A 288,358-nucleotide genomic window follows, 5' to 3' on the forward strand; every position below is an offset into this window, starting at 1 on the left:
CCGCCCAACCCCCTCCAGCCAGATCCTCTCCTGGGGGTCTTTGGTCTGCGAGTCCCACGGGCCGCACCCCCAGGAAGTCCCAGGAACCCTCCTCAAAGTGGCCTTTAATCCCCAGGGCTGACTGCGACTCCCCGCCCACCTCAGTAACTTTTATTAGCCGCCTACTGTGTGCAGGAGGCCAAAGACAGCCCCCGGGATCAATAAAAGGAAATCATTAAAGAGTGAGCGCTGGAAAGAGGAGGGTTGGGGGTGGCCACCCTCCTTCAGGCTCTGCCCACTCGCAGACAGACTCTCCGACCTCCGCACCTTTGCCCCAGGCCTTACAGGAGGCCTGGAGTACTCCCACCCCAGACTCCCATGGGGATGTCTGCCTTGACTGGTCTACCTGTGCTGAGCTGTACCTGTCTTAACTCCCCTCTTCTGGTTTGCTTATAAAACTGATGAAAATTAGGGATTTTTGTTTTATAACTGCACCTGAAATTAAACTACCAGGCTCATTTATGGGCAAGTCACTGGTCTTCCAGTAGGTGCACACAGTAAGGCAGAGCTCCATCAGCTGGACTCCATCTCTTGGGGAATCTCCTGCCCTTGGACACCCAAAGTCCTTAAGAATCCTCAGCCACCCCATAGTGACCGAAGACCTCCTGCTGCTAAGAGTGGCCACAGGAACTAGGGGGAGGCCCCAAAACCCTAAGGGTAATAGAACTCTGGAGATTCTACTCCCAAAAAGAACCAGTCCTCACAAATCAGCTCCTGTTTGGGCAGGGGAATGCTCCAGTGCCTTCCCTCTGTTAATTATTCACTTTTTATCTCATATGTTGCTCGTCTGTACGTATTTGTTGGCTTGTCTCCCCCATTAGATTGTGACCTCCTGAGGGCAGGGATTGTCTTTTGCCTTGGCACGCTACCTGGCACATAGCAGGGGCTTAATAAATGTTTATTGCCTGAGCTTAACTAGTTTTTGTTGAATACATGGAGATATAGGAGCTAAGTGCTCATGCAATTACGCAGATTGCCAGTCCATCGGCAGGGCCACACCCCTCAGGTATCAGCTCCACCAGACGACCTCCAGTTTCTTTGCAAGGCTTAGACTGGGAGCCAAAGGTACCAGGGGCATGCACCAATCACAGCTCATCCACCTCTCCAAAAGCTTGCCTGGGTCCATTATAGACAGAGCCCAGTTCACAGAACTTGATGTAAATAAAGAAGGAGTCATAGTTAGGAGAGGCTGAGTGGCAAGGTGGGGTGGTGCCCTCAGGCAATTCTCTAAAACCATTAAGTCTGATTTGCCTTGGTAAGGGGCAAGTCCCCTTCAAAGTTCCCTCTACCCTGCAAGTCTAAGGTCTGGTTGGGGATGGGACCTTCTTCTCTAGCAGAATCCCTCACTTAGTAGAAAGGCTCCCTAGGGGCAAAGCTTGGATTTGTAAACTCTAGAACCATACATCTTCCTTTGACCTCATATTGCTGTGGAGGGGTTCTCTGTGCTTCACATTTTGGGGGCAGCCCAAAAATAAGCAAACTCAGGGCCTCCTGACAGACCCAGTGGGCAGCTGCCAGGGCCTTAAGAAATCTCAGTCGTCCCCACCTCTGTGCTCTGAGAATGACCTAGTGTTGGATTTTTCCTCCTCCCAATCTGGCAGAGAAAGGGAATTCAGTGCTCAGGCTGACACTTTTATTTATTACATGGTCTTATCATATACTAATCTTTGGAATACAAGTCATATTTCTCCCTCAGGTTCTGCCTGGCCCACCAGAAGGAACCTATGCAGTACAGACAGAAATATTCAAAACACCACCCATTCAATATCCTTTCCTCCCTCACTGGCAGCGCCAGATGCCACTGCCCTTCCCTCCAGGCATCTGCCACCCATCTGCCCTAATGGTGGAGGGTGGCTTGGGAAGGAGAAGCATTTGCCGCCATGCTCTCCCTTCTGTTCCCCTTGCCCCTCTCTTGCCTCCTTTTATTCCCTACTTCAGATGATCAAAGCTCTGATTGACTTAGAGTCTAAGGATCTGACTACCATTTACTACCTCTAGAGCTCAGTTTCCTTCTCTGTAAAAGTCAGTTTGGACTCGTGATTCCTATGATCCTTTCCAGCTATGTGTTCTATGGGAGAATAATCATTCAATCCACAAGCACTTATTAAGGACCCACTTTGTGCCAAGCTTTGCTCCAGGTGCTAAGGATATAAGGACAGGATTGAAACAGTGCCTAGGCTCAGGGAGCTTACCTTGTACTCCGGAAAACGAGCCCATACTCAGTAAGTACACAGGGATAGAGTTGGGGCTGGAGGAACACCAAATGAGGAGATGTGTAAGGGCTCCCTCCCTTGGATGGGCTGAGCTCAGGAGGCTGAGGGGAGAGGACACAGGACCCCAGGCAAGCATAGAATCAGCCAGAGCCAAAGAAATAGGAAATGGACAGGACTGAGGCAGAAGAGCCTCCAGGGTGGCTGTCCTAGTGTCTGGGGGTCCCCCATGGACCCTATAAATCGAGGACCCTATAATATTGTTGGGAATATGCTACTTCCCACCAAGGACTTGAGAGCACTGATGCACCAGTGGCGCTTTTCATCACTGCTCCCTCCCTCCCATGGGCATCAAGAGTTAAAGCTTAAAGGGCTTTGAGACTCTCTGACGTCAAGGTCTAAGAATCAGACTTTTCTTGGACCATGACTCATCCTGGAGTTGAGATGACTTCTCAGTCCCTGGCACTGGGGGCTTTGGTTTCACATCTGTCTTAGTTATTTTGTTCCCATACCAAGCCAATGGAAGCACCGGGGAGACTGGAGGGTCCCTTGTTATCTAGTCAGATTAGCCAAAATATTAGAAATCTTCCCTTGCTCATAAATCACATAGGTGGAGAGCAACTAGTGATTTACCCATGTCCTATAAGGTCAGAAACAGAGCTGGGAGCTCACCTTAGGCCTCTTTACTCTCTAGTCCTTGTATATAAATAATGTAATCTATTTAACACTTTCCTCCCTTCCTTCCTTCCCGACAGGCACTGGCAAACACTGTAACATCGACTGCTCCATGGCTTGGGATTTGTTTACATGACATCTTCTGAAGATATTTCCAGTCACTAACTCACTCAGTACTATTCCATGAAAAGGGTAATAAAATGGGAAAAAGAACGAAGAGACAGACAACAGCCCGTAAGAAGTAGTAACTGCCCCATTGGGCACCCAACCGGGCAAACTCCTTCCTTCCTTTCCACCCTCCCTCCCTGTTTCCTTCCTTCCTTTCCTCCCTCCCTCCCTCCTTCATTCTTTCCTTCCCTCTTTCCTTCCTTCCTCTAACTTCTCTCTCTCTGTCCACATAGGAATCACACGCTTTCCTGCTGATACTCTGCCAAAAGGCATATAAATTTTAATCCCTGAAACTTCTCAAGATATGTGGGGGGTTATGGGCTAGATTTCTTTTTCAAGGATCATACCTTGAACTGAAATCACTCTAACTCTCAGTGATTGGCCAACAAGAGGTCCAAGCCCAGGCCTACCTTGGTCATTGTTTGGGTACTGAAGGCTCAGAATGAATACAAATAATGGGTTTACCTGGCTCCCTCTGCAACATGGATTAAATAATCTAGCCATAAAAGGGAAGCTCTAACTCGACATGTCAGAGGGAAGACTTGAACCCAGGCTGGGCTCCCTGTCCACCACACTCCCCTGCCTCTCAAGTCTTCATTACTGTTTTCCTTTTGACTGTGTCCTTCACCAGAGATTCGGGCCTGACTAGGGAGATGGAACAGAAATCTTCCAGACTGATTTTTCTGGCTAGGTAAAAGAGGCCATTTTGTTTGCCTCATTTCTTCCCTAGCCTTAACCACTGCATGGGTGTTGCCACAGACAAACAGACCAGGGAAAGATCTTAGGTTTAAAAAGCCAAGATCTCCCACTGCATGGGGCTGACTCCAGTGGTCCTCATCCACATCTTCTCCTCTGACCCTGGTGGCTGAGGAGGAAAGAGCAATGCTAGAGACTTTGCACATCCCTGTCTCATTTCAATCCACTTTACTTGCAAGTCCTGCCATCATCTTCCCGATGCCATGGCAACAGTCTGAAGTAGAGTCTGAAACATAAATGTAACTTTTACCAGGGCTTTTTGAAGAAATCTGAGTTAAGTTCTGATGCCACTGAAAAGGGAGAAAAGAGGGTGCCAAAGGGCAGTTTGGACTCAGGTCCTTGACCTTGCTGATGCCTGTCCTCTCCTTAATTGGGCTATTGGGGAGAGAAATCACTCTCTTTATCCATCAGAAAATCCTTAGGAAACGATAGCTGCAAATTCAAGACCTTGGTATTCCAAGCTTCCAATTCTGCCCACAGCCCTTCCTTAATGGTGTTTCTCTAGTGCCCACCATCTTCCATAATATTAAAGGCATTCTCTACCTACTAGGTGCCTGACATTGTGCTGAGCAAGAGGGATACAAAAACCTTCTTAGAGGAGGGAGGTACAAAATATATTCATATATGGAGGGGCTACGGACCAGACGTTAAACTGCAGAGACATGGAGAACTCCTAAGGAAGAAAGTCATCCTCCCATGCAGGTCAGCACTTGCTTTGCTCCCCAGTTTTAGACAGTTGCCTGGAGGCCTGAGATGCTTTGTCTTTCCTAGGTACTCAGCCATTAGGAGTAAGAGGATGGAATTGAACACAGAACATGGCTCTATAGCTGGCTTTACTATCCTTCCTTTAGAGCATGGATTAAATACTCTAGTCATAAAAAGGAATCTCTAACTCTAAATGTCAGGGGCAAGACTTGAACCCAGGCTGGGCTCCCTGTCCACCACAGTCCATTGCCTCTCAAATCTTTATTACTGTTTTCATGTTGAGTGTGCCATTGATCAGAGATTCTGGCCTGACTAGGGAGATGGAACAGAAATCTTGCAAACTGATTTTTTTTTGACTAGGTACAGGAGGCCATTTTGTTTCCCTGATTTCTTCCCTAGCCTTAACCACTGCATGGGTGTTGCCTCAGACAAACAGACCAGAAAAAGGTCTTAGCTTTAAAAGGCCAAGATCTTCCACTGCATGGGACTGACTCCAGTGGTCTTCACCTATATCTTGTCCTTGGACCCAGGTGGCTCAAGAGGAAAGAGTAATGCTAGTGACTTTGCACATCCCTGTCTTGTTTCAATCCACTTTACTTGCAAGTCCTGCCATTGTCTTCCTGATGCCATGGCAACAGTCTGAAGTGGAGAGTGAAGCACAAATGTAACCATTACCATGGCTTTTTGAAGAAATCTGAGTTAAATTCTGATGCCAATGAAAAGGGAGAAAAGAGGGTGCCAAAAGGCAGATGGGCTTCAGGTCACTGACCTTGCTGATGCCTGTCCTCTCCTTAATTGGGCTGTTGGGGAGAGAAAAATCAGTCTCTTAAACTATTAAAAAACCCTGAAGCAACAATACAATCAAATTAAAAACCTTTCTGTGCCAAGCTTCCAATACTACCCATAGCCCTTGATTTAGTCCTGTTCCTCCAGTGCCCACCTTCCTCCATAATGTTAAAAGCATTGTCTACCTACTATGTGCCAGACACTGTGCTGAGCAAGGGGGATACAAAAACCTTGTTGGAGGAGGAAGGTAGAAAATATGTTCATATAAAGAGGGTTAGGGACCAGATGTTAAATTGCATAGACATGGAGAACCCCCAGGGAAGAAAAGTTGTCCTCCCAATGCAGGTCAGCACTTTCTCTGCTCCCCAGTGTTAGACAATTGCCCTGCGGTTTGAGAGTTTATGTCTTTCCCAGGCACCCAGCCATTAGGTGTAAGAGGATGGAATTGAACCCAGAATGTGGCTCTATGGCTGGCTTTACTACTCTCCATCTGGAGCATAGATTAGGTAATCTAGTCATAAAAAAAAATCCCTAACTCTCCGTGTCAGAGACAAGGCTTGAACACAGGCTGGGCTCCCTATCCACCACAGTCCCTTGGCTCTCAGGTCTTCATTACTGTTCTCATTGTGGCAGTGCCCTTGAAGGAGACTGAACAGAAATCTTCCAGACTGATTTTTTTTTTGATAAGGTAAAGGAGGCCATTTTGTTTCCCTCATTTCTTCCCTAGCCTTAACCACTGCATGGGTGTTGCCTCAGACAAACAGATCAGGGGAAGGTTTTAGCTTTAAAAGGCCAAGTTCTCCCACTGCATGGGACTGACTCCAGTGGTCCTCACCCACATCTTGTCCTGGGACCCAGGTGGCTCAAGAGGAAAGAGTGATGATAGTGACTTTGCACATCCCTGTCTCCTTTCAATACACTTTACTTGCAAGTCCTGCCATCTCTTGCCCGATGCCATGGCAACAGTCTCAAGTGGAGACTGAAACACAAATGTAACCATTACCATGACTTTTTGAAAAACTCTGAGTTAACTCTGATGCCCCGAAAAAGGTAGAAAAGAGGGTGCCAAAGACCAGTTTGCCCTCAGGTCATTGACCTTGCTCATGCATGATATCTCTTTAATTGGGCTCGTGGGGAGAAAAAAATCAGTCTCTTTAGCAATCAAAAATCCATTTAGTGTAAGAAGAAGCAATGCATTCAAATTTGAAACCTTTGTGTTCCAAGCTTCCAACTCTACCCATAGCCCTTGACTTAGTCCTATTTCTCCAGTGCCCACCATCCTCCATAATGTTAAAGGCATTGTTTACCTATGAGGTGCCAGACACTATGCTGAAGAAGAGGGATACAAAAACCTTGTTGGAGGAGGAAGGTAGAAAATATGTTGATATGCAGAGGGCTAGGGAACAGACCTTAAATTGCAGAGACATGGAGAACTCCCAGGGGGGAAAAGTGATCCTCCCAATGCAGGTCAGCACTTTCTCTGTTCCCCAGTGTTCGACACTTCCCTGGAGCCCTGAGAAGTTATGTCTTTCCCAAGCACCCTGCCATTGGGTGTAAGAGGATGGAATTGAACCCAGAACTTGGCTCTATGGCTGACTTTACTATCCTTCCTCTGGAGCATGGATTAAATACTCTAGTCATAAAAATGAATCTCTAACTCTAAATGTCAGAGGGAAGACTTGAACCCAGGCTGAGCTCCCTGTCCACCACACTCCCCTGCCTCTCAAGTCTTCATTACTGTTTTCACGTTGAGTGTGCCCTTGATCAGAGATTCTGGCCTGACTAGGGAGATAGAACAGAAATCTTGCAGACTGATTTTTTCTGGCTGGGCAAAAGAGGCCATTTTGTTTCCCTCATTTCTTTCCTAGCCTTAACCACTGCATGGGTGTTGTCTCTGACAAAGAGACCAGGGAAAGGTCTTAGCTTTAAAAGGCCAAGGTCTCCTACTGCATGAGGCTGACTCCAGTGTTTCTAATCCATATCTTGCCCTGGAATCCAGGTGGCTAAAGAGGAAAGAGTGATACTAGAGACTTTGCACATCCCTGTCTCATTTCAATCCACTTTACTTACAAGTCCTGCCATCTCCTGCCCAATGCCATGGCAACAGTCTGAAGTGGAGAGTAAAGCACAAATGTAACCATTACCATGGCTTTTTGAAGAAATCTGAGTTAAGTTCTGATGCCAATGAAAAGGGAGAAAAGAGGATGCCAAAGGGCAGATGGGCTTCAGGTCATTGACCTTGCTGATGCCTGTCCTCTCCTTAATTGGGCTGTTAGGGAGAGAAAAATCAGTCTCTTTAACCATTAAAAAACCCTGAAGCAACAATACATTCACATTAAAAATCTTTGTGTTCCAAGCTTCCAATACTACCCATAGCCCTTGATTTAGTCCTGTTTCTCCAGTGCCCACCACCCTCCATAATGTTAAAGGCATTGTCTACCTACTATGTGCTAGACACTGGGCTGAGCAAGGGGGATAGAAAAACCTTGTTGGAGGAGTGAAGTAGAAAATATGCTCATATATAGAGGGCTAGGGGCCAGACCTTAAATTGCAGAGACATGGAGAACTCCCAGGGAAGAAAAGGTGTCCTCCCAATGCAGGTCAGCACTTTCTCTGCTTCCCAGTGTTAGACAGTTGCCTGGAGGCCTGAGATGCTTTGTCTTTCCTAGGCACCCAGCCATTAGGAATAACAGGATGGAATTGAACCCTGAACATGGCTATATGGCTGGCTTTACTACTCTCCATGGGCGCAAAGATTAGGTAATCTAGTCATAAAAATGAATCTCTAACTCTCCATGTAAGAGACAAGGCTTGAACCCAGGCTGGGCTCCCTGTCCACCACAATCCCTTGCCTCTCAAATCTTTATTACTGTTTTCATGTTGAGTGTGCCCTTGATCAGAGATTCTGGCCTGACTAGGGAGATGGAACAGAAATCTTGCAAACTGATTTTTTTTTGAGTAGGTACAGGAGGCCATTTTGTTTGCCTCATTTCTTCACTAGCCTTAACCACTGCATGGGTGTTGCCTCAGAAAAACAGATGAGGGAAAGGTCTTAGCTTTAAAAGGCCAAGATCTCCCACTGCAAGGGGCTGATTCCAGTGGTCCTCATCCATATCTTGCCCTTGGACCCAGGTGGCTCAAGAGGAAAGAGTAATGCTAGTGACTTTGCACATCCCTGTCTTGTTTCAATCCACTTTGCTTGCAAGTCCTGCCATCGTCTTCCTGATGCCATGGCAACAGTCTGAAGTGGAGTCTGAAACACAAATGTAACCAATACCAGGGCTTTTTGAAGAAATGTGAGTTAAACTCTGATGCCCTGAAAAAAGGTACAAAAAAAGGGTGCCAAAGACCAGTTTGGTCTCAGGTCATTCACCTTACTCATGCCTGATATCTCCTTAACTGGGCTCTTGGAGAGAGAAGAATCAGCCTCTTTATCCATCCAAAAACCATTTAGTGTAAGAAGAAACAATGTATTCAAATTTAAAATTTAATTTCTGTTCCAACCTTCCAACTCTACCCATAGCCCTTGAGTTAGTCCTATTTCTCCAGTGCCCACTATCCTCCATAATGTTAAAGGCATTGTCTACCTACTATGTGCTAGACACTGTGCTGAGCAAAGGAGATACAAAAACATTGTTGGAGGAGGGAGGTAGAAAATATGCTCATATATAGAGGGCTAGGGGACAGACAATAAATTGCAGAGACATGGAGAGCTACCAGGGAAGAAAAATTGTCCTCCCAATGCAGGTCAGCAAGTTCTCTGCTCCCCACTTTTAGACAGTTGCCTGGAGGCCTGAGATGCTTTGTCTTTCCTAGGCACCCAGCCATTAGGTGTAAGAGGATGGAATTGAACTCAGAACTTGGCTCTGTTTCTGGCTTTACTATCCTTCCTCTGGAGCATGGATTAAATACTCTAGTCATAAAAATGAATCTCTAACTCTAAATGTCAGGGGCAAGACTTGAACCCAGGCTGGGCTCCCTGTCCACCACACTCCCCTGCCTCTCAAGTCTTCATTACTGTTTTCATGTGGAGTGTGCCCTTGACCAGAGATTCTGGCCTGACTAGGAAGATGGAACAGAAATCTTGCAGACTGATTTTTTTTGCCTAGGTAAAAGAGGCCATTTTGTTTCCCTGATTTCTTCCCTAGCCTTAAGCACTGCATGGGTGTTGCCTCTGACAAAGAGACCAGGGAAAGGTCTTAGCTTTAAAAGGTCAAGGTCTCCCACTGCGTGGGGCTGACTTCAGTGGTCCTCATCCATATCTTGTCCTGGGACCCAGGCGGCTCAGGAGGAAAGAGTGATGGTAGAGACTTTGCACATCCCTGTCTCGTTGCAGTCCAATTTACTTGCAAGTCCTGCCATCTCCTGCCTGATGCCATGGCAACAGTCTGAAGTAGAGAGTGAAGCACAAATGTAACCATTACCATGGCTTTTTGAAGAAATCTGAGTTAAGTTCTGATGCCAAAGAAAAGGGAGAAAAGAGGGTGCCAAAGGGCAGATGGGCTTCAGGTCATTGACCTTGCTGATGCCTCTCCTTAATTGGGCTGTTAAGGAGAGAAAAATCAGTCTTTTTAACAATTAAAAAACCCTGAAGCAACAATATATTCAAATTAAAAACCTTTGTGTTCCAAGCTTCCAATACTACCCATAGCCCTTGACTTAGTCCTGTTTCTCCAGTGCCCACCATCCTCCATAATGTTAAAGGCATTGTCTACCTGTGAGGTGCCAGACACTGTGCTGAAGAAGGGGGATACAAAAACCTTGTTGGAGGAGGAAGGTAGAAAATATGTTCATATAAAGAGGGTTAGGGACCAGACCTTAAATTACATAGACATGGAGAACTCCCAGGGAAGAAGAGGTGTCCTCCCAATGCAGGTCAGCACTTTCTCTGCTCCCCAGGTTTACACAGTTGCCTGGAGGCCTGAGATGCTTTGTCTTTCCTAGGCACCCAGCCATTAGGTGTAAGAGGATGGAATTGAACTCAGAACTGGCCTCTATGGCTGGCTTTACTACCCTTCCTCTGGAGCATGGATTAAATACTCTAGTCATAAAAATGAATCTCTAACTCTAAATGTCAGGGATAAGGCTTGAACCCTGGCTGGGCTCCCTGTCCACCACACTCTCCTGCCTCTCAAGTCTTCATCACTGTTTTCATGTTGAGTGCGCTCTTGACCAGAGATTCTGGCCTGACTAGGAAGATGGAACAGAAATCTTGCAGACTGATTTTTTCTGGCTAGGTAAAAGAGGCCATTTTCTTTGCCTCATTTCTTCCCTACCCTTAACCACTGCATGGGTGTTGCCTCTGACAAAGAGACCAGGGAAAAGTCTTAGCTTTCAAAGGCCAAGATCTTCCACTACATGGGGCTGACTCCAGTGGTCCTCATCCATATCTTGCCCTTGGACCCAGGTGGCTAAAGAGGAAAGAGTGATGCTAGAGACTTTGCACATCCCTGTCTTGTTTCAATCCACTTTACTTGCAAGTCCTGCCATCGTCTTCCTGATGCCATGGCAACAGTCTGAAGTGGAGTCTGAAACACAAATGTAACCAATACCAGGGCTTTTTGAAGAAATGTGAGTTAAACTCTGATGCCCTGAAAAAAGGTACAAAACAAGGGTGCCAAAGAGCAGTTTGGTCTCAGGTCATTGACCTTGCTCATGCCTGATATCTCCTTAACTGGGCTCTTGGAGAGAGAAGAATCAGCCTCTTTATCCATCAAAAATCTATTTGGTCTGAGAAGAAATGATGCATTCAAATTAAAAACCTTTGTGTTCCAACCTTCCAACTCTACCCACAGCCCTTGACTTAGTCCTGTTTCTCCAGTGCCCACCATCTTCCATAATGTGAAAGGCATTCTCTACCTACTATGTACCAAACACTGTGCTGAGCAAGGGGGATACAAAAACCTTGTTGAAGAAGAGAGGTAGAAAATACGATCATATTTGGAGGGCTAGGGACCAGACCTTAAATTGCATGGACATGGAGAACTCATAGGGGAGAAAAGTTATCCTCCCATGCAGGTCAGCACTTTCTCTGCTCCCCAGTGATAGACAGTTGCCTGGAGCCCTGACGGGTTATGTCTTTCCCAGGCACCCAGCCATTAAGAGTAAGAGATTGGAATTGAACCCAGAACTTGGGCCAGTTGCTGGCATTACTACCCTTCCTCTGGAGTATGGATTAAATACTCCGGTCATAAAAATGAATCTCTAACTCTACGTGTCAGAGGCAAGACTTGAACCCAGGCTGGGCTCCCTGTCTACCACACGCCCCTGCCTCTCAAGTCTTCATTACCGTTTTCATGTTGAGTATGACCTTGACCAGGGATTCTGGCCTGACTAGGGAGATGGAACAGAAATCTTACAGACTGATTTTTTTCTGGCTAGGTAAAAGAGGCCATTTTGTTTGTCTCATTTCTTCCCTAGCCTTAACCACTGCATGGGTGTTGCCTCTGACAAAGAGACCAGGGAAAAGTCTTAGCTTTAAAAGGCCAAGATCTCCCACTGCATGGGGCTGACTCCAGTGGTCCTCATCCATATCTTGCCCTTGGACCCAGGTGGCTCAAGAGGAAAGAGTGATGCTAGTGACTTTGCACATCCCTGTCTTATTTCAATCCACTTTACTTGCAAGTCCTGCCATTGTCTTCCTGATGCCATGGCAACAGTCTGAAGTGGAGTCTGAAACACAAATGTAACCAATACCAGGGCTTTTTGAAGAAATGTGAGTTAAACTCTGATGCCCTGAAAAAAGGTACAAAAAAAGGGTGCCAAAGACCACTTTGGTCTCAGGTCATTGACCTTGCTCATGCCTGATATCTCCTTTACTGGGCTCTTGGGGAGAGAAGAATCAGTCTCTTTATCCATCCAAAAACCATTTAGTGTAAGAAGCAACAATGTATTCAAACTTAAAATTTAATTTCTGTTCTAACCTTCCACCTTTACCCGTAGCCCTTGACTTAGTCCTATTTCTCCAGTGCCCACCATCCTCCATAATATTAAAGGCATTGTCTACCTATGAGGTGCCAGACACTGTGCTGAGCAAGGGGGATACAAAAACATTGTTGGAGGAGGAAGGTAGAAAATATGTTCATATATGGAGGGCTATGGACCAGACCTTAAATTGCAGAGACTTGGAGAACTGAGAAAAGTCATTCTCCCAATGCAAGTCAGCAAGTTCTCTGCTCCCCAGTATTAGACACTTGCCTGGAGCCCTGAGAGGTTATATCTTTCCCAGGTACCCAGCCATTAGGTGTAAGAGGATGGAATTGAACTCAGAACTGGGCTCTGTTTCTGGCTTTACTATCCTTCCTCTGGAGCATGGATTAAATACTCTAGTCATAAAAATGAATCTCTAACTCTAAATGTCAGAGGGAAGACTTGAACCCAAGCTGGGCTCCCTGTCCACCACACTCCCCTGCCTCTCAAGTCTTCATTACTGTTTTTATGTGGAGTGTGCCCTTGATCAGAGATTCTGGCCTGACTAGGGAGATGGAACAGAAATCTTGCAGACTGATTTTTTTTGCCTAGCTAAAAGAGGCCATTTTGTTTGTCTCATTTCTTCCCTAGCCTTAACCACTGCATGGGTGTTGCCTCTGACAAAGAGACCAGGGAAAAGTCTTATCTTTAAAAGGCCAAGATTTCCCACTGCATGGGACTGATTCCAGTGGTCCTCATCCATATTTTGCCCTTGGACCCAGGTGGCTCAAGAGGAAAGAGTGATGCTAGTGACTTTGCACATCCCTGTCTCGTTTCAATCCACTTTACTTGCAAGTCCTGCCATCGTCTTCCTGATGCCATGGCAACAGTCTGAAGTGGAGTCTGAAACACAAATGTAACCAATACCAGGGCTTTTTGAAGAAATGTGCGTTGAACTCTGATGCTCTGAAAAAAGGTACAAAAAAAGGGTGCCAAAGACCACCTTGGCCCCAGGTCATTGACCTTGCTCATGCCTGATATCTCTTTAACTGGGCTCTTGGGGAGAGAAGAATCAGCCTCTTTATCCATCCAAAAACCATTTAGTGTAAGAAGCAACAATGTATTCAAATTTAAAATTTAATTTTTGTTCCAACCTTCCACCTCTACCCATAGTCCTTGACTTAGTCCTATTTCTCCAGTGCCCACCATCCTCCATAATGTTAAAGGCATTGTCTACCTATAAGGTGCCAGACACTGTGCTGAAGAAGGGGGATACAAAAACATTGTTGGAGGAGGGAGGTAGAAAATATGTTAATATGTGGAGGGCTGGGGACCAGACCTTAAATTGCAGAGACTTGGAGAACTGAGAAAAGTCATTCTCCCAATTCAAGTCAGCAAGTTCTCTGCTCCCCAGTGTTAGACACTTGCCTGGAGCCCTGAGAGTTTATATCTTTCCCAAGTATCCAGCCATTAGGTGTAAGAGGATGGAATTGCACTCAGAACTGGGCTCTGTTTCTGGCTTTACTATCCTTCCTCTGGAGCATGGATTAAATACTCTAGTCATAAAAATGAATCTCTAACTCTAAATGTCAGAGGGAAGACTTGAACCCAGGCTGGGCTCCCTGTCCACCACACTCCCTTGCCTCTCAAGTCTTCATTACTGTTTTCATTGTAAGGGTGCCCTTGATCAGAGATGGAGATGGAGATGGAACAGAAATCTTGCAGACTGATTTTTTTTGCCTAGGTAAAAGAGGCCATTTTATTTCCCTGATTTCTTCCCTAGCCTTAAGCACTGCATGGGTGTTGCCTCTGACAAAGAGACCAGGGCAAAGTCTTAGCTTTAAAAGGCCAAGATCTCCCACTGCATGGGACTGATTCCAGTGGTCCTCATCCATATTTTGCCCTTGGACCCAGGTGGCTCAAGAGGAAAGAGTGATGCTAATGACTTTGCACATCCCTGTCTCGTTTCAATCCACTTTACTTGCAAGTCCTGCCATCATCTTCCTGATGCCATGGCAACACTCTGAAGTGGAGTCTGAAACACAAATGTAACCAATACCAGGGCTTTTTGAAGAAATGTGCGTTAAACTCTGATGCTCTGAAAAAAGGTACAAAAAAAGGGTGCCAAAGACCACTTTGGTCTCAGGTCATTGACCTTGCTCATGCCTGATATCTCCTTAACTGGGCTCTTAGGGAGAGAAGAATCAGCCTCTTTATCCATCCAAAAACCATTTAGTGTAAGAAGCAACAATGTATTCAAATTTAAAATTTAATTTTTGTTCCAACCTTCCACCTCTACCCATAGCCCTTGACTTAGTCCTATTTCTCCAGTGCCCACCATCCTCCATAATGTTAAAGGCATTGTCTACCTATAAGGTGCCAGACACTGTGCTGAAGAAGGGGGATACAAAAACATTGTTGGAGGAGGGAGGTAGAAAATATGTTAATATGTGGAGGGCTGGGGACCAGACCTTAAATTGCAGAGACTTGGAGAACTGAGAAAAGTCATTCTCCCAATTCAAGTCAGCAAGTTCTCTGCTCCCCACTATTAGACAGTTGCCTGGAGCCCTGAGAGTTTATATCTTTCCCAAGTACCCAGCCATTAGGTGTAAGAGGATGGAATTGAACTCAGAACTGGGCTCTGTTTCTGGCTTTACTATCCTTCCTCTGGAGCATGGATTAAATACTCTAGTCATAAAAATGAATCTCTAACTCTAAATGTCAGAGGGAAGACTTGAACCCAGGCTGGGCTCCCTGTCCACCACACTCCCTTGCCTCTCAAGTCTTCATTACTGTTTTCATTGTAAGGGTGCCCTTGATCAGAGATGGAGATGGAGATGGAACAGAAATCTTGCAGACTGATTTTTTTTGCCTAGGTAAAAGAGGCCATTTTGTTTCCCTGATTTCTTCCCTAGCCTTAAGCACTGCATGGGTGTTGCCTCTGACAAAGAGACCAGGGAAAGGTCTTAGCTTTAAAAGGTCAAGGTCTCCCACTGCATGGGGCTGACTTCAGTGGTCCTCATGACATCTTGTCCTGGGATCCAGGTGGCTCAAGAGGAAAGAGTGATGTTAGAGACTTTGCACATCCCTGTCTTGTGTCAATCCACTTTACTTGCAAGTCCTGCCATTGTCTTCCTGATGCCATGGCAACAGTCTGAAGTAGAGAGTGAAGCACAAATGTAACCATTACCATGGCTTTTTGAAGAAATCTGAGTTAAGTTCTGATGCCAATGAAAAGGGAGAAAAGAGGGTGCCAAAGGGCAGATGGGCTTCAGGTCATTGACCTTGCTGATGCCTGTCCTCTCCTTAATTGGGCTGTTAGGGAGAGAAAAATCGGTCTCCCTCAACCCTGAAGCAACAGTACATTCAAATTAAAAAGCTTTATGTTCCAAGCTTCCAATACTACCCATAGCCCTTGACTTAGTCCTGTTTCTCCAGTGCCCACCATCCTCCATAATATTAAAGGCATTGTCTACCTATGAGGTGCTAGACAGTGTGCTGAGCAAGCAGCATACAAAAACCTTGTTGGAGGAGGGAGGGAGAAAATATGTTCAGATATAGAGGGCTAGGGGGCAGACCTTAAATTGCAGAGACATGGAGAACTCCCAGGGAAGAAAAGGTGTCCTCCCAATGCAGGTCAGCACTTTCTCTGCTCCCCAGTTTTACACAGTTGCCTGGAGGCCTGAGATGCTTTGTCTTTCCTAGGCACCCAGCCATTAGGTGTAAGAGGATGGAATTGAACTCAGAACTGGGCTCTGTTTCTGGCTTTACTATCCTTCCTCTGGAGCATGGATTAAATACTCTAGTCATAAAAATGAATCTCTAACTCTAAATGTCAAAGACAAGGCTTGAACCCAGGCTGGGTTCCCTGTCCACCACACTCCCCTGCCTCTCAAATCTTCATTCCTGTTTTCATTACTGTTGAGTGTGCCCTTGACCAGAGATTCTGGCCTGACTAGGGAGATGGAACAGGAATCTTACCGACTGATTTTTTTTGACTAGGTACAGGAGGCCATTTTGTTTCCATTTCTTCCCTAGCCTTAAGCACTGCATGGGTGTTGCCTCAGAAAAACAGACCAGGGAAATGTCTTAGCTTTAAAAGGCCAAGGTCTCCCACTGCCGACTCCAGTGTTCCTCATCCATATCTTGCCCTTGGACCCAGGTGGCTAAAGAGGAAAGAGTGATGCTAGAGACTTTGCACATCCCTGTCTCCTTTCAATTCACTTTACTTGCAAGTCCTGCCATAGTCTTCCCGATGCCATGGCAACAGTCTGAAGTGGAGTCTGAAACACAAATGTAACCAACACCAGGGCTTTTTGAAGAAATATGAGTTAAACTCTGATGCCCTGAAAAAAGGTACAAAAAAAGGGTGCCAAAGAGCAGTTTGGCCTCAGGTCATTGACCTTGCTCATGCCTGATATCTCCTTAACTGGGCTCTTGGGGAGAGAAGAATCAGCCTCTTTATCCATCAGAAAACCATGTAGGTTTATCAAGCAACAATGCATTCAAATTTGAAACCTTTGTGTTCCAACCTTCCACCTCTACCCATAGCCCTTGACTTAGTCTTCTTTCTCCAGTGCCCACCATCCTTGACAATGTTAAAGACATTCTCTACCTACTAGGTGCCTCACATTGGGCTGAGCAAGGCGGATACAAAACCTTGTTGGAGGAAGGAGGAAGAAAATATGTAAATATATGGAGGGCTAGGGAGCAGATGTTAAATTGCAGAGACATGGTGAACTCATAGGGGAGAAAAGTCTCCCTCCCAATGCAGGTCGGTACTTTCTCTGCTCCCCAGTTTTAGACAGTTGCCTGGAGGCCTGGGATGTTATGTCTTTCCTAGGAACCCAGCCATTAGGTGTAATGACTGTAATTGAACCCAGAATGTGGCTCTATGGCTCGCTTTACTACTCTCCTGTCTGGAGCATGGATAAAGCAACCTAGTCATAAAAATGAATCTCTAACTCTACATGTCAGAGGGAAGACTTGAACCCAGGCTGGGCTCCTTGTCCACAAGACTCCCCTGCCTCTCAAGTCTTCATTACTGTTTTCATTGTAAGGGTGCCCTTGATCAAAGATTCTGGCCTGACTAGGGAGATGGAACACAAATCTTGTAGACTGATTTTTTTTTAACTAGGTACAGGAGGCCATTTTTTTCCCTACATTTCTTCCCTAGCCTTAACCACTGCATGGGTGTTGCCACAGACAAACAGACCAGGGAAAGAGCTTAGGTTTAAAAAGCCAAGATCTCCCACTGCATTGGACTCACTCCAGTGGTCCTCATCCATATCTTGTCCTTGGACCCAGGTGGCTGAGGAGGAAAGTGTGATGCTACAGACTTTGCACATCCATGTCTTGTTTCAGTCCAATTTACTTGCAAGTCCTGCCATCTCCTGCCTGATGCCATGGCAACAGTCTGAAGTGGAGAGTGAAGCACAAATGTAACCAATACCAGGGCTGTTTGCAGATATCTGAGTTAAGTTCTGATGCCACTGAAAAGGGAGAAAAGAAGGTACCAAAGAGGAGTTTGGTCTCAGGTCATTGACCTTGCTCATGCCTGATCTCTCCTTAACTGGGCTCTTGGAGAGAGAAGAATCAGTCTCTTTATCCATCAAAAATCGATTTGATCTAAGAAGAAATAATGCATTCAAATTTGAAACCTTTGTGTTCCAACCTTCCAACTGTACACAGAGCCCTTGACTTAGTCCTGTTTCTCCAGTGCCCACCATCTTCCATAATGTGAAAGGCATTCTCTACCTACTATGTACCAAACACTGTGCTGAGCAAGGGGGATACAAAAACCTTGTTGAAGGAGGGAGGTAGAAAATATGATAATATGTGGAGGGCTGGGGACCAGACGTTAAATTGCATGGACATGGAGAACTCACAGGGGAGAAAAGGTGTCCTCCCAATGCAGGTCAGCACTTTCTCTGCTCCCCAGTGTTAGACACTTGCCTGGAGCCCTGAGGCGTTATGTCTTTCCCAGGCACCTAACCTTTAGGAGTAAGAGGTTGGATCTGAACCCAGAACTTGGGTCAGTTGCTGGCATTACTATCCTTCCTCTGGAGTATGGATTAAATACTCTAGTCATAAAAATGAATCTCTAATTCCACGGGTCAGAGGCAAGACTTGAACCCAGGCTGGGCTCCCTATTCACCACACTCCCCTGCCTCTCAAGTCTTCATTACTGTTTTCATGTTGAGTGTGCCCTTGATCAGAGATTCTGGCCTGACTAGGGAGATGGAACAGAAATCTTGCAGACTGATTTTTTCTGGCTAGGTAAAAGAGGCCATTTTCTTTGCCTCATTTCTTCCCTAGCCTTAACCACTACATGGGTGTTGCCACAGACAAACAGACCAGGGAAAGATCTTAGGTTTAAAAAGCCAAGATCTCCCACTGCATGGGGCTGACTCCAGTGGTCCTCATCCACATCTTCTCCTCTGACCCTGGTGGCTGAGGAGGAAAGAGCAATGCTAGAGACTTTGCACATCCCTGTCTCGTTGCAGTCCAATTTACTTGCAAGTCCTGCCATCTCCTGCCTGATGCCATGGCAACAGTCTGAAGTGGAGAGTGAAGCACAAATGTAACCATTACCACAGCTTTTTGAAGAAATCTGAGTTAAGTTCTGATGCCACTGAAAAGGGAGAAAAGAGGGTGCCAAAGGGCAGTTTGGACTCAGGTCCTTGACCTTGCTGATGCCTGTCCTCTCCTTAATTGGGCTGTTGGGGAGAGAAATCACTCCTTTATCCATCAGAAAATCCTTAGGAAACGATAGCTGCAAATCAAAAACCTTGTTATTCCAAGCTTCCAATTCTGCCCACAGCCCTTCCTTAATGGTGTTTCTCTAGTGCCCACCATCTTCCATAATATTAAAGGCATTCTCTACCTACTAGGTACCTGACATTGTGCTGAGCAAGAGGGATACAAAAACCTTGTTAGAGGAGGGAGATACAAAATATGTTCATATATGGAGGGCTATGGACCAGACGTTAAACTGCAGAGACATGGAGAACTCCCAGGGAAGAAAGTCATCCTCCCATGCAGGTCAGCACTTGCTCTGCTCCCCAGTTTTAGACAGTTGCCTGGAGGCCTGAGATGCTTTGTCTTTCCCAGGCACCCAGCCATTAGGAATAACAGGATGGAATTGAACCCTGAACATGGCTATATGGCTGGCTTTACTACTCTCCATGGGCGCAAAGATTAGGTAATCTAGTCATAAAAATGAATCTCTAACTCTCCATGTAAGAGACAAGGCTTGAACCCAGGCTGGGCTCCCTGTCCACCACAGTCCATTGCCTCTCAAATCTTTATTACTGTTTTCATGTTAAGTGTGCCCTTGATCAGAGATTCTGGCCTGACTAGGGAGATGGAATAGAAATCTTGCAGACTGATTTTTTTTTTTGACTAGGTACAGGAGGCCATTTTGTTTACCTGATTTCTTCCCTAGCCTTAACCACTGCATGGGTGTTGCCTCAGACAAACAGACCAGGGAAAGGTCTTAGCTTTAAAAGTCCAAGATCTCCCACTGCATGGGACTGACTCCAGTGGTCCTCACCTATATCTTGTCCTTGGACCCAGGTGGCTCAAGAGGAAAGAGTAATGCTAGTGACTTTGCACATCCCTGTCTTGTTTCAATCCACTTTACTTGCAAGTCCTGCCATTGTCTTCCTGATGCCATGGCAACAGTCTGAAGTGGAGAGTGAAGCACAAATGTAACCATTACCATGGCTTTTTGAAGAAATCTGAGTTAAATTCTGATGCCAATGAAAAGGGAGAAAAGAGGGTGCCAAAGGGCAGATGGGCTTCAGGTCACTGACCTTGCTGATGCCTGTCCTCTTCTTAATTGTGCTGTTGGGGAGAGAAAAATCAGTCTCTTTAACCATTAAAAAACCCTAGAGCAACAATACGTTCAAATTAAAACCCTTTGTGTTCCAGCTTCCAATTCCACTCACAGCCCTGACTTACTCCTGCTTCTCCAGTAGCCACCATCCTTTATGATATTAAAGGTATTATGTACCAGCTACGTGCCAGACACTGTGCTGAGCAAGGGGGATTAAAAACGGTTGTGAAAGAGAGAGGGAGAAAACATGTTCATATCTGGAGCGCTAGGGACCAGACCTTAAATTACATAGACATGGAGAATTCCCAGGGGAGAAAAGTCATCTTCCCAATGCAGATCAGCCCTCTGTCTGCTCCCCAGTTTTAGATAGTTGGCTGGAGCTCTGAGAGCTTCTATCTTTCCCAGGCACCCAGCCATTAGGTGTAAGAGGATGGAATTGAACCCAGAACTTGGGTTTATGGCTGGCTTTACTACCCTCCATCTGGAGCATGGATTAAATAATCTAGTCATAAAAGTGAATCCCTAATTCTCCATGTCAGAGATAAGGCTTGAACCCGGGCTGGGCTCCCTGTTCACCACACTCCCCTGCCTCTCAAGTCTTCATTCCTGTTTCATTTTGGTGGTGCCTCGGATCAGAGGTTCTGGCCTGACTAGGGAGATGGAACAGAAATCTTGCAGACTGATTTTTTCTGGCTAGGTAAAAGAGGTCATTTTGTTTGCCTCATTTCTTCCCTAGCCTTAACCACTGCATGGGTGTTGCCAGAGACAAACAGACCAGGGAAAGCTCTTAGCTTTAAAAGGCCAAGATCTCCCACTGCAAGGGGCTGACTTCAGTGGTCCATATCCATATCTTGTCCTGGAATCCAGGTGGCTCAAGAGGAAAGAGTGATGCTAGAGACTTTGCACATCCCTGTCTCGTTTCAATCCACTTTACTTGCAAGTCCTGCCATCATCTTCCTGATGCCATGACAACAGTCTGAAGTGGAGTCTGAAACACAAATGTAACCAATACCAGGGCTTTTTGAAGAAATGTTAGTTAAACTCTGTTCCCCTGAAAAAAGGTACAAAAAAAGGGTGCCAAAGAGCAGTTTGGCCTCAGGTCATTGACCTTGCTCATGCCTGATCTCTCCTTTACTGGGCTCTTGGAGAGAGAAGAATCAGTCTCTTTATCCATCCAAAAACCATTTAGTGTAAGAAGAAGCAATGCATTCAAATTTGAAACCTTTGTGTTCCAACCTTCCAACTGCACACAGAGCCCTTGACTTGGTCCTGTTTCTCCAGTGCCCACCATCCTCCATAATGTTAAAGGCATTGTCTACCTATGAGGTGCTAGACACTGTGCTGTACAACAGGGATACAAAAACCTTGTTGGAGGAGGGAGGTAGAAAATATGTTCCTATCTGGAGGGCTAGGGATCAGTCCTTGAATTGCACAGACATGGAGATCTCCCAAAGGCGAAAAGTTGTCCTCCCAATGTAGGTCAGCACTTTCTTTGCTCCCCAGTTTTAGACAGTTGCCTGGAGGCCTGAGATGCTTTGTCTTTCCCAGGCACCCATCCATTAGGTGTAAGAGTATGGAATTGAACCCAGAACTTGACTCTGTTTCTGGCTTTCCTATCCTTCCTCTGGAGTATGGATTTAATACTCTAGTCATAAAAATGAATCTCTAACTCTACATGTCAGAGGCAAGACTTGAACCCAGGCTGGGCTCCCTATCCACCACACTTCCCTGCCTCTCAAGTCTTCATTACTGTTTTCATTTTGGTGGTGCCCTTGACCAGAGATTCTGGCCTGACTAGGGAGATGGAACAGAAATCTTCCAGACTGATTTTTTTTCGACTAGGTACAGGAGGCCATTTTGTTTGCCTCATTTCTTTCCTAGCCTTAACCACTGCATGGGTGTTGCCTCAGACAAACACACCTGGGAAAGATCTTATCTTTAAAAGACGAAGATCTACCACTGCATGGGGCTGATTCCAGTAGTCCATATCCATATCTTGTCCTGGGACCCAGGTGGCTCAAGAGGAAAGAGTGATGCTAGTGACTTTGCACATCCCTGTCTTGTTTCAATCCACTTTACTTGCAAGTTCTGCCACCGTCTTCCTGATGCCATGGCAACAGTCTGAAGTAGGGTCTGAAACACAAATGTAACCTTTACCAGGGCTTTTTGAAGAAATGTGAATCAAGCTCTAATGCCACTGAAAAGGGGAAAAAAAAGGTACCAAAGGGCAGTTTGGCCTCAGGTCATTGACCTTGCTGGTGCCTGATCTCTCCTTAATTGGGCTCTTGGGGACAGAAAAATCACTCTCTTTGTCCATCAAAAAAACTCTTTACTGTACAGAAGCAACAATGCATTGAAATCCAACCTTCCAACTCTACCCATAGCCCTTGACTTAGTCCTGTTCCTCCAGTGCCCACCATCCTCCATAATGTTAAAGGCATTGTCTCCCTACTAGGTGCCAGACCCTGTGCTGAGCAAGGGGGATACAAAAACTTTGTTGGAGAAAGGAGGTAAAAAATATGTTCATATCTGCAGGGCTAGGGAGCAGACCTTTAATTGCCTAGTCAGAGAGAACTTCCAGGGGAGAAAAGTCATCCTCCCAATGCAGGTCAGCACTTTCTCTGCTCCCCAGTTTTAGACAGTTGGCTGGAGCTGTGAGAGCATATCTTTCCCAGGCACCCAGCCATTAGGTGTAAGAGGATGAAATTGAACCCAGAACTTGGCTCTATGGCTGGCTTTACTACTCTCCATCTGGAGCATGGATTAAATAATCTAGTCATAAAAATGAATCCCTAACTCTCCATGTCAGAGACAAGGCTTGAACCCAGGCTGGACTCCTTGTCCACCACACTCCTTTGCCTCTCAAGTCTTCATTACTGTTTTCATGTTGAGCGTGTCCTTGATCAGAGATTCTGGCCTGACTAGGAAGATGGAACAGAAATCTTGCAGACTGATTTTTTTTTTGGACTAGATAAAAGTGGCCATTTTGTTTGCCTCATTTCTTACCTAGCTTTAGCCACTGCATGGGTGTTGCCCCAGACAAACACTCCTGGGAATGATCTTAGCTTTAAAAGACCAACATCTCCCACTGCATGGGGCTGACTCCAGTATTCTTCATCCATATCTTGTCCTGGGACCCAGGTGGCTCAAGAGGAAAGAGTGATGCTAGTGACTTTGCACATCCCTGTCTTGTTTCAATCTACTTTACTTGCAAGTCCTGCCATCGTCTTCCCGATGCCATGGCAACAGTCTGAAGAGGAGACTGAAACTCAAATGTAACCTTTACCAGGGCTTTTTGAAGATATCTGAGTTAAGCTCTGATGCCACTGAAAAGGGAGAAAAGAAGATGCCAAAGGGCAGTTTGGCCTCAGGTCATTGACCTTACTCATGCCCGATATCTCCTTAATTGGGCTCTTGGGGAGAGAAAAATCACTCTCTTTATTCATCAAAACACCATTTTATGTACAGAAGCAACAATGCATTCATTGAAATCTTTGTATTCCAACCTTCCACCTCTACCCGTAACCCTTGACTTAGTCCTGTTTCTCCAGTACCCACCATCCTCCATAATGTTAAAGGCGTTGTCTACCTACTATGTGCTAGATACTATGCTGAGCAAAGGGGATACAAAATCCCTGTTGGAGGAGGGAGGGAGAAAATATATTCATATCTGGAGGGCTAGGGACCAGACCTTAAATTACATAGACATGGAGAATTCCCAGGGGAGAAAAGTCATCTTCCCAATGCAGATCAGCCCTCTGTCTGCTCCCCAGTTTTAGATAGTTGGCTGGAGCTCTGAGAGCTTCTATCTTTCCCAGGCACCCAGCCATTAGGTGTAAGAGGATGGAATTGAACCCAGGACGTGGCTCTACGGCTAGCTTTACTGCCCTCCATCTGGGGCATGGATTAAGTAATCTAGTCATAAAAATGAATCCCTAACTCTCCATGTTAGAGACAAAGCTTGAACCCGGGCTGGGCTCCCTGTTCACCACACTCCCCTGCCTCTTAAGTCTTCATTGCTGTTCTCACTTTGAAGGTGCACTTGATCAGAGATTCTGGTCTGGCTGGGAAAATTGAACGGAAATCATTATTCTAGGCTGGTGCAGTTTCTTTGGGGTTTTGGAATTTTCCATAGAAGAAACAGCTAGTCTGTATTGTTCAATGCAGCAGGCTGGGCTTTGCGGTATTTTTCACTGCTTCAAGAGAAGAAAGGGGGTCTTAATCTGAGACCCACGGGGCATGAATAAGCAAGCCCTAATTACCCTGGACCCTCAGTCCTAGGAGATAAAGCTGGTCAAATGAGATAACAATGGTAAAGCGCTTAGCACAGTTCCAGGCACCTAGGAAGCGCTATTTAAATATCAGCTGTTCATTATTATTATTAAATATTATTGTTATTAATTCAGTGAGGTTCGGCAGACCTGCTCAGCCTAGACAGGTTATGTAAGTGTTTGGACCAGAAGTTGTTCTCCAGGCAGACTGACTGTATTTATCTCTGTTTCCAAATGGGCAAGTTTCTATTGTGGAGTGTCTCAACAACACCCCAGTATCCTGCCTGGCAGGTTGGATTTCTCTGTGACATCACTGACAAACAACTAAGGAGAGGCATTGGTGTGCAAGGCAGGCAGACTTTGTCCCCAGGAACATGATGGCTTTTCTTCTCCCAGTTCCCATAGACTGTAGAGTTGGTTGAAAATGGCCATTTTACAAACTTAAGCACTGCTATCACTTCCCAATTGCCATGTAGTCCCAAACCCCAGGACTGTAACATGGGATCATGATGAGTGAGTGCCTCCTTGTTATCCTCCTCCCAGTTTTGCATTTTAAATGATCTCAAAATGTTAATTTCACCAATCTTAGAATAATCTGCCTTCAAGTCTGGCTTGGAACTCTTGCCCAACATCTTTCTGTTCTCTTTGTTACTTCTCATTGTTTCATGAAGCCATACTGCTCATGATCTTCCACTATTCTCCTCCACAAGATTTTTAAAACAAGGTTCTAGTCAACACAAGTAGTCATGGGGCTGCTTTATAAAATTTGAGATGATCACCAGCACGGAGAGCGTTGGTTACAGAATGGATGCTAACTGAAGTTTTCTTACCTTTCTGCTATTTAAGCCAGGCAGCTTGGAGGCACAGTGACTAGAGCTCTGAAACTGGAGCTGGGCAGACCTGAGTTGGAATCCTGACTCAGAGACTTACTGGCTATTCAGTGCTTGACAGATCACTTAATCTATCCATCTCAATCTTCTAATTGTGAAATGGGGACAATAATAGCATTTACTTCCCATGGCTGTTGTGAGAATCAAATGATGCAACCTTAGTAAAGTGCTTTGGGAACCTGAGACATCAATATAAATGCTAACTATTACTCAGTGCTTTTGCCATTGAATTGGTCTGATTGAAAATGCAGCCTCAATGTGAAAGGAAATGCTTCATTTCAGAGATTTTAGAGAAGAAGAGAGCTCAGAAGCCATGTCCTTTCCCCTTAGTTTTACAGATGAAGACTGAAACCAGGGAGTCCAGGCAGCATTGAACTCAGATTCTCTTACTTCAAGTCCAATGCTTTTTTTCCTCTTCACCTAAATAAACTGATTTACTAAATTCAGCTGTTGGCTCCAACTGTATACAGTATTGTATTATTCATGGAATTTTTCTTCTATTCGCTGTGTAGACACAATGTAACTGTGAGGTGGTGCAGTGGATGGAGTGTCAGGTCTGGATTCAGGAAAATTCAGCTTCATGAATTCAGCTCTGGCCTCAGATATTTACTAGCTGGGGGACCCTGGACAGCTCAGTTTCCTCATCTGTAAAATGAGCTGGAGAAGGAAACGGCAAACCATTCCAGTGTCTCTGCCAAGAAAACCCCAAATGGGGTCATGGAGAGTCAGACACGACCAGAAAACACCTTTGACAGACTGTCTACATAGAAGGTTCTCCAAGCTTTAGGCGTCCTCTTGGCGTAATTCCCACAAGTGGACGCCAGATGGCAGTGGCAGAGAAGTCACCGTGTGTATAGTTGTTTACCACAGAAAGCTCAGTCCAAGACTGCAAAACATGGCGGACACAGACATGGCTCCTGCTTGAAAATTTATGTGCGTCATATTTTCAGAACAAACGCATTTGCCCCACACGTCTCTGTTTTGTATTTATCGCACACAGAAGGGCTCTGAACTCCTAGAGAAGAGGCTATTGGCCTTGGGGTCTGTAAATTTGGGGTTTTTAAAAATAAAATTAGGTAATTTTAGTTTTTGTTTTGCTGTTGATCTAATTTTGATTTATTTGTGTTTGGGGCTTCCTATCTTACCCAAGCCGAAAGGAGAGCTGCCACTCTTGGCCAGAGACCACTGTGAGCTGGTTCCCCTGATGGCCTCCTATTCATGGGGGTTCACACTGTTAGTGCCTGACTTAGTGAGAACACCTCACTGGCTTAGTGCAAGGCTGCTCAGAACATTAGCCTTAACCTCCCCAGTGGCAAAGATCACAAGGGTACACAATATGCCATTACCCCTAGCTTCCATGGTTCTTCACAAGTCCACATTAGCATTACTGCACCATTTGGAACATCCTGGCCAAATTTCTTCCTATTCATCATGGATCCTCATCTCCCTTCTCAGGGAAACACAGATTTCAAATACACATCCCCATAATAAAAATGGCTATTATTATTACCTGGGAAAACCTAGCCTTGTGCTACCCTATAACATCTTAAATTCATAAACCACATTCTTTTCTAATCCAGTGTGAAATTCTACCCCATTTATTTCACAAAAACATATTAGGGAAGATAGTGCTTTGCCGCATGTTCATGGCACTGGGGATCTCAGCCTGCTTGCTTCACTTTAAATTCAGAGACCTGATCATCCATGTCAGAGAACAAAGCAGGCTGCCAGCAAGAGGTAGTCATGTCTGGAAGCCTGAAATGCCAGCCCGAGCTCAAGCAATCCACCAGCTTCAGCCTCCATCTTAGCAAGAATTACAGGTGCACCACTGTGCTCAGATGATAACTGTATTTTGACATAATTTGTTTCCCTTCTAATCCTGTATGCTTTATTTTATCTATTTAAAAACATTCTGACCACAAAGGGGGTCCCAGCGCCTCCAAGCTTTCTTATAAATCCTTCAAAGACTGCTTACTAGAAGCTTTCTTCCCAAGCTATTTATTATCTTGACAATACCAGTGCACCTATTTTGTCTATATAGACTCCTATTAACAATGTGCCTCCTTTTCCAGGCATGGACATCTTTGAAAATAGTTGTTTGTTTGTTTATTTTTTGGGGAGGGGGGCACAATTCTCAGCCCAGAGTTATCACGTTTACATCGATCTACCACCTCCTTCTTTTTGCTCAGCTCATTACATTAATTACATTTTCTATTTCCTGAGATCCTATTTTTCCATCATTCGTAGTTCCATAGCAAATAAGAAAAGTAATATAATGAGCCAATACTTGAGTTAAAGGTTACTGTCTGGTGGTGTTTGTCTAATTCGATAAATATTGATTGTCTCAGTAGATACCCGACTAAAGAATTTTCTTCTGGTTTGTACTAGATGAAATTTCTTTTTTTGTTTAACCCTCCACCAGTTTGTTAGCCAAAAAGAAATGTACTAATACAAAATCACAGCTGTAAGTTAGAGAAAGGAGATACTTGAGAGAAGCAATCTTGCTGTAAACTATTAAATGAAAGCTTTAAGCTGTGCTGAGTATGAAGTCTGTGGTTAAGGCTGATTAGGCTTCAGATTATAAAATATTCTCATGTCAGTTTCTCACCACAGCCCCCCCCCCGCCTCCCCCCCATCCCAACATTGTGGGAAGGGACCTTGGCGTCACCAGATTGCTAAAGAGGTCTGGATGAGGAACCCCTGTCCTAGAGGGACGAGGGGCACAGGGAGGCACTGCCTTTAGGATTCAAGCAAGTTAAGCCACCAAAGACAAGAAGGAGTCTCGGTGTAGGCTCACCCTCATGCAACCTGTTTCCTAGTGCCAGCCGCAAGGTACCTTCTTAGTAAGGCCAGATAATACATGTCAAAACTGTAGGTTGGTGTCTTTTCTGAGTCAGGAATTTGAAACCAGAGTTGTCCCTGGGACTGGGTTTTATTGGCTCCTCCTAAACTCCCTCCTTAAATAACGTACGTGAAATTACTGTTAAAAGCTCTAAAAATGTGAACAATTGCAGTATCCTCAAGAGTGGATAGAATGAGTTTGGACTTGGTGGGTTCAAATCCCACTCCTGACCTTATTAACTATGTGACTCTGGATAAGTCACCATGTAGGCACCTCCATTCAGCCTGATGACCAGAAGCACAGAGCTGGAAATCAGGAAGTCCTTCCTCAGACACTTATTCGCTATAGGATCTGGGGCAAATCACTTAACCTCTGGGAGGTGCAGCCACTTCTTCCAGCTGGAAAGGTGTACCCCATTTAGATTTCAGCAAAGCTGAAGGTTGTTAGGGGCAAAGATTGAGACAAATAAATGTAAGGGAGAGGCCCTTGGAGATGGACATGAAGCTTTCTACACCTTCTTAACGTTTCTGAGGCTCTTTGTAATTTAGTTGGGCACAAAAGACCAGTGGAGAGACAATGGACAGGATACAGACTTTCAGAGTCTGGGTTTCCTTCCTACCATTTGCATAAGACCCAAAGGGGATAGGGGAATTGTAGTGTAAATTAGAGAGGTCCTTCCCGGAGAGTCTCAGCTCTGAGAGGTTTTGCCTCTCTCACCTGGAAGTGGAGGTTATGCAAGAGAATTGGAAAGGCTCCTGCTATTGTTAGGCTAGGACTGTCTGCCTTTTCTGAAAGAGCACAACAGCATGCCAGGCTGAGGGAAGAGCATTTAACAGGCACCTACTGTGTGCCAGACCCTGTGCTACTAAGTACTGGTGACGTGGATATAATGAGCAAAAAAAAAAAAAGTTAGCCTTGCCTTCATGGAGCTTATATTCTAATGAGGCAATACACCGTACTAAAATGGCAGAAAGCATCATGGTACAGGCCAAAGAGTCAAGGGCCAGCTGGGCCAGGAGGGGAAAGAAGTATGGCAGGCCTGGAACTCACCAACAGGAGAAGGGGACTACAGGAGCGGAGAACTGACCCAGGGCCTCTAGATACTCCCTCACTCACTCCCAGTCCTCTAGCCCAAAGGCATGTATTCCACAACCACTGCTTCTCCAGACCCAGGCTGCTGCAAATCCCTACCTGCCTTTTATATTTCCCAGGGCTCTGGCTACTTCCCAATACCCCTCAATACCTCAGTCAGGTGCCCAGATTTCTGTTCCCCTGCAATGGGAATCAGAAGAGGGGAGGATCTTCCTGACAAGATGACAGCACTTATGTCTTCTCCCCAGCTCCATAGAATCCCAGTGTTATAAAGGAACCCATGTTGAATGCTTGTCTGACCCTTCTTGGGGAAACTGGGCAACGTATTTGCTTCTCCATATGCCCCAGAGAGAGAGAGAGCTGTTTTTACATTTTCTAAGATTCCCTCCTTGCCTAGGTGAATGGACACCCATTTCTCTGCTGTCCTTTGTTGGTTTGGATTAAACACACAACAAGGCTCTGATGGCTTGGTTTCAGTGAGGAAAGTCTCCCTGCCTTCTCTACAGAGGCCTTCCTCACAGTGCCAGGTATACAGTAAGTGTTTAATAGATGCTTGTTGACTCACTCAGTTTTCTTAGAGGAATGAGTAGGGTTGAAAGGCCACACTTGTGATCTTTCTTTTTTTATCTCCTGCTGAAGCCTATTTACCTGAGGTGGAAATCTAAGATTCAAAAAGTCCCTTGAGAGACTTCCTTCCTATATGTCACATAGCTTCCAAAATACAGATTTCCTTCCATTAGATAAATATTTACCTTTTGAAGTTCTCTGACAGATGCTTAAAGGATATACCTTGCACAGTCCAAAGCTTATTCTAAGACTTGTTAAATGGTTGTGTAAAAGAATTATCCAGAAAGAGGACCATCATTTAAGTGAGGCGGAGCTGTGTAGTCATCAACCTCTCTCCCTGAGTTATTGAAATACAGTGACAGATAAAGTCAAGACTACTGGTGATGGCCCAGGAAGTAGTGGGTGACCCTGGAATCTTTGATGTCTAACCAAGCTCCACAGCATCTGCTCAATGGCCTTCAGGGCTGTACCATTCTCATCTGCCCATTCACTGCTTGGGGTAGACACCCTTCTAACTCACCTATGAGCTTGAGGCCTGTATTACCTTCAGCCTGCTTTAGCCTGTCTACCAAGACAGTTTTACCAGAGGGTATGGCTTACAGCTTCTTGGTATGACTTGGGTGACAGGTGAATGAGCAGCCCTGAAGAGGGCTTGGCTGTCCTCAAACCAGAGGCACTGGCCTTCTCTGAACACTCATACACTCTGCTCTAAGATACCTCAAAAGCGGCTGCCCCTCTGGTAATTCTGGAATAATGTAGCTAAGTTTATGTGAAATCATGGGGAAAATATCTAGCTTACCCCTTTGAGCCTCATCTGACAGGTAAACAGTACCCAGATTTCCCAATCAGGCCAGGGAGATACTTTCTGTGCCATCAGTTCTGGTAACCTCCTCTGCCACATAAAAACAGGGGCCCAGGTGGGGATACCCTTGGAAAGTGAAGCCACTAGCTGACCCTTGGTAATTTCTTTATCCTCTGCACCCCCAGGTTCTTAATTTCCTTTCTGTGCCCAGGACCACTAAAATGGGCAGCCCAAATGATCCAGGGCCCAGTAAGAAAGCCTAGACTGTGGTATGCCCAGGAAACCTGGGCCCCATGTGTACCAGCTCAGAACTCAGAATTGGCCTGTCTAGGGGCCAGTCCCCCCCTTACCCAATCACACAGTCTTTGAGTCTCAGAGCTGGAAAGGACCTCAGAGGCTGTCAGCACCAACTCATACCTAAACAAGAATCCTGTCTACACCTTCCAGTAAGTAGTTATCTAACTTTCAGTAGGGAGGTGGAACCCACTAACTCCCAAAGTGACCTGCTGTACTTTTGACAAGCTCTAATTAGTCTAATTAGGAAGATTTACCTTACAACTAGAAGAACTTCCCCTCTCTAACTTCCAGCCAAAGCTTCTAGTTTTCTACTTGGGGTCCAGGCACAAAAAGGTTCACCCCCTGTTCTGCATGAGAGAACTTCCAATACTGAGGAAAGCTAACCTCTTTCCTTTAGTCGTCTGCAAGCTAAACTTCTCTATTTCCTTCAACCAATTCTCACCTGACCTGGACTCAAGGCCCCGAATGTGCCATCACTCTCCTGGGGACACTTGTCAATTAATCCAAAAATGTTTATTAAGCACCTGCTATGTGCCAAGCACTATGCTAGATGCTGGAGGTACAGATCTAAAAAATAAAACGGTCTCCTCTCACACGGCTTGTGTTATCATGGGGAGACAAAAGTGCAACCATCCTTTCCACATGGTGACTTTCCCCACCATCACAGTTTTAATATCTTTCCGATTGGCATGAGTAATTAAATGGGAATTTGGGGGGAGTTTTGTAGAAGCTGCAGATGACGCATGAAGGCCCACTGACAACACAGAAAAACCCAGAAATGCAAGAGATATATGTATAATATGTATAATATACACATGTCTACAATATCAGTATGTTTTATCTTTTAATACCATAAGTCTACCCACATTTTACAATAAGGTGCGATAAACACCCCATAAAAGAAAAAGAACAAATTCTCTCATATGAAGGGAGGGACAAAATTTTTTTTCAAGATCACTGGGGTGCCATGCCCCTAAGCCCTTCAATGAGGAAGTGATCATTGTAACAGGGAACTGGCCAGTGACCCCAGCCCTTATAAGAATGGGAAGAGTGCTTGGCTTATGGGTTGACCTTCAGTAAGGGGTTCTAACAATGTGCCAAAGGTCAGGGGACCCCTTTGATTGTACAGCTGGAGTTAGGGAACATTAACCATCTAGAGCTCACTGCTTCTCTTTTAGGGGACTACTGCCTACCTAAAGGTGTTCTGGTGAGAGAAGAGACAATCCTATAAGGGAGAGGCCTTGGGCCTCCCCACCTGAGTCCAGCATGAATGTGAGCTTCATTTCTTTGTCCCAGCATTAATTCTTTCATTTTAGGTGGAGGAGATTCAAGACCATGACCCAGTGAGTTTCAGAAGGTAAGGAGACCAAGCTACGGAGAGATTCGGAGTTTGTAGCCAGCCTGAGGCCCCTCAGAGTGAGAAGGGACCTTGAGAAGCTGAAACAAAGGCTGGTCTAGCAGGCATGTAACTTTTGGTGTCAACTGGGTAGGACCAGTACTCTGGAGAACCTGCAGTGTCTGAACCCAGATCTCCCAGAGACCAAGGCAGTATGAGTGGAAGTGCTTGGACCCTTCTTTGTGCTGCATCTTAGACATAAAAATGCCTTTCTGAAAGCTAATTGATATTAGTTGCTTCCATGGAACTAGGGCCCTAGACACTGGAGATTAACAGCAGGGGAATCATACCAGAATAGACATTGGAACCAATAGCATTAGGCAGAGACACCCTCAACGCTTCAGGGGCATCCCTAGGGCCTTGCTCTGAGAAAGTGAAGTCATGTCCTTGCTACATGTATGTACATATATGTAAACATATACAGAATAAACACACATATATAAAAAGGAGTTAAATAAAAGATGTATTTAATATTTTTCAATGAGCTGCTCAGAAGGGAATGCTGTATTTCCAGGTATGGTTTGAATAAGACAAAGAATGAGAGCCTCTTCTGTTCTGAACTTAATACCTTTCTGAAGAAAGACAAATAACAGATTATTTTTTGTTAGCTGTATGGTCCTGCTCATGGGTGACTCACATAATTTGAAGTCCAATAAAACCTATTCTACTAGCTCCTTTGTTTTCCTTCCCAAGGAGGACCAGTGGGTCACTTCATTTATCTGAAACTTCCTTCTGTCTCCTGGTTTCATTACAACAAGTCTGTCATGGTCAATATGATGCACTCTCTGCAATGGTATGTCTGTTCATAGGTCTTTGGACAAGGATCTCATGAGAAGGGCCAATGGTTCAGATAATTAGAGGATCAGACTTAGAATCCAAAGAGATCTTGAAGGCTTCATTTTGCAAAGTTGTAAACTGAGACCCAGAAAGATTAAGTACTTGCCCAGGGTCATTTGGGTAAATGCATCTGAGTAGGGGGATCTGAACTCAATTTTTCCTGACTCTGAGTCCATTGACCCCCCTCCCATATCAGACTGCCCCCTCCAAATCACAGCATGTCAGAGAGGAAAGAACGTCAGAAGCTATTTATAATCAAATTGATGCTTGTGCGTTAATACAGATTGACGCCATCAATGCGCTGATTCTCAGCATCCTCTGCCCCTCTGTTCTGTCTCCTGCTAGCATCACCATGGAAACAGGTGCGCACATCGGTCCAAGGGCCATTTCATGTTTTCCTTTATTTCGCAGGTTGCCATGGCAAAGGAGTTCATCAGCAGCTATGTTCACCAACGCCGTTCATCACTGACGAAGGGCCTCTCCAAACTCAGCTAAGAGAGCAGATGTCCTCTGTTCTAGGACAATCTTTAGAGCCTTTGTCTCATGTCCAGAGCTCTTCAGGCCTGACCGGAACCAGCCTTTGTATACATGTTCCCATCCCCACATGCCATGGTTCAGTCACGCTGGCTTGCTTGCTACTTCTTATTCCCCTCCACGTTCCCCATACCTGGAGCGCACTCCCACTGTCCCTCTACCTCTTGCATTCTCTGGTCTCCTTCAAAACTCAGCTCAGGCACCACTTTCTTCATGAAGCCTTCCCTGATTCCCATCCCATCCCCAGCTGTGAGAGCTCTTTCCTCCAAAACTGCCCTTTTTATTCTTTTTTGGTACATACTTACTTATATAAACATTGTCTCCTCTGAACAAATGGAAACTCCTTGGGAGAAGAGACTAGTTTTTGGTTTGGGTTTTGTCTTCCTATCTCCAGGGCTTACCAAGTCCCCACAGGGTAGGCCATCAATTAATGCCCATTGTTGGGGATGCTTGCTGGAGCTCAAGATTCCCTGGCCCAGCCTGCAGGAATCCAGGGCCCCCTCCATGCCTCAGAGAGTAGAGCCCTCCCCAATATCCTGCTCCCAGCCAAACTGAGAGGGGATAGGGAATTGCCTCCAAGTAGTAATGGTGTGACAGCGTGGCTGTCCAGTGGCCTGACCCCTCCTCAGACGGGAAGAGAAGGCCCAGGGTAGCTCAGCTCTGCCTCTGTGTGTGTGTGTGTGTGTGTGTGTGTGTGTGTGTGTGTGTGTGTGTGTGTGAAGGGGGAGGTGTTAGAGAAGGTGGCTGTTAATTATTACCACACTCAGGACCTATGCTTTAAGCAGACCCTACGCTCTCCTGGCCTTCAGGAACACCAGAATAATAGAAATTGCCCACCAAGGCTCATAAAGAGGCAGGTAAGTCCCATGAGTAAACAAGCCATCCCTGAAATATCCAAGTGGGGTCTCAGTATGGTCTCAGTATGTTTTCCCCACTCACTGAGGAGGCACAGCCCTGGTAGTGGGACCGTTGGGCCACCCGCACAGTGAGTGGCCCACAAGGATGAACCCTCTTCATAGTGGAGCAGAGCCAGTCTGGGCTTGGCTTGGCTTTTACTACTTACTCCCTGCATGTCTGTGGGGCAAGTCTTTTCATCCCTCCCTGACTCAGTTTACTCATCTGCAAACAACTGGCACTGCCTGACAGGACTGTTGTGAGTAAAACACCTCCTGGGTCATCTCTAAGGTTCTCCTTGTATGTGATCAGTTGTGATGATGTTTATCCCAGAGAGCCACAGTTTAGGTGCTCCTGCTCAAACTGGCAAGACTTCCAGCTGCTTGTCAGCTCTACAAGGAAGTCTACAATACTGTCCACTCACCCAGTCCATTTCATTCTGGCTAATAACTCATTTACCGAGGTCAGGTGCTATGCTAGTGACTCCATCCCTGCCCTCAAGGAATTGACATTTGAGAACAGGTTGGATGGGCACAGCCCAGCTCCCAGGACTCCTTTGTGCTAAGGCTTAACTGACTGAAGGTCCAGCACTTACGCCTTCCCCAGCTGCAGCCCAGAATTAAGCTTCCTGGGGCTCTATCCTGTTTTCCTCATTACTTCTCAGGCAATTCAAAGAAGATCCTGATTTCAGAGAACTAGACTGCCCCACTGCCTTGCTTCCTGGGTGAAGGATGTGAAGAGACATGTCAGCTTTTTGTCCAAGCTATAATAAAAAAAAACCAAACAAAAAAGAAAACTCTATATAATCTTGAGCCCTGGGTGATTGAGGGGTCCTGGGATCAGGGTACTCAGCCTGCAAACAAAGTTGTTGTGAGCAAAGGTATTAAAAACTGTTGTTGCAGTACTAAAAGTAACAGCCTGAGGGTGTGTGTGTGTGTGGGGGGGGTGTGTGGGTGTGGGTGTGTGTGTGTGTGTGTGTGTGGGTGGGTGGGTGTGTGTGTGGGTGTGTGTGTGTGTGTGGGTGTGTGTGTGGGTGTGTGGGTGTGTGGGTGTGTGTGTGTGTGTGGGTGTGTGTGTGTGTGTGTGTGTGTGTGTGTGTGTGGGTGGGTGGGTGTGTGGGTGTGGGTGTGGGTGTGTGTGGGTGTGGGTGGGTGTGTGGGTGTGTGGGTGTGGGTGTGGGTGTGTGGGTGTGTGGGTGTGGGTGTGGGTGTGTGTACATATATATGTATATATATGTATGTATTTTTTGAGAGAGAAAGAGAAGAGAGAAAAGGGGAGAGAAAAAAGAAAGAGATAGGAATAGAGAGAGAAAGAGAGGAGGAGAGAGGAGGGAGAGAAAGAGAGAAAAAGAGGAAGGAAGAGGGAGAGAGAGAGAGAAAAAGAAAGAGAAAAGAGAAAAGGGGAAAAAGAAAGAGAAAGATAGGACTAGAGAGAGAAAGAGAAGAGGAGGAAGAAGAGAGAGAGAGTAAAAGAGGAAGAAAGAGGGAGAGAGAGAGACAGAGAAAAAAAGAAGACAGAGAGAGAGAGAAACCCTCTTCGGTTCCCCTTCATTATGCTGTTATAGAAAAGTATTGGATGGGGAGACAGAACCCTGGATTTAAATCCTAGCTTGCTCTTTGCTACCTTTATGAACTTGGGTAAATCACTTCACTTCTCTCTGAGCCTTGGGTTCTCATCCAAAGTGAGAGGGTTGGATTGGGTGGGCCTTGAGGCCCCATCCCCCTCTAGCCTGAGGAGCCTAAGGTCCTAACTAAAAAATTCCATCAATTTCTAAGTAGTCCCTTCTCCAAATCCCTCTTAATAGTTCGGTATAGGATAGACTCTCATTTCATTCCAAACCTATAATTTGTACCCCTCTTTTGATTCATGTATCATCTTCTGGAGAAGGACCCTGTCTTCATTCCAGCTCATTCCCATTTTTTAATAAGCAAATTCTTTGCAGTTGCAGGAGCCAAACCTCATCATTATTCAATAATTCATTTTGTCCTCTCTTCAAGAAGCTTACTAATCAGACATAAGATGTTCTACTTTATATATAATTACACCAGCTTCGTTGGCCATGGCAATCCACAGAATAGAAAAATACAAGTTGACCCTGGGAGCTGCATGGGTCACTTCTGCAATCAATATTTTCAACCTTTTTTTCTCCAAGTTTTTCCCCCAGAGATGCCACTAAGCTGAAAAAGTAATCTCCTAGTTTTGAATCTTGGAGACAGACTCTGTTAGATCTCTCTGAATTTCCACCATCATGGGCCCCTTGATTGAGAACTGAGGGAGATTCAAGGTCTTTGATTCTCCTTCTGTCCCTTAGGAATCATTGATGGACAGAGAGTGACAGAGAAGGAGGCCTCTCACCCTTCCTTGCTTCTCTTTACTCACGTGGCTTTTGCCCTAGCTCAGACCCTCCTCCCTTCTGGCCTAGACTCTTAAAGTAGCCTCCTTCTGGTCTCCCTGTTCCCAGCCTCTGCCTTCCCCCCCTTACAGCTATCAAATCAATCTTCTTAAAACCATGTGACCCTAGCCCATACTCAAAATCATTCGATGGCTTTCTGTGGCATCCAGGATATGATACAGAATCTAAGACCATTCATGACTCTCCTTTCCATGCTCCATTCTAGTCAAACTTGCCCGTTAGCTGTTGGTTGTAAATGCATCTCCATCTTCCACCTGCCTCCCTTGGCACAGGTATTCAAGTGGCATGCCCCTCCTCCTCCTTGCTGCCACCTCTTGGGGATCCCCAGCTTCCTCCAAGTCACAACTCAGATGCTGCCTCTTACAGGAAGCCTTTCCTAATCCTCCTCAGTTATCAGTTCTCCTCCTCTTGAAATCTTTGTTTATCACATTGCATAGGCATAATTACTTAATATGCACATTTACTTATTTATAACACTTTTTACCCCAATAGGATCTCCTGGAGGACAGGGACTATTTCACTCCCATCAAGTGCAAGACCTAGCACAGAGTTGGTGCTTAATAAATGCATATTTAATTGAAATGGATAAAGAACTGATGGTGTCTGAATAGAGTTTGAAGCATACTTTTTTACTTTATTTTTCTTGAGGTTTTTTTGGGGTTTATGTTTTCTTTCACAACATGACTATTATGGAAATGTTTTGCATGACCACACATGTCTATTCTACAACCTATATCAAATGGCTTGCCTTCTCAATGAGGGGCGTGGGGAGGAAGGAAGGGAGAGAATTTGGAACTAAAAGCTTTAAAAATGAATGTTAAGATTGTTTTTACATGTAACTGGGGAAAAATAAGATGCTAACTAAAATAAAAATAATTGCAATGGATAAAAACCTTTGGCAAATACAAGGACCTGGGTAGTTCACAAATTGTATATTTAACTGTAAATAATGGAGTCAAAGGATTTGTATTTACCTCCCTCTACTTTGACAACATCACTATGGGATGTTGGATGATTCCTTAACCTCCCTCAGCCTTAATTTTTCCCTCTTTAAAGAACAAAGGGATTAGTCTTCCACGGTAGAAAGTGAGGCAAGAACTACTGTGAGCCTCCAGGTTTGGGGAGGTAGGGATAGCAGGGCAGGAAATTAACAGAAGTAGCACTAACGTAGTACCAGCTGCCAGTTGCCTTATCTCTCCACTTGACTACCATGTGGCCATGAACACAGGGTGCTTCTGTTTCTTCTCTCTCTACTGTGTTTATTTTTTCCTGGTCTCAGGCAAATGGATATCAAAGATGGAACAGACCAGGTTACAACCCTGTGAACTTGGAAGGGTGAAAAGAAGCATCAGAAGTCCAACACCTGGAGTCTGTAGCAGATCCTGCTAGTAGCTGCAAAGCCAAATGAAATTGGGAATCAACTCTAAGGAGTCACTGCCCAATGCAGCCTAGCAGTGAGGCAGCCCAGCAGCCAAGATACTGTGTCTGGACATCAAGGGAGCAATTCTCCCATTGGCTGTGTTACACCCAGAATGGAACTTAGGGTTGTGTGTGGATGTTTGTAGGACAACTCTGAGTTGGAACCCACCCTCCCCAGGGACTGAGACTGGTTGGGAAGTTGTGCTTTGTTTCTTGCTATACCTTCTCAGTAAATATCTCTTTAAAAAAAACCTGAAAGTGTTGGACTAGAGAGTCTTTATGGTCCCTTTCAGCCTTAGATCTCTGATTCTCTGATCCTAAAGTTTGACTCTATGGGATTTAAGTTTGGATTTAGGAACTCAGGTGAACAGGGAGAAACATACACATTGAGATCTGAGGTTAATGTGTCATCTGAACAGTATTCTCAGATGAAATAACCTACATGTGTTAAACAGAAAAATGAAGCTAAAACCACCTTGGGGGAGTCCAGTGGGAACCCTTCTCAGGAGTTTTTAAAGCAGACTATGGCCTGTTTGGAACAATTTAAGCCTTCTTCTGCCTGAAGGCAGAGGCACAAACAAGGTGACCTGCTGACTGTCCTTTCAGAGCTGAGTCTTATTTGCATATTGACACAAGGAATGGCCTATCTGGCCCCACTGTGCTTATTTCTGATTTCATTTTAAAATAAGAAATGTGCAATGTGAGACAGAGACAGAGGGCTGCTGTCTTCTGAATTTGTTTTAGCATTAACCACACGGCCCTGCCAAATCTCATTAAAAAGTATTTATGAGTAAATACGCAGCCACATTAAAGACATGGATGAAGCCTGTTCCCTTTTTCATGGAAAGTGAATCTGGTGATAGAATAAAGAGAGTGATCTGGGCATGACAACAGGAATGCTATTTTTAAAATAACCATTAACATGACAGAGAAGAATTCTGTGCTGCACATAGAGTTACGTAAACCCGACTCACGGGAAATTGCCCTAATCCTTATAGGAAATGATGAGGCATTATTAGTGCCATTTTCAGACTGTGATCGTCAGGTTAGAAAGAGGATGATGGGAAAAGGAAAGTAACTGACGACAATGCAGCTGATAAAAATAGCCAACACACGCAAGCATTCACACAAGCAGTAGGGAGTGGGAGGAGAGGCCTGGCCCCCCAAGTCCTTAACCTGGGCTCTAATCTTATTTCTGGTATGGACCACCTGACTTCAGATAAGTTACTTATCCTTCCTAGGTCCTTAGTTCTTCTTCTGAAAAGTGAGGGGATTAGATAGAAGATAGATAGAAAGACAGATAGATAGATAGATGATAGATGAATGGATAGATAGGTAGATAGGTAGGTATGTAGTTAGAGAGATAGGTAGATAGATGATAGATAGGTAGATAGATAGATAGATAGATAGATAGATAGATAGATAGATAGATAGATAGAGAGAGAGAGATGGCTAGATGAATGGGTGGATGGATGGATGGATGGATAGATAGATGGATAGATAGTAGATGGATGGATGGATGGATGGATGCATGGACAGAGCCTTTATTAAGTAACAACTATGTGCCAAGCCTTGAGAACACAAATACAAGCATAAAAAAGACAGTCTCTGCCCTAAGAAGTTCCAGTTCTAATGGGGGAAAAGAATACCTAGAAACACACTGCAAAAGAAGGCAGGGAGTAAGGGAGGTGGGAAGTCCAGGGATTCAGGAGCAGAGCTAAGAGAGGAAAGAACATGAACAGTCTAAATACTTCCTGGATTGGGGGTCCCAGGCAGGAGCTCACCAGAGGAGGGAACAGCAAGGTTGGAGACATCTTCAGGGGGAGAAGGCTTCTGGGGAAGGTGAAAAGATCTGGAGAGTCAGGAGTGAAACCCATGAAAGGAGGGAATTGTATTAGATTTACCTCCAGCGTCCATTACAGCTCTAAATCTATGTCCAAAAACCTCAATAGCAGTCTACTTTTTTGCTTCTCTTTTCCATGGTCTACTCAATTTTTTCAATCATTATTATCAAAAAGTAGTCAGAAGTTTCCAATGAGACATAGATTCATACGTCGAGAGAAATCATTCAGTTGACCATTCTTATTTTTACAAATGAGGAAACTAAGACACAGAAAGGTGAAGTGTCCAATGTCACAAGGCAGTGTCCTCAGGATGAGCCAACTCCCATCTTTATGAGTAGCTGATGGAATCTCTCCATGGACTTTTGGAACACACCCCTTTTGTCACCAGTTACAGTCTCCCACCCATATGCTGAAGGAACAATCTGTTGAGTGGCTGCTGAACTGGACTGTTCCAAAGGTGCCACCTGGCCAAAGAGAGCCTCTTACTCTTTTCTGTAGGCTGTCTAGGTGAGAAGGCAAGGATTTCTGTAAGTCTCAGTGCAGTGGAGGAATCAGACCTTTATTTCCCCCAGGGGAAATTCTGACCTTTGGAAACTCACAACAGCAAGCCCCAGGAGTCTGGGAGCTAGACCATGTCAATCTTTTTAGGAGGCCAACCTGGGGTGCCACCTAGGCCCTGAAAAATGACCTGCTTGGTCCAGCCTGGTAGTAGCAGAGATGTGGACACATTCACTGATTATGCCACATTGATAAGTGAACCTGGTATGCAAATGTTTTACATGTGAGCCTGATCTTCCCAGGGAGACATGATGTACTGATCGATTGGAGGGGAAAGAAATGCTTTGTAACTCTATTCCTGCTATATCTTCACAGTTAATATCCCTTTATAAAAACTAATTAGTGTGGACGGATTAAATGAGACTGAAATGCTGATGGTCAATATTGTAGAGAGCACAGGGAGCCCCAGCTGGCAGCACTGGAGAGGAATCATGGAGAAGGATCAACTTTTGACTGAATCCAAACTTCACTTGCTCTGTGAAGTTTGGATTCAGTCAAAGGATCACCCTTGAGGACCTAGAGGACCACATGTGGCCTCGAGGCCTCTGGTTTCCCTAAGTGGGAGATTTAGCACTGCTCTGAGGAACCTGACTTCTCCATGTGAGTGATCCCTGGAGTTTATATGAGATATGGTAGTATCAGGGCTTGCATGGAAGCCAAGCTCTCAGACTCCAAATCCAGTCTTCTTTCCATTGTGCTGTACAGCCTCCTCCTGATGCAGCAGAGTCCAAATGAAGCAGTTTTGTTGAACAGTGACAGAGCTGGTAGATGGAAGGAGCCTTCGAGGATATGTGGTCCAATCCCTTCATCATACAGATGAGGAAATGACTTACCTAAGGTCACACATGGGACTCACAAGGGCTGAGTGGAGATGCCTCTGACTTGAAATCCAGCATTCGGTTCCATACAATGTCTCCATGATATGCTGGAGTTCAAATGAAGCATGACAGCATGAAAGCCATAAAGTTCTGCCTTGGCAACCACAAGCTTAACCTTGTCTTATTTAAATTTTTGAATGACACATTTCTAACTTTCTTTGTACTATTTAAAAATAATTTATTATGCACTTAACACAATAGAAAAACCAGTTAAATGAATTCAGAGCTCTGTATGCTTCAGAATGAAATAGCCCCTCTTTTAAGTCTATATAGAGAAATTTAACCTTTTTAAAAAAATTTTATTTAGTATTTTATTTTTCCCCAGTTACATGTCAAAACAATTTTTAACATTCATTTTTAAAACTTTGAGTTCACGATTCTCTCCCTTTCTATCTTCCCATCCCAACCCCCTTATTGAGAACACAAGCAATTCGATGTAAGTTATACATGTGTAGTCAGATAAAACATTTCCATAATAGTCGTTATGAAAGAAAACATAGGCCAAAAAAAGAAAAACTCCAAACACCACATCTCCAAAAAAATAAAGAAGGTAAAAAATGTATGTTTCAATCTGCATTCAGACACACCAGTTCTCTCTCTGGGGATGGATGGCATTTTCCATCATAAGTGCATCAGAGTTGTCTTGGATCATTGCATTGCTGAGAACATCTGAGTCATTCCCAGCTGATCATCTTACAATATTGCTGTAACTTTGTATATAGTACATTCACTTTGCATCAGTTCATGTAAGTCTTTTCAGGTTCTTCTGTGAGCGTCCTGCTCGTTATTTCTTACAGCACAATGGAAACTTTATTTTTGTGACTAACAAGTTTGCCGTTGACAGAGTTGCAACTTGAACCGGTCAAACAGGGCTTTTCCTCGGAGTGTTGACATACAACAGTTTCCCCTCAATGACTGGACAAACCCTTGCCCCACCTCCTAGTTTTTCAAAGATGTGGATTAATCACACCCAGAAAACTTTCTGGAGATAGGCTGCTGCAACCTGGGTATAATCATGCTCCAATAGAACTGTCCCTGGTACTACTAAGTATACCATTTCCTCAAATGAAATTGTGCTGCAGGATTAATTTCAACTAGTTACGATTTCAGCCACAAATCGGTCAAGTTTTCATGAACAAAACCAAATGGAGAATAACTGAAACTACTGAGCCCACGTCACTATTTCCAAGAGTAATTGTGGGAAAGGGCATGATGCTGACTACTAAACAGTGTGCTATGTTTCAGTTCTTTGCTCCAGTTACAAACTCCTATCCAAAGTGATGGTGATGGAAAATATTATTTTTATTATAACAAAATAAGATTATATTTGTAAAATGTTTAGCATAGTGCCTGGAAAATAGTAGGCACTTAATAAATGCTTATTTCCCTTCCCTATCTTTAATCAAACTCATAGTAACAGCTGCCTTTTATCTAGCATTTTAAAATCTGCCAAATGCTTTTAGATACACGATCAATCTCATTTGACCCTCATAACAGCACAGGGAGATCAGTGTTATTATTTTTTCCATTTTACAAATGAGGCAACTGAGGCAGAGATAAGTTAAGTGACTTGCACAGTCCTACTGCTAGGAAGTATCTGAGGTAAGATTTGTATCCAGGGATTTCTGACTCCAGCTTTATCACTCAATCTCCTATGCCTTCTTATTACCTTGAGGCAATAACTAATGTTGAAGAAATATCTCAGGAGGCTGTGTTTTCTTGCTTTGCCAAGGCATTCTTTATTGCTGCTATAAGGGAAAAACCAGATCATGCTAATGAAGGTCATGGCCAAATTCTTCCTTGCGCTAAGAAAGGGGTGTTCAATTCATAGTTTTATGAATGTTTTGAAGAGACAAGATAATTGAGGGCAGTAGCAAGTTAATGAAAAAATTGGGGAGGGGGAGGATTTATTCCCCAAAGAGGAAAAGGACCGCATGTAAAAAATACTCATAGCAATTTTTTTATAGTGGCAAAGAACTAGAAACCAAGGGAATGCCCTGCAATCAGGGAACAGTTGAAGAAGTTATGGTATATGAATATGACGATGGTATTCCTGTAAAAAAACCAAGGGGATGGTTTTAGAGAAACCTGAGAAGACTTGTATGAACTAGTGCAAAATAAAGATAGCAAAACCACAAGAACAATTTACATAGTAAAGACAATCAACCTAGAAAAACTAAAGAACCTCTGATCAATGTGATGAAACATCCATTGATGAAACATGCTTCCTCCTGCAGGAATTTATTTTCATTGACCATATGCATTTGTTGCAAGATTTTTATTTGTCTTTTCCTCTGAGGGAGGAGGCAGATATAAAATAAATGGTGATCAATTAAAAAAATTAATAGGGGGGTCATTATAAAAAAACCCAGGAATAAGTAACACATTGACAGCAAAATTGATTAGTATACACTGGGCAGGTGCTTTCTAATGTTCTACCTAGGGGCAACAAGGTTTACTGTAGGAAAGACAATTTTCCAGAGTTGAGAAGGGTAGCAATGTCTAGCCTACCCATAGCCCTTTGCAATAATACCAAAGTATAGAAACACAACAGAAAAGGAGAGGGCAAGAATTCTGTTTCCACACTGGTATAAAAATTGTTCCTACTAGTAGGTTTTATGAAGTTCTCGTATAATGAATTTCTGCTATTCATGTAAAGGAGTACTTAAGGCACTAGGATCTATCTGTGGTATTTTCTCATATTTCTAATTGGCAGGGGAAAATCTGCTTCAAAAAGCAACAGCAACTCATTCAGCCTTCATTACTTCCTGCATTGCCCACCACACATATACATGTACAGGCATCCCTCTCTCTTTCCCCTTGCATCTTCTTTGCTAAGGAAGGTTCTGGAATGACCTCTTAGGTGAAAGCATTTGCCATTCACTCTCTGTTGCAAATCAAAGTGTTTTATATTTTTGTAATTTGAGCCATACCTCCCAGTTATGTTGCTTTCTTATACTCTTATGGACCCTATACAAATCAAGTTCAGTTATGGCTCACAAAAACCAGCTGCTCCCTCCTTCTGTTTCCTGAAGATCCAGAATGTTAACTCATGAAACTGAGATCCAAAGGAAGACACATTATTTATTTACGGAATTTAGAATGATGGATCCATCATCAGAACTGATGAACATGTTTACAAGATGAAAATAGGACTCTTAAGGACTATTTTTGTATTCTATCCTGACACTAAGGAATGTACAACAAACATTTATTAAACACCTACTGTGTGCATGGTACTATGTTAGGTACAACATTAAAAAAATTGCTCCCCTCAAGGAGGTTAGATTCTTTTGGGTAGAAGCAATATATAAGTAGCTAAACACATATAGGATTATTTGAGGAGAGAGAAAGCACCTCTATCTGGAGAGAAGGGAGAGGGATCCAGAAGGGCTTCCTCAAAGAGGTGGAACATGAGCTGACCCTTGGATAAACCCCCTCATGTAGGTCAAGGTGGTGAAGAGCGATTGCATTTCAGGCATGGAAGCCTCTGCAGAGACACAGATGGGAGAGAGAAATTCAAAGAGCCCAGTCTGTCTAGAAAATCCGGTGCAAGAAGAGGAGTAGCAGGAAATAAGTATGGAGAGGCAGACTGGAGCCTGGTTGGGAAGACTTCTGCATACCAAATAGAGGAATCTGTAGTTTGACCAAAAAGCAATGGGGAGGCTCTGGAGCTTCTTAAGCAGGAGATGATGCGCTCAGACCCATGCTCTAGGACCACCACTGTGGCAATTGGGGAGATGATGAGCTGGAGAGGGAAGAATTTGAGGCATGGAGTGTAATTAGGAGGCCATTACTATAGTCCAGCCACAGGTGGTGAACTTGGGTGGAGAGAGAAAGAGATGGATATGGGATATGTTGTGGAAGTAAGACTTGGTGAATGCTTGATTGTGGAGGTGAGAAAGAGGAAGACTTGAAAATGACAACAAGTTTGTGAACCTGAGTGATGAGAAGGCTGATGATCAGTGATCTGGACCCAAATAGAGGGATTGACTTTGGTGAGGAGAAAAGATCATCAATTCACAGGCAACTGGAACAAACAGGAGAGAATGGGGGATGCTGCTGAGAGTTCTCAAGCTTGGGCTGGTGGAGAAGGGGAAGCTTACAATGCTTTCCCAGTAAACTAGGAGGCAAGGTCCTCTACTAAGAGGCTGGTGAAGTATTTTAAACTGACGAAGGTCATTATTTTAAATCCCCAGCATTGGGACAGCTAGCTGGTACGATGGCTAGAGTGCTGTACCTGTACTCGAGTTCAAATCCCACCTCAGATACTTACTAGTAGCCTGACTCTGGACAAGTCACTTAACCTCTTTAAGCCTCAGTTTCCTCATCTGTAGAAAGGGAATAATAATAACACCTACCTCACAGAATCATTATGAGGACCAAATGATATAACACACATAAAATACATTGCAAACCTTAAAATGCTATAAAGTGAGTTATTCTTACTGTTAGGAGAATGGGATATTCAATGGAGTTCACTCTTATACTCCTTTTTGCTCCCTCAGGGTCAGAGGTTCAGATTATTTTGTCAACCAATCAACAAGCATTTATTAAGCTCATACTATATGTTAGGCACCGTGCTGGGACATTCAACTGGGGATCCGGTTATAGAAATTAAGCAGCTCTTGCCCTCAAGGACTTACATTCTACTGGGGAGAAAACACGTACATGAATAAGTCTATATGGGATATAGGCAAAATAATTGTCCCAAATAATATTCTTGGGTATCTCTCTCCTTGGTCCCCTGGTATTGGTGGAATACTCACATTTCTAAAGTGACTGAGCCAAACCCCCAGCTCACCTAACACTCTTTTTGGATTAGAGGACTCTGAGGTCCCTTCCATTGCTTCTATTCTCCTTCTGTTTCAGGTTGGATAAATATATTTGGCTATTGGCCATTCTGAAAAGCAACATGGCTGCCTCTTGTTGCCAAGAGCTGGCAAGGGAGATGCACACCACAAGGAAGGGAGACAAACCCTTCAATAAATTCTTTGGTTTGTGTTGACTTCGTGCCAATTCAAGAGTCATATTCTAGGCAGGGCCAAAGCAACAGAAGTTATATTGGGCACCCAGAACAACACCAACCTTAGGAAAGTCATCCTGGGTCCCAGAATAATAGATACACCCAGAAATCACATCATCTTGCCAAAGGTTACAGATACTGCCAGCAATTTCTTTGCCTGAAATGCAAAAATATGCTAAGGGATAAATACCAAATGTCATTTTCATCTGGGGGACTTCACAGACAACATGGCAGAGGAGAAAAAGTGCAGGACTTGGAATTTGGAGATCTATGCCTGAATCCAGCCTCAGACTCCTTCTAATTTTGCAAGCTTAAGTCAGTCACTGAACATTTCTGGGTCTTAGTTTCCTCAACTGTGAAATGGGCTGGTAACACTTACCATTCTTACCTCGGAGGATTATTGTCAAGAAAGTCTTTTGCCAGCATTAAAGAACTGTACACACATATATTCATATACATACGTACATACATATATATATAGTGTGCATATATATCAATATAAGCACATATAAACACCCTCATAGTGCCCCACAATCTAAGTGAAGTGTGAAGCTATTAAACCTTTTTATTAATAACTTGTTTATTAAGACCATTGAAATTTAAACTACACTCAGGTTTTTGGGACACCCCATAAAATTGCCCCTGAACTTGTTTTACTTAATAAAATATTTTCAATGTCTTATTGTAGTACTCTTAGCTTTCCTTACTGCCAGTGTTCACTGACTTGTCTTCCCCCAATTGAACCCTCACTTGTAATAAATACAAAGACTGAAGTAAGACAAACTGTCTATATCTCCAAATGGGTACCTCATTCTGTACCTACCATCTGCACCTACCATCCATCTTCTCTCTGCAGAGGGGCAAGGAGTAGGCTTTACCATCAAGTCCTTTAAAGGCTTGTATAATCAGAGTTCTGAGATGTCTCCATGTTATTTCTTTATGTGATCATTGTCATTGTGCAAATAAATTGTTCTCATAAGTCAATTTCAGTCACTCTGCATCAGTTCATACATATCTTCCTAAGGTTGTCTGAATTGTTCATTGTCATCATTTCTTATATCACAACACCATTCCATCATATTAATATACCGCAGTTTGTTCAGTCATTTCCCAGCCATTGGACACCCACTTTCCTACCGTTTCTTTGCTACAACAAAAAAGTGCTGCTACAGACATTTTTTGAATATGTATGAGATTTTTCTCTCTTATCTTTAACCTTTTTGTAATTTATATCTAGTAGAGGTATCACTGAGTTGAAATATCTACAATTCAATGACTTTTTTTGGAACTCCAAATTGTTTTGCAGAACAGCTGAACTGATGTACTACGAGGGCATTAGTATGCCTGCTTCCCCTCAGCCCCTCCAATATTTACCATTTTCATCTTTTGTCCTTTTTGCCTCTCACTCGTGAGATCAAATTCATTAACATATGTAAAGCATTTCACAAACTTTCAAGTACTGTATAGATAATGGTAGCTACTATTCTTATTAATGGGAGGAGAAACATCCTAGTTGTTTTAATTTGCATTTTTCTCATTATTAATGATCTAGAACATTATTGAAGATGGTTATTTTCAATTTCCTCATTCAAAAACTGTCCATTCTCAGCATGATGTGATAGACAGGGAGCACAAATTCTTCAGAGGGAGCTAAGAGAAGAGATGTGAGAGAAATGGAAAGAAACACTGATGAGGGAAGGAACTGAGAGAGACTAGAGAAACGTGGAGTGCCAGGAGTGGTGTTCCCTGGGACTATTCATACTGATCGGATAAGGCTAGACTTTCAGAGTGCCTTTCAGAGGTTGAACAGCCCTGTTGGTACCTTGAAGGTCCTGGGCTTGTCCAAAGGAAGCGACCATACTCTTTTTGCTCCCTAGTGTGCAGTTCTTTGCTGGTAAGGCAGCATGGCGAGTAGAGATAAGGGATTCCCAACATGGGAGGACTGGAGTCTAGCTTGGGCAGGGAGGTATTTCTGGGGAAAAGACGATGGAGTGCTCACTGTTTGCTTTTTCATATTATTCACTCTGCATTCTAAGTTCATGTCTTTTGGCTTTATTCTGATGTCACACGCTTAATTCTGGCTAGGTCAGAAAGAGATCAGGGCTTTAAGCAGGCTGTTGTAAGTAGATCACAGATCCAAACAGGTTTCAGGAACCTCTGAAGAGTATTAGGATGCTATGTGGAAACGTAAGCTATTGTGCTCGATTATGAATGGCTGCGTTGAGGAAAGAATGAATGGGAATGGTCAGGTTGGCAAGAAGGTGATGTTTCATTTCTGGATAAAGTGTGTTCCTTTCAAGGTTCCACACCAAGCCACATGCCCTTCAGCAACCATGGGTAGAATCTTGTTTGTTTGCTCACCCCTTGTTGCTATAGCTATTTCCCAGGCATGTTATGCCACAGCCACCCTGCCCGCAGGGTACTTACAGCAAATGAATGGAGAGCTTGAGCCGATGACAAAAAGGAAAGATTTGGAAGACAAGAAGCAACCTGCAATGCCGAGATGGGAGACATGATGGGACGGTGATGGGCTAGAATACTGACACTTCCTGCTGGGTGACTTTTATAGTCATGCTTGTGTTTCATAGTAATGATTACTAATTAGTGTCAACTAGGATATATGATAGTGTAATGACTCAGGGCAAAAACACTCAATTGACTTGACTTTGAGACTGGAAGAGAATGAAAGACTCACAGAATCAGAGAATCTTCAGGTAGAAGGGAGTTCAGAGACAGATACTTATTACTCTTTGAATGAAGACTTCCAGGAAGGGGCAACCCACTTTCTCCCAAGGCAGCCTACTCCACTCTTGGAAAACTTTTGTTTTCAGGCAGTTTTTCTTTATATCAAACCTAAGACTCTGTCTTTGTCACTTTCACTCTATATTCCAGAAGTTCTACCACTCAGGGCCAAGCAGAGCAAGTCTAATTCCCTTGGCCTTTCAACATTTTTGAAGACTGTGATCATGACCCCACAAATCTCTTTTCTAGGTAAATATCCCCAGTTCTTTAACCAATTCCCACTTAGCCTGGTCTCCAGTACGTTAATCATTTTGGCCATCCAACTCTGCTCACCCTTCAGTTCATCAACATCCTTCCTAAGATCATCAGCCAAAATAATTTGTAAGGAAGAAACACTATCAGCCAAAAAGAAACACTCATCAGAATGAGAAGATACCTCCTCATCATGGTGGTGTCTTTTGATTCATGCATAAATTGGATTTAAGTGTGGCAGAGTTGCATGAAGTCCTTGCCCTCACTTTCTCCTCCAGAGTTGTCACAGTCCAGCAGCAGGTTTGTCTGTCTGTTTTTGTTCTCATTTTCAAAGAAGACCATGACATCAGAGAAATGTGCAAGGTCACCAGCCTCACTTTCCCCTCCTGAGTCATCTGGATCCAGTGGCAGGACAGAATCAAGATGACTGGTGATGGCTCAAGAAGTAGAGGATGACCTTGACATCTTCCATGTCTAACCAAGCTCTAAGTGCTCCATAGTGCCTGCTTTAGCTGCTCATGGCTATGGAACAAATTGTTCTCATTCATCTATTCCACCAGGAGAGGTCTTCACATGTTTGGGGTTGACACCCATTTAAATCACCAGTGGGTTGGAGACCCCCTCAGTGACCGCTCAACTTGGTTTAGCCCGTCTGCTGAAACAGTTTACCAGGTTGTGGCCTCTGCACATGCTACAGGTTCTTAGAGTTGAGTGGAACAGGTGGACACCAAAGGTGGAAAGCAGCCCTGAAAAGGGCTTGGCAGCCATCACACCAGAGGTCCTAGTATTCCCTGAACATGCCCTACAGCCCCGCTCCTTGTCATTGATACAATTTAACACAGTAATAGAAATGATGATATTGTTGTTCAGTCACGCCCAACTCTTCTTGATGGAGTGGTTCCCCATTTCCTTCTCATTTTAACAGATGAGGAACTGGGGCAAACAGGGTTAGGAGACTTGCCCAGGGTCACACAGACAAGAAGCGTCTGAGGCTGGATTTGAACTCATGAACATGAGTTCAAACTCAGGGTTCTATCCACTATATCACCTGGCTGTTATATACTAATATATAGATATGGGTATGCTGGAAGATGCAATAACCTTTTTATAATTTACCAGAAATGATATAAATAAAAAATTTATAAATTTTAATATTAACTTAAAGTAGAACATACAAAGACCTACATAAGGGGAAATATTAATGACAGAAATGAAGTGAGATGTGTAAATGGAGAGGAAGCTTTGTGTTTAGGTTAAAAACATATATGTAAATACAGTAGAGAATACAATATACGCTATATGTACACTCACTACCATATCAATTAAAATCCCACTGAAACATTTTGTAGAACCGGATAAAAATAGTTCAAAATTTGGGGGAACACCAATGGAAAAGAATGCCAGTGTTCCGTCCAATCCAATCTAATCTAGTTCTACAAACGCTTATGAAGTATTTATCATGTAAAAGGTCTCCCAGGCCCTGCTCTCTGGAAGCTTGTATTCTTCTAGGGGATTAAATAAATACAAAGTATGTATAAAATGGCTTCACGAGGGAGAGAGACTAATGCCCAGGGCTTGACGACAGGCCTCATGAAAGAGGCAGTTGCTGTTTGGAAGGAACCTAGAGATTCTGGGAAGGAATGAGGGGGGTGGGATACCTGTACAAAGTCAGGGAGGCAGGAGGTAAAATGTGTGTAGGAAACAAATAGCAGGCCAACATGGCCAGAATAGAGACCATTAAAAGGGAAGTCATAGGAAAAATAATGGACAGGTATCCCAGAGGGCTTTACACATTCTCCCACAGTCTGTCTTAGGGAAGCCTGACCCCTAAAGAAAGGGTGCCTGGCTTTCCTCACACTATCTGGTGAAGTATGCCTCCACCTGGGGAAACCTCTACAAACCTCTACTCCACAGCTTGGCATATCTTCCCAAAAGGGATGAAGAGGGTCCATTTAGAAGGTGCCCTATGAACACTGATGTAGGGCTCTAAGACTCATAAGGCGCTATATATACATTATCTTATTGGATGCTCACCTACAACTATTAATCAACTCAAAAGAATGGATATGGCACAGTTATTTATTTCCTCCACAAGAGTAATATTTTTAAAAGACTAATAAGCTCTCTGGGAGTCTGATGCTTAAAACATGAAAATCTGTGTAACTGACAGATATTACCTTCTCAGTGGATGGGAGTGGGGAGGGAGAAAATTTGAAACTCACATGCAAAAAGAGAAGAATGTTAAAAGGAAATAAATAATCAATTTATGTTAAAAAGAAATTAAATCATGGAAGTCCCATTTTGTGGGGCTGCTGAAGAGATATTTCACTTTCATTTCTTTCATTTCTGGCCAGTTAGGCATATATGGCTCATCTTCCTCTCCACAGAGAACTACCATGGTAGCAGGAAGCACCTTGTGCTGGGCAAGTGGCACCTGATTCTGGAATTCCCACACTCTCATGATTATGAAGTTACCACCAAGACTGGAAACCTCAATCTCAGGGAGATTATTTTGGTCACCTGTGCTCAGAGGCAGAAACACAAATCAGAAGAAGCAGCCAGGAACTTGAGATCAAGTCTCAGGCTCACCTAGGTAAGTAGCCCATAGCCTTCCTGCCACATAGTTGTCATTGGCCTGGGGCGGGGGTGGGGGGAAAGAGGAGAAAGGGAGAAAGATTCTTCTCTCCCTCACTGTAAGTCAGTGTCAACAGATTATTGATTATCTCCAATTTATGGTGTCTCTATCTTGTCTATACAGAATAAGCATGCTGGTGGGAGCTCATGAGCCAGAGTGCTAAAGGTTGTCACCACCGGTGTTACCCCTAGAAGTTGAGATAGCAGGCACCTCTCCAGGGCCCGGCTGGCCAGTGCTGGTTGGGAAAGTGGGCCCATTACACAGCAATCACAGAATGGAGTACACTTTCTTCTAGAGATTCTCTAGCAGACTCCTGCAAAATGAGTCAGGACAGCAAGAGAATGTGACAGGATTCAATTCAATTTAGCAAATCTGTATTAAGCAGTCTCTACATATAGTACACATAGGAGAATTCTAACCACATCCCAATTTTGAGTACAATTGCTCTTATAATTTGTTGACTGTCTTTGGAGAGAAAAAAAGAAAGAACACAGAATTTGGAGTCTGAGGTTCTAGGGATGAGGGGACTTTCATCTCTCTTTGGGCTGCAGCCTCTGAAATTGTCTCTGAACTGGAAGTGTTGGAATAGAACACATCTCAAGTTCCTTCTGCCTTTGAATCTGTGATCTTAGAAAGAAAAAATCCCAATATTCAGTTGGTTCCCTGGAAAACACTCTTCCAGAAATTATATATTGAAAGCTGGAAAGGACCTAAAGAACAACCTAATCTCACTGGTTCATTTTACTGACAAAGAAATGGAGGTCTAGAAGGACCTCCAAGTAACTTGTCTAAGATCACTTAGATAGTAACTGATAGATTTGAGAGTCCTTTAACTCCACACTCAGGGCTTAATTAATCCACAAGCACGTACTAAACATGGACTGTGGGCATGGCAAGAGGCAGGTTGGCAGACTAGAGAGCTGGCCTCAGAACCAGGAAGATCTGGGTTCATGTTTTACTTCTCCCACACACTGGCTTTGTGTCTTTGGTCAAACCACTCAACCTCTCAATGATCCAGGCAATTCTTCAGGAGTATAAATTGCAGGAAAGTTAGTAATTGGCACTGGGAGAGGAAGATGCTTACCAGGAACTCCCAACACTGGTGAAGTTACACATTTTTCCAAAAAAAAGAAATGGGCATAGCAATGTGGAATCTGATTTCCTCCCTTGAGGAATTTACACTCTCCTTGGGAAGACAAAGCCAAGGTTAAGCAAAAACCACAAACAGCAAAAGATAATCAATGACATAATTTTAGTGTTTTTTCAGACTAATTGGCCTTCTGAAAACACATGTGGGTCTAGAGCTGAAAGAGATCTCAGAAGCCAATTCAAGCCCCTCATTGTACAGATGAGGAAACAGAGGCATAGAGAAATTAAGTGTCCTGTTCAAGGTCAGAGGTAGGATTTGATCCCAGTGACCCCTGAGCCAGTACTATTTCCTCTATCATAATTATTATGGCTATTATTGTGATTATCATTACTATTTTGTAACCCAGAGCCCATCAGTTTTCATAACAGCTAGGACAAGTCTCGACTCACTGGTGTCCCCTTTAGTTTGCAAATTTCAACCACTCTCTATATCCTGTAGCATCAGAGACCCCAAATGTTTTCCTTTGATTGGACTTTTCTTATCCCAGAAGGGCTTGAGCAGTGGTTACCTCTCCTATCTTGTAATCATGAAGTTCATGTTTTGAATCCTACCATTATCTTTGCTAAATTTCATCTTATTTGATCTGGCCCAATCTTCTAGACTGCTGAGATCCTTTTAGGTCCTGACTCCATCATCCAATGGATAAGCTCTACTTCTAAGCTTTGTATCACCTGGGAATTTGACAAGCATTACATCTACTCCTTTATCCAAATCACTGTTAAAAATGTCAAGTACGGAGGGGCGGAGCCAAGATGGTGGAGTAGAAAGACGCATATACACATAGCTCCGAACCCACAACACATAGAACGGCTACAAGGAAGTAACTCACGGCGAATTCTGCACCCAGAGGCCACGGAACATTGGAGCGAGGGAGATTTCTGTTCCGGAGAGACCTGCAAACCTTTCACAGGGGGTCCTTCGCGCTGCGGACTGGGCGCCGGGACTGGGAGCTGAGTGCAGCCCTGCCGCGGCCACGGCACCGAGAGGAAAAGATCCGAGCGGGCTTCAGGGACGGGATCTCCAGCGGCCACGCGGGTCCCTCCACCCACAGAGGGACCTGCAAACCTCTCGCAAAAGGTCCTTCACGCTGCAGACGCGGAGCCCAGCCCAGACCTGCTGCGGCCGCGGCTGCGGCACCGAGAGAAACAGATCCGATCAGGCTTCAGGGATGGGATCACCAGCGGCCGCACAAGTACCTCCACCCACAGGTGATGGGGGTCGGTGAGAGAGTCTCTTTGGCGGGTGGAGAGGGGAGTGGGGTGCCCCCATGATTCGGGCCCCCCCGGGAGGTAGAAGCTGAGAGGCAGCTGCAGACAGGGGCTCCCCAAGCAGGTGGGAGCCTGGATCCATTGTGGAAGGTCTGTGCATAAACCCCCTGAGGGAACTGAGCCTGAGAGGCAGCCCTGCCCCAACCTGACCACCTGAACTTAATCTCACACTGAATAGCAGCCCTGCCCCCGCCAAAAGCCCTAAGGCTGGAAGCAGCATTTGAATCTCAGACCCCAAACGCTGGCTGGGAGGATCAGGAGGCGAGGTGCGTGTGAAGAGAATATTCAGAGGTCAAGTCACTGGCTGGGAAAATGCCCAGAAAAGGGAAAAGAAATAAAACAATAGAAGGTTACTTTCTTGGAGAACAGACATTTCCTCCCTTCCTTTCTGATGAGGAAGAACAATGCTTACCATCAGGCAAAGACACAGAAATCAAGGCTTCTGTGTCCCAGCCCACCCAATGGGCTCAGGCCATAGAAGAACTCAAAAAGAATTTTGAAAATCAAGTTAGAGAGGTTGAGGAAAAACTGGGAAGAGAAATGAGAGAGATGAAAGAAAAGCATGAAAAGCAGATCAGCTCCCTGCTAAAGGAGACCCAAAAAAATGTTGAAGAAATTAACACCTTGAAAACTAGCCTAACTCAATTGGCAAAAGAGGTTCAAAAAGCCAATGAGGAGAAGAATGCTTTCAAAAGCAGAATTAGCCAAATGGAAAAGGAAATTCAAAAGCTCACTGAAGAAAATAGTTCTTTCAAAATTAAAATGGCACAGATGGAGGCTAATGACTTTTTGAGAAAGCAAGATATCACAGAACAAAGAGAGAAGAATGGAAAAATGGAAGATAATGTGAAATATCTCATTGGAAAAACAACAGACCTGGAAAATAGATCCAGCAGAGACAATTTAAAAATTATGGGACTACCTGAAAGCCATGATCAAAAGAAGAGCCTAGACATCATCTTTCACAAAATTATCAAGGAAAACTGCCCTGAGATTCTAGAACCAGAGGGCAAAATAAATATTCAAGAAATCCACAGAATACCGCCTGAAAGAGATCCAAAAAGAGAAACTCCTAGGAACATTGTGGCCAAATTCCAGAGTTCCCAGGTCAAGGAGAAAATATTGCAAGCAGCTAGAAAGAAACAATTCAAGTATTGTGGAAATACAATCAGGATAACACAAGATCTAGCAGCCTCTACATTAAGGAATAGAAGGGCATGGAATAGGATATTCCAGAAGTCAAAGGAACTAGGACTAAAACCAAGAATCACCTACCCAGCAAAACTGAGTATAATACTTCAGGGGAAAAATTGGTCTTTCAATGAAATAGAGGATTTTCAAATTTTCTTGATGAAAAGACCAGAGCTGAAAACAAAATTTGACTTTCAAACACAAGAATGAAGAGAACCATGAAAAGGTGAACAGCAAAGAGAAGTCATAAGGGACTTACTAAAGCTGAACTGTTTACATTCCTACATGGAAAGACAATATTTGTAACTCTTGAAACTTTTCAGTATCTGGGTACTGGGTGGGATTACACACACACACATGCACACACGCACACATACATAGAGACAGAGTGCACAGAGTGAATTGAAGAGGATGGGATCATATCTTAAAAAAAAAAATGAAATCAAGCAGTGAGAGAGAAATATATTGGGAGGAGAAAGGGAGAAATTGAATGGGGCAAATTATCTCTCATAAAAGAGGCAAGCAAAAGACTCATTAGTGGAGGGATAAAGAGGGGAGGTGAGAGAAAAACATGAAGTCTACTCTCATCACATTCCACTAAAGGAAAGAATAAAATGCACACTTATTTTGGTAGGAAAACCTATCTCACAATACAGGAAAGTGGGGGATAAGGGGACAAGCAGGGTGGGGGGGATGATAGAAGGGAAGGCATGGGGAGGAGAGTGCAATTCGAGGTCGACACTCATGGGGAGGGATAGGATTAAAAGAGAATAGAAGTAATGGGGGACAGGATAGGATGGAGGGAAATATAGTTAGTCCTATACAACACAACTATTATGGAAGTCATTTGCAAAACTACACAGATTTGGCCTATATTGAATTGCTTGCTTTCCAAAGGGAAGGGGTGGAGAGGGAGGGAGGTAAAGAAGGTGGAACACAAAGTGTTAGGATCAACTGTTGAGTAATGTTCTTGCCACTAGGAAATAAGAAATACAGGTAAAGGGGTATAGAAAGCTATCTGGCCCTACAGGACAAAAGAGAAGATGGAGACAAGGGCAGAGAGGGATGATAGAAGAGAGAGCAGATTGGTCATAGGGGCAATTAGAATGCTTGGTGTTTGGTGGGGGGAGGGGATAAAAGGGGAAAAATTTGTAACCCAAAATTTTGTGAAAATGAATGTTAAAAGTTAAATAAATAAATTTAACAAAAAAAAAAAAATGTCAAGTACTCACTACAGGACCGAGGACAGATCCTTCCATGTTGCTACTAATCCATCATGACTACATTTGGGTTCCAGTGATTCTGCATACTCCAATTCCACTTAATTTTAGTTCTGTTTAGCTCATGTCTCTGCCTCTTTTCTATAATAATAGAGAGAGACTTTGCCAAATTCTTTGAAGAAATCTAGATAAACTACCTCTGTAGCATTCTGTAAGGAACCTTCTCAAAAAGGGAAATGGGCTTCCTTTAACATGGCCTCTTCCTGATGAACTCATCCTGTATGTCAGTGATGGTGGCTTCCTTTTCTAAACATTAACAGACCATCCCTTTAATATATTCTAGAGTTTTACCAGGAACCTTACTGGTCTTACTGCTCTGATCTTTAACAACAACCAAAACAAAGGAAGGACCACATCAGATCATCTGTAATCCTGTGGCACCTCTCCCATTCTCCATGATCTTCAAAAGCTCACCAACCCACACCTACCAGTTCTTTCAATATTCTAGGTTTGTCTGACCTTGTTGCCTTAAACTTGTGGAGGGCAGCTAGGACATCTTTTAGTGTCCCTTTGCATTTCTGAGGTAGTAGTTTCCTGGCTCTGCTACTTATCAGCTTTGTGGTGTTGTTTTAAGTTCGATGGTCTGCAAATGGATTAATAGGGACAAGTTTAGATGGTTTTCTAAGATCCTTAGATCCTATGATCCTATAGTATTGGCTTCCAACTCTGTTAGCCATTTAAGGTTGGTTTGTTGTTTTGTTTTTCCAGTCCAAGAATCATCCTTGGAAGGCAAGTAATTTAAAAATACAGAAAAATACATTTTTGTGAGCACTCTTCTTTGTCAACTCCTTTTAAATTTTTCAGTCACCCAGTGGTGGTATTTCTGGTGAAATGTCTTGGAAAGGAGGGGTAGCAAAGGGTCTAAATGATCCATAAAGTGAGTAATTGCCCTGAATAACTGATAGTAGACTATATTCCCATTTGGAGCCTTTTTAGATGAGTAGAAATTTAGAATTTTTCATCTAGACTTGAAGCCCACACATTGTGTTTCCTTTTCTCTAAATACCGAAACCTCACAAATACCACAGAGGTCAGAGAAGTTAAAAAATACACAGTTTGCAAGCACTAAGGTAATGGACAGTTTTATCTGGATACCATGGCATGAGCTCATACAAGTACAAAAAGGCAAGAAGTTTAAATATAAATCACTTTCTATTGTGTTTACCCAGATCATTATATTAATAAACTCATCATTCTAGGCTAGACTCATAACAAAATTGATATTAGCTTTGAAAATTGAGGTCTGGACTACCATTCCCTTTCCATTTCTCACCCAAGCAGGTCACCCAAAGGGTATTTTTAAGGTACCCTGTAGGTCCACCCTTCTAAAACCATTGCTCATGAGCCCTCAGGGATTTGCTTACCTTGAGGAGTCAGCCAATATACACAATTAGCTCAAAGCAAAGGCATTTACTAAGATGGCTTATTAAGAACAATACTAGTAAGACATTCCCCCATAAAATTCTCTGCATTGAGTCTTACCTTACTCATCTCTAAATAGAGAACACTGCATGAGATTAGCCAGCTCTCAGGTCCTTCCAGTCTGGACATGCCACCGTTTCTATGAAAACGTGGAAAGATGATCATTTTTTATGCAGGCCAAAACCCCCCAAACATGTAGGCATTTATGTCAGTATAAATTCAAAGCAGAGAAATGAATTTTTTTCAGTCATAAAGCAATAGAGCTGCTCTCCTGAAGGAAAGCTGACATATTTTACATGTTCATTTGTAGGGTAAGTAAATGTTGTGGATAATGAATTACCTAGGAATGAGTTACCTAGGAATTACCTAGGAATTCTACCAGGAATTAACCAATCAATGAATAAGCACTTAATAAGAAGCTACCACATGTCAAGCACTATGCCAGGTACTGGAGATACAAACATGAACCATTTCTTGACCTTAAGGGGCTTATATTTTATTGGGATGGACAGTCAAAACATGAATAAGATCACATATTTACAGCTGGAAGGGAGCTTAGAAACCATCCAGTCCCAATTCCTAATTTTTACAGTGAGGAACTAGAAGCTCAGAGAGGTTAAATAATTTCCCCAGGATCACATAACAAATAAATGTCAGAGGTGGGATTTGAACCCAGGTCTCTTGATTTCAAGTTCAAAGTTCTGTCCACTATACCATCATTATCACTAGCATTTACATAGTGCCTTAAGAAGTTCTACACATTATTTCATCTGAACTTCATAATCCCTATGAGGTAAGTGCGATTATTACCCCCATTTTAGAGATGAGGAAACTGAGTCTGGGAGAGGTTAAGTGACTTACCTAGGGTTGTACTGCTACTAAATATCCAAGATTGGATTTGGACATTATGCTACCTCTGATTATTCAATAAATGCATACAAACCGAGGATGTGCTTCAAGTAAAAATTCTTTATGGATGCTCAAAACTCAAAGAATATGGCTACAAAAATTGTTAGGATTTGAACAAAGGCAAACATATCCTCCTTTTCATCTTCGAAATACTGGAGGTTTGTCAGAGATCTATTGTAGTCTCTAGTTCAATTATACTGTCATATTTGTTAAGAGAAGTCTGAATTAATTTTGTGGAGAAAGGGAGCTTTTTGCTTCCTTCGCAGCATCAAAGAGCAAATGCATAAGGTTTGATACAAACAGAACAAAGCTATATTCAATCTTCACACCTCACTCCCCCAAATGTACCAACATAATTGCAGGCATTTTTTCCCTTCATCCATTAATGTGTCCCCAGAGCAGCCAGCCCACACAGACCTGGAGCATTCACACGTCAGAAAGACTCCACAAAGGGCTGAGAGCACTTAGGCAGAAAAACAAACCACTTTTCCCACTCACTCTCCACCTATTTTTCCAAAAAATGAAAGAAAAGAAAAGAGGAAGAAAATTGAGCTATTACTTTTAAAATAACATCGAAAAGTACAGAGAAAGGGGACAGCATGCTGCCAAGCCATTACAAGAGCCCATCATGACTCGGAGAGCACCTAATTGAATTCTGCTTTGTAATGGTAATTCTTGACGTCAACATTTTATAAAGCATTTCAACTGAAAAAACTTAAATAGTTTTCTAAGTCTTAACTTATTTATTCTTTAAACAGATTTTGGGGAGGGAAGAGTGCAGTAAGTATAAGGCAAATATTATCTCCCCTTTATAGATAGAGAAGTGATAAATGATTTATCAGAAACATAGCATATTGCTTCACTTAAAAGTGTTTTTATTATGGAAGCATAAAAGAGAAATTTGCTAACTGCCTTAATTAATTTATTTTCTCCCTTCTATCACTTTATTTATCAAAGAGACCAAAATGAACTATATTAGCTGACTTGACAGCCAAAATGAGTGATTAGGAAGTGAATTAAAAGTCAAAAATCTGTTCCTAACATTAACCAGATAATCTCAATGCTAGTCATTCTGCTAAATAGCAAAATGCTTCTCAAAGAGAGTCTTTCACTGAAAGTCCCATTGTGGCCTGTAGTTGTGGTACTCCATTAATTCAGTAACTTCTCTCTCTCTCCCTTGAAGGTTGGCTTTTTCTTTGGCTTAATCTTATAAAAAGAAGTAATTAATCCCAAAATGAAGATCACAACCTACTGCCACAGAAATTAAGGTAGTATTCATCAGTTTTTCATTAGAACTTCATGAGATTGCAGTTGTCACTAGAGGATCACAACCATTTTTAGTCCTGAGAAAAGAATCTTCACTTATCAGACCATGACACAGAGTTATATGGGGAACAGACAACAGCAGTGAAACGTTAAAAGAACTGCTGATGTGTGTGATCATTAGAAGACCTGCTTCATTCTGGGGGAAATAATCTCCCCCTATTGAAAAGAAAGAACTTAAAATCACATCTGAAACTGGGATCAAGAAGCTATGTAGAGATGATATCACCAGTGAATTCCAGTGCTGAGAAGAATCGAACATTTTTTTAGTGGAGAGAGAGATGAGGCGTACGGAGAGAGGACCAATCACAAAAAAGAGCAGCTGCTGTAGAGTCTGTAGATGTATTTCCTTTCTGAAACCATTTTGATTTCTTTTTTCACATTCTTCAATTGGCTCCTTTCGAAAAATTGATAAATTATGCTTTTTTAGCTGAACATATGAATACAAAAATGAAAAATGGTCTCATTTTTCCTGACTGACATCTACTTCATGTATGACCTTGGGCAAAGGTCATTTAACTTCCTAGGCTTCCGTTTCCCCATCTGTAAAAAGAAGTCACTGAAGTGTCTTTCAGTTCTATATCTATGATCTTATGATTCCCTGGCAATAGAATAAGCCAAACAACACACAAAAAAGTTCATCTTGATGTTTTTGTAATGTACCACTTGTTCCCAGTACAAAGGAATAGTCTCTGAAAGCTCCGACTTAATCATAAAGAAAGGGAATTTTATAAGGTGGGAACTAGTCTCTTGAGTGAATCACAGAGACAGAAAGACAGAGAGACACACACAGACAGAGAGGGAGAAAGGGAGAAAGAGAAAGAGAGAGTGACAGAGAGAGAGAGGGAGAGAGAGAGAGAGAGAGAGAGAGAGAGAGAGAGAGCAAACAGGAGGGTGTTTTGCTAGTACTGTCTCTGGCTGTGGGCCCAGAGCTAACAAAGACAAGAGAATCACATATACTTTGAAACTACCTGGGAGGTGAGAAAGAGTGTTTTCATTATACTGGGACAAGTCATCTGGGCAGTCAGTTAGTTGCAGGGTGAGGGGGCGATGCTATAAACTGGAAGGAACGTTGTGTGTTTCAACAAATTAAGTGTCAACATCATCCACTGTATTTAACCTGGGTTTTTTACTGGTTAATGTCGTTTGCACAGTTGTAGTAAGCATGCCCATTGTTCTTTAGGCTCTGTTTTTATGTCTATCAATCAATTAACTGGCAAGCATTTGTAAGTGCCTACTTGACTGGCATCGTCTTTAGACGGTCCCTGACTTGAAGAAACTCACTGTCTATCTAGGGAGACAACATGTACATACATAATTATACACAAGACATGGGGATAAGGATAGGCATAGAAATAGGAACAGGAAAGGGCATAAAAACAGGCAAAAGGCCTGGACCTCTGACTCTGTTGATACAGGGAATTCCTGCGTGAGGAAACTCCCTCTGCCAATGCAAATTGGCCCCGGTGTGGAGGGCATTGGCAGCTGGGGATATCAGGAACAGTTTCATGTAGATGGTGGTGCTTGATTTGATCACTGAAAGACAGTTAGGAAGGAGTATACGTGTTGTTTTTAATTCTTCCTATTCCCCTTATGTGCCAGTTTGGTGTTGCTGTGTCTGGACAACTACCAGCTCTTTACATGTCTTTCCAGAGTCTTTCCTTCAGCAACCTGAAGTGGAATTGGCTTCTCCTGTCTTCTCTTTTGAAGCTAGAAGCAACTGGAGAATAGAAAGAGAACCCTACTTGGAAAGCCCCCAAAGAGGGCTGAGAGCTGAAGCTCTCACTTCTCACCATTCATCTCTGCCAATAAGGAGAGAATCCCACACTGATGACTTTGGGACAGGGGTTCCACTAGCTATTTTTAGCATTATTTCTTATAATTCAATAATATTTCATTACATTCATGTACCACAATTAATTTTGCCATTCCTCAACCACTGAACGAAAAGTTTGCTTCTGACTTCTGGCTATTACAAATAGTATTGCTATGACTAATTTCGTAAAGATATTTCTTTTCTTATTATCAAAAACCACTTTGAGATATAGGCCAAATAGCTGGATTGCTGGTTCAGAAGTATGAACAATTTTGCAACTTTTGTTTATAGTTCCATGTTGCTCTGTATTAGGCAGTTAAAGTGAATAGGTTTGTTATACACTGTTGACCTAATCAGGATATTCCACCAGCATGGTATCATTGTTTTGACAAGTAGGAAAACAATTTGAGAGGACCAGATGGGGTGCTAGGATTGTCCAAGAAATCTTAGCTCCATGTTGTAATATCCCAGGGTGGTGTTTGGACTTGGGTGTAAATTGAATTTTAGTGAGGTAGAACTGCACAAGGTCACCAGCCTCATTCTCTCTCCCTTAGTCATTGAACTCCAGTGGCTAGACAAAAGTCAAGATGATTGGCAATGGATGACTTTGGCATCTTGGATGTCTGCCCGAGTTCTAAGTGCTCCATAGAGCCTGTTTTAGCCATCTTCAAAGTTATTGGAACAAATTGTTCTCATACCTCCATTCCACCAGGGGAAGTCTTCACTGCTTCAGGAAGACATCCCCCTAACTCACTGACATGTCTGAGGCCCATTGATTACTCTCAATCTGGGTTAGCATGTCTGCTGAGACAGTTTACCAGTGTGGCTATTGTGCACACTACAGCTTCTTGGAGCCACAGGTGAGAAGGAATGATATAAAATAAAACCTGAAGACTAGGCACTATCTAGACTACCAGGAGACCTTAAATGCTAGGCTGAGAAGTTCATTAGAGGCAATACAGAGCTACTCAAGACTCCTGTGAAAGTAAATAAAAGTAAAAATAAGTAAAACTTATTAGAAATGTCATCTCAGTGTGGGTCAACATGAGAAATCAGACACAACTCAGCTATAAGAGTTAAAAAATGGGAAATGAGTTTTCACTTCCCATCTATTGGCAACTATGATTAAACCCATTTAACTAGTCATTATCAAACAGCATCTGAAAAGTGTTACAAATAAAAAAAATGTTCTGGAAATCAAGGATTCTTAACTTGGTGCTCACAAACATTTTGCTTTAATTTGCTCAGAACTCCATTTTGATAAAAATGTGTCCCAAAAGTCTTAGTGCACTTTTAATGCTTGAACTTTAAAACTGCACTAATACTTTTGGAACACCCTTATATCATTGGTTTTCCTTAGTATTCCTACGAATTTCATTCATTTAAAAACATTATTCTGAGAAGCGGTCCACAGGTTTCAACAAACTGGCAAAATGGTAATGAACCCCTGTTCTAGACATAAGCAGCTCATCTTTATTTTGGGGTTCAGCTTTTGGCTCTGGCCTGGGCATGATTCGCATGGACCAGAGGAGATGGATCGGCCAGGATCTGTACCAGTGGGGATCATGGTCCTCTGAGGTATCAGACTGCCTGATTTGGTGTATTTTAAATATACCAGATCATTTTTCAGAAGCTCCTCTATGTAGAGATCTCTCTTCTTTGGTTACCATTACTGAAGTCTCTGTAATGCAGGGACCAGGGCCAGCATAGTTCTATTTCTGATCAAATTGTTCAACCTTGCCTGGTTGACTCAGAGTTACTCAGCTCCACAGGATCAGGGTGAAGCCCTTAAAGCCAGGGTCACTGGCTCTGTGTTCACTCCTCCATTCCCCTCTGGGTTCTGTTCTTGGCGTTGCAGATTTCTTTCTCCATGAAGACCCTTCTTGGACGATGACTCTGCCCCTGAGCTCCCTTCTTCTCAATGATCGGGTTCATCTCAGAATGTCTATTTCAAGGAAAGTGCCTAGGCCAGACATGCCTCCTTCTTCAGTTCTCTCTGACTCCGCCGTGTCATCTTTCCTCATTTGAATATAAGCTCCTTGAAGGTAGGATCTTTCTTTTTTTCTTTTCTTTTTAGATTTTTGAACACTAGTCTTCTATCCCAGATGCTTAATGTGAATGTTGAGCCACTCCCCATGTTTTCATCTTATTCTGGCTGCGTTGCTTTTATTTGTGCAAAGTTTTTTAATCTTCATATCATCAAAATCATGTATTTTGTGATTTCATTTATGTCATGTTTGGTTAAGAATTTTCCCCCTAACCACAGCTGGGAAAGATAATTTTTCAAGCCCCTCCACTGAATCAATTGCCTTTTTTTAACCATAAAAAGAAAAGTACTGGCTTGCTAAAGCTTGACGCTGCCACAGCTCTAGTGACACTTAGAAATCTGCGGCTCCTAACCCACAACCCACTTAACCAAGGTGCAAAGTCAAGCCATTTTTCATTCATTCATCTCATTGACTCGGCAAGCACTTACGAAGGGACACTGTGCTAGGATGCTTCACGAGATACAAAGTTTACTTAAGACCTGGTCCTTGTTTTCCCTGGGCTAACAGCCCTGGAGTGGGCCGACACACCATCCAACAGCTGGAGCATCCAGGGCCATGTGTGACGGGAGGGAGGCCAGGAAGTCCGGTCTCTCCATTTCATTTAACAGACACTGACGAAGCACCAGGTGTATGCCCCGCTCCTGCCCCGTCAGGGCGCGTGCATTCAGGAGGGCCCTCCTGCGTCCGGCTGGGCCGGGCTGCAGGGTGATATTGACACTGAGTCTGATACTGTTACCTTTGGAGGCTCAGGCGGGCTGGGGGCGGGGGCGCTGGAGGCCTAGCACGTGCAAGAGAGGAGGCCGGTGTGGAGATGGAGGCACGGGTGGGCGAGGCCACTGCGGGGGGCTGGGTTTGCTTCATCTCGGGAGGAATTAGAGGGGTGACGTGAGCCTGGCCTCAGTTCAGGGAGAACCGAGGAAGGCCAAGGCCGGTGCCTGCCCTCAGGGAACTTACAGTCGAAGGGAGGGGACAGCAAGCAAACAGCGGGGAGCCGGTGCCCTAGGGGAAGGAGGGAGAGGAGGCAATCACCGCGGGGGGTACTCTGGCTACAGCCGGGAGGGGTTCTGGCTGTAGGAAGGGCGGGGCTTCCCCTCCCCCCCCCCCCCCCCCCCGACCATGGCGAAGGTCAGGACTCTCCTGGGTCAGCCTGAGCCCTAGGGGGCCCCCTTCCCAGTCGCAGCGCCCCTCCCTTCCTCTTGTGCCGCCCCGCCCCGCCCCTCCTTCGGCCGAGCTCTCCCTCCTCCCCTCCTCCTTCCTGCACTCCCCCCTCCCCTCCGGCCCGGGAGGGGGCGGGGCCGCGAGTGCATCCGGGTAACTGACCCGCTGACCTCTGGGCGAGAGCGCGCCGGGCCGGCCCCGCCCCTGCCCCTGGACGGCCCCGCCCCTCCCGGCCGGGCCCCGCCCCCGCTCCCGGCTTCCCGCTGCCGCCGCCGCAGCTGCCCGGAGGAGGAGGAGGGAGTGAAGGCCGAGCTCGCCTGACCCGGACCCCTGGCCCTTGACCCGGACCCCCGGCCTCTGACCCGGACCCCCGGCCCCTGACCGCGCCTGCGCCCGAGCCCGAACCCGAGCCGAGCCGCCCGCCGGGGGCCGGGCCGGGCCGGGGCAGGGCCGGGGGCAGGGGCCGGGCCGGGGCACAGCCCCTCTTGCCCCACGCCTGCCGCCGCCGCCGCCTCCGCAGGTAAGGGCCGCAGCCCCTCGCCCAGCCCCGGCCCCTGGTCCAGCCTCCAAGCTTCAGCCCTCGCCGTGCCCCTCGCCAGTCCTCTCGGAATCGGGAACTTTGGGGTCCAAGGCCCAAACCGGGCCCCTGCTCCCCAGAGAAGTGGGGAGAAGCCCGAGTGGGTTCGTGGACGGGCGGGGCCACAGGCAGCTGGAACTGCCTCCGGGCAGGTGTGGGTGACCCTGACCCCCCCATTTTGGGCCCGGCCCAGCCCCCGGGGCGGGGCGGGGGCGGGGCGGGGGGGCCTAGGGTCGGGATCCTGGGCTGGTTCGGGGTCCCCGCCGAGCCCAGCCTCCGCCCCCTGATCTGCCTATTTCTGCGTCCCGGCGCGGGGTCGCGGCCCCCGTGTCGCCCTTTGGGGAGGGGGAGGCCTGCGGGCCCGCCCTGGGTAAGCGGGGACTCCCAGGAGCGCCCCCCATCCAGTGGACTGGCCCGAGGCGCAGCCTGAGCTCGTGGGAGACGCGGTCCCGTTCAAAAAGTTTGGAGAGGACTCTTTGTCCGACTTTGCGGGTGCTTTGGAATCCAGGCGTGGCACGGGTCCGAGGCCCCCCGCCGGGCCGGTGCGGGCAGGGCTGCGGGGGCGCCCCCCACCGGGCGGGTGCGGGGAGGGCCTGGGGCTGATTCAGCCCGTGACTCATTCCCGCGGGCCTTGGGCAGGCAGGTTTTGTGTCCTGTCCCGCATCCAGCCTCCGTGGGGGTGCGGGGGTGGGGTGGGGGGCCCTCCGGGTGCGGAAGAGGAAAGACAGCAGCCAGCTGTCGGTGGGGATGGTTTGCGGCAGCGTTTTCCAGATTGTTTTGGAACTTAAGAACAGAAAGTTAATCTTGAAGAGGGTTGGTCTTTACCAGCTCTTGCTGTGTGTCTTTAGGGTGAAAGACCATGTCTCTCAACCAGCCCGGCCTAGGTCCTCTTCCCCAAAGTTGGGGTTCCGTGTCCTGCTTCCTTGACTTTGCACACATAGTCCCCAGCTCTGCAAGGCGCCCCTTTACGCCTCTGGACGATCTCTGCTCTTCCCCCTCAGCTTTTTAGTCCAGCAGTCCCCTCATGGAGGGCACTGTGCACTTTTTGAGGTTTCATGGGTGTGGGGAGCTTCTGCTGAGAAAACCCCCCCTACCAGCTCGGATCATAACTGCTTCTCAACGCAGTCTTGGAGAGCTCCTGGGAGCCTTTGGCCGGGCCGATTGTCCAGGATGTGGCCAAGACTGCCCTTGTGGCCTGCTCTTTGCAATGCCAGGGTCTCCTGGCCACCACATACAAGTGCACAGAGTAGGTGATTAGTAAACACTCCTTAGATTGAACTGGGTCAAGTGCATCTTCCTCCCCAGATTTAATTTGGAACATAAAGACTTGCTGTTGAAAAATGAGGACAAATACCAGGATGAAAAAGGACCCAGATTCCTAGGAGGGTGAGAGGATGGAAAGCCTGACCCACGCTGTGAAATTGTCCTTTGAGAAGGTCTGCTAGCACCACTTTTGCTGGACTCTCCTGATGCCAGGCATCAGAGGGTGTTCCTTTTCCTGGCCAGTGACAGTCCCTGTATTTCACTGCACATTCTTTGGTGTAGGAGAATTAGAAAGTTACAAACCAAGAGCAAGTCTCTCCCTTCTTGATGAGCTCACTGGTTCTTTTGGGTATATTTTGGTGTTTTGTCTCCTTTGGATCGTCACTGTCAGGGACTGTTCAAGTATTCCAGCAGGATGCCTTCACTAATATGGCTTTTGAATCCTTTCCTGACAGTGATGGTAGTCTCGGTTCCTCAGGAGCAGAGGGGCTCCCCTGACAGAGGTCTCGCGGTGTAGCCCCCACAGCATAAAGACCACTCTGTTTGGGGGATGGATCAGAACTTAACCACAGTCAGCAAGAGAGCCAAGGAGGAGGATTGTGCTCCTTTAAAACAAACTCCAGACGATTTGTTCTTCCCTGGGAGGTGGCTTGATAAGAGAACTGACTCCTCAGGGTTGGTCTTGGACAAAGCAGCAGTAGTTTTTAGAAAAAGAAAGTGCTTTGCTGCTCCCTGATTCCATTCTGTGGAGTGCCCTGGAAGGAGGCAGCACATTGGCCACCATTTCCCAACTCTTGGAGAGGAGGTTCCCCACCTCCACACTGATAACATTTAGTGGGCCTGTGATTTCTGTGGGAAATTCCTCTGTCCCCTGCATGCTGGCTCCTACCTGGCAATTGGGGCTGCTGCAGAGGTGCCCCTGGGAGATGGGACTTTGTCACTGTGTATCAGAGACAGTCCTGGAACCCAGGTCTTTCTGGCTTCGAGGCTCTCATTTCAGAGAAGCCTGTCTGGTTTGGATTCAGGGAACACGAGGAGGAAGTGTGGGAGACCTGTCAGCAGTATTCTGACTTGTCATTGTCAGTTGTGTCCGACTTGGTGACCCCATTTGGAGTTGTCTTGGCAGAGATGCTGGATTAGTTTGCCATTTCCTTCTCCAGCTCATTTGACAGAAGAGGAAACTGAGGCAAATGAGGGTCACACAGCTAGTAAGTATCTGAGGCCAGGTTTCAGTTCAGAAAGATGAGTCTTTCTGACTCCAGGGCTGGTGCTCTATCCAGTGGGCCACCCAGCTCCCCTAAGTAACACTTTGACTGTTTGGGGGCCAAAGGAGCTCTTCCGTGATTGTTCTTCCTAGACTTTTTATGGGTTTTTTTAGGTTCATCTGGAAACTTTAGCTGTCAGACTTGAGAATTAATTCTTACTTGAAGGGAAAGGAGTTGAGCAAGAGTGGCTTACCTCTGTTTTCACTCTCCTAACCTATAGCCAGAGCCTAAGGATCAATGCAGACCCACAGCCCAGGCCATGGTGCTGCTTCAGAAGCTCCTCAGCTCTCTCTGACCCTGCAGCAGGGACCTGAGAACTTACTTTTTGTGCATTTTTATCCCATTCTCATTGGCTTTCTTTTTAGGCCTCTGTGGTTTGCTTTGTGCACTGTAAAACATTGTTCTGAGTCCATACCGCAACAAAGAGTGACAGGCACCTGCCTCACGCCTTGGCATTGAAACTGTTCCCAGCTTGGCCTCATCTTGCCCTTCCAGCCTTCTTATTCACTGCTTCCCTCTACACTGGAGACCTTGGCCCAGCCAAACCATTCCTTAAACACATGGCCCCATCTCCCACTTCTGTGCCTTTGCCCTGACCTCACCGGCAGACGCCCTCACCTCACCGGCAGACGCCCTTATTTCCTTGAGGCCCTCCTGTCTGGTGTCATGCATGCTCTCTGGATAGTGGAATGCTGCGCTGTCCCTGGCTGGGATGCCTCTTTTACATGGGCAGTGAGAGTCTAAAAGAAACCCAAGGAAGTTTCAGGGAAATTGTCCACTCCACGAGAACCAAGCTGCTATGCTCTGCCTCTGCCCCCATTGTTTGGATTTGTGGGAATCTGCCCGTGTGCAGGGGCCTTGCTTAGTGTTCAAGCGCTCTTGGGCAGATGACCTGGGAGGCAGGAGGGAAAGTGTGGGGGTGCTGGGGAGGGACGCTGCGGCCCAGTGACCCATGGGATTGGGTTAGGACATTACTTAAGGCTGGCTCAGACCAAATGTGGCCTCAGTCGGGTCACCTGGATTTGGCAATGGGACTTGTGGAGATAGGTTAGAAATAGATATTCATTCTTCACTTTTCTCCTCTTCAATGTAAAACAGTGACTGGTTGGCACTGCGATTTCGTCAGGTGCGCCTTCGAGAATACAGACTTCTTTTCAGAGGATCTCAAGTTGGAGGGAGCCTGAGAGTGCCTCTCCTTCACCTTCTCCTGCCCACACTTGACTGATGAGCAGGTGGGCCCAGGCTGGCAGAGCCAGGCTCCAGAGCCAGTCCTTGGCCCTCTGGCCCCTGCTGATGGCGGTGGGTGTGCAGATAGTTTTTCTAAGTAGATGCTCACTTTTTACAAAGTTTAATTTTAATCGCAGGACATCTCATGTATGTTTTCATGGACAATATTTTTATTGCTGTCATTTGTTTTTCTCTCTTTTCGATTTCCTCTCATATCGCTCCCATTCCCTTTTCAGAGAGCCATCCCACGTAAAAAAGTAAAACAAAGGAGAAAAGAAGACGATAAAAAGCACTCGCTGAAGCTGCCCGCAGGGAGCCTCCCCGGGCTCCTGCCCAGGCGTTGGCCTCGCGTTTGCTCGATTCTGCTCACTGTGATCTTCCTCCACTCACGTCATCCTTTCTCTGCCTCTTGGTCTTTGTCCTCGCCAGCGTTTCATTCAGCAGTCACGTTCCCTACATCCATGTTGCCAGTTCTCCCGTGGGGCATCTACTTTGTTGCAACTTTTCGCTCCCACTGAAAGCACGATGCTCTCAGTGTTTATGTTCCTAGGGAACTTTCTTCTTATCTGGGATCTCTGCCTACCAGTGGAGTCCCTGGGTCACAGGGTGTGGACGTCTTAGGCACTTTACTCTCAGAATTCCAGTTACACTTTTATTTTGAAACATCTTAGGACTTTATGACCAAGTAAAGGCACCAGTGAGGTGCAGATCATTGGACAGACTTGGATTGTTTTTCCTCCTTAAGTCAGCTAGAATCCTTCCTTCCCTTCTGAGATCCTTAGCTCTTCTTGCCCCCTGACTTTGTCTGTGGTTTGTGTCTGCTTAAGGGGTTTGTAGCACCTGGAGAGCGGATACTGTGTTGTGTGTGTCCGTCCTTCCATACCGAAGAAGACCATGCCGTCAGAGACATGATGACATGACTTGCACTTGACTTTGTTGTGAGGAAGGGCTGTGCAGGGCACCAGCCTCACTTCTCCTCCAGAGCCATCTGAATCCAGTGACTAGATGACTGGAGTGGAAACAGCAGTGACTAGAAGGACTGGAGTTCGAATTCTGCTTGAGGGGGAAGCTACTCACTGAACCTCATGGTCTGTAAAATGAAGTTGTCAGACACTATGGGCTCCTGCTGAGGCCACTTTTAGTTCTAAGCCTTTGGCTTTCTTTTTTGTATATTTGTATCTCAGTGTCTGGCACACAGTAGGGGCTTAATAAATGCTTGCAGAGTAGTTGAAGGCATGCAGCTGTGTAATTAATAGAGCATGTGCCATGATGTAGCATAAATGTGTACGTAGCCAATCATCCTTCCCACCCTTTCCTCTTTCCCTCATCAGCTCTCATCCAGCTGTCTGTCTGGGGTACAGAGCGGGGCCTGGCCCTGTCCCTCTGGATCTGCCCACACTTGGCAGTTGACTAGAACTCTTGAAACTCAATGTTGAAGAGAGGGCACTAGGGAGCCCCAGCAGGAATTTCAGGATCTTTAAAAAGACAGAAAAGAAACGATGAAGTCAAGTTTGGTGGTGACGTGCACTCAGAAGTTGGGCCTTGCCTTTTATCAGAGAATTCCCAAGGGCTCTTTGGAGGCATTTGTGGAAGAGCTGCTGACAGGCCCTACCACACAGAGAGTAATCTGGCAGATCCCTATAGTTGGGCAGGAAGGCCTGTGGTTGGGGGCAGGAGCCCTCCTGAGCCTGCCTTGCGGGGGTGGAGAAAAGGGGCTGTTTGTGGATTAGGGCCCTATGCTGTTTCTCTTCTACTATTTCAGTGTTTGTAGGGAGATGGGCAGTATGCACAGGTCAGGAGGAGAGGCCCTCTGCCTGCCTTCGATGGGAGCTTTTTTTCTTGAAATGGCAAGAGTTGGAGGAGTTTTTAAAAAAGCGAAAGCAGCTGCTTTCCCTGGAGGAGAGCTGGGTCCTTGGGAAGGCCAGTTCTGTGTATCCCAGGGGCCTGAGCACCCTGCTTCATGACGGATGCCAGCTGCTTTTCACAGGAAGATTGGACTACTGAGGGCTGAGTAATTTCCATGCCCTGGCTCCAAAAGGTGCTATCGTGATGCCAAGTCCTTTAGTTCTGTCCTGTTAGACAGGGAAATTGATGGAAGGCTTTCCCAAATGAATGAGAACAAATGAAAGCTGAGCCAGTACTTGGGCTGAGTCCTTTCAGGAATGCTGGGAATTCCCACCCCCTCTGTGCTCAAACCTTTAGGTCCCAGGACCCCTTGAAAATTGTTAAGGATCTCAAAATGTTTGTGTTCCTGTGGGTCATCTCTATTGATATTTACCATATTAGAAATTAGCATGATGATGAACATAGTTTTGACTTTTCAGAACCTTTGAAGGGTCTCAGATCGTAGGCCACCCTTTGGGAGCTGCTCCCCTAGACCCTCCCCCCAGCTTCACTGCATGGTAGAATTCTGAGGCCCAGGATGGCTCCTCAGGAGCCGAGGAGGCCAGGCTTTAGGTGGAGTGTAAATTGGGGCCTCTGGTGGGCTGTTATCCCAGAGGGGCAGGTCAAGCATTGGGGTACTGTGTTGAGAGCAATCCCAAAGGTAGCCATAGATTTTATGGAACTTATTTTGTACATTTGGCTAACAGTAAGCACCCACTGAATACCCAAATAACCCATCTAAGGGACAGTGAAGTAAATGGGAAGGAAAAGTTCAGACAAAATACTCTGAAGCTGAGAGCTTCCTATCAGGAGGCAAGGGGGAGGTTCCCCCAAGGAAGGCAGGCACATAGAAGGGAGTGTGTGAATGCTGAGAAGCGCCTAGTGCCCATGGAAGCAGCTTTAAAAAAAGTATAAATTAGATGTCCTAGGGGCAGCTAGGTGGTGTAGTGGATAGAGCACCAGTGCAAAAGTTAGGAGAACCTGAGTTCAAATCTCACCTCAGACACTTGACACTCACTAGCTGTGTGACCTTGGGCAAGTCATTTAACCCCAATTGCCTCATCCTGGGTCATCTCCAGTCATCCTGATGAATATCTGGTCACTGGATTCAGATGGCTCTGGAGGAGAAGAGAGCCTGGTGACCTGCACAGCCCTTCCTCACTCAAAACAAAGTCAAGTGCAAGTCATGTCATCATTTCTCTGATGGCATGGTCTTCTTCAGCAACGAAGGATGAATATATGAATTAAATGTCCTAAAAGTTCATCCAGGACAATGGAATTGAGGCCGTTGTGGTCTATACTGGATTGGCCCCACTGAAGTGGGAGCGGTTGTCTAGGCCCTGCTGGGTGTCTGTGAATGGGAAGAATGACAATCCTTGCCCTGGAGTGACTGCCTCTGACCTCCACTCCCATTCCAGCTCCACTATTTACTGCCTCTTTGACTCTGGGCAAGTCCCGTAAAGCAATGGGAGGGAGTGCCTACTATGTGCCAGGCGCTGTCCTGAGCATGTCACAGACATTGTCTCACTTATTGTTCACAACAGCTCTGGGAGGCAGGTGCTTTCCTTAACCCCATTTTACAGGTCAGGGAACTGAGGCACCCAGCTAATAAGTTTCTGAGGCTGAATTTGAACTTGGGTCTTCCTGCCTCCAGATCCTGCACTCTCTATACAGTGGGTCCCCTTAATTGCCTCCAGTTTGGTTCCTGACTCTCTTTGGACCAGTGGACTTTCAGATCCCTTTGCTTCTTAAATCTGTGATCCTAAGAGACCTAAGAATGTCAAACCTGGATTCTTTCATGTCATTTATAGTGGCCAGGCAGATCGTTCCAGTGAATGATGGGGCAGTTCATCTTTGGTCACCTCACTCCTAACCCCTTCAGAAAGCCAATTAATGTCCTGGTATGAGCCCTGGGTATGGAGCTGGGGAGCCCCCCACCTCCCCTGGGGGCCCTAGGACTTTTCTTTTTAGGGAAACATGAAGTGGCCTAGATCGCAAGGTCTGTCTTCTTCCTCCTTTGGTCATGTCAGGGGAGTCCTCTAGCCCTCTTCTTGTGACCACTACTAGGTAAATGTAAATGTAGGTTCCCGAGGATTGTAGATTTAGAGTGGGAAGCAACCTTAGCGATCATCTAGCCCAATCTCTATTTTACAGATGAGGAAACTAAGATCCGGAGAGGTTCCATGTCTTGCCCAGGGTCCCATGTCACTGAGTTGTTAGTAGCAGAAGGATGATTAAAACACTTTCCTTTGTACCACAGTGTCCTCGCATGAATATTTGACCTTGGTGCTGCCTCATGGGAGGTCTTCAGACCAAGACTGGTGATCAGTAGTAGACTCCTAATAAATGCTTATGAGATTGCCCATGTCAAAGGGATTCCTGCCTCCTCCCTGGTCTCTACTTCTTGCTTCCCCAATTCTTTGGAGTCCCTGCTAAAATCCCCCCTGCTGCCAGAAGCCCTTCCCAATCCCCTGTGATGCTGTCCTAGCATATTCTGTATTGGGCTTGTTTGTTCATAACTTTGGCATGTTGTGTCCTGAACACTGAGGGCTAGTGGTGAGTAGGTGAGAGCCTAGAATTGAAGTCAGAGACCTGAGTTTGATTTCGCCTTCAAACGCTCTGGCTTTGTGACCCTGGGCAAAGTTACTTAACTGCCCTCCGCCTCAGTTTCCTTATTTATAAAATAGGGTTAAGATTTCTTGTCCAGCACATTGCAAATCTTTTTTTAAATTAAATTTAATTTTTTTTTAATGTTCTACAATCACTACCATAAAACTTAAATTTTAACCCCCCCCACACCTACCCTCCTCCTCCCCCTCTCTTCTCAAGATGGCATACAATTCTATATAGGATCTACATATACTTTCCTACTGAATACGTTTTCACTATAGTCATGCTATGTAGATGAACTAAAATAAATGGAAGAAATCATATAACAAATCAAAACATCACACACACACACACACACAAACATGATCTGCTACATTCTGTGAATGAATTCCATAGTTCTTTCTCTGATTATGGAAGGCATTTTGCCTTAGAAAACCATTGGGAATTTTTTTTTTTTAAGTTCTTGAGTTAGTATGAAGTTCCAAGTCTACCAGAAAAAACTGTGGCACACTGTGGTCGTTGCTGTGCATAAAGTTCTCCTGGTTCTGCTCCTTTCACTCAGCATCAGGTCATATAAGTCTTTCCAGGCCTCTCTGAAGTCTTCTTGTTCTTCATTTCTTAGGGCGCAATAGTACTCCATTACATTCATACACCATAATTTATTCAGCCATTCCCCAGTTGATGGGCATCCCCTTGATTTCCAGTTCTTGGCCACTACAAAGGGAGCTGCTGTAAATATTTTTGTAATTGTGGGACCCTTTTCCATTTTTATGATCTCTTGAGGATACAGTCCTAGTAGTGATATTGCTGGGTCAAAGGGTATGCACATTTTTGTAGCCCTTTGGGCATAGTTCCAAACCGCTCTCCAGAATGGTTGGATGAGCTCACAGCTCCACCAGCAATGAATTAGTGTTCCAATTCTCCCACATCCTCTCCAACATTTATCATTTTCTTGTTCTGTCATGTTTGCCAATCTTACAGGTGTGATGTGGTACCTTAGAGCTGTTTTGATTTGCATCTCTCTATTCAAAAGTGATTTATAACATTTTTTCATATAACTATAGATATCTTTAATTTCTTCCTCTGAAAATTGCCTGTTCATATCCTTTGACCATTTATCAGTTGGAGAATGACTTGTATAGTTATACATTTGAGTCAGTTCTCTATATATTGTAGAAATGAGGCCTTTATCCCCAAGATCAGCTGTAAAAATTCTTTCCCAATTTACTACATCCCTCTGAATTTTGGTTGCATTGGGTTTGGTTGTACAAAAACTTTTCAGTTTAATGTAATCAAAATTATCCATCTTGCATTTCATAATGCTTTCTATCTCTTCTTTAGTCAAAAATTCTTCCCTTCTCCATAAATCTGATAAATATACTATTCCTTGCTCCTCCAGTTTGTCCATGGTATCAATCTTTATACCTAGATTGTGTACCCATTTGGACTTTATTCTTGTGTACGGTGTCAGGCATGGGTTTATGCCTAGTTTCCGCTTACACTGTTATCCAGTTTTCCCAGCAATTTTTCACATTGCAAATCTTAAAGCACTTTGTAAATGCTAGCTTTTATTATGAGTACAATGTCAGTAGACCCATTGCTTAGGGCAATAACCCAGGCATTGTTTAACCTGCCTGTTGGTGGATTGACTGACCCACAGAATTGGGGTCCCCAGGTTTCATTTAGTTGCTGGCTTAGCTCCTTCAGAGCAAGAACCAGGTGTGTCCAGAGCTGGCGCCTCTGCCCAAGGTGTGGAAAGTGTTTTTCCTGGACTCCGTCCCTCCGCGTATGGAGAGAGAACGCACATCTATGGGATACCTTGGTTTAAAGTTCTCTCTGAAAGGGAGGGAGAAATGGAGGGAGGGAGGAGAACAGTTAGCCAGCCCCTGCCCCACCTTCCTAGGGAGCAAGGTTCAGGGCTCCTGCCATGGATCGGCCAAGGCAGGCCTTTTGCCAGGTTCAGTGTATAAACAACCTTCATCCCAGAGACTCGCCTCCTGCAGATCCTTCACCTCTCCCTTGGGAGACTCAGTTCCTCTGGGTGCTGGCTTTGGGCTGCTCCCTCTGGACTCTCCTTTGTCCTTTCCTCTTGAGGGTGAGAAGCCTTGGAGGGGCTTCTCCTTCTGCGATTATCTCTTCAGCTCTCCCCCAGAAAGAGAGCAGGAAAGGAACAGGGTGGCTGAGAGAGGCTGGCAGTGTAATAGCAAGGACTCTGCATACACAGGAGGGCCTGCTGTACAGGTTCTTAGATCTGCTTTTCTAAAAGGAAGGCAACTTTTGAGGGGCAACAATCTACTTTAATCAAGCACACATATCATTCACTTAGGTCAGAGGAAAAAGCCAGCACCCTGAACTTCAGAGAAAATACAGTCAGAAAAATAAAGATCAACAGATGGGGTTCCCAACTGTCTTACCGTAAGCAATATATACATCACAGTCATCAGACAGATCCAGCTGCCTGACCATTATATACATAGTTACTAGAGACAGAAACACCAACATCTGGGTTTTCAAAGCTGGGGGGCTTTTTAAAATGGCTGTCCAGAGTCTCCTCTGGTACACTAACCTTCTTCCAGAAAGTCAGCCTCAAAGTGAAACCTCACCTCAGAGTATTTATACACTTTTCCGAGCAGGAGGGCAGGACCCTCTGACCCAGTGCCTCAATAGAGATTAACAAAAGGTATTGAGGCCTATTAATGGGTGGGGAAGATCTTTAACTCTTCCTCCTGCCCACTATTAACCTTAAATTGCCATTACAGGAGTGACCCCCTAGGCCCTGGGACATCTTGCCACCTTACTGCCCCTTCATCTTCACTTATGTCACATCTGGGCTAAATTCCTTCCCTCACTGTGTGCGTCAAGGTCTAAAGCGCTATGGCTTTTTCAGGCTTAAGAAGCACTTTACATGTTATCTTATATTTGTGTATTCTAGATATGCCTATGTGTGTACATACATGAGTATGTGTGCAAATCACTTATTCTGTGCCAGGCACTGTGTGCTAAATACTAGGGATGCTGTGCAAAGCTACCGTGAGGTGGGGCCCAGGCCAAGTCAGAGAGTGAGGCCAACTCCTGACATACCCTTACCAGGCCTGGGTGGTACTGTTGATCTGACTATTGAGTCTTGAAGCCAGAAGGGAAAGGGGCTGGAGGGAAGACAGCAACATGTCTAAAGTGTGGCTGCCTGCTGTGGGGGAAGCCTGGATCTTTTGGAGAGTCAGTGCTCGAGGTGCCCACCCCTAGGGGCTCAAGTGGGACCTTTGCGGCCTTTTGGTCTCCATTTCCTCTGAGTCCCAGACTCCTTTGGCCACCTTCTACTCACATTTCTCTGGGCAGTCACATTTTAACAGTAGGAGTCTTGGGATATTTTGTTCTGTAAGCTATAAATCTCTTTTCAGTGAATTAGGACATTGCAAACTTTTGAATGATTTTGAGCAGTCTAGGCCATGGTGGAAGATGAAAAGAGGGTCTGGTCATGTCTCACCCCCACTTTGCCTTAGGGCATAATCTTTTCTGAGCTGACTTGGATGCAGGTTTGGATTCAAATTTCAACTCCCCCACTAATGGGTAATGAGACCCTGGGCAAGCCTCTTAACAGATTTGAGCCTCAGTTTCCTTCTCTGTAAAATAGAGATAGTAGTATTCATGCTATCCACCACCAGATGTGTGTGTGTGTGTGTGTGTGTGTGTGTGTGTGTGTGTAAAGCTATAGGGAACTGAAACTATATAGTGTTTATAGATATCTACAAAAATATAGATTTTCATGTCTATTTTTATAGATAGATATGGTTTTATCTCAGTTTGTCTCTGTCTCTTGTTCTCTCTGGTGTTTGAGTTAACCAAAAACTTTATACATGCATACACACACACACACACACACACACACACACACACACTAAGTCCTACTGTCTTTTCCCATATTTCCCATACATACATAGGCACTAAAAGAGAAGAGGAGTGAGTAAGACCAGGGGAATGTGGGAAAGAAGCTGGGAGGGGCCTCCTAGAGCAATTTGTACCTAGTGGAAAGTGGAGGGAGGGAACTGAAATTGGAATTGCAGTGAACTGGTTTCTGGACTGGTTGACAAGTTGGGCAGGAGGCAAGGCAGCTTCCACAAGTCAAGTCTCTGGGTTTTTGCTCTGCCTCAGACTGGGACTGGCCAGTTTCTGTGTTTCATGTAAACCAGGGCTTCCCATGCTGAGATAGATGGATTGTGAAGAGCTCCAAGGAACTTGTCTAGGAAGGATGGTGTGTGTATGTACGTGTGTATATGTGTGTGGGGGGTAGGGGAGATAGTTATTTAGTACATAAATCAGTTTATCTTTTTGAGATGTTGAAAAAGTTAATCTCTATTTCGTATTGAATGGGAGCAGGGATGGGAAAGTGTCCTGAATGCTGATGGGCACAGGACTGGAGTATGTTTTGGGAAGCCAGGATTAAGACTTAGTTTCTACTTTTACACAGCAGACTTTTGGTAGTGTGGTGAAATCTTAGGGTTGCCTTCTCTAAGTAATGCTTTTAAATGCATAATAAATACATAGGATTACAAAGAAATCCAAATATGAAGAGATGTGCTTACCAAAATATTTTAAAAAGCATATTAAGGGACCCCAGGTTAAGAGTCCCTGCTTTATAAAACCTTAGTTAAAACCACATTCTCTGAGTGAATGATCTAGGTTGAAGTTGTTTGGGGAAGGTGGAGGAAGTGCTATAGAAATCCTGCTTCTCAGGGCACTGCTTAAACACTGCTTGATGCTATTTATCTGTGCACTGGGGGAGACGAACTTTATTCACTTTCCAACCCTGGAGTTGACAAAGTCACATAGAATCTGTCAATCCACAACCATTTATTAAGCACCTACTATGTGCCATACAGGAAACTGAGTGGCGTAGTGGATAGAGCGCTGGGCCTGGAGTCAGAAAGACTTGAGCTCAAATCTGGCCTCAGACACTTACTAGTTGTGTGACCCTGAGCAAGTCACTTAAGCTCTGTTTGCCTTAATCCGCTGGAGAAAGAAATGGCAAACCACTCCCATGTCTTTACCAAGAACCCCATGGCCACTGTGGTCTGCAGGTCGTGAAGAGTTGGTCATGACCGAACTACTGAACAACAACGTGCCAGACATTGTAGTAGTGTGTTTGCCTCTCAGAGAAGGCCTGCTACGACAGCTGGGTGACTGCTTGTTGGCTGTCGTTAAGAAGCATTTGTGCTGGGCTCTGTGCTAATCATTGAGGACAGAGAAAGGCAAAAGACTGCTTTCAAGCAGCTCTCAGTCTCATGGGGTGCAGTGAGGGTGATGATAACATGCAGGCGACCACGTATGAACAAGATATAGGCATCCACATACAGAGCCACCGCAGATGGGACAAATCAGTGTGAAGGAGAGACTCAGGAAAGCAAGAAGTCAGGAGTGGGTGATGAGGAGGCTGAGGGCACAGTGGAATGTCTTGTCTGCAGGACAGCCTGGGGGTGGTCATTGGATCCTAGGGTAAGGGCTGGGCAGTTGGATGGAAGAAGGAGGAAGGAAGCAGCCAGACTGTGAAGAACTTGAAAAGCCAAACAGGACTTTATCTTTGCCCCTGGGGGTCATAGGGAACCACAGGGGTTTATGGAATTGGTGGGAGCGTGCACAATCAGACTTGTCACCTAGGAAGATCCCATTGGCAGCTGAATGGAGGATGAACTGGAGGCAGAGACACCCGCTAGAAGGTTTTTGCAAGAGCCCAGCTGTGACTCCTGCCGCTGAGGACCCTTCCCACTCTGAGCCATGACTGGGAGAAAAATATAGATACAGGAACCAGTAGGAGGAATATCCAGATTAAGTTTTTCCTAGTTAAGGCATTAGGCTGCTGAGTGAAGTTGCATGAGAAAGAATGTCCTCTACTTTCAGATTTCGTTGTAAAAGTAGTAGGCTGGATTTCAGAAGTTATTCTAGTCTGGAAGGGGGAGAGTGTGTCAGGTTGAGCCTGGAGGTGGGAATGAAGTCATTTAGAAAATCCTTGATAAAGCTGTAATGGGAACTAGAAGGGACAATGTGGTAAAACTGACATTGTTTAGTGAGTCATTCAACAAACATTTCTCAGCAGGTGGCCCAAGCACAGAGGTGGGGAACCTACAACCTCAAGGCCACATGTGACCCTCTAGTGCAGAAAAAGCTGCACTTCAGGATGTAGAAGACCACATGCAGCCTCAAGGCCCCAGGTTCCCCACCTCTGCCTCAAAGACTGGAGCTGGGCTTGTGCCTTGCCTCTGATCCCAGCTACAGGACCCTGGGCAACTCACTCCACTTCTCAGTTTCAGTTTCCTCATCAACAGAATGGGGATGGCACTGTATCACAGAGTTCTGAGATACTATCTGTCTAGTGATTTGAAATCCTTACAATTCTATAGAAACACCAGCTGTTAGGATCAGAGACTGCATTTAGGGCTAAAGTCATACAGCCCAGTTACTTTCTTTGACAGTTGATGAAGGTAAGGCCCCAAAAGATTGTGACTTGTTCACCGGTACACTTGGAATTCAAAGCCCAGAACTTCTGACTGCAGATGCCCTGCTCTTTGCACTGCCGCGACATTGTCGTTAGCTAACACGTGTTCTCTGTCGTCTTGGTGCTTACCTTCAGGTCAGAAGGGGTGTGAGGTATGGAGAGTCATAATACAGACAGTGAGTGTCTGTTAGGAGCTGTGCCTTTGAGGTTCTCAAAACAGATTACAGCATGCAGTCTGGTCAGTGTGGCATAGTGCCAAGGGTCGGGCCTGGCAGCAGCACTGCACCTGGATGCCTATCTTCAGATGTTCTTTAAAAATTTGTAAAACAGAGATTTACCTGCGTTTGGCTCCTTCCCCCTTCCCAGCTATCCGTTCCTTATCACAGTATTTTTCAAAAAAAAGAAAGGAAGAAAATCATTAAAACCTAGTGACATATTAAACAAGTTAAATATTCTATCCGGTTTTCCAGGCCTGTGGACCCCACCTCTGGGGAGGGCATGAAGGACGGGTCTCCTTATACCTCTTCCTTGGGGCCGAGCTTGTTCCGTGGGTTTGGAGACATTCAGTTTTGTTTATGTTGTGTTGGTTTGGCTCTTTCCATTTCCAGTCTTGGGGGTGCTATGCAAATTGTTTTCTTGGCCCAGCATGCTTCACTTGTTTTGCATCAGTTCATAGAAGTCTTTGCAGGAGTCTCTGAATTCCTCCTGCTCATCACCTGGTACAGCCTCCAACATTCTGCCCTAGCTGGGTGACAGTGACCAGTCTGAGAAATTCAGGTGCTTTGTCTGTCCGCCCTTCCTTCGTCATTTTCAAAGCCTTAATCCTCACCCATTCAATCAGTTGTCAGTCCTTGTGGATTGTTTCCCAGTGTCTCTTGTATCTGGGCCCTTCTCCTTCTAGACACACACCCCACAGAACAGCCACGTTGACTTTCTTGCTGATTTTTTGCCTTGGCACAGGCTGTCTGTTGTTCCTGGAATGCATTTCCTCCTTAGCACTGTTGTCCCGCCCTGCACCTCCCAAAGAAAGACTACCTGATATTTACCTCTGTTTTCCATCCTTAGGTGAGTGCATTTTGACTGTCTCCGTTTTCCTATAGTCTGAAATCTCATCGTCTCTTGGGCTGACTCAGCTTTTAATCCTCTACCTTCTCAGCTCCCTTACCCCTCTGATGGGAAGGATGGAGCCTGGAGCCAAGGGTTCAGCAAACAAGGGAGCTGAAGAAAGGCCAGAGAGCATCCATCAGGTGTCGACGGTGGTCTGTGCCAGGCGCTGGGCAGACAGGGGAGGCCTGACCAAGATGAAACAGGTCCTGCCTTCCTGTGGCAGAATGAACACTCTAGAGGAGAACGATTGAGTTCAGTTCAATTCAGCATAAGTTGGTTGTTGTGTTTGTTCTTGAAGAGAACTGTGACATTAGGGAGATAAAGACATGACTTTCAGTTGACTTGGATTTCAGTGAGGGAGGGCTGGGCAAGGTCGCCAGCTTCACTTTCTCCTCCAGAGCCATCTGGATCCAGTGACAAGATATTTATCAGGATGACCGGAGATGGCCCAGAATGCAATGGGAGACCCTGGCTCTTTTAGGCGGAGACCTTTGCAGGTTCTCACTTAGACAGTTATGAAGTGCCAGTTATGTGCCTGGCATTGTGCTCAGTGCTGAGAAGACAAATAAGAAAGATTACCTCCAGGATTCAACAGTCCAAAGGAGAGGATGATCCACAAAAGGCCAGTGGAAGTGTTGTAGTGGGGGGGGTGTCCACTTACGTTAGAAGGTAGACAAGAGGATCTGGGACTGAACTCTGGGGAACATCCATGTGTGTGTGACCTGGATGAAAATCCAGCAAAGGAGACTGATAGGTAGGAAGAAAAACCTGGAGAGAAGAGAGGGAGGGGAGGGGAACCCACAGAAGGAGGATGGAGGCTAGGGGAAGAGTTCTTTACCAAACAAGGTCGAGAATTTCACAGAACAAAAAATAAACGATTTGGTTACAACAAATTAGAAAGAGATGCATGTACAAAGTCATTGCAGCCAAAATTAGGAAAGAAATAATTACCTTGGAAAAAATCTGTAGCAAATTTTTAAAAATAAAAATTCTATATCTAAGATAGGAAACAGATGTAAATATAATGGAATGAGAATCATTCCCCTATAGTTAAAAGGTTAGCAGATATGAACAGGCAATTTATATCTTCTCAAGAAAAGCAAGCTTGCAGAGCAGCCAGTGGGGCGGTGGATTGAGCTCTGAGTTTGGACTTGGGAAGACCCAAGTGGCTGTACCCGCCCCGGATGTCATGTAACCTCTCTTTGCCTCAGTCTCCCCATCTATAAAATGAGCACAATAATAGCACCCTTTTCCCGCTTCCATTCTGCCCTGGGTTACTGTTAGGATCAAATGAAATCAAGCTCTTAGTACAGTGCCTGATACATTTATTATGTGCCGCATGAATGTTAGGTCTTAGCTATCAGCCATCACAATACTCCAAATCATTAATAATAAAGACACACCTCACACCATCAGATGAAAAAGGTAAATGACAATTACTTTTTGACCTATCGGTACTACTACTTGGCATCTGTAACCAAAGTGAATAGGTAAATAGGGGGAGAATCCATGTGTACAAAAGCATTAATAGCACTTTTTGTTGTAGTGAAGAAATGGAAATGAACAGGGTGCCCATCAATGACAGCAAGTTATGGAAGTGGATTAATGGAATATTCTTGCGCCTTAAGAAAAGACGGAAAGCAGTCTGCAGGATAAAGTGAGCAGAACCAGGAGAGCCACTTATCCAGTGACTTTAACACTGTTAAGTCAACCAAACAGCCCCCTCCCCCCATAGAAGCAGCTTTGGGAGACTGAGGAAAGCCCGCCTCTGGAAGCACTGTGGCTGTACAACAAGGCACACCTGTGCATGCCAGTTTAGGGTTGGCTTGGCTTTACAGAGAAGGATTTTACATTTTGGTGGGGGGTGGTTGGAAGAGGGAGATTAGTGATGGCAACTTCCTGCCCCCCAGAAGAGAAAATAATATCAGCGAAGTGTTCAAAATGGAGGGGAGAAAGACAAGTAGGTTTTATCTTCCTTTTCTGTTTTTATTTTAATATGAAAATATTCACATGGTGTTTGTGAGAAATCAGAATAACCGAAAATAATTAAAATGATGAGGGACCGGCGGGTTTTACTGAAACCTTTTTTAATGTAGCGATAGAATCGTGTTACTTTCTTTTGTTGGGTCTGTCTTGTATTGATTTCCTGGCATTGAGGCATCTTTGCCTAGTTCTGAAGGGTAGTTTTTAATAATATAAATTATATTTATACAATCATATGTAAAATATCTTTTAACAATATATCTTATATTTTTGTTTCATGGGTCAAATCAAAAGCAAAATATAAAATACAAATAGACTGCACTTTTAATTTAAAAAAAAACAACAAAAAAACTTGTGATGTGTATGGGCCAAGAATGAGGCTGGATAAGAGCATTGGTTGTGATCTGTGAACTGTGGGAGGCTTTGTCTATATTAAGATGACTGACTTGTGGATGTATCAGAAGTATATTTTTACTTCAGAATACATACAATAATCTCATGATTTCTTATGAGCGCCCCTCATTTGGGGTAAGTTTGTGTCACTGTGGTATCTCTGCTCCTCTGCCTCCCCATGAGCACCCCTCATTTCTCATTTTGATCATTCAGGTTTTCTCTCCTTTCCTTGATTAGGGAGAACCATTTATGTTGTTGGCCTTTTCCAAAATCAGCTCTTGGTCGACTTCATTTCAGTTGTATCCTTGTTTTCAGTTACAGCCTTTGTCCCTCTCTTGGCTTTGTCTTTGTTTTCTGTTGGATGAAGCTGCTTCCTCCAGAATCACCAGTGATGCCTTAGTCACCAAGCCCGTTGGCCTCTCCTCATCCTTCATCCTCTCTCACTCCTCTGCAGCCATGGGCCCTGTTAATGCTCCTTTTCTCCTCACACCCTCTCTAGGTCTTTGGGACACGTCTGTCTTCTGGTCACTTCTCTCCAGTCTTCTTTACTCCTCTTCATCCGGGTCAGCCACTAGTGCGGGTACCTTCTCTTCTCTTTCTCTCCTGTTGTAGTTGGTGATCTCATCAGCTCCCATGGACTCAACAGTCACCTCTGTGAAGATCTCCAGCCCTAACGTCTCTTTCAGCCTTCAGTCTCACATCTCCAGCTGCCTATTGAGTATCTCCCATTGGAAGTCCAAAATGGATTTCATTATCTTTCTCACAAAATTTCCTTGTTACCACCCAAGATGCCACCATCCTCCCAGTCCTCTTTCTCAGCAGAGACACACATTTCACTGAATGCCCATGGTAGCCAAACAGAGAAGCTTAGTGAGGAGAACCTCTCTTTATGCCCGGAAAAGAACAAAAGCAGCCCAGTCGAGTCACACAGATGGCCCACGTTGTGCTCGGCACTGTGCTGAGCACTGGGCCAGAAGAAAGGCCCTGCTCCCAAAGAGTTCCTGGGGTCATGAAGGAGACAGACAAACAAGACGCCTGCAGGATCAGTTGGAAGTGATCCCAAAGGGAGATTGAAAGGAAGCCAGGAGGCAGAGCTGTCCAGGGATGCGGGAGAGCCTGAGAGAAGGCCTAGAGTCTGGAGATGGAGGGTTATGGTTGAGGAACAGCCAGGAGACTAGGGTCACCGCAGGGAAAGGGAGGAAAATGAAACATGACAGGAAAAGTGAGAAAGGACCAGCTTATGAAAGGCTTTAAAAGACAGGCAGAGGATTTTCTGTCTCTTGCTGGAACTAATAGGGAGCTATTGGAATTTGCTGATGAGGGGAGGGATATACATAGTCAGAGCTTTGGCAAGCTGAGTGGAGCATGGACTCGAGTGAGATGGGCAGTGAGGCCGAGATGCCAACTGTAAGGCTACTGTGGTAGCCCAGGTATGAGGCGAGGAGGGCCTGCCCCAGAGAATGGCCCTGTCAGAGCAGAGAAGGGGGCATAGGTGAGATCTGTTACAAAGCTAGGAAAAATAGTCCATAGCAACTGATTGGATAGGGGAAGCAAGCGAGTGAGGGGTCGAGGATTGATACCAAGGTCAGAAGGGATTGTGGTCACCTTTGATGTCATCCCCTGTTTGCTTTTTGGACTTTTCCTCTTTCAGACTTTTTGATAAGTTCTTCCATAGTTTCTACATGGAAACTTTTTATTCATAGTATCACTAACTATTGAATTCATAAAAAAGCACTTAGTAAGTACTACCCCTCCCCCCCCTCCCCCCCCCATGGACCAGGCCTTGTGTTAAACATTAGGGATTCAGATACAAGAACAAGATAGTTTGGGGTCCTCAAAAAGAAGAAAATTCTAGTTAGGGGAGGCAGGCAGTGGAGTCCAAAAAAGGGAGTTATGGTCTAGTCAGTGAATCATAGGGATTGTGAGGAGAGTCATGGGGGAGTGAGTTGGTTTTGCCTTTTCAGAAGCGATGGTAGTATTAAAAAAAAATTGCCAGAGCAAGAGATGGCCCCTAATAAGAAATGCTTATTTCCTTTCCACTTAGTGTGCATTTATCAAGGGCTTATTTGGTGCTAGGCACATTGCAAAATGCCAAGGGTACAAAGAAAGGCAAGGTGAAGCTCTCATTTTGACTAAATGGGAATTCTGAGTTAATGAACTTATACAATCAATCATATACAATGTAGCAGTTTTGTTTGGGGTATTTTGTTAAAATTTATTTAATAACAAGAATATGGTAAAAATTGTATTACCAGGCAATAAACTGATGGTAATTCAGCATCTAGAAAAGACAAAATTAAAGATCTGAGTAAATCCTGGCCTTGCTTTCTACCCTGAACCATCCTTTATAACAAAGGACAAAAGGCCTGTGGCAGTGGATGCCACATTCTAGCTCAGTAATCAGCTGCCCCCAGGTCTCAGTTTGGTCTGTACAGAGTTGTTTATTGTATTGTAGTCTCTTCACCTTGCATCAGTTCATAGAGAGAGCTTCTTGTGCTTCCTGAAATCCTGTAGGGAGCTCAGTCGTGTCATCTTCATGGGCCACCATTTGTTTGACTGCCCTCAGTGGCCGGAGCATAGTGATATGTAGAACGCTTGCGGTGCGGGGAGTGATGCTCATTAGTAGGGTGAGGGACGGGCTAAAGGGCAAGAGCAGTTCATAATTTTCTTCCATAATTCCAAGTTATTTTCCAAACTCTCAGCTCCATCAACAGTGTATTACCTTGCCTGTCTTCCCACAGCCACTCCCTCACTGATCCATTTTTTCGTTGGACTTTTCCATTGATCTAAAAATAATCTTCAGAATTAGATTGGTCTTATCTTTGGAGTTTGGGATTGGATGTTCAGCCCTTTTCTTTGCCAAATCTGCTCATTTTCTGCATTTTCATTTACTTCATTCCTTTCCTCAGTAATTTCTGCACTTGGCTCTCATCAGTGCATGGTTTCTTTTTCATTATTGATTTATTCATAATTTAGTCAGTCAACAAGCATTTGTTAAGTGCTGGCTTTGGACCAGGCACTGTGCTAACGGAGTCTTTTCACTTTGAAGGTGATAGTGACAAGTCCTCACAAGGGGGTTTTGTTTTTTAACTGTACTTAATTTTCAGAATTGTCCCCAAGTTCACAGTGAGTCAGTAAGCATTTATTAAGTGCCTACTATAAGCAAAGCACTGGAGATACAAAGAATGAAAGAATCCCCACTCACAGATAGCTTGTGTGTGTGTGTACATACATGTGTGTACATACATGTGTGTGCCAATATAGCAAATTCAAAGTAGCAAATTAGAAGGTAGTTTGGGAGAAAGGGTTTAACAGTTGTGGGAATTCAGAAAGACTTACTGTAGAAGGTAGTGTTTGAATCTTGAAATAAGAAAGGGCTTCTATGAGGTGGAGGTGAGGAGGGAATGGAAAGTACAAAGGTGTGGAGAAGGGAACACTGTGTCTGAGGAACAGAGAGAAGGGCCACAGTATTAGTGGAGAGGTACAAAGGTGTGGAGATGGGAACACTGTGTCTGAGGAACAGAGAGAAGGGCCACAGTATTAGTGGAGAGGAGTATTTTTCTCTGTGGTGAGGAATGTGGGTTGGGACCAGCTTGTAAAGGGCTTTAAGAAAGAGAAGTTTATATTTTATCCTAGAGGCAGTCAGGAACCCCTAGAGTCTTTTGAACAGAAAAGTAACATATTTGTGCTTAAGGAAAAATTATTTTGGCAGCCAGGTATAGTATAGGATGAACTGAAGTAGGGAAAGACTTGAGGCAGGGAAACAGGTGAGAAGACATCTGTCATAATCTTTCACCTAAGGGAGTTCTTGAACTCAGGTAGCTGGATTAGCAGAGAGAAGAGGTGAGGTTTGGAGGCAGTTGGACCAATGAGTTGTGGTAATTGGTTGGCTTGCAGGAGTCTGGGAGGGGAGAATGAGGAATTAAGGATGATAGCAGAAGTATGAACCTGTCTGGCTGTTAGGATGCTAAGGTGGAGATAATCAGCTCAGTTTGGAATCTATTAACTTTGAGGTGTCTGTTTTCTCACCTGCCTGTTCTTTATGTTCCTTGTACACCTACTGTAATTTCAGTACTGTTGTTTCTTTTAAGATAATTTAGAATAAAGTACTGACTAAAGATGATATTCTCTTGTGGTAGACACGCTGGGAGGCCAGTTATAAAAATCTATCTTTTTAAAAAAAGACATTCTAAAGTCACACACAGAGAAACTTGGTTTTGATTTTTAGTTCTCTTATTTTCTAGGAGCATTACGATTCTTGAACAAAGGAGATTGTTACTTTTTGTACTACTTTCTTGTAGGCCATGAAATGCCAAAATGTAATGGAGGATATTGCAGTATTCTAGGTTGTTCCTGTTAGAACATTTGTTGGGTATTATGTGGAGTCTAACACTTCCATGTGCGTAAGATACTGGGAGACGTCTGCCTCCTGCCCACAAGAGCTAGAAGAAACCCTAGAAATTACCTGATTCAGCCCCATCATATTACAGCAGAGGAAACTGAGGCCTTCTCAGGTGAAGTGCCTTCTGCCGATTCTGAAGGCAGTGGTGAGCACAACACCCAGATGGGATTCATTTAACGGTAAGGGAGCAGTAATCACCAGCCAGCCCCAAGCAGGCCCTGAGAAGAAGCTGGGCTATATTTAGAATTAGACATGCTGATATTAGGGGCCCTGTCTGGCCTCACTGACAGTGAGGGAAGCATGGTTCATTGAAGTGCCCCCTTTACTAAGGCAAAATACTTGCTTTTGAGAGATCTTAATAAGCAATGGGAAACTCAAAGCACAGGACAGGATCACTTTGTGTCCTCAAAACTGATCTATTTTGAAAATCACAAATGTTCCTTTAAGTAGGTTGTTAGAATAGATGAATGACAGAACTCCCCTAGGGCTGATTAAAGACCTTAGTACAAACATAGACAGTTATGTTCTTGTCATTTGGTGAGAGGTTTTAGTTCTTCATTAAATAATTGACTGATAAACTAAGACACCTTGGGAGAAATGACCATATCTGATGATTGCATTGGAAAGAACATCATGAAATGGTTTTGTTGTTCAGGTGTTTGAGTTGTACCTGACTCTTCATGTCTCCATTTGGGGTTTTCTTGGTAAAGATACTGGAGTAGTTTGCCATTTCCTTCTTCAGATCATTTTACAGATGAGGAAACTGAGGCAAATGGGGTTAAAGGGACTTACCCAGGGTCACACAACTAGTAAGTGTCTGAAGTCACATTTGAACTCGGGTCTTCCTGACTCCAGACCTGGCACTCTTATCTACTGTGCCACATGGCTGCTTTTCCTGAAATGGACATTTGACAGAAAAGCCCTTTGGATCCAGAACTGGCAACCTGTCTGTGTGGAATGATTTCAGTCTGCAGCAGGGCCTCAGTTTCACCTGGGCAGGATCCTACTAGGCTTTGCTGACAGAGGCCACCAGCGCTCAGATACTGCCTTCCCTTTTGGGGGGCTGTGTGGTGGTTTGCACAGTTTTCTTTGCATCTACGCTCTTCACCTTTTACCCTCATGGACCAAGTACAGCCCTACTGACTGCCCTTCTCATGTTCCTATGGACTGTATTCCAGGTAAACCCGTATGTGGTATGAATTTGCTGATTATAAGATGAGCTTTTCTCAAGGACCCTTTCTCAAATGTGGTGTCCAGGGCAGAGAGTTGGGTACCTTTCCAGCCCTTTCCCAATACAGCCCAAGACGGACATGGTCATCTTGTTACTGGTTAATAGATATTTGCTTCCAGTCCACTTAGACCCCCAGATCTTCTTTAGATGAACTTCTGTCTACCTATGCCTGTCTTATCCTGTATTGGTAAAAGCGATTTTTTGAATTTACATTCCTCTTTATTAAATGTAATCTTCTTAGATCCAGTTGCTGGTGAACAGAAGCTCTTACAAACTCTTTTTAGGAATTGTCTTCATTTGTAGCTGGAGCTCATCAGTTTCTGCTTTCCAAGCGCATGTGTTGCTTATTCACTGAAGCACATCCTTGACTCACTTTGTACAAATGTCTCTTTCCATGGCAGAGTAGTGAGCTGTCCTCATTCTGGTAAATAAACAGAAAGGTGGCATCACATGAGATGGGGATGTCCTTAGTTATACTTTTGTGGGAGACAGAGGTGCAGGGGAAAGAGTTTCATCTTATTTACCCTTAATCAAGAAAATTCCATTGCCCTCAAGTCATCTGCAGTTTCAGTGTAGCCAGATTCCATTAGTACAGACTTTTTAAAAAAACCCTTAGTGACTCACTGTAATGCTATCTTGGCAGTTTGTCCTTTTTAAATTTAGAAAAAAGATTCAGATCAATGAATCCAACCCTGCTCTGCTCCCTCTTTCCCTCAAGCCTAGACTCAGAGATGAACTAAAACTTGGTGAAGTCAGGAGAAAGTGCTACTTGGTGCTTTCCTTCCAGGGAAGGAAAGGGGAGCAGAGGTCAGTGACACCCGCTGAGGGGACGCCTGAGCCTAGCATGGCCACTGCCCCATGGCTTGGAGACACAGGGGCCTTTGGGTCTCACCCTTCCTGTGCCCTGTTGGTCCCCTACCCTATGATTGTGAAGGTCTTTGATCCCCATGGCTCCACCCTCCCAGAGGGCTGCTGAGGTGGCCTCTGGGCCTGCCCGTTTAGTGTTATTTATTAGCTGGAGGCACTAGGTGATTCATGATGCCAGGGGTGGGCCAGAAACCCCTCCTGCTCCTCCAGACGGGGCCATCCAGGCATTGCCCAGAGGCCTTCCCCCCAACTCCTGCAGGGCCTGTGGGCACACGGGGCCTAACCAGTGGCTGGTGAGTGAGTGATGGCTGTTTAGCTCTGGAGACTTCCAGGTCTGGGCCTGATGCTGTCTGGCTCCCATCAGCCCCCTTGGCACGCCATAAGAGGGGCATGGTTTCTGTGGCCCTTCCTAATCCCACACACCTTTTTTTGGCTTATATCATTTCTCCATAGGTCATTTGTTTTAGCCATGTTTTCTAAAGGTGTCTTTCCCTTGTTCTGCTGTGTGAGTGGAGGAGCTGATGGCATTCTGCAGCTGATCAGGCAGTTGGTGGGCGTTGTTTAGTGCCTGCCTGTTATGTGAAGACAGGAACATAGACATTTGCAAACAGGTGCACAGTAGGGTAAGCAGAAAGAAGGTGGCATTTGTTGGGGAGCTCAGGAAAGACCTCTTGTGAGTTTAGATGGTGAAGTCTGAATTGGGCTTAGAAGAAGGGGATGGAGGGCATTCCAGGCATGAGGACCAGCCTGTGCAAAGGCTCAGAGATGTGAGGAGTGGCAGGTGTGATGAACAGTACGGTGGCCAGTGACTGGACCAAAGAGTATTTGAAAGGAAGTTATGTATAGTAGTGAGACTACCAAGGTAGTTTGGAAGCCAGATGGAGGTGTTCTTTTCTCATCTGACTCTCTGTGACCCCATTTAGGGTTTTTTTTGGCAGAGATACTGGAGTGGCTTGCTATTTTCTTCTCCAGTTCATTTTACAGATGAGGAAACTGAGGCAAACAGGGTGAAATGAATTGCCCAGGGTCACACAGCCAAGTATCTGAGGCCAGATTTGAGGTCTTCCTGACTCCAGGCCTGGCTCTGATTCCTCTACCCACCGCACCACCCTCCCCTCTTTCCCTCCCCCAGCCTCATCGCTCCCCACCCCAGTTGCCCAGGGAGCCAGGTGATAAGAGGATTTGAAATGTGAAGAATTATCTAATACAGGTTATATAAAATAGATTTGATTTTCAGTGGAATTTGGAGTCACTGGAGTTTATTGATCAGAGACAGAGCTATGCTTCTGGAATATGTGTGACTTTGCCTGCCTGTTTATTGCTCCTAGGTGAGAGCTGACAAGGGCCCTTGTAAGGATGGTGAGGGTGGTGGCTCTGGGATGGGAGAAGGTAGAGATGATCTGCAAATGTGAGCCTTCCCTGGCCCTGCAGGCTCCTCTGCTTGGCTTTCCAGGTCTGTGCTGACTGCTCCAGCCTCTGCCCTCTCTCCACTTTCCCCTTCTAGTGGGCAGGGACTGAAGGCCATCACATCCAGTCCTTAGAGAGGGGGAAATTGAGGCCCAGAGAAGGGAGGGCTCCCCAGAGAGTGGCAGAGAGAGGATGGGGCTCAGCCCTAGGATTTTACCCAGGCTCAGTGGAAAGGGCAGGGAGTTCATTCCATTATATCCGGCTGCCTCCTTGAGGCGCCAGGGGAAAGTGATTTGTGGGGCTAGAACTTGGGTTCCCATCAGGATTCCTAGGGAACTTTCACCCACGGTGGAGAGTTGGGAGGCGTGGATCACCTAATTTTCTCTGCATATTCATTTCTTCACTTGCAGCCTGAAAGGGTTGGACTAGTAGATGTCCAAGGGGACCTCCAGCCTGGACATTCTGTTATGTTGATGCTGTACTTCCCTAATGAGCTAGGGATAGGGGACTGTGTTTGCCTTTCACTCTTTGTACTTTGTGTATCACTGTTTGCTATATTGCTCAAAATAGTGAATAAGGATGACCTGGTTATAAAAACTGTAGTTTAGAAGTCAGGTGAGCCCTTCTGTCTGGAGACATCTATTTGTGCAGACTTGGAATTGGTAGTGATGTTAGAAACCTTGGGTCTGGCCACCTTGGTGGGGAAGGGGTGGAGTTGGTGGGTTTGGTGACTTTGGAACCCAAGTGTTGGGGGCAACTTTGGGGCTGGTCCTGCTTTTGGAACCATGAGTTTGGTGACATGGGGGACTGTGGTGCTAAAGGCATGGGAGACTTTCTAGGCAGCTGCTTCTTATTCTTTTTTTTTTTTAATAGCATTTTATTTTTTTCCAATTACATGTAAGGACAATTTTTAACATTCATCTCAAAAAAATTTTGAGTTCCAAGTTTTCTCCCTGTTTCCCTTTCCTCTCCCGAAAATGGTAAGCAGTTTGATGTAGGTTATATATATATGCAAACATGTAAAATATTTTTATATAAGTCATGTTGTGAAAGAAGAAACAGACCAAAAGGGAAAACACACACACACACACAAAGAAAGTGAGAGTAGTGTGCTTTGATCTGCATTCAGACTCCATCAGTTCTTTCTCTGAATGTAGATAGCATTTTCCGTCATGAATCACTGGAACTGTCTTAGATCATTGTATTCTCAGAAGAGCTGAAGTCAATCATATTTGGTCATCACACTGTGTTGCTGTTACTGTTACAATGTTGCTATTACTGTTACAATGTTGCTGTTACTGTATACAATGTTCTCCTGGTTCTGCTCACTTCACTTAGTATCAATTCATGGAAGTCTTTTCAGGTTTTTCTGAAATCTGCCTGCTTATCATTTCTTATGAACAGTAGTATTCCATTACAGTCATATACCACAGCTTGTTCAGCTGTTCCCAAGTGGTGGGCATTCCCTCACTTTCTACCTCTTCGCCATAGAGAAAAGAGCTGCTATAAATATTTTTGTACATATAGGTGTTTTTCCTCTTCCTTTGATCTCTGTATGATAGGAATCTGGTAGTGGTATTTGCTGGGTCAAAGATCTGCATGTTTTATGGATTTTTGACCATGGTTCCAAATTGCTTTCCAGAATGTTAGACTATTACGACTCCACCAGCAGTGTATTCAGGTACCTATTATCCCACTTCCCCTCCAGCATTTGTCCTTTTTCTTTTCTGTCATCTTAGCCAGTCTGATGGGTGTGAGATGGCTCCTCAGAGTTGTTTAATTTGCACTTCTCTATTAATGATTGAGAGCATTTTTTAATATGAGTATTTATAGAAGACATCCTCTGGAAACTGCCTAATCATGTCCTTCTACCGTTTATCAGTTGGGAAATGGCTCCTATTTTTGTGAAAAGAAATGGATGTTAGAAATCATTTTTCGCAGTTGTAAATCTTGCAATGAGATTTCCAATGACTCTTTTGTTCTAGAAATAATAATATAAATTTTTATAGGTGGCTTATAGATGTACATACTAAGAAGGGGGAAGTTTGTACTTCATATACATTTTGCTTTCCTGATTTTTTTTTGCCTTAAATATTTGATATGTCAAAGGTTTCACTGTTACTCTTAATTGTACCACCTTAATAAGCTGAACTCTGAAATTTCCCCCTTTCTTGTCAAGTGTATATGGTAGAGGGTCAGTTGGTCAGCAGACATTTATTCAGTGACTGTTACGTGCCTTATGCCAGGCACTCTACTAAGCTGAGCATACAGAGAAAGATGAAAGACAGTCCCTCCCCTCAAGGAGCTCCTGATCGAACTGGAGGAAGACAAGACATAAAAGGAAAGAATGTGGGGAGGGGAAGGAAGGGAGGAAGGAAAAAAGGAAGAAAAGAAGGAAGGGAGGAAGAAAGGAAGGAAGGGAGGAAGGGAGGGAGGGAGGACAGTGCGCTTTGCAGGGGCTGAGGAAGCCATGATGAACCATCAGCCCGGAGCCCCTCTGAGGGGGTGGCCCAGGGAGCGGGGAGGACAGTGCGCTTTGCAGGGGCTGAGGAAGCCATGATGAACCATCAGCCCGGAGCCCCTCTGAGGGGGTGGCCCAGGGAGCGCTGCAGAGGGTCGGGGATCTCAGAGCTGATTTGATCCTGCAGGTGAGCAGCCAGGTAGCAGAGACTGAGACTCTTATTCGGGCCAGGGGCTGGACCAGATGCCCTCTGACCTTCCTTCTCCCTCCCTCTCTGTCTTCCTCCTCCTCCAACTCCTCTCTTTTCTTACTGTGGGCCACAGTTGTTCTCCCAGGCTGTCCCCGAGCATCACTGACCAGGTCGGATGGCTTTCCACTCTTTTCCACCCTCAAACCCCTTCAACCTTGTTCATGTTGCCCAAGTGCTCACCATGTGACCAGGGCATCATCTAATCTCAGATCAGCCATGCTTCCCTGATTCCGACCATTAACACCAAATCCATGCCAGCCCTGGGACATGGCCTCTTCCTGAATGTTGTGGATCCATGGGTGGTCCCAGAGCTTCTCATTGTTCAGAAGATGATCTCTATTCAGACCCTCGTAATCTTGCCTGGATTATAATGACAACTTCCAGGTTGGTCTGGCTTCCATCTCTCCCCTTTCCAATCCATTTTCTTGGCTTTTTTTTTAATTCTTTAAAAAATTTTTGAATTTAAACAGCAAGTAAAACAAACACTTCTGTCTATGTAATAGAACATAAAAAGAAGATTGCGTATGAGACTGCAGGTCTCTGCTGTGTCCAGCCTGCCTGCCTTTCTAAATATAGACTCAGATCACTATGTGACTTTGAAAGCTGCCTGCTCTGTCCCTGCCTTTTCTCCTGGATCCTCCTCTCCCCCCCCCCCCCCCCCCCCTGTTTTTTTTATGATGGCCTCTTTGTTCCTTGGTGGTCTCCTTTGCTGGATCTACCTTCAGGTCACTTTTCACTAACTCTTTCTTGATGATCTTATCAGCTCTTATGGGTTCAATTACCATCTCTATGCAGATGGTTTTCACATGTACTTATCTAGCCCTAACCTCTCTCCTGACCTCTGGTCTCCCATCACCAATTTCCATTTAGACATTTTGAACTGGACAGCTAGTGGCACAGTGGATGGAGCGCTGGGCCTGGAGTCAGGAATTCAAATCCAGTCTCAGACTCTTAACAAGTCTTATGACCCGAGCAAGTCACTTCACCCTGTTTGCCTCTGTTTTCTCATCTGTAAAATGAGCTGGAGAAAGAAATGGCAAACTACTCCAGTATGTCTGCCAAGAAGATCCCAAATGGGGTCGTGAAGACCAGCCCCAAATGAACAACAGTATTGAACTGAATTTCACACAGACATCTCAAACTCAGTGTCAAAAAATGAGCTCTTTATCCTTCTCCTTCAAGCCTTCCCTCTGCCCAGTTTTCCTCTTATTAAAGGCACAGTTCTCTTACCAATCACCCAGGCTTGTGACCTAGGTCTCATTCTTGACTCCTTATATTCATCATACCCTCCTGTTTTCTTGAGAAATTCGATCGTTTCTGCCATCACCACCTTCTCTAATCCACTCCTTTGGTACAGGCTCTCTCAGCACCACTCATTTAGACTGTTGCCTTTTGTTTCAAGGCTTTCCCCATCCCCGTCTGTCATCCCCTCAGCTACCCACGTGATCTTCCTAAAGTCCAGGTCTGACCACATCCCCTTCCTGTTAGCTCTTTGGGTCGCCTCCTATCTGCCCAGTCTTCTTCCCGGGACTCTTTTCCATGCACTCCACAATGCACACTCCCTCTCTCATCTCTTCACTTCTGCCTCCTGGCTTCCCTCAAGGTTCAGCTAACATCCCACCCCCTGCCTCTCCCATTTTCTTCCCCTTTGGCCACCTCCAGCTCCCAGTGCTTTCCCTCAGAGATTCCCTCCCACATACACTGGAGATATCTTGTACGTACATAGTTGTTTGCATGTTATTTCCTCCATTAAAATGAGAGCTTTTGAGGGTTAGCGTTCGAGTTTTAGAATTAGGGTTGGGGACTGATTTTTACTTTCTTGGTATCCTTTGTGCCTGACACATTGTAAAGTCAGCAATGCTTGTTGATTGACTGACCGTTTTCAGTGCTACTCTTTGTCTTGCCATTTTGAGTGTGAGGAATGTCCTAGTCCCTCTTCCTAGTCCTTCTCAGGGGCCACCTCTTTCATGAAGTCTTCTGGGATGAACTCATTCTCAAATTGTTAATTATTTTTTCCCTCCTCTGGTTGTTGTTCAGTTATGTCCAACTCTTCATGACCCCGTTTGGGGTTTTCTTGGCAAAGACACTAGAGTGTTTTGCCACTTCTTTCTCCAGCTTATTTTAGGTGAGGAAACTGAGGCAAACAGGATTAAGTGACTTACCTAGTGTCACAGAGCTAGGAAGTGTTTGAGACTGGATTGGAACTCAGAAAATGAGACTCCAGGCCCAGTACTGTAGCCATTGTGCCATCTGGCTGCCCTCTTCAAGTTACCTTGTATTTAAATATATTTACCTCTATACATGCTGTGCCCGGCCTCATCCCCCACCCCTCCAGTAGAGTACAAGGCACTTCATTGACTTTATATTTCCAGTACAGTTTCTGTCACAGACTAGACAATTAAGTAGCCTTCTAATTTGAATAAAAATGACTTCTGGAAAAAGTTAATTTTATTTCAAATATAGACAACAAAATGGATTGGGTCAGCTTAAATGCTGAAGAAAAAAGCTTACTGGTAATTTCTATCTTCTCTTTCAGGGTTAAAAGCTTACTGATAGCACTCAATGAAAAGAATCACCAAATATTCAAGAAAACAAAATGGGGACCCCTGGTTCTGGGAGGAAGAGAACGCCAGTAAAAGATCGATTCTCTGCCGAAGATGAAGCTTTGAGCAACATTGCTCGAGAGGTTTGTGAATTTAAAATCCTTACCAATGTACTGTTACACAAATTGGGTTGTTGTGTTAGGAAAACTGGAATGTGTTTCCTGGAAAAAGACTCTGAGAGCAGATGAATGGCTCCAAATGCACTCCTTCTGCAGCAAACTTGTATTGATTGCCTTCTCTGTACAAGGCCTCCTGTGCTAGAAGCTTGTCACAAACAGTGCATTTCCAGGAAAACTGCATTGGAATAAAATGGCCGTCTGGCTTTTGTACCTGCCACTTTTATCCGAAGGCTAACTTTCTGCTCTCTTCATGAGTGGTTTTGTATTTAAAGTGCTTGTTCTAATTGGCTGCAGTTTGTATTTACACATCATTAATTCAAATTCATTTACCGCAGGCTGATCCCAGCTTTATAGAGGTTCTAGGTGGGTTCCAGAAATGCTCATTCCTTTGCAGATGCCCAGTCTAGGGGGCACAAGTGTTGTCTCCCTTGAGCACAGATAACTGGCTCCTCACCACTCAGAGGCTCTGAGCTGGAGTTCTTTATCTGAAAGTCTGGCTCAGGAATACTTTCACTGTAAACTTTACTGAATGGTTGAGGGAAGCCTTTCAAAGCCAGCTGAGCAGACAGCTCCTGTCGTCCTGGCCTTGGGCTTCCTAGTTGGTAGGACAGGGCTTTAGCCTTCAGTTGGGAATGCATTGTCTTTCTTCTCATATTTAAGGTGCTACATCGAGACTTCTGATGTTTAGTGATTGTCAGTCCTTCCATTAGGTTTTGTTGCTTAATGTCACAAGGGAGGTCATGATTTCTAGCAGCAAGGAACTGGGATTTCTCTTACTTGGACGTTCCTGATGACACTAGTTTCATGTGTCCCATCCTATGTGATGCTTGTCCTGATCCCCCTCCTTAAGTTTTCCATGGTCAGATCTTTCTGACTTACTTAGGGGCCAGGGGTCTTCCCCAAATTCTCTTGAAATTATGAGGACATCAGTGTCACAGTTAACCTGTCCTTTGATTAAATTAACCCTTTTTCTCAACACATGACCAGACTTTATTTTTCCTTCCATACTACATTTCTTTGATGACATCCTTTCTTCTAGTTCAACACTTTATTCATTCTGTGTCAGCAGCTTGCTCTTGTCTCCTCCCTGATAACTGTTTTTAATTTTGTAGTGATTATAGAGATTGTCTTTTGCAGCCATGAACATAGTTATAGAACGTTGATATTAAAAAGATGGGCTTGCCTTTGTTTCATAGAGAGGTTTGAGGTCATTATAAGAGCTTTTCATTTTCCTAAAGGCAATCAGACAACTCTCTTCCTCCTGGGCCCAAACCCAGAGTATGTCCAAGACACTCTGAAGCATCTGGCATTGGTAACTACTGCTCCTCTCAAGATTTCTGTTGCCAGGGGTTTCATGATATTGCTCTCTCTTGGATTTTCTGCCTGTCTGACTTGTTCTTCTCAAGCACTTTGGCTGGACATCGTTGTTCATGTTCTACCCTTATGCCTGAGTGTATACAGGCTTTTTTTGTCTTAGGTTTTCTGCTGTTTACCCGCTGCACTGTTTTTCTTAGTGATCAACTACTGTGGGTTTGGTTATCATCTCTCTGCAGATGATTCTTGGAGCTATACGATCCAGGTACCATCTTTCTCCTGAAATCCACAGCTCCTTCACCAGCTGCCTTTTGGTTATCTCCAACTGGTTGTCCTGTTGTCATTTTAAATTCAGCATATCCAAAACAGAACTTAGTATTCTTTCCCCCAAATCCTCCCTTCTTCCTAACTTCCCATTTTCTCTGCCATTCATCCAGTCACGATGGTTTACAAGCTTGGAATCACTCGTCCCTCTCCCTCAGCCCTCATCTCCTATCTGTTGCCAACTGCAGCCTATTCCATTTTGGTAAGCTTTAGCAGTTATCATCATCTTTTCACGCATAGGCAACTACTTCACCAGTAAGTAGCCTCCTAATTCAGCTCAGGACTCAAGCATCTTCTGGATACAGCTTGCTCAAAGTGCGAGTCTATCTGTGTTATTCTCTTGTTTATGAAGTCCTATTAGTTTACTTTTTTCCTGTAGGATACAATTACCATCCCCCCCCCAAAAAATGCCTCCTCAGTCTGACTCCAGCCTGCCTCTACAACTTGAGTATTTTTACATTGCTTTCTTTCTTGTACATCTGTGTTGTAGCCAATTGGGTTTGCTTGCGGTTCCCCACAACTTTCGTCACATCTTCGGTCTCTGTGTCTTTGCACGGGAGGTACATCTCCCCCCTTACCTCTTTTTCTTAGAAGCTTTAATTTGGTTCATGTCTCAGCTGAAATACCACTTTCTATAGGAAGCCTGTCCTGATCTCCCCACTTGTACTGTGGAGACTATTTATGGTTAAATTCCACTTAAAAGCACTTTGAAAAAATTTTACGTGTGTTTGCAGTTATCGGACATTTCTGGTCACATTTGTTTCCTAACCAAGAATTTGGATAGGAGCTCTCCAGAAATTCTGATGCAGACTTGAAGAATGAAGTCGTTGCTTCCAGGGACCCTTCTTAGGGTTAACATGGAGCTTCTTAGTGTTCAGACACCAGGGTTTGTGGTCGTCTCTCATCTGAAGTAGTTGTTTAGGCTTGTAGCTTCTCTCAAAAACATCCCTGAACAGCCAAGCAGAAGATATAGTTATGTTTATGTGACCAAGTGATTACTCTTCGGTACATGAAGAGAGCTGCACAGACCTTGTCCTTGGCAGGCACTGATTGATTACCAGGCCTTCTGTTTGTCACCTGCAAATCAGACCCCTGCCCCATTTGACTTAGGGGATGGACATTATTGAACTCAGCTGTAAAAGAGCTTCAGCCAGTGTATCCCAACAGCTGATCTTTCTGTTGTTATTTTTATCTCCAGAGCTCCAGTGAGGCATAGGCTGCCTTGTACGAAGGCTCACTTGTAACAAGAGAGGCACAGATCGGGTTGCCTTACTCACAAGTCAACATCTTAAGTACTAAACAACTCAGAAGTTTAAAGGAAAACTATTTGTAAAAGACCTGCTCGTTCACACAAGTAGATCAGATGCTAAAAGGATCCAGTTAGCCAATAAGCCTTTATCAAGGGCCTACCGTGTGTCAGAGACTCTGCTAAGGAAACAGTTCTTTCCCTCAAAGAGCTTACCTTGGGGGCAAGGGGCATGAGCGAGGAGTGAATCATACATATGTGGAAAGAACACAAAGTTCTTTGGGAGGGAGAGCACATGACATTAGTGCGATTGGGAAATCCTTTGTGTGGACATGATACTTGAGCTGCTCCTTGAAGAGAGGCAGTCTGAGTCAGGTGAAGTGTGAGTGCATTCTAGTCATTGGGCCCAGCCAATGCAAAGGCGTGGATAGGGGAGATGGTGTATTGTGTGTGAAGAACAGATAGGAGTCCAGTTTAGGTGGACTATTGAGTATGAAAGGCGGTCATAGTAAGGCTGGAAAGATTGTTTGGAGCCAGCTTCAGAAGGCCTTTAAAAGTTGAACAGAGAAGTTCACATTTCATTCTAGGGAGCAATTGGAGTTTATTGAATGGGAATTAACCTGTTTGGATCTGTACTTTATAAGCTGAGTCTCAGACTGGGCAGTGAGGGACAGTAAGGAGCCTGGTTAGAAGGTTTTTCACAGCAGCTCCACTCATCTCCACCAATGGTGGTTTCTGAGGTTGGGAGTATGCTGCCTTTGACCATTGTTGTCAAGCTTCCCTGGAGCCTTCTTGCTGCTTCTGACATGCATCTCCCCCATAGCAGGCCTCTTTGGGGTGAATGATTCCTTGGCAATTTGCTTGACCTGGGACCACACCTTGTTTCATTCTGTTTCTTTGCATCTAATGTTTCTGACCATTCTCCCCATAGTCCAGTGGGTCAGCTCCACCTTTCCAAACTGACATCTCTCTTCTGTCCCCCTCTGCCCTGGTGACTCCAAGGTCTCAGTGGCTGAAGGGTGGCAGGTGGGGGTGGGAGCCACTCAAAGCCTCCACACTGCTCATGGTGTGGTTCTTGTCTGGATCTTTCAGAGAGGGCTCACTGAAGACTTTCTCTGCTTCTTTTCCTGCCTTGGGGATGCCAGTGTAGCCTTCAGAGGCTGCATCCCACTTTGTGGTCTCTTGCTCTCACTACCTGAGCACCTTCCTTTCTCTTGGTGTCCAGGTTCTCTGATGCTCATTCATTTTGGTCCCAAGTTGCAGATTTGTTGGGTGTCTTAGACATCTTTCAGGTTTCTGTTGATTTTGTTGTAGTCTCGAGTCTCTTGAGCTTCTCCTTGGCTTGCAAGCTGTATGTTAGTCCTGGAAGAATATTGGTTTAAAAGTGATCAGCATGGCAAAATCCTCTTTAGGATGCGTCACGGAAACCTTTGTGCAGTCTCCTGAATGCAGTGCAGCCTGACCACTATCTCCTAAGCCCTCCTCACCACTGGTTAGTTTATTCATCTGTGGTGCTTGTCATTCATGTACATATACATGCATTTATATCATACACAAGTGCCATCTTTTCTGCCTTAATTGTATATTATTTCCTATCCTGTGCTCTGTGATCCAGCCAAACTGGCCTTCTCCTCCTTCCTTCTACATAACACGTCATATCCTGTATCTGGAACATGATTTTTCCTTTCCTGTGTGTTCTTTCAGTTACATAGCTCGAGATGACCCCTCCACAGCTGCCTGTGACTGCTGTAACTACCTGGCTTGGACTGATTTGCATTGATTCTGCTTATAAAGGGTTGTTATACATGTAATTGTTTCCCAGTAAGAATACAAATCGTTTCACTCATTGTTTTTTTTAATCCCCAGGGACTATTGTAATCTCTGGCACATACTATGTGTTTAATAAATACTTGTATGTTGATGTATATGTATGTGTATGTATGTGTTCATCCTGGTCTTCGTGATTCCTGGGATCTGTCTTGGACATTGCAGTCTCGTAATTCACTTTCCTTTGGTCACTTTCTTCAGCAGCCTTTAGTGTAGTATGAGTTCCTTATTGTGACACTTTGCACCAGAGTCTCACTACAGTCTACTTTTCTAGTCTTTTATTCTGTGGTAGGAACGTAGGAAAAAAAGTTCAGTGCTTGGAAGTCCCTTTAGGGCCATCAGACCAAACCACCCACTTGTCCGATGTGAAAATTGGAACCTAAAGAGGAGAAGCAAGGTGCCAGCTGTTAGATTGCTTGGAGGTTGGCCTTGAGTCCAGCTTCTCTTCTGCCAGGCTTTGTGTAGTGGTCATTCCAGCCAACCTGAACTTCCCTCTAGGTGACTCTTGTCTGCTCTTCCTGTTAGCCTTGCCATGACTTACTGTCTACCTCAGACCAACTTCTCAGCCTCATCTTTGGGTTTTGGAATCCCTAGATATTTGCCAACCACCTTTTATTTCTTTGTTCTGGAATTTTTCCAGGAGTTAAAGTCAAGCTTCTTAGCCTCTGATTGACTGACTCTTCTGTCCCCTTTATAGTAACAGCACCTGCCTCAGCAGATTGCACTTCTAAGATCTGGAAAGCATATATACTAATACCTTGTAGAGTGTCACTGCTAACCAGTGCAGTCACACACGGTCACCTCCCTGGCTTTGGATGTTTGGGGAGGTGGGGTGTGGGGACCTTCAGTTATCCTTCCAGCTGTTTACAGATAAGCTGATGCCATTTGCTAACTTGAGGCAGTTTATAGCTTTTTTCACCCTCCAAAACTGGGAGGCAGTTATTTTGTATTGTTTAAGCTTGTGTAAGAAATGGTTTTGTACTTGCTTTTTTGTTCATTTCCCATGTTTTGGAGTTGGTGGTTTGTTTTAAACAGGTTGGGTCACTGCTACTGTAAACACTGGTAGTGTCCTCTCTTTGTCCTGTTTTCTGATGTATTGAATTTGACCTTTGCTCTTAACTGTTTTCATGAGCAGTGACCAGCTATTATGTAATGACAGCTGTGTCCAGGACTGGTGGTTTTTCTTTTGTTAAGAAATAATCAGTGGTGGTGGAGCCAAGATGGTGGAGTGAAAGCAGAGACAAACCTGAGTTCTACCACAAATTCCTTCAGATGTCTCTAAAAAGTGAATCTGAACAAATTTTAGAGTGGCAGAATCCACTAGCAGACAGAGTGGGGCAGATTTCCAGCCCAGGGCAGCCCAGAAGGTTGATGGGAAGGATCTGTTACACAGGGGTGGGAGAACACAGAGCACACAGGCTGTACCAGCGTAGACTCGGCCAAAGCAGAGCAGAGCAGTTATCCCCGGGGCTGACTGAAGCAAAAGCAGCAGTGCAGATTCTCAAATATATCAGCACAGAACAGGAGTCCAGTGGAACTCAGTGAGAGAGAAGCACAGGGCCCACAGTAACAGCAGCAGCCACTCCTGAGACTATTAACCCCTAGATTAAGTGTTTTAAAGTCACCATCCTGGACTTCCAAGAGCCAACATGGCAGAGTAAACTGTAAGTGCTCTTGAGAATATTTCCCCAGGAAAAATCCTGGACTAGTGGAATCAACAGAAGGGGCACAGCACTCTTTCAGCTTGGGAGGCTAGGGAGATCGGCAAGAAGAGTCCCTCTTGCTGTAGCTGAAGGGGACCAGTGCAGGACCTGAGGTGTCCCAAAAAGCCTTACCTCAGCCGACCAGAAAGAGATCCTGAGCCCCAAGGGGGTGGAGCACATAAGTGCCAACACAAGGACCCCAGGCATGCCTTAGCACAGCCAGAGTAATTGGATAAACGCTAGTACAAATGGGGGTTCACCAGCTGCTGAGCCTGCCTGTACTCTAGTGCAGACCTAGGGGAGAAGGAAACCTCCTGTGGCCAGACCACACCTCCCCCCACACGTCACGGTATGAGCTTCTGTGTAACCCCTGGGAGAAACTCAGAAAGACTTCACTGGCCTCAGCCTTGGCACACACCAGCCAGTTAAGCACCAGGTAAGCTGCAGCATTATATGTCTTTTAGTTGAAAGAACCAGGGGCTACAACACACAAAGCCAGTAACCAGGCCTTGAGTTCTCAGCACAAGAAATGTGGAACAGAGTCCTCTGTGCCCTGGAAGCAGAGATCCACTTTAAAAGCCAGGAAAAAGGCAATCACCATAAGCAAGAAACAAATCAGAAAAGCAAAGACCATAGAACCTTACTATGGGGACAGAGAAGACCAAACTACAAATTCAGAAGAGGATAGCACTGACAATATACCCATATCTGAAACCTCAGGAGGGAATATGAACTGGTCTCAAACCCCAAAAGCATTCTTGGAAGAGCTCAAGAAGGATTTTACAAGCCAAATTAGAGCGGTAGAAGAAAAAGTGGCCAATGATTTTAAAAATACAGTTGACAAAATGAAAAAAGAATTCACTGAAGAGAATAGCTCCTTAAAAAGGAAAATTGGCCAAATGGATAGGGAAGCAAAACATATAACTGGGAAAATGGACAATTGAAAATGGATGTACAAAAGCTAGCTGAAGAAAACAATTTATTAAAAATTTGAATTGATCAGATAGAAACTAACGACTATGAGACATCAAGAATCAGTCAAACAAAATCTAAAGAATGAAAAAATATCTCATTGGAAAAACAACTGACCTGGAAAATAGATTCAGGAGAAAAAAATCTAAAAATTATTGATCTACTGGAGAGTCATGATGAAAAAAGAGCCTGGACAATATCTTCCAAGAAATATCAACGTAAAGTGCCCTGAGGTCCTAGATCCAGAGGGCAAAATAGTCATTGAAAGAATCCACCAATCACCTCCTGAAAGAGATCTCAAATTGAAAATGCCAAGGAATATTGTTGCCAAATTCGAGAACTCTCAAGTTAGGGAGAAAATGCTGCAAGCAGCCAGAAAGAAACAATTCACATATCTAGAAACTACAGTCAGGATCACATAGGACCTTGCAGCTTCTACATTAAAAGATTAGAGGCATTGGAATATGATATTCTGTAAGGCAAAGGAACTTGGACTACAACCAAGGATCAGTTAAACAGCAAAATTGAGCATAATATTTCAGGCAAGAGCATGGACATTCAAAGAAATGACATATCCAGACCTTTCTGATGAAAAGGCCAGAGCTCAATAGAAAATTTGATCTTCAAATACAAGACTCAAGAGAATCATAAAAAGGTAAACGAAAACAAAACTTGTTATTCAGTATGGGCAAACTGTTTACATCCCTATATGGGAGGATGATACTTGTTGATACATAGATAGAGGGAGTGATGTATGTGATAAAACACTTAATTAAAGGGTGCTAAGGGATTGTAACAGGAGAAGAGAAAAGGAGAAGGCAGAAAAAGGTAAATTACATCCCAGGAAGAGGCACAAAAACATATTATGATGTAGGGAAAGAGGGGAGGGAGATGGGCACTGTTTGAGCTTTATTCTCATCACAGGTTGTTGTGCTTGTCCTTCATTCTCCAAGAGAACCATAACATCAAGATGATGACATGACTTGCAATTGACTTTGACTCGAGGGGAGTGCTGTCCAAGGTCACCAGCTTCACTTTCTTCTCCTGAGCCATCTGGGTCCAGTGGCCTGATATTCATCAGGACGACTGGAGATGGCCCAGGATGCAATGTGAGACCCTGGCCCTATCAGCCTAAGGTCTTATCACATTCTGATTTTGAGTGAGATACACCCATTCAATGAATAGACATCTTTAAGTTACTCAAGGGATCGCCTCTTTAATAAAAAAAATAAAAATAAAAAAAAAAGATCAAACTGGAAGGGGAAGACCCTCAGGGTTTCTGGGTAAAAGAGAAACAATTATTATGGGGATAAGCTAGCTGCATTTCCATTAAGATTGGTGGTAAAATAAGTATATCCATTGTCACCACTGTTACTCAGTATGGTACTAGAAGTGTTAGCTTTAGCAGTAAGAGAAGAATAAGAAATTGAAGGAATTAGAATAGGTAAAGAAGAAACTAAGTTACTATTCTTTGCAGATGATGTGGTTATATACTTAGAGAATCCTAGAGAATCAAGTAAAAAACTACTTGAAATAAGAAACAACTTTGGCAAAGTTGCAGGATATAAAAGAAATTCACATAAATCATCTGCATTTCTATATATTATTAACAAAGTCCAACAGCAAGAGATAGAAAGAGAGATCCCATTTAACGTTACAGTAGACACTGTAAAATATTTGGGAGTCTACCTGCCAAAGCAAACCTCAGGAGACTGTATAAACACAATTACAAAACACTTTTCGGACAGATAAAGTCAGATCTCAGTAATTGGAAAAGCATCAGTTGCTTGTGGGTAGGCTGGGCTAATATAATAAAAATGACAATTCTACCTAAATTAATTTGCTTATTCAATTCCATACCAATAAAACTACCAGAAAATTATTTTATAGAGCTAGAAAAAAATACCATCAAAATTCATATGGAAGAACAAAAGGCCCAGAATATCAAGGAAACTGATGAAAAAAAATGCTAGGGAAGGAGGCCTAGCCCTGCCAGATCTCAAATTGTATTATAAAGTAGCAATCATCAAAGTCACTTGGTACTGGCCAAGAAATGGAGGGGTAGATGAGTGGAATAGGTTAGGTACACAAGACACAGTAGTCAATGATTATAGCAGTCTACTGTTTGATAAACCCAAGGACCCAACATCTCACTGACAGAAACTGCTGGGAAAGCTGGATAACAGTATGGTGGAAACTGTGCATGAACCAATGTCTGACACTGTACATAAGAATAAAGTCCAAATGGGTACATGATCTAGGTATAAAGGCTGATACTATAAACAGATTAGGAGAGTGAGGAATAATTTATTTGTCAAATTTATGAAGAATGGAGAAATTTATAACCAAACAAAAGATAGAGAACATTCTGAAATGCAAAATAGATAATTTTGATTATATTAGATTGAGTTTGTGCACAAACCCAATGGAACAAAAATTAAGAGGGAAGCAGAAAACTGGGAAAGAATTTTTATAACTAGTGTCTGTGATAAAGTCCTCATTTCTAAAACTTGCAGAGAACTGAGTCAAATTTACAAGAACACAAGTCTTTCCCCAGTTGATAAATGATCAAAGGACATGAACAGGCAGTTTTCAGAGGAAGAAATCAAAGCTATCTATAGTCATATGAAAAAATGCTCCAAATCACTGTTGATTAGAGAGACACAAATCAAAACAACTCTGAGGTACCACATCACACCTATGAGATTGGCTAAGATGACAAAACAGAAAGATGATAAATGTTGGAGAAGGCATGGGAGAGCTGGAACACTAATTCATTGTTGGTGGAGCTGTGAGCTGATGCAGCCATTCTGGAGAATAATTTGGAACTATGCCCAAAGGGGTGTAAAAATGTGCATACCCTTTGACCCAGTAATACTGCTTCTAGGACTGTATCCCCAAGAGATCATAAAAATGGGAAAAGAAACCGCATGTACAAAAATATTTATAGCAGCTCTTTTTGTGGTGGCCTAGAACTGGAAATTGAGGGAATGCTCATCAATTGGGGAATGGCTGAACAAGTTGTAGTATATGAATGTAATGGAATACTATTGTGTTATAAGAAATGGTTGTGGGAAGTAAGAAGGTTCTGTTGTCCACATTCCTGGGTCATAGGGGGTTGTGACCTAGCATGGACAGGTTAGAGGTCAGAAACTAATACTCAGGCCCATGGAACTGTGTGAGGAAGGGCCTATCAGAGAAGATAACATGGAGTCACATGTCCAGGGGACAGTGTCTTGGGAGATCTGTAGTTCAGAAAACAGTATAAGAAGCCCCATCTTCCTCCATGTGTTGTAATCTTCCTCTACTCTTCCTGTAACCTTACGGGGGGAGGCTACTTGTTCATGGACGTAAAGATTAATAAAAGCCTTCCTGATTTCACAACAAGGTGAGCATGTTTCTCACTGTTGGGGGCTTGTTAAACGGGCTCACTTCTAACATGGTGAACAGGTCGACTTCAAAAAAACCTGGAAAGACGTGAACTGATGCTGAGTGAAGTGAGCAGAACCATGGGAACATTGTACACAGTAACAGCCACAGTGTGTGAGGACTGTTTCGAATAGACTTAGCCCTTCACAGCAATGCAAGGACCTAAAACATTCCCAAAGGACTCATAATGCAAAATGCTGTCCACATCCAGGGAAAGAACTGTGGAATCAGAGTGCAGAATGAAGCACACCATTTTCTCTTGTGTTGTGTTTTGTTTTGCTTTTCCTCATGGTTTCTCCCCTTCCTTTTAATTCTTCTATGCAACATGACTAATGTGAAAATGTGTTTAATAAGAATGTAGGTGTAGAATTCATATAAAATTGCATGTTGTCTTGGGGAGGAAGGAGGAGAAAATTTTAAACATATGAAAGTGATTGCAGAAAACTGAAAACAAATAAATTAACTAATTAAAGAAAAAGAAATAATCAGTTACCTTTTTTAGGATTGTTTTTGGTGTCTGCCCTCTGTCTTTTTTTTTTTTTAATTAATTTATTTAACTTTTCAGCATTCATTTCCACAAAATTTTGGGTTCCAAATTTTCTCCTCATTTCTCCCTTTCCCCCCACCCCACAACGCTGAACATTCTAATTGACCCTATCACCAATCTGCCTTCTCTTCTAACGTCCCTCCCTTCCCTTATCCCCATCTTCTCTTTTGTCCTGTAGGGCAAGATAACTTTCTATACCCCATTACCTGTATTTCTATTACCTAGTTGCAAGAACAATATTCAACAGTTGTTCCTAAAACTTTGAGTTCCAACTTCTCCCCATCCCTCCCTCCCCACCCCTTTCCTTTGGGAGGGCAGGCAATTAAATATAGGCCATATCTGTGTGGTTTTGCAAATGACTTCCATAATAGTCATGTTGTATAAGACTAACTATATTTCCCTCCATCCTATCCTACCCCCATTGTTTGTATTCTCTCTTTTGATCCTGTCCCTCCCCAAGAGTGTTGACTTCAAATTGCTCCCTCCTCCCACTGCCCTGCCTTCCATCATCCCCCCTACCCTGCTTATCCCCTTCTCCACCACTTTTCTTGTATTGTAAGATAGGTTTTCATACCAAAATGAGTGTGCATTTTATTCCTTCCTTTAGTTAAATGTGATGAGAGTAAGCTTCATGTTTTTCTCTCACCTCCCCTCTTTTTCCCTCCACTGAAAAGTCTTTTACTTACCTCTTTTCTGAGAGATAATCTGCCCCATTCCATTTCTCCCTTTCTCCTCCCAATATATTTCTCTCTCACCCCTTAATTTCATTTTTTAAGATATGATCCCATCCTATTCAATTCACCCTGTGCTCTCTGTGTGTGTGTGTGTGTGTGTGTGTGTGTGTGTGTGTGTTAGTAATCCCACCAACTACCCAGATACTGAAGAAAGTTTCAAGAGTTACAAATATTGTCTTTCCATGTAGGAATGTAAACAGTTCAACTTTAGTAAGTCCCTTATGACTTCTCTTTGCTGTTTACCTTTTCATGCTTCTCTTCATTCTTGTGTTTGAAGGTCAAATTTTCTTTTCAGCTCTAGTCTTTTCATCAAGAATGCTTGAAAGTCCTCTATTTCATTGAAAGACCATTTTTTCCCCTGAAGAATACTCAGTTTTGCTGAGTAGGTGATTCTTGGTTTTAGTCCTAGTTCCTTTGACCTCTGGAATATCCTATTCCATGCCCTTTGATTCCTTAATGTAGAGGCTGCTAGATCTTGCGTTATCCTGATTGTATTTCCACAATACTTGAATTGTTTCTTTCTAGCTGTTTGCAATATTTTCTCCTTGACCAGGGAACTCTGGAATTTGGCCACAATGTTCCTAGGAGTTTCTCTTTTTGGATCTCTTTCAGGAGGTGATGGTGGATTCTTTCAATACTTATTTGCCCTCTGGTTCTAGAATCTCAGGGCAGTTTTCCTTGATAATTTCATGAAAGATGATGTCTAGGCTCTTTTTCTTGATCATGGCTTTCAGGTAGTCCCATAATTTTTAAATTGTCTCTCCTAGATCTGTTTTCCAGGTCAGTTGTTTTTCCATTGAGATATTTCACATTATCTTCCATTTTGTCATTCTTTTGGTTTTGTTTTGTGATTTCTTGGTTTCTCATAAAGTCATTAACCTCTGTCTGTTCTGTTCTAGTTTTTAAAGAACTGTTTTCTTCAGTGAGCTTTTGAACCTCCTCCATTTGGCCCCTCCTGCTTTTTATTTATTTATTTATTTATTTTTATTTTTATTTTTTAATTTATTTATTTAACTTTTAACATTCTTATTCACAAAATTTTGGGTTCCAAATTTTTTCTCCATTTCTCCCCTCCCCCACCCCAAAACGCCGAGCATTCTAATTGCCCCTATCACTGCTCTGCCCTCTCTTCTAACCTCCCTCCCTTCCCTTGTCCCCATCTTCTCTTTTGTCCTGTAGGGCCAGATAACTTTCTGTACCCCATTACCTGTATTTCTTATTTCCTAGTAGCAAGAACAGTATTTAACAGTTGTTCCTAAAACTTTGACTTCCAACTTGTCTTCATCCCTCCCTCCTCACCCATTCCCTTTGGGAAGCAAGCAATTCAATATAGGCCATATCTGTGTAGTTTTGCAAATGACTTCCAAATAGTCGTGTTGTGTAAGACTTACTATAATTCCCTCCATCCTGTCCTGCCCCCCATTGCTTCTGTTCTCTCTTTGGATCCTGTCCCTCCCCAAGAGTGTTGACTTCAAATTGCTCCCTCCTCCCACTGCCCTCCCTTCCATCATCCCCCCCACCCTGCTTATCCCCTTCTCCCCCACTTTCCTATATTGTAAGATAGGTTTTCATACCAAAATGAGTGTGCATTTTATTCCTTCCCTTAGTTGAATGTGATGAGAGTAAGCTTCATGTTTTTTCTCTCACTTCCCCTTTTTCCCTCCACTAATGAGTCTTTTGCTTGCCTCTTTTATGAGAGATAATTTGCCCCATTCCATTTCTCCCTTTCTCCTCCCAATATATTTCTCTCTCACTCCTTAATTTCATTTTTTTAAGATATGATCCTATCCTATTCAATTCACTCTGTGGTGTGTGTGTGTGTGTGTGTGTGTGTGTGTGTGTGTGTGTGTGTGTGTGTGTGTAATCCCACCAACTACCCAGATACTGAAAAGTTTCAAGAGTTACAAATATTGTCTTTCCATGTAGGAATGTAAACAGTTCAACTTTAGCAAGTCTCTTATGACTTCTCTTTGCTGTTTACCTTTTCATGCTTCTCTTCATTCTTGTGTTTGAAAGTCAAATTTTCTTTTCCACTCTGGTCTTTTCATCAAGAATGCTTGAAAGTCCTGTATTTCTTTGGAAGACCAATTTTTCTCCTGAAGTATTATACTCAGTTTTGCTGGGTAGGTGATTCTTGGTTTTAGTCCTAGTTGCTTTGACTTCTGGAATATCCTATTCCACACCCTTCAGTCTCTTAATGTAGAAGCTGCTAGATCTTGTGTTATCCTGATTGTATTTCCACAATACTTGAATTGTTTCTTTTTAGCTGCTTGCAATATTTTCTCCTTGACCAGGGAACTCTGGAATTTGGCCACAATGTTCCTAGGAGTTTCTCTTTTTGGATCTCTTTCAGGAGGTGATTGGTGGATTCTTTTAATACTTATTTGCCCTCTGGTTCTAGAATCTCAGGGCAGTTTTCCTTGATAATTTCATGAAAGATGATGTCTAGGCTCTTTTTCTTGATCATGGCTTTCAGGTAGTCCATAATTTTTAAATTGTGTCTCCTGGGTCTATTTTCCAGGTCAGTTGTTTTTCCAATGAGATATTTCACATTATCTTCCTTTTTTTCATTCTTTTGGTTTTATTTTGTAATTTCTTGGTTTCTCATAAAGTCATTATCCTCCATCTGTTCCATTCTAATTTTGAAAGAACTATTTTCTTCAGTGAGCTTTTGGACCTCCTATTCCATTTGGCTAATTCTGCTTTTGAAAGCATTCTTCTCCTCATTGGCTTTTTGAACCTCTTTTGCCAATTGAGTTAGGCTAGTTTTCAAGGTGTTATTTTCTTCAGCATTTTTTTGGGTCTCCTTTAGCAGGGTGCTGACCTGCTTTTCATGCTTTACTTGAATGTCTCTCATTTCTCCTCTCAGTTTTTCCTCCACCTCTCTAACTTTATTTTCAAAATCCTTTTTGAGCTCTTCCATAGCCTGAGCCCATTGAATATTTATTTTGGATGTTTGGGATACAGAAGCCTTGAATTCTATGTCTTTCCCTGATGGTAAGCATTGTTCTTCCTCATCTGAAAGGATGGGAGGAGATAATCTGTTCCCCAAGAAAGTAACCTTCTATGGTCTTATTTTTTTTCCCTTTTTGGGTATTTTCTAACAAGTTACTTGACTTTTGGGTCTCTTGTCAAGAGTAGGGTATACTCTGGGGACCTGTAAGATATCAGTTCCTCCAAGGTGGCACAATCAAGCGTGTACTGGTCTGGGCACAGGGAAGGATTTTTGTGCCCAAAATCTTAGCTGAGTTTCCTCTCCACAGGCACCTGACCTCCAGTTATGCCAAGCTAGCACTGGGGGGGGGGTTGGGATTCAGTCAAGCTGTGGGGGCAGGGCCACCATTCAGGGCAAGACAAAGACCAGCTCCCTCAGTGCCCCCAGGGGTTTTTACGATCCAGCAGTGCTCTCGGGCTGGTGTAGGCGCTGCTGTGACATCTGCTGCCACCTGCCCAATGTGGCCTCTGCAGGCTGCTACCTGAGGCTGGAGCTATGGGAAGGCCTTTCTCCCTTCCTGGCCAGCTGAAAAAAACCCCGTCACTGACCTTTGGTGCCTGTGGGTTGAGGGATCTGAGCACCTGCTGCTGCTGCTGCGACTGTAGATTCCACCCCTGAGGACTGTTGGGGAGCCTTGCCACACGGCCAAGGTTGGGCTGGGCTCCTCACTAGGCTTCGCCTCTGGTGCAACCCACCTTTCCCGTGGGCCTTTCAGGTCACCTTGGGCTGGAAATCTCCTCCACTCTGTTGTTCTCCACTTCTGCTGCTCAAAATTTGTTGAGAGTCCCTTTCTACAGGTGTTTTATGGGCTGTGTGGGGAGAGCCTGCATTTTTTTGTCTTTCTACTCTGCCATCTTGACTCTGCCCCTGCCCTCTGTCTTCTTGAAGACAAGTTTTCATGATGCACCCATCCAAAGCTCTTGAATAGTCTTTTTACATCTTGGTGTCTGTAACTTCTTAATCAGAAACATCTTAGATGCTAGTTTTCAACATTCCGTTGACAGCCCTCATTTTTCTCCCCTTCATGATGCCAAACTTTGTCAAGATATTTTATGGAAGTGGTTCACTGGATCTTTTAAAGTTCTTTGTAAGATACACTCCCCTTGACCCCTTTACTCTGGAGTAAACAGGCATTGTCCCTCAGAAGTTGTGACCATACGGGAGGGGGCAGTTAGTTGGCTTTCTCTGAGCATTCCCCAGTGAGCAATAAGCCCTATTCTTTGTATCTCTTGGAGATCCGTGTGTGTATGTGTGTGTGTGTGTGTGTGTGTTACCATGGTATTCTGATTTTGCTCATTGATTGATAGGGTATTTATTTTGAGCACTGTGCTCAAAGATAAGTTTATCAATGACATATTCCGAGAAGTTCAAGACTAGTAGGGGGAATAGCCTGCCTTCATGCTGTTATCCTACAGCTTTCCTCTCTTTCCCTTTACTCCTTGAAAAGAAATCTACATTTGGTGCCTCTGTTTCCTCTCCTCTCATCATCTTTTCAGCTCTCTGCAATGGCTTCCGGCCTCATTACTCCACTGAGCCCTCTGTCTCCAAAGCTCCCAGGGGCCTCTGACTGACACTTTCACTGTCCTCATTCTTCTTGACTTGTGTGCAGCATCTGACACTTGCCCACCCTCTCTTCCTCCAGTACCCTCTGTTCTCTGTATTTGGTGAGATGGCCCTCTCTTAGTTCCACTGTCTCTGGCTACTTTGCTGGTTCATAGTCCATATCACAGCCCCAAATTGGGAATGCTGCCTGTGACTATGTCTTGTCTTCTCTTTATAGACTCTTTCTTAGTGAGCTTCTCAGTTCACCTGTATCTAATTATGTTCCCTGTGCTGATGACTCCCAGAGTTATGTGCCCAGTCCTCTTTCTCTTGAGCTCCAGGCCTGTATCTTCAACTGTCTTATTGGATATCCTCAGCTGGACACCCCTACACTTCTTAAACCCAACATGCCCCGAGAGGAACTCATTATTTTCCCTCTAAATCTGCGTCTTTTCCAAACTTCCTCATTACTGCCCAGAACTTTCCCATCTTTCTAGTCAGGTTCACATTCTTGTTGTCATCTTTGGCTCCTGATTCTCATCTTACAATCAATGACCAATATAGTCATTTCTTCCTCTACAGTATCTCTAATGTCTGTTCCCCTCTCTCCTACTGCACACTCACTGTGCTAGTTCAGACCTTCAAGACTTATTGCCTATGTTGTTAGAGTAGCCTCCTAAGTAGCTACCCTAACCAGTGTCTTCTCTCCCCACTCCATTCCCTTCTCCTTAAGTACACATTCTATGAGTTGTCTCCCCTTGAGTGAATGCAGGTAACTCTCTATTGCCTGAAGATTAAACTAGAAACTGCTTGCCACTTAGAGTGCCTCATCACTTGGCCAGCCTTTTCAATCACAGTGACCCAACAAAACTAGCCTTCTTACTTTTCCTATATATGGCTTTCCAGCTGCTGTTCTCCTGAGCTGGGAAAATCCTTTGTCCTCACTTAGGGCCCTCCTCTTCCTAGATCTCTTCAAGGCTCATATACTTCCTGTGTGAACGTTTCTTGATCCCATTGCTTCAGCCCAGCTGCTAATGCCTTCCTTCTAAGCATCTCTTGTGTCTATTTGGAATATCCTGCTGCATGTATTTTGTTTCTCCTGGCCATATTGTAAACTTCTTATGTGAAGGGATTAGTTCTTCTTTTTCTTTGTATCTCCAGCTTCTAGAATGGTGCCTGGCTCTTCTTAGGTGCTTATAAATGCTTGCTGATTAGATAGGGATCGTTCAGGCGGGAGGCAGCTTAGTGCATGGAGCGCTTAGAGAACAAATGATCTCAGTTCAAATCTTGTATTGGAATTTATTTATTTTTATTTAGTATTTTAGTTTTTCTCAGTTACATATAATAATAATTTTTAACACTTTGAGTTTTTAAAACTTTGAGTTCCAAATTCTGTCCCTCCCTCCCATCCCTTCCTACCTCCCATTGAGAAGGCAAGCAATTGGATATAGATTATATATGTGTAGTCATACCAAAACATATCCAATAATAGTCATGTTGTGAAAGAAAACGTAGACAAGGAAAATAAATGTTAAGAAAAAGTCTGCTTCAGTCTGTGTTCAGACTCCATCGGTTCTCTCTCTGGGGATGGAGAGCATTTGTCATCAATCCTTCAGTTGTCATGGATCATCGCATTGCTGGGCATAGCTAAGTCATTACCAGCTGACCATCTTACAATAGTGCTGTTACTTTGTACACATGCATTTCACTTTGCATCAGCTCATGGAAGTCTCTCCAGGTTTTTCTGAGAGCAGCCTGCTCATCATTTCTTATAGTACAATAGTATTCCATCATAATGACATACTATAACTTGTTCAGCCATTCTCCATTTAATGGGCATCCCCTCAGTTTCTAATTCTTTACCCCTAGAAAAGAGCTACTATAAATATTTTTGTAAATATAAGTCCCTTTCCTTTTTGTTTTTTTTTTATCTCTTTGAGGATACAGACCTAGTAGTCAAAGGGTATGCATGGTTTTATAGCCCTTTGGGCATAATTCCAAATTGCTTCACAGAATGGTTAAATCAATTCACAATTCCACCAACAGTGTGTTAAAGTCTTATTTTTTTCTACATTCCCTCCAACATTTCTTGTTTACTTTTGGTGTCCTATTAGCCAGTCTAATTGGTATGAGGTAGTAGTTCAGAGTATTTGATCCTTAATCCCTGTCTGACTTTAGGGAAGTTACTCAAAGCCCAGTACCTTGGGCAGTTCCTTAGAATTCATCTACTAAGTCATGGTCTTAAAATTCCCCAAATGAAATCATGGTTCTTTAATTAATATATTCACTTATTAAACTCCAACTTTATTGCATGTAAAAATGATTGAATAAATATTTCTATTTCCCTTTTTGGGTAGGCTTTACAATTGTGCATTTTTCTAGTTCTTGTCTCCCTGTAAATTGTCAGGTTGGATCTCAGGAAGGAATATCTTTAAACAAATTTACCTTGTTTAAAGTAGAGATTCCAAAAAAAAAAAAGAGATTCCAGAATTGAGTGTTGAAAGAGATCCTAGAAATAAAATAAATCATCTGACCTGGGCTTCATTTTATTAAAAAAAAAAAATAGAGGTTGGCCAGTTCTAATGGATGAATGAAAAATCATTCATTAAACTCTTACTGTGTGCAAAGCACTGTACTAAGGCTTGGGAAATATCCGCAGAAAAGCAAAGTTCCTGTTCCCAAAGAGAAGAGACAAACATATAGAGGTTTCAGCTTCAAGGTGGGTCCTTAGTGTGCAGGGACAGAGTTAGGGCGTCTTTTTTTGTTACTTTCACTGCTAAAGCCATATCCATTCCTGATACCTTATCTTCTACAGTGTTTAGGATTTTGGCAGTAAGAGTACTTTTATATTCTGGGTCTTTGATAGCTGTGCCTCCTTTTTAAAAAAAATTTTCAGGTGACTAAGTGTGATTTTAAAAAATTCAGTGTTACCAATATTATTCATTATTATTTTAGATCATTTAAAATAACTAGACAGTATAAAATACTTGAGAGTATACCTATCAAAACAGGCACAGGAACTACATGAACATAAACATAAATCACTTTTTATACCAATAAAATCAGATTTAAATAATTGGAGTAATATTTATAGTTCATGAGTAGGTAAAGCCAATATAATCAAAAGTAACAGTTTTACCTAACCGACCTATCTATTCAAGGCCATCCCAATTAAATTATTAAAAAAATACTTTACGGAGTTAAGAAAAAATTCATTGTATATATGTATATGTTTAGAGAGATCCGCGTGTTTGTTTATATAGCCTAGTTTAGTTGTAGCCTTCTGTGGTATTGGGGGGAGGGGGGAGAATAAAGTAAAAAGTACACAGCAGGAAACAGAAGAAAACATAGAAAGAATCAAAGAAAAGCTGAGAAGCTCTGAAAGTAGCATGTAGTATTTATTACATAGGTTTTCCTTGAAATGGAAAGTTATTTTTTTATATTAAATCCTCTCTTATATTCTGCTGTGTACATGGAAATGTTCTTTTTTTCTTTTCTCATTTTATATTTAATTTTAAAATGAATAAAAATTTATACATAAAAATCTAGTGAGATTTTTAATTAAGAAAAGGATACATGCATTTTTTTAACTAATTAAGGTTGAGAGAAAATAGAGTAATGCTCCTTTTTTATTTTGTTTTGTGCGTATGTGTTTTCAGTTTGGAAACCATGACAACACAATAAATATTGTGGCTTTGATGTCATGTCTTCTTTGTTTTTGAGCTGTGCGCTGCGTTTGCGGGTCCAAGGTGACTCAGCTTTGACTGTTCTGATGAGTCATTTTCCCTGATGTGCGCAGTTACTACCTAGAATAAGCCAGTTCAGATTTCTAATTTATTGGAACTAATATATCACCTAGGTAACCAGAGCATCATTTGTGGTCTCTTATTGAGGTTTCCTAGAATTGACATTAGAAACAATTTTTTCCCCCAAATTTTATTAGCTTATTTTCTTCCAGTCCTCTGCTTTGTGTGCTCTCCCCTTCCCCCTCTTCCACAATCTGCACAGCTTGATGTTCCTGGATTGTGACCTGTCTTCTACCCTCCTGAATCTGTGGATCTGACAAGATGATTACACCCTTTAGGTGCTGGCCACAAAGGATGTAGAAAAACACAGCATGCAGGCCTGGCCATCATGGAGACTATTGTCATGTAGAGAAGAGAAATGTACCCACACACCTTTATAAATAAGGTTGGATGTAAAAAGTATAATAGAGATAGATACAAGGCACTGTGGATGGTCAGAGGAAGGAAATACTTGTTCCCACTGTGAGGATCATGAAAAACATATTAAAAGATTTACTGTTTGAGTTGGGTCTTGAAGGGTGAGCAGTGATTCCAGGTGCAGGGACTTGTGAGCAAAGCATGGAAATTAGAGGACCAGACAAATTCAGGAAGGCCAAATTGTCTGGTTTGGCTGAAGCCAAGAGTTCATGGAAGGAAACCAGGGGAAGAGCAGGCTGAGAAGGTACATTAAGTTGAAAATGTTTGAGGCTGTTTTCCTCATTCATCCTCTTTCCTGTGACTTGGGAAAATCATTTTGTCATTCTTTTTTCAGCCTCAGTCCCCCCATTTGTAAAATGAGAGTATTAACTTGATTGTCCCTATGGTTCCTTCCAACTCTAAAAACCCTACAGTTAAATGAAATGCCATAACAAATTAAATGTTAGCAAAAGACTCAGGTAGGTGGCACAGTGGGTAGCATGCTGGACCTGGAGGCAGGAAGACTCATCTGCGTAAGTTCAAATCTGATCTCAGACATTCAGTAGCCATGGGACCCTGGGTAAATCACTTCACCCTGTTTTCTTCATCTGCAAAATAAGAAGGAAAAGGCCAATCCTTCCAGTATCTGGGGTCACGAAGAGTCGGGCATGGCTGAAGTGACTGAACGACAACCACAAAAGACTGAAATCTGTGATATCATTAAAAGGGTTAATATAGATAGGGACTGAAATGAATCCATGCCTACCCAGCCTGTACAGCTCTTGTTCAAGTCTTCTCTAAGTTTCCCCAGGGACTCTCCTTGGTTTTTTGCAGAGTGAGGTTGCCAGGGCAACCATGGAACTAACTGCCTCTTGTTTCTTTCCCTTTCCATGTGGTTAGCCCATCATTTTTTTTTTTTAATCAAATATTAATCTGATGCCATAGAATGTCGGCTCACAGTATAGAAGTACAAGTGACTTTAGAGATCACAAACTCCCAGAGGGTAGGGATTATTTCATTTTTTTATGTTTGTATTCCTATCACCTGGCACAGTGCTAGGAATGGTGCAGATGCTTCAATGCTTTCTGATGCTGGTCTTTGAAGCTCCACATTGATCATCACATTGCATGTGCTCCCACCCACCAAGTGGGTGCCATTGCCCTAGGTGGATCAGATTTCAGTTTTCTAGAGACCGTCGTGTCCTATATTTCCTAGCCATTCAATGTTAGAATGTTGGTATTAAAAAGATGAGTCTTTGTTTTGGGAGGAGTCTGGAATCTTTAAGTAACTTTGCAATTCCTGAAGGTAGTCCTGGGCCAGTCTCATCCTTTTGTCTTGTCTGTCCCAGCTGTACAAACTGCTGGGCAGCATCGGGCCACCTGTTGGCATGTTGTGATCTGGGCAGAAGACGTGCTTTGTTCATTTGGTCTTTCCTGGGTGGACCAGGCCAGACCTGTGAGTGTTCAAGGATGTCTTCCAGGAGGCTCTGCTGGTTTCTTGTACTCAGTGCAGCCAGCACAAGGTTACCTGTAAACTGGAGCTTGTGTAGAACTTAATCAGTTAGTCAGCCAGCAGGTATCAGGAGCTCTGATAAGTACTGGGGACACAGATGGGAAAAGACCCTCCGGGAACCCCTCTCCATTGATTCTGCTCCATCATGGTGGGCCATCCCTTTGGTCTTACTCTCCACCTGATGTTCATGGTTCTTTCTATATCTGTTGAGGAATCCTGAATGTTTGACAGACAGTTGGACTACGCTTTGTTGGAAGGTGGCCTCCCCCTCAGCTGCTGACAGAGCTTGTGAGCTCTTGTACCAGCTGCTCCCATTTGAATGTGTGATGGTAGAGCAATGGGTGTTGCCAAAGGCTGCCCCTTCCTCTCAAGATCTGCATTGTGGGGAGGAAGGCATTCAGTGCTGGCACTGATGATTCTCACAGATGTTGTCTAGCTGGGAAGCTGGCATGTCCATCACGTGTTTCTGGTGTTCTCTTGGTTACCTCTTTTCTATGCTGGCCAGCGAGCCACTTGATGTCTCCTACTCCCTCATTTAGCTTTTGAGACTGCCCTCGTGGTGGAGTGACCTCACCCAGGTGCTTTTCTCTTTTGTCTTGTTCTGCCCCAGTAAAGCTGCTTTCTCCATCTTTGGTCATTTTTCTGCCAAGATTTTGCACGACCCATCTGAGACTGGTGTTGGTGTCTCAGGGTGGTGTTGCCTTTGTCCTTGAGGATGCATCTTGTTCTAAAGCTCTGTGATGATCACTGTCATCCTTCTTCTGCTTGTTGTCCTCTCTTTATCTTTATAGCTCGAGTGACTTGTAAACTCAGAGAGAGGAAGAGAAGGGTCTGAGCTGAGCAGATGAGGAAGCAAGCCCAGAGAGGCAGAGGGGCTCTTGTGAAGTGCCAACTGAGACTTGAACTCAGATCCTTTGCTTTCCAGTGCCTTTGATTGGCCTGACACTGTCATCAAAGAGCGTTAATATTTATATTGACTATGGGGGGCTAGGTATTGTTTGTTGACTACATTAAGTCAACATTTATAGATAAGGTGCGATGTGTGAATGGGTGGGATAGAAAGTTGAGAGATGGCATCCTGATTCTTAATGGGGGTAAGTGGCATGGGGTGGGGAACAATGCAGACTGGACAAGTACATTGTGATTGAGGCAGAGTAGAATGTAGAGGCAAAGAAGATGTTCAAACCACAAAGCATACTGGAAACATTTGAGGAAGATGAGTGCTCAATTCCATCTGGGCCATGGAGCCAGAGGGGAATCTGTTTCAGGGAGATGATAGATGAGTTGGGCCTTGAAATGAGATAAATATTTCCAGACCTGAGGAATCCTCTGTTTGATCAAGTGGGTGCTTGCAAGGCAAGGTTCCCCTAACAGCTAGGAGTCCAGTTTGGCAGAAAAGTGGAAGGTGTGAAGGGAAAGAGTGTGAGATCAGGCTGGAGTGTAGTGGCCTGGGGCCTTTGGTGCAGGTCTAAGGAGACTGATATTTATTGGGGTAGCTTAAAGGAATGTGCTCAAAAGGGGTTTTGAACCCTTTTTAATGACCCCTTGAGCAGTTTGGTGAAACCTATAGACTTCTTCTCAGAATCATATTTTTAAATAAATAAAATAAATAAGATTACACAAGAAATCTGTTATATGGAAATGCAATTATAAAAATATTTGAAGAAAAGTTCATGTACTACAAATTACTATGTTAAACCCCCTGCACTGTATACAGGGATAGCCTTTGAGAAGGACCAGACCCAGGATGGACTGAACAGTGTGTGGGACATTCAGACCCTTACTTCATTCAAGGGTTAGACTTGGTTCATACTGTGTATTGTAATGTAATAGAGACCTAGACACTGAATGGGTGTTACCTCACTCTAAGTGAGTACCTGAAAAGGCCTTAGCCTAAAAGGGCCAGGGCCTCCCATTGCATCCTTGGCCATCTCCAGTCTTCTTGATGAATATCTGGCCACTGGACTCAGATGGCTCAGGAGGAGAAAGTGAGGTTGATGACCTTGCACAGCCCTCCCTTACTCAAATGCAGGTCAACTGCAAGTCATGTCATCACCTCCCTGATGTCACAGTCCTCTTCGAGAACAAAGGACATACACAACACAATGACAACTCTGTAAAATTGGGCAGAAGAATTCCCAGTTGTACTGTGGTATGCATGTAAGAAACCCTCTTAAATCACGGAGCTTTAATCTGATGACAGTGAGCCTCATTGTCTTATTTTGTCCTAAAATTTATTTATTTGTTTATTCTTAGTTTACAGCATTCAGTTCCACAAGTTTTTGAGTTCCAAATTTTCTCCCCCTCTCTTCCCTCCAATTTGCCCCCTCCCCCAGGATGGCATGTAATCCTGTAAAGGCTCTACCTATACATTCACATTAAACATTTTCACATTAGTCATGTTGCTAAGAAGAATTATAATCAAGGAAATGAACCATGAGAAAGAAAAAACCAAACAAAAAAGAGAGAGCAGTCTGCTTCATCTGCATTCAGACTCCATAGTTCTTTCTCTAAATATGGATGGCGTTTCCCATCATGGGTCTTCTAGAGCTGTCTTAGAACCTTGCATTACTGAGAAGAGCTAAGTCTGTCAAAGTTAGTCATTGCACACTGTGGCTGTAACTATATACAATGTTGTCCTGATTCTGCTCCCCTCACTCAACATCAGTTCATATAAGTCTTTCCGGGTTTTTGTGAAGTCTTCCTGCCCAGACTTATAGCACAATAGTATTTATTCCATTACATTCATATACTGCACCTTGTTCCCCAATTGATGGGCATCCCCTCAATTTTCAATTCTTGGCCACTACAAAGAGTGCTGCTATAAATATTTTTGTATTTGTATGATCTCTTTGGGATATAGCCCTAGAAGTAGTGTTGCTGGGTATGCACAGTTTGATTGCCCTTTGGGCATAGTTCCAAAGTACTCTCCAGAATGGTTGAATTGGTTCACAACTCCACCAACAATGCATTAGTGTTCCAATTTTCCCGCATCTTCTCCAGCATTTATAATTTTCCTGTTTTGTCATGTTAACCAGTCGGTCATTGTCTTATTTTGAAGCAATCTTCTTTAACGTATTCTTTTTTTTCCAGAAAGTTTTAAATTGTATCAGTCAGTCATTTTGTTTTGCTTCAAACATTCAGGAATTGTTTGAAGTTCTATTACCTGTTTGCAGTTGGACAGGCTGATTAGTTTAGATTCATAGATCAAGTATTTGGTCATCAGATTGTGAATGAGACCATCTTGGGAGGAGTGGCTGGTACTTGTAAAGGTTAGATTTGACAGAGTGAAGTTGTCCAAAACCAATAAAATGAGATTCAGCAGGGATTTTGGGGTGCAGGTCGGGGGGTGGGGGTGGGGAAGAGACAACAAACAAACAGCTATATACATTGTTACCTGCCTCCAGCCTCTCCCCACTCTGGTCCATCTTCATCAGCCACCAGGTCTGACCATGTTACCCTCCCCCTACACACACTCAGTAAAGTCCAGTGATTCCCTGTCACTGCCAGGATCAACTTGAAGATCCTCCATCTTTGATAGTCAAAGCCCTTTATACTTTGTCCCCTTCACCCCTGCGTGGTCTGCTGTCCAGTGACACTGGCTTCTTTGCTGTTCTTGTACAAAACCTTCCATCTCCTGACTCTTACAGCGTCTTCCTTGGCTGCTTCTCTGCCTAGATACTTTCCCTTTTCCTCTCCACCTCCTAGTTTCCCTGGCTCCCTTCAGTCCCCCTTCAGTCCCAGCTAAAATCTCATCTTCTAGGAGAAGCCTTTCCTCATGCCCCTTAATTCTAGTGCTTTCCACTTCTGATTATCTCCAGTTGTCCTGCATCATGCTTTTTTATCCATAGCTGTTTGCTTGTTGTCTGTGCGCTCCTTGGGGTCAGGGGCTGTTTTTTGCCCTTTTTGGGGTAACCCTAGCACAGTACCTGGCATGTGGTTGGTGCTTGAGTGACTGACTCATTTTTGAGCTTCAATTTTCTCATCTGTAAGATGGAAGGGACAGGAGCGGATGATCTTTTAGAGATTATTATCCTACAGATTAGAACACATCTCTGGCCCTAAAGTGTGCTAATGCTGAGGAAACTTGACAGAGACTTAGAAATTGAGTGGGAAGGGGATGACACCGCCCGTGGCTGTGACTGTACCTTCAGAGGCCTTGCACGTTCACCCCTCCAGTCAGCACACACCATTCTCTGAGCTTCCCCCCTCACATTGGCCTCATGTCAGCCCCCCTAGAGGACAGTTGAGCTCTTGAGAACATGTGAGTACCAGCAGCCCTTCCTGGGAACTGAGACCATTGAGAACACTGGGCAGGTCCCCAGAGGGGGTGGATGTGACCTGCTTTCCTCCTTGTCTTTTCTGGTGCATGGTCATGGTTCCTCCACATTGATTGTGGAAGAGACTGTGCCAGCAAGCTGACTCAGTGAGCTGCCTCCCCCACAGTGACACCTGCTGATACATGGGCAGCTGTGGGCATGACTGTGAAATTACCAAACAGTCACGAAACTCAGAGTGGGCTCTCCAAGCTCTGGCTGCTCAACTGGAAGATCCTGGGTTTTTTCCTTTCACTGAAGATGTTACTCTCAGGAATAGTTCATTCACTTCCACTGAAAAGGGATTAATAGTTAATTTGTCTTATTACTTCCTAACAAACACTTAAAACCCTCCTAGAAAATTCATTCCCTGAAAAGAGTTAGGTGAGCAGAAAGACTGGAAATGGCCTTTGCTCATGGTGGGACAGCACCGCTGTTGCCTGCTCTCCATTACCGGGTCCTATTATTATGGCTAACGTACGTGATTCTTCTGGTTCTTTCCGTCTGCATTGCCTTCTTTGAGTCTTACTGTGTCCTTCCAGATTCTTCCTAGCCACCTTTCCTTCTTGCTCAGTAATCAGTAACAGCAGCAGCAGGGCTCATAGATCTGGCTCTTTAAAGCTTGCAAAGTGCTGTGCATGTAGAATCTCATATAACCCACAACAGCTGTGGGAGTTGGTACTGTTTTTATCACTTCCTCTTTACAGGTGAAGAAATGGGACTGAGGGAGGGGAAGAGACTTGCCCAGGGTCACACAGCTGGTTTGACTTTTCATGTACCTTTAGAAAGAAATCTGTTGGTGGTCTTAGTGACACAATCAGCTGGTGGCTCAGTGAATGTCGTTCTGACTCTGGAGTCAGGAAGATATGAGTTCAGATCTGGTCTCATACACTTACCAACAAGTCACTTAACTTGTGCCTGCCTCACTTTCCTCATCTGTAAAATAGGGATGCTAACAGCAGGTGTATGGGCCCAGTGCAGCCTTCTGCTGGGAATGAGGTGGACAGTGCTAGAGGGAGTGCTGGTGAGTATGTTGGGCATTAGGGATTAGCCTTCTCTGCTGGTAGGTCATTGCATTTTTACCTTGTGGTAAAATGTTTACCTTGGTGGCCTGTGTCATGGAGACTGGTAAAATCTAGGACTTGCTTTATCCATGGCATACAGCTCCTGTTTTGGAGAGATGTGAGAGGTCATGAAAATTGGATAGAATGCCTGGTCATCTCTCTTCTGGCTGTATGACCTGCAAGACCCAGCTTCCCACCTTTGGGAGCCTCTAGGCTTCAGGGCGTTGAGGGGGATGGGCAGCACATGAATTAGGAGATGATGACCAGAATTGGACAGGACAGGACGGCAGGGATGGCTTGTGATCGTTGTTGTTGGAGCTTCCCCAGACTGAGGAGATCACACATCTCTTTGAGTCTTTGTAGAAGTCTGTAGATGGGTTTATTGGACTTTAAAAGCACATCTTGTGAGAAAGAAACACGACAGTATCAGAAAGGGACAGGGTGGGTAACCAAGGCTAGCAGAGAGGCACAGTCAATTTAACATGACCCATCTGACTGGTTTTATTGTACTTTTCCATTTGGAACCTATTAAAATCAACCAGAGAAGGTTGGTTGCTTGAGATTGTTGGAGCTAATGATTAGACCTAGATCTAGTCTATTTTCTGCATGTCAGGCTAAAGGATGATACCCAGAGCTTGTTAGTACCCTCAACTGAAGGTGTACAAGAGGAGAGAACAACTAGCTTTTCATGGTCCCTGTTAACTAGTTATTTTTGTGGGAATTAGATAGAAATCTCTAAGGGGCCAGAAAACTCATCACTGTAATGGAGACACACAGTATGAATCAGTTGGTTTGAGGAAGGCAGAGGAGCAGACATTGTTTGGGTGGCATGGAGCCATCTCTGCTGCTCCCTGCTCTACTCACCCTGCCTTCCCCACCCTGAGTACTGACTCGACACTTCTCCCCATTTCAGTAACTTTCTAATAGCTCTTTTTCCGAATCTGCTTCCAGGCCGAGGCCAGGCTAGCGGCCAAGCGGGCAGCCCGAGCCGAAGCAAGAGACATCCGGATGAGGGAGCTGGAACGGCAGCAGAAAGAGGTAAAAGGAGTTGAGGGGTTGGGGGGGTGGGGGGGAGGGCAAGGGAGTATCTCCAAGAAAAGGAGAGCTGTCCCATGTGCTGTGACCAAAATCAAACATACCACCTCCAAATAGAGGCTGACAGGTAGAGAGGTGGGCAGAGACATGTCCTGGGACAGAAGGGATGGTTTGGAAAGTCATTTATGTCATGAAATAAGTCAGAATATTCATCTTGAGGCATAGGGAGATGGGGATGGTCACTGGAATTCACCAGGCATTTTCCTTCTCTTCTGTTTGGCTCAGGCTCTGCAAATTCCCATATTCAGAAAATGTTTGATACCATGTACCCAAATGTTCTATGACAGGGAATAGTCCTGACTAGAGCAGGAAGAGACTCCTTTTGATGTTGGCAGCTGGTCTCTTGATTGTATCCTTGAAGAAATGGGATTTACAGCTCCTGTATCATCCCAGCCCTGTGCTTTGTGCCATGGAGATCACAGTACACTGGAGACAGATGGTGTATTGCTTAGCAGCTCCCCTCAGGTTTTTAGCTGTCCTTTCAGACCAGCAGGTCTATGACTTCTTCTCTGCCTGGCCTGCCCTTCTGAATTTTGCCTGGGTAGTCATCTTAGGTTCAGTAACCTGTCTTGTTCCTGCTAAGATGATGCTCACTCACTCCCACATTTTTGTGAAATAACATTTTTGCCTTCTTAGCACTCCCATCGTTCCTATGATCGGAAATGGGGCCAGATTCAGAAGTGGATGGTAGGCCTAGAAAGACCACTGTCATGCATGGGATATGCATTTACTGACAAAGTTGCGTGAAGTGGCCATGTACTAATCGTTTGCAGTGTTGCACCACTGTGAGAATATTTGGGGTGTGTGGTGGGAGCCAGAGGGTCCCTCCAGGGGAACCAAGTTGGTTGGGGGGGGGAACCATTTTATTTTGTCCAGCAACTTCACATTTATTTTGTCAACAGCCCTTTGTAAGAAGGGCTTGGGCCACTGTTTCTACCAGAGTTCCTTTTGTATATGTGTCATGTTTTTTTTAGGTCTTGGTCTCTTAATGTATTTTTGGGCTTGAATTACTAGGTTGGCAGCATGTGTTTGAAGGATGACCCAAACCATTCTTTCTTCTAAAAATGTCTTGGTGGATTTTGCTAATCTTGTCATTTTAGCTTTCTTAGCTTCATCTTTATTCAAGGGCCCTGCCCACACCCCCAAATGGGATACCACAAGAGGAAGCCATGTACCAGAGGGAGCCTTCCCGATGGCAGCTGAGAAATGCCACTTTTTTCCTATCGAAATATGTCATTGGCAGACTTCCTGATCAGCTCCTGCTCTTAGCACACAAACTTCTCTTGGAATCATTTAGTCTTTTCAGGCAATTAAAAAGTACAGTCAGGAGAATGATTAGGACTAGAATATAATTTAGCAGAATTATTTATAAGCTAAAACCTCCACTAAAATGAAAAGCATAGGAGTTATTTTTTAGAGAAAGTTCCACCAGGTTTCTGGTCTGAGTACAGACGTTGAAAATCTACTCTGTTCAGATACTGCTGGAGGTGGAGCAGGGAAGGAGGCTACTCGGAATGCTGAGAAGACTGGACTTGGCCTGGCCTGTGCTCTGACATTTTCTTATTTTCATTAATTGTAGAAAAGAGAGAGAACTGATTTAGTGCCACATATCCACACACATGACTGTGAATGACTGTTTTGGAATATCACTTTGGGCTAACTGAAAACTTTCACGTAATTAGTGGGCAAATATTTGCTTCATTACCATAGCACTCCAGTTTCTGTGTATGGAAAAAAAGTTTGGTTTTTAAAAAATTTTATATCTAGCATTAAACAGTTCCTTGGAATTTTAATATTGTTCCAGATCTTTTCTATTTTGATAAAGTGTTAGAGGTAAATTTATGCAGAGCAGAATGAGAGCCAGAGTGATGGTTTTCCTTACAGAGCCAGTCGAGTCAGGAAGGCTGGAACATAACACATTGTAGGCTTTCTGGCCAAGGTCAGTTCTTCTTGCTATCACAGTGCCCCAGGCAGCTCTGTAACAGTCTAAGTTACAGGTGTGGTGCTGATCTCCCCCACCCAAATAAACAAAAAAATGAGGAGTGGGGTTAAGCATAGGTTTGCATCTGCAGTCACAACTTCAGACTGAATAAAAGAGAAAGTCTTCTGTGTTCCTGGCCCTCCAGGATCTTACCTTCTACTTGGGAAGAAAGATGGCATTTCACAGAGTTTGCCATTGGGCCCCCTTGATGTACCAAGCATGAGATGGGGATGAGGAGGGAGTTTCTTGCTGGGACCTCCAGAGCTGGAGCTCTGTCTCTGAGACCCAGCCAAATGAAGGACCTTACACTCAGACACAAAAGTGGGATCAAGCCTCTCAGCTATTTTAATCTTAAAAATATACTTGCGGAAAAATCAAGTGTTTGCCCATTCAGGGAAATTGGTTTTACTTCTTATGGCTACGGTGGCCATTTCAGAGGCTGCATTCACCCTCTGCTGAACAGATTTGCCCTCATGGCTGCGTTTTAAGGTAATAATTTCGTATTGAAGTCCCTGGTGCCATGTAGCAGATATATTCAGAGAGAAGCAGATTGTGAGCGTTGTTTTACCAGAAATGTTGACCTTCCCTCCAGAACCTTTCATTCATGGATGAATCTCTGTCCAAGATCTCTGATCCCCGAGTGCTGTGGTCCAAACCTGTTTGTTCTGGGCAATGTTGAAAGGGTTGCCATTGGCTCTGGTCGAGCCTACTCAGCTTTGCTGCATGTGTCTGTGGGCATGGACATACAACTGTCCTCCTGCTCTTTTTCAGTGACTAACTTTTCATCTATTCTCTCCTTTCTCAGGAAGATGCAGAAAGGGCTAGGTATTCTCACCGGTCCAGTCGCCATCGTCCCCACCTGGTTTGTAATTACATCGTCTATATTCTCCCTCAGCCTTCAGACTTCCTTTTGCAATCTATTCACAGACAAACCACTATTTCATTTTCTTTTTATTATCAGGGAGTTGAGGATGTACTGTCCACTCGAAATATTGGCGGTCACAGGGTTAGTATTTATGCCCATATTGTGGTAAGAGCAAAAGGCTTTTGTGTTAGCTTTCAGAAGAATCTGTAGTGTCATCAAGAAACAGTCAGAACATCATTCAAATAGTGATTTAAAAAAGCAGAAATGAAGTAAAATAATTTTAAATCAAATATTTCCATCTCCTGTAAGCATTTCTGGCTGTACTATGGTCTTAATTCTTTCAGAGAATCATGTATGCTCTGGAAAAATTCATAAAGTAATTGCAGATTTGTGTTACTTATCATACCTGTTGCCCTGATTGGAACTGAATGTTTGTGGGTTTTCCCCCCTTTTTTAATGAATCGATTGTTTTAAAAATTGGGAAGATCTTTGGGATTTAGGGGAAGCTATCCCTTTGTTACATGGGAAAACAGAACCTTAAATACACCGTATTTTTTGTTTAGATAAAGCTGTTTCACAGTTATTAGATTACACATCTGACTGGCATTGTGGAAGTTGATTTGGTGAGATTCTGATTAGTATTCTAGGGGATTCATTTAAACAGATCTTCCTGTTGACCATAGGGAAAGTTGAAATCATTGATCAAAGCTGAGGGGACGAGACCACGTGGGCAGGCCAGGCTTGTGTGACTTTTCTCTGTTGTCCTATTTCCTTGATTCTTTTAAAATGATGTTTTAGGTCAGACATCGTTGTGTTTCTTTTGTAAAACCTGATTGAGGTTTAGATCTTGTGCCCTGAAGATGGGCTGTTGTCACCGATTTCTTTCCAAGCTGTTGTTCCATTAAATTTCAGTATATTTATGTGTTTGTGAGTCAGGAGGTGTAGTGTAGCAAATGCTCGGGGTGTGTGTGTGTGTGTGTGTGTGTGTGTGTGTGTGTGTGTGTGTGTGTGTGTGTGTGTGTGTGTGTGTGTGTGTGTCTGCATCCCTGCATGTGTACATGTGTGTGTGTGTGTGTGTGTGTGTGTGTGTGTGTGTCTCTGCATCCTTGCATGTGTACATTGACCAAAAGGGACATTCTGCTTCAGCTGTACAGCAGGGCTGATTTGATCAGGGTCTCAGGCTTATATAAAGGAGGTTTGGGTGAACAGCCAGTAAACCTGTGGCTCTCCATCAGCGTAGGGTGTTTCCTTCTGTTCTTCAGCCAGCACAGTTTGTTGGTCCCTTGTGTTGTCGTGTGGCCCTGGCAATATTTGGCTTTGTTGGTAAAAGCAATATTTGATTTGCTTTGTTATACTTCTAAATGTTCTATAAAAATCATTGAAAGTCTGTAGGCAGACAGACAATGCCTGGTATGACGGTGAAGTCATAAGGCATCTTTATTGCCTTGGCATACCAGCTGGGGGCGTGCTGAAGGCATCCGAGGAGGGAGCACACCATTCTAGACTCTTAGGTTGGTACTCAGGGGACTAGGGCCTCTCTGGCAGAGAACAGGGTACATCAACTCCCAGCTGGTCCTTAAACATTTTTAAACAGCACCAAGCTTCTTTTGGTGACTCCTGGAACAAGGAGCCTAACTGGGGATTGAATGTTTCTCTGTGAGCACCCTGTGCTTTAGATGCCCCAATCTGGAAACTCTGGTCCACATGTTGTGTTTAGTGCTTCATTCTTGAAGAGGACAATGACATCAAGATGACAGCATGACTTGCACTTGACTTCAATTTGAGGAAGGGAGGGCTGTGCAAGGTCCCCAGCCTCATTTTCTCCTCCAGAGCCATCTGAGTCCAGTGGCCTGATGTTCATCAGGAGAGTTTGGAGATGACCCAGGATGCCATGGAGGACCCTGGCCATTTTAGGCTAAGGTCTTATCACATTCTCACTTTGAATGAGATACACCCATTCAATGAATAGGCCTCTTTAAGTCGTTACTCTTGTAGCCTGGTCTGGAAGGAGGAGGTCCCTCTGGTGGAAACTCCCTGGGGTGTGGCCCATGGGCCACTTCTCTTGTGGTAAATGTGGTAGAAAACTAATGGACAGTAAGGGGAAAGCCACAGTGTTCTTGCCAGGTAGTTGCTGTGTTCTGGAGACTCCCCGCACCAGCAGTGTTCAGCAGCTTCTGAAGAAGGGTTGGGTCGTTCCCAGGACAGGTCTGGGAGGCACATCGCTGTTCACTTGGTTTTCAAGGGGACCTGTCTCTGTTCAGTTAAAATCTTTTTAAACTAGCCCTTCTTTTAAGGTGACTCTATTTTCATAAAATCTGCAGAAAGTTTGGCTGGCTAAAAAAATGGAAGGGGGAACAGGGAGAGGACCCTGCCAGCTTTCAGGCATGCAGAACCCACTGTTGTCAGCCAGTCTAAGAAAGGAGCTTTCTGAGGGCATTCGTCATTGGTTCATGACTATTTGAAGCATATTTAGACCGGTGGCCAAGTTCAGGAGACAGTTCTGTAAGTGCTCAGAGTCTCCTTCAGACTAATGACATAAAGGGCCCTGGATGGAAAATGAATCACACCAGCAGTTAGATTTCATTGAGAACAGTTAGACCCTTCACTGTTCATATACTTAGGGTCCATGATCTCAGTAGAGGCCATAGCCAAAAGCATGTGCTCTCTCTCCATATTTTCTGAGAGTCTCTCGACAAATGTTTATTTCTGGACCAGACACTATGAACTCCAAGGATGCAGTGATGGACAAAGACACTTTCTGTCCCTGCCCTTCAGGGGCTTCCAGTCTAATAACTGTTAATGACATTCATCAAAGATCTCTGCAGAGCAGACAGACAGTAATCTCAGAGGGGAGGTGCTGGCAGCTTGGGGGGGCATCCCGAAATGCTTTCTGTGGAAGGTGAAGGAAGCCAGATAAGCTTCAGGAGGTGAGGAAGGATGAACATTCCAGTGTAGAGACAGGCGATGGAGTGTTACGTCCAGGGAGCAGCTGAGTGTGCTGAGGGGGGTAGAGTGAAGAACCCTAAAAAATAGGTTTTGAAGAGCTTTTAATGCCAAACTCAGGACACTCTGTTTGATTGGGAAGGTGGCCGAGCTGAAGGAGCTCACTGAGCAAAGGGAGATGGGTAGATGGATGCTTAAGGAAAATCATTTCAGCAGCTGAGAGGGGGATGGCCTGGAGGCAGGGAGGCCAAAGAAGAGGCTATTGCCGTAGTCCAGGCAGGTGGGGATGAGGGCCTGCCCCCAAGGGTCTGCTCTTTGAGGGCAGAGGAGGGGCATGGGCAAGAGGGCTGTGTGGGCCTAGTAGTGAGGAGGCAGGGAGTTCAGTAAGCTTGGGGACCTGGGGCCTGGGAGGATGGTGGTACCCATGACAGTTATAAGAAGTTTGGAAGAAGGGACAGTTTAGGAGGAAAGATGATGACCTCTAGAGTTTTAGAGATGTGGAACTTAAGATGTCCAGTAAGCATTTGTAGATGGAAGCTGGAGGTCAGCAGAGAGAGCTTAGGAATGGACACATAGAAATGCAGTGGAACCCATGGGCTTCCGTGGGCCTTGAGAAGATGACCAGAGAGGAAGGAGAGTAACCAAAGAGCACTATGGGAAGGGTTGTCTCTGCTCCTCGCCCTGCCCACCTTTTACCTCCTTATGTTGGGGGTGTTGGAGCCCCTCCAATAGACGACAAGCTTGGGGTGGGGCAAGGAAGGGAATGACCCTGGTCCATATGTGTCAGCCAAGTGTAGTGCCCTGTGTACACAGGGAGCATTACCTCCTCCAATGAATGAGTCTGACTTTGTCCATTCTCATGTTGGGTGGCTCATTGCTGTCTCTGATTTCATTTAGAAACTAAACTCTGGCTCTGTCTTAGATCCACAGCCCTCAGGAAGAAGATTCCAGTCATGATGTGGGCTGTAAATTGTCTCAGGCTGAGGCTTGAGGCAGAGACTTTTTTATAGAAAGCTATGCTTTTCACGTTGGGTTTCTGGCATGACTTCCCTGAACCAAGTCTTCCTTTTGGTCCCTTTCATAGCATGACCAGGACACTTTCCCTGATCTTTTCTCCTTACACTTGCTTTCCAAACCTCCAGTCTACTGAAGAGTCATTATTTTAAGGGAACCGTTGTCATCATAGACAGTTTTCCATATGTACTTTTCATGTTTAATTTTAGAAAAACAAGATCCTAGTCACATGCAATAGTGTGTTTCCTGTACCCGCTCTCTTGCGTTGCCTATTTTTTTCGGTGTGGTCATTCGGGATCACTTCAGTCCCTCATTTGGTCAGTGCTCTGAATCCCTGAAAGCATCGTGATTTCTCCATATCCCCAGTGTCCCCATACCCCCCTCCCCACTCCCTCTTTTTTTTTTTTGCATGAGGAAACTGAAAGACAGAGTTGGGAAGGGTAGGCAGTGCTAAGGTCTTATACCTGTCATTCGCAGACCTGTGATTAGAACCTTGGTCTCTGAATTCAAGTCAGGGCTGCTTTGTCTTGCAATGTGTTTTGGCTTTTACAAATGGATCAATTTATAGCAGTAATGAAAGTGTTGGTTTTTTCCTTCCCATTTCCTTCAAATTGTGGCCAAATCCATCATCATTGGAAACTCAGTATGATACCCTGAAGACTCACTCCACGAAGTATTCATCTTCAGTATGTGGTCCATTTGCATGGTTCTGTGTTAAATCATTAATATAACTTTTCTAATTACTTGGCTTTACTAATCATAGACAGTATTTTGGTTTTAGGCATTCTTCATTTTAACTGAATGCTTGGCTAGCCAAATTAAATAATACTATTATAAAATTTTGAAACAGTTAACCATTCTGTGGGGGAAAAGTTGCCTTTGGAAATTGCAAGAATATATCAAAGATAAAAAAGGAGCCCCTTGCTCTTAAGAGTTGAGAGATGTCCTTTTCTTGAAATAACAAGCTCCTGACGATGAATTTTTGTAACTATATTAGCCTGATGAAGCTTAAAAGCATGTGGGGCAGAAGTGGTCCAGGTTCATGGATATGGCCTGTGGTTTCCCTAATTGTGGTGTGTCTGTCACTGCCCAACTCTCTGGCAGTCCCCAAAGGACTCCTTCTCTTGGTTGGGTGTTCTGCTTTGACCCAAGAACTGAGGCAAGTGATGGACTGAGTCTGTTTAGAGCTTATCTTAATTTCCAGTCTCTGCAAGCCAGTCACCTCAATCACTTAGGATTTTCTAAAGGGAAAGAGGACCTAGAATGAGTTTTTTAAAAAAATCATCCATCAGCCCTCCAGTATTGAGAGTTTACTTTGGAATGCAGCTACCTGTGTATACATCCCAGAGGCCTGTCAAGTCGTTGTTGGATGAGGGTGAGCCTAACCTGGGTATTACCAGGACACAGCCAGGTGCAGAGACCAGTTCTCCTTGATGTACCTAGAACTCCTTATGTCCAAAGCATTTCTTTTCTGTCATCCTACTGGACATTGTCCTTCAACCCTTTGTGGGGGCAACTATTCCCCCCCAAAATATCTGACACTGAAGCATTCCACCATAAATAGAGAGAGTGTATGTGCTCACACATGTTCATATGCATGCAGGCACACACACAGAGGTTTTTTTTAGAAAAGGCAATGAATTATATACTTGGTTGATTCCTGTTCCTTTGCTTGGGTGGCCACATGGTGAGACAGCTGACCTGGGGTAGAGGGGCCCTTGTGACTGTGGGCAGGCAGAGAGCTCTGGGTATCTTCACCTTTCCTTCAGATGCCCATGCTGACTGAAACTCTCAGCCCCTTACAAGGGGAGATCTTTGCTCAAACTTTGGTAGTTTCAAAATAGAACAACATGGGTGCCAATCCTGGGAAGCAAGAGATGATTTTCAAAGTGGATAATCCCCACCCTCCTGTCTCAAACTCATTCTTCCTTTTGAATGCCCGTTAGCATTTTAAGTAGGGATTTTAGTTGACTTTGACTTTGGTGATTGATCTACAAAATCCTGATATTTAATGAACCTGTTTGCTTCCAGAGCCATGCTTATGGTGATTTTTCTGGCACGAAGAGGAGGTCTTCTAGCTCCTACAAAAATCCCTTGGTTAGTAGTGTGGTGTGGTCCTTGTATGCACTGTGTGTGTGTGTGCATTGTGCTCCCAGAATGTGATTGTTTCACTTCAGCTGCTGTAGCAAGTCAGAATCCTTAAAGTCCTTCACAGCCCTTGGTAATGCACTGGAGTTCCCATCAAGAGACTTTATTTAGTGTCCTGCTTACTACCAGGACTTCCCAAAGTTCTTCACAGCACAGTGGCCTTTCCATCCTGTGGATTCCAAGATTATCATTGTGGAAGTGCCAGTTTCCTTCTTTTAGAACATATGTATTTGAAGTCATTTTTGTGTTATTGGCCATACCTGGTGATGAAGAGATTGTGATCCAGCAGTGCTTTTGTAACTTGAAGAGCATATGTGGCAGTCAGGTGACTGGACCAGTCAGCAAAGAGACCTCAGACCCCTGGTGTAGTCTGGCCACAGCACTATTAACAATGCCTAACAGCTGCTTTCTGTGGGAGAATGTGTCCAGGTCAGCAGTGATCAAGGCCAAGAACATCTCTGACCCAGGAGCCTGGGGATGCCATCACTCAGCCCCTGGCCACTGGGCCACTGGTCTGCGCTGGCATGGAGAGCGTGGGTTCTGTTGGTGATGTGTCACAGATGCCCAGAAGGCAGTCTCCAGTGCACAGGGCCAGGTGCTTGCTGAGGGATGTTGAGGCAGAGTGGGGGGGCAGAGGAAGGGAGATGCAAGGAGGGAAGGTGTGTGTGTGACGGCGGGAGAAGCTGTGCCTATCAGAGAGGTCAGCTCCAACTGGGCATCCATTCTGAAATGACCCTTAAGGCCTCCTCACTGCTGCATGCTGCTGTCTGTGTCCAGAACTTGAGAAAAGCAGTTCTAGACCTCGTTGAGGTTCCTTAAACAGAAATGAGCTGCACAATGATCTGCCCTTTGATATATTTTTAAAAAGCTTGTCATTACTGAAGGTTGGGGAAGGGGTTACCTGAATGTCAGTTCTTCCCCTGCTTATTTTTTGCATGACTCCCTGGGCCTCTATTTCCTCCTCTGTAATGTAGGACCACAGGACTGGAGTTGATAGGTATCAGAAGAGAAGTAGTTTCCAATCATTTCAGTGGTTTTGCCAGATGGATTTTAGAAAAAAAAGCCATTATTGTGTAAAATTTTCACAGACACCCGTCAATACGGCATGAAAGTTAATTACTTGTTTTCATTCCATTTAGCATGAAAGTTAATGACTTGTTTTCATTCCATTTGGCTGAAGATATTTTTTTAAAGAAGTAAATAATTGGAAAGAACTCAGTTTGGAAACAGTTTAATGCCTGCTTTTTTGGGGAGAAACATGCACTAATGATGTTCCTCCGCCTTTTCTGTTTAAATATGTTCTAGTACTTTTGGGTGTGGGTTTTGGGGAAGATGTCCTTGGTAACAGTAAAATAAACTCCTTTGTGCTTCACGAAACCCTCCCCTGTCCCTTCTCTATTACTGTCAAAGGCAAGGCGGCCCTCTGCCCAGTCCCTTAGGCTCCCAACCTAGGAGTCTTCTCAACCCTTCACTCTCAGACCCCCCCATACATCCAAGCTGTTGCCAAGGCCTATTGATTTCACATCTGCAACATCTCTAGATCTCACCCCTTCTCTCTGGCACTGTCACCCCTCGTCCAGGACCCCATAACCTCATGCCTGGACTGTTGCAGCAGCTGCTTGGGGGGGCTGCCTGCCTCAAGTCTTGGTCCACTCCAGTCCACCTTCCATTCAGCCACTAAAGTGGTTTCCCTGAATCGCAGGTCCGACCACGTCAAGCCCTGTCACCTCCAGGAGCAAATGTTTGGCATTCAAAGCCCTTCATAGGGTTCCCCCTCCTGCCTTTGTAGGCTTCTTCCATGTTCTTCCTCAGCCCATACTCTTCCATCCACTGACACCGGCCTCCTGGCTGTTCCACTCTCCTGTCTGCAGACCTTTTCTTGGGCTGTCACCCTCCTCCTTGGCTTCTTTAAAGCCCCCACTACAACTTCCTCTTTCAATTCCCCATGGAGTGCCTTGCCTCTGGATGAAATTGGCATGTCGTCTGCCCTTTAGACCAAGCACCCTGAGGGCAGGGGCTGTCTTGGGCATCATCATGCTTGGCCCATAGTAGGCTGGTAACAGATATGTATTGGGTAGTGTTCATTTCCTTTCATTCCCGTTGTTAGAATGGAATCAGCATTGAGTCGTGCTCTTCTGTATTGCTTCTTGCAGAAAGGCCTCTACTACGACCAGAGGAACTATAGCAGTCTCAGACACAGCAAGTCCCCCTCCACTTCCTACACTCGGGTCTGTTGGTATTTCACTTCTGCTTCTTTAAGAATCGTTTATCCTTTTAGATTTTAGAACTAATCTGTGTGAGGTGCTAATGTGGAGACATCATGTTCTGCTGACTTCCAGTTCACGTCTTCTGAGTGAATGTTGACTGTGGCTGGTGGCTGTGCACGTGGCAAGGGGCCCACACCTGTAGAGGGAATCCTGCTGTAATGAACCTGACGGGTGACTTGGCCCGCCCTTCTGCCCTATCCCACCCTGCTCTAGTCTTTACTGGTTTTCTGTTATTTCAGTCTCCTGACACCAGTATTCGATGATAAAGTACGAAGATATTTCTAATACTCAACAAATACGTTTCTTCTCAAGCTTTCAATAACAACCTGCTGCTGATGACTTTGTTTTGTGCTTTTGGTTAATTATGTCCAAGACTGATCCTGAAGTGGAAAGTAACAAGTTGTGAGTTGAAGTCTTACCTTGCTCCATAACAGACTTTTGTGTTTTTTGTTTTAAAACAGTCTTCTTCCTTGTGCAGTGATCCTTTGGCAACATCTAGATCTCACAGGGTTAGTACCATATCAGAGCTGAGTTGTTTCTGAACTCCCCCTTGCTTTTTTCAGATTTGAAAAATCCATTTTTTTGTAGGTTTCTTGTGCAGTTGACACTGGTCTGATGAGAAGCGCCAGTTTGGTTCGTATGTGCCCCCCAAATTGTGCATGATGGCAGAGCTGTTAATGGTGTGACTTGGCAGCATAACTGAAATAAAGCAAGGCCTCCTAGGTCAGCTGTCATATTCAGAATATGATAAACCATAAAATAACTGTGTTTTCTGTCATCTCAGAAAATGGTGCCCTGGTCTGTCTGTCCAATGCCTAGAGTTTGCACAGTCTTGCTCTCTGGTCCCCTGATGGGGGCTAGCACACTTAGGAGGCAGCTGGCTGGGCTGGCACTAATGCTTGTGGCTCTAGACCCGAGAGGAGAGGGCATGGACCCACGTGGTCACGTCTGCACCTCCCTAGGCTGTCTACAAGCAGCCTTGGCTTTAGGGGGCATGGCCTCGTGGCTGACATGGAGGCCTTGGAATCTGGTGCTTGGAGTTGGCTGAGGCTTTCTTCCTCTTTCTGTATCTGCATCCCCCCCACCATGACTTGTCTTATCAAATAGATTGATCCTTGCCAACATATAGACCACAGATAAAAACAAGTTTCTACTACTTGATGGTCATTTCTCATTTTTTTTTTCACTAAAACTGATACTGATTTGGTTCTTCATTGCTTTTGACGGGTCACAAAAATCCGTTTCGTCTTCTAAGGAGCCAGGCTTGTCCTGGCGCTGACCATTGTGGCACTGTGAGCCTCACTTCCCACGTCTGGGAAATCTGGACAAGAATACTTGCCCTCCCTCACAAGGTTTTTAGGAGAAACCAGTTTTGTTGATCCTAGTGGAGCAGCCTAGTGGTGTGAGATGCCAGTGCCATCGACAAAGGGCTCCACAGATGTTTCCTTCTTTAAGACTGGCCCAAACCACTTCTCCTTGCTTGCTCCTGTACGGGAGGGTGGACACTGGAGTTCTGCTGCTTCCTGGGGTGCAGATTCACCAGCCAGCATGTGGGCAGTGAGGCCCCAGATGGGAAGCTAGAGACAGCACCTGACCTTTCAGAGTCACCGTGGAAATGCAACACCAAGGGACTTGTTCACGTCACATGGCCGGTTTTGTCAGCAGCGGGACCTGAAGCCGGGTCATGCAGTGACGAGGACTTGGGTTCCTGTTACTAGACTTATCTCCCAATACCTCTCAAACCATTATCAGTGTTCTAAGAGCATGCTAAGGGCAGGACCCTCATTTGTCAGGACTCCCTTGTGCAAGAAGGAAAACAAAGCAGATTGATATTTAGGGGCTAGGTGGAAGAGTGACCAGGTCCTTTGCGGAAGGGCAGAGGTGGAACATCCAAGTGTTCCTTAGCACTTTCAAACTGTTTGGCATCACTGAGTGAACAGCTGCCATGCGTTTGTCTGGCAAGAAGCCATAGCCTTCTGTGTCCCCTCAAACACTGAAGAGACATACCTTTTTCCTTTGTTCTCTAGGCATCTCTGGGTGATTTGGGATTATATAGTCCATGCAGTTCTCGAACAGTGAGTCTTTCCCAGGGGAGTGGGGAGTTTGAGGAGGGTGGTATGTGCGTATGTGTGTGTGTTTGGTGTGGGAGGGGGGAGATCACACTTCACTGATGGAAAAGTGCCATTTTTCAAGTACCCCTATTATCTTCTCACCTTTCTGGTACCATTCACCAGTCCTGTGCATGAGGCAGACGGATAGGGAACAAATTACGACCTCTGTGCAAATCATTTTCACAGGGTGTCTAAAACTTTCTTTGACCGTATCTTGGGATGCTTCAGTCCACAAGCATTTATTAAGCACCTCCTGTGTGCTTCAAGAACAAAAGGCTGCCTGATTCTGCAATAGGATAAACAGATGAATTGTCCCCCTCCTTTCCCTTTAGCCCTGTAGAAGGAGGGTACTTTACCCCAAAGCACTTCTGGGTAACCCTCTGTCTTTGCTAGATCCTATGGGTGGAAAAGACTCACTCTCTACCTGATTCCCTAGGGAGCAACACCCTACCAATCTTTGGGCCAGCCTTAGACCCCTTAGGAATCAAGGCCCGTGTACTAATGAGAGCATCAAAGAAGCTAAACACTGTTTTAAAACCTTTCTTCTTACAAACTTTGTAGCCATCGGAATATAGTTACTCATCGAGAGGAAGCTCATCCCGGAGCAGCCCTGTGGTGAGAGCTCTTGCTGTCTGTTGGCTCTGTACAGTGTGAGCACCTTGGAAGCATTTCTAACATCTAGAATGCAGAACACTGGGCATTCTCGTGCATGGAGTGAGTGTCACACAAGTGAAAATAAGCATGCTAACCCAAGAATTCATTGGTCTTTAGGAAACCACTTCTTAAAATTGTGTCTCCTCCTCCGGGCTTAGAGAGCATAGTTTTAGAGGTTTCTAACACAGCTCTAGAGCCTGTGCATATGAAGGAGGCAGTGTGGGAAGAGCCCTTGGCTTCGGAGCCAGAAGACGACACAAGGTGACCTAGCCTCTCTGTCCCTCAGTTTTTTCATCTGAAAAATTTGGGGGTTGGGTTATGGCCCTCAGAGCTCCCTTCCAACTGTAGATTGAGGATCCTTTGAGGTTATTTTATTTTTCATGGATTAATGGATGATCTGTAGGTTTGTAGAGGACCTAAAATGCTTTTCACCTCACTTGGGTAGGCAGGAACATATGTTCATTAGTATTGGCACTCTCAAATAGGGAAAAAAATACTTTGCAGAGTATCTCCAGGTAGACTTTCCCTCTTTCACTGCAGCCAACTGCCTTTCCTGTTTTAAGCAAGGAATTGCAGTGGAATTAGTATCAATACAGGAATTTTTGCACATAGGGAAAGATTTTTTTTGCTCACATGACATAAATCCACTTGTTTTTCAGGAAATTAAGTATAATAGTTGTTGATACCTTCAGTTCATTCATTTTAAAAATGTGACAGATCTATATCTGTCCATCCATCCAATCCATCCATCCATGCATCCATCCATTCATTCATCCATATATCCATCTAGCCATCCAACCATTCATCCATCAATCTAATCATCCATCCATCCATCCATCCATCCATCCATCCATCCATCCATCCATCTGTAGAACTTTGCCCTTTTGGCAGCTGGTCTGTTGTATGCTATCTTGGAGTGGAGTTCCTAGTCCTTCCTTCACTTTATTACGTCAAATATATTCCTTGGAAACCAGCTGAAGAGATTGTGATGAGGATTTGGTTATGTCATAGATATGTACTGATATATGCATATATTCGCAAACAGTATTTCAGTCTGAGATTATTTTTACTTATTCATTTGGCAGAAATTATTTTATTTTGTGCAGAATTCTATGTAATTAAGATATATGTACAATGTATATAACTATGGCATAGTCAATGAAGCAGTTAAATTTTCAAGGGTAGGAAAGTATTCTGCATATACATGGCAACATTTCCATTCAGCTCCATGGCAGAGGTTCCTAACCCTTCCTATGTCATGAACTGCCATGGCTCTCTGGTAATATCTCACTGGATCCCTTCTAAGAATGTTTGTTGCCTACATTCAAAATTGAAGGAAATGCTGAATTTCAGTTAGAGCTTAAGGAGAATAAAAATGAATTCTCTCCCCTTCCCTCCAAGTTGACGGACCCTGTGAAATCTATCCGTAGATCACAGTGGGGTTCATGGACCCTGGGTTAAGAACCACTGTTCTGCAAATGTCTTTATGAAAAATTTAAAATGATAAAATTTGTGCTGGCTTTCCCTCCCTCATCCATCCTCCTGGACTAATACATATTTCATTCTAACAAATGTGCCGCCTGTTGCCAAAATCATGACCGTATTCTATCCTAACAGTTGCTGGATTATGCTTTTCAAATAATTTTCATAAACTCACAATGAGATTATTTTAAAACTAAGAATAAATAATATATCCTTTTAAAAACGCTTGATAAATGTCCCAGAAGTCCTCGCTAGTCAGAGAGAGTTGAAATCACTCCTGATATTTAGAATTGGATATTGGCTCTTTTGCCTCTGCTTTTTGCCTGCATTTTTGGGGGCGGTGGGAAGGGAGGGGAATAAATATTTATACAGCACCTACTAAGTGCAAGCCACTCTCCTAAGTGCTTTACAGATATTATCTCATTTGATCCTATTATTATCTGTGTCTGAGACTAGTTCTGAATTCAAGGCCCAGAGCTCTATGCACTGTGCTGCCTTGCTGCCTAGGTGGGGAGAGAAGATTGATTGGGCTCACCCAAGCTAATCAGTGGAAGCTTTGATTTCCATATCTCCTCCATAGGCAGCTCCCTGGGGTCTCATCATATTGTTGTCAGACTTAGAGTAGACATACACTTGGTTTTAGCTCTTCTGTAGCTTAGCCTTCCTGAGCTCAAGTGATCCACCAGCCTCAGCTTTCCTAGTAGAAGAATTACAGGCTTGAGTCACCATGCCCAGCCTGCTCCCTTTTTTACGTTAGAAAAAGAAAGACAAAGTGTTTGGTTTTTGTTTCTTGTGCCTCTCCCAGAGTATACTAGTTTCATTTTGAAATCAAACTCCCCAGCTCAGACACTTCCCCGGATTCATGCCCAAAGCAGGTTGTGTGTGTGTGTTTGCTTAAAAGGAATGATGAGCCTAGACATCAGTTGAGTCTGTCCCTGCATATTTGGGGTATGTTGAGAGCACCAGCGACAGTGAACTTTGTAATGATCCATCTCCCTTTAACATGGACAGTTTTCAGATGATGACGCCAGGAGTCTCGCCTCCTCAGGTCGTGCCAGCCAAGGGCGAAGAGCTAGTGTGGTGAGCTTGCTTTGCATGCTGGCAAGTAACCCCAATGGCAGCAGCTTGTCACACTCATTGGGTGTTTATTTTTATATGGTATTTCAAGATCACATTGGATTTATTGTCAGTTAACTAACACCCTGGGATGGCCAAAAAGCCAAGTTTAGCTCGTGTCTGGAATGTGGCTTCAGACACAGATTTTGGAGGAGGCCTTTGACCTTCCCAGTTGTGACATGTAGATGTCACTAACTTAGGTTCTATAGTTTGGCCTCTTGTCCCTTTTGGAGGTTTGAAGCCATATATCAAGACCTTTGAACTTTTCGTTCCTTTTTGTTGTATCGTGCATGTGCATTGTGCTGTTTATTGACCTCAGAGAAATTCCTTGCATTGTGGTTGAAAATACAATATGCAGAAGGCAAGGAAACCCTCCTTCCTGGCATGAGAGACATGAGTTAGTTTACAAAACATTTTTTTCTGTAATGTGCCTTCTACTTTTAAAAATGTCTTGTATTTATTTAGGTTGCCAAGCATGGAAACTTGCCAGTTAGAAAAAAGGGGTGTGTGCATCCTTCTGGCCTTTGTGCCGCTGTACAATCGAGCCTATGGAAAAAGTAGAAGGAAACTCAGGTGGGGACTGCTGGGGCTGTGCGCCACCCAGCAGCCCCAGCACCTCGCTCATAACTCAGTGCTGACGTCCTCCATGGACTTGTCAACAGAGACAGAAATGATGAGATGGACACTGAGTAGAGAACGTGTTTTAGAGAATACAGGTCTCCATTGGAAATGTTTAGTTAACCCAGCCAGTCTCCCTGAGGGTTGAATCCTAGTTTCCTAGAGTCTTTTCCCATAGAAAGGAATTGGGTTTTTTTATTGGTTCAAATCTTAACATCTACAGGAGGACTTTCCTTGTCCCCTCAGCTGTCTGACCTTGCCCTCTGAAGTCGCCTCGCCCTGCTCTGAGGGCCCTTTTATGTCCCTAGCTGTTGACATGTTTTCTCCACCATTAGAATGGGAGCTCCCTGAAGACACTGGTCTTAACTTTTTTATATTGCTCAGTGCTCAGCATATTGCTTGGTAACTTAGCAAACTTGGGCCCTAATAAATGCTTTTTGATGAATTGGTTGGTACTAGAAGATTAAGGTGGGCTGGAGTTGTCAGACACAGAGAGGCTGAGATGGGATCGTTTTGGTGAGGGAGTTATTAGGGTGTCTGTCCTCCCCCTCCCCACTTTCCCCATCGTGCTCCATGAAACATAATCAGCAACAACTCTGGATCTTTGATTTCACTTCTCCTTTTACTTTCCCTGCAAGGTTCTGTTCTGCCCAATCCTCCTTTCTCTCTCTGTCCATCATGAAATGACCTGATTTTTCTGATGTTGAAGGTGTCTGCCGCAGATTACTTTAGTCGCTCCAGTCGGAGGGGAAGCGTTGTCTCTGATGTGGATGATGTCGTCATCCCGGATTTGAGCAGCGTGAGTGCGTTGCATGGGCTGGTCATATGGATGTGGCAGAGCCTCCCACTTGCCTATAGTGGGTATTTCCAAACTAACAAAGCGAAGTTTTCCTCCTTAGAGGATTTATTTTAAAAATCAGAAGCACAACTGTCTTGAGAAGAACTTAGTGAACACAAAGACATAGTCTACATGTTTGGTGGGTTCTCATCACCACCCTTCACTTACTGGTTCTGGGCATGTGTGACTTGTAACCATACCCCTGCTTGCATCTGACTAAATGTAAGCCTACTTTCATTTTGTGGAACTTGAGAACAACAGAACTTCATGTTCTCCTGGAGGGTTTGTTTGTGTGAAATGCAAAGTCTAACTGTCAAGTCTTTTTCATCCTATCACTTGTTTAACCACAGAATCTAATGAGCATTGAGCCCAGCAGAGTTTTCCTGGTTCACAGGAATGCCATATCAGTTAGGAAAAGGTCTGAGTCAAAGAGGGATCCCCAAGCAGAGCTAGACCAGCAATCCTCCTGACCTCAGCCCATCCCAGAGAGCCTGCGGGCCTTGGAGTTGGAACAATTGGGTTCAAGTTCAGTCCCCTCCCCAACCCTGGCTGTGTGACCCTGAGCATGGCACCTGCCTTCTCACTGCCCCCAGGCGGCAATTGCCAAGCATGTGGCAAAGCTTACCTCTCCACTGGAGATAAGTTCTGTTTTTAACACCATCTTACAGATGAGGAGACCAAGACAGACAGCTTCAATGCCTTGCGCAGGATCCCACAGCTAGAGAGTGTCCGAGGCTGATGTAAACTGCAGTCTTCTTGACTCCAGGTTGAGTGCTCTGTCTCCTGTGCTCCCTCCCTAAATCCAAAGGGTAGAGCCTTGTCTGGTAGCTGACTTAATTCTCGTCATCTCTTAACTTATTGCTCCCCTGTAGAATAGTGTACACTTCCTACTCTGCTTTCCCATGTTCCTGGAAGTTACTGTAGCAGTTCAAGCATCTCTCTAGTGGAGAATAGAGGGCAAAATTAAGTTCTTGATAGTGGAACCCAGTAAAATACAGTCAATGAAGCTACCCAAAACGTGGATGAACGCTCTTGAAGGCTGATCTCCTCCTTTCATGCCCTGTCCCAGTCAAGTTCTTAACATCAGGACCCGGTGAACCTGCACCCAGTGGCAATCTAGTTTTCTGGTGCCTCAAGATCATGGGCAAGAGCATATTTGTCATGGTCCATACAGAGATGCAGGGCAGGATGACTTCCATGCCAGGAGAGTCTGAGAACTACACAGGCATCTTAGATCTGCTGTCCTGGAGGTTCCTAGTGCCGTGGTTCCTGCCCCATGTTACCCTGTATTAATTCTGTATGTGTTTGCATGTATAGTTGTGTACCCCCCACCCCAGAATGGAAGCCCCTTGAAGTCCGGGGAGGTTTCCTTTTTGTCTTTGTGTTTTCAGAGACCAGCCCAGGGACTTGGTGCATGAGAGATACTCAGTAAATGCTCACCTCTCTGGAGCTGTGGGGCATCCTCTATAATCCTGACAGTCCCGGGGCAGCTGGCAGAGAGCCCTTGCTGCCTGATGGGATGCCAGGGTGAGAGTGGCTTCTGCTGGCTTAGCTTTTCTTGACAGAAAGTCCATAGGCATGGCAGCACTGGTGCCCCTGGTGGGAGCCACGTCACTGCAGTCCCAGTAACTGGACTGCGGCATGACTGAGGGGGGTGTTTCTGCTGCCTTTCCTCCCACAACTGCCGCAGGCTCTGCTCAGCGGCCAGCGGCCAGAGCCGGCATCAGCGAGAAGGCAGCTGAAACGCTCCTGTGACATCCCCAGAGAGGCCGCCTTGGAGGTGGAAGGGCTCTGTGCCCCCAGGTTAGCTGGTGCTCAGCTCCATGTCACTTAGTAAGTGGGTTCAGGGACTGCTTTGGGGGCTTTCTCTTTTCTGGAGGTTAGGCAGGGGAAGGAATTTGCGTTGATTTGGAAAAAATGTTTTAAACTTCTGAGTGCACAGGACAAAAAGTTGAAAAGTGTTCCTTTGAAAGAGTTTAGTGAGAGGCAAGGGCTCCTTATAATGGAAAATAATTTATCCCATCCTAAAGCTGTGGTTGGGCCCATGGCCAGCTCTGGAGGCCAGTTTACCAATGTGTCTGGAGGTGTAGCCCTGTCACTGACCTCCAGAATGTGATGGGTGATACAGGACATTTGGTGGAAAGTAAAGTCAAACAAATATTTTTGAGACTTTTATAGTAATTAGAGGCACCCATATTATAGCAAAATCAGAGGACTTCGAAGCTAAGATGACTTTAGGAGTGCCGAGTTCAGTTGGAAGTCATTCCCATGGAGACAAAAAATGAATGTGGTAAATAGAGAAATGGACATATACATTATACAGATTAGAGGGATTTACTCAATATTTTGGTATGTAAACATTTTAACCAATTTTTTCTCTGTCTTGATCATGCTCCTAAAGTACTGAAGTATCATAGCTCAGGTCTAGGGAGAATCCAGACTCTTGGTTGTTTCTTTAGTGCACTGAAGTCAGTCGTCCCACCTCTCTCGGGTGGGTTGGCACGATAGTCCACTGCAGTTTGGCAGTTTTCATTTGGTTTAAGTGTCTCTGTGACTTACGCACGAAGCTCTGGCTATTTGGGGTTTCTTCTTCATCCCAGTTTCTTTGACTGGTGATGCTGGTGGTACCTGAGGTTTTCAGTGTCATCTATTTTGGATTAAAGTCAGATTCACAGAGTTGGCGTCACTAATGTTTGAGTTTCTGTCTCAGTACCACAGAGTTAACAAATCCACTGAGCTGGAGCTCCTCATTCTTGTTTTCTTTCATGACTTTGTTGTTTGTCAGGAAGCCCAGGATGCCAAGAACTTATTTTCTTCTTTCACTTGATTGGATTCAGTTAATTGGAGTTTGATTCATTTACCTTACGGGGTTATGAAACTTCATTCCAGGTTTATGTGTTTGTTTTAGGAGAGAGTGGGGAGCATTGCAAATGAAGCATGACTTCATTTAAAGAAGACATGATGTGAATCTTGCCTAATTTTTATCATTATTTTTCTTTTCTAGTTGGATGAAAAGTGTGACAAGCAGTATGCTGAAAATTATACCAGGGTGAGTGTATTAACTGACTTCAAGAAGTTCTTAAAGTGAATCAAGCACGTTTCCTCCTGCCCAGGTTCACTGTTCCTCACTGTTCTCCCTCCTGCACTAAAGAGCTGCTCCTTCTACCTTGCTCAGATCTCTTTACCCAAGAGTCCATTTCAAAGCTGAATCATGGGAGAGAGGGAGTTTTTTTGTTGTTTATTGAATTATTAATTTTCTCCGTTTGACTTTTTAATTTGCCATCATACATTTAGAGCTGGCAGGGACCCGAGAGGCCAGCCCTTCATTCTGATGATGAGGAATCTGGGGCCAGAGAGAGGGGGCTCAAGGTCACCCAGGCAGGAAGGGGTCAAAGCCTAGATCCTCCATAGATCTGTCACTCTTCTATTTCTTTGGAAATGGACATTTAGTGACAAGCATTAAACATACCCTATGAGAAATGGGGGTCCCCTGAGAGCCCCGAACAGGTTCCTGCACACTGAGTTCATTTCTTCAGAGAAAGGAATTACTCTCAAAATACTGTTTGGTACAATCCCTTTGTAGTGTTTTCTGAAAAAGACTGGTCCATTATCTGAGGGAGGCTTGGACACACTAATCCAGAAAGGGGGACTTGTAACCTGTTCTTTACATTAGAGTGCAGTCTCACTCCTTTTGGCAGCTTGGGGGAAAGGCATTGCCATAGCCGCTGTGTGTGTGTTCATCCTTCGTTGCCGAAGAAGACCATGCCATCAGAGAAATAATGACATGACTTGCACTTGACTTTGTTTTGAGTGAGGGAGGGCTGTGCAGGTCACCAGCCTCACTTCTCCTCCAGAGCCATCTAAATCCAGTGACCAGATATTCATCAGGATGACTGAAGATGACCCAGGATGAGGCAATTGGGGTTAAGTGCCTTGCCCAAGGTCACACAGTTAGTAAGTGTCAAGTATCTGAGGTGAGATTTGAACTCAGGTCCTCCTGATGCCTGCACTGGTGCTCTATCCACTGTACCACCTAGCTTCCCCATTCACAGTCACTGAGGAATATGGGGGCAGAGGGGGCTGCTTTGCAGCTACTTCTGTGGGTGCCTCAATAAGCCCCTGGATCATATACTACCCCAAGGGATGAATACCTGCCTGGGAATATGGGAGGCTGAGATCTTGCCTAGTAGAGGGAGAGAATGTAGGAGGGCACGTTGGGGGCTAAGGATGGCTGTGATGTATTGGAGACACTTTTCTGGATCTTAGTTTTCTCATCTTTAAAATGATAAGGTTGGATTAAATGACCTTCGAAGTCTCCTCCAGCTCTAAATCTCTGATCTTGTGGTCCCTTGAACCTCATTGTGTTATATGCGGTACATTACAGGGAGGTCCTTTTTAAAAGCCCGTTCATGTTATGATCATTACGAGTATTAGCCCATACCTACTCTTCCTTCCCTGGACACAGTACAGACTCCATGATGACTTCTGAGCCCCATAGAATTCCAGGAGTCCTGGGGACCTTCTCTCCTCCTCCCACTGCCATCCAACAAGGGCACAGGTGTGATGTTCTCATATGGTCTTTCTTCTAGCCTTCCTCTAGAAATTCTGCCTCAGCAACAACGCCTCTGAGTGGGAGTGCCTCCCGTCGAGGGAGTGGAGACACTGGCAGCTTTGTGGACCCTGAGGCATCCTTAAGTGAATTACGGGTAAGAGCATGAAGAGAACCCATGTGCTTTTCTTTAAAGAACTCTGACCTTTCTGGGTCATTGGCAGATATTTGGAGGGCCTACTAGGGAATCAGAGCCAAAAGGCAGTGGAGATGTTCTCTTTTGTAACTGTGGTCATTCTAGAACTACAGTCCTACTCAGGCACTTCAAAGCAGAGAAGAGTAGGTTTTTCTTGCAATTTCCCTGAGCCTTTTGTGCTTTTTGTGCCTTCTGACCTTCTAGTCTGGTCTGCCATTTCCCAGAAGCCCAGAGGAACATAGCAAATATTACCATTGTTTACTCCCAAATAAGTGCCTTCAGTTACCTGTTGTCTGGAGGGCAAGAACACAACAGAGTATATTCAGTCTCTAAACCTGGATCCTGTTGCCTATCTAGGCAAGCCTATGGATCCTTCCTCAAACTCATAGTCTTAAATGCATAAAATAAAATAGATATGATTTCAAAAGAATTAATTATATTGAAATACAGTTTTCAAAATATTTTTTAAAGTTCAGTCACATCAGCCCTTAATTTCCATGGTCACTGGAGGGTAAGAGCTGGCTCATTTGTTTCAGCTCTTTAGTTAGGTCTTGTATCTGAGCCGTTAGCCAGAAGTGAAGGGGGTGACATTCCTTGTCATGTGACCTTCCTGGACTGGCATCAAGGCAGCAGCAAGGTCAAAGGCAAGTGCCAGGAGGGAAGAGAAACAAAGAGACCATCAGCCCAGTGGCGCTTGGGTTGGCCACAGTCACTTCCTGAATGCTGCTGTGGTTATCCTAGATGAGGTCCTCCTGCTATGGAGGACTGACCATACTCAGCTCTGACCTGACGGTCAGTCTTCCATCACCTCTCCCAGCCTCAGTTACCAGGTATCTTGGAGAAGTCTGCTCACTTGAATCTGCATATTCAGTGCTGTAGAATTTAATTCAATCTGTGTAAAAGTAACAGTGTGAGTTATTCTTTGCATGCTGTTTCCACAAGTCCTAAGGGGAGAAATTACGCCGTAAACGGTGAGTTTTTAAATGCAAATCTGTTGGTAGTCAGATGCAGGGTGGTCATTACACATCAGGCTGATGTGATGCCTCCACTCTGGGCTCCTTGTGCCTCATGGGCGCTAAACAGATGTGCCAGTGGAGGAAACACAAGATGTGGCACCTGCCATGAATCCACCAAAGCCGCAAGGGTGGGCTTGGCACCTGCCCATAAGTGAGGCATGGCCACCTGGGCATGGCTTAGCTGTGCTGTCTTAGGAGAGCACCTCTGAAGGCCCAGCAGGGGAGGATTTGTTTCAGTATTGGGAAGGATGAGTCTCCAGTTCTCAAATTGTGGGAATGAGCATGGAACAATTGATGTGATTTTCAGCCCCAGCTTAGCCTTGGAGGGGGTCATGTGGACGGACCCAGTGACCTTCATCCTCCTCTTCCTCTTGCTTGCCCTCCAGTCCTTTCTAAGCGTCTTGAGTAAGAGTTGTGCTTGGCTTACTTTCATTTGTCTGAGACCAGTCTGAAATGGACAAAATCTCATTCTCATTTCCTTTGGAAATTTTTAAGCTGTAAATTATTTTTCTGCATGATTTTCTGCAATGGTTTCTTCTCATGTCCTGCAGGATATCTATGATCTTAAGGACCAGATACAAGATGTAGAAGGGAGATACATGCAGGGGCTTAAGGAGCTCAAGGTACCAGGGTTCCAGCCTTTACCCCAAGCATGCTTTCTGTACAAACCCCCAGTGTCCCTGGAGGCTTCAGCCCATGAGGGCTGACCTCGCTGCACAGAGCTTTACTAACAGTGTTTGTCTTGGAAGCATGTGCTTAACCTGCCCCCTCCTCTCCTTTCCAGAAGGTCACCCAGGGATTAGGGGTGACATTGTTGTCTTCAGGTCCTAGATTGCTGATCTGCCAGGAGCCCTGGGCTGTCACTTACTTCACTTGTGCATAGGAATGTAGTGTTTTCATTCGGTGTAGTCTTTGAAGAAAGAACTGTCACAGCAATGGGGGGAGGGGCTCCCGGGGGGGGCTCCCTCTGCCTTGATGGCGTCACAACAGGGTGGCAACATCACTCTTACAAGGTAAATATGAAAATCTACTTCATATAATCCTAGCTGCTGTGGATAGTGTTAGTATTCTAGTATTGCCAGTACTAGAAGAGACTGCAGAGAGAACTCCAAACTCATTTTCTTTGATTTTGTACTTCCTGTTTTTTTATTAATTTATTTGTTTTCAGTTTTCAACAATCACTTCCAAATGTTTTAAATTTTCCCCCCCCTCCCCCTTCCTCCCCAAGACGGCATGCAGTGTTATATGGGTTCTACACATACATTCTTATTAAACACATTTGCACAGTAGTCGCGTTGCACAGAAGAATTAAAATGAATGGGAGAAACCATGAGAAAAACCAAAACAAAACATAACGAGAAAATAGTCTGCTTCAATCTGTGCTCTGATTCCGTAGTTTTTTGGATGTGAATGGCATTTTACATCAAGAGTCCTTTGGAAATACTCTGGGTCCTTCCATTGCTGGGAAGGGCTGTCTTTCAGAAACAGTCCTTGCACGTTGTGGCTGTTACTTTGTATGATGTTCTGCTGGTTCTGCTCACCTCACTCAGCATCAGATCATATAAGTCTTGCCAGGCCTCTCTGAAGTCTTCCTGCTCATCATTTCTTATGGCGCAATAGTACTCCATTATATTCATGTACCACAACTTGTTCAGCCATTCCCCAATTAATGGGCATTCCCTCGATTTCCAGTTTTTGGCCACAACAAAGAGAGCTGCTGTAAATATTTTTGTACATGTGGGACCCTTTCCCATTTTTGTGATCTCTTGGGGATATAGTCCTTGAAGTGGTATTGCTGGGTCAAAGGGTGTGCACATTTTGTAGCCCTTTGGGCATAGTTCTAAATTGCTCTCCAGAATGGTTGGATCAGCTCACAGCTCCACCAGCAATGAAATAGTGTTCCAAGTCTCCCCCATCTTCTCCAACATTTATCATCTTCCTGTTTTGTCATGTTAGCCAATCTGATAGGTGTGATGTGGTACCTCAGAGTTGTTTTCATTTGCATCTCTCTAATCAATAGTGATTTAGAGCATTTTTTCATATGAATATAGATAACTTAAATTTCTTCCTCTGAAAACTGCCTTTTCATATCCTTTGACCATTTATTAATTGTGGAAAGACTTGTATTCTTGTAAATTTGACTCAGTTCTCTTTATGTTTTAGAAATGAGACCTTTATCACAGACACTAGATGTATAATTTTTTTCCCCCAACTTTCTGCTTCCCTCCTAATCTTGGTTGCATTGACTTTGTTTGTGCAAAAACTTTTCATTTTAATATAATCAAAATTATCCGTTTTGCATTTCATACAAACCCCTCATTTTACAGATACAGAAACTGAAGCTCAGAAAGGTGAAATAAATTTCACTGGTGAAAATGTCCCAAATCAGGAAATTCAGTGGCTTGTGCCTGTGGGATCCCTAGGGTTGGGATGGGATGTGAATGAGGAGCCAGCCAGTGGGGGCTGAGAAAGGACATTTAGAGTGGGTGAGAGCAGGGCCACAAAAACCCAAAGGGAATGTCAGAGGCTGTGGAGGCTCTGGTGACTGAGAACAGTAACTTTGGGGAGAGTAGTTTAGGTGGAGTGATGAGGCCAGAAATCAGGCAGGTAAGAGAGGAAGAGGGCAGAGTGGAGTTCCTGGGTGTAGGCTTTCTTTTCAAGGCATTCAGGCCCCACAGGTCAGAGAGCGCACAGGAGTGGGTGGGGTGAGGGAGCTTATTTTTGAGATTAAAGATGAGTGAATGGGAATGATAGAGGAAGCAGTCTGCTGGGGAGGACAAGATGGCACGCATCCCTGGCCAGGAGAAGGGTCCCTCCCGTCCCTCTTGATGGGAGAGTGGAGTGAGGGAAGAGAGACTGGCAGAAGGCATTGGGGTGATGGGAGATGAGGAAGGCAAAAAAAGAGGGAACTTGCACAGGTAGCAAGGAGCAGGTCTTCCGATTAGAAATCTAGTCTACATATTATCTAGATTAGCCTCTCTATCCATGTAGCAGGTATTGAAATTAAATATTTTAGCAAAGCTCATTTGGAAAATAGAGTTCTGTAGAAGATCATTAAGGTATTCGTTCCTAGATTTGAAAGTCAGTAGAGTTGCTAGGCTAGATGCTAGGAGATGGAACCACTCTGGTGGCAGAAAGTGAAGAGGAATTAATAGCCTCTTGAGGAGGGGGCAGAAGTTGCCTTGAAACTTAACAAAAAAGTCTTGGCAACTGGTCCTATCACTTCCTGGCAAGCAGAGGGAGAAGAAGTGGATGCAGCATCAGCCTTTATATTCTTCGGCTCAAAGATCACGCAGATGGTGCGTGCAGCCGTGGAATGAAAACACGCTTGCCCCTTGGAAGGAGAGCCATGGCAAATCTGGAAAGCTCACTAAAAAGCAGAGACAAAGATCTGTATAGTCATTTTGAGGTCTTTTCAGGGCCAATGTATAGTTGTGAGGGTTGGACTATAAGAAAAACTGAACAACTCCCTTGAACAACAAGGAGATCAAGTCAGTCCATACTTAAAGTAATTAATTCAGGCTCCTCACCAGAAGGTCAAATACTGAAGCTGGTACTCAAATACTTTGGCCACATAATGAGAAGATGGGACTCACTGGAAAAGGTCCAGATGTTGGGAAAGATTGAAGGCAAAAGGAAAAGGGAATGGCAGAGGATGAGATGGATAGAGAGAGAGTGTCATTGAAACAACAGGTGTGAACTTTGAGAGAGCTGAGGAGAAAAGTGTCTAGTGTGCCATGGTCGGTGGCATCACCAAGACTTGGACATGACTGAGCAGCAGCAAGAGATTGCAAGTCATCTTTCCTAGAAAGAAAAGCTCCTTGCTACTTGCAGAGTGCCATCCTTGCCAGCCGGTCTTGTTGTTGTTTTTTTAATTGGCCCTTGGGAGCTGCATTCACATTCCTTCTTACCGGGTTGCAATAACCTAGAAAGGTGGCTAATCACCGGGCGTTCATTACTATTCCAAACAAGAACATTGGAGTGGGGCCTTTTGAGATGAGCCGTGTCACCAAGAGGGGCCCAGGGTTGCCAAGTAAGGGGACCCCATCGTATTTGAGGCCTGAAGATGCCCACAGACACCCAGCATGGAAAAGGACTGTTGTGGACACATCTCTGCCAGGGGTGGATGGCACCAAAAAAAGATCATGGTAAAGGAATGAATAAGGGGAGGGCAGAAACCATGGTCACATCACAGTGTGTCAGCTTATATTGGATACGTTTGGCTAGGATGGTATAGGCCAAGGTTGGGGAACCTGCAGCCTTGGGGCTACTTGTCACCCTCTAGAACCTCAAGTATGGCCCTTTGACTGAATCCAAACTTCAGAGAAGAAGTCTCCTTAATAAAAGTATTTGTTCTATAAAACTTGGACTCAGTTGGCACACCCAAGGACCTAGAAGGCCACATGTGGCCTCTCGAGGCAGGAGGTTCCCAACCCTGGTATAGGGAGTCTTCTGTATTCATCCCACAGAGTAATCTCCTGAACAGCCATGCTTAGAATATCACCTATTAGAAAGACAACCCAGAGAGGTCAAAGATGTGACTTACTTGTCTCCTTTGGTCATATTATTCATAGTAGAGAAGGGGAGGATGGGTAGCCAGGCTAAGCTCAAGCAAGGTAGCAAGCTAAAGCACATGTTCAGGGAGATTCTGCACTTTGCTGCACTTTGGGGTTTTAAAGTTCCTGTAAAGCGTCCCCGCCCCCCCCATTCTTTCATAACAGAGGAGTTTATTTTTTTTTATTTTTAATGTTGTACAATCATTACCATAAAACTTAGATATTTTTCCCCCCTACCTACCCCCCACCACCCTCCTCCCTCCCCAAGATGGAATACAATTCTAAATAGGATCTACACACATACATTCCTATTGAATACACTTTCACTATAGTCATGCTGTGTAGACGAACTGAAATAAATGGGAGAAATCATAGAACAAACTATGACATAATACACACACACACACACACACACATGATCTGCTACATTCTGTGAATGAATTCCATAGATCTTTCTCTGCACGTGGAAGACATTTTGCCTTAGAAAACCATTGGGAATTTTTTTTTTTAATGTCCTTGAATTAATATGAAGATCCAGGTCTACTAGAAAAAGTTCTGGCACACTGTGGTCGTTGCTGTGCACAAAGTTCTCCTGGTTCTGCTCCTTTCGCTCAGCATCAGATCATATAAGTCCTTCCAGGCCTCTCTGAAGTCTTCCTGTTCATCATTTCTTATGGCACAATAGTACCCCATTACATTCATATACCATAATTTATTCAGCCATTCCCCAACTGATGGGCATCCCCTTGATTTCCAGTTTTTGGCCACCACAAAGAGTGCTGCTGTAAATATTTTTGTACATGTGGGACCTTTTCCCATTTTTACGATCTCTTGGGGATATAGTCCTAGAAGCAATATTGCTGGGTCAAAGGGTATGCACATTTTTGTAGCCCTTTAGGCATAGTTCCAGATTGCTCTCCAGAATGGTTGGATCAGCTCACAGCTCCACCAACAATGAATTGGTGTTCCAGCTCTCCCACATCCTCTCCAACATTTATCATTTTCCTGTTCTGTTATGTTTACCAATCTGATAGGTGTGATGTGGTACCTCAGAGTTGTTTTTATTTGCGTCTCTCTAAACAAAAGTGATTTAGAGCATTTTTTCATATGATTAGAGATATCTTTAATTTCTTCCTCAGAAAATTGCCTGTTCGTATCATTTGACCATTTATCAATTGGGAAATGACTTGTATTGTTGTACATTTGACTCAGTTCTCTATATGTTGTAGAAATGAGGCCTTTATCCCCAAGATTAGCTATAAAAATTCTTTCCCAATTTACTACATCCCTCTGAATTTTGGTTGCATTGGGTTTGGTTGTGCAAAAACTTTTCAGTTTAATGTAATCAGAATTATCCATCTTGCACTTCATAATGCTTCTTTAGTCAAAAATTCTTCCCTTCTCCATAAATCTGATAAATACACTATTCCTTGCTCCTCCAGTTTGTCCATGGTATCAGCCTTTATACCTAGATTGTATAACCATTTGGACTTTATTCTTGTGTACGGTGTCAGGCATGGGTTTATGCCTAGTTTCCACCACACTGTTATCCAGTTTTCCCAGCAATTTTTGTCAAACAGTGAGTTCTTATCCCAGAAGCTGGGGTCCATGGGTTTATCAAACAGGAGGTTGCTGTATTCCTTGCCTACTGTGTCTTGAGTACCTAGCCTATTCCAATTGTCTACCCTTCTGTTCCTTAGCCAGTAAAGTGGTTTTGATAATTGCTGCTTTATAATACAGTTTGAGATCTGGTAGTGCTAGGCCACCTTCCCTAGAATTTCTTTTCATTAGTAGAGTTTATTTTTAAAAATCTTCACATTATTTCATTATTTCTGTATGATGCTTGGCTATATGAAGCTTAAAGAGGATTCCCGGGACCCAGCGTTGACCCTGCATTTAGAGACAAGTTTTTCTTCTTAGTCCAGGGCTAAGTCCATTTGAGCATCCCTGTTTAAAAAAGCCATAACAACATTATCTTATAAACTCCTTGGTCATTTTGATTTTGCTAAGTGTTGGCCATGCTCCCAGTGTAACTGGCAGAGCCATCAGAGCTCTGGTTGGCATATGAACACCTGACCGCAGTTTCACCACAAATGGTGGCCTTCCCTAGTGGCATCTTAGTATTTTTTCTCTTATGGTTTATAAAACGCGTTTCTCGTTTGGTGGTTTAGTGTACTTCTCTTCCGAGCTATGCCTCCGCATACCTGGAGACAGTGTTGGGTGTTTGATGTGGGGAAAGGGCTCCTGTCCTCATGCGTTATAATGACATCCTCCTGCAGCCATTTCCTCCCCCATGGAATGTTGGGGTTTGCCTTGACTCCATGATCCTAAAGGCTCCTTTCCCCATATGAAGTGGTATGACCATGTTTGTGACTCCCTGCAGGGGAGGAGGAGGAGGAGGAGGAGGAGGCATGAACATCTTCCTTAGGTACAGTAGCGGAACAATAGAAGTGACTCATTGGCAATTTGGTTTTCCCTTTAAGAGGAATGTGTGCATTCAGAATTTGGTGAACACTGAATGCTTGCCAAGCTTAGCAGCAAAGATTTGTGTTTTAAAAGATGAGAACTGCTAGGTCTGCTTTTAATCTGAATTTAGTCAGAAATGACAGAAGTAACTAACTCACCCCCTTCTCTGGTTTGGAAGGAGCAACTGCCCCCGAACCATATCAAGGGTCATTAGTCTCCAGACCCTCCCTTGTCCCCCTGTGCCCAAGGGTTGGGCTGAGTCAGGGTCAGTGAGATGGAAGTCATCTGTCCTCCCCTGCTACCTTGAGCAGTGACAGAATCCGGGGACTCTGAACTTCATCTACCCTGGCCTTCCTTCTGTCTCCTCTGCTACAGCTGGTGAAGTTTCTGGCCTTGTGGTGCAGGGCTCCATGGATGTATGACATGTATCCCAGGTTTCCCATGCTCTCCCTGAACGTTTGTGGGGGCATCTTCATGTCTGGGGAGGGTGTTTGGTTTTTGGGTTTCCCATTTCTGTGTCTTCTCAACCATTTCTCATTGTTTCCCAAAGTTTGCTCAGATGGGTCTGTGACCATGTTAGCCCAGGGCTCCCCTTCACCAGCTCAAGTCACAGTCATTGACAGCTACCCATCCCACAAGCTTCTCCTCAATGTCCTCCCAAGGGTTCACTCCACCAGTGGAGCTCTGGACTCTCCATCATCCCTCCTTCTTGCCACATGATCCGCCCTTCTCTTCCTGTCATACTGTTCCTCAGTATGAGGAAAAACATCCTTTATTTTTCCTCTCCAGAGTTCTTTGTGTATAGGCTGCAGCCTGCTTTTCTCTACCACGTACTTCTTTGTTGCCCTCTGGACCAAGCCCTGGACATTTTTTCATGGGAAAGACTACATCTAGACCCAGCTGTACACAACTACGCAGTGTCAATGGGAAGCATTCTTTGTAGGAAGGCAGTCATATTGTGGGAAACATGGAAGTTCTGTTTCCACAGTTTTGGGTGGTCAGGATTGTGACCTAGTGCAGTCAGGTAAAGGTCAGAAACTTGTGCACAGGCCTGATGAGCTGTTTGAGGGAAAGCCTATCAGAGAGGACAACATAAAGTCACATGGCCAGAGGACACTGACTCAGGAGATCCAAAATTCAGAACTCTGAGAAGCTTCCATTATTCTGAACATGTTGTAGTCTTCTGGTAGCTCTACTGGGGAGAATGAACGTAGAAGGCCTTCTTCCCTCCTCTGAACTCCATTTTAATAAATTTTCCTTGATACATTTTTGTGTGTCAAGTTCGTCTCTAACAATATGGAATGGAACTTGGAGTGGCTTGTTGTAGAAGGCAGGGTCCTAGCAAGGCTTGGAGCGAGGAGATAGATGTGAGACAGGAGACCATTTCTGACATTGGGGGCAGCCAGTGAGAGGACAGAGAATCAGGGGACAAAGAGCACATGCAGAGGGTTGGAGACTTAGCAAGGGGCCAACTTCTGACTGGCTTTCAAAGCCCACCAGGATTTTCATGAACTTTGATCCCAAGAAGAAGGCAGCCAAGAAAACAAACAATCAGCCAATAGGCCCACTCCCCCATTTATATCAGTCATCACACACATCTACACACACATCGAAGGGATATAACAGCAGATGTAATCCTGTTCAGTGGGCTAACCAGGCAGGAGATGATTGTGCTCACCAGAGGTCTTTGCCACTGTGATGGAGGAGATCCTTGACAGACCCTAGGGTGAGGAGGGATTCCCTTTGGATGGTGATGTTCTCCAGAAAGTCCTCTTTGTAAGTAATATGTGTGTTTGTCCCTCGTTGCTGAAGAAGACCATGCCATCAGAGAAATGATGACATGACTTGCACTTGACTTCGTTTTGAGTGAGGGAGGGCTGTGCAGGTCACCAGCTTCACTTCTCCTCCAGAGCCATCTGAATCCAGTGACCAGATATTCATCAGGATGACTGAAGATGACCCAGGATGAGGCAATTGGGGTTAAGTGACTTGGCCAAGGTCACACAGGTAGTGAATGTCAAGTGTCTGAGGTGAGATTTGAACTCAGGTCCTCCTGACTCCTGCACTGGTGCTCTATCCACTGCACCACCTAGCTGCCCCCTTGTAGGTGATATTGTTGTGGGTGATATCGTTGATTGACAACACGCAAAGATTGGCTCATCTGTCTATACAGGAAAGACCCTTTAGATAGAACCTAGCTGCTGCCCAATCTTCTGCCCAGGTCTGACTGGATGCCTTGTAGAGGTTGTCCTGGACAAGCAGGACACACGAGATGTGATGTGTGATGTGTGATGTGGAAATGGTGGGGTGCATTATTGACCCTGAACTTCCCATAGCGGCAAAAGTTATCCTAGTTTGACACGTGTCCTAGTTAATAACTTTTTATTTTCTTCAATTATGTAAAGATAGTTTTCAGCACTCACTTTTATAAGATTTTGAGTTCCAAATTTTTTTCTCCTTCCCCTCCCCAAGACAACAAGCAATCTGATATAGGTTATACATGTACAGTCATATTAAACATATTTCCACATTAGCATGTTCTGAGATCATCTATCTGGCTCTCCCTTTGACTTACATTAGACTGTATTATCATGCTCTTCCTACTCGTGAACATTCCCCTTTCCTCATTTTCTTCTTCTTCTCATTCCTGACGATGGCTGTTACCCCCAAGTTTGTCATTGTCTTTTTTTCCCTACCAACTCCACCTTAGTGATCTCCAAGAGCCATAGCTTTATAAATTCCAAGTTGGTTGTTCCCATGTCGGTGTCTCCAGGCATTAGTTCTTTCTACCTCTCCAGTGCAGCGCTCTCTCTCTCAGCCACTGACTGGGTGTTTAATAAGAACTGTCACAGAAACAATGAGGTGCTTTAAAGTTTGCCAGGGTCATTGTACATTCTCATCAGAGCGTGACAACAACCCCACAAGGGAGGGGGTGTGAGTATCAGCCTAGTTTTTTTCTTTTTTTAAAAAATTATTTATTTATTTTTAGTTTTCGGCATTCATCTCCACAAGATTTAGAGTTCCCAATTTTCTCCCCATCTTTTCCCTCACCCCACTCCAAAACATTATACATTCTGATTACCCCTTCCCTCAGTCTGCCTTCCCTTCTATCATACCCCTCCCTTCCCTTATCCCCATCTTCTCTATTTCCTTGTAGGGCAAGATGCATACCCCATTACCTGTATTTCTTATTTCCCAGTTGTATGCAAAAACAATTCTCAACATTCCTTTCTAAACCTTTGACTTCCAACTTCTCTCCCTTCCTCCCTCTCCACCCATCACCACTGAGAAGGCAAGCAATTCAATATAGGCTATATATGTGTAGTTATACAAAAGACTTCCATAATAGTCATATTGTGAGAGACTAACTATATTTCTCTCCATCCTATCCTGCCCTCCATTTATTCTGTTCTCTCTTTTTTACTTCTAATTACTCCCTCCTCCCATCTGTCCTCCCTTCTATCATCCTTCACCCTGCTTATCCTTTTCTCCCCTACTTTCCTGTAGTTTAAGATAGATGTTCATACCAAATTGAGTGAGCATGTTAATTCCCTCCTTAAGCCAAATGTGATGAGACTAAGTTTCACTTTTTCCCTCTCACCTCTCCCCTTTTCCCTTTCATTGAGAAAGCTTTTTATTGCCTCTTTTATAAGTGATAATTTGCCCAATTCCATTTCTCCCTTTCTCCTCCCAATATATTTCTGTCTCACCCCTTCCCTTAATTGTATTTATTTAGATATCATCCCTTCCTACTCAACTCACACTGTGCCCTCATAGTCCTTCCAGCTATTCAAATACTGACAAAAGTCTCAAGAGTTACAAATATTATCTTTCCATGTAGGAATATAAACAGTTCAACTTTACAAAGTCCCTTATGATTTCTCTTTCTCATTTATCTTTTCATGCTTCTCTTGATTCTTGTATTTGAAAGTCAACTTTTCTATTCAGCTCTGGTCTTTTTATCAAGAATGCTTGAAAGTCCTCTATTTCATTGAGTGACCATTTTTTCCCCTGAAATATTATACTCAGTTTTGCTGGGTAGGTGATTCTTGGTTTTAATTCTAGTTCCTTTGACTTCTGGAATATCCTATTCCAAGCCCTTTGATTCCTTAATGCATAAGCTGCTAGATCTTGTGTTATTATGATTGTGTTTCCATAATACTTGAATTGTTTCTTTCTGGGTGCTTGCAATATTTTCACCTTGACCTGGGAACTCTGGAATTTGGCTATAATATTCCTAGGAGTTTTTCTTTTTGAATTTCAGGAGATGATTGGTGGATTCTCTTAATATTTATTTTACCCTCTTTTTCTAGAATATCAGGGCAATTTTTCTTGATAATTTCATGAAAGAACCTGTCTAGGCTCTTTTTTTTCCCCATAGTCCCATAATTTTTAAATTGTCTCTCCTGGATCTGTTTTCCAGGTCATTTGCTTTTCCAGTGAGATATTTCACATGGTCTTTTATTTTTTCATTCCTTTGGTTTCATTTTGTAATTTCTTGGTTTCTTATAAAGTCATTAGCTTCCATCTGCTCCATTCTAATTTTTAAAGAACTATTTTCTTCAGTGAGTTTTTGAACCTCCCTTTCCATATGGCTAATTCTGCTTTTTAAAGCATTCTTCTCCTCATTGGCTTTTTGGACCTCTTCTGCCGTTTGGGTTAGTCTGCTTTTAAAGGTTTTTTTCTTCAGCATTTTTTGGGTCTCCTTTAGCAAGGTGTTGACCTGCTTTTCATGGTTTTCTTTCATCTCTCTCATTTCTCTTCCCAGTTTTTCCTCCACCTCTCTAACTTGATTTTCAAAATCCTTTTGAGCTCTTCCATGGCCTGAGCCCATTGCATATTCTTTTTGGAGCTTTTGGATGCAGAAGCCTTGACTTTGATGTCTTCCTCTGATGGTCTGCTTTGTTCTTCCTCATCAGAAAGGATGTTCTGTTCACCAAGAAAGTAACCTTCTATAGTCTTATTTTTTCCCCCTTTTTGGGCATTTTCCCAGCCAGTTACTTGACTTCTAAGTCCTTTGTCAAGTGGAGGCTATACTCTAGGGCCCTGTAAGTTCTCAGTTCCTCCAAGGTGGCACAATCAAAGGAGAGGAGTTTCCTTCTCTCCTGGCCTATGCTCTGGTCTGTGAGCAGCCATAAGTACTTTCTGCTCTGAATCTGTGAGTAATATTCCTTCTCCAGAACCTCCACCAACTCCACCATGCCAGTGCTCTTCCTCAGCCCAGAACTGCCACTCAAGGCTGAGACCCAGATCAGCAGCTCGATTACCCCAGGGTCTTTAAACTGAGGGCTCCAAAAGTGGATGCTGCTGCCACAGTGGCTGCCACTGCCCTCAGGCTGGAGCCAGACTGCATTCCCTTCTCACCCAGGTGAAAAAGCTTTCTTACTGACCTTTGAAGCTGTCTTTGGTATTTGTGGGTTGAGAAATCTGGGAACCACAACTGTTACCTATGATTCTGTGCCCTGAAGCCTGTGCCAGTCCTGTCCATGGCCCAGCTGGGCTGCGCTCTGCTCCTAGCCTGGTGCGATAGGCCTTTCCTTTTGGCCTTCCAGGTTGTCTTGGGCTGGAAATCTCTTTCACTCTGTCATTTTGTGACTTCTGCTGCTCTAGAATTTGTTTAGAGTAATTTTTTACAGGTATTTGATGGGCTACGGGGGTAGAGCTAGAGCAGGTCCATCTTTCTATTCTGCCATTTTGGCCCCACCCCCTGTCAGCTTTGTTTTGAAGATGAAAAAACTGAGAGAGGTTGAGTGATCCTTCCAGTGCCATACAGCTAGTCAGTGTCAGAGGCAGGGTTCAAATGTATGTCTTCTGGGCTCTTAAATGCAGTACTCCTTCCACTTTGCCAGGCTCTATGGGATGTGTGTGCATGTGCGTGGCATGATGGGAGTGATGTTTCTCCAGTTGTGTTTGGTCCAGCAACATGTGGAAATGAACAGAATGAATTGTTAAAAGTAAACTCCTCCTTATTTTCCCAATCCTAAACTCATTCTCCCTCCTCATGTTATAGTTTCCTTTCATTATACTGCCATTTTCCTCATCCTGCTCAGGTTCAAAACTGCCTCCCTTCATTCTCCTTCCCTCTTTCACTTATTCCTCCAAGTCTTTCTGATTGCCTTCATCCTCTGTCATATTCGCCTCTTCCATGTTCGTTCTCCTAACACCCAGCATGGTCTCAGTCCTTGTAACTTCATTCTTGCCCTGGGGCCTCTAACAGCCTCCTGCCTCTCTTACATCTCTTCCAGCACTTGGACAGAGACTTGGGACTCATTTGAGATAGGGGCTTCTCAGCACCTGTATGCAGATGCACTGGTAGACCTCACTATTTAGTCTGATATGGTCCTTGAAAAAACATTGTTGGTGGCAGCTTCTGTAGTCCAGGGACTTAGTTCAGAGAGGACGGATTAGTTGGAAGCCTGAATTTAACTTGAAAATCAAGTCCCCTGAACAATACTGAGCAAGTATAATGGGTAGCAGGGTTAGGGGAAGGGGAACGTTGATGGAAGAGTTAGCAGCAGCACTCAGACTCAGACTTGGTTCTGAGGAATTTGTGGGAATGTCAGATGGGGAAGGCTCATAGCTGAGCTTCAGGTGCATTAATTAAAAATTGCCAATAACTGAACCATTATGTAAATTTGAAATAATCAGTACTGGCTGGAAACATCTGTATCCTTATGACATAAGTAGGAAGGGAAGAAAAATCAGTCCTCCAGTTGCCATTTTATTTTTTCCCCAATGACATGTTAAAACAATTTTTAAACATTTTTTTTAAAGTTTTATCCTGTGCCTTCCCCCATCTTGCTGAAATCCACTATAGGTTATACATGTGGAATCATGTAAAACATTTCTATGCTTTGTGCAAGAAGATTTGAAAAGAAAGAGAAAAATAGCATGTGTTAGTCTGTTTTCAGACAGTATCAGTTCTTTCTCTGGAGGAGGGGATGGTGTGCTTGAGACTGTCTTTGGACTCTCAGGCATTCACAGTTCTTCATCCCACAACAGTCGCTGTTGCTGTGTACAGTGTTCTCTGGGTTCTGTTCGTTTGACTTTGAGTTTCACTTTTGTTCACGTAAGTCTTTCCAGATCTTTCTGAAATCGTCTTACTTGTCATTTCTCATAGCACAATAGTGTTTTATCACCAGACAGAAAAGATGAATTGTAACCCTCCGGTCATGTACCACACAATCATCTGCCATGTCTTGTTCAGCCATTCCCCAATTGATGGACAGCTCCTCAACTTCCAGTTCTTAGCCACCACGAAAACAGCTGCTATAAATATTTTTATACAAACGGGTCCTTTTCCCTGTTCTTTGATCTCTTTGTGCTACAGACCTAGCAGTTGTATTCCAGCTACCATTTTATTTTATTTTATTTTATTTTATTTATTTTTTTTTTTTTTACTATGATGATTTTTTTTTTATTACTGAAATATGATACACAGTAAGAAAAGAAAAAGAAACATATTATAAACTTAAATATTGAAATTTACATCCAGCTACCATTTTAAAGAGAGATTGAACTAGAAGTTTTTGTACCATTATGAAACAGCTTTCTCTTTATTATTAGAGTTATTATGATACATTAGTTTATATCACAGAGCTCCATTATTTCCCCCCTGAATGGCAGCAGCATAGTCACCCTGTAGGGTGTGATATCCTGGACCTAGATACCTAGAGGGCATGAAACCTCCTCCCAGCCTTATCTTATAAGTTTTAAGTGAGATTGTGTTGTGATGAGGTGTTTTTTCTGATACTTTTGATAAATGATATCCCTTTGGATATATCAAATAATGGACACCACTGGAAAAAAGGCCTACTTGCCATGGACCCATGGTAGTGGGTCTAGTCGGTGTTTCCAAAGTATTGATTTTTAAAGGCCATGCTAGCCCAGCCTGCTCATCCCTTTATTCCCAGCCCTAGTAACTGGTTCATGCATATGATCTGAAGGCTTTTTACCCTTAAAGTTGTGGACAGAATTTTGATTTTTCTGCTGTTGATGGCAATATAGTTTTCAGTTATCTTTATTTAGTCCTTAGCTTTAGTAGGAAAATTGTTCCTAAGTAAAAATTTTACCTAAGACAGGGTAAAATAACTTTTTATGCAGAGTGATTTAAATGAAAAGTTATTTTAAAGGCGGTCATATTTTTACTCGTGTTGCTTCTTTATTTAGAAACTTATGATAATTAGAAATAGTTATTAGCAGATAAGTTCATATAATTTAGAGAGGCTAACATAAGAGAAAATTCTTTTCTTTTTTCTTAAAAAATATTTATTTATTTATTATTAGTTTTCAGCATTCACTTTTATAAGATTTTGAGTTCTAATTTTTTTCCCCTCTCTCCACTCCCCCCTTCCCAAGCCAGCATGCAGTCTGATCTAGGCTCTACATGTATAGTCATATTGAACATATTTCCACATTAGTCATGTGTGAAAGAAGAATCAGAACCAAAGGGATAAACCATGAGAAAGAAAAAAGGAAAGAAAATTGTATGCTTCAATTTGCATTCAGATTCCACAGTTCTTTCTCTCGATGTGGGTCTTTTGGAATTTTACTACTGAGAAGAGCTATGTCTATCCAAGTTGGTCATCACACAATGTGCTCCTGGTTCTGCGTACTTCACTCAGCATCAGTTTCCATAAGTCTTTCCAGGTTTTTCTGAAATTTGCCTGCTCACCATACTGGTATTCCATTCCATTCAAATACCACAACTTGTTCAGTCATTCCCCAGTTGGTGGACATCCCCATAATTTCCAATTCTTGGCCACCACAAAAAGGGCTGCTATAAATATTTTTGTACATGTGGATCCTTTTCCCATTTTTATGATCTCTTTGGGATACAGTAGTGGTATTGCTGGGTCAAAGGCTATGCAGATTTATAGCCCTCTGGGCATAGTTCCATTCAGTTCTCCTGAATGATCAGTTCAGTTCACAGCTCCACCAACAATGAATGATTATTGTTTCAGTTTTCCCACATCTTCTCCAACACTTATCATCTTCCTGTTTTGTCATGCTAGCCACTCTGATAAGTGTGATGTGGTACCTCAGAGTTGTTTTCACTTGCATTTCTCTAATCAATAGTGATTTAGAGCATTTTTTCATATAACTATAGATAGCTGTCCAAAAACTGCCCATAATAGAAAATTCTTAAGAAAATATTAAGGATATAGGTCAAAATCCAAGAGAGTTAGGAATTTACTGTGATGAGAGAGTCCTGCCTGCTTGAAGTTAATAAATACTATTGGCAACATCAGTGTGCTTCATTCTACAAGTCATGCATACTGAAGTCCATGTTGCTTCCAAGGAGGTCAGAGGAGGATGACCCCACCTTTGGCCATCACAGGTTCCCCCTAGACAGTTTCTGGCTTGTTGAGGGCCTCTTTTCTAAATATAAAACCTCAGGAATGACTTCAGGTTTTCATGGAAATGTGTGTGTATATGCTTGCTGCTTACAGGAGTGAGCCCTCAAAATGTCCATCTTCTGCAAAAACGTTGATCTTATCTCAATCTTTGTGGTGTTTTTAACCTCCCAGCTTGGGGTCTGTGGTGGCCAGAGGAACCTGCCCTACCTGGCCCTAAGACCCATCTCCTTACCTTCTCCTTAGGACTCTTTGGCAGCCGTGGAGGAGAAATACAAGAAAGCCATGGTCTCCAATGCCCAGCTTGACAATGAAAAGAATAACTTGATCTACCAAGTGGACACCCTGAAGGATGTGCTTGAGGGTCAAGAAGAGCAAATGGCAGAATTCTATCGTGAGAATGAGGAGAAGTCCAAGGTAAGCCTTTGTTGGGCTTGTTGCCCACTTCGCTGGGCACTGCTGCCTCTCATCAGGCAGCAACATTCGTGGCAAGACCCTGTTGTCTGGCTTCAAGAGCTGGGCCTTTCAGTTCAGAGGGTACAGATCTGGTTATTGGAAGCCTTGGAGGACACCATTTTTTCATTATTCTTGGTTTTTCAGTGACTGGGATTATTCCACAGAATTCCAAGTATCCTGGCCTGGTAAATTCACTTCTTTCTACAAACTCTGTAGATACTTTGATAACAGAGTTAAGCAGCATCCTACTTGGTTAGAGGAGACAGTTATCTGGTTACTTGAGATGAATGAGGGGGTGGAGGTTGGGTGATAATTTTCCGGAGGTTGGTAAGAGATTTGGATTTCCAAGTTTATAATCTATGAATGGAATGACTAAAAAGTGCAGAAGAGAAATAATCCAACACCTGTGTATTGCTAGAAATCCATTGATTGCTTTCATTTAAGTGTTAAAGAAGCAAGGTATCCCCTGAGCATCTGTTAAATTCCTCTTGAAAAGAACTGAACGGACTTGTCATGAGACACATGGAGGGGTTGACTCCAGCCTCCTCTGTGGCCAGTGTGGTCCTTCAGACTAAGATGAGTGACTCACGTTCACTGCTCTAGACTGCTTGGAGCACAATGCCCCAAGATCATGGTATTGCCCTTATTTTACAGATGAGGAGACTGAACCTTAATGAGATAAAAGGACTTGCCCAGATTACCCAGCCTGGGAGTGGCAATCTCTCTGACTCCAAGCTATGGCTCCTCCTGCTGGGCAGGATGGTATTGGTGCCCACTAGCACAGTTAAAGATAATGAATTGTCCTGGGCCATTATAAGAAGGAAAAGTTGGTGTTTTGGAAAAAACCCACAAGAGAGGCATATAGTATTCTATTGGGAAACCTGTTCTAGAATATGAAACCTATACTACCCAGTGACATTGGTGCTTTTGCTCCTGGCCCCTTGACCTCAGTAGAATTGTTCATGTTCATGTAACTCATTTTGAGTTTAAAAATGAAAAGAATACTTGGATGTTGCTGGGTTAGTGCATGTTTTAAGCCCTTAACTAAAGTATCTGCTTTTTATGAGACTATTTTCCAAAGCTAATTTGGAAGTTCTCACTTTGCCTAGACACCTTTGTCATCCCCTAAGAAGCAGAGACCCAGGGTACTTTTTCTCTTTGCATTCACAGCTTCTTCAAATCCCATCATTCTGAGTTTTCTCATTCCCAATCAGTGTTGCTCCAGTTGTTAGGACATTCATATCCAGGGCCTTGTGTGCGTGTGCGTGTGTGCATGTACACATACACACACATGCAGACAGAGCGGCAGTAAGTATGAGGAGAAAGAACTCACTGGCGTCCCCCCAGTTGTCTTTTTCCCAGGCTGATCTCAGTGGGATGTCCTTATTCCTCAACCTGCTTTGAGAGTCAAGAAACTTAATTCACCGCGAGGTTAATAATTTTGTAATCATTGAATGAGACACTCAAGTTGAAAAGCCCAGCGAGCCTTGTTGGGGTTCTCTAGTTTTAGCTGCGAGTGGGGGTGGCGCTGGGTCCTTGGTCTTCCCTAGTAGGTGAGTGAAGTCCTGTCTGTGTGCCGACAGGAGCTGGAACGTCAGAAGCACCTGTGCACTGTGCTGCAGCACAAGATGGAGATGTTGAAAGAGGGCCTGCGCCAGCGAGACGAGCTCATCGAGGTAGGCACAGCGGGGCAAGGGCTCAGGCCTGGAAATAGCTGAAACCCATGCATCCTCTCTGAACTCTACTCTGTCCCTGACAGTGGCCGGGCTCCTGGATCCCAAAACACCCTGGATGTCTCCTGGCCTAGAAGGGAGACACAGAGAAGATTCCCTCCATTTTGTCTCTAGTTGGCTCAGAGCTTGTTATTGTCCAAAGTAGGGGTTCTTCTATTAGTTAACTCAATTGTGGCCTTAGTGTGTCACCTGCTGAGCCTTCCTCTTGGTTTTCTCTCCTTTCCTAAAGGGAGCAGTGGCCTTGTCAATTCTGGGCGATACTCAGCCTTCCTTTCAGAATTAGGACTTAGGAGAGCTCAGGGTTACTATAGACTTCTCTCTGGGTCATTCCTTGTATTTGCTGCTGAGATGCCTGCTTTCTGGCAGCCTCCAGGAGGCCCTTAGCACATGGGATGTTCTCAGAAGACCTCTCTGGCTCGACAGATCAGAGCCACTGTCAGAGACTTTGCTGTAGAGCCCTGCCAGGGCAACACCCACTCTGCTCACCCTGATAGAATCACTCTCCTTTTTGTCATGTCCAACTCCTCAGATGCCCATGGCCTGTAAGGTGGATGGGTTACCACAAGCTCTGGGTTTATTTTGGCTCTTCTTCATGCCCATGCACCATGTCATGACAACAGTGTAATGGAGCTGGATCTTCCTGTTCTGGTCTGTTCTTGGAGATTGGGTGGGGAGCACAGGCAGCACAGAGAGGCAGCAGTGAACAAAGGGGTGCAGGAGGTGCCCAGAAAGTCCCCTGAAGACTGAGGGCTCTGCCACGGAGGGGAGAAGAACAGAGCTGCATTTTAATTTGTACGTTTTCCTGCCCAACGTCGATTCAGATTCTTAGTGAACACTGATGGTAATTGGCTCATGTTGACTCGCTGATGCTTTACTCTCATGTTGTCCAGTAAGGTGGGAAGGTGTCTGGTCAGTGGCGCAGGGGATGCAAGGGTCCGTTGTACTGTCTGGATGAGTGGAGAAGGCTTTGTGCTTCTGCCTTTGGTGGTTGATATTCTCTCCTTGGGAAGGGCTCAGCCTTCTTGAGGTTGACAACTCAGAGTCCTTTCCACCATTCAGGCCAGCATCAGGGATTACACGTGGAGGGTGCCCTGGGTGTGACAGACCCTGCTGTCCCCCTGCTGTCCCCTTGCTGTCCCCCTGCCGCAGCGCTTCTCTCAGCTCTTTTGTTCGATTTTGAAAAAAGGGGAGAAGAGAAGTCATGGCATCCCAATCCCAGCCATCTTTGCTCTTGGGCCTCTTGCCTGTTTTTTTGAGACATACAGAGTAATGAGTGTGTGATTACGGACAGAGCTCGGAGCTTGCTCAGTTTGAATCTAGGTCCTTTTAATAGCTGGGTGATCCTGGGCGAGTCACTTCCTGCCTTCTCCTCTGCAAGGCAGTCACAGCCCTGTCCTGCTCTGCTCATCTTTCCCTTGACCACTTTGCGGTTCTGTTTCTTCCTTGGTTTTCCGGTTTCCTTGCCTCCTGTTTTCTTTCTGCTTCTTGGTTATTTCTTTTCCTCTGCAGGAGAAGCGATGCATGCAGCAGAGAGTAGACACCATAACCAAAGAGTTGTTTGACCTCCAGGAGACACTTATTTGGAAAGATAAAAAAATTGGGGTATGAGAAGAACTTGGGCTTTGGGGAAAGTGTGCTGTTTGGAACAGACCGATGTGGGTTAGTTTTTTCCATTTCCCCCAGCCCCGCCCCCCAATGTATCTGCATATTCAGTCAGCATCAATTGTGAACCAATGGGGAGGTGATGAGACCTGTCCCTCCCACTGCTCGCACAGAGAGTCCCTCGTTGTTCACAAGAACCACTTAGTAAATGGCACTTCAGGCAAATCCAGAGGCCCCTGGTAATCCACCGGAGTGACAGGGCAGGACAGGCAGCTCAGCCAGCTCTGAGCTGGGGAAACAAACTGGGGTGGGCCCCAGGGTTCTGCTGTGGCCCTGTGCATCTAAATGCAAACCCAGAGGGGAGTCCAGCACCAAAGAAATGAGGGGAAGAATGGGCAGCATTTTATATCTCGTCAATCCTTGGGCTGCCCACAACTGAAGGTAGATAGGAAGTCTCAGTTTTACTGTAAGAGGAGCTAAAAGACTGGATTTTTATCTTTGAAATTTATTTGCATTTAGGTAGGTTTTTCCTGTCCAGTTTTATCAGGGAGCATGTCAGAACTGAAAGGCTCTCAGCCCCTAAACCATTCAGTGAAAAAACAAAAACTTTCTTAGGCAGGTTTTGGCACTCTAGGGGCTGTGGCTGCTGTAGCCTTAAGATGGTACCTGTCCAAAAGGGACCCTTTTGTTAGAGAGCTTTACTGTGATGGCAGAATTAGGTCTCATGGCCCCTATATTCCTAAGCTCCAAAATGGTCCTGGGAAGCTGCTGTCTTCTCTAACAATCAAGGTTAACTAATGGATTTTCTTAACCCAAGGGGAATTTTTGTTCTCAGGGTGTGGGGGGATCTCCTTCCATGAAAGAAGCAGTGTCACCATTTACAAGACACATGCCTGAAGCTTCAGCTTTAGTCTTTGAATTTAGTTGCTTAGTGAGTATAATATGCCCATTTTCTGTCCATGGGCCAAAGTTCAGCATTGGTCTGGCTCTCTCCTATAATTTCTTCTCCACCTCCTTCAGCTAGCTCTGTGCTGCAGAGACCACATGAAGGCCGCTCACTTGGCCTGCCCAGGGAGAGCTTTGCTCATACTTTTCGAGAAAGAGTTTACTGGCCTTGTGCACCCTGACTTCTGCCAGCTTTAATAATAATAAAGTTTGACATCAGGGGAAGGAGATTAGACCTCAAAAGAAATATGTAATTTTATTTTTAAAATAATCATATTTAAGAAAACAATTGTTTTCTTGTAATAATACAAGGTCTGTGGTGATGATGGTCAATGTAATATGTGTGTCGTCAGTTGCAATTCACTTGATTCCATCATAAAATATTTTAAGGGGTTTCAGACTTCCTGGTGAAAGGCTTGGATTTAATGGATGTCTTCTTATATTCCTGTCTACAATTATGGGAAGAGAAAAGTGAAAGTCCATTCAGGAAGAAACAAAACCAAAACAAAAACACCCACCACCAAAGCAGGACAGAGCTCTCCCACCATTTGTGGTTCCACATCGGTCTGTTCTAAATAATCATGCATGAAGATAGCCTTGGTTTAGAAGTCGTTTCAATATGGCATGTTGTTGGCTTGGCACAACCATTGTCCTGTTTATAGAATTGCATGTTCTGCATGACGCTGAGCACATGGAGATTATCAGCAGAAGCCAGGATGGTGGGTGGCTTTCAGCACATGGAAAAGCCTCCTTTGTGCATTTCATGGTGAAATCTGTGGAAATGTTGCCTTCTTCAAGCCCAGTGTTTGCAAGGTGCTGAGAAGATGGAGTGGGAGGAGTTGGGGGGGGGGGTGGTCCTGCCCTCAGGGAGCTTCCTTTGTCCTAGTCCCATAATTCACTTGTCTCACATTTGGGAAGCTGTTGATGTTTAAGTGTCAGTGTTTGTGTAATTCTGAACACTAAGGGCTGGTTTGGTGAACTCTTGGATGTGTGAAAAAGCCAGAAGGAAGGCATCTCTGGGGACAGAAACTGTCCTGGACCATGGCCTCATCCATCATCTCTCCTGGTGCTCTGCTCAGTGGCCATGGAGCCATTAGCTGAGGTACTGGCCCATTTCTTCTGCCAGTTTGCTGATCTGGTAGCCTCACTCTTCACCACCTAACCTTCACTTAATGAGATGAATGCAGGAGACATCACGTAGGTGAAAGATTCAACCCAGATGGCATTTTGGTGCTGATACCCTTAGTCAGAAATTTTCTTAGTAAGAGTAAGTCCCTTCCAGGAATCCTGAACTCAGATGCATTTGAAAGAGTTCAGGTTGTTTTGATTATACACTGGGGATGAATTTTAAGATTTAAGATTTGTATCATCCTTAAGGAAGACTGGGAGGTCATGGGAGGTGACCTCTTGGTGAGTGGTGATAAGAACACAGGACTTGGGGTCAGAAGGTGGGCCCCAGGTACTTCTCTGGGCCTGCCTCCTTATGTGTGATGTGATGCCAGGCTCCTAGGGCCTGCTCTGCCTTCCTCAGGAGACTCTGATGAGGATCTCACCAGGGCACCCACTCTCAGGCACCACAGAAAGAGCAGCTGGGTTTGCCATGGTTCTGCAATGAGCTTAGTTGTGCTGTGGTGCCCATTCTCAGCTTGGCATTGCCAAGGGAGGCACCATACACTTTGAAACAGTGTTCTCGTAATTTTTCCATATGATTTGGTTTTTTATTGGACAAAGTTAATTAGATTCCATGAACAGCTCTAAGTGGCTGCTGTGTCCTCCTGCCCTGGAGGATCTGAAAGGCTAGTAGGGGAAGAGCATATATGCCCAGGCACTATCATGCACATTATAATGTTTAACCACTAGCAAGAGGCCCTGCTGGGATTTGAGAACGTGAGCCCCAAGTTAATTGTGTGTCGCTGTCTTAGGAGGGTGGCTGCTGTCACCAGATGGAACAGATCTAAGTTGTTTTCATCTAACAGATGTCTGGTGATCTTTTTTGATGGCATCAAGCAAATGCGTTCTTGAGTTTTTCAATAATAAGAACAGCGGCCAAGCTCCAGCCTCAGTGCACACCAGCCTCTGTGCGAAGTACTTCACCGATGTTAGGTGCTACAGGGGAGAGACTGAGACAGTGCTCAAGGGTCTTGCCCAAGGCCACATAGCTAGCAAGTGCCTGAGAAGGGACTGGAACTCATCTTCCTGAATCCAAGCCTGTGCTCTATCCGTTTTACCCCTTAGCTGCCTCTGTTTAATCTGACTGTATCACCCGCACCCTTCCCACCTCCACCCCCCAAAAAATTAGACTTTGAGCTAAGTCACCCAGAAAACCTTCATGGGTTATGTATCTAGTTCTGTCTTCTCCTTCCTCTTCCTGTTGATTCATAGTCTGAAAAGGAAAGGTGAGCATCTGTGCTCGCTGCATCAGTGTGTGCGAGCATGCTCTCCGCTGTGAGCATGCTCACTGCACAAGTGTGTGTGAGCGTGCTCTCCGCTGTGAGCTTGCACATGAGCACCTGTCCTTCTGGAAATGGTGATTCCTCTGGCTTTCTGTCCCCGTGCTCAGCTGGGCCTTGGGAGATCTGTACCTCTGCTGTCTGTCACACTCTCTCTTCTTTCCCTGCAACTCTGCCCCAACCCAGGCCCTAGAGAGGCAGAAAGAGTCCCTTGACTGCATTAGGAATGAGCGAGATGCTCTCAGGGAGGAGCTGGCCGAGCTGAAGGAAACCCTGGAGACGGGAGAGGTAGGTGAGCGGTTGTCGACCCCCCCAGCACTACTTGCCAGAGGCCAGGCACCACTTCCATTCCCAACTGGCCCTCACACATGTCCCGGCTGGGCCTCCATCGGGCAGCCGCGTCACTGAATGCTTAATTTCCTCGAGTGTTCTCATCTTTGATGATTTTTTTGTCTTTCAGAAGCATGGTTTAGTCATAATCCCTGATGGCACTCCAAATGGTGATGTCAGTCATGAGTCTATGGGGGGTGCCATCACTGTGGTATCTCAGGAAGCAGCTCAGGTCTTGGAATCCGCAGGGGAAGGGCCCCTAGGTAAGAGCAAGCCCAGAGGCTGGGAGGAATCGGGTCTCTGTTGCCTGAACGTGAGTGTGTGGGATCTGTGGCTCTTGTGGGCAGTCAGGTGCCAGACAGGGACGCCAAGCCAGCCTGAAGCTCTTCTGGACCATAGCCTAGACTGGAATCAGAAAGATGCCTGACCGCTCTCACTGGGTCTTGCTCAGAAGAGACACTCAAGGGCCTCCTTTCAGCCAAGAAGCCTGTATCTGAACTAACCATTGGGAAGCTGAACAGAAGTGGGTTAGGTGTCCACATAATTTCTGGAAAAGAGGGAGCAAAGGGAGCCTTGCATGTGCATTGGAGGCTCCCTTCTTGCCGGTGTTTCACTTCTCTGCTTTCGTTCTTTGTTAATCTCTGGATCACAGAGAAGCTCTTCTAAGTCTGATGCAATCCCCGTTGATAGGACAGGCTGCCCTTCTGCCCAGAGCACAATCCTCTCAAAAGAAAGGGGATATTGACATAGACTGACAAAGTGCAGTGAGGTTCCCTCATTCATTTTTTAAAGGGAATGCTGGGTTTCTTTTAGGAGTCTTTGTAGGGAAACGAGATGCTTAGCAGGGACCATGGCAGGCGAGAGATGCAGGCAGGTAAAATTGATTGAAGGGAGCTTTTGACCGCAATAGCATGACTGGACAGAAAAGTAGTGGTTAGGCCATGAATTGGGACCATGGAGGGCTGGGTGAGGAGAGAAAAGAGGCCTAGTGCAGGTCTGATATTCTGTAGGAAGAATGCCCTGGGGCTTTGACTGCTGACCTGGAAGTCTCCAGGCTGCCACTGTCAGAGAGGAGTTTGCATTTTGGCAGCTTCAGTCACTAAAGGCCTGTTGCTGGCAGGGACAGCCTATGGCAGGGGCCAGTTAGACCTGGGTATCAGTTGTTTCTGGGCCTGCCTTGTGTCTTCTTCCCAGTATTCTAGATGGCTGATAATACAGGGGACGAGGGAGGGTCTGGTTGTGGGGCAGGATGCCCTGTGAATTCCTCCTCAAATGAGGAGGGCTGGGCCTGACCTCTAAAGTCTCCTTCACCCTTCTCCTGTTCCCTGCTACCTGGGACCCAGACCTGGAGGTGTTGTCACTCATCCCATGAAAAGCCCTAATCTCTCATATCTTTGACTGAGATTTTAGAGTCTATTTCCTTTGGAAATCGGCAGCACTGGGGTTATTGGATTAACCTGCTTCCTTCTGATGAGGTGATGCCAGTTTTAAACAGGCACCTTCATGTTTCCTGTTGGGATTCTCCTGGGTCTTAGGGAAGTTCTCTCTGTGGGGTGGAAATGGGATCCAAGATTTGATGAGTGCTTGGAGTCTTTTACAAGGAGACTGTGCTTTCTTTTTATATTCTCATGATGTATTTCTTTAAATGTGCTTGAGAGGGTGTGTTGTAATTAGCCACGAATTCTAAGCATTATCACTTATTCAGAAATAACTCAAATAATTAAAATTTTACCTTCTTTCCTGTTTTTTGGTTCATCTTAGATGTAAGGCTACGAAAACTTGCTGGAGAAAAAGAGGAGCTGCTGTCTCAGGTAAAGATGAGTGCTTTGTGTGCTACTTGTGGTGCAGATGTTCAATAAGGAAAGGAAAGTGTCCTGGGGCCAAGGTTCAGAGTTCAACTCTACCAGACTTGGACTTGTGTGACCCCAGGTCACAAGTCCTAGAACCCCTGAGGCCTTTATCTCCTTGTTGTAGAAGATGGGAGTTGGCTGGATTTCCTCTCCCCCACCCCCCCACCCCAAAGGCCTAGACTTCAAAACATCTTTAGTATTTCTGGATTATAAAGTCTGAAAAATAAAACTCTATTTCTAAACAAGGTGGTATTTTCTTTGGGGGTCATGGCTTTACTCTGTTTTCCCTTTCAAGATTAATCCAACATGTGCATCTTTTTCCTGATCTGTAATTTGTTGGATGGGCTTAGCCATCCCCACCTTCAAATTCCTTGGGAGTTAGTGGCCTTCCCTGAACCTCTTCAGGAGCTCTGTCTCTCAAATAGGGCAGTGGGGGCGAGCCGGCCTTTGGGGCTGGCTCTCAAGATCTCAGAAAGGCAGTTTGTATTAAAAGAGGGTGTATAGGCCTTCATTTATCTTGGTCTGGAACTAAGGTTTTCTTGGGCTTAGGGCACTTAAGAAGTCCTTGAGTCATATGTCCATGAGCTGTTAAATTTATGAGGAGCGAGGAAACCAGCCCCAAAGCAGGCATGGGACCACTTTGTGCCAAGGGCGTCAGGCCAAGCTCAACAGTGTGCCTTGCTCTCCCCTTGTCCCATCACGAAGGTATGGATGAGGCGGTGAACATTTGTGATTAGAACATCCACAGCAGCCCTAAAAATGAAGACCAGCTCCCTCTCCCTTCAGAGAGGACACAATTGGTAATGGGAGGTGGGTTTGCATTGTGGAGAAGTGCTCCTGGTGCTTCTTGGCCTAGCCCTCCTGGAGCCAGCCTGAAGTTTTGCCTAGAAAGCTCAGGTGGCAGAGGGCCCTTGTGTTATGGTATCTGTCCGGATTTCAGATCAGAAAGCTGAAGCTGCAGCTGGAAGAAGAAAGGCAGAAGAGCTCCCGGCATGACGGCCCATTTGGAGACCCTGGGGGATTGGAGAACGGCTCCGACCTGCAGCTCATCGAGATGCAGAGTAGGTGGCGAGCCAGAGTTTGGGGAGGGGGAAGGCCCCCCCCCCCCCCCCCCCCAGCACCCTGTGTTCCTCCCTCTTTCTCCTCTGGATCTCCTGGGTATGTTTTTAGGGTTTTCATTCGTGAGGTCTTCAGGTAGTGAGGACTCAGGGGTCTCAGGCTGCTCAGCACAAGGTGAGCTGCAGATCAGCTGTAGGAAAGCCTTCAGGGACCATCCTCCTTGTGGTTCTCTGTTTGAGGCCCAGGTGCAGAGGGGTCTCCAGGCTCAGCTCTCCAGGGCTTCCTCCCCCTAATCAAATGCTTTTTCATTATCAATTCACAGTAGACATATTGGCACTTGTGTTCCTTTCTTTTGTGAAAGGAAGGTGTTGTGGGCTGAAGCAAGTGGTCAGGGAAAGCTGGCCCAGTTGTCTTCTTGCATTTTCATTAAAGATCCCCGTCCTGTGTTGGGGTGAGAAAGTAGAGCAGGGATGGGGAACCTGCAGCCTTGAGGCTACTTGTGACCTTCTGGGTCCTCAGGTGAGGCCTTTTAGTTGAGTCCAAGTTTTACAGAACAAATCCTCTCATTAAGGGCATTGTTCTATGAAGTTTGGGTTCAGTCATAAGGTCGCAGCTGAGGAACTAGAGGGATACATGTGACCTTGAGGCCACAGGTTCCCCATCCCTGAACTAGACCCATGTACATCCACACAGATGTAACTCTGTATACCACCCTCTCTCTCCCTTCTTCTCTCTGCCGCTAGTCGTGGAGGTGGGGGTAAGTTTTACCTCCCATCAAGCCTCTGGGCATTCCCAGGTTGGCTCCCCAGTTGTGCCCTCTGTGGTCAATCAGGACAAGGGTGGTCTTCCTTCCCTCACTGGGACAGCTGTCATGGCACCTCAGGATCCTGGTTTCCCTTCAACCTCTCAGTGACCTGAACAGGTGATACTCAGAGCACAGCCCCCCATTTCTGTGGTCTGAGTGGGGCAGAGGATGCCTCCCTGTCCATCCCAGGAGACCTGACCTCTCTTAGGAAAGCCTGGTTGTCATGTCACACATTGAACTTAAGAGGCCATGAAAGTCCTCAGATAGGGTTCTTTTTTTAAAAAAATTATATTTTTAACTTTGTTTTTTAATGGCCAGATGTTTGCTGATGTCAGGAAAATAATTTTTTTCATCTCAACACTCAGGAAATACTTGAAGTTCATTAAACTTGGAGAAAACCATAAAATTCAAAAAGAGAATAACCACGCCCAGGAGTCGAGTGGTCCTTTGTCCTTGGAAGGATCTCAGGGCACAGTCCTGCTGACATCTCAGCTACGAAAGTTCCCTTAGTTTATCTCCCTCCTCATCCTCTAACTCAGGCCCAGCGATAGTGGTGCTTAGCAAGCCCGACCTCACGTCCGGAGTGCAGGCCACAGGCTGGGACCCCGATGCAACGGCTTCATTCAGCTCCTCAGCCCTCAGGGTTTACTGATTTGCCCTCAGACCTTTTTAAAGAAAATTGCCATCAGGAAACACTCTCCCTTCCTCTTCCGCCTCCCCCCACTGCCAGTCTGCACTTAGGAGGCTGTTTTGTATAAGCTAAGGCTTCATATTTCTTACCTTTATACTTCATTTCTTTGATTGTGCCAGGGACTCAGGCTCCAGAGGTCCTGGCTCTCTCACTCAGGGTGTCGGCCCTCGCTCCCAGCTTTGTGGTCTCCTTAGATTGGATAAGCACATCTCTGTCTTTGTCTAAGTCAAAAGAATCATTTAAGAACTGAAGCTGGTTATGGGCTTCTCTTTCCACACAGGGCAGCCTCCTTGGATGCCTTCCTTCTCCCCTTTGGACTCATCAAAACTTGTTTCACTTGTGTTTTAAGAGCACAGTTTTGGAGCCCTGGGCTGGGTTGATCAGTAATGACCCTTCAGGCTCTGGGGTACTGGCTCTGAGCCTTTGAAATCTGTGGCCTCCAAGTCCAGGTACCCACCACGCACTGCTTTCATTTTCGTTAGTGAGAATGAAATCTAGAATGGGATTTCTTTAAAGAATCAAATGATCATTAAGATGACTCAAAAATAATCATCTCTTCTGCTTTTGGGAGAGAGAAGGCTCTCAGCCGGACATGCAGGGGCCTGGCCTCAGGCGACATCACATCCACTGTCCTTGCCTGCAGCCCCATCTCTCCCCAGAAGTGCACCCCCCAGCACTCACCTGCGCCCATCCTCTGCACCTTGCCCGGGAGGGAGCAGGGAGACAAATACCCCCTGTGGAAATGACCATTTTTAGCGCTGGATTGGGATCTTTCTTTGTGTTTATATGAATCAAAAGAAGGAGATGGAGATGCCCTCATTTTCTGTTGTGGGCCGGGAGAAGGCACCATTATGCACAGATGGCTAGGCCCGAGTTCAGATTCCGTCTCAGACACTTCCTAGCCGTGGAACATGAGAGGCAAGTCAGTTTGCCTCTGTCTGCCTCATCTGTAAAATGGGAATAATTATAGCCCTTCCCTCTCAGGGTTTTTATGAAGATCAACTGACCTTAGCACAGAGCCTGGCACATAGTAGGTGCTTCATCAGCGCTGCTTCCCTTTCTAATATCAACCCATGGCCCTGTCTTGTGTGGCTGACAAATGGCTGTCTCAGTGCCCTTCAGTCAGGGGACTCCCAGCCCCATTGCTTTTCTCTTTCACCAGGATGGTGAAGGCCCCCAGCACCATCCCTGGGGAATGAGTCCCAGTTCTCTCCCTGCCCTTTGTGAGTTCAGCATTTATGATGTGTACCTATGGTACCCGAGTAATGAGAGCCATGCAGAAGACAAGGGCATGTGGAGGGACCTCAGGTGGGCCTGGAGCGGGAGGTGAGGTCTTCAGCCTTTGGAGATGGGGGAGAGGAAGGCAAGCACCTGATCTAGGCTTTGGGGTGGCACAGGCTGCGTTGTCCAGACAGGCCAGGCTGAAAGGGGTCCAGCTGGATGAGCTGGGGCTCCCACCGAATGCCAGGATCCAGGGTCTACATTTTATGTATTTGGGGCCCACTGAAGACTTTTGAATAGAGAACCATCTTAGAGGATGGGGAAGGGGCTACAGAGGAGGAAGACTGGGAGCCAGAACCCCTGTTGGGGGCTGGGTCTCCACAGAGGCAGACACACAGGCCGTGGCTTCTGACACCTGCTTGGAGCCCTCATCACTGTCTTTTGTTCCAGGAGATGCCAACAGACAAATTAGTGAATACAAATTCAAACTTTCCAAAGCAGAACAAGATATAACAACCATGGAGCAAAATGTGAGTGTTTTCTGGGATGCATCCTTTCATTTTGGAGCTGGAGGGGACCTCCAGCCATTTAGTCTAGCCCATTCTGAAAGGGGGCCCCTGCTGGAAAGGGGCATCTGTCACAGCCTCCATTCCTCACAGGGTGTGCTTGTCATTGCCTCGGCCCCCACATTGCTCCCAGTTCTGGCCCCTGGGGCTAAGCCTGTTCCTCATTTCAGTGACTCCATCCTATTTGCTGTGTTCTGCTCCTGATCCCACTTTGCCCAGGCTTGAGACCCTCCTCAGGTGTATCAAATGACTGTTTGGACACAGGACATCCAGTGCCCCTGAACCCCTCCGTATTGGCCAGAATCTCATTCTGTGGCTGACTTATAGTAGCCAGTAGGAGGATCCAAAACATAGTTTCTCCAGTTAACAAGTATTATGGGGGAAAAGTTTAAGAGACTAGTAGTCCAAATGAAAATCCCTTGGGATCCAAGTCCATGCTCTTGCTCCAACTCTGTCTCCTTTAGCCCCTTGAATGACTGTTGCCTCAGCCCCCAAGAGATGGAGAACCACAAAACTTGAACGTGGGAAGTGGCCCAGCCCCCTGAGGATTGTCCAGCTGGAATCCTGGGGTGGGGCGGTGGGGTGTTTGGATTTATAAATAGCGCTCTGTTCCAGTGGACCCATGAGTCTCTGGCAGTGACTGTGGGCTCGGTACATTACTCAGATGCTGGTTACATGATGTTTCTGCCAGTGGTTTCTCACTGTGCCAACTGGCTCTCCTGCTGCCAGCCTCCTTCCATGGGCTCCAGGTTAGGGGGGAGCATGCTGGAAGATGTGGCCTCACAGGTGGCTCCTGCTTACAGATTGGGAGGCTGGAAGGGCAGGTGGCAAGGTACAAGAATGCAGCAGAGAACGCGGAGAAAGTGGAGGACGAACTCAAAGCAGACAAGAGGAGGCTTCAGCGTGAGGTACTTGCTTTAGAGGAGATCTCGAGGGGTGGCACCTGCATTTGAAGAGACCTGAGAGTCCAAGCTTTGTGTGTGGTTTCTGGGATGGCAGGAGGGAGGGAGGAAGGGAAGGAAAGAGAAGGGCAAGGGAGGCAGAACACTGATCATTGGTGTATCTGACAAATGAAGTGGGTATTTCCACGGGTCCTTTGGTTGAGCACTTCTGGCCCGTGGCTATTTGGAGGGTCAGCCTGACAGAGGCTGCATTCCGGTGCCTCAGAATGGGCCACAGTGTCCATATACCTGACTTAGGGATGGCCCTGCCTAGCCTGGGGAAGCCCAAAAGCCCAAGCAAAGTCCTTGCCCCATTATCCTCCTGGTCATGCTCTCACAGAAGTTGGTCCTGTTACCAGATCCATTTATCCAGCCTGAATGCATCTCTCTCCTGAGTTCCAGTTCTCCTTCCCTAGTGCCAGCTGGACATGTCTGTCCAGATGAACTATGGGCATCTCTAATTGAGCACCCTCCAAATGGAATCAGCTTCTCTCTAAAGCAGACTCCCCAAATCATCCCTGGCACTTCCATTTCCATTCTCCCACCTCCCATGACTGATCCAGTAGCAGGCAGCACTCCTGCTGCTCCTCTGCACCTTTCGCATCTCTCTCTTTCTTGGCTACTCAGCCCTTTTACCTGGACTCCAGCAACAATTCCCAGCTGGGCTCAGGTATTTCTGAGCCTTCCTCTCCTCCAGTCTGCCTTCCACAAATCTGCCAAAATCACCTTCCTAAAGACCAAGCGTGACCCCTAGCACATGGCTCAGACGCTCACCATTGGGTGTCCAAGGCTGCTCCAGTCACTGCACTTTCTGTAGGCCCTCTCAGCCCCATCAAGGGCCATCTTCACTATGGCTTTGTTTCCCAAGAGTTCTCCCATTGTTCTCACAATGAGACCTTCTTTCTGTTTTCTCTCCTGGGGGCCATGAGCCTTTTTTAGTGCTTTGCATTTCCCACCTCCACCTGAGTACAGGTGTTTGTCTTGGGGACTGAATTGAGTATGGACAGCTTGGTGTCGTATGGTGCCTGAGCTTTGCTGTTTCTCTGTACAGTTACGGACGGCCCTGGATAAGATAGAGGAAATGGAGATGACCAACAGTCACCTAATGAAGAGGCTGGAGAAGATGAAGGCCAATCGGACAGCCCTTTTGTCCCAGCAATAGACAGCAGCACTCTGTCTGTGGCCTCCTCACTTGGGACTCTGCCCATCTGGGCCTCTCCCCGGGCTTGGGTCAACTCAGACTTTTCCCCACCATTGACACAAACCGTTTGAATACCCAGCTGTTCAGTAATATTTTTGTTTGGTGATTAAAGTGGCATCCTTTTATCGTGTAATTTATGAGAGAATGAAACCGGTTTGAATCTGTGAATGAATTGGTTTTTATTAGCAGTTTGATTCTAGAGGAAAAGCTGGTCGACCCCTATGATTTTTGAGCCGTAGAATCCCAGCTCCCCTCCGCTCCCCCTTGTCATCGTCTGAAGGCTTAGGGCTAGCTGCTGATGCCCAGAGGAGCAGAGGAGGAGATGGCTCCTGTGCCTGCTTCTCCATGGACTTGCTCAAGACATCTTGCAACACAAGTGCCTTCTCCGTGGTGCAATTCAAACACATTAACCCTGAAAATCAAATAACGTTTATATTTTTAAGAGAGACGTGTGGGGCTAGGGCAATATGTTCAGTGAACTTTATATGTTTTAATGGAAACTTTTTTGTAAAATATTTAAATTTATATCAGAAAATGTTAAATGTATATAAACTTGCTTTACTGCATGGGTCACGGCACAGCTGAGGTCCTAGTCTGTTGTCATGGGACGTCCAAGGCCCGACGCTCTGAGGAGTAGGGAAGTTGTACACTGTCAATTGTATTTCATCTGCTGCGTACCTTTGGGATGAGAACTGAGGAGTCATGGTGGGGAGGGGAGGGAATAGGCAGGGGAGGATGCTATTAAACAGACACTTTCCAGACCACTGAGGGCTGTCGCTGAGTTCTTTGGAGCCCTGCCTAACCCATCCTGCCCTGCTTCCTTGAACCTTTATTTGCAGATAGAAGTCTGTCGTCCTCAGCGAAGGCCATTGGCAGGGGTTGGGACTTCTGTCTGCCTGGGGTAGAACAATGGCCATTTCTTTAGATTTTAGACACCACCAGTAGTTTCACAAGATTGACTTGAAAAAGAAAGATCCATTAATGGATCCATTGTGTCTTGCACCCATGAGCTCTTTAATTGGGTCAGAATTAGAGCAAGAAGGCTGCTCTTGAGAAATCCAACCAAAGAACCAGTGGTGCGGTGAGATGGAGGAAAACCCTGAAAGGCCAGGAATGTTCAGGGGAAAGTCCCCTTTGGTCAGACACCCACACTAGCGATCAACACCCCTTCCTTCAAGCTCCTTCCTTGGACTAAAGTGACTCTTCATAGAAAGAATTCTAAGGGAAACGTGGCTCAGTGTAACAAGACAATGAAGGGATGGCCACCATGATTTGCATGTAAACGTGGCCACTGTAAGAATCACCAATTTTTAAACTTCAGCTGAGAGGACCAGGAGCTTCTGGAGCCTTGCAGGGGAGGGGAGGGAAGGAGTCACCAAAGGATTAAAACCTGTCACTGTGAGCTGTTCCTGGGGCCAGTGTCGGTTGGAAAGTGAGCATTGACGGGTACAACTGCACTCCCTTGGCCTTGAGTCAGCACTCCTCCTCCCCAGTGGTCCTTGAACAGCCATCACATGTGTAGGTAGAATTAATGAATTTCTTGTCTTTGATGGACAAGTAATGGTTGGAAAATTCAGTCCCACATTTTGTGAATACTTCTTATACACAAGGCACTCATTGGTTAAAAAATAAAGTCTGTGCCCTCCAAGAAATTAAAATCCAGTTGGTGTAGGGAATGTGGGAGATGTACACAAACATGATAGGAAATGATTTAAAGAAGGGTCAGAATGACCAGAGAATGGAGACTGGCAGAATCACACATCAGGAGGCTGACTCAGGGAAACTGCATCGTCGCAACTATGCCTGGAGGGTGTGAAGGGGGAGTCACGGGAAGCAAGTCTGGGAAGATTGGTTGGGTTCAGATTGCTGAGGCCTAGAATGTCAAGCTAAGAAGCTTTTAATTGCAGAAGGGCAGCTGCCAATGGCTTTTAAAGAAAGCTTACTTTGACAACAGCATGAAGGATGGGTTATGGATCAGGAGGCTACTTCAGTAATTCAGGTGAGACGAGGGTCTGTGCTAACCTGTGCAGGGGTCAGTATCAATATGAGTAAGGAAGCTGAACGGGGAGAGGAGATGAGCATCCAGTAGGTTTTATTTGCAATGTTGGTGCCGACAAGCAGCTGGAGATGGAGGGTGAGAGTCTGAGAAGTATTTGGAGCTTTCTGCTTGTAGGTGTTAGTTCCAGCCATCAGGGTGGATGAGATCACCAAGAGAAAGCATAAGAAGAGGGCCAGGGCAGGCCCCTCCCCTAAGGTGGAAGGGGATTGACTGAGGAGCCCTCAGAATGAGAGCAGAACTTGGGGTCACTGTCCATCTTGGGGGATCAACAGCACTAGAGGCCCCTAAATCTGGCCACTAGGAAGATGGTGGAGATGGTCTCAGTGGCCAGCCAAGAGTCCAAGCCACGGGAGGGTTCAGGAATGAGTGAGGAGGGGAGGGGAAGGTTGGTCATTTTAGGGTTAGCAGTGGGGGAGAAGCACTATTGAAAGTGATGTCCCAGGGCACGGTGCTTGCCTTGGAGTCCAGCCTCCCAAGTTCAGATCCCATGCTTCACCTTTGTACTAGTTTTCTGGTCCTGGGACAACGAGGTAAAGATGGTGGGTTGGCAGTTGGTAATGTGCCAGGAGAGAGAGAAGGCTGGTTAGACACCTTCAGAGACAAAAAGGAGCTCTGAGATCAAGAAAGGAAAACCTGTGTAGGGAGGAGAATCCGAGCTTAGTGGGTGCGAAGAGAAACCGGCAGAGTAGGTCAAGGAGACCTCAGGAGGAAAAGCCAAAGAGTGGTGTACAGAGAAATGGGTGCTCAGTGGGGCTAAAGGCTGGAGAGGGGCCAAAGAGGACAGACTGAAAAAGCTATACAGTTGTTAGCAGGTGAGATCTTTGGGAACGTGGAAAGTTCTAATGCTGTAAAGTGGATGATTTCCAAGCCTGTTTCTCCATCTAATATGATGCCCATCCTTGACCCACAAGGCTCTCTAGCATTTGCTGAAGAGGTGCCTGTCTTCGAAATGGCAGGTCCAGAACTTGTCCTTCCTGCTACGTCCCCTTCCCCCCAGCAAACCCAACACACAATCTCGCACTATCTCCCTGCTGGCAGCACTGTGAGAAAAAGCATTCAGTAAGACTGTAGAAGAGGATTTCAAAGATGAAAGCTGAAGGAAGAGGACCCCTAAGAGATTAGATTTGCAAAGAGAAGGCCTGCCTCTCCGGTGAGAATGGAGAATGGGATACTTTTCATCTGTGAAGTAGGTGAGGAACCACAGGCTCTTCCAAGTGGCCTGCCAGAGTTCCCAACAACCAGGGTCATCCACCTCCCCTTTGAAGATAAGACAATGAAGGTAAGGACTCTTTCTGCTTCTGTCCTGAAGCCCAAATGTGCCTCTTCATAACTTCAGTCAATGTCTGTCAACCAGTATTTATTAAGGGCATACAAACCCCAAAGTAAAGTAGCCCCTTCCCTCAATTTACACTCTGTCAGTGAACATGGCCTTGACACAAATAGGTACATACAAGATACTGTGCAGCCTCCCAGGTCACTAGAGAGAAGGGTCCTGCAGCTGGGGAGATCAGGCACAGCTTCCTGACAGGATGTTTGAACTGAATTATGCACTTTGCTGGTGAAGTCAGTCAATGTGCAAGGACATAAGCATGCACAAGGTAGTTTTGGGGGAGAGGCGCCACTGGGTGCTTCATGGATGCAGGGTGTAAGCTGAGCTTTGAAGGCAATAGAGTTCTAAAAGGTGAAAAGGAGGTGAATTCCAGGCATGGGGGACAGGGCAGTGAAATACCTTTGGGAGAGAGTGTGGAATGTGAAGAAAGGCCAGAGGGTAAACTGTGTAAAGGAGGTTGTTGGGGCCAAGTTGGGAAGGCCTTTAAGGTGCACATTGATCCTAGACTAAGAGGGAGCCACACAGCATGATGCTGAGATCACAAAAGGAAGTACAGGGATGAATTGAGTGCTTATTAAACCCCTGCTCTGGGCCAGATGCAAGGACCAAGACAGAATTGATCCCTAGACATCATGGGAGGAGACAAACACACGTAGACAGAGTAAATGTAGTGAAATACAAGTTGTTTGGGGAGACCACCGCAGTGGGGGTTAGGGGGCATCAGGAGAGATTTCATGCAAAAGGACCGTGCCTGAGCAAAAGGCAGAGGTGAGAAGGGACAGTGCTCAGGGCATGATGAGTGTCATCTGTCAAGCCTGGGGAGATGGACCAGGGCTACATGGAGAAGGACTTTCAAAGCCTCCCCAAGGAGCCAGCTTTTTATCCCAGGGCCAAGAGGGAATCACAAGGCCCTAGCTGACCAGTTGAGGCAACAGAGATTGGAGGCACAGACTCGAGTTGGGGAGATTGTACCCCAGGGATTGTCAGCACAAAGTGTGACTGAGATTTAACGTAGGGGGACTCACTTCCATAGGCAGAAATGGAGCTTCAAGGGGGGAATCCTGCTTCAGGCAGTCAATAATCATTTATCAAAGCCCTACTATGTGCCAGGCAAGTAATGAGGATACCAAGACAGAAACAATCCTCTAGGACCACACAGGCATGAAGCCCTGTCAATCACCAGCTACATACAAGCTCAACAGCAGATGAAGGGTGATCTCAGAGGAGGCACCACACCACCTTAGAGTCAGGTGGGAGGAACCCACCAGCAGACAGGGCTGCAAAGTGCTCCTGGCCTGTGGCTTTATTCTGTATCAGACAATAAAGGCTTTCCCAGGCTTCTCTGAAACAGTCCTTTGCGCTGTTCTTAGAGCCCAATGAGATCCTGTCACACAGACTGCCATGAACAGAGCTCTCCCCAGCCGATGGGCACCCCTTGGTTGGCAGGTCTTTGTGTGTTCGTCCTTCATTGCTGAAGAAGACCATGCCATCAGAGAAATAATGACATGACTTTGTTTTGAGTGAGGGAGGGCCGTGCAGGTCACCAGCCTCACTTCTCCTCCAGAGCCATCTGAATCCAGTGACCAGATATTCATCAGGATGACTGGAGATGACCCAGGAGGAGGCAAATGGGGTTAAGTGACTTGGCCAAGGTCACACAGCTAGTGAGTGTCAAGTGTCTGAGGTGAGATTTGAACTCAGGTCCTGACTCTTGCACTGGTGCTCCATGCACTGCACCACCTGGCAGGTCTTGACAGCTGTGCAAAGGTGTCTCCTGCACCTTTTAAAGAGCTACACTGGTGGTTTGCTTTTCTGTGCAGCTTTTTCCTGTTTTCCCTCTACAATCTCCCTCTTGAGCTTTTCCTTCCTCTTCAGTCAATGTCCCTTGTGGGACTCTGGCTCATGAGACACGAGCTCCCCAACATCAGGGTGAAGGCCTACATCTTGCTTCTCCTCTGCTCTGAACTCTAGAAACGGTGCTCTCCATCAGAGTTACATCATTTCTACCCCAGAAACCAGTTAGTGAAAGTCGGATACAGAACAGAATTTACCCTTCCTTATTCATTCCTCTGCCTTTTTAAGAATTAAAATTGTTAAGTCCAGTGAAGAAATTTATTTATTCCACTTTTGGCAGAGAACCCCAGCACGTCTGGATGACTGAAGTCCCCCATCACTGCTGTATCATTCAAAATAGGCTTACAATGTGTCTTCTGAACATCTAATCTTTCTTCTTTCTGTCCAGGCTGCTGTCTGCAGACTGTTCTGATGATAAAAATCGCTTGTTCCTTCCTCCACTGATCTTTACCCTACCTTCAGTTAATATTATCCACATCTGGGGAAATGATGACATAATATAGAATCTGGCACTGAACCATGAATTTGGAACCCAGAGCCCAGGAGTGGGGTTGGGGGTGGCTCTCTGCTACAGGCATCATTTGTATTATATTTAGTATGTACACGCTCTGCTCCCCACAAGATGCTAAGCTTCCTAGGGGCAAGGACTGTTTCATTTCTATCTTTGTAACCATAGCAGTTATTGCAGGGCCAGATCCCAATCCAACTGAAGGCTTTTGAAAGGCAGCTGAGCCCACTGGAGGTGAGGGGCAGAGAGGGACATAAAAGTCCCCTCACCCCCATTTTCTAGAAGTCCCGCCAGGAACCCTCCTTGTTCTCTTCTACAGTAGCCGCCTTTCATGACGTTCTCATCATCCTTAGAATGTGATGGTCTAGCTGAGATCAGAGGCCTCCTCCCACCTGCATTGACAGGAGATGACGCTGACTACAGGGGAGGAGCAGGGTGGAGCAATGCACTCCCCTTCCCAGTCCAGCCCATCACAGGTCTGGTTTTCCTGAAGGGGCTCCCCACAGCTGGTCTGGGCACCCACTGCATCCCTGGCATCCCCCAGGGTACTTTGAGGGCCACATGCAGGGCCAGCACCTCGTAGGCACCAAGTGTTTCCTGGATTGAGTTGAACCACAGATGCAAATAACAATTTATTTGAACACGGGGGGCTGCTGTCATGGGGCCTGGAAAGGTTAACATGTTGAAACCAGCACTTAACCCCACCTTGATTCTGAAGTCGCTGGCCAGTCACTGCAAGGGCTGGACAGACAATCCCCAACCTATTCCAAGTGAAACTTCAGCACCTCTCAAACACTTTATAGAGATCTGGCAGATTGGCAAGTTGCAGGATGCTACCGTCCTCGGAGAAACATTGAGGAGGTAAGAGGTGTGACCGGAAGGCTTTGTAGAGTATGTGCTCCACCGTCCACTTCCAGGAGACCGAAGGGGATTCACACTCTTCGTTCTGAAAAAAGAGGTTAGATGCAACTGAGCAGGTTCCCAGACTTGGTCTGGCACATGCCAAAGATGACCAGGCTGGATGACCTGACATCCTCTCCTGCCCAGTATCCCCTGTGGGCATGCATGCCACCTGCTCAGTCACTGCAGCAACACCACAGCCCAAGGTGGGGGTGGGTATTCTCTCAGAAAAGAGACTGCCCTGACAGATGCCCTCTCACCAACTTCCAAGCACTTAGCTGCCCATCGTGATGTTTCTCTGGTGCTGGCAATGACTATGCGGGGAATGGATCAAGCACTCCAACACAGCCTGTTGAGTGGCCCTCACAGTGGCCCTGAAATGCCTGGGAACCTGACACTGAAGTTGGCTTCATGAATGAGAAGATCTCACTGGGTCCAAAGAGCTGGAGTGGAGACTCTGGGCCCCAGCGTCTGGGTGGGCCTGGCTCTCCCTGCTGTCGCTGCAGCCCCTACGTCCCTGCGGAAGCTCTCTCCCCATCAGCCCCTCAGCCTGACCCACCGCAGCCCAATGTTACGTTGGCCTGAGAGCCTCATGTCCGTTTTCTGCCCCGTTTCCCCAGAATTAAAGTTCTTTGCCAAGGTGGGGGTGCCTCGTAAACGACTGTCATTTATCCTCAATCCTCTCTGACTACTTCAATACAGACAGAAAGGACTTTTCAGGATAAGGCAAGTAGAAATTATTTTTTCCTTAAAAAAACTGAGCCAAGGAGAATGTGGTGACCTGCCCATGTCTGCTAGAAAACCCAGACACTCTGATGTTGCTGTGTGGCCACATTTGTGCTCCCTCCTTTTCCCTGGGGAGCATCACCACCTATGTGGACTGGACTTTCTCTGGACTGTGATAAAGCCAGACCGCTAAGACTGGGGAAGCAGCAAAATCTAAGCTGGCGTCCTACTCGTCATCCTCAAGCAGCTGGGCTTCTTTGTTCCCACGTTCAGTCAACGTTCTGGCCCTAAGCCCCAGACTTATCTTGGCTGCCTGGCCCCTGCTGGCTGGTTACTGCCGCTTTCCGGAGGGCTGGCTGAATATTCAGAATGACTGAGGGCCCAGGGACTCTGTATGTACATGGAACAGCTTCACCCATGGAGAAAGGCTCTAAGAAGCCTGCTTTCATCTGGACCCCACAAACTCATCCCCCATTTCTCATTCCAAAAGGCTAGGTTCACTGACACTAAAGTTTCCAAAAGTTACACTTAGAATCACCAGAAGAGCTGAAGTTAGGGACAAAGCCCCAGATTCTTGTGCCCTGAGGACCAGAGCAGGGACACCTAGTCACTGTGAAGTCAAGGAGGGATCACTGACCTCTTGACCAGAGAGAGTGGACTCCTCCACTACATACTGCTTCCTGATGGAGTAAAACATCGCGCACTCTTTACTGAGGCTTTGAAAACATTCCTTTTCTTCATCCCAGTTTACCTGTTAGAGAGAGACAGAGAGAGAAGCTTGCTGGGAATAAGTGAGGACTCAATGAAAACACGGTTGTATGAGTTTAAATCGGCTCAAACACCTTCAGGATAGTGGAAGCTCCTGCTGGGACAGTTGGGAACTCTGGCCCCAACCAGCAATTCTACCCTGACCCTCCAGCAGCTCTAGGGTTTCCTCAAGGACTCAGGTCTGAGCCTGCCCAGCCTGGGCCCTTCCTCTCCCAGAGCAGTGGTGTCCCTAGTTCTGGCCACGCACCCAGCCCACCACAGATCATCTGTGACCACAAATGTCACAGCTGCACCTCTAACAAAGAAAGGGAAGGAAGGTGGGATCTGTCCAGTGGCCACCTTGTAGACATCCTCCTGGAGGAGTCTTGGCACTCGGGGCCATTTCTCTGGGGTCCCAGCTGTTCTTCCCTCCCAGGATGGGCCTGATTCCGCCTAGGGCCACCTCGGGAGGCCTTTCTCTTCCCTTTCATTCCCTGCCTGGATCTGGCATGTACTCAGCCTGAGGGCCCAAAGAACAGCTGCTTACCTCAGTGGCCAACCGAAGGACAAACATGGGAAGCCCCTCTAATGGGGGGACATAGTTGTCAATCAGAAGAGGCAATCCAATCAGGTTTCCTTCCTGCCAGGGAGACATGGAGGTAAAAAAAAATCCCACCAAAACCAAAGGATCCACCCTATTGCCACATCCCTGCAAGGAGAGAACCTTGGGAATGGGGCTTTGGGGATCGGCTCAGGAAATGGTGCCAAGACTCCTGTATCTTCAGGATTTCTTCAGTCCTGGCCTAGGGAACAGTCACATTCTGGAATGAAGTGTGTGCTTCTCTTTTAGGCATGGAGAAGGCAGACTGCCGAGATGAGGTCCATGGGGTATTCAGTGATGCTTCGGGCCTGACGTTACCTGTGCCCCCTCTTTATCCATTCCCAACTAAAACACACAAATCACTCCCCTAGACATGCCACAGAGGCCAGAGTGAAGAGGGGCCGAGGTCTGTGGGACACCCATCTGAGCCTTCTTCCTCGGTGGGCTTCAGGAGCCCTTCCTTTGACCTGGTCATTTGCTACAGTGAAGCCGGACATGGGTTCCGTGTTCTCTCCCTCTGGGGCTTCCCCCCACCCTGTGGATCCTGGCCACAATCAAAGGAACCTCAACTGAAAGGCAAAGGAGAAAGATTCTCATTTCAGGTCCTGTTTAAATCATTCATACAAAATCATCCCCTCATGTCCAAGAACACAAGAAGCAAATGACTACACCTCATCGATTTCCAGGGAGAAGTAGTCTGCAAGCATCTCGGCCTTTTTCTTCAGAAATTCAACAATGTACTCCGCAAGCCCCTCCTTCGGGCCATCTTCCTCTGTCCAGCCACTCTCTGGATGGTCCAAAGCGAGCATGGCCAGGTCGTACAGGGGTGCCGGCTCCTGGCAAGGTATAGGGGCAAAGATGAGCAAAGACATGACGACATCATCCCCAGGGGGAGTAGACTGGACTGTGCACATTTGGGCAGCATGATGGCCGCTGTCCTGGCTCTGACCAGGAGCAGAGGCAAGAGGAGGCAAGCTTGCTGAACACCAGCATGATCACTGTCTCCCACTGGCACCTCCACTCATCGAGTGTACAGGAGGGAGGACTTCCTCTATCAGGGGGCTGGGCACTCTTAAATCTGGTTTTTGAGAGCTTGGACGTCCTCCTTGGACAACTACTGGCTCCTATCCTTTGACTACTTGTCAGTGGGAGAATGTCTCTTATTCTGAGGAGTTTCAATGGACATATAGATCTTAGTCTTATAAAAACTTGGTACAGACCTTTTTGCTTCCAGTTAAACAGTTTCTCTTTTAATGTTAGCTGCACTGGTTTTGTTTATGCAAAATCTTTTCAGTTTTATGCCATCATCTGATCTTCTCTAGACTCTGTCTAGTCACAGGAAGCAGGGTTAACATTAATCTGATTAATCTCCAGGAGCAGTTCTGGTGAAGCGGGGCTGGTAGAGGATGAGTGTGCAAGCACATATGCATGGTGTCCCTCCAGCTGCCTGCCCAGGGACTGAGTGCTAGCTGGAAGGTTCACACTTGCTCCACTAGGGTCCGGTAGAATTAATGCAAAACTGCATGGCTTTCACAATGAGGAAGGACAATATGGCTTCCATACTGTCATGTTTAAAACTGTCGCCATGATCCTTGGAAGTCATACAATGGAAAAGTACCCCCTAGGTGCATATTGGAGAATGCTGGACAAAACAGATGAAATACATGCAGAGTGCTTGGCTCCCGAAACCAAAAGGATATCTGTTGAACTTAATTGAGTCAAAAGAGACAGTCCCAACAAGGAAGGGCCTTACCGATAATCTTAGCACTCCAAAATTGGCAAAGTCATAGATGAGTATCTGGTAGAAGAGTTCTTCACTGAAAAGAGAAGAAAAGTATTTAGGGGAAGGTGAGCTGAGCAGGACAATGATGCCTGTGCAGTGGTGGGTGAGAGTCAGCCCCCAGCCCATCCTTGGCACGCACTGGCTCCGAGCCCAGACGAGTTACTGTTGCCTCTCGGGGCTATGGACAGCACACTAAGATGCTGCTGAGACTGGTGAAGGGAGTGCCCTCACCCTGGAGTTCTCTTCCCCAAAAATATCTGGTTCTGTCTCTTTGCTGTCCCACACAGGAAAGCCAAACACTCAGCTTCTCAAATGCAGGGGTTGGTCTTACGCTTTTCCTTAATGTGACCCCTTTGGCAATCTTGTAAAGTCCATGGACCCCTTCTCAAAATTATGCCTTCAACTAATCGAAGGAAATACTCAAGTTTAGTGAAAATAAAGACTTAATGTCCTCCTATCAAGGCAGCTAGTGACACAGTGCATAGAGTGCTAGACCTGGAGCCAGGAAAACCTGAGGTCAAATCTTGTCTCAGACCCTAACAGCCGAGTGACTCTCTGTGTCTGCCTCAAATTTCCTCCCCTACAAAATGGAGACAATACCAGCCTTCACCTCCCAGGACTGTTGTGACAATCCAAGGTGATCCTATTTGGAAAGGGCTTAGTACAGTGCATGGCACACAGTAGTTCTATGAATGTTTATTCTCCACCCCCACCCCCTCCACCTCTAAGTTCATGGACTTTCTCAATCTATCCATGGATCAGATAAAAATGTCTCCTTTCATGGGCCACAGGTGAAGACTCTCTCTTCCTGGAACTTGATTGAGATAGGGGCTCCATGCCTTTCCTCCTGGTTCCCCTGTACACACATACACATGCATAGCACACACTCTGTAATGGCAAGCAAAGTAGGATCTTTTGCTATTTTTGTTTTGGTTAATCAAGTGCCTGTGACTGAATAACATGATTAAAGAAGGCCCTCTGGCTCTGAGGTAAGGTTTTACTTTAGGGCTCACTCACTGGAAGTGTATGGCCAGACTAGACTCTGGGAAGCTGCCAAGCAGCCCCCTGGCTTTGAAAACTAGGTGTTAGTGATTTTCTCTGGTAACTATGTGTGTATGATCAGACTTATCTGTCTGTTGATCTGTGATGTATGTATTGCTTATGTCAGGCATCTGGAAGCCCTGTCTGTCAATTTTGATTTCTCTGTATTTTTTCTCAAGTTCAGGGTTCTGACTTTCCTCCCTAAACTAAGTGAATGATACATGTGCTTGATTGAAGTGATTGCTGACCCCTCAAAAGTTGCTTTTGTTTTATAAATGCAGATCCAAGAACCTGTACAGCAGGCCCTCCTGCGTATGCCAGGGTGCTTGCTTTTACATTAGAGTGATGTGGATGGGATTGCATAAATTAAAAGGAAAGAATGGGTTTTTGTGGGACTTGGATAATTGTCTCTTGTTTCCCAGTTGTGGTGGCTATGGTTCTATGGAGCTCCAGAAGGTAGGGATGGCCAGAGCCAGGGCTCAAGTGGATTAGCCCAGCTCCTGACTGTGCAGGAGGAGTGAAGGCCCTGAAAGTGTATTGTATTCAGAATCTAGACCAGGGCAGTGAGAGCTAGAAATGGGGCCGTGGAGCAGGAGTAGAGAAGTGCCAGACAGTGTGCCAACCTTGGAGAGGTGGAACGGGAGAGGAAGTTGGAGAGGAGAACTTGCTGGAGGAGGAAGAACCGAGGAGCACAGAGATCAGCCCCAGGGCAAGAAGGGGACTGTGCAGCAAGGCACTGAGTGTGCTTTTTTTTGCAGCATTCTCCTGGGACAATTTGGAACTCAGGGGGTGGAGTTGCCAATGGTTGGGGGTGAAGTGCCCCATACCCTCAAGATCCCCACCCTGATGGCTTTGTTGCCCAGTCACCCCTCAAGCTTGGAAATGGGGGTTGGAGCATTGTTAAGAGTGGGACTTGGTTCAGTAGAACCTGCACCTGAGAGTGCCTCCAATGGCAGTGTGGGAAGGACACACTCCTGAGAGGCCTTTATTTGGACACTTTGTTTTGGATTGAGGAAGAAGGAGCTGGTTGCTCAGTTCCCAAAGATTGATGTCATGTTATATGTTCTGCAAATGTGAATTATGTTGTATTTACTTAAGTAATGTTAATGCTAATCAGATGCAAGTTGCCCATGTAATGGCTGTGAATGTACTGGAGCCAAACGTATTGATAATGCATTTTTGTTTATTGTTAATTAATTTTGCTTCTTAATGGGAAGAAGATCTTTCCCATCCATTAACAGGCCCATGTAACCTGCTTAAATCTCCTGGATTTAGGATTGCAAAGTATAATGCCTCTATTTGTTCCAGGATCCATGACCATTTAGATTGTAAGGGCAAGGATCCTGGAAGGGTGGATTGTAATGGCAAGCAAAGTAGGATCTTTTGCTGTTTTTGTTTTAGTATATAATTAAGTGCCTCTGATTAAATAATGTGATTAAAGAATCAATGGGCCTGGGAAGATCTGTAGGAAGGTCCACACCTTTTGTTAACGAGGCACTGGTTCTCAAGGGCTGTGATGCCCTCTGGATCTGAGGTGAGGTTTTACTTTGGTGCTTACTGATTGGAAGTGTTTGCTGCCCAGAGAAACTCTGGGAAGCTGATCAACAGCCCCCTGGCTTTGAAAACTCAGCTGTTAGTGCTTCTCTGGTAACTATGTGTGTATGGTCAGACTCATCTGTCTGTCGATCTGTGGTGTATGGATTGCTTATGTCAGGGAACTAGAAGCACTGTCTGCTGATTTTGATTTCTCGGTATTTTCTCTGAAGTTCAGGGTGCTGACTTTTTCCCCTGAACTAAGTGAATGATACATGTGCTTGATTCAAGTGATTGCTGACCCTCAGAAGTTGTTTCCTTTTACAAAAGCAGACCTAAGAACCTGTACAGCAGGCCCTCCTGTGTATATTGGGGTGCTTGCTTTCACACACGCACACACATGTGCACACACACATGAAGGCCTTGGCCCCTTTCTTCCCACAGCTCATTCTTCCAATACCAAGGGCTTTCCTTCTCAGGTCACTGTCTCATGTGTCACTTGGGTACAGCCATCTCTCCTAATGGGCCCTGGTCCACCTCAAGGCCCCATGGGTTCTTGTACTGCCTCCTACATGGCTTCTTCTGCTCTCATTGCTTGCACATCCAGGGGCCAAGCTGCCAAGCTGCTCCAGAAGAGGGGCCACCCAGCTCTGCCAGCATGGATGTGTCCTGGGCAGTGCTATGAGGAGCGCACTGTGAGCGTTCACCTGGATCTAAACCCCCGCTCCAGTACATCTGATCACACACCCTGCTTTTCTGGCCCAAATGTTTAAGCCAGTCTCTTTAAAACTGCTGCGGATTTAAGTAAGGCAGATGTCCATCAGGAGTCAGGAATGTTTGGAGAGCATGCTAACAATACCACTCACTCATAAAGAAGCATAATGTGTGCTCCCTCACAAGAACGTTGCCCAAGTATCAGTAAATCCATTTTAGAGATAAGTAAATGGAGGCAGGGAGAGATCTGCTCAGGGAACAGTTAGTAAATGTTGGAGCCAGGATCAGAATCCAAGTTTATCCCAATTCTACTTAGCAACCCTAATACTCAGAGATGGTGAGAATGCCTGTTGAACATTCTAAATAACTTTCTCATCATCAACAGGGAATTCTTCTTTTGTCTGGGCTCTGGAGGATTTGTTCCATAACATGGTGTAGTGAAGAGAGTGCTGGGCCTGGAGTCAGGAAGATCTGAGTTCAAATCCACCTTCAGACACACACTAACTATGTGACCTCGACTCTAAAATGGGGATAATGCAGCCTCAGTCTCCCAGAGTTGTAAGGATCCAATGAGGTTGTGTTTGCACGAAACACTTAGTGTAGTGCCTGGCACATGGCAGGGGTTCTGTAAATGATTATTCCTTCCCTCCAAGAAACAGCAATGAACACTCCAAAGGTGACTGAACAGACTTGTCCCACTCTGGGAGAGTCTGCTGGGACTGAAATACAGTCTGCAGCGGGAGAGGCTGCACCTGAGGAGTCTTCAAGCCTTCAAGCATGTATTTTGTTTCGGTCTGGTGACAAGCTTGGCAGGTGGTGCGGGGCTGGCCTGGCCTTGCTACACCTCGGGACCTGAAGGGCCTCAGTTTTACTCTATAGAAGGCGGCTGGACCACACCTCAGTCCATGGGCCCATGGCAGAAACTGTGCGTGGTCAGTCCACAGCCTCTAGGCTTCTGGAGGTGATACTCACATGCTCCAAGCCCTGCATCCACTGCAGGACTGACAGGTCAGACCTCCATGGCCCTGCACCACCCCCACCCTCCCACACACACAAAATTCAGGGAGGAGGGGACCAGAGCAGTTACAGTGGAGCCCTAGCAGCTCTCTGCTCTCTGCAGCAGACATAGTCTGGGAGCGTGCAGACTCACTAACCCTAATCCTAATGCTAAATGGTCTGGGAGTGCACGGGATCTCTTTGGAGACAGCAGACCATTTCTTGCGTCCTTCTAGTTTGGTGGAGACTGCCAACCAAAGCTTTCCAAAGCAGGCCACCTCCATGCCTGGGCCTCTGACAAGAAGTCAGTCAGGCGATACTCACTATGGAACCCACAGCAAGATACTTCATAGCTATATGTCTCAGTTTCCTCATCTGTAAAATGGGGATCATAATAACACCCATCTTGTAGGGGCGTCATGAGGATCCAACAGATAACATTTGTCAAGTGCTCAGCACAGTGCTGTGCCCACAGGAGGTATGGCCCACAGAAATGTTAGATGTTATCATCCTCACAGTTATGGAAAAGGCCACATTAATATCAGGGAGGGGAGTGGGGTCCTGGACCCTGTAACCATGTTCTTTTCTGGACAAACAATTCAGACAAAACCAGCAGAATTCTTGTCATAAAATCCTGTAGAATTATTATTTTAAATGCCTCCTGACAAATATCAGGCTCATTTATGGAGTGTTTCTGGCCTCCTTCCATGCCACAGGTGCTATTTTGATGAGACACAGATACCGCGCCCCCCCAGCTCCTCAGCCCACTCGGGGCTTCCTAAGGGTCCTCAAGTGACAGAGCCCCAGGCAGCCTGTGGCCAGGCCTGGATGCAGGCAGCTTCCAGAAGTGGCGGGGGAGAGGTGTGAGAAACCTGGGCTTCCTCTGGGGGCGTCCATTCCTCCATGTACCATAACCAGCAGGACAGTTCCCCAGAAGCCATAGACCTCCAGCCAGGGAGCTCCCTCACTGGACACAGCCTTGGACATCTGTCAGTACCTTTCACTGGAGGCTCTCTTCTGGGGCCTCCAAGGTCAGAGACTTTCCCCCCCAGTACCATGTTGCCAAAGCTGAGAGCACATGGAGGATGGTGCTATGCTCCCAAGTGGGCCCGGTCCACCATTCCTGCCCTGGGAAATCCTCCTAACTGGCTTTACAACTGCAGCCAAAAGGCCTTTCCTGAATTCTGATAACCCCAGAAGAGGGGGCGTCATGCTGTGTGCTTCGGGGCTGGCCACCTTGTAGGGTGATGGGAGAGGGAAAATGTCTTCTTTTCCAACCCCATGTTGGCTCTTCCTTGCACTCACCACCCACTCACAGCCTGATGACCTGTGATTTTGAACTTACTCATGATGTTACCTGAGTTTAGTGGTGTTCAGAAGATATAGCTTGGTCTGGTACTGGGCCAAGGCCCACTGTGGGCTCACGCAGCCTACAAAGGAGTGGTTGCGCAGCATCTCCTGCAGAGCTGAAAAGAGGATGCTATCAGACTTGGAGCTGGCCTGACTCCCTCAGGACCTGCCTCCCCTCCCTGATCAGCCTAGGCAAGCACAACCCCAGAACCAAGGGCCCTACTATGATAGGAGTCCTTCGGACCATCAGGGCACTCAAGTCTATGGATTAGAAGGCCCCCAGGCAGTGAGGCAGGAGCAGGGTCTGCCCAGGCTGCCTCAGGACCCACTTCCTGGTATGGTGCACCCACCAGAAGTGCCTTGGGCAGAGTGTGGCCAGGCAGTGCGGACTGAAAAGAGGCAGAGCTGGCACAAAGGGCTGCGGGTATTCCCAGACATCAATCATTCTTCTGCTTGGCTACTGGACTCATTCCAGCTTCCACCCCATGGAGGAGTCTGGACATGAAAAGAAGGCTCTGGAATCTACTGTTTTAGGAGTTGGGGGGGTAACAGTGAAAGAGGAAGCCTGTGGGGGGTGCATAGTCACTTGTGAAGGGTGGAGGGAAGGGCTGTGTTGAGTGGATCTCCCCTTCACAACCTTTGAGTCCCTTCAAACTGAGACGATGTGATTCTATCAGCACCTCAAGTGAAGTGAAGGGCCTCTGACTGCCTTGAGGCAGCTGATGCCTCAGCGCATACTGTGCAGCATGGTCCATGGGAAGAGCCAGGCAGATGTGGGCACACCCTGGCTAAGTCCCCTATGCTCTCAATGTGCCAAGGGCCACCTTACGGCTCCACAGGGCAGGGAAGGCGCCTCCTCTCCCAGGAATCCATGGGCCCTCTCTAGCTTGGGGCAGTGAGGTGGCCTCCTGGATACAGCAGTGGGCCTGGAGTCAGGAAGACCTCTATCCAAATCTAGCCTCAGGCATTCACTAGCTGCATGACCGTGGGTGAGTCACTTTCCCTGTTTACTTCAGTTTCCTCAAGAGTAAAATGGGGATCATGACAGCTTTCACCTTGCTGAGCTGGGAGGGTCAGATGAGACACTCATCAAATGCTGAGCACAGCACCAGGCACATAGCAGGTGCCACCCTACTACTCCTTAAACCAGTTACTTCCCTTTAAAAATCTAGGGCACAGGGGGCTTAGTTTTTGGAAGAAGGTTTGTGTGCCAGACAAGACTCTGAGCAGCTGCTAAGTAGCCCCCTGGCTTTGAAAACCCAGATGTTGGTGCTTCCCTCTCTGGTAACTGTGCATATGTATGTAACGGTCAGATAGTTGGATCTGTCTGTTGATCTGTGATGTATGTATTGCTTATGGTCAGACAGTTGGGAACCCTGTCTGTTGATCGTTATTTCTCTGTCTGTATTTTCTCTGAAGTTCAAGGTGCTGACTTTTCCCTCTGAACTCAGTGAATGATACATGTGCTGGATTAAAGTGATTGCTGACCCCGCAAAGGCTGCTTTCTTTTTATAAATGCAGATCCAAGAACCTGTACAGCAGACCCTCCTGTGTATGCCAGGGTGCTTGCTTTTACATTAGAGTGATGTGGATGGGATTGCATAAATTAAAAGGAAAGAATGGGTTTTTGTGGGACTTGGATAATTGTCTCTTGTTTCCCAGTTGTGGTGGCTATGGTTCTATGGAGCTCCAGAAGGTAGGGATGGCCAGAGCCAGGGCTCAAGTGGATTAGCCCAGCTCCTGACTGTGCAGGAGGAGTGAAGGCCCTGAAAGTGTATTGTATTCAGAATCTAGACCAGGGCAGTGAGAGCTAGAAATGGGGCCGTGGAGCAGGAGTGGAGAAGTGCCAGCCAGTGTGCCAACCTTGGAGGGGTGAGTGGTGGAATGAGAGAGGAAGCTGGAGAGGAGAGCTGCCTGCTCACAGATGCAGGTGGGAGCTGGAGAAGGAGGAACTCAGAGTTGGTGCTTCCCTCTCTGGTAATCTTGCATGTGTATAATAGTCAGGCAGCTGGATCCGTCTGCTGACCTGTGATGTACGTATTGTTTATGGTCAGGCAGTCAGAAGCCCTGTTGGTCCTTATTTCTCGGTATTTTCTCTGAAGTTCAGGGTGCTGATTTTTCTCCTGAACTAAGTGAATGATGCACATGCTTGATTAAAGTGATTGCTGACCCCTCAAAAAAAAAATCTCAGGCACATCCAGCTTCTTGGTCCCCCAGGAGAGGGGATCATACACACCTTCATGGCCTCTCTTGCTAATCTCTTCTTGCAGAGTCAACACGCTGGTGAGCTTGACCACCCGCCTCCTTGGGCAGCAGGCCGCTGTCATATCATCCTGCGACATTTCGACATCTGAGTCTTCCCTCGGCCTCTTCCTGCAGGAAAAGAAATGGAGAATTAGAAGATGGAACATGTAGGTCACCGGCCTGCTTTCATGGATGTGTCAGACTCACTGTAAGGTAAATGTTTTCATTGGTCACCAAGAAGAACGGAGACTCCCTGTGTGTCTCTGGCACCCCTGCATTTCACAGGTTTGTCACAGTACAAAGATTAGAACTTGAAGACATGCTGTCTAGCTTTCTTTCCCCAAGCCCAGGCTGCTTGGCCCCACCATTCCCCAAATCTTGACCACATACACTGGGACACACACACCCCCATGCTAACTCATGAAAAGTCAGAACTACACTGATGATTTTAATTAGAATTAAGAGAAAAAGAAATATACTGCCTAAAGGTAATGTCCAAAATAAAAATTTATCAGTTTTAAATATATATAAACAGTTTTGTAATGTGATGTTAAAAAGAGAACTCTGTAGGCTTGAAGTAAACAAAAATCTAATGACAAAGGCTAATATCTCTCCATTAAGAATATGATAAATCCAACCAAAAGATAAATATCAGAAATGAAAGGTCCATAGAATACTTTTTAAAAATCAGATTTAACATATAAGAACTACTGAAAAAAGCAAAAAAAAAAAATTATTTTTTCAACACACAGTTAACATACACACTAAATTAAAAATCAGAAATTCCCCATTTACAGATCGCATTGGAGACCTCCTAGATCTGTAGCAAGAGAGCTGATCTCAGCCCCAGGAAGAATTGCCCTGGCCCTCCCCAGGCCTTGCCTACGCCCTCCAACCAGAAGGCTCAGGCCTGGGACCGAAGGGCCCTGGGAGACAGAGCCCCCTTCACAAGAAGCTCACCGCTACAACATCATGCTCTAAACAAGCAAACAAAAAAAGGGGTTTCCCCTGAAAATCACAATGTTTTCAGCGAACTATGACCCACTGAGTCAGACATCGGTGCTCAGAGACAGCAATGAGAGTCACTGAGTGATTCTCTGTCCGTAGAATGGGCGTAGGGCCTCGTTCCTGCTCCAGTCCAGTGATCCCACAAACTCATGTCTGAGGTCAAGAAGGGAATGACAAGACAGTGACCACGCTCCGGGAAGAGCAGGGCATGAGGCTTCCCTCTAGGTGTCTCAGGGCACCAAATGCCAATGTTAGCAGAGCTAAGAACATATAAATGGATAAAGATGATAAACAGAAGCTGGAGTTTTCTGAATAAATGACCAAGAAAAACAAGAACAAAATTTGTTAATCAAATAGAAAGTTAAAAACACCAAATTACCAAGATGGAAAATATGAAGGAGCAGAGATATCACAAGGAGAACAAGAGAAATCCAGAAAATCACCAGAGATGAGCACGTTTGAAAATGGAAAAGGACAAACATTTACAAAAATATAAAATAGGAGAAAAATTTTTTGAAGGAAGAAATAAAAATTGTTAAGAATCACAAGAAAACATGCTCGAGTTAAATAAAAAGAAAAAACAAAGGACAAGATTCTACCTTGTAAATATCAAATTGGCAAAAATAGCCAAAGAAAAGCTGAGAAACAAAACTAGCCCCACCCCCGACAGAGCCAGCCACTTACCACAGGGAGGCCTGGGAGGAAGCAGGCGCCTCTCTGTGGGCAGGAGCTCAGGAAAGAGCGCAGGCCATGGACAAGAGCGTGGGCCACGGGGAAGAGCGCAGGCCACAGGGAAGAGCGCAGGCCACAGGGAAGAGCGCAGGCCACGGGGAAGAGCACGGGCCCACGGGCAAGAGCGTAGGCCATGGGCAAGAGTGCAGGCCCACAGGCAAGGGCCAACACACCCCCAAGTGCCCCAAGCTCTGGCCCCAGGAGCCCAACTGAGGGCGCTTTGTCTTAAAGCTCTCAGAGCTTCAGGCACTCAAACAACCAAAAGGAGGAAGAGGAATAACTCTAAGAACTCTGGGAAGCCCCTATACAAGGTGGCAAAGAAGGAAGTTGGCGCAACGCGAAGGGCCTGCACACACCATGTGCAGGAGTTTTTAAAAAACCAACAGTCAGTAGGTTAAACATTCTGGGTATGTTTGGAGATTTGCACACCATAGGTTTAAATATTCCTTATTAACCACTCCTCTGGAGGACAATGCCCTCCTACCGGCCCCCCAGGAGCCATGCTGGCCTCCTCCCTCCCTCTCGCTCCCAGATCCAACATGGGGCCAGGCCCATCCATTGCACCCCAGCAGCTTCCCTTCTGTCCTGGACACTGCCCCCACACCCTCACAGTTGGATTACTGCCATAGGGGATGGTAGTGGGGCTGCCCAGTACCTCCTCCATTCAGCCACCAAAGTGATTTTCCTAAAGCACACATGCGATCATGTCACCTTCCCACACACAGTAAACTCCAAGGGTTCCCTATGCCCTCCTGTGCTCAGCCTTCAAAGCTCTTCATAACCCAGCCCCTCCTACTTTTCCAGTCTTCTCACACCTTCCTCCCCCTTCACCTGACTGTTACTGAGTATGTTTAATAAAAGTAAAAAAATGAAGTACACCATCATCAGTCACCAACTGACCAACTGAAGAGCTGGGCAAATGGGGGCCTCAGTTTCCTCATCTATAAACTAGGATGCAGCAGCCCTTTGACCTAACATTGCTAACAAGGGACCCTCTCTCTCAAAAACCCTCACCTGTGGCTGTCTGTTTCATGGGGCTGCCCATCCCCTTGCTTTGGATTGTCTGGTGGCCCCATCACTTCTGCGGATGGCTCAGGAATCTCTGGTAGCTCCTCCATCTCATCGGGCCGGTTGGCTGCGGCCGCTAGCTGGGGTTCAGGGCTTGGGGCCGAGGGGTGCCCGACCGAGGATCTGCTCACAGGCTGCAGAAAAGCATCAAGCTTCTGCTCACGGGAATCCGTGCGGACCATCTGACGGGCGCAGACCTTGTCACTCGCTCCCTGGGTCGAGGCTGAGGCCCCAGCAGTGGATTTCAGCCCCTCGGTCACCGAGCCAGCGACACCTGGCAACAGAGTCTGAATGGGGAAGAGGAGGAAGGCACGGAATTAGGGGGTGCAGGACAGAGCCCAGTCTAGATTCCTCCAAGAGAGCACATATCAGCAACAAAGAGCCAAACCAGAGAACTGAGATGCTTTTCTGCTTCAAGAGGTTTTGTTCCAGAACATTGCAGATACTTCTGGAGATAACCCTTGGTTTTGCTTCAATGGCAGGGGTGTGCAGCTGCCATCAATGTCCCTCTCTGGCAAATGAGGAAGGTGAAATCCCTGGCCTGTGCCCAGTGGGACCCTCCAAGAAGGAGTCCCCCACAAGCACTGGGGGCAGTGCGGGGTCTCTGCTCTCCACACCCAGCTTCCCAGGATCCTGAGAACCAGAAGAAGGCTGAGGAGTTCAATGGTTGACCACAGAGCATGATGGGAAGGGACCTTGAGCTTGTCAAGTTCCCACATGCAGGGGTTTTGGCTGTCTCCATGCTCCTGGGCTCACCCACCTGTGTAAAGTAGGTACGCGAGGAGTTGGCGCCCAGGAGTTGGCCCTCGATGTGCTGCTGCACGCGCTCCAGGATGCTATCCTCGTGCAGGAAGTGCACCTCGTGCTTGGTGGGGTGCACGTTGACGTCCACATTCTGGGCGGCGATTTCCAGGCTGAGGAAAGAAGGGGGGAGCAGAGATGAAAAGCAGCCCCCCAGCCAGGATCTGGAGCCAGCTGGGATCACGCCGAGCCTTCAGCAGCCACAGCCAGAGCCATGTTTATCCCCAGATTTAAGGCTGGTAAAGCAATTTTGGGTAGGACCTTGTCTGAGCCACGCTGGGAGGGAGGCATCATCACTGTCCCTATTTTAGAAGATGAAACTGAGACAGGCTGAGGTCACCCAGCTAGGAAGGCTCTGAGGCTCCTCGCTGAGAAGGCTCAGCTGACTGGGCCAGAATCCCCTGGGTATCCTCAGTGGTCCCTGAGCCTAAGGCCCAGTGGCAGGGGGTCAATCAGTCAACAAGCAGCAGTGACTTGTCCAAGGCCCTACAAGCATGAGGAACAGAACCAGGGTCCAAGACAGGCTCCTCAGACTACACCCCGCTCCCCACCATCTGTCTGACCCTCCTTCCTCAGTGACAAGTAAGAACATTTGCTCCTCTGGGGCTCACCTGTTGCTCCCCAGAGCCAGAAACAAAGGAGAGACTTCATTTTAAAAGAGCCCCCTGCAGGACACCATCTCAGTCAAACAAGTCACAAGCACAGGGCAGCCTTCAACCTGGGAGGAGGACCTCAACCACGTTTGGCAGATTCTGCCTGAAGAGGAAGGCAGGTTTATGGGAGGTCATCCATGACAGACTCGACCAGGGTGCTGCCTGAGCCCCGCTCTCCTCTCTGCAAGCTGATAGGCAGAAAGAGTGGATGGATGCTATGCTTACCTCAGGTAAAGAAATGGGTGTGTGTTCTTGGGCAGGTAAGCTGCATACACACTCTCCACGGCCTTCTTCAATGCGGTGGATTCCACTAATCGGTCTGGAAAATAGGACATGGGCCTGTCTGGCTTGTATTAGACTATGGAGCTCAATGCCACTGGTCAACTCAGGCAGCTCATCCCCTCCACTCAGGCCTGTGGTCCTGGAAGCCTTGCTCCATTAATACTGCCCCTTTTTGGCTCAGCCTCAGCCTTAGCCTCCTGGAGTGGTCAGCTGTGCCCAGCAAGCTGCCTCTGGCCCACAGTCTACTTCCCATCCAAGTGCCATCAGTGACTGTCTGCCATGGTTTTATGCCAGGCCTGTCCTTTTCCACACTGGGTGTCCCCAAGGCAGAGGCAGCATGCTTTGCAACACTCAGAGCTCTAGACCAGGAGTCAGAAGATCTGGTTCTGTGCCTTCAAACTTGGAGCAAATCCCTCCTCAGACCCTCTCAGCCTGGACTCCATGACTGTTAAGGTCCTGTCCAACTCCAGACATGGTGAACCCATCACCCTAAAGGGCTAACTGTGGCCCTCTTCTTTTAAAAAGAATAATAATAATGATAATTTCCTTCTCTCTGAATACATTCCTCACAGCTCCCCAAAAGCTGGGGTTTGGATTGAAGAGTAAAATAAATACAATGTTTTTCAAAAAAGCAGCTCAGTCAAAGCCCGGCCAATCTGGCAGCACATGGAGTGCTCCTGTCCTTACTCCCATGGCCGTCTCTGCCAAGGGAGGTGAGAGAAGTGATTGTTAATAATTCAGCTTTGGGGGAGACGCAGAGTTCCCTCTTTCTTTTCTATTTTGAAGGTGGAGCTAAACTTCTCTAACCAACACAACACAATCTTCCAAGGAATCCCCAGTCTCCGGTGAATTCCATCCAAACAAGCTTGGGTGGAGACTGGTCCTTTTGTCTAGGGATGGAAAGAAGACTGTCCAAAAGTGACGTGAGGTCCCTCTCAGCCCTCACCTTCCACTGTGCTAACCAATCAGACTTTACTGTTACTTCCCTTCCAAAATAACATACAGGCCCCAAGCCTGCCATGATCATCTCTAGTCTAAGGGAGATGGCCACATGACCATGTTTTTATTAATAACATGTTGGCCTTATTAATAAAATGATTAAATTACCCAGAAACTATGTCTCTTTTTAATCATCAGTGTTGGCTAAGCATGAAGGGATCAGAGCCTTGCACTCTAGATTCTTCACCCAAAACTCCACTACTGGCCCATGGGGAGAGTTTTCCACAAGGGGTGTCTGTTAGGACTCTGACTCTCCCTTTCACCAGTAAGTAGACAGTGTCTGGGTAAACTTCATATGTTTTGTATCCATCTAGATGTTTTTAACCTTTCCATCTCTGATTTTTACTTTCACGCGCTTGGTGTCTGTCCTCTTGAACAAGGGACAGACTACCTGCAAACAAAAGCCTCTGCCGAATATGCCTGGAAAAGAAGTCCTTTTGTTTGAGTCTTGGAGGTTTGAGCAGAGATGTGGGGAGCCACCTGAGGAATCTGGGGATCCACTCTGGGATTGGAAGCCTGACCATTCCAGCCCTTTGATTAATTTTAAAGAGTTAATATGGAGGAGTGGCCTGAGATGTCATTAAGATGAAACAGGCAAGCTCTGAGAGCACCTACCAATTGGTGACATCTTGGAGAACACACTGCGTTACAACTCTGCCCCAGAGGGAGAAGCCCTTTTAGGATTTTCAGGCAGAGGTGCTAGAAGGAATTAGGCTCAATGTTGAATGGGTGTGTCCCCAGAGGATGGGATGAGAGGGGGGCCAGAAGCAGGGGGCAGACAGGTAAGCACAAAGGCAGAGGGCACAGAGTTCTCCCAAGCAAGTAGCTTGTTGTCTCACCTCTGATTTCTGTGAGTTCTGTCTGGGAGTTTACAGTTGGGCAGGTGGAATCAGAGAAGGGATTTCTCTCCGAGTAAAAAGGCCAAGTTTATTTTTCTTTGTTGGGACTTTAACTGAAGCTCTGAGCTGACAATATCTCAGGCCAAGCAGCTCTCAAGTGAAGCTCTCAAGTTAATCAATGAGTCACTTAAAGCCACTGGGATTATGTTTAAATCAAATCCAGAAAACTGTCTTTGCCCACCTCCAGTCCCAATATATCTGACATCAGGGCAATGTGTTTAAAACTGCAAGAAGTCTTTTAAGACACTTTGTTCAAGGTTTTTATATCATAACTTCAAATGCAATCACTTTAGGATTTCAGTAATTTGTTTAAAATGTAAATGAACATGGTAAAAGCTGTTTTTATAAGTAATGTTGGTGAAAACTGTGAGAGGAATACAGCTCTCTTGATTTATAAATTATTCTGTGTTAGCTCTCTCCAGATTCTAAAAGGTGAACCGCAGCAGGACAAAAAAAGAGCATGAGGATGGCTTCTGATGGGGAATTTGGAGAAATGTTCTGTCAGGCAGGCAGCAGGCTGTGTAAGTAACATTTTAGGAGTCGCCACATGTTCAGAGTCCTTCTTCTTCCACTTGGCAGTTCCTGCTATGGGGGGGGGGGGGGGGTAGGGGAGGAGGAATCTGATAAAAACTTGTTCCTAAGTGTGGCAGAATGGATTACAATTGAAATCTGTTCTACATCATCACTTTGGAAAGCTTAGCTGTAAATAGTGAATCCCATAACATGAAATGATTGGAATACATCGCCCTTGTGTACAATAAAATACTAAATCACGGAAATTACAATTAAAGTTCTTTGTGATTTTGTTTGGAGAATAGATCCAAGTGCGCACTATCATTATTACACTGTGTCAGGAAAGCCGTGAGCTGTGTGGTTTTAGGCCAAGTTACTGCACTCAGGTCATTTGTAAGGTATATACAAACAATAGCTAACATGAATTTGATGATTTACTGTATTAAAAATATTGTTAGAAATGTGAATTCTTCAATTCTTTTGGGTTAAAAAGATTTGTTAAAAGACTGGTTGTAAAAAAAAGTCAGTAGCAGATTAGTAACTGAGTTAGGGCATCAGTACTTCAGTATTTTAAGATTTCAGGATCCAGTCCCATGCTTAGTGCAGTGATTCAACTTTGATCAAGAACTAGGAAATTACAAAGGAAAAGATTTTTAGAAGCCAGTCTTTAACCAGTGGAGAGTCTAAGAGAAAGGTTAGATAATCATCTGGTTAATCATGTCCACCCTCTTTAGGGATAAATCTGTAGGAAGGTCTTAATAAATCTAACACCACATAAATACTGGATATGGCAAAGATATTAGTTATTGTGATTATTACATAAAATCTTAAATGTTTCCTTGTATTGTTCAGTTATTTAATTATTACTTAATCCGACTATTTAATTCCTTCTGTGAAAACTCTTGAAGGGTTCTGCCTGGAGAGACTGGTCACCATGCCAGTATTAAGTCAAATTCCTTGGGTCTCTGCCAGGGCCTAAAAGCAGCAGGTATTTTGAGCTGACCCGATGAGAACAGGTGTGGTTCAAACTGTTTATAAAACTTTATATGTATTTCCTAGTATATGCGGCTTGAAGTTCCCTGGAGGATGGAAATGGGGAGCTGGACTGCTTAGGGTAGCTCTTTATTTGATAAGTCTCAGAGGTAAAAGAGGCAAAGGATTCTGTTTCTTGATTTAAGGAAGTAGAGAAAAGGTTGTAGGGAGCTGGGAATTGTCCTTAAAAAAAAAGGAAATATATTAATTTATGGATAATCATCTTCTTTCTTTTAAAGTGCTAAGAGTATTGGGCCTTAGAAATTAAATTAAAATGTTACCATTAGCAACTATAAATCTGGATTTGATTTGATTTAAGCTAAAATCTGTCCTGAAGGAACTAAGAATGGGGTCTGAGTGTGCTCTCCTGTCAGGATTATTACGGCAAATTACAACCTAACACAAAAAGGTATTTGTTGTTTAGCATTAAGAAATTTATTAGCTGCATGGTTCCAAGAAAGTCCTACTTCCAGAGTTCAGTACTGTGTAAGGGAATAACAACAGCCCCCACCTCCCAGGGCTGTGGGGAGCATTGATCACAAAACTGTAAAGTGCTTAACACAGAGCCTGGCCCAAGGCAAATGCTATCTGAATGTTAACTGGCCTTATTTTCTCTTTAATTAGATGTAATTGCTTCATGCTTGATAACCTGATAGGGGTTTTTAGAGGGGATCAGTATATAACGCCAATGTTGACGAGATGAATGAATTTCTGTGCATTCACCTGAACTGAGGCCCCCCCACTGGTGGCCTTGTTTAGGGTATTGTTATGTTTCTAAATTCTCCTATACTGTATATTCGCAGAAACTAGCAGCAATTTCTCTAATGATCTAGATATTGCTAAACTTAGAACTGTACTGTTTAAGAAAAAAGAGAAAGAATGGATTAGGAAGCTGTTGGGTCATCCTCAGCCCTGCTGACCATGTTGTACAATATTCTGAAGTACTGTGATTTAAGAACTTAAACTTTCAGTTCTGCCTACATTAAGAGTAAGTTTCACCTAAAATTATTTGGTTATCACTTATGCAAATTATGAGATTGTTAACTGGGTTATTTGGAGTTATCGTCATAATGTTAAAGCCTACAAAGTATTTACACAGGTATTTTAAAAGGAAAACTGTTAATTGTACAAAGAAAGACCTTGTAAAATCTCTTTTGTAAACCTAGGATGCTTAGAGCCATGTAGTCGGAAATTCTCACCAGCTCCGTGCAAGAGTTTTCTGTGTTATGGAATCCCTACTGAGGAAATGGGAATTTGTGTACAAAATGGGGGTGTAATTTTCAAGCCTGCTTCACACACATACACACACGCACACACACACACAGACACACACACACAGACACACACACACAGACACACACACACACACTCACACCCCTACTCACACACTTAGAGATTTATAGCAATTGTCCTGTGTTGTTTTTCTAGGGATGTAAGTGAGCTACAGGATATTCATTATCTATGCTGAATTCCACAACGTAATTGTTTTTCTTGATTTCTACTGATATAGTTAAAGACAAAGTGAAGAAAAAGATATTGAGTAAATTTTTAAAGGCATAGTCAACTTTGTTATTGTGATAAAGCTAATTACTGGGTATTTGTTTTTAGCTTAGAAAAACAGAATCTCCTCCCCATTTTAAATACCTTTTGACTAGAGGAAGATGGTATGGCTAGGTTAATTTTGTGGTAATTAGTCATTCATTTTGTTATAGTACTTTTGGGATTTGTTTATGTTAATTAAAAGACATTTTCCACCAACTTAGTCATGATAAATTCCAATCGTAAAGGTTTATTTTTGCTTTAAGGTTGAGTAAGAGAGATTGTCATCTCAGAAATTTCCATCTAATTTACTTCATGAAAGTTTAGTGATTACCCTTTTAACAACAGGATAAATTTTAAGCTGTTTTTAAGAAAAGGAAATAATATTAGGAAGGAATGTTTAAGTGAAAAAAAAATCTTTTGTAAAAGACTTTAGTGTGATTTTTTTAAAGTACTGATAAATTTTATTTGTAAGGTAATTCATTGTAATAATTTGATGCTATTGATACAACAATGTCTAGGCCTACTGTGATTAGGGAGACTGCTTGAGGATGCTGAATATTCTGAGTTTCATTCCTTGGATTGTCCATAAATGGGTGTTTTTGGAAAAATGTCAGTCAGCAGCTGAATGGATGCAGCATCTAAGATCTAAGGCTAGTGAATGGCTGTGCCTGGGAATAAGGTAGGGAGGTTACCTTGGGAAGGCTAAGGCTGCATTCTTCTTAATTCATTTTCCCACATCCACCTGCTTCCACAAGCTAGGCTGGTCACAGTGGTGTAGGCCTTGAGGGCCGGTTCTGATGCTATCATAACCAGGTCCCGGCTTACAACTCTTAGTATATTTCTATTATCAGGGCAGACAAACAGTGGAAGTTTGCCATTGGATCTATTAGTTATTAGATTAATACCAAGGTAACTACTGTAATAAGCCTCAAGGTTGAAAAGTCTTGCTCTCTTGATCTGCAGAGATCTATTCCATGGCAAGAGTTAAATTAATGCTTGAACTTAACTGTATGTATAAGATTCCACTCATGAAGTATCTCATTCCTTCTGAATGATCTGAGTGTAACTAGACAAATATAAAGAATCGTGTGAAACAAAGACAGAGATCTATTAAGCTGCAAGGTTAAAGTAAGGAACTTCTTTTGTTTTTGTTTTAAGGAATAGGATTTTAGTACAGACAGTTATGTTAGCGAAGAGCAGGAACTTAAGAGCTATCTTGTGTCACTTTAATAGGAAATCTAATTTTACTCAAGCTTGTTATTTAATCTGGGGTTAGAACGTGTGCAGAAATGCATGCAAACTACTTAAAAGTCACCCTACAAATGTCCCCACTGCTTAAAGAAATACTGAGAGCAGTAGTCTAGGTTTATGTCCATTTGGACACAGTTAAAACTGAACCTGTTTATAGACAATGTTTCATATAATCTGTTCTCTGTACATGATTTGGGATTATTATATTTATATGCCAAGTCTTTTGTCATTTGTTACTTATTAAAGCAAATCTTTTTTTGGTGCAATGTTGAATTAAGGAATGAAAAAGCATCTACTTCCCATGAGTACTAGTTATACCAAGAGAGGCTGATTTTCTGTGATGAATCTCTTATTGTTACCAATGTGAGATCACAGTATTACTTGTTATCTAGGATATGTGATTCTTGAGAGCTGAATCCACCTGAAGCTCTGATTATTGGAACTTGCCATCGAAGACCGTATGGGACGGTTAACTGATATTTATCTCGTATGATCAGGTATCCGGGTATGATCATCAAGGAAGGCTACTGAGCCAGTGCACTGATGATGCCAACAACCCTATGGATTTATGCACATGAACTGCAGGTGGAGTTCTCATGGGAAAAGTTGGGAGAACAATTATTGGCAAGGACTGAGGCAGGATTCTCCTGACTATTTCTTCAGTATCACTTTTCCTCTTGAATGGAAAATATTCCCCCTAACTGACTTTAAGCCTGGCTCAATGCGAACTGACCATGTGTATAACTTATGTCTGGAAATGACATTAAGATAAGAGAACATTTTCCCTTACATCCCTATTCTTCTTAAATGGAAAATATCTATAATCATGTCAGACAATCAGAACACAACTGAGTTACTATAAGATGATGCAGGTGATAAGATCTGATCTTATTTGGTCTGGAATTTTAGGCCTTCCTATACCTGAAACAACTAACTAAGTATTTAGCCTTGACCTTTGTTACTAGCTATGTATTCCTGTGTAAGGTAAGGTCCTTTAATTTCTCACAATAGTGTGGGGATAATTTGGCAGATGATGCAAAGACTTTTAAGACCAGGATATGATTCTGCTACTTAGTAACTATAACTGTCTCAGTTCTCTGTTAAGGAAAGGGATGTCAGTAAATTAGTTATCTTAGAAAAAAGAATGAGGGGTGGAGCCAAGATGGCAGAGTAGAAAGACACACATACGCTAGCTCTGAACCCACAGCCCATAAAATATCTGTAAAAAAAGAACTCCCAACAAATTCTGGAGCAGCAGAAGCCACACAACAACAGAGTGGAGATTTCTGTTCTGTTCTGTTCTGTTCCCTGAAAACCTCTCGCAAAAGGTCCGTCGCACCCCGAGGGAGCCAAGCCCAGCCCTGCCTTGGCTGCCCGGCACCAAGAGAAGCGGATCCAAGCAGGCTTCAGGGACAGAATCTCCAGCGGCAGCGCGGATCCCTCCACCCACAGGGCCCCAAAGGTTGGTGAGAGGGTCTTCTTGGCTGATGGAGAGGGGAGTGGGGTGCCCCCATAACTCAGGCCCCCTCGGGAGGCAGCAACGGGGACAGCAGCAGACCAGGGCTCCCCAAGCAGGCAGGAGCCAGGATCCATTGTTGAAGGTCTCTGCATAAACCCCCTGAGGGAACTGAGCCTGTGAGGCGGCCCTGCCCCCACCTGAGCAGCTGAACTTAATCACACACTGAATAGCAGCCCTGCCCCCACCCAGAGCCCTGAGGCTGGGAAGCAGCATTTGAATCTCAAACCCCAAGCACTGGCTGGGAGGATCCGGAGGCGAAGTGGGTGTGAAGAGAATATTCAGAAGTCAAATCACTGGCTGGGAAAATGCCCAGAAAAGGGAAAAGAAATAAGACTATAGAAGGTTACTTTCTTGGGGAACAGGCATTTCCTCCCTTCCTTTCTGATGAGGAAGAACAATGCTTACCATCAGGCAAAGACACAGAAGTCAAGGCCTCTATATCCCAGCCCACTCAATGGGCTCAGGCCATAGAAGGGCTCATAGAAAATCAAGTTAGAGAGGTGGAAGAAAAGCTGGGAAGAGAAATGAGACATGCAGTCAAAGCATGAACAGCAGATCAGCTCCCTGCTAAAGGAGACCCAAAAAAATGCTGAAGAAAATAACACCTTGAAAAATAGGCTAACTCAATTGGCAAAAGAGGTTCAAGAAGCCAATGAGGAGAAGAATGCTTTCAAAAGCAGAATTAGCCAAATGGAAAAGGAGATTCAAAAGCTCACTGAAGAAAAGAGTTCTTTCAAAATTAGAATGGAACAGATGGAGGCTAATGACTTTATGAGAAACCAAGAAATCACAAAACAAAACCAAAAGAATGAAAAAATGGAAGATAATGCGAAATATCTCATTGGAAAAACAACTGACCTGGAGAATAGATCCAGGAGAGACAATTAAAAAATTATGGACCTACCTGAAAGCCATGATCAAAAAAAGAGCCTAGACATCATCTTTCATGAAATTATCAAGGAAAACTGCCCTGAGATTCTAGAACCAGAGGGCAAAATAAGTATTCAAGGAATCCACAGATCACCGCCTGAAAGAGATCCAAAAAGAGAAACTCCTAGGAACATTGTGGCCAAATTCCAGAGTTCCCTGGTCAAGGAGAAAATATTGCAAGCAGCTAGAAAGAAACAATTCAAGTATTGTGGAAATACAATCAGGATAACACAAGATCTAGCAGCTTCTACATTAAGTGATCAAAGGGCATGGAATAGGATATTCCAGAAGTCAAAGGAACTAGGACTAAAACCAAGAATCACCTACCCAGCAAAACTGAGTATAATACTTCAGGGGAAAAATTGGTCTTTCAATGAAATACAGGACTTTCAAGCATTCTTGATGAAAAGACCAGAGCTGAAAAGAAAATTTGACTTTCAAACACAAGAATGAAGAGAAACATGAAAAGGTAAACTGCAAAGAGAAGTCATAAGGGACTTTACTAAAGTTGAACTGTTTACATCCCTACATGGAAAGACAATATTTGTAACTTGAAACTTTTCAGTGGGATTACATACACACACACACACACACACACACACAGAGACAGAGAGCACAGAGTGAATGGAATAGAATGGGATCTTATCTTAAAAAAATGAAATTAAGGGGTGAGAGAGAAATACATTGGGAGGAGAAAGGGAGAAATGGAATGGGGCAAATTATCTCTCATAAAAGAGACAGGCAAAAGACTTTTCAGTGAAGGGAAAAAGAGGGGAGGTGAGAGAAAAACATGAAGTTTACTCTCATCACATTCCACTAAAGGAAGGAATATAATGCATACTCATTTTGGTATGAAAACCTATCTTACAATACAGGAAAGTGGGGGATAAGGGGATAAGCAGGGTGGGGGGGATGATGGAAGGGAGGGCACGGGGAGGAGGGAGCAATATGAGGTCAACACTCATGGGGAGGGTCAGGATCAAAAGAGAGAACAGAAGTAATGGGGGACAGGATAGGATGGAGGGAAATATAATTAGTTCTTACACAACACTACTATTATGGAAGTCATTTGCAAAACTACATAGATATGGCCTATATTGAATTGCTTGCCTTCCAAAGGGAAGGGGTGGGGAGGGAGGGAGGGCAGATTGGCAGACAGGGGCAATTAGAACACTTGGTGTTTTGGGGTGGGGGGAGGGGACAAAAGGGGAGAAAATGTGGAACCCAAAATTTTGTGAAAATGAATGTTAAAAGTTAAATAAATTAATAAAAAAAAAAAAAGAAAGAAAGTTATTTGGCCCTACAGGACAAAAGAGAAGATGGAGACAAGGGCAGAGAGGGATGATAGAAGAGAGGGCAGATTGGTGATAGGGGCAATTAGAATGCTCGGTGTTTTGGGGTGGGGGGAGGGGACAAAAGGGGAGAAAATTTGGAACCCAAAATTTTGTGAAAATGAATGTTAAAAGTTAAATTAAAAAAAAAAAGAAAAAAGAATGACTTGTGATCTGTCCTGTAAACGCCTTAAAGTGACATCCACTTTTGTTAAGGGTAATTCATTTGAACAGGGCTAGAAGTTGAAGATATTTTATTATAAATAACTTACTTAATATGCACTTTTAAAATCGATTACTTACTGTATTTATACATCCCATCCCAGAACCTTTCGTTACATCTGAAGTTAATATGGCAACTTTTAAAGGAATTCATTTTTGTACTAGAGTCCATCTTCTTATAAAGAAGGTTCTGTTCTCAATTCCTTCGCGGACTCTCATCTGCCTAACAGGGGAATGAGTAACACCAGCTACAGAAACTGGGCTCTAATTTTCCTGCATATATCAATGTGACAATGGGCCAAATGTAAATGTAATTGGCCTAAAAATGTAAATTCCCTGGTCTAAAAGGTTCCAAATTTTATTTTCTAGTAAAGAAATATAAGGTTTGAACTAATTTTTCATTATCTGACCTGGTTACTGGAAAAGTACATTTAAATTTGTGTTAAAACCAATTCTGCAGGAAACTCTTAGCGGAGAAGAGAATTTCTACAAGTGACCTGAGCCAGAGAAGAACTGCTCTGAGACCTCACCTGAACCACAGCACTGGATCAGATGGTGTCCTGAGAACCAGACAGCTGTAAGAAATGACACTTCTGAGCCTTAAACAGACAACTTTGTTTTGCTGTTTATTTTTCCCCTTTGTACCTTTTACCTGTAAGGTCTACTTATCAAAAGAGACTGCCCCCTTTGACTTGATCAAAACGCTGTCCATCTTGCCCTCCTCCCACTCACACTGTCTCTCCTCATATGTCCCATAGTTAGAAACCTTTGATGGGGTGTTTGTGATATCAGTCAGTGATTCACTGAGGAGGCCATGCCTCTCAATAGAATCAGATGGGGGAATAAGAAATAATTATTAATAACCAATGATTTGGGGAGATACAGAGTTCCTCCCTTTTCTAAAGTCCTGATTTTTAAACCCTTTAAAGGATATTGCTGATAAAGCTCAGGCTTGGGTGGGACATACATTTTACCTACAGAGCCCCAAATTGGGGGTGGTCTGGGTATATAGTCTATGTTCAAGGGTGACACGAGGTCACTCTCAGCCTCTCACTTTAATGCAGCCCACTTCCCACTGTATTAACCCATCAGAGCTGATAACCATTCCTCTTCCAAAAGGACACAGAAACCCTGAGCTCGCTGCTGTGATGGTCTGTGGTCTACGAGAGAGGGCCAAATACCATGGTGGTCTTACTAATACAATGATTCAATGATTCAGAAACTGTATCTCTCACACCACCTTTATCGCCACACCATCAAGGTCACCCTGTACCTGGAAAATCCCTCCTACAACAAGTCAGACAAGTGGCCGTCCACACTCTGAAGGCGTCCAGAGAGGGGAAAACCACTGTCTCCTGGCAGCCCAAACCCCTTCAGGGAAGGGTCTCTCCTCTCCAGTGTAATGCTGGCTGCCTCCCTGCTTAGGACTCCTGAGTAAGGAAGACTAGCCCCTCTTTCACACCACGATTTCCAAGCTTCCCATGTCTTCTCCTCTCCTGGCTAACCATCCATAATTCCTTCCACCGATCCTTTCATGGCATGACCTCCAGGCTCCTCTTCTGAGACCCACACTGATAACTGATGCCCTTCCCAAAATGGGGCTGTTTTTTAATGCAGGCACTAGAGAAAGGGAGGAAACAGGATGGAGTAGGTTTTGTTTCTCTCGGTAAAGGAGCAGAGATGTCCTATCTATCTCCTAACTCAGGCAGGGACTCCCATTCCTGCATGTATAGTTAGTCAGTCACTGCTGATTACACCACACTGTCCTTCAAAACCTCCACTGGTTACAAAACCAGGCCGAGCTGGATTTCCCGGTCCGTCTGCATTGACTTACGGTTGATGAAGAGTAGTAAGACACATTTCTTCACAGAGTAGTTGGCATTGGAGATGTAGCCCTTCATTTTGAAGGCAAGCACAGGGTCATCACAGCCCACCTCGATCAGTTCTCTGTTTAAATAAGAAGAACTTTTCAGGACAGGAGAAAACCTCGGAGAACTCCACCACCACAGGAGGGGCGCAGGACTGAGAAAAAACCTGGCAAGTCAGTCAGCACATTGCCACCCTGACACCAGGCCAGCACCTCTCATCTGAATACAATGCTACCTGCAGATGTGGACACAAGGCCCAGGTCTCATAGATAAGTCCTTTTCATAACTGGGGGCCTTGGAAGGACCCACTTGCTAAAGGGCCCCATCCTGTAGTAAAGAACAGTGAAAATTCTGAGAAGATGTGGAGAAGATCCAAAGAAAGATCCCAGGACAGAGGTTCAACCCTGCTGAGGTGCAGATACCTCCAGGCTAGCTCTGCTAAACCAGCAAGCACCAAGTCCTAGGCAGCTGGGTTGGGAGGTAGCCACGGCCCAGTCACAGGAATTTTTACCCCTAGGGAGGTGTGGGGAGGCAGATTGAGAGAACCTCTGTGACTAAGGCCTAGTTGTGCTCCGAGATGGGGTCCAGGGCAAGAAGGAACCAGCACATGCCAGTGAGTATAGAAGCACTGGGACAGGAACCCTGCAGTTGTGGGCACTTGCAGGAGGGCTGAGCTCTTGGTCTCAGTTCCAGGCCAGTGGGCAGAATTCAAGGTCACAGCCACTGGAGGGCTCAGGGACCAAGAACATTTTCATTATAGTGTGGAGGGGGGAAAGGAGCACAGAGGTTGGGCCCAGGTCAAAGCTCAAAAAATAACAGGGAGAAGGACCTAAGACCAGCCCTACCATCCCCCATACCCCAGGACTAGAGGTGATTAGAATAACAAGCTGCTAAATTGTTTTTAAATGAGCGGGAAAGGAGAAAGAACCCAACCATAGACAGTTACTATGGCAATAGAGAAGACTGGGGGGTTCATCTTCAGAGAAGGATACTGAAGCAAAAAAAAAGCCTTCCCTACCCCGTGGGTGCTTGTCCTTCGTTGCCAAAGAAGACCATGCCATCAGAGAAACGATGACATGACTTGCACTTGACTTTGTTTTTTGAGTTAGGGAGGGCTGTGCAGGTCACCAGCCTCACTTCTCCTCCAGACCCATCTGAATCCAATGATCAGATATTCCTCAGGATGACTGAAGATGACCCAGGATGAGGCAAATGGGGATAAGTGACTTGCCCAAGGTCACACAGCTAGTGAGTGTCAAGTGTCTGAGGTGAGATTTGAACTCAGGTCCTCCTGACGCCTGCACTGGTGCTCTACCCACTGCACCACCCAGCTGTCCCCCTCCCTACCCCAAAGAGTAATGTCAAATGGTTACCTGTCCAAAAAGAATTCATAGAACTCAAAAAAGACTTCAAAAATCAAATAAGAAAGATTAAGGAAATTTTTTTTTTCAAAAAAAGAACAATCCAAGAAAAACAAGATGATTATGAAAAGAAAATCAACCAACTGTAAAAGGAGACCCGGAATCTTAAGGAAGAAAATGACTCCTTGAAAATTAGAACAGGCAAGTGGAATCCAGCAAAGCTATAAGAGACCGAGAAATAATAAAACAAAATATAAAGAATGAAAAAATGGAAGACTGTGAAAATCTTATAAGAAAAACAAGTGATCTGGGGAATAGATCAAGAGGAACATATAAGAATAATCAGACGACCTGAAAGCTATGATTGAAAAAAAAAAAGAATCCTGATACAATAATACAAGAATAATTAAAGAAAATTGTCCTGAAGCATTAGAACAAGAGAGGAAAGTAGAAATAGGAAAAAATTCACCCACTGACATCTGAAAGAGGTCCACGGAGGAAAGCTTCTAGGAATATCATGGCCAAACTCTGAAACCACTAGGTTAAGGAGAAAATATTATGAACAACAAGAAAAAAACCACTTTAAATATGTCACAACTAGAATTACACAAGACCTCAGAGTGGTTACAGTAAAAGACCGCAGGTCTTGGAACACGGTATGTCAGAGAGCACAAGAACTGGGGCTGCAGCCAAAAAAATCATACCCAGCAAAGTTAAATAGCAAAAAAACCAAGGTCAACAAACTGACAGACTTTCAGGATCTAACTGCAAAAAGACCAGAACTTAACAGAAAATTTGACACAGAATCAAGGAGAAATAGAAAGTAAATATCAGACCCATTACAGAGGACTCAATCAGGACAGCTTGTTTACTGATGTCTAAGACTGTCATTCGTAGTTGGGTGGTTCCAAAAAAGATTGGGGCAGAGCCAGGTATGATGGGATTCTAAAGAGCCAAATGGTGTAGGAAAAAGCAAAAAGAGTAATTATCTCATACAAATAAAGAGCAACAGGAAGAAGTGATACAGAGGAATCAGATGGGTGAGAAGGGATGGGAGTACGGAACCCTACTCACCAAGATCATTCAGAAGGGTATAAAAGTCTTCTAAATTTATAAAGAAATAAGAAGGTGAGGGAATAGGATGGGGGGGCATAGAACGGTGTGTAGATTAAGATTTAGGAGGGGAATGGGGGAGAGGATAAGAGTGGGTATCTTGGAGGGGTGGGCAGGTTAAGGAACAGGAGGGCAAGGTCCCAGGTAGAAGTAAAGCAGAGGAGTGAGGAGGCATAGGATAAATGGGGAGAGAAGGATAGTGAGGAAAAATCACAAGGAGGAAAACACACAAGTAATTGTAGCTTAGAATGGGAATGGGACCAATTTATCCATAAAATGCAAATGGATAGCAGATTAAAATTTTTAATTCAACAATATGCTGCTTTCAGGAAACATTGTAAAAAATGAGAGATGAGCACAAAGATAAAAGAAAAGGCAAGAGTAGAATTTATGTGAAAAAAGCAGGGTTAGTAATCATGATCTCAGACAAAGTGAAAGTTAAAATTGGTTTAATCAAAGGTGAAAATTAGAGAAATTACATTGTCAGCAATATTATTTAATACTGTTTTAGACCATTTAAAATACCTAAACAGTAAAAAATATCTGAGAAATATACCTGCCAAAATAGACACAAGAACTACATGGACATAAACATAAAATATTTTTATACAAATAAATTCAGCTCTAAAAAAATGAAACAATATTTACTGTTCATAGGTAGTTAAAGGCAGTATGATTCTTTAAATGAAAATTTTAGCTAACTAATCTATTTACTCAATGTCATCCCAATTAAATTACTAAAAAATTATTTTACTGAGTTAGAAAAAAATAATAACAAAGTTCATTTGGAAGAACAAAAGGTCAGGAACTTCCAGGAAAAGAGGAAAAAAAGATGTAAAGGAAATAGATTCAGCAATATCAAACCTTAAAACTATACTCAAGGATGAGAGCATTGCTGAAGTATAAAAAGGATAATTTTGAATATTTTAAATTAAAATTTTCTTGTACAAATGAAATCTATGTAGCCAAAAGTAGCAGGAATGCAGAAAATTGGGGGGAAAAACTCTCACAGACAGTCTCTCAGATGGGATGTGATTGGGTTGAAATATAGCTGTGGTGCAGGAAATGACGATCTGACTGATTTAGAAAAATATGAAAATAAACTCACATAAATCATTGACTTTTCTATATATTACCAAAAAAGCCCAATAGCAAAATACAGAAAGAGAAATTCCATTTAAAGTTACTGTAGACATTATAAAATATTTGGGAGTCTGCCTGCCAAAACAAATCCAGGAACAACAAGAACACAATTACAAAACACTTTTCACACAAATAAAGTCAGATTTAAATGATTGGAAAAACATCAGTTGCTCATGGGTAGGCCACACTGATATAATAAAAACAACAATTCTACCTAAACTAATTTACTTATTCAATGTCATATCAAACTCTTGAAAAATTATTTTACAGAGCTAGGAAAAAATAATAGCAAAATTCATCTGGAAGAACAAAAGGTCCAGAATTTCACAGGGACGAATGAAAAGAAATGCTAGGGAAGGTAGCCTAGCCCTACCAGATCTTAAATCTATAAAGCGGCAATCATCAAAACTACTTGGTACTGGCTAAAAAACAGAGTGGTGAATCAGTGGAACAGGTTAGATACACAAGACACAGTAGTCAATGGCTACAGTAATCTACTATTTGATACATCCAAAGACTCCAGCTTCTGGGATAAGAACTCACTATTTGACAAAAACTGCTGGGGAAACTGGAAAACAGTATGGCAGAAACTAGGCACTGACCAACATCTTACACTGCATACCAAGATAAAGTACTCAAAATGAGTACGCAATTTAGATATAAAGGCTGATACTATAAAGCAAACTGGGAGAGCAAGGAATAGTATTTATAGAGAAAAGGAGAATTTACAATCAAACAAGAGACAGAGAACATTATGAAATACAAAATGATGGTTTTGATTACATTTAATTAAAAAGTTTTTGCACAAAGTCATGCAACCAAGATTAGAAGGAAAAGAGAAAACTGGGAAACAATTTTTACAACCAGTATCTCTGATAAAGGCCTCATTTCTAAAACATATAGAAAACTGAGTCAAATTTATAAGAATACAAGTCATTCCCCAACTGACAAATGGTCAAAGGATATGAACACAGTTTTCAGAGGAAGAAATTAAAGCTATCTATAGTCATGTGAAAAAATGCTCTACATCATGACTGATTAGAGAAATGCAAATTAAAACAACTGGTAGGTACCACGTCACATCTATCAGATTGGCTAACATGACAAAACAGGAAAATGATAAATGCTGGAGAAGATATGGGAAAATTGGAACAGTAATGCATTGCTGGTGGAGTTGTGAACTGATCCAACCATTCTGGAGAGCAATTTGGAATTATGCCTAAAGGGCTACAAAAATGTGCATATCCTTTGACCCAGCAATAGCACTACTAGGTTTATATCCCAAAGAGATTATTAAAAAGGGGAAAGGACCCACATATACAAAAATATTTATAGCAACTCTCTTTGTGGTGGCCAAGAATTAGAAATTGAGGGATTGCCCATCTGCTGGGGAATGGCTGAACAAACTGTTATATAAATATAATGGAATACGACTGTGCTACTAGAAAAGATGAGCAGGTGGACAGACGTATGTGAACTGATGCTGAGTAAGTGAGCAGAGCCAGCAGAACCTTGCACATGGTAAGTGCAACGTCGTACAATGACTGACTTCGATACAATGCGAGGATCTGAGCCAGCTCCAAAATGCTCCGATGGAAACGCTGCCCACATCAAGTGCGAATGCAGATGAAGCAGACGGTTTGCTCTCTCTTTTTGTGTTTCTTCTTTCTTGTACTTTCTCCCATTGGTTCTAATCCTTCTTTACAACATGACTAATGTTAAAAAAGGTTCACTATCAATGTATATATAGAACCTATACATGCTATCTTGGGGTGGGGGAAGGGGAAAGATGGGGAGAAGATTTGGAACTCAAAATCTTATGGAAGTGAATGTTGAAAACTAAAAATAAATAAATTTTTAAAAAATAGAAAAACATGGGAAGACTTGGACTTACAAAGGAAGATGTTATCCACCTTTAAAGACACAGATGACAAGTGGAAATAAGCATGGTACAGTCTTACATATATGTGTTTGAGTGTGTTTATAGATGCCTATGAATGCGTATGTATCTCCATGCGTAACTGCGGCCTTCTCTGGGTGGGGGGAGGGAGGAGAAAAAATAATGTGAAAAGGGCACACAGCAGAGAACGACAAAAACCACCAAGGAAGCAAAGAGAAACTGGGGAGCTCTGGAAACAAGGTGAGGTATTTACTGTACAGGCTTTTTTCAAATGGAAATTTGTTTTCTATTGAATCCTCTCCTGTGATCTACTGTGCACATAGCAATTGTTTTCTTTTCTCATTTTGTATTTAAGCTTAAAATTTACAAAAAAATTTAAAAAGGAGTAGTGAGGGTCCACCCCCACCCTGTTCTCAAGCTCATCCAACACTGCAAGACTCTCAGTGAGAAAGTTCTGCCTTTCTGATTGAAATCGGTCATGCTCTAGCTTGGTCTTATCCCCCCCCCGCCCCAGGGCTAAATCTCATAAACACAGGATTATTTCACAAGGAAAGAACCCTAATTTAAGACAAACAATTTTCTAGCCAGATCCAGTGAGCTCTGACCTTTTTCCCAAATCTGGAGCACCCACTGGAGCATCAGGGGGCATCTCCTCACTGTATAGGCTGACCATCTTTGGCCGGTCATCCTCCCGTTAGCGGCTGCGGTCTGGCACCAGTTTACTGTTTTCTAAGAAATGATGACAGAGCCAACGTTGCCTTTCCTTTGACTCATTATTCATTTTGGGGTCCACAGCTCATGCGGGCTAGAATCAAGATCAGGGACAGCCAGCAGGGTCCTCTCTTCACCACTGCCTTCTGTGTTCCCTCTCATTGGTGGAGGACCTGACTGCACACCCACCCTTGGCTTTGAAATGCCCCCGCAGGGGCCACTCCACCTTCTGTGCTGTGCCCATTAGCATCCCCCTAACAGCAGTGTCTGATATGTGTGTGTTTGACAAGGGCTAGGATTTCAAGCAGTCTGAACCACAGTTTTGGATGGGATTCCATGTATGGTTCTAGCTGGTTTCCCTAGCATCAACTTTTCAAAAGAAATCCACACATTGCTGATTGTCAGACTTGGGGTTCTCCCCTGACCTTCGCCACAGGCCAGAGGTTTTGTGGCCCGTGAGCTGAGCCTGAAATAATCAAAGAGGAGCTGAGGGAGAGAGGCCAGTGCAGGGGTCAGCTGGTCAGCCTGTCAGTGTGTGTAAAAGGAAGTAGCAGGAAACAAGTCTGAAAAAGGGATAGGAAGCTAGGTATCACTGTGGAATCAGGAAGACTCATCTACATGAGTTCAAATTTAGCCTCAGACCTTTACTAGCTGTGTGACCCTGGGCAAGTCCCTTTACCCTGTTTGGTTCAGTTTCCTCATCTGTAAAATAAGGTGGAGAGGGAAAAGGCAAATTGCTCCAGTATCTCTGCCCAGAAAACCCCGAATGGGGTCACAGAGTCAGACACTGAAAAACAAGTGAGCCACAAAGCTGAGTGTAGGGGGCTTTAAGGGCCCCAAGGCCTGAGTGAACATTTCTGAGTAGGAGAAAGAATCCAATCTGTGTTTTGGGAACATACAACACTGTGGCTGTAACAGCGAGCATGGTGAGAACCACATGGAGAATGAGAAAGCATGGTGACAGTACAATTTTATGACAACGATGTCATTATAATTATCCTAATAATGATGACGATGATCCTCACAACCACCTGGGAGGTGGGAGCTGTTACTATTCCCCTTCCATGGGGGAATGAGGGGAGATGCAAACTAAAAGAGCTTAGTGACTGGTCCAAGGTCACACACTGTCCAACATACCACCGCCCTGCAGTGAAGTATTTGGTCAACCTTAGAGGGTCTTAGCATTTTCACTGGCACCTCCTCCGCGCTGCATCCTTCTCTGGATGCTGGGCTCCCACCCCCAGGGAACTTCTCCTGATGTCTCTGAGAACTGCCACCCCACCAAATGTCCGCTCACTGGCACCAGGCCATTTCACAGCTGCCCTTAGGTTCCCAGAAAGGTGCTTCAAAAATGAGTGGTGGCTGGCCCTGAGAGCATGCAGAGCAAATCCCCATTAAATACCCAGGAGCATCCTGTTCTCAGGGAACCAACAGAAGTAGGAGTAGAAGCTGGAAGCCCAGATGGGCTGAGACCTTCGTTTACAGCTGGGAAGAAGAGGACAAACCATTGGGGGGAGTGTCAGCAGCCTGCACGGCTCCCCAGCGATCAGTAAAAAATGTTGTCGTGTGAACATGATCCGGGACTCGAAGCAGGAGCCCTTCCTGGCAGCTAGCCGCCATGGGGAAAGGACCCCAGCCTACCTGCTAACGGCATTTCCAAAGATGGATCGGATGTTGTCCACCACAGTGGCATTAGGCAGTGTCCGAATGTCAGGCGCTGTCTCACCTTGCTTTAAAAAAAAGAAGATAAACATTTATCAGGACATGAGCTGATGACAGCAAAGCCCCAGTCATCAAGGACAGTGGCATTTTCAGATTCAAGCCAACTGTGGTCAGTAACCAACCTCAGGAAACAGGGCCTGTTATTACACTGGTTCTGCAGTCATTTTAAAAAGAGAAAAGTCGAGAACATTCTTTCTTATGCTGGTGATCAGGGGAGAAGTGGGGAGGAGATCAAGAACATTCTGGTGAGGGGGGAGAGGTCAGGAAAGGGACAAGACAGATGCAGGGGAGGGGAGAAGAGGTGGGCAGTTAGATTTAACTCGCTAAAGGCCTGGCAGGTGACTGGATTTCTGCTGAATATGACAGCAGCAAGGAGCTCTGTTGACACCACGATCTGGCAGGAATCTGAGCCTGCACAGGCAATGTCTACCATCCAATGGGCAGCTCCTCAGGAGGATGCCCACGGAAGGGTGATGAGATGTTCCCAGCAGGTACAAACAGCGAGGGAAATTCTGTAGGAACTTGCCAAGAAGAAGCCGCATCTGTGTTTCTTGCAAAGACAAGCCACGACTCCCAGGCACAAAGTAGAATATGGAGGTTTTCTATCTTTTTTCGGAGCCCTTTGGAAGGGTAAAGGTCTTGAGATAACATCCCAATGGTGTAAATAGTAATGATTTAGAATAGAATGTGAGCTGTCTCAGGGGAAAGATTTTTTTTTTTAAGAGATACCTACATAAGCTGGAAATAAGAATAGACGACGGTCACCCAAGAGTGGCAAGGTCTTTGAGGGAGCTTTTGATCCTTCATATACGAGAGATTTCTAGTTCTGTTGGGGTCAGAGGTAACTTAAAGATGCAATAGTATTGTTGGTTGGGGTTTACGGGACAGTGATCACAGCTGATGCAGAGATTTTGATTATTTCTTGTACCAAGGAGATGCCAGTGATTTTTATACTGGGAAGGATCTAAGAGAAACTAACAATATGCTGAAATCTAAGCTGAGAAGGACAGTAAAAAACATTCTACTTACAAAGCCACCTGGCCCAGGTGACACCTCTCCCAGTTTCCAAAGGAGCCAAAAGCTATCACTGCTAAGTCCCTGTGACAAACTTACAAGACAGGAGATGGAAAATGGGTAAACATTATCTCTATTTTCCAAAAGGGAAGCAGGAAGCTTTTAAGCTACACAGGCCTTTAAACCTGCTTGAAAAAATTCTAGGACACAACTTTTCTCTTAATGTTAAATACAAGTAATTTGTTTCTTTTAGCTTCTTGTCTGAAAAGGAATGATAACAAGAGCTTTTGATTTAAAAAGATGATGCTACCACCTTTCCCCAGCCTACCACAAAATACTCACACATTTCTATCCCTTGTATTTGCTTATCAATTAGTGTAGTGAGTAAAGAACATGGTTTATTTTGAAGCTCCAGAACATACTTTTTAAAGGCAGGGGTGTCAAACTTGCTGCCTACAAAACTTCCAGGCAACCGGATGAAAATGTCATTGGGAAATGCTCAATAAACAAAAATGTAGTAAAATATAAACAATGTTAATTTATGGTTCTCTAAGTCCGAGTGTGGTCAGCAGAGATCCACTTTTATTTGAGTTTGAGGTCACTGTTTAAAGGGATGGGTCATAAACATTTGGAGAAAGAACATTAATTACTAAAGAGCATGATTTCTTCAAAAACAGGTCATGCCAGATTAAATCCATGTCCTTTCAGACAGGGTTACTAGGCTGGCAGACCAAAGAACTGCTACATATGCAACATATGTCCAGAGCAAGGTAGGTGAAGCTCCTACCATACTGTGTTCTAATCAAACCATAACAAGTTCATTTTCAATTAATAATGATCTTAGAAAAACATGGAAAGACATGAAATAATGAAGAGTGAAATGAGGAGAAGCAAGAGAACACTGGGCACGGGAACAGCAACGCTGTTTTAAGAACAACCTTGAGAGAATCTGTCACTGGGACTATTATCAATATTCCATTTTGGCTGCTGCTTCCTGGGAAGGACAACAGGCTAAAACAAATCCAGAGGAAAGCAACCAGGACGAAGCCATCAGAGGATTCCCCAATGGACAAAAGGCCAAAGAACAGGTAGTTCTCAAAGGAAAAATTCAAGCTATCCACAGATAGGCGAAAATCACTAATAATTACAGAAATGTAAATGAAAGCAACAGAAGTTCTACCTCATACCCTTCAGAGACTGGCCAAGGAGATGTCAGGGCAAGCAAAGTAGGATCTTCTGCTGTTTTTGTTTTAGTACAAAGTGCCTCTAATTGAATAATGTGATTAAAGATCTTCTCCACCCATTAATGGGCCTGGGGAGATTTGAGGGAAGGCCCACGCCTTTTGATAATGAGGCAATCTCAAGGGTTGGGATGCCCTCTGGCTTTGAAAAGCCTAGAAATACTCTGAGTTCAGGTTTTACTTTGGGGCTTACTGACTGGAAGTGGTGTGTTTGGCCACATGAGACTCTGGGAAGCTGCTAAGCAGCCCCGTGGCTCTCTGGTAACTATGTGTGTACGTTATGGTCAGACAACTGGAAGCCAGTTTGTTGGTCTTTATTTCTCATCTTGTATTTTTCTCTGTTGGTGAATGATTATATGTGTTTGATTAAAGGAGACTGTTAACCCATCAAAAAGTTCTTTCCTTTTAGAAAAGCAGATCAAAGAACCTGTGACAGTACTCCCCCCCCCCCACTTGTGTATGTTGGCATGCTTACTGTTACAGGTGATAAACGAAAAATTGTTGGGGGAAGTGGGAAATGATCTGGCCGATCTGGAATGCTACATCGCTGGGCCTGGCCCTGAGCCTTCAAGCTGGCACCAGCAGAGGCACCAACAGGCTCCCACCTCAGAGAGAACAAGGGAAGGACCCCAATGTCCAGCATGGTTTGTGGTGGGAAGGAACTGAAAATTAAGGAGTTGGGGTGGGGTGGTTGGAAAATGATGCTGTATCAATGCGATGGAGCATTGCTGAGCTGCAGGAAGTGATCAGGGATGATGTCAGACAAACTGGGGAAGATGTGTGTGACCTGCTGCAAAGGGAGCTGAGCAGAGCCAGCAGTATTAACTAACAATACTGAGAAGACATAGCTCTGAGAGCCGCATGGAGCCCAAGATCAGGGGGCCAGGGATGGTGATAAACATCCCCTCTCCAGTTCAGGCAGAGCAACAGCAATCTCCAGGGGCAGCAGGAAACCCAGAAGAGCCTGGGCCTGACCAACATGGCCCCTTCCTCCAGAGACTGTGCAGGCCTGCTGGGAGGTTTCTGACTTCTTTCAACTGATAGGAGGGTGGGGAAGGGGAGCTGGGGATAGTGATGGGCTTAACAAGAAAAAAGCAAGGAAAGAAAAAAGAAACAACTAATCTAACACAGAAGGACAAGAAAGCTATGCCTAACTGAGACTTACAGTTCCATGATCGATCTGTTTTTATTTTACTTTATGGATGGAAAGGCTCACTTTCTTTGTTATGTGTTAGGTTTGGAGCAATGGCTGGCAGGGACTGGGGGAGAGGTGGTCCAGCAGAGGCAGGATCGCTGGTCTCCAGTGTGGAAGAAGGCCTGGACTCTGGCTCTAGAAGACCAGAGTGAAGGCAATGAGGGACCCGCAGAGTCACATGTAAGGGAAGGCTCTCGGGCCTTGTGGTGCCAGGAGGGGCTCTCTCACTAGAGAATTGCTTCTCAGGGTCTTTGAACTCTTCTAGGCCATGGAGGCCAGCGAACAAGAAATGAGCAGTTTAAGGAGAAGAAAACAGAAAAGACTGCCATTGTTAACCCTTCCCCTTTTGGAGAATCCATAATGGAAAGCTGAACTGAGAGAAGGTCAAGCTCTCCTGGCGCCACACCTAGATGGGGGATGGGAGGGGACTGAGCTGCCTCATTTGATTTGGAGTTTCTAGTTCGGGAGAGAAAAATAGCTATTCTCTCCTGCAGCTAAATTTAAATCTCCAGAAGTGGAACCACAACAGGAACATTCTCATCTTTATTAAATCATTTACATCCCTCTTTATTTTCATAAGCTATCACCTCCCCAAATCGGCTACTCACTTTTTTAACTGAGAAGCTAATGCCAGAATTGTGTATGGAATACCTGGAGAGAGAAACGACATTTTAACTGAATAAAGGCATGGTGCTAAGCAGCCTAAATGCCGACACACTCGGATGGGCCGATGTTAATAAATGTGGCCTGCTGTGTGAGGCACTTTTTTATATTCCTCACCCACCCACTGCCCCAAATTAATCTATGTGAGCCTCAGTAAGTTGCTTCCCTTGTGTGCCTGTACCCAAGATCTTGCCCATATGACCCCATGACTCATGTGCCCAGGATGAATCCACACACTCACTGGCTCTGTTCTAACAGTGCGAAGCCTGGAGAAAGCTCAGGGGCAGGAACAAGAGCCAACTACTCCTAAGGACACTCCTAAGTGCCCACCTGTCACTGTCTGCCTTTGGTCACAGCCGCTGCCCACCGCCATCTCCCAGATGAGGTGGCCCTTACCTGCCAACAACTTCTAAGATTTTCCCATACTCTTCACTGGGATTTTTTAAAGCTTTTCTCCTTGTGGCTATGTTGTAAAAAAGGTCTTCAACCTGAAACAGGGACAGATCGACATGTTAAATAAAAGATGACAGGACATCAGACTGACCTGAATCCAAACACCCTAAATGTGAATTTTAGAGGAGGTAGCACTGGGTATATGAAAGAGGCCATGGGAGTACAAGGAGGAAAATAAGGAGATTCTAAGACATTCAAGGCCAGAGAGGGCAAACATCTCTTCATAATTAAACTACTCTCACCTCAACACCTATCACCATGCTCTTCTTGGCCCTACAAGCTAGCCTCCCAAACTGAATAGTAAATATAGGAATTTTATACTTTGTTTAATTTTACAAGTATTTATCTTTCCTCTCCCATCACCCCCCCCCCCCACAACTCTACCAAAAGAAAAATAAAGCAAACCAACCCACAAAATGTCCCAAGAAACACACAGGACTCAGTGAAACAAATGCCCACATTGGCTACATCCAAGGTGCACATCTCAGCCTAGATTTTAAGTCCATCACCTTGCTGGCAGGAGGTGGGTAACATGATTCATTGCCAGCCCTTGGAGCTTTGGGCTTGATGACATTCATCACAGTCCTAAAGTCTTTCAAAGGTGTTTTTCTCTAGAAAGTTAAGCTTGAGCGTCTTCAGTTGTGAATTGCCTGTTCACATCCTTTGACCATTTATCAACTGGGCAACAACTCTTCAGTCTTATAAATGAATCAATTCCTTATGTTTTCCCTCAAGTTCACTCTGGCCTTCAATATCTGTATTCCCCTTATTTTCAGCAATACCTTGACTCATAAAACCTCAAGGAGGACAGCCTCCTTGCATTCCTTTATCCCCTTTCAGACATCCAATACTAACCCTTCTAAAAATCCACATTTAATGTGTTTCTACAGAAGATCTAAGTATGTCTGCATACAAGATCTTTATCTGAGAAACTTACTACCAAAGATTTTTTTCTCCAGTTACCTGTTTCCCTTCTAACTGCATTGGATTTGTTTGTGCAAAATCTTTTTTATTTGATAACAATCAGAACTATCCATTTTGTTTCTATGATTATAGATGAATTTGTTAAACATGCCCCACTAAAAGGTACATTTTCAAGGCTCAAATTTGTTTTGATCACAGTTTAGCATACACAGCTGCTAACAGAAGGGGAAGCAGTAGGCTTTAGGGCTAACCCCAAGACCAGCCTCACAAGAAGCTGCAAGTTTGCTCTGGTGAACAAGATGTCCTCTCATCTCAAACCTATTCAAAGAAGGTTTCCTCTGGAAGAAAAACCAGAAGGACCCATTTATTTAGTTAGCTAAATATAGAGGCTTTCTTAGTTTACTCTGGTGTAGAGTAGGGGTTCTAATTGTCATGAACCCCTTGGCTCTTGGTAAGCCTGAGGTCCCATTTTCCAAATTACGTTTTTAAATGCTTAAGTAAAACACATAATATTACAAAATAAACCAATTACACTGAAATACAATTATCAAAATATTTTTAAAAACTAAGTTCTTGGGCCTCAGGGACCACTGGGATCAAGCCATAAGGCACCTTCATTAGGGGACATCTAATTCACCCCCTTCCCCATTTTGTGGCTAAGGAAGGCACAGAAGGGAAAGACAGTGCCCAAGTCACACAGACAGTAAGTGGTGGGGCTGAGACTGGAAGTTACATCCTCTGACTCTGGACCCCATGTCCTTCTTCCTACACAGCACTGCCTTGGTCATTTTAAAAATCTTTTTAACATTCTTTATAAAATTTTTAAAACGTCTGGGTTCCAAACTCTCCCCCTCTGCTCCCTGAGAAGCCAAGTCATTTGATACAGATCATATATGTGCAATCCTGCAAAACCTATGGCCCTATTAGCCATGTTGCAAAAGAAAGCACAGATCAAAAAGAAAAAAATAAAGTAAAAAACATGTCTGCTTTGTTCTGCATTCAGGCTCCCTCAGTTCTTTCTCTGGAGGCGGACAGCATTTTCATCACAAGTCCTTCAGAATTGCCTTGGATCACTGCATTGCAGAGACTAGCTAAGCCATCCCCAGCTGATTATCACCACAACCCTGCTGTTACCAAGGAAATGTTCTCCAGGCTTTGTTCACTTCCCAGCAACAGCTCAAGCCCAGGTTTTTCTGAAAGCACACTGCGCACTGTTTCTTACAACACAGTAATATTCCATCAATAATCATATACCACAACATGTTCACCACTCCCCAACGGATGGGCACCCCCTCCACTTCTTGGCCACCACAAGAAGAGCTGCTAGAAATATTTTTGTACATGTGGACCCTCTTCCCTCTGTATGATCTCTTTAGCATACAGCCCTAGCAGTGGTAGTGTTGGGTCAAAGCATATGCAGTTTGGTTGCCCTTTAGACCTAGTTCCAAATTGCTCTCCAGAACGGCTGGATCAGTTCACAGCTCCTCCCAAATTCTGATCTACAATTTTCCTTCATCCCCTCCAACATCGGTTATTTTTCTTTTCTGTCATATTAGTCAATCTCATAGGTGTGATGTGGTACCTCAGAGTTGTTTTAATTTGCATTTCTCTAATCAATAGTGATTTAGAGCATTTTTTCACATGACTACAGATAGCTTTGATTTCTTCATCTGAAAACTACCTGTTTATATCCTTTGATCATTTATTAACTGGGAAATGACTTGTATTCTTATAAATCTGACTTAGTTCTATTGAACCTAGAGCTCAAAGGGAGATCACTTAGTCCATACATCAGTAGTATGGAGGAGGAAACTGAGGCCCAGGGAAGTCAAACAGATGGCAGGGCTGAATTCTGCCCCCAAACATCTGACTCTTTCCATAACATACAAGAATACAACAGTTAGAACTGGGTCTCTACTACCTGGGCCACCCCAGACATAAGGGCCTAGTCCTTGCTCCAGCTTCTGACATCCTAGAAGCCTCCCAGCCCCCATTCCCTGCAGACCCTGGCAGGTGACTTCAGTATGACGGTGGCCTCTACACCACCCAACACCCTGCCCAGGACACAACAACCACCCACTCCTGGGGTGCAGCCTCACCGTGATCTGTGTCCCCTGGTTTCCTGCACATGGCTTAGGAGGTGCTTTGAGTTTTCCATCTGAGTAGCTTGCTCTGAACAGAAAAGAAAACAGTCATCTCAAGTGCCTGGCAAGGTGGGACTGTGCTGCCCGCAAGAGGCCTGTGTCCCTCAGTGAAGTACCCTTCCCCAGAAAAAGCACTTTCCATTTCCCAGTTCTGATCTCCACCAGTCTTTCTCTGCCATCATGTTCCCTGCTTGTGCCCAAGGGCCAAGGGCTGAGGGAGATCTGTCCCAGTCTGGCTGGATCAAGGAACATCCCCTTTGCCTCCCCAGTGCTAAGCACACAGCAAATACTTAATAAATGCTGGAGGAGGCAGGCTGCATGCCAGGCAGGCTTCATTTCCATTCAAGCAAACTCCTTCAGCTCTACATTTCTTCAACAAAACCAAAGCCAGACAACTAAAACTTCATTTTAAAGACTTTGGATAGAGGATTCTGGGAAGATGGTGGACTAGGTCAGAAAATTCCAACCTCTCCAGATTTTCCCCCACAAAAGAGATGAAATAGTGCCTCAGGGTGAATAATGAGCAGTGAAAATCAATAAGAGAAGGGGCAGAACAGGGGCCCTCCTGAGACAATAGGAGGAGATCTGAAGAAAAATCCCAGGACAAGGCCTTCAGGCCCTGGAGGCAGCAGGAACAATAAGGGGAGGTGGGCTGCTGAGCCCAGGAAAATAGAGGAGACCTCTGCCGACAAGGATCACCAGACCCAGCTGCGCTGCAGAGAAAGAGCACAGAGAAGGAGCCAGCCCTCACCCAGGGGATACAGAAGCAGTCCTACTGGCTATGGGCATTTAAAGGGGGCTAGAGGTCTCAGTTTTGGTTACAGGTTAGAGAGGAAAAGTGAAGGTATATCTGAGGCCAGAGGCACCATCCCCCATCCTCCAAGACTAGAGATTATTACAAAAACTAAGCTATTACAAATAAAAAAATGCTCAGGCAGAGGAGAAAGAATCCAACCACAGAGAGTTACTATGGAAACAGAGAAGACTGGTGTTCATCTGCAGATGAGAATAATGAAGCAAAGAAAGCCTCTTCTACCCCAAAGAGTAATGTCAAATGGTCACCTGCCCAAAAAGAATTCAGGGAAAAACTTAAAAAAGCTTTTAAAAATCAAATGAGAGAGACTGAGGAAAAAATTAAAAAACAAAAACAACCATCCAAGAAAAACAAGAAAATTATGACAAGAAATGCAACCGTTCGAAAAGGAGATCCAGGATCTTAAGGAATAAAACGGCTCCTTGAAAATCAGAATTGGGGTGGGCTAGCCAAGCCATAAGGGATCAAGAAATAATAAAAAAAAAATAAAGAATGAAAAAATAGAAAAGAATTGCTCTGAAAAAACAGAGCAAGAAGAGAAAACATAAGAAAGGTCAGACTACCTGAAGGCTATGGTCAACAAAGAATCCTGATAACAATAATACAAGAAATAATTCAAGAAAATTATCCTAAAGCATTAGAACGAGAGGGGAAAGTAGAAATAGAAAAAATCCACCAATCACCCCCTGAAAGAGACCCTATGAGGAAAACCCACAGGAATATCAGCCAAATTCTGAAACCCCCAGATCAAAGACAAAATATGACAAGGAACAAGAAAAATCCAATTTAAATATGGCAGGGCCACTGTTGGAATCACACAAGGGACCACAGGTCTTGGAATACTCTATAGAGAAGGGCAAAAGAACTGGGATGGCAGCTGAAAATGTCATATTCAGCAAAGCTAAGCAGAAGCCTGAATGAAAAAAAAATGGACATTTAATGAACTGTCAGATTTTCAGGACTCTGTTAAAAAAAAACAAAAACCTGGACTTAGTAGATTTGACATAGAAGAGCCAAGAGAAATTGTAAGGTACATACCAAAGACTAATTACACAAGGGACTCAATATGGACAGAATGTTTACCTTTTATGTATGTAAAATGTAAAACATATGTCTAAGACTCTTCTTAGTAATTGGGGAGTCCATACAAAACACTGGGGTGGCCTGAGTATGACATGACTTTAAAAAAGTAAAACCATTCAAGAGTAATTATTTTCTCCAAATGAGGTGCAAGAGGAAGAACCAATACAGAGGAATGAGACGGGGGAGCGGGGCTGTAAGCTCTGAAAACTTACTTTCATTAGGAACGGGTTTAAGAGAGGAAAATACGTATTTATATGATATATGTAGAAGAATATAAAAGTCTTCTAAATTTAAAAAGAAACAAAACTCTAAGGGGATAAGGAGGGGGAGAGGACAAGGGGAATAGGTTAAGGGCGGGTTTTACAAGGATGTTTAAATTAATGGGAATGGGAGGACAAGGGAGGGATCCTTGCAGGCGGGATACGTTAAGTAATAGGAGGGTAATGTAGCTGGTAAAAGTATCGTAGAGGAGTCAGGAGGGATAGGAAGTAAGAGATATGCACAAATGTAAAAAAAAAAAGCCCACAAGCAGAATTGGTTAGGGAAAGTATATGTCTATATATGTCTATGTGTGTTTATGTTAGATATCTATATCTAAATATATGTGCTTAATTGTTGCCGGGGTGGGGGGGTGGGGGGAAAGAACAAAGTGAAAAGTACACAACAGAGACAAAAGAAAACTTATAAGGAAGCACAGAAAAGACAGGCAGATCTCAACAAACTCAGTATTGATCACAAAGGCTTTCTTGAAATGGAAATTTATTGTTATATACTTCGAATTCTCTCTCACATTCTGCTGGGCATATAACATGCTTTTTTCTTTTCTTATTGTGTATTTAAGTTACAATATTTAAGTCAATAAGACTTTTTTTCTTATTGTGTATTTAAGTTTTAATAAGAAAAAAGCAAAAAAAAAGACTTCAGATACCTGCCTGCTGGAAAACAATTACAATCCAAAGTTTGAGTGAATTCAACAAACCTTTCTTAAGAGCCTACTATGTGCAAATGAGAGGCTATGGGTTTAGTACTTAGGCACAGTGTCCAGCACATAGTAGGTGCTCCCTGCAGAGGGCCAGATGCTGAGGATATAGAGACAAATGACAACTGTCCCTGCCCTGCAGGCAGAATCAACTTTGCTGAGCCACTCCAAGACAGAAAGACAACACAGCTATGTTATGGAAACAATCTATTCTCTGAATTTCTAAATGGAGATATTCCTGCTTAAATTCCACATCACAGCCTTGGTGCCCAGTCAGTGCCAAAGCTACCAAGGGTGAGGCCAGTTAATGAGCACTTACTTAGCACCTACTGCATGCCAGCTAGCTTTCAAGCACCTGGGAGTGGGACCCAAAGGAATTGGGAAAGAGAAGGCTGAGGAGTCAGTGAAGATCCTCACCAACACCAGAATCCAGATTGGAGTCCATGGCCTTGGGAAGGACAGGGGCAGTACGGATGATTCCAAGAGAGGACATACCCAATACAGTGTAGCTATCTCCAGCAGGTCAAGGTAAAGAGATACAGGGCCCTAATTCACCCAATAAGCCCTTCTAAATAGCCAAAGAGCACATTTGGGAAGAAAGGGACTCAAATACCAGTCTCTGCCTGGCAATACCTTGGAAGCCAGGAAAAGGAGAGGGAAGATGACGTACCTGTATGCACACTTGGCATCCGCTGTCTTTGTAGTCACAGTCACATGAGCCACATGGCTTATGCTAGCCAAGGCCTGCAAGAGAAAAAGGAAAATGCCTGAAAGCAAGCTCCCCTGCCCTGCCCCTGGCCAGTTGTGTGCCCTTGGGCACATCACTGCACCTCTCTGGGCCTCTGGTTCTCACCACTCCTGGCAGTCAGTGGGGTCTGAGGCTCTGGACTGCCCCCTTTCTCTGCTCTCCCTCAGCCCACTCCTCCTCAGCAGGAAGCTCAGAGAAGCCTGGATGGATTCACTTAAATCCCCCTGAGCCTCAGCTACCTGACTCTTAGGGTGGTGCTGGAGTCACTTCTGTGTGGCGCCTCAAAACTGAAAAAGTCAAAGGTGCCAGTGCCACTCAGTGTCTGTGGTCAGGACCAGCCCTGCTCCAAAATCACCACAACCAGATGCTAACACCTTTGTAACTCTGAAAGGTTTAAAAGCACTTTACCAAAATTCTTTGGTGATGAAAAGGCCCAAGGAGGTCCCCTAGGCCAAGCTAGGCCAGTCACACTGACCATCTGCATAGCTCAAGAACTACAGAGAGGAGAGAAGGCGATTACCCAGGGCAAGGAAGATGCACCCAGGTGTCTCTGAGAACTGGACTCAGGGCCACAGGAGCAGTAGAGAAATGGGGCTGCCTCCCTTTCCCCATCTGTAACAAAGTAGGCCAGGTTTTTTAAAAGACAATCTACATTTAGAAATATTAAAATTCAAAATAACCTTCCATTTTAAACAGGCCCTGTTCATTTGAGTATAGAATTGCCCAAGGAGGCCCCTCCCAAAAATCAAGAAGGAAGGCTTCTGTCTGGCTTCCAGGCCAGGATTAGCACCCAGGTCCTTGGGGTTAACTTTCCACCAAGGAGAGAGACCCTCCTAACACACTGAGATGCAGCCTGAGGCAGGGTCCCTCTGATACAGAGGCCTTGCCCAGCTCAGCAGGTGTGACCCAAGGCCATCAAAGTTAAGGGGGGAGTAAGTGCGACCAGATGACCTGTGGAGCATTTTCAGGGATGTCTGGGGCTGAGGAAGCCCAGAGGCTCCATCCATCTCTGCAGGTCTGTGCCTCTGGACCAGTGTGATTCAGATGGGAGAGTACTGAGGCTCCAAAGGTGAAGGGATCTCTACTAGATTCCCATGATCAAGTTGTATAATTAGACTGATTTTAATCCAATTTTGAGGTTTGGAAAGTACTTTAACAAAAGCTTTGCCCCAAACGTCAGCGTGGCCAGCGACAGCTGTTTGGTAAATATTTATATTTCATTCTGTCAGCCCCCCAAGCCCCTCTGAGTCCTCCTGAGGACTCTGCCCGTTCAAACTCCTTCACCTGCCCTCACCTATGTGGGCGATCAGTCCATTCTCCAGTCTTCTGGGGCTGCTTTCTACACAAAGGTCTTTCCCAATGGGTCTGTCTACGTACTACCTGAGAAGCTGAGACTTTAAAAGGCAGAATGTAATCGCTGGGATAACATACAGAATCGTGTGCTTTTCTCTAAGTGGTCTCATAAGGTCCTTGCACTCTCTGTACAAAGCCCATCCTGTCTGGGACCCTCAGAACAGGGTCTCCTCTGGGTGGCACCTCAGGAACAAGGACACTCAAACAGGCATGCCTTCTGATCCACTAGGATCACTACAAGCCTTCTAGCCCAGAGATTTTTTTTTTTAAAAAATAAAAGAAAATGAAGCAACAGGTACAAAAATACTGGAGCGATTATCTTTGTTATAGCATACAATGAGAAACAAATGGGGTGCCCATCTATCAGGACATGGCTGAACACATCACAAAAATGGAGGAACCTTCCTATGCACTTAGAAATGACACAAGGGATGGTTTCAGAGACACCTGGGAAGATTTGTGTGAGAGGATGTACACCTGGAACATGAGGTATATGATGACTAGGATAACGTCAGGGAAACAACTCTGAAAGACTGAAAAAACTTGATCAATGGTCAGGAGGCCAGTGATTCAGGGCACTTCCCAGAGCACGGTGAGGAGCTGATGGACTCCAGGTACACACACACATACAATGAGTGAATCCACTGTGGTTATATTTATTTGCCGCAGGGGAGGGAGGGTGAGTTGTTAGAATGAACAGCTAGAGAGTGGCAGAAAAGATCATCAAAGCAACACAAAGAGGCCCAGAAGACAACAGCTAGAAATTCAGCAGGAGACACAGCCAATGAGGGCAGGGCTAGTACTGTGGTGTTAAATTAAATACATATTTAAAAGGACAAAATGTGTACAAAATGGTGATTTGTGGTTTCAGATGTAATATCTGTGTTCTTTGAATATGGAAATCTTGATGTTTATTAAGTTCATGATAAAAAAGAATTGGTTTTTAAAGCCACGAATGCAGTGAAAGTGTTGAGCTTTTCCAGAGGGGGCTACCACAGAGTTTAAGGCCATAAACAGACTCGGACCACCTGCATGTCTAAAGCCAAGTCAGTTACATCCAGTGATGGACGGAAAGAGAGAAGGAGAAGCAGTCAACAAAGGAATGAGAAGGGAGCTCTGAACATGTCATTCAATCCCATCTTCCTAAAGAGAAGGAAACTGAGGTTTAAAAAAAGGGCTCTTCTCCCAAGAAGCAGCTGCTCAGGCCAACATAACCTGCTCCCCGAGGCAGACCCACTTCCTCTTCCATTCCATCAGATTCCCAGGGTACGTTGGGCCTACAGAAAAATGCGGCAACATTCCAGGAATCTACACAAATCCTCCATCTTGAATGACTCAAGATTTCAAAGGAGTTCTATACACATTAAACGAATACAAGAGAGAATGATCTCTGCATGGAATAACCATGAGAGCAGCAGAATTCCCAGTTCTCCCACTTTTCAACTTACCTCCCCCCGAAAACCATAGGTAGAAATGCAAGCTAGATCTTCAAATGACTGCAGCTTACTTGTAGTGAACCGCTCACATACAATATCCAGGTCTTCTTTCTACACGATTATAAAAGGGAGCAAGGGGGCAGACAAAGGACAGCGAATGAAACATGTTCATCATCATTCTAAAGATGCTGGATTGCACTTTTAAAATATTTCATCCCAAAGAAAATTCTTGGTTTGTACAGTTTTAAAATGGACATATTTTCAGGTGTGTTTCACTGACAAAAGCCCAATTTCCAGAACAAAAAGATTTGAAACTTTCCTTTAATCTCTTTGCTTTGGCTTGAGTCAAACATGGAATTTTGCTCACCCGAATTCCAGTACCATTGTCTTGAATCTGAATCAGTTTGAGGCCTCCCTCTTTAACAGTCACCTGAATACTTGTGGCTTTGGCATCCAAGCTGGCAAGGACAAAAGGCGAACTCTAATCAGTATAAAGACATCTGAGTCAGGTAATCAAAACAAGAAAGTTCATTACTTATGCTGATACATCTAGTTACAGTCCATAAAGCATGAACAGTGGGTTTTCATCTCCAAATTTAGTCATCTGACTTCCAGATCATAAAAAATGTGCACTTTCTTCTAACTGATACTAAGAGCAACATACATGCAATTTAAGAGAAGGTCCAAATCAGGTCCTGAACTGGGTATGAAGCATCTCCCCACAGACATTTTCCTCACGATTTTATTTGCCTATTTCTCATAAGAAACTTTATTCATTCCCCAACCTCCATGGCAGAAAGCAAAATGCTCTAAGAAAAATATCTATAGGTATGTAAGTACAGACACATGCACGGCTCTATAGACCTATTTTTTCCAATAAGCATTCTTCTTAAAAAATCTGGCCAAGCAGCACGAACAGGGGAGGAGAGGAGAATGCAGACAGAGATCATGGATAAAAAGATAACCTGTCACTCAGGCACTTTTTCTTGTCTGTGTTTTCTTTCACTACATGACTATTATGAATGTTCTGTATGACTACACATGTATAACCTACATGAAATTGCTTGGCTTCTCAGTGATGAAAATACACGCAGTATGAACAGGGCAGGGAGAGCAGAAAGGAAAAGAGAGACAATGGAAAGAAAGAAAACCTGTTACTCACTCTTTTTATTTTCCTGCCTATGTTTGCTTTCACTACATGACTATTATGAATGTTTTGTATGACTATATATGTATAACCCATATTAAACTGCTTGCCTTCTCAGTGAGGAGAGTACAGGCAGTAGGAAAAAGGGAGGAAAGCAGAAAGGAAAACAGAGACAATGGAAAGAAAGATAACCTGTTACTCAGGGATTTTCTCTTCCAGTTCATGTTTTCTGTCACTAAATGACCACTACATGACTATTACGACTGTTCTGTATGATTACACATGTATAACCTACATTAAACTGCTTGCCTTCTCAGTGAGGAGAGTACAGGCAGTAGGAAAAAGGGAGGAAAGCAGAAAGGAAAACAGAGACAATGGAAAGAAAGATAACCTGTTACTCAGGGATTTTCTCTTCCAGTCCATGTTTTCTGTCACTAAATGACCACTACATGACTATTATGACTGTTCTGTATGACTACACATGTATAACCTGTATTAAGCTGCTTGCCTTCTCAGTGAGGAAAATACAGGCAGTATGAACAGGGGAGGAGAGCAGAAAGGAAAACAGAGACATTGGAAAGAAAGATAACCTGTTACTCAGGGTTTTTACTTTCCTGTCTTTGTTTTCTTTCACTACATAACTATTATGAATGTTTTCTATGACTACACATGTATAATCCATATAAAACTCCTTGCCTGTTCAGTGAGGAGAATACAGGCAGTATGAACAAGAGAGGAGAGCAGAAAGGAAAACAGAGATAACCTGCTACTCAGGGTTTTTATTTTCCTGTTTATGTTTTCTTTTACTGCATGACTATTACGACTGTTTTATATGACTACACATGTATAAACTATATAAAATTGCTTGGCTTCTCGGTGAGGAAAATACAGGCACTATGAACAGGGGAGGACAGCAGAATACAGAGAAAGATGATGGAAAGAAAGATAACCTGTTACTCAGGAATTGAATTTTCCTGTCCATGTTTACTTTCACTACATGAGTATTATGAATGTTTTGTATGACTACACACGTATAACCCGTATTAAACTGCTTGCCTTCTCAGTGAGGAGAATACAGGCAGTATGAACAAGGGAGGAGAGCAGAAAGGAAAACACAGACAAGGGAAAGAAAGAAAACCTGTAACTCGGGATTTTTATTTTCTTGTCTATGTTCTCTTTTACTACATGACTATTATGAATGTTCTGTATGACTGCACATGTGTAACCTATATGAAACTGCTTAGCTTCTCGGTGAGGAAAATACTAGCAGTATGAAAAGGGGAAGAGAGCAGAAAGGAAAACAGAGACAATGGAAAGAAAGATAACCTGTTACTCAGGGTTTTTATTTTCCTGTCTATGTTTTCTTCCACTATATGACAATTATGAATGTTTTGTATGAATACACATGTATAACCCATATTAAACTGCTTGCCTTGTCAGTGAGGAGAGTACAGGCAGTATGAACAAGGGAGGAAAGCAGAAAGGAAAACACAGACAATAGAAAGAAAGAAAACCTGCTACTCAGGGTTTTTATTTTGCTGTCTATGTTTTCTTTCACTACATGACTATTACAACTGTTTTGTATGACTACACATGTATAAACTATATGAAACTGCTTGGCTTCTCGGTAAGGAAAATACAGGCACTATGAACAGGGGAGGAGAGCAGAATGCAGACAGAGATGATGGAAAGAAAGATAACCTGTTACTCAGGAATTGAATTTTCCTATCCATGTTTTCTTTCACTACATGAGTATTAAGAATGTTTTGTATGACTACACATGTATAACCTGTATTAAACTGCTTGCCTTCTCAGTGAGGAGAATACAGGCAGTATGAACAAGGGAGGAGAGCAGAAAGGAAAACAGGGACAAGGGAAAGAAAGAAAACCTGTAACTCGGGGTTTTTATTTTCTTGTCTGTGTTCTCTTTTACTATATGACTATTATGAATGTTTTGTATGACTATACATGTGTAACCTATATGAAACTGCTTAGCTTCTCAGTGAGGAAAATACTAGCAGTATGAAAAGGGGAGGAAAGCAGAAAGGAAAACAGACAATGGAAAGAAAGATAACCTGTTACTCAGGAATTGAATTTTCCTGTCCATGTTTTCTTTCACTACATGACTATTATGAATATTTTGTCTGACTACATATGTATAACCTATATTAAACTGCTTGGCTTCTCAGTGAGGAAAATACAAGCAGTACAGGGGACGAGAGAATAAAGGAAAACAGACAATGGAAAGAAAGATAACCTGTTACTCAGGGTTTTTATTTTCTTATCTATGTTTTCCTTTACTACATGACTATTACGACTGTTCTGTATGATTACACATGTATAACCTATATAAAACTGCTTGGCTTCTCGGTGAGGAAAATACAAGCAGTATGAATAGGGGAGGAGAGCAGAAAGGAAAACAGACAATGCAAAGAAAGATAACCTGTTACTCAGGGTTTTTATTTTCTTGTCTATGTTTCCTTTACTACATGACTATTACGACTGTTCTGTATGATTACACATGTATAACCTATACGAAACTGCTTAGCTTCTCGGTGAGGAAAATACAAGCCGTATGAATAGGGGAGGAGAGCAGAAAGGAAAACAGACAATGGAAAGAAAGATAACCTGTTACTCAGGGTTTTTCTCCTCCTGGCCATGTTTTGTTTCGCTACATGACCACTACATGACTATTATGAATGTTCTGTATGACTACACATGTATAACCTATACTAAACTGATTGCCTTCCCAGTGAGGAGGGTTCAGGCTGTATGAACAGGGGAGGAGAAAGGAAAAGAGAGACAATGGAAAGAAAGATAATCTGTTACTCACGGTTTTTATTTTCTTGTCTATGTTTTATTTTATTACATGACTATTATGAATGTTTTGTATGAATAGACATGTATAACCCATATTGAACTGCTTGCCTTGTCAGTGAGGAGAGTACAGGCAGTATGAACAAGGGAGGAAAGCAGAAAGGAAAACAGAGACAATAGAAAGAAAGATAACCTGTTACTCAGGGTTTTTATTTTCCTGTGTATGTTTTCTTTCACTACATGACCACCATATGACTATTATGAACGTTCAGTATGACTACACATGTATAACCTATATTAAACTGATTGCCTTCTCAGGGAGGAAAATTCAGGCTGTATGAAGAGGGGAGGAGAAAGGAAAAGAGAGACAATGGAAAGAAAGATAACCTGTTACTCAGGGTTTTTATTTTCTTGTCTATGTTTTATTTTATTACATGACTATTATGAATGTTTTGTATGACTACACGTGTATAACCTATAAGAAACTGCTTAGCTTCTCAGTGAGGAAAATAAAGGCAGTATGAACAGGGGAGGAGAGCAGAAAGGAAAACAGAGACAAGGGAAAGAAAGAAAACCTGCTACTCCAGGTTTTTATTTTCCTGTTTATGTTTTCTTTTACTACATGACTATTACAACTGTTTTGTATGACTACACATGTATAAACTATATGAAACTGCTTGGCTTCTCGGTGGGGAAAATACAGGCAGTATGAACAGGGGAAGAGAGCAGAATGCAGACAGAGATGATGGAAAGAAAGATAACCTGTTACTCAGGAATTGAATTTTCCTGTCCATGTTTTCTTTCACTACATGAGTATTATGAATGTTCTGTGTGACTACACATGTGTAACCTATATGAAACTGCTTGGCTTCTCGGTGAGGAAAATACAGGCAGTATGAACAGGGGAGGAGAACAGAAAGGAAAACAGACAATGGAAAGAAAGATAACTTGTTACTCAGGGTTTTTATTTTCCTGTGTATGTTTTCTTTCACTACATAACCACTACTTGACTATAATGAATGTTTCGTATGACTACACATGTATAACCTATATGAAACTGATTGCCTTCTCAGTGAGGAGGATTCAGGCAATATGAACAGAGTAGGAGAGTAAAATGCATACAAAGATGATGGAAAGAAAGACAAACTGTTACTCAGGAATTGAATTTTCCTGTCCATGTTTTCTTTCACTACATGAGTATTATGAATGTTTTGTATGACTACACATGTATAACCTATATTAAACTATTTCTCTTCTCAGTGAGGAGAGTACAGGCAGTATGAACAAGGGAGGAGAGCAGAAAGGAAAAGAGAGACAATGAAAGAAATAAAATTGCTACTCAGGGTTTTTATTTTCTTGTCTATGTTTTCTTTAACTACATGACTATTATGAATGTTCTGTGTGACAACACATCTGTAACCTATATGAAACTGCTTGGCTTCTCGGTGAGGAAAATACAGGCAGTATGATCAGGGAAGGAGAGCAGAAAGGAAAACAGACAATGGAAAGAAAGATAACCTGTTACTCCCGGTTTTTATTTTCCTGTCTATGTTTTCTTTCAGTACATGACCACTACATGACTACTGTGAATGTTTTGTATGACTACACATGTATAACCTATATGAAACTGTTTAGCTTCTCAGTCAGGAAAATACAGGCAGTATGAACAGGGAAGGAGAGCAGAAAGGAAAACAGACAGTGGAAAGAAAGATAACCTGCTACTCAGGGTTTTTACTTTCCTGTCTACGTTTTCTTTCACTACATGACCACTACATGACTATTGTGAATGTTCCCTATGACTACACATGTATAACCTATATTAAACTGCTTATCTTCTCGGAGAGGAGAGTATAGGCAGTAGGAAAAAAAGAGGAGAGCAGAAAGGAAAACAGAGACAATGGAAAGAAAGAAAACCTGTAACTCAGGATTTTTATTTTCTTGTCTACGTTTTCTTTTACTACATGACTATTAAGACTGTTTTGTAGGACTACATATGTATAACCTATATGGAACTGCTTGCCTGCTCAGTGAGGAGGGTTCAGGCAGTATGAACAGGGGAGCAGAGCAGAGAGGAAAACAGAGACAATGGAGAGAAAGATAATGTGTAACTCACGGTTTTTATTTTCCTGTCTATGTTTTCTTTCACTACATGACCACTACATGACTATAATGAATGTTTTGTATGACTACACATGTATAACCTATATTAAACTATTTCTCTTCTCAGTGAGGAGAGTACAGGCAGTATGAACAAGGAAGGAGAGCAGAAAGGAAAACAATCAATGGAAAGAAAGAAAATCTGCTACTCAGGGTTTTTGCTTTCCTGTCCATGTTTTCTTTCACTCCATGACTATTATGAACATTCTGGATGACTACACATGTATAACCCATATGAAATTGCTTGCCTCCTCAGTGGGGAGGGTTTAGGCTGTATGAACAGAGGAGGAGAGCAGAATGCAGACAGAGATGAAGGAAAGAAAGATAACCTGTTATTCATCGACTGTATTTTCCTGTCTATGTCTTCTTTCCCTACGTGACCACTACATTACTATCATGAATGTTCTGTATGACTATACATGTGTAACCTATATGAAATTGCTTGTCTTCTCGGTGAGGAGAGTACAGGCAGTAGGAACAAGGGAGGAGAGCAGAAAGGAAAACAGAGACAATGGAAAGAAAGAAAACCTGTAACTTAGGGTTTTTATTTTCTTGTCTATGTTTTCTTTTACTACATGAGTATTACGACTGTTTTGTATGACTACACATGTATAACCTATATGAAATTGGTTGTCTTCTCGGTGAGGAAAATACAGGCAGTATCAACAGGGGAGGAGAGCAGAAAGGAAAACAAACAATGGAAAGAAAGATAACCTGTTACTCAGGGTTTTTATTTTTCTTGTCTATGTTTTATTTTGTTACATGACTATTATGAATGTTTTGTATGACTACACGTGTATAACCTATATAAAACTGCTTAGCTTCTCAGTGAGGAAAATAAAGGCAGTATGAACAGGGGAGGAGAGCAGAAAGGAAAACAGAGACAATGGAAAGAAAGATAACCTATTACTCAGGGTTTTTATTTTCTGGTCCATGTTTTCTTTTACTACATGACTATTACGGCTGTTTTGTATGACTACACATGTATAAATTATATGAAACTGCTTGGTTTCTCGGTGAGGAAAATACAGGCAGTATGAACAGGGGAGGAGAGCAGAATGCAGACAGAGATGATGGAAAGAAAGATAACCTGTTACTCAGCAATTGAATTTTCCTGTCCATGTTTTCTTTCACTACATGAGTATTATGAATGTTTTGTATGACTACACATGTATAACCCATACTAAACTGCTTGCCTTCTCAGTGAGGAGAATACAGGCAATACGAACAAGGGAGGAGAGCAGAAAGGAAAACAGAGACAATGAAAGAAAGAAAATTTGCTACTCAGGGTTTTTATTTTCTTGTCTATATTTTCTTTTACTACATGACTATTACGACTGTTTTGTATGACTACACATGTATAAACTATATGAAACTGCTTGGTTTCTCGGTGAGGAAAATACTAGCAGTATGAACAGGGGAGGAGAGCAGAAAGGAAAGCAGAGACAATGGAAAGAAAGAAAACCTGTAACTTGGAGTTTTTATTTTCTTGTGTATGTTTTCCTTTATTACATGACTATTATGATGACTGTTTTGTATGATTACACATGTATAACCTATATGAAACTGGTTGGCTTCTCGGTGAGGAAAATACAGGCAGTATGAACCGGGGAGGAGAGCAGAAAGGAAAACAGACAATAGAAAGAAAGATCACCTGTTACTCAGGGTTTTTATTTTGCTGTCTATGTTTTCTTTCACTACATGACTATTATGAATGCTTTGTATGACTACACGTGTATAACCTATATTAAACTGCTTGCCTTGTCAGTGAGGAGATTACGGGCAGTATGAGCAAGGGAGGAAAGTAAAAAGGAAAACAGAGACAATGGAAAGAAAGATAACCTGTTAGTCAGGGTTTTTACTTTCCTGTCTATGTTTTCTTTCACTACATGACCACTACATGACTATAATGAATGTTTTGTATGACTACACGTGTATAACCTATATGAAACTGCTTAGCTTCTCAGTGAGGAAAATACAGGCAGTATGAACAGGGGACGAGAGCAGAAAGGAAAACAGAGACAATGGAGAGAAAGATAACCTGTTACTCAGGATTTCTACTTTCCTGTCTATGTTTTCTTTCACTACATGACCACTATATCACTATTATGAATGTTCTGTAGACTACACATGTATAACCTATATGAAACTGATTGCCTTCCCAGTTCAGGCAGTATGAATAGAGGAGGATAGCAGAGAGGAAAACAGAGACAATGGAAAGAAAGATAACCTGTAACTCAGGGTTTTTGTTCTCCTGTGTATATTTTCTTTCACCAAATGACTATTATGAATGTTCTGTATGACTACACATGTATAATCTATATTAAACTGCTTGCCTGCTCAGTGAGGAGGGTTCATGTAGTATGAACAAGGGAGGAGAGCAGAAAGGAAAACAGAGACAATGGAGAGAAAGGTAACCTGTTACTCAGGGTTCTTCTCTTCGTGCCCAGGTTTCCTTTCCCTGCATGACCAACATGAATGTTCTGTATGAGTCCACGTGTGTAACCCATACGACCCTGCTTGCCTTCTCAGTGAGCAGGAACAGGGGAGGACAAGGGAAAAGAGAGACCTCGAGAGGAAGACAAGCTGCTCGTGGGGTTTGGCTCCCTTGCCTGTTCCTTCACTGCATGCCTATGACATGCCTATGACCACACGTGTGTAGCCGTGTGAGTCAGTCCGCCTTCCCCAGGGGGAGGGCGCTGGAGCAAGCAGTCCCTACCTGGGGGGGCATCTTAGCGTTTTCCAAGGGGCAGAACTTGCTGCTGCCCTTCCCCCTTTGGGGCATCCTTCCAGGCAGGGGTACCACCCGCAGTGGGCAAAGCCCGGACCTCAGCCCCCCACGCCTCGGTCTGTGCAGGGCTCTGGGGGGGCCTCGAAGCCTAGCTCGGCCCCAGAAGCGCAGGCAGGCGCTGGGGTGGGGGTGGGGGCCATGCCAGCCCAGGGCTGCTCCGGGGCGGGCCTGAAGGGCCCCTCTGGGTGAGGCCTAGCTAGGGCCCCCCGAGGTGGCCAGCGCCCCCTGCAGGTCGCAGACGTTGCCCCTTCTAAGGGGAAGTGGAGGCACGGGAGGGCGGCCCTGAAGAAGCGCTTAGAGATCCACGGGTTTCCGAAGTGCTGCTTTTGCGGGTGGCGGGCACGGGGAGGGTTACCCTCGCCCCGGGCTCAGCGCCCCGATGCCCCGCAGCTAGCACGTGCGAGCAAACTGCAGGCGCCAAAGTTTGGGCGGGAGCGATCTTGCGCCTGCGCACTGGGGAGTCACTGCGGCAAGTTTCTCTTCCTCCCCTCCCCCCGCCCTGGGCGAAGTTGGGCCCCTCGCCATCCCCCACTGCCCCAGTTACCAGTTCTCTATCATCTCCTTGATGGCGTTGGCGGGACGCTGGATGACCTCCCCCGCGGCGATGCGGTTCACGACCTTTTCATCCAGACGCCTAATTACCCCCGCCACCAGGGACATGACGGCAGCGGCCAAAACTTGCCCGGCACCAAGCCGCTCAGCAACACCCCTCTCGTCCAATCACGGCGGTCGCTGTGTGGGAGCTAGGCAGACCCATGCAAATGAACGCCCCGTCAGCCAATCACCGCCGTAGCAGCTTCCAGTACTAGGCCGATCCAAGCCAAAAAAAAAAAAAAGGCCCCTTGCAACCAATCCCTGAAGCCTCCTCCAGGAAACCAGGCAGATCTATGCAAACCAACTTCTGTCAGCCAATCACTCCAGCTTCTCTTTGCCTCCCCGGCCGCCCCATGCAAATGACTGCCCCTGTCAGCCAATCCTCTGCGCCAAGTTTGGGGTGCCAGGCAGATCCGCAAGAGTAAACGCGTCTCTCAGCCAATCACCTCCTCCAGTTCGGTCACATTCCCCCTTCCCCGATTATCCTCATCCTCCGCTCTAGGTCTGAAGGGCCTTCCCTCTGCGGCGGTAGAAACAGGGTGCCCATTGGACCCCTCAGATGCCTATCGCTGTCGGGCACGGTCTCGTGATCCCCCCCCAGATGCGGAGAAGATCAAGGGACCGCCTCGCTCCTCTCGCCATTGGCCGAGCCGCCGAGCGGGCGCCCCCCCCGGCGCGGTGCCATTGGCCCGTCGCCGCTCTCCAAAGGAAAAAAATCGCCACGCGGCGCAGCCAATCAGAGGAGGGCGGCGGGCCTTGCCGAGGGTCTTTTAGGCGGCTGCGGAGCGCGCTGCCCCTCAATTCGACGGCGGACTCGGAAGAGAAGAGTTCTCCTCTCCTAGCTCTCCCTCTCTCGCCTTCGCTCCTCGCGACTCGCCGCTCGCTGCCAGCCATGGCTTTCTCCAAGATGTGGGCCACCCCGAAGAGGCGCCGCGCCGAGCCCGACGAGCAGCACGTGTTCCGGAACGAGTGGACCCAGCGGTACCTGGTGGTGGAGCGGGACGACGGGGAAGGCGCCGAGTGCCTGGTGTGCCGCCGCCCCATCGTGGCCACCCGCGAGCGCGACGTGCGGCGCCACTACGAGGCCGAGCACGAGCACTACGAGGCCTACGCGGCCGGCGGGGAGCGCGCCGCGCTGGTGGAGCGGCTGCGCCGCGGGGACGCGCACGCGGCCGCCGCGCTGTCCCGCGAGGAGAGGGCGGTGCGCGCCAGCCTGGGCGTGGCGCACCTGCTGGCGCTGCACGGCCGGCCCTGGGCCGACGGGCCGCTGGTGCGCCGCTGCCTGGACGCCGTGCTGCGCGAGGCGCTGCCCGAGCACTGCCGCCTGCTCGACGATGTCGACCTGAGCGCCGAGAGCATGGCGCAGAAGAACCTGGCGCTGGCCCGCAACCTGCACGCGCAGCTGGTGGCCCGCAGCGCCGCCTTCCAGGCCTACTCGCTGGCGCTCGATGACCAGGGGTTCGTGGGCACCGACGCCCGCCTGCTCGTCTTCGTGCGCGGCGTGGACCAGGACTACGAGGTGGACGAGGAGCTGCTGACCGTGGTCAACCTGACGGGCCAGCCGGCCGTGACGCACGTCCACCACGCCATCGCCGAGGCCATGGCGCGCGCCGGGCTGTCCTGGGACAAGCTGGTGGGCGTGGCGTCCACCGGCTCGGGCTGGATCTGCGCGGAGGACTGCGGCTTGGTGCAGCTGCTGCAGGAGCACGCGGCGCGCGCCCGCGGCAACCTGTGCGGGAGCGCGCCGCTGCCGCACTGCGCCGGCCTGCTGCACCTGGAGCAGCTGGGCTCGCGCGAGCTGGACGTGGGCGGGGTGGTGGACGCCGTGGCCGGCTGGCTGGCGCTGCTGCGCACCCGCGGCGTGCGCACCCTGGGGCTGAAGATGCTGATGGAGGAGGCCGAGCTGCACCACGGCGGCGAGGTCAGCCTGCTCTGCCTGTCCAGCTGGCTGCGCTGCGGCAAGGCCCTCAAGCGCGTCTTCTCCCTGCGCCGCGAGCTCGAGGCCTTCCTGGCCGAGACGGGCGTGCCCCCCAACAACGCGCTGCGCGACCCCCTGCAGGACCCCGACTGGCTGTGCGACATGAGCTTCCTGGTGGACATGCAGGCGCACCTGGCCGAGCTGGCCCGCGAGCTGCGCGTGCCCGGCACCTTCGCCTTCACCGTCATGGAGCACGTCTGCGCCTTCTCCGACAAGCTGCAGCTGCTGCGGGCGCACCTCAGCGCCGGGGACCTCACGCTCTTCCCGGCCAGCCGCGAGCTGTGCAGCGAGCTGGACCACCAGGGCCAGGCGGTCCGCGAGGTGCTGGCCTCCCACCGCTACCAGGAGGGGCTGGCGCGCCTGCACGCCCGCCTGCAGAAGCAGTTCGAGGACCTGTGCGCCGTCAAGCGCGACCTCGACATGTTCGCCGACCCCTTCAGCTTCCCGGTGGAGAACGCGCCGCTGCACATCCAGGAGGAGCTGATCCGCATGAAGTCCAGCTCCACCCTGCTCTGCGAGTTCCGCGAGGAGAACCTGGGCTCCTTCTACGCGGGGCTGCCGCCCGGCTGCTACACCGAGCTGCAGGCGGTCACCTTCCGCGCCGCCTCGCTCTTCGACAGCACCATCATCTCCGACAAGGCGTACAGCTACCTCCTGCGGCACCAGAGCCGCCTCACCAGCCTCAGCTCGGAGGAGCACCTGCACGCCCTGCTGCGCATCGCCACCAGCAACTTCGAGCCGCGCCTGGACGACGTGGTGCGCTCCCGGAGCCGCTCCCTGGCCTGAGCCGCCGGCCCGGCCCGCCGCCCGTCCCCAGGCGCCCGCTGGCGCCGGCTCTCGGGCTGCCCCCGTCCGTGTGATCCGTGCCGAGAGGGAACAGACTTGTGGTTTTTTCTGTGGCAAAATGTGAAGCTGATCTATGTTTTCTCTTTCTGCTTATTTCGCGGTAGCCGTAGAAGCAATGTCATAGTGGTAGGATTGTGAAAATTGGTCTGTTCAACGAGAAAGTAATTTTCCTTGTGCTCCAATTTGACCCTCTCAAGCGTCTGGTTTAAAATTTGTGATAATGGTCTTTTAAAACCGTGTTTAAACTGTTTTGCCAAAACTTAGTGTTACCTTAGTGAAAACCGTAAAAGGAAGAATTAATATATTGGAAATTTTATTTGAATATAAAATGTCTTTGGATTTTTCTCATTTTGTAAGATTGTGAGGTGAAAAGTCACCAGATTTCTTTTTTTTTTTCCAGTGGAGTCCGGGCTGTCCTTAGTATGTACATTGAGATGAAGTGTTGCAGGTTGGAAATCTGAAGACTTGGGTCTGACCGAATCCTAAGTGTTATGGTCCGCGTGGGTTACAAATGCTGGTACAGTGAGCTTCAAATCTTGGAAAGTTCATTATTGCTGATTGACGGGTAAAGAACGGTCTTGATTTTTCGCAATGAGGACTAAGAGCCCTTTTGTTCATTTTGTGTAGTTCCTTTTAGGTCACTTTTCCCGTAGGTCTTTTAGAGGCCGACGGAAAATGTGAAAACTGCAACTTAGCCAGAGATTTTTAACTTAGAGACTGGACACCTAGAAAGTCCTCTCTCTTCCCTTTTAGAAAAAAGGCACATAAAGTGAGGTGACTGTTCCCTCACTTGTCATCCTGTAAATAGTTCATGGAAGAAAAAGCACCTCCGAGTAAGGAATTATCATTTGGAAAGTGCGTAGGGGGTCAACAGCTGGAAACATTTTCTCATTCATGAATCCAAGGCATTTTCGCATATGCTGTGTTCATTTGAAGTAGTAGTGTTTGAATAAAAATAGCTTCATCTCACACAGCTTTTTTTACTTTGAAATGTGAAAGTCAGCCTCGCCACATACTCTCAAAAGTATTATTTTTTACAAAAAAAACTTATAAAAAATGTTCGTGATATTATAATTGTAAAAAACTTGGAGTCAATTTAAATGTCTAATTTAAGGGGGATGGTTTAAGTTAATTAATTAATGTAATGGACTGCTCTACTGTAGCTAAGATGGGCAAGTATGAAGAATACAGAGAAATCTGCCTTGGAAGTGGAACCAGAAGAATGGAAGAGGCAACTGCTACCACATCAGAGAGAAAGAAAATGAATGGACTCTTAAAATCTTTGTGGACTCCAGTGATTGAAAAATTGTTGTAAGACTTTATATGTTGAAATTAAATGTAATAACTAAGCAAGTTTGATTGTATTGATGTTCAGTGTTATGTTATTAATAAAGCAGTATTAAAAGTCTCTGGTCTTTCTGTTCTGTGGCCCCTTAGGAACACTCAGGGAATCCCGGGTGCTTGAAGTCTTACTTTAAAAGTCCTCCCGTGTTAAAATGGTTAAAATTCTTTAACATGGACCGCATCCACTGCAACGGGCATAAATCAATTTAGAGGAGCTAGACATGGGGCGGGGTGGGGGAGAGGGGACGGGGGGGGGGGGGGCGCGGAGAGGAGTGGGGTGATACGACACGGATTTTTTCCTCCCTCAGGTTTAGATTTGCATTTTGGGATATATGGGTGGGTCCTCAAAGTATAAGCAATTACACCATTTAGGTTTTCAAGAACCCCACCCATCCAAAACATCCAAGGGGTAGATGCTTGAGACACCAAGCTTGACGTCTCAAAGCTCAGGCAGCCCAAGTTTCTGCATTTTAGAAAACATTTTTGTGGGATACTCTAAGACAATTCTAAATAAACTATCTTTAAAATTCACAGCATGTTAGGATTAAGCCATATGAAAGGTAGTCAGAAAGCAGTTGGGGGACTGGCAGAGTGGTCACATAAGAGAAATTAGCTCAAAATGTAGAGCAGCTTCTGGCCTTTAGCGCCCATGAATTTCATACCTCAACAGATAATATCAAGTACTTGATGTGCAAGCAACTGGGGATACAAAAATGTGCTAAACCCTGGGGATTCAAAAAGGCAAAAACAGCCTTTCCCCTCAAGGAGCTCACTTTCTAAAGGAGTCAACATGCAAACAAATATATACAAACAAGCCATATACAGCACAAATATGTAATTAGCGGAGGGAAAGCGCTAGAACTAAGACGGGGTTCTTCCTACAGAAAGAGGGATTTTATTTGGGAGTTAGTGGAAACCAGGGAATTTAGGAGTCAATCGTTCTTAAAACCATTATAACCTAACAGAATTCAAGAAATCCCCGAATAATGTTCCATATAGTCTGCTATAGCCAGTAAAGAAGTTTGTGATATATTTTAGAAAGTTTTTTAAAAACTGGCTAAATTTCGAATTTCATGAGTAACAGAAAGCTTTAGTTACATGTGATTATAAACTTGCAATCCAATTTGCATACTGCTTTACTGCTCAAATATTATAATTTGGTAATTTATTTGGAAAACATTCCGTAAAGGTGGTGGCATTATGTCTGTCCTGTTCGCGGACGCTTTAATTGAGTCCCACTCGAAAAGCATAACTTTCACGTTTTGAAGATTGTAATCTTAAAGGCTTTTTCCTTTTTAGCCTCTACGTCTGCTTCAGATTTTAAACATTTTGTGAGATTCCAGTCTTTGGCTTAAACTAATAGGGAGATTTAGCAAGATAATGTTGTAGTGGATGGAGTGTAGACTTTAGAACGAAGGGGTCAAGTCCCATCCCTGACTTGTACTGGCAGAGTGAGTGGCCATCTCACTGCCCCAGGGAGCTTCCTAAGATTAGGATGCCGGAAAGGGTGCTGCATTGACCTGGGGACCTCCTTCCCAGAAGAAATCCCATCCCAGGTAAAAAACAAACTGGACACTTGTGTTCTCAGGGTAAAGTAGACCAGGGAATGAAAATTAAGTGGACTACCTTGGATTTTTTTTTCTCAAATCAATTTGATTCTATATTATCTATTAGCTATAATATTGTGCCTGAATGAAACACAGGGATGTTTGTGTATGGAAATCTGTACTTAGACACCCTCTAGGAACTGAAATTTCTCCACAAATACAGTAGACGCTTGAGATATTTAAGCTCTAAAAAGTTACTCAATCCTGTGAACTCCCAAAACTCTGTTTTGGTCTAAATGCCCTTTTCTGACATTCTAAGGGAGTGGGGGTAGTCCTGGAGTCAGAACTCTCTGATACCTGCAACTTCTGGGAATTTGCAAAATCACAATGTTCCTGTACCTTGATTTCTAATCTGTTAAAACAGGCAGCCCTTTGTACTTTGGGAAAACTGTGTGTTCAGGATCATATGAGGCCCCAAAGCTAGAAGGGACCCCCATTTAATCCAACCTCATTTTATAGATTAAGTGACAAAGACCATTCAGGTAATGTGTCCAAGATGGGATTTGGACATGAGTCCTGACTCTGGGCAATGCCTTTTCCACCGCACTAAATTGTGGAATTTTCCCTTACACTGAGATGAAATTAATAGTTTGGTAGAATTAATATATTGGAGATTTTATTTGAGTATAAAATGTCTCGATTTTTTTTTTAATTTTGTGAGATTGTGAGGTGAAAAACCACCAGATTTTTTTTTTCCAGTAGGGTCGGGGCTGTCCTTACTACGCACATTAAGATTAAGTGTTGTTGGTCAGAAGTTTGAAGATAATCAAGTGAGTTGAGCTACGTGAGACAGAGGAAAGCAGCATGTGTTCTGGGGATCAGCTTTGAGAATGAGGTGGAAAAGCCCACCTATTTCTTGGGCACAGCTGGTGTCCACATTGTTTGAGGAGCCTGCTTATTTATCCAACGGAATTCAGTTGGTAAGATTTCGGGCAGTGGGATAAAACTAAGTTTTCAGCTTCTTTAGGGGATAGAAAAATGGATAGACTTTCCTGAACTTCCTTATAAAGCATATCATCTGGAAACATCCTATTCCCTAAGGCAAGTCTTGCTTTTCCATTCTTCTTCCTTCCTATTCTTACTTCTAAGCCTTTAGGGTCTCTAAATTTGCTCTAATTGTTTTTCTTGATTGGTGCAAGCAAACATTTAAAGTATAATTAGGTTTAAATTTCAGGATCCCCAAACTGGGAGATTCTCAATACACAATGATAGAAAGGGGGTGGGGGTGGGGGGGCGAAAGGTTGTTTTCAGTGGCCTGGGAAACCTTCTATTAGAATAAGTGAAATCTTAGGTCTTTTGGATGTTTATTGACCCCAGTGAATCTTGATCAGAGAGAACAATAAGGGAGGGAGATGCTGGCTAGAAAACCTGGTGGGAAGGGGTTGAGGGCTGCCTCCTACCCTGCAGGGATTGATTCATCTCAGAATCCGAGTAGGAATTTACAAAGGCCTACTTAATGGCTTCCCGCAGCAGCGTAGGCCGGCTGGTGGCTGTCGTTTGCATTTGGCCCAGGATTAATTTTTTTTCTCCTTTTATTTGGTTAGAAAAGGATGCTTTTATTTTTCTCGATTACCTGTAAAAACCATTTTAATGTTTAAAAATAATTTTTGAATCCTCAATTCCATCCCTCCTCTTTGAGGCAGCAAGCACTTTGATACAGATTATACGTGTGCACTCAGGCAAAACATATTTCCATGGCAGCCATTTTGTAAAAAGAACACAGACCTAAAAAATCTGCATTCAGACGCCATCAATTCTTTTTTCTGAAGGTGAATAGCGTTTTTCATTATGAGTCATTTGGAATTATCTTGGATCGTTGTATTGTGGAGAATAGCTTAGCCATTTTGGTAGAGAATTTAAAACGACTTTTTTTCTTCCTTTTTTCCACCTTTTTTTCTTAAAAAATAATACATTCAGTTCCAGGCTGTCTTCTTCTCCCTCACCCTCACACTAGAGAAGGCCACCATTTGACATGAATATGTGTATATAAACATTTGACATAAATATGCGTATATGTATATGAATATAAACATTTCACATAAATACATGTCTACATATAGATAAATATAGACATTTGACATAAATATGTGTATTTCTGTATATAGGGGTTTCTATGCATACTGGTATTCAGCAGTTTTTTTCTCCGAAGGTGGATGGCATCTTCCTTCATAGGTTCTTCGTTGTTGATTCAAATATTTCTAATAGAATACCTTAGTCGTTCACAGCTGTTCTTTGAACAATACCGCTGTTGCTGCATACAACATTCCGTGGCTCTGCTCATTTCACTGTTCATTATTTCTTGCAAGTTTTTCCATGTTAAAATCAACCTGCTCATCATTTCTCATAGCACAGTAGCATTCCATCACAATCATATACCAAAATTTGGTCAGCCAGTCCCTAATGATGGGCATCCTCTCGGTTTCTACTTCTTCACCATAACAAAAGGAAAACAAAGCTGCTACAAATATTTTTAGAACATGTGGGTTCTTTCCCTTTTTCCCCGTTCACTTTGGCTAATAGTGATATTGCTAGGTAAGAGGGTACATAAAGAATTTTATAGCTCTGGTCATAATTCTAGATTGCTCTCTCCAAAATGGTTGGATCAGTTCACACAGTTCCACCAGTAGTTATTTGTGTCCCAATTTTTCCACATAAAACAACCTTTTGAAATAATTAGATTATCACATCAATTAGAGACTAAACTTAGGTATAAACACTTTGGTTATAACCCCAATAAGACAGCTCTTTTCTGACAATCTCCTATATTCTTATAGTCCACCCCCTCTCCATCTCACTCCATGCCCCCCAAAACTTTGGAGACAGAAAACTTTCACCAGTCTTTTCAGCCCTACCCTTATATAATATCTGGCCATTCTAATTTTTATTGTTTCTTTTAGCTCTAAATTAAGAACATATACTCTTGCTGGTAACCAAGTAAATAAACAAACAAAATCATCCATTTCAGTGAAAAGCCAACAAAAATTTGCCTGAGAGCTGCCTAAAGACTAGGCATTTCTAGTTTAACAGAGCTCTTAGACTAAGGAATTAGTGGGATGTCATGGAAAGACCCCTAGATTTGAAGGCAGAAGATCTGAATTTAAACACTGACCCTATTACATACTCTGTGTGGGATCTTGGCCAGTTCAGCACTTAGCACAACACTTGCCACACAGCAGGTGCTTAATAAATGTTTATTGAATTGGAAATTCATTTCACCTCCCCAGGCTTCAGTTTCTTCCCCTGTAAAATGACAGGGTTGAATGAAGCTATCTCAGGGTTTTTCCAGTTATGAATCCTGTGATGCAAAGTCCAATTTTATTTAGGGGAGTGAATGGTGGCAGTAGTATATTTTTATAATCAATAGATTCAAATTTTATATCAATTTAGAATATTGAATAAGTTTCAAAGTGCATGTGGCCATACGTAAATATGACATGACTTTTATCTACACTATCTTAGCCATAGGGGGCAGCTGGGTGGCTCAGTGGAGAGAGCACCAGGCTTGGAGTCAGGAAGACCAGTCGGGAATCCAGCCTCATACATTAGCTGTGTGACCCTGAGCAAGTCACTTAACTTCTGTTTGCCTTAATCCACGGGAGAACAATATAGCAAACCACTCCAAGAAAACTCTGGATATTAGTGGTTCATAGGGTCACCAAAGAGTCAGATAGGGTTGAACAACAACAATCTTAGTCATTCTTTCCTGGAAAGTGTTATTCTTATCTAATTCATCTAAGTACCAATTAACATTCAAATCCAGAGTTTAATTGCTGATAGTGAAGACAAAAGAAGTTAACTCTCATCTCTAGCACCTTCTGTCTTTTGATTGTAAATAACCTAGACTTTCATTTCTTAAGGTTTCCTCTTTTTCTCCTACTCATCTCCCAATTAAACATTCCCTTGACCTTATTCAGTTAGGCTCCACTTCCTGGGGGAGTGGGAGGGGAAACACACACACACACACACACACACACACACACACACACACACGATATTTCCAGAGGACATGCCTACACTATATTTTTGACCTTTATTTCATAAGACGTACTTTTTTTTCCAGGAACTTTAAAGGAGAATATTCCTAAAGAGCACCTCTTTCTAGGGCTGTAGATCTTAGCTTCAATGGTGCTTCCAAGCCCTTCATGAAAAAAACAACAACAAGCATTTATGAAGCACCTACTATATACCAGATACTGTGCCAAGAGCTTTAAAAATTTCATTTGATCCTCACAAGAAACCTGGGAAGTGTGTGCTAGTGTGGTCCCCATTTTACAGCTTAAAAAAATGAGGCAAACAGATTAAATGACTTATCTAAGGCCACATTTTGTATGGAAATGTTTTGCATGACTGCACGTGTCAAATCTATATCATATTCTTGCCTTCTCAAGGAGAGAGGAACGGGAAAAGGGAGAGAATTTGAAACTCCAAATTAAAATATTTTGTTTACATGTAATTGAGAAAAAATTGAATTAAATGTAAATTTTTTAAAGACTTTAATCCTAATAGTGTATTTATCATATTTATGGAGAATGGAAGAATTTTTGACTAAACAAGAGATAGAAAACATTATGAAGTACAAAATGGATAATTTTGATTACATTAAATTGAAAAGTTTTTGCACAACCAAACCCAATGCAACCAAGATTAGGAGGCAAGCAGAAAACTGGGAAAGAATTTTTGCAACTAGTGTCTGTGATAAAGATCTCATTTCTAAAATATATAGAGAACTGAGTCAAATGTACAACAATACAAGTCATCCCCCAATTGATAAATGGTCAAAGGATATGAACATGCAGTTTTCAGAGGAAGAAATTGAAGATATCTATAGTCATATGAAAAAAATGCTCTGAATCACTATTGATTAGAGAGATGCAAATCAAAACGACTCTGAGATACCACATCACACCTGTCAAATTGGCTAACATGATAGAACAGAAAGATTATAAATGGTAGAGAAGATGTGGGAGAGTTGGAACACTAATTCTTTGTTGATGGAGCTGTGAGTTGATCCAACCATTCTGGAGAGCAATTTAGAACTATGCCTAAAGGGCTACAAAAATGTGCATACCCTTTGACCCAGCAATATCGCTACTAGGACTATATCCCCAAGAGATCATAAAAATGGGAAAGGGTCCCACATGTACAAAAATATTTATAGCAGCACTCTATGTAGTTGCCAAAAACTGGAAGTCAAGGGGATGTCCATCAATTGGGGAATGGCTGAATAAATTATGGTATATGAATGTAATGGAGTACTATTGTGCCATAAGAAATGATGAACAAGAAGACTTCAGAGAGGCCTGGAAGGACTTATATGACCTGATGCTGAGTGAAAGGAGCAGAACCAGGAGAACTTTATGCACAGCAACAACCACAGTGTGTGAGAGTTTTTTCTGGTAGACTTAGATTTTTGTAATAACACAAGAACTTCTTAACAAAAAAAAAAAAAAAAAAAATCCCAATGGAGGATCTCAAGGCAAAATGCCTGCCACACTCAGAGAGAGAAATATGGAAGTCACTCACATATTGTAGCAGATCATGTTTGTGTATGTGTATGTGTTTGTGTATCATGTTCTGATTTGTTATACGATTTCTTTCATTTATCTTAGTCTGACTACATAGCATGACTATAGTGAAAATATACTCAATAGGAAAGTATATGTAGAATCTATACAGAATTGTATGCAGTCGTGGGGAGGGAGGGGGGGAGTGGGGGGTATGTGGGGGGGATAAAATCACAATTGTATGGCAGTGATTGTTAAACATTACAAAATAAAAAAACAAAACAAAACAAAACAAAATTGTAAATAAAATACTAGCAAGGAGATTACAACAATATATCACAAGAACCATACACTCCAACCAGGTGAGATTTATACCAGTAATGCCATACTGGTTCAATATTAGGAAAACTTTTAGCATAATTGACCATATCAATGACAAAAGCAGCAAAAACCATATGATTATCTTAATAGCTGTAGAAAAAGCTTTTGACAGTATACAAAACCTATTCCTATTAAAAACACTGGAAAGCACAGGAATAAATGGAACTTTCTTTTAAAAGATAAGTAGTATCTATCCAAAACTACTGGCAAGCATTATTTATAATGGGGATAACCTCAAAGCCTTCCCAGTAAGGTCATGGGTGAAGCAAGGATGCCCATTATCACCACTATTATTCAATATTGTACTAAAAATGCTAACTAGCAATAAAAGAAGACAAAGAAATTGAAGGGATTAGACTAGGCAAAAAGGAAACAAAACTATCATTCTGCAGACAATATGATGGTATACTTAGAGAATCTATTCAAAAAAACAAGTTGAAATAACATCTTTAGCAAAGTTACAGGATATAAAATAAACCCACAAAAATGATCAGCAAATTGGTATATTATCCACAAGGTCCAGCAGCAAGAGTTAGAAAGAGAGCTTCCATTTAAAATAATTGTAGGCAATATAAAATACTTGATAGATTATACAAGACAAACCCAGGGAACTATATGAACAAAATTACAAAACACTTTTCACACAACTAAAGTCAGATCTAAACAATTGGAAAAATATTAATTGTGGTAGCTTGAGTCAATATAATAAAAATGACAATTCTGCCTAACTTAATTTATTCAGTGCCATACCAAATTATTTTATAGAGCTAGAAAAAAGAGTAACAAAAATGCATCTGGAAAAACAAAAGGTCAAGAATATCAAGGGAATTAGTGGGGGTGGGGTTGGGAAATGTGAAGAAATTTGGTTTAGCTGTACCAGATCTCAAACTGTATTTTAAAGCAGTAATCATCAAAACAATCTGATACTGGTTAAGAAATAGAGTGGATCAGTGAAATAGATTAGGTACACAACATAAAGTAAGAAAGACCCAAAGATTCAAACTGTTAGGACTAAAACTCACTATTTGACAAAAACTTCTGGGAAAACTGGAAAACAGTTCGACAGAAACTAGATAGAGACTAAATCTTGCACCATGTACCAAGGTAATGCCAAAATGGGTACATGATTTAGACAAAGAGTGATACGATAAGCAAATTAGGGGAGCATGGAATAATTAATTATCTGTCAGATCAATAGATAAGGAAAGAATTTGTGACCAAAAAGGAGAAGGGGGCATTATGAGAAATAAAATGGATAATTTTGATTACATCAAATTAAAAAGTTTTTTTGTGCAAACAAAACCAATGCAGCCAAGATTAAAAGGAAAGTAGAAAACTGGGGAAAATTTTTTTACATCAAGTTTCTCTGATAAAGGCTTTAATTTTTAAACATGTTGAGAACTGAGTCAAAGTTATAAAAGTATGAGTCATTTCCCGATTGTTAAATGGTAAAGGATGCAAACAGGCAGATTTCACAAGAAGAAATCAAAGCTATCTATAGTCACGTGAAGAAAATACTATGAATTGGTATTGATTAGAGAAATGCAAATTAAAACAACTCTGAGGTACCACGTCACACCTGTCAGATTGATTAATATAACAGAAAAGGAAAATGACAAATGTTGGAGGGGATGTGGGAAAATTTGTGAACTGATCCAACCATTCTGGAGAGGAATTTGGAACTATGCCCAAAGGGCTATAAAGCTGTGCATACCCTTTGATCCAGAAATACCACTGCTAGGTCTATGTTACAAAGAGTTCCAAAAAAGGGGGAAGGGATGATTTGTACAAAAATATTTATAGCAGCTCTTTTTGTGGTGGCTAAGAGTTGGAAATCAAAGAAATGCTTATCAATTGGAAAACGACAAAATAATCTGTGGTGTACCATTGTAATGGTGTATTATTGTGCTATAAGAAATGAAGCAGATCCCATTTCAAACTATGGTGGACACTATAAAATATCTGAGAGTCTACCTGCCAAAACAAACTCAGGGACTATATGAACACAATTACAAAATACTTTTTGCACAAATAAAATCAGATCTAAGTAAGTGGAAAAACATCAGTTGTTCATGGGTAGGCTAAGCTAATATAATAAAAATGACAATTCTACCTAAATTAATTTGCTTATTCAGTGTCATACCAATAAAATTAGCAGAAAATTATTTTGTAGAACTAGAAAAGATAATATCAAAATTCATCTGGAAGAATTAAAAGGTCCAGAATATCAAGGGAATTAATGAAAAGAAATGCTAGGAAAGGGGGCTTAACCATACCAGATCTCAAATTGTATTATAAAGCAGCAATCATCAAAACCACTTGGTACTGGGTAAGAAACAGAGGGGTAGATCAGTGGAATAGGTTAGGTACAGAGAACTCAATCATTATTGCCGATTATTACCCTTTGATAAACCTAAGGACCCCAGCTTCTGGGATAAGAATTCACTGACAAAAACTGCTGGGAAAACTGGGCATAGACCAATGCCTGACACTGTACACAAGAATAAAGTTCAAATGGGTACATGATCTAGGTATAAAGGCTGATACTATAAACAAATTAGGGGAGCAAGGGATACTGTATTTGTCAGATATATGGAGAATGGAGAAATTTATGACCAAACAAGAGAGAACATTATGAAGTGCCAAATGGATAATTTTGATTACATTAAATTGAAAAGTTTTTGCACAAACAAACCCAATGCAACCAAGATTAGGAGGGAAGCAGAAAGCTGGGGAAGAATTTTTACAATGAGTGTCTGTGATAAAGGCCTTATTTCTTTGCTTAATTTATTTATTTTTAGTTTTCAACATTCATTTCCACAAAATTTTGAGTTCCAAATTTTCTCCCCATCTGTCCCTTCCCCCGACCAGAAGACACTGTGCGTTCTGATTGCCACTTCCCCCAATCTGCCCTCCCTTCCATCACACCCCTCCCTTCCCTTATCCTCATCTTCTCTCTTTTCTTGTAGGGCAAGATAGATTTCTATACCTTATTACCTGTATTTCTTATTTCCCAGTTGCATGCAAAAACAATTCTCAACATTCGTTCCTAAAACTTTGAGTTCTAACTTCTCTCTCTTCCTCCCTGACCATCTATCCCCACTGAGAAGGCAAGCAAGTCAATATAGGCTATATATGTGTAGTTATGCAAAAGACTTCCATAATGATCATGTTGTGTAAGACTAACTATATTTCCCTCTTTCCTATCCTACTCTCCATTGATTCTATTCTCTCTTTTGACCTTGTACCTCCCCAAAAGTGTTTATTTCTAATTACTCCATCCTCCCATTTGCCCTCCCTTCTATCATCCTCCACCCTACTTAGCCCCTTATCCTCTATTTTCCTGTAGTTTAAGATAGATTTTCATACCAAACTGAGTGTGCATGTTATTCCCTACTTAAGCCAAATATGATGAGAGTAAGCTTCACTTTTTTCCCCTCTCACCTCCCCCCTTTCACCCTCTATTGAAAAAGCTTTTTCTTTTCTCTTTTATGAGAGATAATTAGCCCCATTCCATTTCTCTATTTCTCCATTCAATATATTCCTCTCTCATCCCTTAATTTTATTTTTTTAGACATCATCCCTTCCTATTCAACTCGCCTTGTGCCCTCTGTCTATATGTGTATAATCCTTCCAACTACACAAATACTGAGAAAAGTCTCACGAGCTATAAATATCATCTTTCCATGTAGGAATGTAACCAATTCAACTTTAGTAAGTCCCTTATGATTTTTCTTTCCCGTTTACTTTTTATATTTCTCTTGATTCTTGTGTTTGAAAGTCAAATTTTCTATTTAACTCTGGTCCTTTCATCAAGAATGCTTGAAAATCCTCTAACTCATTGAATGACCATTTTTTCCCTGAAGTATTATACTCAGTTTTGCTGGCTAGGTGATTCTTGTTTTTAACCCTAATTCCTTTGACTTCTAGGATATCATATTCCAAGCCCTTCAATCCCTTAACGTAGAAGATGCAAGATCTTGTGTTATCCTGATTGTATTTCCGTGGTACTTGAATTGTTTCTTTCTGGCTACTTGCAAAATATTCTCCTTGACTTGAGAACTTAGGAATTTGGCTACAATATTTGTAGAAGTTTTTCAGATCTCTTTCAGGAGGTGATTGGTGGATTCTTTCAATGTTGATTTTACCCTCTGCTTCTAGAATATCAGGGCAGTTTTCCTTAATAATTTCATGAAAGATGATGTCTAGGCTATTTTTTTTAATCAAAGCTTTCACATAGTCCCATCATTTTTAAAATATCTCTCCTGGATCAGTTTTCCAGGTCAATTGTTTTTCCAATGAGATATTTCACATTGTCTGTTATTTTTCATTCCTCTGGTTTTGTTTTATAATTTCTTTATCTTTCATAAAGTCATTAGCTTCCATCTGATCCAGTCTAACCTTTAAGGAATTATTTTCTTCAGTGAGCTTTTGGATCACCTTTTCCATCTGGCCAATTCTGCTTTTTAGGGTATTCTCCTCCTCATTTTTGGATTTTTGGATCTCTTTTGCCATTCGGGTTAGTCTATTTTTTTAAGTGTTATTTTCTTCAGCATTTTTTTTTTATCTCCTTTAGCAAGCAGTTGACTCGTTTTCATGATTTTCTTCCATCACCCCCATGTCTCTTCCCAATTTTCACTCTACTTCTCTTACTTGATTTTCAAAATCCTTTGTGAGCTCTTCCATGGCCTGAGACCAATTCATATTTTTCTTGGAGGCTTTGGATGGAGGAGCTTTGACTTTGTTTTCTTCTGTTTGCATGCTTTGGTTTTCCTTGTTACCAAAGTAAGATTCTATAGTCTAATTCTTTTTTTGGTTTTTGCCTATTTCCCCAGCCATTTACTTAACTTTTGAGCTGTTTGTCAAGGTAGTTCTCTGCTTCCAGTGGGGCTGGGGGGGTGTACTGTCAGCTGCTCAATCACCTGACAATTTGTGGGCCTAGAGCTCCAGAAACAGTGGCTGCAGCTGCCCCTGCTGCTGCTGTGGTTGCTCTGCCCTCTCCCTGATGCCCTGGGGCTGGGGCCCAGACCACTCTACTCTCCTGCACTAGTCCTACAGGCTTTTCATACTGACCTTCTAATTTATCCTCAGCATTTTGGGGTAATGAAGTCTGGAAATCACCACAGTTGTGAGAGATTCAGTCTCCCCAAGGCCTGTTCAGGTCCCGTCTGTGCTGGTGCAACCCAAACTGGATTGAGCCCTGCCCCCTGCATGGTGTAATATACACTTCCAGGCAACCTTCCAGGCTGTCTTGGGCTGGAGATTTGCTTCATTCCATCATTTTGTGGGTTCTGCAGCTCCAGAATTTGTTTAGAGCCATTTTTTTTTGTTCTACAATCACTTCCATATAGCTGAGATTTTTTCCCTTCCTTCCCCCTCCTTCCCCCTATCACCCCGCTCCCTCCCTGAGACAGCATACAATTTTATATAGGTTCTTATACCAGGAGCTGGGGTCCATGGGTTTATCAAACAGTAGATCGCTATGTTCATTGACTACTGTGTCTTGGGTACCTAGCACATTCCACTGGTCTACCCTTCTGTTTCTTAGCCAGTACCAAGTTAGTTTTATGACAAAACCAATAAAACTGATAAACCTTTGGTCAATTTGATTAAAATAAAGAAAGAAGAAAACCAAATTACCAATATCAAAAATGAAAGGGGTGAAATCACCTCCAATGAGGAGGAAATTAAAACAATAATAAGAAACTACTTTACCCAACTGTATGCCCATAAATTCAACAATCTAAATGAGATGGATGATTCTTTTAAAAGATACAAATTGCCCAGACAAAAAGAAGAGGAAGTTGAATACTTAAATAACCCCATCTCAGAAAAAGAAATTGAACAAGCCATCAGTGAATTCCCTAGGAATAAATCTCCAGGGCCAGATGGATTCATAAGTGAATTCTATCAAACATTTAAAGAACAGTTAATTCCAATACTACATAGACTATTTGGGAAAATTGGGGAAGAAGGAGTCCACCTAAATTCTTTTTATAATACAAATATGGTTTTGATACCTAAACCAGGAAGAGCCAAAATGGAGAAAGAAAATTATAGACCAATTTTTTAATGAATATAGATGCTAAAATTTTAAATAAGATTTTAGCAAAAAGAATACAGCAACTAATCATGAGAATAATATATTATGATCAGGTAGGATTGGTTCAATGATTATGATCAGGAATGCAGTGATGGTTCAGTATTAGGAAAACTTAACATTATTGATCATATCAACAACAAAACTAACAGAAACCACATGATTATCTCAATAGATGCAGAAAAAGCTTTCAACAAAATATAACACCTGTTCATACTGAAAACATTGGAGAACATAGGAATAAATGGAACTTTCCATAAAATAATAAGCAGTATCCACCTAAAACCTTCAGCAAACATTATATGCAATGGGGATAAGTTAGATGCATTTCCAACAAGATCAGGGCTGAAACAAGGATGTCCATTATCACCACTATTATTCAATATGGTACTAAAAATTTTGCTGTAGCAATAAGAGAAGAAAAAGAAATTGAAGGAATTAGAATAGGCAAAGAAGAAACTAAGTTATCACTCTTTGCAGATGATATGATGATATACTTAGAGAATCCCAAAGAATCAAGTAAAAAACCACTTGAAATAATATAGAACTTTGGCAAAGTTGCAGGTTACAGAATAAACCCACACAAATCTTCTGCATTTCTATATATTACTAACAAATCCCAAAGGCAAGAGATAGAAAGAGAAATTCCAGTTAAAGTTACGGTAGATACTATAAAATATTTGGGAGTCTACCTGCCAAAACAAACCCAGGGACTATATGAACACAATTACAAAACATTTTTCACACAAATAAAGTCAGATCTAAGTAAGTGGGAAAACATCAATTGCTCGTGGGTGACTGAGCCAATATAATAAAAATGACAATTCTACCTAAATTAATTTACTTATTCAGTGCCATACCAATGAAACTATCAGATAATTATTTTGTAGAGCTAGAAAAAATAATATCAATATTCATCTGGAAGAACAAAAGGTGCAGATAAGGTCCAGAATATCAAGGGAACTAACGAAAAGAAATGCTAGGGAAGGTGGCCTAGCTCTACCACATCTCAAATTGTATTATAAAAGAGTCAATTTTTTCCAGGTATTTGGCCAGGCTTGGCAGGAGCGCTCTAGAAAGTCCGCTGTTACTCTGCCATATTGGCTCTGCCCCTAAAGGCTTAAGTTCTAAAATATATAGAGAACTGAGTCAAATTTATAAGAATACAAGTCATTCACCAACTGATAAATGGTCAAAGGATATAAACAGGCAGTTTTCAGAGGAAGAAATTAAAGATATCTATAGTCATATGAAAAATTCTCTTAATCACTATTGATTAGAGAGATGCAAATCAAAACAACTTGAGGTACCACATCACACCATCAGACTGGCTAATATGACAAAATAGAAAGATCATAAATGTTGGAGAAGATGTGGGAGAGCTGGAACACGAATTCATTGTTGGTGGAGCTGTGAGTTGGTCCAACCATTTCTGGAGAGCAATTTGGAACTATGCCCAAAGGGCTACAAAAATGTACATACCCTTTGACCCAGCAATATTACTTCTAGGGCTGTATCATAAAGACATCATAAAAATGAGAAAAGGTCCCACATGTACAAAAATGTTTATAACAGCTCTCTTTGTGATGGCCAAGAACTGGAAATAGAGGTGATGCCCATTAATTGGGGAATGGCTGAACAAGCTGTGGTATATGAATGTGATGGAATACTATTGTGCTATATAAGAAATGATGAACAGGTAGACTTCAGAAAAACCTGGAAAGATTTATATGAACTGATGCTGAGTGAAAGGAGCAGAACCAGAACATTATACACAGTAACAGCCACAGTGTGCAAAGACTGTTTCTGATAGACTAAGTCCTTCACAGCAATGCAAGGATCTAAAACATCCCCAAAGGACTATTGAGGCAAAATGCCATCCACATCCAGAGAAAGAACTATGGAATTGGAACGCAGAATGAAGAATACTCTTCTCTCTTATGTTATGTTGCGTTTTTTTCTCCTGGTTTCTCCTGTTCATTTTAATTCTTCCATGTAGCACGGCTAATGTGAAAATATGTTTAATAAGAATGTATGTGAAGAGCCCATGTAAGATTGCATGCCATCTCAGGGAGGGAGCAGAGAGGGAAGTAAGAAAGAGGGAAGGGTAAAAAATTTAAGACTTATGGAAGTAATTGTTGAAAACTGAAAATAAATAAATTAAATTTAAAAAAAAAAGAAACGACAGGCAGGATGATTTCAGAAAACCTGGAAAGGCTTACACAAACTGATGACAAGCAAAATAAACAGAATCAGGTGAATACTGTATACAGTAACAGTAATATTGTATGATGTATGATGTATGATGATCAATTGCGAATGACTTAGATATTCCCAGCAATGCAATCACCCAGTGATCCAAGACAATTGCAAGGGACTCATGATGAAAAATGCTGTCCACCCTCAGAGAAAGAACTGATGGAGTCTGAATGCAGATTGAAGCATACTTTTTTTAAAAATATAATTTATTTATTTTCAGTTCTTAACATTCACTTCCACAAAAATTTGAATTCAACATTTTCTCCCCATCTTTCCCTACCTCCCACCCCAGGAGAGCATTCACTCCATTCACCCCTTCCTCCAGTCTGTCCTCCCTTCTATTATCCACACTCCTTCCATTCCCTTTCCCCTCTATTTTCCTGTAGGGCAAAATAGATTTCTATACTCCATTGCCTGTATAGCTTAATTTGTAGTTGCATGCTAAAACAATTTTTAACATTCATTCTTAAAGCTTTGAGTTCCATATTCTCTCCCTCCCTCTCCAACCACCCTCACTGAGAAAAAACAAGCAATTCAATATAGATCATATATGTGTAATAATGCAAAGCACTGCCATATTAGTTATGTTGTAAAAGACTAACCACATTTCCCTCTGTCCTATCCTGCCTTTAATTTATTCCATTCTCGGGGGTGGAGCCAAGATGGTGGACTAGAAAGACACACATACACAGGGTCTCCCCACACAGCCCATAAAATACCTATAGAGAGGGACTCTCAAAAAATTCTGGAGCAGCAGAAGTGGAGGACAACAGAGTGGAGGAGATTTCCAGCCCAGGGTGACCTGAAAGGCCCACGGAAAACGCTGGTTGCACTGGATGCAGAGTGGATTGCAGAGCCCAGCCCAGCCTTGGCCACGCAGCCTGATGAGACTCTGGGAGGAGGACACCTCGAGGGCGGAATCTCCAGTCACAGCAGCAGGTCCTCAGATCCCTCAACCCACAGGCACCAAAGGTCAGTGACAGAGTTTTTTCAGCTTGCCAGGAAGGGAGAAGGGCTGTCCCATAGCTCTAGCCTCAGGCAGTGGCTGCAGAGGCCACATCGGGCATGCAGCAGCAGTTTTCATGGCACTCCAAGACCATTGTTGAATCGTAAAAACCCCTGGGGGCACTGAGGATCTGATTCTTGCCTCAGCCCTGTGTAGAGACCCTGAGGGATATTGGTGGCCCTGCCCCCCACAACTTGACTGAATCCCACCTCCCCAGTGTTGGCTTGGTGGAACTGGAGGCCAGGTGGCTGTGGAGAGGAAACTCTGCTAAGATTTTGGGCACAAAAATCCCTTCCTATACCCAGACCAGTACATGCCACCTTGGAGGAACTGAGATTTTACAAATTCCCAGAGTATACGCTACTCTTGACAAAGGACCCAAAAGTCAAATAACTGGTTGGGAAAATGCCCCAAAAAGGGGAAAAAAACCAAGACCATAGAAGATTACTTTCTTTGTGAACAGATATCTCCTCCCATCCTTTTGGATGAGGAAGAACAATACTTACCATCAGGGAAAGACATAAAAGTCAAGGCTTCTGTATCCCAAACATCCAAAATAAATATTCAATAGTCTCAGGCCATGGAAGAGCTCAAAAAGGATTTTGAAAATCAAGTAAGAGAGGTGGAGGGAAAACTGGGAAGAGAAATGAGAGAGATGTAAGAAAATCATGAAAAGCGAGTCAACCCCTTGCTAAAGGAGATCCAAAAAAAATGCTGAAGAAAACAACACCTTTAAAAATAGGCTAACTCAATTGGCAAAAGAGGTTCAAAAAGCCAATGAGGAGAAACATGTTTTAAAAAGGAGAATTAGCCAAATGGAAAAGGAGGTTCAAAAGCTCACTGAAGAAAATAGTTCCTTAAAAATTATAATGTAACAGATGGAAGCTAATGACTTTATGAGAAACCAAGAAATCACAAAACAAAACCAAAAGAATGAAAAAATGGAAGAAAATGTGAAATATCTCATTGGAAAAACAACTGACCTGGAAAATAGATCCAGGAGAGACAATTAAAAAATTGTGGGACTACCTGAAAGCCTTGATAAAAAAAAGAGCCTGGACATCATCTTTCATGAAATTATCAAGGAAAACTGCCCTGATATTCTAGAACCAGGGGGCAAAATAAATATTGAAAGAATCCACCAATCATCTCCTGAAAGAGATCCAAAAAGAGAAACTCCTAGGAACTTTGTGGCCAAATTCCAGAGTTCCCTGGTCAAGGAGAAAATATTGCAAGCAGCTAGAAAGAAACAATTCAAGTATTGTGGAAATACAATCAGGATAACACAAGATCTAGCAGCTTCTACATTAAGGGATTGAAGGGCATGGAATATGATATTCCAGAAGTCAAAGGAACTAGGACTAAAACCAAGAATCACCTACCCAGCAAAACTGAGTATAATACTTCAGGGGGAAAATTGGTCTTTCAATGAAATAGAAGACTTTCAAGCATTCTTGATGAAAAAGACCAGTGCTGAAAAGAAAATTTGACTTTCAAACACAAGAATGAAGAGAAGCATGAAAAGGTAAACAGCAAAGAGAAGTCATAAGGGACTTGCTAAAGTTGAACTGTTTACATTTCTACATGGAAAGACAATATTTGTAACTTGTGAAACTTTTTTCAGTATCTGGGTAGTTGGTGGGATTACACACACACACACACACACACACACATACACACAGAGCACAGAGTGAATTGAATAGGATGGGATCATATCTTTAAAAAATGAAATTAAGGGGTGAGAGAGAAATATATTGGGAGGAGAAAGAGAAATGGAATGGGGCAAATTATCTCTCATAAAAGAGGCAAGTAAAAGACTTTTCAGTGGAGGGAAAAAGCGGGGAGGTAAGAGAAAAAACATGAAGCTTACTCTCATCACATTCGACTAGAGGAAGGAATAAAATGCACACTCATTTTGGTATGAAAACCTGTCTTACAATACAGGAAAGTGGGAGAGAAGGGGATAAGCAGGGTAGAGGGGATGATGGAAGGGAGGGCAGTGGGAGGAGGGAGCAATTTGAAGTCAACACTCTTGGGGAGGGACAGGATCAAAAGAGAGAATAGAAGCAATGGGGAGCAGGATAGGATGGAGGGAAATATGGTTAGTCTTACACAACACGACTGTTATGGAAGTCATATGCAAAACTACACAGATATGGCCTACATTGAATTGCTTGCCTTCCCAAAGGGAATGAGTGGGGAGGGAGGGATGAAGAGAAGTTGGAACTCAAAGTTTTAGGAACAGCTGTTGATTATTGTTCTTGCAACTAGGCAATAAGAAATACAGGTAATAGGGTATAGAAAGTTATCTTGCTCTACAGGACAAAAGAGAAGATGGGGATAAGGGAAGGGAGGTATGTTAGAAGAGAGGTCAGATCAGTGATAGGGGCAATTAGAATGCTCGGCGTCTTGGGGTGGGGGAGGGGAGAAATGGGGAGAAAATTTGGAACCCAAAATTTTGTGAAAATGAATGTTAAAAGTTAAATAAATTAATTAAAAAAATTATTCCATTCTCTCCCTTGACCTATCCTCTCACAATAGTGTTTGCTTCTGATTATCCCTTTCCCCAATTTGCATTCCCTTCTATTATCTCCCCTCTCCTATCTCCTTGCCTTCTTTCAGGGTAAAATAAGTTTCCATATCCAATTGAGTGTGTACTATTCCCTCCTTAAACTGAATTCCATGAGAATAAGGCTCAGTTATTTCCTTTCATCTGACCCCTCTTCCCTTCCATTGTAAAAGCTCTTTCTTCCATCTTTTATGTGAGATCATTTGCTACATTATACCTTTCCCTTTATCTTACTCCTAGTATATTCCATTCAACAGTAAATTTTATTTTTTTAGGTATTCTCCCTTCATATTCAACTCACCCTTTCCCGTTGTCTATGTGTGTGTATGTGTGTGTATACATACACCCATGTACATATACATATGTACACATATATAATATACACATACATACATAACCATACCTACATAAATATATATATTCCCTTTAACTACTCTAATACTGAAAAAAGTCTCATGAGTTAGAAATAACATCTTTCCATGTAAGAAGGTAAACAGTTCAACTTTAATGAGTTCCTTAAGACTCCTCTTTCCTGTTTACCTTTTCATATTTCTCTTGATTCTTGTATTTGAAAGTCAAAATTTCTATTCAGCTCTGGTCTTTTTTTAAAATTAATTTATTTAAGTTTTCAACATTCATTTTCACAAAATTTTGGGTTCCATATTTTCTCCCCATTTCTCCCCTCCTCCCACCCCAAAACACCAAGCATTCTAATTACCCCTATTATCGATCTGTCTTCCCTTCTAACATACTTCCCTTCCCTTATCCCCATTTTCTCTTTTGTCCTGTAGAGCAAGATAACTTTCTATACCCCATTAACTGTATTTCTTATTGCCTAATTATAAGAACAATGCTCAACAGTTGTTCCTAGTTGGAACTTTGAGTTCCAACTTCTCTTCATCCCTCCCTCCCCACTCATTCCCTTTGGGAAGGCAAGCAATTCAATATAGGCCATATCTGTGTAGTTTTGCATATGACTTCCATAACAGTCGTGTTGTGTAAGACTAACCATATTTCCCTCCATCCTATCCTGCTCCCCATTGCTTCTATTCTCTCTTTTGATCCTGTCCCTCCCCAAGAGTGTTGACTTCAAATTGCTCCCTCCTCCCACTGCCCTCCCTTCCATCATCCCCTCTACCCTGCTTATCCCCTTCTCCCCCACTTTCCTGTATTATAAGACAGGTTTTCATACCAAAATGAGTGTGCATTTTATTCCTTCCTCTAGTCGAATGTGATGAGAGTAAGCTTCATGTTTTTTCTCTTACCTCCCCGCTTTTTCCCTCCACTGAAAAGTCTTTTACTTGCCTCTTTTATGAGAGATAATTTGCCCCATTCCATTTCTCCCTTTCTCCTCTCAATATATTTCTCTCTCACCCCTTAATTTCATTTTTTAAAGATATGATCCCATCCTATTCAATTCACTCTGTGCTCTGTGTGTATGTGTGTGTGTGTGTGTGTGTGTGTGTGTGTATGTGTGTAATCCCACCAACTACCCAGATACTGAAAAAAGTTTCACAAGTTACAAATATTGTCTTTCCATGTAGGAATGTAAACAGTTCAACTTTAGCAAGTCCCTTATGACTTCTCTTTGCTGTTTACCTTTTCATGCTTCTCTTCATTCTTGTGTTTGAAAGTCAAATTTTCTTTTCATTACTGGTCTTTTCATCAAGAATGCTTGAAAGTCCTCTATTTCATTGAAAGACCATTTTTTCCCTTGGATCTATTTTTCAGGTCAGTTGTTTTTCCAATGAGATATTTCACATTATCTTCCATTTTTTCATTCTTTTGGTTTTGTTTTGTGATTTCTTGGTTTCTCATAGAGTCATCAGCTTCCATGTGCTCCATTCTAATTTTTAAAGAACTATTTTCTTCAGTGAGCTTTTGAACCTCCTTTTCCATTTGGCTAATTCTGCTTTTTAAAGCTTGGCTTTTTGAACCTCTTTTGCCATTTAGGGTAGTTTATTTTTAAAGATGTTATTTTCTTCAGCATTTTTCTGGGTCTCCTTTAGCAAGCTGTTGATTTGCTTTTTGTGATTTTCTTGCATCTCTCTCATTTCTCTTCCCAGTTTTTCCTCCACCTCTCTTACTTGGTTTTCAAAATTCTTTTTGAGCTCTTTCATGGCCTGAGACCATTGCATATGTATTTTTTGAGTTTTTGGATGTAGAAGACTTGACTTTTATGTCTCCTTCTGGTGGTATACTTTGTTCTTTCTCACCCAAAAAGATGGAAGAAAATGTCTGTTCACCAAAAAAGTAATCTTCTATATTCTTACTTTTTCCCCTTTTTTGAGCATTTTCCCCTGTCAGTTACTTGACTTTTAAGTCCTTTGTCAAGTGGAGGTTATACTCTAGGGACATGTAAGTTCTCAGTTCATTCAAAATGACACAATCAAGGGAGAGGAATTTCCTCCTCTTCTTGCCTGTGCTCTGGTCTGTGATCAATGATAAGCACTCTTTTCTGCCCAGCATCTGTGAGTAGGATTCTGTCTCCAGAGCCTCTACCAACTCCACCATGCCAATACTCCTCCTCACCTCAGTCCTGCCACTCAGGACTGAGACCCAGATCAGCTGCTTGATTCCTCAGGGTCTTCAGGCTGACATCTCCAAAAGGAGTGGCTGCTATGACTTCTGCCAACCAGGTAAAAGTGCTTTCTTACTGATCTTTGAAACTATCTTTGGCATTTGTAAGTTGTGAAATCTGGGAACTACATCTATTAGCCCTGAATCTGGGCCCTGAAGCCTGCTCCAGTCCTGTTCATGCAGGGCAGTGAAGGCTGGGCTGCGCTCTGCTGTGAGCCTGGTGCGATAGACTGAAGTGTACCTTTTTAAAAATTTTATTGTTCTTGTTGTTTTATTTTTGGGTTGTGTTTTCTTTTACAACATGAGTGGTGTGAATATATATTCTGCACGACTGTACATGTATAATCTATATCAAATTACTTGCCTTGTCAATGAGGGGGGAATTGAGGAAGGAAGGGAGAGAATTTGCAACTCAGAGTTTCAAAAACTGAATGGTAAAAAAATTTTATGTGTAATTGGAAAAAAAAGGAAAATATTTAAAATATAAAAATACAGATTTTAAAAGTACTGAAAAACCCCACCCCTTTAGTTTCTACATCTGCAAAAGAATGGAGTTGCATCCTCCCACTGTGTTTATCTCAAAAGATAAATGACTGAAATCATCCTGGTACAATGGAAAGAGTCCTGAATCTAAAGGCAGAGGAGGATGTGGAATTGAATCTTAGTTTACCATATAGCACCTATGTGACCTTTGACAAGTCAGTTTACTTCTCAGGTATAAAAGTAGGGATTGGCTCTTGCCCGTATATATCAAAGAGCATGTGTTCTTCTTAAGTCACCAATGTGGCCTGGGTAATTCAATTCTATCCACAGCACCCAGGACCAGGTCCTGCCTTGAAGTTATTGCTGACTTGGAAGAATACTGGAAACAATAAGATCCTGTGAGTGCCTGAGCGCTGACCAACAACACAGTGCTGATTCTATCAGAGAGACTTCCACCCAGAAAAGTTGGGAAAGGGAAGAAGGAAGGGACCCTCTAGACATATCTATGGTCCAGGATTGGAGCAGGGTCTCTGAACATGAAAGTAGTAGTTGTCCATGCCTTATAAATATGGATTTATGAGGCAAATATTTCAGAGGTTAGTACTTTTAGGGAGTGGACCTTGTGATCTCAGATACTTGGAGCTAGGAAGCCGGAGGTAATTTCAGACGTCATATAATTCATCTTACATCCCAACAAGAACCTTCTCTTTGCCATCTCATTTGGTTTCTGGAAATGGCCAATGGGTCTGGCTGAAGTTTGAAATGCAATTTGTGAAATCTCTAGTGGAAATTGGAGCTTCAACCTTGAAAAGACTTTGGGATTGAAGCCCTATAGCTCCAACCTACAAGAGGTTCACCTCTTGTTTGAAGAGATTGTCTTAAGTTGCCAAATTCTGACCTTGAAAGGACTGAGTGTCTTTCCTTTGCAGTTTCTCTAAAAACTACTTGGGAAATTATGTAGTAAAAATATGGAATGAGGACTGTTTTTTCAAGAAGCACATCATGCCACTGGCAAATAGGCAGCTGAATTGTTGTTCACCCTTCATACTTGAAATGGACCAAAGTGACATCACTAAGTTGGAGTCAAGGTACAGTGTGTCCAACTGTGGCTGATTAAACCAATGCAACCTTAGAAGGCTCTACCAAAGGTCAGGCACAAATAGTCCACATGAATATTTGTAGTGGAGTTTTGTCTAAATTTGGGCATCTCACATTAATTCTGAGTTACTGCAATTCTACTTTGCTTGTAGAACACAGTGGCTTCTTTGATGCAGACATGCCATGTTGGGAGGTTTTGTGTCAATGTCTCCCATGTCTCACAGTTGGTTCCAGAGTTCTTGAGAGTATTCTTGAATTACTTTGTCTGACCTCCATGTGAGCATTTTCCTTGTATGAGTTCTCTGTAAAATAGTATTTTAGGCAAATGTACATCTAGCATTCAAACAACCTGGCCAGTCCATCAGAGCAGCACTTTCTCTGCAGTAGAGTTTAAAGGTTTAACAGTTCAACTAGAGAGAGGACCTCAACTGTACAGTACCTTCTCCTGTCGGGTGATCTTCAGAATCTTCCTAAGATAATTCAAATGGAAACGATTCAGTTTCCTGGCATGGGACTGGTAGACTGTCCAAATTTCTAAGCCATACAACAATGAAGTCAACATAATGACTCTGTAGACTTTCCGTTTGGTAGGCAGTTTAACAAGTATCACACTTTCCTGCTGAGCCTCCCAAAGTTGAGCTAGCTCTGGCAATGCATGTATCAACCTCATCATCTATGTGGACATCTTTGGAAAGTATACTGCCAAGGTAAATGAACTTATCCACAGAGGTTCCACATATAGATGTATGGTGTGGTGCTTCTTGGTGAAAAACCTTTGGGGTTTTTTTTTTTATTTGTCAAGCCAAAATTAGCACAAGTGCCAGAGAATGAATCTATATTCTTTTTGCATCTCAGCCTCAGAGACTGCATTGAGTACTCAGTCATCTACACACAAAAAATCATGTATCAACTCTCCCTCGATTTTAATCTTGACTTGTAGCCTTTTCAAGTCAAATAATTTGCCATCAGTATGGTAGCTGACCTTGATGCCATTTTCATCTTCCTTGAAGACTTCTGACAATATCACAAAAAACATCATGCTAAAAAGTATGGGAGCAAGCACACAGTCTTGTTCATTCCATTGTGTCTGGCAAAGCTCATCCATTGTCCAGAACCCATGGAAGCATGCCATCATGGAACTGATGTGCTGTACTGATGAACTTCTCTGGCCAATCAAATGTTGCCATAATTTCCCACAAACCCTCATGATTAACAGTGTCAGAGTCTTTGGTCTGGTCAACACACATTGTGTACAGATCTCTGTTCTCTTGGCATTTCTCCTGGAATTGTCAAGCAACAAACACCATGCAAACTGTTCCTCAGCCTTTTCTGAAGTCACAGTGGCTCTAGGTAAATAACCATCTTCTGGGTGAAGGATCAGCCAATTAAGAAGATCTCTGGCAAGAATATAGCTTTCAATGTCTAAGAGAGAGACCTCCCTATGATTGTTACAGGATGATCTATTTCCTTTTCATTGATAGAGCTAGACAATGGGGACATCCTTGAACTTTGGGGGGATAACCTCCTCTTGACATATAAACCAGAAGATTTCAGTAAGTTTTTGTTTGAGCACTGAACCCTATGACTTAGAAATATCATCTGGAATAGAATCAGCACCAGGAGTTTTGCCACATGAGAGGAGCCCAATGATATTCAAAACCTCTTCTTCAGCTGCAAGTTTGACTAGAAAAGGATTGATTTCAACCTGAGGTATACAGTCAATGGCTTCAGCATTGGTTGATGAAAGTCTGTTGAGAACACTATGGAAGTGTTCAGCCCATGTCTCCAGGATCATATCTTTATCACTAATCAATGTGGCTCCATCAGCACTGAGCAGCTGAGATATACCATGTGTCTTTGACCCATTAATAGCCTTCAGGGCACCATAAAAGTGCTTTAAATGGTCATGATCACCACAAAACTGAATGTCATCGGCCTTCTTACTGAACCAAGAATCCTGCATCTTTAGGAGCTTTGTTTGTTCTTTACTTTTGGTGGAGTTGACTGCTACCTTCCTAGAGACACCTGAACTACCCTGCTGGTAAATCCTGTGGAGTTCTTGTTTTTCATTTAGCTGCCTCTGAATTTCCCCATCATTTTCATCAAACCAATCTTGATGGTTGCAAGTGTTTTAGCTCATATGAGTAAATACATATGAGTAAATACAACACTGAAAGCTACCCACTTTTTTTCTGCTCCACTGTTGTTAAGTATCTCTTGGCTAAGCTTTTCCTCCAAGCAGCACTTTAATTTGTTGACATTAAGTCTTTTGGTGGTCATCATGGCTTGGAGTCTCCTCTTTTGCTGAATGAGAATGCTTAACTTGGAGAGGATAAGTCTATGATTAGTCCAACACTGTGCCACACGTTTCTTTCATCACTCTCACATCTTGTCTGTCTCTTCTCCTTACAATGATGTCATCTATTTAAATGCTAATGTTTGCTTCTAGGGTGCATCCATGAAGTAATTTATTTAGAAATTGCCTTTAGGTAAAGAGAAAACAGCGTTGATGATGAGAAGTCTTCAGGAGTAAGTGACCATTGCTGTTTCTGTTTCTGACTCCATTCCTGCCATGTGTGATAGTCCCTGCCAATGCCTACTCTGGCATTAAGGTCACCTAGAAGTATGAGCTTGTCCTTTTTTGGCACATTGATGATGAGGGTCTCCAGGTCTTCATAAAATTTTTCTTTGACTTCATAAGGGTTTATCATGGTGGACTTAAGTAAGCTGGCCTTCATCTCCAGTCTTGTTTTACTCAGGGCTGCTATTTGAAAATAATACCTGTTGAGTTTTCTAGCAATGAGAGCTGTTTTTCTTTCATGTCGACTGGATTTCATGTTGTCCATAAGTGTGTGCACAATCCATGTGCCAGTGGTGAGTGGAATCATCTTCCCAAAATATATTTTCATATATTTTTTTGAGTGTGTTTCAACTGTAGGGTAGTATCCCTGATTGCTGTGGTAAGCAGGTCAGGGTTAGCTTTGGTGAAGCAGAGCATTTTTAGGGCATCTTTTCTAGCCCCTTCCTTACACCAGGAGGTGAGAAGTGCAGTCCTTAAAAGGCTGCTCAGATACCTGGGTGCTGCCAAATCCCACTGCTGCTTCAGTTCAGGGAGAAGATAACTCTATGGCCTGGGGCCCCTGTGTGCAGGGTTGTGTGACTACAGCTCTCAGGGCATCTGTATCTGCTGCTTTATCACTTGCCCATCGTCACAGGACTGTGAAGTAGGTAAAAGTGGTATGGGTGATGCCTTTAGACTTGAGCACAAATCTGATTTAAGTGAGGCAGAATTCCACAAAGTTGTCAGCCTCTCTCTCTCGTCCAGAGTCGTCAGAGTCCAGTGCAAGGCAAAAGTCAAGGCCACCGGTGATGGCTTGGGATGCAGGGGATGACCTTAGTGTTTTCAGTGTCTAGCCAAGTTCTAAGTGCTCCCCGGAGCCTACTTCAGCCACTTTCATGGTGATTGGAACAAATCACTCTCCTCTGCCATTCTGTCAGGGAAAGTTTCCACATGTTGGGGTAGACATCTCCCTAACTCACCAATGGGTTTGAGGCCTGCCACTCACCCTTAACCTGGTTTAGCCCCTCTGCTAAGATGGTTCTATAAGAATGTGGCTGCTGTGCGTGCTGGAACCACAGGTGAGAGTTGGGTAACAGGTAGACACCAGAAGTGGATGAGCAGCACTCACACCACAGGGATTAGCCCTTCAACACCCATACACCCTGAGAGTTGAGCTACAGAGATTTGGGACCCACTTGGGAACTGAATTCCAGCATGGGGTAATGCAGGGAATTAATGATTCATTGGGACGACTGGGTGGCACAGTGGAAAGAGCACCTGACCTGGAATCAGGAAGACCTGAGTTCAAATTTGGCCTCAGATACTTCCTAGCTGTGTGACCCTGACCAAGTCACTTAAACTTGTTTGCCTTAGTTTCCTCCTCTATAAAATGAGCTGGAGAAGGAAATATTAAATCACTGCAGTATTTTTGCCAAGAAAACCTCAAATGGGGTCACAAGGAGTCAGACACAACTGAAAAAATGACTCCATACACACATCCCCAAGCCAATGAAGGTATTCCATAGGATCCTAGGGGAAGACGCAATCATTCCTCTCTCATATTAATAGCTAACTATTAAAACTGGGGAGACACAAGTTTGTTTGGTTTTTTAAAACATTTTCCTCATTCTGAGTATTTCTATTCCTCTCAGCCAGCTCAGGCTTGATTCTTTGTCTAGACAGGTCCAGTCCGGTGCTGTCTGTTCTCTGCGTATATAGATAATCTCTGTCCAAGAGTGGCCCCTCATCACAGTGAGCTCACTTCTCTTTGCAAGTCCTATTAATTGTTAACCAATCATAATTGATTGCCACCCCCTCAGGAACTTGTTGTTTGTCCCTCAGGAACACTTCTTCCAAAAGCTCATAGAAACTGTGAGCCTGTCGCCATGATTGTCTTTGGTCGAAGGGAGAGATAGCCAAATGACTATCCTTTTATCAAAGAGCTGGCATTATTAATAAAATGATTAAATAACCCAGAAATGGTGTCTCTTGAACCTTTTTAATTGTCACACTAGCTATAGAGCTGGAAGGGACCTTAGGAATGATTTAGTGCATCCTCATTTTAAAAATGTGGAAACCAAGGAGCAGGCATTTAAATGACTTGGCTAATTGCACACAAGATTCTAGCCCAGGTTCTTTGACTGCAGAACCTGTGTTCCTTTGTCTCTATCCATAAAGCCTCCTAACGGCTGCTTTTTTTGGGGGGGGGGGGGGGAAGAGCCGACTGCTGGGAACTGGTCAACATAACCCTGGGATGATGAACAAATGCTATAAGACCGTAACCAGGGCAACAGCAGAGCTGGCTCCCCAAAGCAGGCACTGGGCATGTGCAAGGCTATTCCAGTAATATGAGAAGGATAAACAACCAGAGCCGAGAGACATCTTGGAGTGCCACTGGGGGCGGGGGAGGAGGGAAGAAAGATGCTTGCCGCAGTCATGGGGAGGGAGGAAGGGGGATTGAGCCTTAGTGGAAAGACGCAGTCCTGTGTTTCTGGAAGAAGGAGAAATTTTAACTGCGTAGTCCTCTGAAAGCCTACACCCCAGAGCAACTAATTAGATCTAGGAGGCTTAGTAAAGAATGCGGATCAATCAGGCCTATCGATGTGATTTCTGCTTCGGCAGCTCCTGCCTCCTAGTCCCTAAAACCCAATACTGGTCTCCCAAGCCTGCCTTTTTAATGGCTCTCTCCTAAGCCTGGGCTCTTTTCCTGCTTTGCCTTGGCTGCCTGGCTTCCTTCAAGAATCAACTGAAATCCAAGTTCTGGAGGAAGCCTTTCCTGGCTTTCCTCCCTTCTGCCCCCCACCAGTGCCTTCCCTCTGAGATGACTTGCCATTTACTTGTATGCACTTAGCTGTCTGCCTGTGACTCCCCCTTTACAGTGCCTGCTTCATCAGGGCATAGATTTGCCTTCCTTTGTATCACAAGAGCTTAGCATGGCGCCTCACATACTGTAAGTGTCAAATAAATGCTTGCTGATTGACACAGAGGGTAAATGGCCTTTGGATTTGGCATTAAGAGATCACTGATGACCTTTGAGGCATGTTGTGGTGGAGTAGAAGGGGCAGAAGTCACATTGCAGGAGCGAGGGGATGAGAAATGAGTGGGTCACTTAGAAGTGGAGACAGAGCTTCTGCAAAGCTCTGCAGTGACAGAAAGGAGACAGCTAGCAACATAGCTTGGGGGGGAGGGGAGAAGGAAAGGATCAAAGGTAGGATGTTTAGAGATGGGATACTTGAGCCTATTTTTAGGCAAAGGGGACAGAGCCCAAGGAGAAGGACTGTGACTGAAGATGATAATAACCACAGTCAATATAGAGAATTGGTGGTTTACAAAGCACATGAACCATATCATTTATGCGTAGAAAAAGCTGGAAGATGTGATTGCTGATAGTGGAATGAGCACTGGCACCAGGGGAGGCATCACACACCAGGGGAGGGAAATTGTTGTCCTGACTTTTTTGAAGGGAAGACAACATAATCTGCAAACTAGAAGCCAGTGAACTTGTCTTAAATTCTTGGCTGGCAGACATCTAGAAAGGAAAGCAGTGATTATGAAAAGGCTTCCTAGATTCATTAAGAATAGGTGAGGCCAGTCGAATCTTCTTTCTGACAGAATTACTGAACTAGTAAGTGATGGAAGTGCTGTGGAGAAAGTTGACACAGATTTCAGGGAAGATTTTCATAAAGCATCTCATACTATTCCTGTCAAGAAGATTGGGAGATACGGAGTAGGTGCTCAGTGCTAGGGCACAAGGGGGGAATAAATATTCTTCCTGGTTGCTTCTGGCTCTCAGCCACAGGGTTCTAGGCTGTCTCCATTCAGCTCAGGGGGGATGGATGGGTCCCATACTTGATTCATTTTGGACATGGAGATCTTTTCTACCCTACCTTTTGGGGAGACCTTCAACCTGAATTCAAAACTTAAGCTTCAGATAAATTGTGCCACTGATCTGAGGAGTGTGATATAAGGGGGCCTCACCCTTCTCATTCTGGCCAGGGGTCCCCCAGACTGAACCTGTTCTGCTCTGTGTGGGTATGGATCCAAAGCAGAGGAGCCTCTTAAAGGAAAGGGAGATCATCCTAGTCCCTTTCAGGCTGAGCAGTGGTTTTTATTGTTAGGTAACCAGAACACATCCACACAAAGGCGACTCAGCTGGTGAAAGCCTTGAGTCCACCCTGTGGAAAGAGCAGAGAAGTGGCTGGGTGGGGCAGGCAGGCGGATGGGGGAAGGGAGGAGAGGGAGACTGGGGAGAGGGGCAGGGAACCTGATAGCTGTCTTCAAATATTTAAAGGGCTGTGGGGGTGGGATTAGATTTAATAAGAATAGCAAGCATTTACATAATGTTTTCAGCCTAGTAAGTATTTTGTGTATGTTGTCTCATTTGATCCATACTCTGCAGGTTATTATTAGAGCACATACATTATCACAACATATATTACATATATATTATTTTACAAATAAGGAAACTGAGGCTGAGAGAGAGTAATTGCCCAGAGTCACACAGATTAGCGTGCGTCTGAGGCAGGATCTGAATTTAAGATGTCCATCTACAGCATCGCACGCTACCCGATTCGCAGTGGGCAGAACCAGAAACATGGATGGAAATTACTGAGAGACTAATTTAGGCTTTAAAGCAGAAAATCTCCCTAACAAAGACAAGAGGTGGTCCCCCCTCCCCCCACCCCACCTAAGGTCTGCACAAACGGCCCGAAGGGCTATTGGGAACATTGCCAGGCAGGCCCAAGGCATGGCAATGCATGAGTCAGCAATCTGGAAGTCTTGATACCCAAAGGGGCGAGGCCAGGCATCCAAGAATGCTGGCATTTAATACAGGGATAAGCTCATGGTAAAGGCCATCTTTCTTATTCGGATCATGCAGCTGCTCTTTCAAGTGTGGGGATTTGGGGCAATGCTGACTTCCATGCATTCCACCTTCAGCTGGGGACCTTTTCCAGCACTGCCTGTGCTGCCTATATTGGACACAGCACGTTTAGACACAGCCATCTGGTTCCTAAGAGGATGATATCAATCAGCAAGCATTTATTAAGTATCTGATGTATACCAGGCAGTTTGCTAGGCACTGGGGATACAAGGCAAAGATGAAAAGGCCAGTCTGCCCTCAAGGAGACTATAATCCAGAGGTCGTGTGATACAATTGGGGTACATGCATACACATACATGTATGGTGCATATAAAATAGATAGAAGGTGATTATGAGGAGGAGGGCACAAACAGATGGGGAGAATGTTGAAGTGGTATTTGAGCTGAATTTAGAAGGAAATTCTAAGAGGTGGGAGTGAGGAGGGAGTGCCTTGCAGTCATGGGGCACAGCCACTGCAAAGGTCCAGAGATGGGGGATGGAGAGGTATACATAAATAACAGTAAGGAGGCCAATTTGGCTAGACCATAGCGTGTGAGGAGGGCAGGAATAGATTCAGTTGGAAATGTATGAAAAGACCTTGTCATGAAAGGCTTTAAATGTCACACAAAGAGATTTATATTTTACTGTAAAGCCAGGATTTTTAAAAGTTTTTTGTCTTGTATCCCTTAGTTAGATGTCTAGTGAAGTCTTTGGGCCCTTTCTCAGAATCATGTTTTGAAATTCATAAAAAAAGATACATAGATTTGTAAAAGAAAAAAACTACATTGAAATATAATTGTCAAAACATTAAAACAATTTCATCCACCCCTGGTTAAGAGCCCCCGAAGTAAAGGGAGCCCCTGGAGTTAGGGGAGGGCAGTGATACGGCCAGAAGTAAGCTTTAGTAAAACCACCTTGGCAGATGTTGGGATGATGTTTTGGAGCAGGGCTGAGACTTGAGACAGGAAGACCAATCAGGAGGCTGTTGTAATCACTTGGGCAAAAGGTGGTAGAGGCCTGCAGTAGAGATGGTGGCTGTGGGAGTAGAGAGCAAGAGATGGATGGGAGGGGAAGATTTGGCTACCAACCAGATCAGTGGGATGGGTCTGACTGAGGAATCAAGGATGACACTATGATTGTGAACCTCCGTGACTGGAAGGTGGACAATGCCCTCAAAAAAACAAAATGAGATAAATGTGATAGAGGGATAAGATTGCAGGAACATATAATGAATTCAGTTCTAGACATGTTGCATTTGAGACGTCACTAGGACATCCTAAGAGATGGAAGTGTTCAACTGGAATGAAGAGAGAGAGAGAGAGAGAGAGAGAGACAGACACACAGACAGACAGACAGAGACAGAGACAGAGACAGAGACAGATGAAGATAGACAAAGCCAGAGACTCAGGAGTCCTCTGCAGAGAGATGTAGTTAAAAGTTGGGTGCAGATAATGAAGAGGCAGGGCTGAGGGCGGATTGTTGAGGCTATTCCATTGGAAGTTACGTGAATTTGAAAAGGGGAACTGTTGTTGAAGGGCAATGGGAGGACAGTGACCTAGATGTGAAAGGAGGGGAGCACTGGGTACCAGATGTTTTCTAACAACATGGCCTCTTCAGGTCCAAGTTAGGTTCTGATGGATGATCAAGGGTTTTTTTTTCTCCTAACATAGAAGAATTTGTTTAGAATAGTGTTGGCGAATCAAAATGGAGACTGAATGGAGGCTTAGCCTGTGGACTGAGTAATAGCGGCATGCAACTTCTACCTAATTAGAAGGCAACATTGCACAACAAATTAGGGAGCTAGGAGGTCAGAAGCTAGAGTAGGTACATGTTAGTAGTAGGCAGAATTTAGCTAATGGAGGAGTTAATAGAATTAATTGGTGGCTGGAATCCAGTCAGAAGTTGGTGAGACATATTTCAGTTCCACTAAATCCTTCCAATGGCTTCCTACAAACAAATGCTGTTCACTGTGGTAATTAAAGCTCTCCCAGTTAGGCTCCAAGCCATCTTTCTTGGCCATATTTCACTCTACTTCCTTTCATGTGCTCGTTCCAGGTAACCTGGATTAATTATCTGATCTTGATGTGGCATTTCCCCCCCTTTATGCCTATAAGCCACTCCCCATTTCTGTTCATCTCTTCTTTTCCTTCAAGATCCCTCTGTGGGAAGCCTCACTGGCCACTTGTTGGTAAAGTGCTCTCCTTTCCCAAATAGTTCCTCTTGGCTTGTGTCCTGTACCCATTGTAGCCTATGTGTACTATCTGTGTATGGATCCTATTCCTATCAGTAGAATGTTAGCTTTTCCCAGCAGGAGACTCAGGAGATCACATGAAGTGAGACTCAATGTTACTGAGAAAAGGTACATTGTAACAACCTTCCTTTTCCCCACATCTAGGCAGAAGGGGTAGGGTAGAGAAGTTGCACTGTACCCTGAGGGATCAGTTGCTTTCTCTCAGGCACAACAGGTGGAGCTTGGTTCCCTGTTTAGCCAATAACGTCTTGAGCCATAGACACCTCTCTCTATGGAGTTAGGAAGGCCTGCCTCTGACACTTAGTGTATGACCACAAGTGTATGGATATCAGGAAAGACTGGAACCTTTGGTGTAGCGGATCCCGAACACTTTTCAGGGCCATGAAGGTGGTTGAAGCAGGGGCCGTGGAGTGCTTAGAGCTTGGTCAAACATAGAAGACACCAGGGTCATCCATTGCATCCTGAGCCATGGTCAGTCATCTGATTCCAATGACTGAGAGAGAGAGTGAGGCCAACAACTTTGTGCAACTGCCTCACTGAAATCCACTTTACTCTCAAGTCAAAAGATAGCATGCATACTGTTTTACCATTTTTACCTACCTCAGAGTCTTGGAATGCAAGACTCAAAAGTAAATGATTATAGTAATCTACTATTTGATAAACCCAAAGACCCCAGTTTCTGGGATAAAAACTTACTATTTGACAAAAACTGCTGGGAAAACTAGAAAATAGTATGGCAGAAACTAGGCATAGACCAATCTCTGACACCGCATACCAAGATAAGGTCAAAACGAGTATATGATAAAGGGTGATACCATAAGCAAGTTAGGAGAGCAAGGAATAGTTTACTGTCAGATCTATGAAGAAGGAAAGAATTTATGACCAAAGAGGAGCAGAGAACATTATGATGAATAAAATAACAAATAACAATAATAAAATGGATAATTTTGATTACATTATATTAAAAAAGTTTTGCACAAAGTCAATGAAACCACGATTAGAAAGAAAGCAGAAAGCTGGGAAACAATTTTTACAGTCAGTGTTTCTGATAAAGGCTTCCTTTCTCAAACATACAGAGAACTGAGTCAAATTTACAATGATACAGGTCATTCCCCAATTGATAAATGGTCAAAGGATATGAACAGGTAATTTTCAGATGAAGAAATTAAAGCTATCTGTAGTCATATAAAAAGTGCTCTAAAATGCTCTAAATCATTGCTATTTAGAGAAACATAAATTAAATCAACTCTGAGGTACCACTTCACACTTATCAGATTGGCTAATATGACAGAAAGGAAAATGATAAAGGGTGGAGAAGATGTGAGAAAATTGGGACTGTAATGCATTGTTGGTAGAGTTGTGAACTGATCCAATCCTTCTGGAGAGCAATTTGGAACTATGCCCAAAGGGCAATCAAATTGTGCATACTCTTTGATCCAGCAGTATACTACTAGACGTGTATTTCAAAGAGATGATAAATAAGGGAAAAGGACCAACACATACAAAAATATTTATAGCAGCTCTTTTTGTGGTGGCAAAAAATTGGAAATCAAGGAAATATCCATT

General features: G+C 44.2%; 3 protein-coding genes across 30 annotated transcripts; 2 read left to right on the forward strand and 1 right to left on the reverse strand.

Annotated features, from left to right (window-relative positions):
* Nucleotides 1–64,568: 64,568 nt before the first annotated feature.
* On the forward strand, nucleotides 64,569–183,590 carry LRRFIP2 (LRR binding FLII interacting protein 2). Of its 26 annotated transcripts, none has more exons than XM_072598908.1 (28): nucleotides 78,437–82,220; nucleotides 82,312–82,465; nucleotides 97,793–97,942; nucleotides 126,657–126,743; nucleotides 127,437–127,487; nucleotides 129,587–129,787; nucleotides 134,248–134,289; nucleotides 135,635–135,700; nucleotides 137,905–137,979; nucleotides 138,480–138,527; nucleotides 138,607–138,651; nucleotides 140,046–140,093; nucleotides 140,691–140,744; nucleotides 143,277–143,345; nucleotides 144,709–144,798; nucleotides 147,842–147,886; nucleotides 149,427–149,543; nucleotides 151,150–151,221; nucleotides 167,223–167,393; nucleotides 169,016–169,108; nucleotides 170,675–170,767; nucleotides 174,349–174,450; nucleotides 174,623–174,755; nucleotides 176,254–176,303; nucleotides 177,283–177,403; nucleotides 180,569–180,648; nucleotides 181,488–181,592; nucleotides 182,677–183,590. In XM_072598908.1, the coding sequence occupies exons 3-28, from the start codon at nucleotides 97,853–97,855 to the stop codon at nucleotides 182,785–182,787; spliced, it is 2,259 nt and encodes a 752-aa protein (XP_072455009.1). In that variant the 5' UTR covers nucleotides 78,437–82,220; nucleotides 82,312–82,465; nucleotides 97,793–97,852; the 3' UTR covers nucleotides 182,788–183,590. The 26 variants fall into 26 exon arrangements, with proteins under 26 accessions (XP_072455011.1, XP_072455010.1, XP_072455033.1 ...); XM_072598918.1 differs by having other exon boundaries at nucleotides 78,438–82,465; nucleotides 129,587–129,643; nucleotides 129,743–129,787; XM_072598910.1 differs by lacking the exons at nucleotides 78,437–82,220; nucleotides 82,312–82,465 and adding an exon at nucleotides 64,569–64,681.
* A 5,606-nt stretch (nucleotides 183,591–189,196) lies between these two features.
* Nucleotides 189,197–249,782, reverse strand: MLH1 (mutL homolog 1). 3 transcript variants are annotated; one of them, XR_011964821.1, is made up of 20 exons: nucleotides 249,316–249,782; nucleotides 240,227–240,317; nucleotides 239,872–239,970; nucleotides 236,993–237,066; nucleotides 233,402–233,474; nucleotides 230,322–230,413; nucleotides 229,871–229,913; nucleotides 225,732–225,820; nucleotides 217,829–217,941; nucleotides 216,525–216,569; nucleotides 205,700–205,793; nucleotides 204,781–204,934; nucleotides 203,967–204,307; nucleotides 201,205–201,341; nucleotides 198,976–199,084; nucleotides 193,305–193,368; nucleotides 192,223–192,387; nucleotides 191,498–192,120; nucleotides 190,841–190,954; nucleotides 189,197–189,523 (listed from the first exon to the last, which is right to left on the reverse strand). XR_011964821.1 is itself a non-coding variant. In XM_072598906.1 (20 exons), exons 1-20 carry the CDS (start codon nucleotides 249,429–249,431, stop codon nucleotides 189,356–189,358), a joined length of 2,274 nt encoding a protein of 757 aa, XP_072455007.1. In that variant the 5' UTR covers nucleotides 249,432–249,782; the 3' UTR covers nucleotides 189,197–189,355. The 3 variants fall into 3 exon arrangements, 2 of the variants coding, with proteins under 2 accessions (XP_072455007.1, XP_072455008.1); XM_072598906.1 differs by having other exon boundaries at nucleotides 191,498–191,590; XM_072598907.1 differs by lacking the exon at nucleotides 216,525–216,569 and having other exon boundaries at nucleotides 191,498–191,590.
* Nucleotides 249,783–249,924: 142 nt separating this feature from the next.
* EPM2AIP1 (EPM2A interacting protein 1) lies at nucleotides 249,925–252,129 on the forward strand. The gene has a single exon (XM_072650704.1). The coding sequence runs from the start codon at nucleotides 249,925–249,927 to the stop codon at nucleotides 252,127–252,129; it is 2,205 nt and encodes a 734-aa protein (XP_072506805.1).
* Nucleotides 252,130–288,358: the final 36,229 nt, after the last annotated feature.

The sequence above is a fragment of the Notamacropus eugenii genome, chromosome 3 (assembly GCF_028372415.1).
Source record: "Notamacropus eugenii isolate mMacEug1 chromosome 3, mMacEug1.pri_v2, whole genome shotgun sequence".
In the NCBI taxonomy this organism is placed as follows: domain Eukaryota; kingdom Metazoa; phylum Chordata; class Mammalia; order Diprotodontia; family Macropodidae; genus Notamacropus; species Notamacropus eugenii.

What these genes read in the sequence shown, in the direction of transcription:
- LRRFIP2 (XM_072598910.1), top strand. Translation starts at nt 97,853, where the DNA reads ATGGGGACCCCTGGTTCTGGGAGGAAGAGAACGCCAGTAAAAGATCGA. An exon ending in ATGCTGAAAATTATACCAGG is followed by an intron (nt 147,887 to 149,426) that starts GTGAGTGTATTA and finishes TCTTTCTTCTAG; the next exon opens with CCTTCCTCTAGAAATTCTGC. An exon ending in AGCGAGACGAGCTCATCGAG is followed by an intron (nt 169,109 to 170,674) that starts GTAGGCACAGCG and finishes TTTCCTCTGCAG; the next exon opens with GAGAAGCGATGCATGCAGCA.
- MLH1 (XM_072598906.1), bottom strand. Translation starts at nt 249,431, where the DNA reads ATGTCCCTGGTGGCGGGGGTAATTAGGCGTCTGGATGAAAAGGTCGTG. An exon ending in CCTATGGTTTTCGGGGGGAG is followed by an intron (nt 237,067 to 239,871) that starts GTAAGTTGAAAA and finishes TTTCTCTTGCAG; the next exon opens with GCCTTGGCTAGCATAAGCCA. An exon ending in CTTACTACTCTTCATCAACC is followed by an intron (nt 216,570 to 217,828) that starts GTAAGTCAATGC and finishes CATTTCTTACAG; the next exon opens with CTGTCTGGTTCTCAGGACAC.
- EPM2AIP1 (XM_072650704.1), top strand. Translation starts at nt 249,925, where the DNA reads ATGCCTATCGCTGTCGGGCACGGTCTCGTGATCCCCCCCCAGATGCGG.